This window comes from Amphibalanus amphitrite, unplaced genomic scaffold, assembly GCF_019059575.1.
Source record: "Amphibalanus amphitrite isolate SeventyFive unplaced genomic scaffold, NRLGWU_Aamphi_draft 000596F_arrow, whole genome shotgun sequence".
Classification (NCBI taxonomy): Eukaryota; Metazoa; Arthropoda; class Thecostraca; order Balanomorpha; family Balanidae; genus Amphibalanus; species Amphibalanus amphitrite.
The window spans coordinates 156540-424030 of record NW_024882090.1 but is presented as its reverse complement, the minus strand read 5'-3'; the positions used below and the strand labels follow the sequence as shown (position 1 = coordinate 424030).

General features: G+C 48.4%; 9 protein-coding genes and 2 long non-coding RNA genes across 38 annotated transcripts; 4 read left to right on the top strand and 7 right to left on the bottom strand.

The window, feature by feature from the left end:
* The first annotated feature begins 339 nt into the window (after positions 1 to 339).
* Positions 340 to 4623, top strand: LOC122394529. The gene is made up of 3 exons (XR_006258885.1): positions 340 to 1285; positions 1463 to 1535; positions 2182 to 4623. It is a non-coding gene; the product is annotated as an uncharacterized LOC122394529 (long non-coding RNA).
* A 34348-nt stretch (positions 4624 to 38971) lies between these two features.
* On the bottom strand, positions 38972 to 41414 carry LOC122394527. The gene is made up of 2 exons (XM_043391465.1): positions 40776 to 41414; positions 38972 to 40157 (listed from the first exon to the last, which is right to left on the bottom strand). Exon 2 carries the CDS (start codon positions 40065 to 40067, stop codon positions 39345 to 39347), a length of 723 nt encoding a protein of 240 aa, XP_043247400.1. The 5' UTR covers positions 40068 to 40157; positions 40776 to 41414; the 3' UTR covers positions 38972 to 39344.
* LOC122394528 lies at positions 40737 to 59191 on the bottom strand. Its single transcript, XM_043391466.1, has 10 exons — positions 59159 to 59191; positions 46666 to 46742; positions 45948 to 46028; positions 45434 to 45580; positions 44764 to 44885; positions 43757 to 44029; positions 42735 to 43084; positions 42431 to 42609; positions 41623 to 41879; positions 40737 to 40929 (listed from the first exon to the last, which is right to left on the bottom strand). Exons 2-10 carry the CDS (start codon positions 46675 to 46677, stop codon positions 40737 to 40739), a joined length of 1614 nt encoding a protein of 537 aa, XP_043247401.1. The 5' UTR covers positions 46678 to 46742; positions 59159 to 59191.
* Positions 59192 to 71150: 11959 nt separating this feature from the next.
* LOC122394526 (poly(rC)-binding protein 3-like) lies at positions 71151 to 94357 on the top strand. 12 transcript variants are annotated; one of them, XM_043391460.1, is made up of 11 exons: positions 71301 to 71433; positions 78273 to 78398; positions 80999 to 81055; positions 81418 to 81474; positions 82060 to 82206; positions 82519 to 82905; positions 83238 to 83267; positions 83486 to 83585; positions 83830 to 83977; positions 84263 to 84397; positions 93123 to 94357. In XM_043391460.1, the coding sequence occupies exons 2-11, from the start codon at positions 78318 to 78320 to the stop codon at positions 93178 to 93180; spliced, it is 1200 nt and encodes a 399-aa protein (XP_043247395.1). In that variant the 5' UTR covers positions 71301 to 71433; positions 78273 to 78317; the 3' UTR covers positions 93181 to 94357. The 12 variants fall into 12 exon arrangements, with proteins under 12 accessions (XP_043247390.1, XP_043247395.1, XP_043247389.1 ...); XM_043391454.1 differs by lacking the exon at positions 93123 to 94357 and adding an exon at positions 85785 to 87260 and having other exon boundaries at positions 83489 to 83585; XM_043391452.1 differs by lacking the exon at positions 93123 to 94357 and adding an exon at positions 85785 to 87260.
* A 4338-nt stretch (positions 94358 to 98695) lies between these two features.
* Positions 98696 to 113744, bottom strand: LOC122394525 (putative defense protein 2). Its single transcript, XM_043391451.1, has 4 exons — positions 113489 to 113744; positions 102560 to 102776; positions 99751 to 100000; positions 98696 to 99146 (listed from the first exon to the last, which is right to left on the bottom strand). Exons 1-4 carry the CDS (start codon positions 113673 to 113675, stop codon positions 99126 to 99128), a joined length of 675 nt encoding a protein of 224 aa, XP_043247386.1. The 5' UTR covers positions 113676 to 113744; the 3' UTR covers positions 98696 to 99125.
* A 3410-nt stretch (positions 113745 to 117154) lies between these two features.
* Positions 117155 to 156258, top strand: LOC122394523. Of its 3 annotated transcripts, XM_043391449.1 has the most exons (7): positions 117616 to 117879; positions 138134 to 138268; positions 147233 to 147391; positions 149812 to 149917; positions 151307 to 151541; positions 152332 to 152370; positions 155258 to 156258. In XM_043391449.1, the coding sequence occupies exons 1-6, from the start codon at positions 117768 to 117770 to the stop codon at positions 152356 to 152358; spliced, it is 774 nt and encodes a 257-aa protein (XP_043247384.1). In that variant the 5' UTR covers positions 117616 to 117767; the 3' UTR covers positions 152359 to 152370; positions 155258 to 156258. The 3 variants fall into 3 exon arrangements, with proteins under 3 accessions (XP_043247382.1, XP_043247385.1, XP_043247384.1); XM_043391450.1 differs by lacking the exon at positions 152332 to 152370 and having other exon boundaries at positions 117611 to 117879; XM_043391447.1 differs by lacking the exons at positions 152332 to 152370; positions 155258 to 156258 and having other exon boundaries at positions 117155 to 117879; positions 151307 to 151800.
* On the top strand, positions 136380 to 137454 carry LOC122394524. Its single transcript, XR_006258883.1, has 2 exons — positions 136380 to 136687; positions 137146 to 137454. It is a non-coding gene; the product is annotated as an uncharacterized LOC122394524 (long non-coding RNA).
* LOC122394522 lies at positions 140482 to 143482 on the bottom strand. Its single transcript, XM_043391446.1, has 2 exons — positions 141486 to 143482; positions 140482 to 141401 (listed from the first exon to the last, which is right to left on the bottom strand). Exon 1 carries the CDS (start codon positions 142813 to 142815, stop codon positions 141493 to 141495), a length of 1323 nt encoding a protein of 440 aa, XP_043247381.1. The 5' UTR covers positions 142816 to 143482; the 3' UTR covers positions 140482 to 141401; positions 141486 to 141492.
* Positions 156259 to 166313: 10055 nt separating the features above from the next.
* Positions 166314 to 196725, bottom strand: LOC122394521. Its single transcript, XM_043391445.1, has 7 exons — positions 196429 to 196725; positions 179884 to 179996; positions 179396 to 179569; positions 175931 to 176531; positions 171668 to 171814; positions 168106 to 168249; positions 166314 to 167687 (listed from the first exon to the last, which is right to left on the bottom strand). Exons 2-7 carry the CDS (start codon positions 179993 to 179995, stop codon positions 167597 to 167599), a joined length of 1269 nt encoding a protein of 422 aa, XP_043247380.1. The 5' UTR covers position 179996; positions 196429 to 196725; the 3' UTR covers positions 166314 to 167596.
* Positions 196726 to 200229: 3504 nt separating this feature from the next.
* Positions 200230 to 235137, bottom strand: LOC122394519 (5-aminolevulinate synthase, erythroid-specific, mitochondrial-like). 8 transcript variants are annotated; one of them, XM_043391436.1, is made up of 12 exons: positions 234940 to 235073; positions 217731 to 217892; positions 216876 to 216983; positions 216367 to 216420; positions 215597 to 215673; positions 215059 to 215186; positions 214686 to 214870; positions 209817 to 210028; positions 209047 to 209179; positions 207744 to 207928; positions 207214 to 207366; positions 200230 to 201181 (listed from the first exon to the last, which is right to left on the bottom strand). In XM_043391436.1, the coding sequence occupies exons 1-12, from the start codon at positions 234947 to 234949 to the stop codon at positions 200909 to 200911; spliced, it is 1680 nt and encodes a 559-aa protein (XP_043247371.1). In that variant the 5' UTR covers positions 234950 to 235073; the 3' UTR covers positions 200230 to 200908. The 8 variants fall into 8 exon arrangements, with proteins under 8 accessions (XP_043247371.1, XP_043247372.1, XP_043247374.1 ...); XM_043391437.1 differs by lacking the exon at positions 234940 to 235073 and adding an exon at positions 234677 to 234822; XM_043391439.1 differs by lacking the exon at positions 234940 to 235073 and adding an exon at positions 219774 to 220292.
* A 6970-nt stretch (positions 235138 to 242107) lies between these two features.
* LOC122394518 (dynamin-1-like protein) lies at positions 242108 to 263747 on the bottom strand. 8 transcript variants are annotated; one of them, XR_006258881.1, is made up of 4 exons: positions 263230 to 263376; positions 244658 to 245975; positions 242470 to 243747; positions 242108 to 242423 (listed from the first exon to the last, which is right to left on the bottom strand). XR_006258881.1 is itself a non-coding variant. In XM_043391435.1 (3 exons), the coding sequence occupies exons 2-3, from the start codon at positions 245891 to 245893 to the stop codon at positions 242764 to 242766; spliced, it is 2220 nt and encodes a 739-aa protein (XP_043247370.1). In that variant the 5' UTR covers positions 245894 to 245975; positions 263681 to 263747; the 3' UTR covers positions 242108 to 242763. The 8 variants fall into 8 exon arrangements, 6 of the variants coding, with proteins under 6 accessions (XP_043247370.1, XP_043247364.1, XP_043247365.1 ...); XR_006258882.1 differs by lacking the exon at positions 263230 to 263376 and adding an exon at positions 247456 to 247483; XM_043391435.1 differs by lacking the exon at positions 263230 to 263376 and adding an exon at positions 263681 to 263747 and having other exon boundaries at positions 242108 to 243747.
* Positions 263748 to 267491: the final 3744 nt, after the last annotated feature.

Genomic DNA, 267491 nt, shown 5'->3' with positions numbered 1-267491 from the left:
CGCTACCAAACCATATATGCCTCACAACGTGATATTTTTTTTTTTGTAATGCAACAAGGGAACGAAAAGCGTGTTCAAAACTTTAACTCCTTGTCCTTAGTGCCTGTCAGGCTGATTTCGCAGTAGTCCAATGGCAACGTGTATGACCAGGCGCCGCTTGGACGCCTTGTCCAGTCACGTCTTCTGGGACTGTGTGATGACTGCCTCTGCATTCTCAAGTGCCAGTTTCTGCCTCCGGCCCATTTCATTATCAAAGGATGCTGTTAGCTTAACGAACAGCTCTGCTCCAAGATTCCAAACGGTTTTACGGTACTGTATGCCTACAAAACGTTAATTTTTTGGAGGCGGTAATACTCGGATGAACTGACCTTTATGGGTGGGTATTCAACGTTGAATAAAGTAGGCTTGTAGCCCTCTGCCTATTGACTTCTAAGGGTTTTAGTAATATTTATCGAATATCTCATCTGAAATGCATTTTCACTCACAGTCGTCGAAATCGAAAAATCATAAGCTTAGAAATCCGCGGACTTGACATATTATATTTTATCGACGATTCGTTTCGACTTGCTGTCATGTCAGCTAATCATCCGTTGCTTCTCCTATTTTCACAGGTGCATTACCAGTCATCTTTACCGTCGATACCGTTGAAGATTTTACCGTCGATCACGGAGCACCCATTGCGCTGGCCGTTGCTGGCACTTTTTTATTTGTCACTAGCTATTAGTTATCTGCAGATATACATTAGCCACCTGTACACCCGCTTACACTAGCTCTCATCATCTAGTTCTACGTATGTGTGTGTTTGTTTTAATTGTATTGCCGATGAATTCGGTAGACATGCTCCGCCCGCAAACATGTACCACATGATGCAGTTCACTGAATGTAGCAGTTAATCACTCGTAAAAAGCGGTCATGTTTTCGTATAGTGTAGGTATGCATCTATGTAAGCATGTGTTCACACTCATGAGCGATCCACACATGATATTGCATTTCCTGTTCAGTTATATTTTTAGCACTGGAACACGATGCTCATACACTGTGTTGTTATCTTTCTTTTTTCGCCTGCTCCTTCCTCCAACTTGTGTCTTTGAGTATTTCAGTCACATGCTCAAACGTTCTTAAATGCTCTCGCCATCGGTTTACGGATGCGTTGAAAACGGACATGTGATGACCAAATTTAACAATATGCGGACAATGGATCGACTTCTTGAAGCCTGTGGACGTGATACACCTTCTCCATCACCATCAAGAGGTCAACATTTTCGAAGACACTTGCGTACGGCTGGTATGTATTCATATTTGAATGTCCATTGTCAACACGTTGCAGAATGCTTTACATTTTGTGTGATCATTTACTGTCCTCATTCCTACACAATGCCAACATGTTTGTCATCGTCTTCATGTACCTATCTATTGGGATTGATGTTTGCGTTTACTGACAGACACTTGTCAACATTTTCAGCAGTGTCCGGCGCAATGCTGAATGCGACCTGTTATCTGTTGGATCTACTCTGTGAGCCCGAACCCCAGTGCAAGTGAGTTGTTTGTTACACCAGTGCCGGAGCACTCTGTAATATGTGCAAGAGCCTGTGACTTTGTTTGCTTGGCTAACTAAACGCATACCTACGGAAAATCATTCCAACGTTGCTTTGGTTTTCAGTTGAGATGTCAATCGGATACCAACTTTTTGGTATACCAATACCAAACCGATACCAACTCGGTATTTGGTATTTCAATCCTAATGTGTTTGGTATTTTGTTGGTATCATGAACCCTCGCTAATGTCTAAGAGGCTAAGAAATCGGTAAAAAGTTGGTTTTTTCCTCATGTTCCCAAGTTGGTTTGGTTTCGGTATATTTCTCCACGGTTTTGGTTGGTATTTGGTTTGGTATCGGTATTCCGATTTTCCGTAATTGACATCACTAGTTTTCAGTGTTTTACTGTATTTTTAAAGCAGTGCCTACACATATCAATCAAATATATCCCGCGCACCGACGGGGGGGGCGGATTTCCGCCCCCCCCCCTGAGGTTTTCCCACTATCTACGGTTTTCAGGTTTTCAGGAAAACCGTGCGCAGGATATTCTAAATGCCTTAATATGGTCCATTCCATAACCATCTAACCGAATTCCCGAATTCCCGATATTCGAACCGAATTTCGCAAACCTTCTCCCTTTCTGGCAGTGGCACTGTTCGACTATAGCGCTGGACGTCGTCTACTTTTTGCTAGAGGGAAAGGTCATCATCCGTCCATGAACTTCGGGCTGCTCACAGCTATATTGCCTTGGCAAGTTCTTTGAGCACTCAATACTGGACTTGGGCTGCGAAAGCTAATGACAATTTGGGGAGCTTGATATTGCAATGGCTATGACGTGAAGGCTCAATATGACGAACAGCTCGACTATTCACCATTGTCAACGCTTATGATAGCTAAATATCATTGTGCTTGGTGTACATTCACGTCTCGTTTCCTTGCTCCATTTGTACCTCACCGGTCGTCCGTCCCCACAGGCCTCGGCTGCAGCACAAGCCACATTCATCGGCCCAATCATCAGTTATTCATCCTGCAAGTTTTAAGTCACTTCGTTGTGACCCGGACATCGTCATCTTTCAACGAGTTCAAATGATTATTTCATTCATCATCGTCGATCAGACTCATCATGTAAAGACACTTCCATAATGCTAGCCGCCATCTACGTTTGTGCAGGAAGCAAATATCAGGTTGTTATTAGCTGCGGGCTACTCAGTACCGACTGAACTACTGGCAGTAGTGTGCGAGCACCTAATACTTGTATTGTGATACCAAAGCTAAAACGGATGAAAGCTTAGCACATAGGGCCCTACCGCTTTCCACACACACAAACAAAACTTGACTTTGGGCATTAGCACCATGGCAGGATAAACAGGCAGTTTCGCTGTTTTTCACTGCTTTCATTGGGAGGTGTTACTGCTCATTCCCGTTCTATGTGATGTTAGAACAGCCCTTCACCATAGTCCTGTTTTCTCCTTTGCCGTTTTCCATAGACATCAGATGCGACATGCACTCCAACGATCGGTCAGGCGCATCACCGTCAATCCGGTCGCCTGTTAAGCAGTTCGTAATCACCGTCAGTCTTCGACATCTGTCAACACACTTATCCACATTATCGCCTTACTTTTGATCTTATCAATATGCAAGAATGAGTGCAAAATGCATTCCAATATTGCATCAGTTGATGTTGTATCGCAATGACACCGCGTCCTCACCTCACATCTGTTGTGCATACTTGATCACGAATGCCAGTTATACGCAGATTCACATGGTGAAGTTTTACTCCGTTGACGTTTTCTTTCCATTCTTGTAGTCGATCAAGAGGGATTACAGTTGCACATGCGGCCTTACACATGCGTTCTTACATGTTAGCTGATTGATATGTTGGACACACTGGTTCCTGTGACTCCAAGTAGTTCTGCATTGGTATTGCTTCACTTTATATGTTCTACCCAAAGATCGTTTCTAGTTTTGTCTTAGCTTGCAGCTGTATGCCATGAACATACAGGGTACTGCGCATCTTTATCGTGACATTCCTGTAGTTTCGTCACTTTCGCGGATGATTAGGACCATGAGCTCAGTTGCAGATGCGTCCAGCAGCCACCGACATTTCTACACTTTAAATTCCTAGTCTCGGATCTTATCCACATGCCAACATGATTTGAACATTTCACACGTTTAGTGATGAAATGAGCAGGTATCATCTACTACATTATATTTTCATGTAAAGCACACTCCAGTCTGTGAAAAAAGAAAACCATTAGGAGCAACAATCATGCCTTAGACAGTATAGTTGCCATAGATATTACGTTGTGCAGCGGGCAGGCCGGTGCACGAAATGGCGAGTGTGAATGCAGGAATGCGTGTGAAAAACTGCCTAGGTGTGGAGTGGCTGGTTTGTCTTCCGTTACATCGTAACGGGCTCTTGACGTAGTCTTTTTTTAGTAACACCAATCATCTTTCGAACTTGAATTAACGTAATTGAAAGATGGCTATCACATTTGGAGCCAACTTTTTTGCTAACTGCGTCAAGGGCGGGCAGCGCGGTGCGTGGATGCCTTTTGGTAAAGCTCACGTCCTAATATACTATCCAGCCCTTACCAAGCGTGCATCCATGTTTCCTCCATCCGGCTCCTCGTGCCGCTGCCTGGAATATTAGCCTACGGCTAATATACCAAGAGATGGAAAACTTTTCGTTGGTATGGAATATGGATGCCTCGTGGTTCAACTGGTGATGTTCAAAACAACTGTACCGTGTGTCAGGTAGGTCTTACTCACTTTCCGCTTCATTTTTTTCTCGGCCGCGTAGGAAATATGATTTGACGGTAATCGTGGCGCTTTTGTTTCAGTGGCTGAATGACAGCGACATCTATAACTCAGGCTGCACTCAGAGCCCGAGTCTGAGTTTGGCTGAAAAAATCGCCCATAAAAAATTCGCCCATCGCCCGCCCGCCGCGAAACGGGTGATTTTGTTTTTGCGTCGTTTTCGGTAAAAGGTTTATTTTCGGTTGGCGGCGGCCGGGCGCATTTTTGCGGTTTTTGCGTTTGACGGCGGGCGGCCGTTTTTTGCGGCGTTTTGCGGTTGGCGGCGTAGAGTGCAGTGCACGTCAGTTCGTAGAACACGCACTCCGATCTGCACGTGCAAGGCTCATCCTCTCGTTTGGCGGCGGGCGTTTTTGCGGCGTTACAGAGGTGCTTGCTCAAACAACCTGCGGTCCCGCGATGCGGAGCCCAGCATCGCAGATGCTGGTAACCGCAGGTTGTTTGAAAAGACAAACACTATTCGTTAGAATTGTGTTTTTCTATTGAAAAACAACCGGAGCGGTCCTTCTCCGGGCTATGTTTTGCAAGTCTGGCCGCGAATTGGGGCAACTTGGTCGCAGCCTACAGTTTTGCGTCTAGGATCGTAAAAACTTCAGGATATAGACTTTTGCAGGTGATCTACCTGATGGTACCGGTCGCTACTCGCAACAAAAATCATTGCGCGTGCCACGTGCAATTGCATTTTCCCCATGTTAAGTCAATGGGCTTTTGGACATTTTTTGCGCGATCGCCAATAGCGGGAAAACGAGCCAAGAAGGAGGTGGTTTTCTTCCCAGCATTTTATGGCAAACACGTTCTGGTACACGCCAGTGTGCGCCGTATTCCCGTCAGAATTCGTTAACTTGAGTTGCACGAGTTTGAAGTTGAACTTTTTTCGCTCCCCATGTTAAGTCAATGGGCGTTTTTGCAGAGGCATTTTCATTCACTCATTGTACAAAATTATATGATACGATTTTGTTTAAACTTTCAGGACTTGTTGAGAAAAGACCATAGAACATGTTGTTATGCTTCGTTAAGCTGTCAGAATTCGTTTGCTCTTTTGAAGCTCGTTTAAAAATGAAAAATTTTAACATGGAAAGTCAATAGGAGCGTCTTTGCTGCTTAATACCTTTTTACGTTTAAGATATGTTTAAGTCAAAAGTTGATGTTTTATACAACTTTTGATGCTCTTTCCAATGATATATACAACGTTATTGCACGTGCTGCCGTTTTTGAGAAATTTCGTAAAAAAGCACGACATTACCGAGATTTGAGCTCAGACCTATATCGTTACGGTGTCAGGCGGACACGAGGACAGGTGGCGCCGCCGCCGCCCGCATAGCGGCGGGAATGTGAACTAACCTGTTTACCATCTATGGTATGGTACCATCGGGGGACCGGCCGCCGTCGGCACCATTTCGGGACTTTGCATCGCAATAAAAGGCTTATTTACAATTGAAAATGGACTAGCGAGAGTCGTTATGGAATCAGAATTTGATACTCTACAAAACTAGGCTATTTTCATTGTGATGGCATCACAGACTACACCGCTAACCCCAATAAAGCAGATTTATGTCGCGTCATCGATGATTACATATAATGTTTCTTTGATATATATGTAGTCGGGTCTTTCAGCTGCGTCCCTCCCCTCCCTCGCCGCGCTGGCGGGTCGGCCATCCGCGGCTTGCCGCCCGCCGGCTGCTGGCCGGTCAGCTGGCCGGTCAGCTGGTCGCCCGCGGCTGTCGGTGCAGTGCGGGATGCCTACTTGCGGGGGGCCGTCGTGGCGGCGGCCCGGGTGGACTGGGCGAGCAGTGAGTTGGGGAGCGCTGCGCTGTCTGGTGCTCTAGTTTGTATTGCGCTCGCATGATACGGCTTGAGCCAATACAGAGTGAACTGATTGAGCTGAGCAAGTCTTTATATACATTGAAAAGTAAAGCACTTTTTACTGCATCTACGGTGAGATGCTAGATAAAATTTATGGTCTACCTAATGGTACCCATTACTTAACAATTAAGTGAATCATTTCGTCGCTAAACTCTCGTAAATTCGTATGTCCGCCTCACTATGGAGTTTGGACCGTAACGTATGGCCTTTGCTCAGACAGTATACGAACAGGTGACGGGGATACCTCCCATAGAAGGATGCGACACGATTTTACTGCTAAATAGCGGCCGGCCGCCGTGGGGAGTCTGGGGACGTTTTTGTACGACTTATATCTCGGCAACCACTGGGCTGATACACTTACGGTTTTTTTGTGTGGGGTAGCTTTTTCCCTTCTTTCATATAGTGTGCTACTCTCGATGGATATGGGTGACCCCTAACGCACGTTCCACGTGCAAAGCCAAGAGTTGCCTGTTTTGTAATAAGCGCAATAGCTCGGTAATTACGGGGCCGATTGCGCTAAAACTTGGCATGGAGGTAGACACTTTCCAGGCGATGCATTTCCATGTGTCACGGTTGGGGTACCGCTGCACGTGCGCACGGGCAGGGTGACGATTCCAGATCTCGAGAACGGCTGGGCCGATTGTGATCAAAGTTGGCACACCGTTAGGGCTCGGCGAGTAGGGTGCCGTGCACAAGTCAGATGGGACCCAGTTTGCACGTGCGCACGTGCAGGCTGACGCTTCCATATCTCAAGAACGGCTGGACCGACTGTGCTCAAATTTGGCATACCACTAGAGACTGGTTAGTAGGGTGCCGTGCACAAGTCAGTAAGTATGTATTTTCATGTGCCGCGGTTGGGGTGCAGCTGCACGTGCGCACCTGTAGGGGTCGCTTCCAGATCTTGGAAACGGCTGGGCCGATTCAGATTAAATTTGGTACATCGCTAGAAACCGGCGAATAGAGTGCCGTGCACAAGTCAATTGGGGCTAACCAAACGAGGGCTAAAAAAAGTTAATTTTTCAACTTTTTATTTTTGTGTCCCTAACCTAACCTAACCTAACCTAACCTAACCTAACCTAACACACACTGAATCGGAAAAATGCACCTGTGACCCCTCTGTGTGCCCCTGAGGTCATCTCAGGTCATGAACGGTCACCACCAGTTTTTGGCTATAACTTTTGATAAAGACGTGCTAGAGCGATGAAAACACGTCAGATGTAACCGCAGGTTGTTTGAAAAAGACAAACACTATTCGTTAGAATTGTGTTTTTCTATTGAAAAACAACCGGAGCGGTCGTTGTCCGGGGTATGTTTTGCAAGTCTGGCCGCGAATCAGTAGAACTTGACGGGGGCCTAGACGAAATGTACAATCTTCGTAAAAAGTTCAGGGTATGGGCTCCCGCAGGCGATCTACCTGATGGCACCGGTCGCTACTCGCTAAGAAGTCTTTTGCGCGTGGCACGTGCGATTCCATTTTCCCCATGTTAAGTGAACGGGGTTTTGGACACTTTTTGCGCGATCGCCAATGGCGGGAAAACGAGCCAAGGAAGAGGTGGTTTTCTTCCCAGCATTTTATGGCAAACACGTTTGGGTACACGCCAGTGTGCGCTGTATACCCCTCAGAATCTCGGAACGTGTCTTTGCACGAGGTCAAAGTTGGAATTTTGCTGTGTCCCATGTTAAGTCAATGGACGGCGATGTCGAGACTTTGCGGAGACATTTTCATTCGATCTTTGTACAAAATTTTAGAGATAGATTTCGCCCAAACTCATACATCTTGTAGAAGAAAGACCATAGTACATGCCGTTATGCTTCGTTAAGCTGGGAGAACTCATTTTTTCTTATAAAGTTCATTTGAAAATTAAAATTTTTAACATGGAAAGTCAATGGGTGCGTCTTTATTCCTCTGTAACTTTTATCGTTAGTAATATATATAGGTGAAAAGTTGATATAATATACGACTTTCGATGCTCTTTCCAACAATGTATAGAACGTCACTGCACGATGTGCCGTTTTTAAGAAAAGCTGTAAAAAATCAGGGCTCGACTGTGACTTGAACCCAACCACATTAGAGGATACGAACAGGTGACGGGGATACCTCCCGTGTGCGGGTGTGACACTGATTATTGCTAAATATTAGCAGTAGGCCGCCTGTGGGGTGCCTTTACAAACCTTATATCTCTGCAACCACTGGACCGATTCACTCGCGGTCTTTTGTGTGGGATAGCTTCTTCCTTTCTTACACGTAGTGTGCTGTTCTCGATGCGTATGGGTGACCCCTAATGCACGTGCCACGTGCAAAACGAAGAGGTGTCAGTTCGGTAACAAGTCTAATAACTCTGTAGTTAGTTTGCCGATTGCGCTGATACTTGGCATGGTTGTAGGCACCCGACGCGCAATGCATTTCCATGTGTCACGGTTGGGGTGCCGCTGCACGTGCACACGTGCAGGGTGACGCTTCCAGATCTCGAGAACGGCTGGGCCGATTGTGATCAAAGTTGGCACACCGTTAGGGATCGGCGAGTAGGGTGCCGTGCACAAATCAGATGGGACTCATTTTGCACGTGCGCACGTGCAGGACGACGCTTCCAGATCTCGAGAACGGCCGGGCCGACTGTGCTCAAATTTGGCATGCCACTAGAGACTGGTTAGTAGGGTGCCGTGCACAAGTCAGTTAGTGTGTATTTCCATTTGCCAAGGTTGGGGTGCAGCTGCACGTGCGCACGTGTAGGGGTCGTTTCCAGATCTTGGAAACGGCTGGGCCGATTCAGATTAAATTCGGTACACCGCTAGAAACCGGCGAATAGAGTGCCGTGCAAAAGTCAATTGGGGCCCAGACTGCACGTGCGCACGTGCAGGGTGTCGCTTCCAGATCTCGTAAACGGCCGGGTCGATTGCACTCAAATTTGGCACACCGCCAAAGACTGCGTAGTAGGGTGCCTTGCACAGATCAGTTGGGTCCCAGGTTGCACGTGCGCACGTGCAGGGTGACGCTTCCAGATCTCAGGAACGGCCGGGCCAATTGCATTCAAATTTGGCACACCTTTAGAGACCGATCAGTAGGGTGCCGTGCGCATGTCAGTTAGTATGTATTTTCATGTGTCACGGATGGGGTGTAGCTGCACGTGCGCACGTGCAGGGTGACACTTTCAGATCTCGAGAACGGCCGGGCCGATTGAGCTTAAATTTGGTACACCTCTAGAGACCGGCCAATAGGGTGCCGTATTACGAATACCCGTCACGACCCCTAGCGGTTGACCTGACTTGACCTGACTCAAATTTGGCACACCGCTATAGATCGGCGAATAGGGTGCCGTGCACGTCAGTTTGTAGCACACCCACCCCGGTCTGCATGTGCAATGCTCGTAGCACACCGACTGCGGTCTGCACGTGCAAGGCTCATTCTCTCGTTTGGTGGCGGGCGTTTTTGCTGCGTTTACAAAGGTGCTTGCTCAAACAACCTGCGGTCCCGCGATGCGGAGCCCGGCATCGCAGATGCCGGTATAGAACGTCACTGCACGATGTGCCGTTTTTAAGAAAAGCTGTAAAAAAGCAGGGCTCGACTGTGACTTGAACCCAACCACATTAGAGTATACAAACAGGTGACGGCGATACCTCCCGTGTGCGGATGCGACACTGATTATTGCTAAATATTAGCAGTAGGCCGCCTGTGGGGTGCCTTTACAAACCTTATATCTCTGCAACCACTGGACCAATTCACTCGGGGTCTTTTGTGTGCGATAGCTTTTTCCCTTCTTAACCGCAGGTTGTTTGAAAAAGACAAACACTATTCGTTAGAATTGTGTTTTTCTATTGAAAAACAACCGGAGCGGTCGTTGTCCGGGGTATGTTTTGCAAGTCTGGCCGCGAATCAGTACAACTTGACGGGGGCCTAGACGAAATGTACAATCTTCGTAAAAAGTTCAGGGTATGGGCTCCCGCAGACGATCTACCTGATGGCACCGGTCGCTACTCGCTAAGAAGTCTTTTGCGCGTGGCACGTGCGATTCCATTTTCCCCATGTTAAGTGAACGGGGTTTTGGACACTTTTTGCGCGATCGCCAATGGCGGGAAAACGAGCCAAGGAAGAGGTGGTTTTCTTCCCAGCATTTTATGGCAAACACGTTTGGGTACACGCCAGTGTGCGCTGTATACCCCTCAGAATCTCGGAACGTGTCTTTGCACGAGGTCAAAGTTGGAATTTTGCTGTGTCCCATGTTAAGTCAATGGACGGCGATGTCGAGACTTTGCGGAGACATTTTCATTCGATCTTTGTACAAAATTTTAGAGATAGATTTCGCCCAAACTCATACATCTTGTAGAAGAAAGACCATAGTACATGCCGTTATGCTTCGTTAAGCTGGGAGAACTCATTTTTTCTTATAAAGTTCATTTGAAAATTAAAATTTTTAACATGGAAAGTCAATGGGAGCGTCTTTGTTGCCTAATAACTTTTTACGTTGCAGATATACCAAAGTGAAAAGTTAATAAAATATACAACTTTCGATGCTCTTTCCAACAATGTATGGAACGTCACTGCACGATGTGCCGTTTTTAAGAAAAGCTGTAAAAAATCAGGGCTCGACTGTGACTTGAACCCAACCACATTAGAGGATACGAACAGGTGACGGGGATACCTCCCGTGTGCGGATGTGACACTGATTATTGCTAAATATTAGCAGTAGGCCGCCTGTGGGGTGCCTTTACAAACCTTATATCTCTGCAACCACTGGACCGATTCACTCGCGGTCTTTTGTGTGGGATAGCTTCTTCCTTTCTTACACGTAGTGTGCTGTTCTCGATGCGTATGGGTGACCCCTAATGCACGTGCCACGTGCAAAACGAAGAGGTGTCAGTTCGGTAACAAGTCTAATAACTCTGTAGTTAGTTTGCCGATTGCGCTGATACTTGGCATGGTTGTAGGCACCCGACGCGCAATGCATTTCCATGTGTCACGGTTGGGGTGCCGCTGCACGTGCACACGTGCAGGGTGACGCTTCCAGATCTCGAGAACGGCTGGGCCGATTGTGATCAAAGTTGGCACACCGTTAGGGATCGGCGAGTAGGGTGCCGTGCACAAATCAGATGGGACTCATTTTGCACGTGCGCACGTGCAGGACGACGCTTCCAGATCTCGAGAACGGCCGGGCCGACTGTGCTCAAATTTGGCATGCCACTAGAGACTGGTTAGTAGGGTGCCGTGCACAAGTCAGTTAGTGTGTATTTCCATTTGCCAAGGTTGGGGTGCAGCTGCACGTGCGCACGTGTAGGGGTCGTTTCCAGATCTTGGAAACGGCTGGGCCGATTCAGATTAAATTCGGTACACCGCTAGAAACCGGCGAATAGAGTGCCGTGCAAAAGTCAATTGGGGCCCAGACTGCACGTGCGCACGTGCAGGGTGTCGCTTCCAGATCTCGTAAACGGCCGGGTCGATTGCACTCAAATTTGGCACACCGCCAAAGACTGCGTAGTAGGGTGCCTTGCACAGATCAGTTGGGTCCCAGGTTGCACGTGCGCACGTGCAGGGTGACGCTTCCAGATCTCAGGAACGGCCGGGCCGATTGCATTCAAATTTGGCACACCTTTAGAGACCGATCAGTAGGGTGCCGTGCGCATGTCAGTTAGTATGTATTTTCATGTGTCACGGATGGGGTGTAGCTGCACGTGCGCACGTGCAGGGTGACACTTTCAGATCTCGAGAACGGCCGGGCCGATTGAGCTTAAATTTGGTACACCTCTAGAGACCGGCCAATAGGGTGCCGTATTACGAATACCCGTCACGACCCCTAGCGGTTGACCTGACTTGACCTGACTCAAATTTGGCACACCGCTATAGATCGGCGAATAGGGTGCCGTGCACGTCAGTTTGTAGCACACCCACCCCGGTCTGCATGTGCAATGCTCGTAGCACACCGACTGCGGTCTGCACGTGCAAGGCTCATTCTCTCGTTTGGTGGCGGGCGTTTTTGCTGCGTTTACAAAGGTGCTTGCTCAAACAACCTGCGGTCCCGCGATGCGGAGCCCGGCATCGCAGATGCCGGTAACCGCAGGTTGTTTGAAAAGACAAACACTATTCGTTAGAATTGTGTTTTTCTATTGAAAAACAACCGGAGCGGTCGTTGTCCGGGCTATGTTTTGCAAGTCTGGCCGCGAATCAGTACAAGTTGAGCCTCTCCTAAACGAATCGCTCAATCTTCGTAAAAAGTTCAGAGTATGGGCTCCCGGAGGCGATCTACCTGATGGCATCGGTCGCTACTCGCTTAAAACCTCGTGGCACGTGGCACGTGCGATTCCATTTTCCCCATGTTAAGTCAACGGGGTTTTGGACACTTTTTGCGCGATCGCGAATGGCGGAAAAACGAGCCAAGAAGGAGGTGGTTTTCTTCCTAGAATTTTATGGCAAGCATGTTTGGGTACACGCTAGTGTGCGACATATACCCCTCAGAATTTCGTAACGTGCCTTTGCACGAGGTCAAAGTTGAACTTTTTTCGCTCCCCATGTTAAGTCAATGGGCGTTTTTGCAGAGACATTTTCATTCGTTCATTGTACAAAATTATATGATACGATTTTGTCCAAACTTTCAACACTTATTCAGAATAGGCCGTACTACATGCCGTTATGCTTCGTTAAGCTGTCAGAATTCGTTTGTTCTTTTTGAGCTCGTTTTAAAAAGATTTTTTTTTAACATGCAAAGTCAATGGGAGCGTCTTTGTTGCTTAATAACTTTTTATGTGAAAGATATATTTAAGTGAAAAGTTGATAGGTTATACAACTTCTGATGCTCTTTCCAATGATATATAGAACGTTATTGCGCTTCGTGCCGTTTTTGAGAAATTTAGTAAAAAAAGCACGACATTACCGAGATTTGAGCTCAGACCTATATATGGCCTTGGCTCAGACAGTATACGAACAGGTGACAGGGATACCTCCCATAGAAGGATGCGACACGAATTTAATTCCAAATATTAGCGGCCGGCCGCCGTGGGGACGTTTTTGTACGACTTATATCTCCGCAGCCACTGGACCGATACACTTGCGGTTTTTTGTATGGGGTAGCGTATACCCTTCTTAGAAGTATTTTACTATAGACGATGCATGCGGGTGACCCCTACTGCACGTGACACGTGTAAAACGGATAGGTGTCACTTTTGTTGTAATGACAATACCACGGTAATTCCTGAGGAGATTCTGCTGAAACTACACAAGGATGTAGGCACACACCGGGCCATGCGTTTTCATGTGTTACGGTTGGGGTGCAACTGCACGTGCGCGCATGCAGGGTGACGCTTCCAGATCTCGAGAACGGCCGGGCCGATTGAGCTCAAATTTGGTACACCGCTAGAGACCGGTTAGTAGGGTGCCGTGCACAAGTCAGATGGGATCCAGTTTGCACGTGCGCACGTGCAGTCTGACGCTTCCATATCTAAAGAACGGCTGGACCGACTGTGCTCAAATTTGGCATACCACTACAGACTGGGTAGAAGGGTGCCGTGAACAAGTCAGTTAGTATGTATTTTTATGTGCCACGGATGGGGTGCAGCTGCACGTGCGCACGTGTAGGGGTCGCTTCCAGATCTTGAAATTGGCTGGGCCGATTGAGCTCAAATTTGGTATACCGCTTGAGACCGGCGAATAGAGTGCCGTGAACAAGTCAATTGGAACCCAGGTTGCACGTGCGCACGTGCAGGGAGTCGCTTCCAGATCTCGAAAACGGCCGGAACGATTGCACTCAAATTTGGCACACCGCTATAGACCGGCGAATAGGGTGCCGTGCACGTCAGTCCGTAGAACACCGACTCCGGTCTGCACGTGCAAGTCTCATCCTCTCGTTTGGCGGCGGGCGTTTTTGCGGCGTTACAGAGGTGCTTGCTCAAACAACCTGCGGTCCCGCGATGCGGAGCCCAGCATCGCAGATGCTGGTAACCGAAGGTTTGTTGTCAATAGTTAAAACACTATTCTTTAGAATTGTGTTTTTCTATTGAAAAACAAATCTGAGTTCCCTGACAATTTGGCAAAAGCTGCCTGAGATCAGTACAACTTGATGCTCTTGAAAACGGCTGGTCCAAATATTCTGATTTTTTCAGGATTTCTAGTGGGCCAGGTGATCTACGTTCTGGTATGGGTCTCCCCTCCGCGGACCATCTGGTGCACGTGCCACGTGACTTTAAAAATTCCCGTGTTAAGCCAATGGGGAAAATGAAAAAATGCGTTCCACGGCAGATTGCTCGAAAACGATCCAAACGACCCCCCATTTTCTTACATGCAGATCAACCACCATTCGGTGCACTACCCATGGGTATGTCGCAAAGTGGCCGGAAAAGTCCAGAACCACGTGCCACGTGCCGTTGAAAATGACCCTGCACACCGGAAATTGGGACTTTTGGTCATTTCGGCGCACCCATGATGCATACTATGGCGTGGGTGACCAAACAATGGGTGTCATCCGGTCGGCAACTGTTTAAGGTGTCGTCCAGTGGGCCAAAGTGGTAGTTTCAAACTTTTGGGATCCACCACTCTGGGGATTCTTTTTGACAATATACTTACGTTTCTTGGCGCAATGTTCATTCCACCCAGCCGGTCGTCAATGCGTTAGATGACCCAAATGACGATTGACCTGAAGGAAGTTGGGGGCGAGGAACACGCACGTGCCATCCGTTTTTTACTCGGGCGCTTTCATCTAGGAGATTTTTGCAGATACGTCAATGCGTTAGATGACCCAAATGACGATTGACCTGAAGGAAGTTGGGGGCGAGGAACACGCACGTGCCATCCGTTTTTTAATCGGGCGCTTTCATCTAGGAGATTTTTGCAGATATCTTTTTGATTTGTGAAAATGACCAGCCTAGCGGTATGCCAGCCGCTGATAAATTATTATCTTGCTGCGGCCGGGCGCTTATTTGCGGTGTTTGCGTTTGGCGGCTGGCGGGCGACTTTTAGTCGTTTTCGGTTAGCAGTTAGCGTCGGTGCGGTGCGGGCGGTTTTATTTTTTTCGGCGTTTCGGCGTTTTTTTCTGTGTGGTTTGCGGCGGTCGGGTGATTTTTTGCCGTTTGCGTTGGCTTTTCGGGCGTGCGTTTTACACGTTTTGCGGTGTTTACGTTTTGCGGCGGGCGGGCGTTTTGTGTTTTTTGCGGTGTTTGTCTTTGGCGGCGGGCGGGCGGGCGGGCGGGCGATGCGGGCGGTTTTCTTCTTTTTTTTTTGCGTCGTTTGCGGTGTTAAATTTGTTTGCGGTTGGCGGGCGGTTTTATTGTTTTGCGGCGTTTTTGCGTTTTTTATTTGCGGTTTGCGGCGGGCGGGCGTTTGTTTATTTTTTGCGACGTTTGCGTTGGCGTTTCGGGCGTGCGTTTTGCGCGTTTTGCGGTGTTTGCGTTTTCCGGCGGGCGGGCGTTTTTCACAATTCAAAGTCCAAACCTTCGGGCCACAGCGCTCCTCGAAAAGCGCTGCCCTCGAGTAGGCAATTAGAAATGAAAGGTAGAAAACATGTAGGAAGAAAAGGTGGAACATCACAAGTAACTTATCAATTAAACATGTTATCGAACGTTCCCGTGGGGTCAACTGACGCAGCATTCACGTCAGGCTTCATACATATTAATCGATCGACTGTCGTGCCCCGCTGCCCGTATAATCGGTCTATATGCAAACACCCGCACTAAACGTGACCGCATTAGAACAATGCATAATGGCGGCGCGGGCCTGCAGTCAGGGGTGTGGGATCACAAGCACAGGGCGTGGCGCAACAGCCGATCATCGCAGCTGGGTGTCATTAATGTTGTTTTCTCGCTAGCAATGATTACCAACCATTCAAGGCAAACGGCTCATTACGCTCCTCCCACCAAACGCCCAACGCATAGTGGTTATGACACTGCATTCAATGCGCTATCGGTGGCATGCCGCTAGCCTCTAGATGTCTGACGTAGCTCGAAGGCTGGAACGTTGTAGGGGAAAGCGGGGCAAGATGGGGATGTTAAGCGTCATGCTCACGTGCTTGCCAAAAATGGACAGCAGCCTAAGTTTGTTGCTAGCACGATGTAGTAGAGGTACTTGGCCATCTTTTCCCGTATGTAGCATTAGATGCATACTATTCTTTGCAACCCAAAAACTGTTTTTTAAAAACATGGCTAGATCCCCATCTTACCCCACTACCAGGGGTAAGATGGGGATGGACATGGGGTAAGATGGGGATACAATGGTGTTTTTAAAAAAAGGTACAGTTTCATGTATTAAAGTGTATTGCATGACATTAGCGGACCCAGAGAACGTAACTCCGTCACGGAGTGGCCACTGGCCTATGCTTCCTTAACATCTACCTTGCCGCTGAAGCGGTAGGTGATGGTTCGCGCTGTAGCGGACAGTTTCACCTCGGGTGTTTCAAGCACAGCGATGATGTCAGGGTAGTCGACATAGAAAACATCCCTATCTTTCTCAACAAAGACCGACTTTGACTCATCGGTGGCGCGGAATCCCTGCAGAAGTGTCTCTCCATCGTCATCGTCGAGATCCTGCAGGGCCCGTGCAACAAAGCGGAAGGATGTTGCACCTCGTCGCCCTCCATGTATCTGAACCAGCAGCCACACATCTTCTTTGATGTCTGCGGGAGTTGGGCTTCGCTGCACCGCGATACTCTCTTTGCATTGCTCAAGAATCGACTCCGCATCACTTTCATCAGTTTTGCTCAGGTGAAGCGGAGGACTGCGGGACATTGACGACTGCGGTGAAGAAAAGAAGAGCTGTTGCTTTCCCGGACACTTGCGCTTCTGAGGGGGAGGTTTGGACTTGGACCTCTTCCGGATTCGTTCTGCTGCCATGTAGGGGCTCGAGGTTAAGACAGCAGTTTGCCCGCGAGGCCGGCCCCGGTTGCTGCGGCGGCTTGTGACCTTGGGAATCGGAAGGAGCTCTTGCGGAGAAAGGTAGGGCGGGCGCGAACTGGTAGACGGAGGAGTGGCCGGACTCTTGCGGTTGGATGGCAAAGCTGCATCTGAAGGTGGCAGGTCGGCTTCTTCAGACTCCTGCGCGAGGATCTCAGCCCGCGCGCCAGCCTGCGCCAACGCGTTAGCCTCGCTGAGCAGGTTTTCCTCAACCGGAAGGTCGGTTTCTTCCGACGCCGCGAACTCTTCATCGCCGAATACCTCAGGGTTCAGGGGATGGATGCCGGTCTTCCGAAACCCGTTGATAGCGTTCATGGGCGTGCATGCTCGAAGGAAGGCAGGCCCGAAGAGACGAGCGACGTGGAACATCGTCACTTGTCTGCCTGGGTGCTCCCTCATCCAGCGACGCACTTCCTGCTCGTAGAAGGCGCTGATGGGGAACATCAGGCTCACGTCGAGCGGCTGAAGCCGATGCGTTGTGTGGGGAGGGAGGCAGATGATGTGAACGTGGCTGTTCTTTGCCATCAGCAGAGCTTCCAGGTTCCGCGTGTGGGTTGTGTGCCCATCCAAGATCAGGAGGACGGGATCAGCCGCGTTGGGCTTGACGAAGTTGATGAAGTGAGTCATCCAAATTGTGAAGATGGAGGTCTGCATCCATCCAGAAGGATGACATTCAGCGACTGATCCGGGCGGTGCCCCGTCCAAGAGCTCCGGCCGCATGCGGACTCGTGGGAAGACGAACATCGGGGGGACGTAGTTCCCTGTTGCGCTTACTGCAATCTCAACGGTGATCAGTTGACCACGCTCAGCAGATGTCTTCTGGCCAACTTGGCGCTTGCCTCGCAGCGCGAGGATCTTCGACTGACGGTTGGGGACCGTGGAAATCCCCGTTTCATCCACATTGTATATGCGGTGCGCAGGGAAGTGGTGCTGATCCACCAACTCCGATAGAAGCGTGAAGAACGCGTTCACAACTGGCCGGTTGAAACCCCGGGCTCGCATACCAGAGGTGGCTTCCGGCTTCCGTAGCGTAATTTCAGGGTGTCGCTTTCGAAAACCAGCCATCCAACCTTCACCAGCTAGCTGCTTCGCTGCATTGAAGGGGTGCGGAATGTTGTTGACACTGGCAAACTGGAACGCCAGTCTCCTCACGTCCGTCAGCGTTAACCCGTGCAGCTGTTTCTCAAATTCCAGGATATGCCGCACAAGCTCTTCCTCTTGGGCAGCGCTGAAGACTGTGCTTCGCGGCCCCAACGGAAGCTTTTCAGCTAAAGAAATCTTGACTCGTCGCTCCAGCGTAGTTTGGGGCACGCCAAACTCCTTCGCTGCTGTCGGTGCTCCACAGCGACCTTCTGTGACAGCCTTGATTGCTTGCCGCATAGCTTCCGGATCCCATGACTGCCTTGTTGTTTTTCTAACGTAATTCCGCATGTCGCAGTATACCTACCTGTGAACGGTGTCGACCAGCAATGGCGGCGCGACCCAGTCGCCGGTCACTGTAACACGCCCCGCGCATGAACACGTGACGTGGCAGCTAAGCAAATCAAATCGCATAACATCGAGATATATGAACAGCGTTGAAAATATTGTGGACATGTGCCTTCGATACAATTCATTTTAAGCATTTTCAATTACAAATTCATATAAAAACGCGTAAGGTATGTTGTGTCGGACGGCACTACTTTTCTGACGTCACTCGCGTGTCAACCACACGCGGCATCTATCGGCAGTGGTCACATTTACAGGTTAGGGTCGCCGGCCAAGTTGGCGTTGAGCCAGAAAGGCGCACGGTGAACTAAGGACAAATGATATTGGAACAAAAGATAAGGGAACGGAAGGAAAGGAAACGATAGAGCGCGGCGACCACAGCCCCTCTGAATCCAAAGTGCTGCAACTTTGAAATTAAATAAATATCTTCGAATTGAAGCCTTTCTCGACTCAACTCAAAACTAATGTTAAGGTGGGCTGGTCACTTTAACCCGGCAGGCGGTGGGCCCCTCCCGGCCACCTACCGCGCGGTGGGGGGAGTGGGGGCATTTTTGCCCCCCCCGTATCTCCGAAACTACTGGACGGATCCGTAAAATTCAAAGGCGTTCGAAAGCCCTGTCAAATTTGTGGAGCGAAACCTAATTTCATTGACCCCGGGGTCACCGGTGACGTCACAGGTCAGGTCAAAAATAAAATGTTTGACCGTTCACGGGTCTTCTAGGGAATGCGCTACAACATCGAGTAAAACGCATTTTGTCGAAAATCAGCGAAAAGGCGTAAGGTGACTAGTACATGTTGCTGTTGGAGGTCACTGATGATACCAGGTCAGGTCACAGGTCAGGTCACCAAGGGTCAGCACATGAACCCAACTTTACTAGGGTTGTGCGATGCATGTTTTATGGCCAATTTTTCATTTCCAACTCAATGGTGTTGCTGGTTATAAGACCATCAGGTACGGTTAAGGTCACTTTCTGGTGGAGGCCAGGTCAATGTCAGGTAAAAAAGGTCAAATTTCAAAGTTGATAGTTTTGCATAGAATGGGTATTGATTCGATGCAGCTCGTCACGGTGAGTCTAATGGTGGTCTTTGTTTTGCGCTACGTGGTCTAGAATTGCTAAAAATTGAGTTCTAAAATTTGACGTCATCAATTTTGAACAATTTCTTCGCTATAACTTGGCCAAAAAAAGAGGTATCGATCAAAAATTTAGTATGTGAATAGAAGTCACTAGTGGCTATTACATATATTCCGATTTTTTCGAAATTCGAAAACTTTTTTTTGCTCTTATATCCAAACAACGATCTTTTTGGTTTTTGGGGGTCAAATTCCAAAATTTTCAAAACTTCGAGATAGCAGTATCGTAGCGCTGGTGATTCTGCACCTTTTATGTCTTAAACATTTTTCTGTATTATCAAAGCTGTAACCCTGACAGCTCTTCTCGCGAAACCTTTTTTTGGGTCGAAAATAGCAAAAATGACGTCACTCTGACGTCATTTGTGGCCAACCTATCATAGCTTTCGGAAAAAAAAATTTGGTCACAATGTGCATTAGCTACTCCCGGGAGGGTACCGAAAGTTTGGTGACGATCGGCGCAGCGGTTCTGGAGATATATCGAGAAAAAAACTAAGGGGGGCAAAAAATGCCCCCCCCCCATCGCCTGGAAGGTTAATGAAGAGGACGGTTCAGGTAAACGAAGAGCCTTCGTTGCTTCGCCATAATCTCACACCCGCCTGTGAGTGGTTATCTGATCAGAGCTTTTGCTGGCTGATGCTGAGGGGTAAGATGGGGTTGTCCCCATCTTGCCCCATAACGGAACTCCCTATCTTACCCCAGCACGTTCACAAAATGTTATGGACACCACACACGCAAAATTGTACTATTTAGAATAAATAAAAACACACTGTTGACCACCATATAAATACACCTTAGTATACAATCATCAAGAGATTACTTTCACTCACACTGAAAACGAGGAACTCGCTTTTCCAGACCCCGTTAATACTGATCATATACATACGTTTTCACATTCAAACCCATCATAAATATTGCAGTGGTCACAGGGCCGCAATCATTTTGTTATTGACGTTTCTGGTCTAAAGGAAGTAAATAACCCCAGTGATCCCGTTCAGTCACCTCTGAAATTATGTATTCCAGTACCTCCCCGTCATACCCCACATCCCCATCTTGCCCCGCCTTCCCCTATGTCATTCGTTGCATTGTTGGCAGACAGGCGGACAATTTTACATTCGTGTGACTTGTTTTGCCTCTTTGCGACGCGGTTACCACCTCGTACATAGTGTCAGCAAAGGCGTGCTTTCTATCACATTATCTGCAGCTCTGTCTCTATCGTATCTCTGCACCAGTGGCGGCTGCTGGATCTTGATACGCGCTGTTTTTTGTACGTCCGCGTTTCGTAACGTGAAGGGTGAGCCACATGGAATGATGTTGTCATCACTTAACGAACGTGGTCCACAGTGTGCCGTCACTGCCACGTGAGGGCCTGCTGTTGGACAGGTGCTAACGTAACCTAAAAAGACAGACTCGCTTTTAAGAAACGCTTGAATCTTGTCAGCTGAAGTCTCTACATAGATTAGAAATTGTATGCCTGTTGGGTTGGCTAACTTTGACACAGCTGGGATGCTGCGCAGTGCGAATAGAAAATGTGTGGCTTGGGTTCCCTAAATTTTGGGCGAACGACAACGTAGTTCTTATTTTCCCGATATGAGGTGACTTTTCTCACCTGGTGATTTTCCAAGTCTTTCCTTATATGCTTTCACCAACCCGACCGAGTGGTTATCTCCCAGCACTGACCTTCACTGCCGGCTGGAGCGCCGGCGTCTTTCCGTAGCCGAGGAGACGACCGGCGGTCCTCTCCCTCGGGATGGTCCGGGACCATCCTGGACCGAGCTCAGTGGCCGCCTGAGAGTGGTGGTTTCCCATCGGACCGCGGCGGCGGAGACACCTGTCGAAGGGGGCCGGATGTCAGTGGGTGCTACTACGACGCGACAGTTAACTCATGCATACGGCACACGGGGTTACTGAGGAGGGCAGTGGAATCATCATCTGTCCGAAACGATGAGTCATGAAGTAGAGAATCGGTACGGATGTAACCACCTGATGCCTGACTGGACAATCAAGATGGTCTTCACAGACCAGACTATACTAAGACAAATAGCTGCAAGTGCACAGCTAGGTAAACTTGTTAATTTCAACCAACACAATAATGGAGGACATGCAAACAGTGAACGTCTATTTAGTAACTAGCTGTTGCGAAGTTCCCTACCCATACGGACAGGTATATCATTATGATCCGGGGAATTCCTTCATCCCTAAGGCGACTCCCTCTCACCAAACCCAGTAAAAGTGCAATCCTGACCACTATTGCACCGTCGGATGGTACCGCATAATGTGCTTTCACGTTCTCTTTATGCGGTGTTGGACGTTGTCCGCGCCTGGCACTCCTTCACTCGATATCAGCCCGAAGTTCATTCACACGGATGGTGTCACCTCGGGTGACAGCCCTCCTCCGGGCCACACCCCCACCACCATTGTGAAAGAGCCATCCCGGCCAGCGACGAACCGAGATGACCACAAATGTACCGCTGGCCGTGCGATCGTCACCTAATACAGGGCGGTCTGGACGGCCGCGGTGGGTCCAATTTGGTCCGATGACGCCCTAATGGCGTGATGACGCCCATCTGATGACGAGATGAAGCCGTGCGGTGACGGTTTGCGGTGGGAATAGAGTCATTGGATAATTGTATGTGGTCAAGACGAAAATTGTACCTCGCTATAAAGTCAGAGCAGAGTAAAAAAGGCACAAAGGAATCGTATTTCACCAACCGAGGATGCCGGCGCAGCGTTCACGCATACTGAAAAGGCACGAGTCCAGAAATGACCTTGGCTTCACCATCATCGCTTTTATGTGGCGTCATTGTTGTTTCTCACGTTTCACGTCATAATTGTCAATGACAATGAAATAACAATGTTTGGAATAGTGTCGTCTATGCCACGATAAACGCTGGATTGCGATTTGTTAACCCTCGCCGGACCTATTGGTTTTCTACATACGCGCCGGCCGAGGGGGGGGCGGGTACGACCCCCCCCTCGCCGTTTCGCCCCTGGTGGAGCTAGCGCGTCGCGGAAAAAACGAGCGTGTGCGCCGTTACGAGACGCAGAGATTGGTACCCGATTTTAAGGTCCTAGGTCAACCGGTGACCTCTGAGGTCAGGTCAAGTGCCCCAAGGTACGGTTCAGTTTTTGGTGAATAGCTTCGCAAAAAACGGCCGCAGAGCGCCGATTTTGGCAGCATCGTGTTCGTCTCGCTCAGGCGCGTCGAATGATATACTTTTTGTCCGGGTCAGGTCAACTTGGGGTGTTGACCTCAGGTCAAGGTCAGGTCAGCACCCCCAGGTCACGAAGTTGGTCGAAAGGGGTCATGTCGCATATCATTCGATTCGGCAGGTCTTCCTGAGTCCATTGGTGGCTTTCCCGGCTCGCTAGCTCAATTTGATCAAGAGTTATTGACGAAAAACTAATATGACCTTGATGACGTCATAAATGACGTCACGCAAGGTCAACATTGCAAAAGTGACGCATCTAACCTTGCAAGGAGTGCATAAAATCACGATTCTGTGTGCTTGAGATAGTTGGAGATCGTTCCCGGCGCCAGAATAGCAGTTTGAATTTTTCCCCATTGACTTATAATGGTGAGGTCACGAAAATGACCTGACCTCATATGACCTTTAGGAAAAATCCGAGATATACAAGTTGTGAGACTCATAATGGATACTAGATCCTGCAAGTTTCATTTCCCTGTGACATCTCCTCTGGCAGTGAGGGCGTTGCGAAGTTGCGACATCTGAAGACCGTGCAGAGGTTCACTTATGACGTCATAGGTCAGTGACCTGACCTGACCCAAAAATGCGGTTGGTGTCAAAAGATGCGGCTTGGATCAAAGGTCAGGTATGCCAAGTTTCAGCTCTCTATCGCCAGCGTGTTCGGAGCTATCGCGAAAAAACCCTATGGGGGGGGGCGGCACCCGCCCCCCCCTCGGCCGGCGAGGGTTAACAAAGAAAGCATTGCTTTTCGCTCATTCAGACTACTGGGGAGGGAAACCATTATAAGGTTCGATAAGTAACTGAATCCTTCGTAAAAGACACAGGGAAATCGAGTTCCAGTGGCTGAATTTCCCATGCGTCGAAGATACAACTGCATTTCCCATGCATCGGAGACGTCTCTTGCCTATGCTGACCACTGTACCAGATTCCTGTGTGCAAGTTATCGGGTTTCACCCTGGTATTGCTGACCTCCCAACTCTCTCTGAGCGTCCATCGATGCCATTCACAGGTGTTTGGTGACCATTGGTTCAACCGGTGACATTCGTGAGTGTTCTGCACTCTCCACTGTCGTCTGACTATCTCCAATGCGCGGTCAGACGGCGCGGGCCGTGCAGCTGACGCTGACAGAGGCTGTCGGTCAAGGCTGAACGGCTCTCAGCGACTCATCAGGCGGGCTTGTTCTCTGCCGTTCGATGGGTCGGGACAACGAACAAGTGGGTTTGTTCTGTGCAGTTCGGCTGAATGTTTCACGAGCACATGTCTGACTGTCATGATGTCAAAACACATGATGTCTGTCTGTGCTCGCTGGCGGGAACCTAACTGGTCTGACAGTTTGATAGGGCATAGAACTTCAGACTTCGGTATTATGCTACATGTTGATTGTTGGTTCATCAGACTCGTTGGGCCGGGGCCCACAGACTAGCGACTCTGCGTGGAGCACGGCTGGAGCTTCGTGGCAATAAAAGCTGCGGAAGACGGCGCGTTTGTGGTCGCGGCTCCGACCGACCCGTTTTCAGGTCACAGTGCTCTGTGGTGAGTACCAGGGCGTGAGAAGTCGGCGAAGGCGGGCACTTTGAACTGTGTGGTTATATCAGTGCTCGGGATCACGTTTTATATCGGTCATTTGTTCTGTAAAATGCAAATTATCATTCTTCAGGCCTGGAGCTGGTTCATCATAGCGATTTCACAGCGGATGTGTCATTTTCGCGGGAATGAAGCGAGGCATGTTACAAATAAGGTGCAATGTACTATCAAATAGTGTAAGCCATCGTAGTCGAAACTATATTTTTTAGTTAGTACATTTTTATTCAGATAACATAGTTGATTTAACCCGTGCCCCGTAGGGCTATCGGCGGACCCTACCACCCGTAGGGGAGGGGCCGCTTCGGCCCCCCCCCCTAAGATCTCGGAAATTTACCGGCCGATTTTCAAAATTCAAACGGTGTTTGATAGCCCCACCGGGGAACTACCTTGTGACCAAATTTCATTGACCTAGGTCAAACCGATGACGTCACAGGTCAGGTCAAATGTCGGATTTTCACCGTTCACAGGCATTTCAAGAAATGTGTTGTGAAATCGAGTAAATTGGTAATTTATTCAAAACCATCGATGGTACATTGTTCGTCAAACACATACTTTACTATCTGAGGTCACTGATACCAGGTCAGGTCACAGCGAGGTCAGGTCACCGGGGGTCACAATATGAAAGTGTCGTGTGATACATGTTTTATGGTCCATTTTACATGACAAATGCGATTATGTGGGTTAGGCAGCCTTTGGGGCCAGCCTGGGTCACATTTTGGTGAAGGTCAGGTCAAGGTCAGGTCAAATTAGGTCAAATTTCAAAGTTGATATTTTGCATAAAATGGGTATTGATTCGATGCACCTCGTCACGGGGAGTCTAATGGTGGTCTTTGTTCTGCTCTACGAGGTCTAGAATTGCCAAAAATTGAGTTTGAAAATTTGACGTCATCATTTTTGAACAGTTTTTTCGCTATAACTTGGCCAAAAAAGGAGGTATCGATCTAAAATTTGGTATTTAAATAGAAGACGGTAGGTACTATCACATGTATTCCGGTTTTTTCGAAACTCAAAAACGTTTTGGATTTTTTGGCTAATATCTAAAAAAAAAATGCTTTTTTGATTTTTGGGGGTCAAAACTCAAAAATCTCACAAATCCGAGATAGCAGTTTTGTAGACCTGTCAATTCTATACCTTTTATGTCTTGATCATTTTTCTGTATCTTTAAAGCTGTAGGCCTGACAGGTCTTCTCGCGAAGGTCTTTTTTCGGTCGAAAATGACAGAACATGATGTCATTCTGACGTCATTTGTGGCCAACCTATCATAGCCTCTGGAAAAATTTTTGGTCATAATGTGTAAAATTGATGCCCGGAGGGGTGTTGAAAGTTTGGTGGCGATATCTCCAGCCGTTTAGGAGATATCGACGGAAAAGGACAGGGAGGGGCCGTTTCGGCCCCCCCCCTTACGGGGCGCGGGAATTATGACATTTTGCACCACGTCGCATTGATTTATAAGTCGTACTGTAGGTACGCTGCTCATGGGCTTCATTTTTTTTTTGTTGACACATCTTTTTCGGTTATAACCGTGTTAGTAACCATCCATCAGCTCATCAGCAGCGCTCAGTAGCCATCGGTTACTAGATAGCCTAGAGTCATGGGAAAATGGTTATAGTTTAGCCAACGCAGTCACAGGCTTGTCAATAGGTGATTGACAGCCACTTGCCAATGTTCAAATATGAGGTGTGTGAAATATGTGCCAATTGTTCACCGCCCGACTATGTGCGCCCATGTGTTGGCCAATCGCGGACTGTGTGTTCCCGAATTGGGCAGTGAGTTGCGTAAGGGGTGACAGGAAAGGTTACCTGTTTGGAGAGGGACTAAGCGGCCGGGTGTCGTAACGTTATCGACACTGTATATCCAATGAGAATATCAGAGATGCCCGGGGCTTCAAAGGTGTGTCTGGTGACATGGGTGGAATATTTCGGTTGTGGAATGAGGAATCATCGATGCAGCCGTCTCATGCAAACGGTATTCTTGGGGTTTGGAGAGAAACGGCGCCAATAGTTTTGTCTCGAAATGTTTTTGATCCTGGAATTCTGTGTCATTCTATGCTTGGCATTCCAGCTTTCTTCCAGATAGGCCTTGGCGGTCCCAGCTTTGATTCTGCTCGTTAATTTGGATCGCTCTAATTGAGAATGGGCAAAACTGCCGTCAATCTCCGGAGGCGATCAATTATCCCTTAATTAAAAGAAAGAAAAAAACATCAAAAGCAAGTTTCGAACGAGAGATTCAGAGGTTTTGAAACCAGAGTTAGGTAGGATTCGACAGGCTGTTCACAAATAGGTACGTACGGCCGTGTCTACCCTGCCCGACTCCGCCGTCTGCACGCAGCGGCTCACGTGCAGCCGTGTTCTGCGCCGCTGCGGTCCGGCGCCGGTCGGCGGCCGAGGCCGGTTTTTACAGCGGCTAGGTAAACACGGGGTACGCCGCGCTGGATGCCGCCTGCACCGGCTCACACCCCGTCCCAGCGGCCTGCAGCGACCGCCACTTTCACGGTGACTTGTCCCGATAATGATTTACTGGCGATAATCTTCACGTCAACAGTTAACCGGACCGCCAGCGCTTCCGAGCTTTATGGGAAGGAGGGGAAGCTGTGGCCAGAACTGGAAGCCAAATCTGCAATCCCGCTATAGCGGCGGATGGTAATTCTGGGAAAACTCGTTTTCTTGTTTGTGGTAGAAAATTAACTCACGCAGGCCATTCCTGAGATGTAATGCAAGTTACAGTGTCGTTCAATGGGTCGCGGTAATCACGGCGGTAAACAAGTAACAGCACCGATCAAATCAGTTTTAGAACACGCTCGACCATGAAATCCATGTGAGATAAACTGCATTAAAAATACCCAGTGCAGTGGATATAATGTCTTATGTCGGCAAGGCCAATGACTGTGGTAGTTGACGCTCAATGGTATCCCGCATTCAGTTTGTACAGTTTCAATAAGCACATTACAAACCAGAACTGTGTTTACCAGAGGCACACCGCGCGACTGTGCGTTCCGCTTCAGAGGCCGAAGGGAATCAGTCTCACCGGGTGAGCTCGGGGGTTGTCGGCCCCGGCTCCTCCACTGAGCAGCGCGGCAGGTGCACCGCGGCTCATGAGTTGAGCCACGTGCCGGAACGGGGCTCGGGCGGCAATCAAACTCAGCCGGGTATGAAGACGCCGAGAGGGCGGGGATCAGGGGGCGATGCACCGACCGGCAAATGCTAGGCGGGCCATAAACGGAGGCCGGGAGACGCAGAGACATGAGTGGATGGAGAGACGGAGGGAAAATACTGGGACAGGGCAAAGAGAATTGGAAGATCATGATGGACGCGGAGATGGCGACTAATAATGTTGGCGAAAACAGGGGTAATTGAACTTTTTTCACGCGAATGCGGTTAAGGCACTGCCACTAACGACAGCTTTTCGGCTTACTTTGTGAAAGCAGTATAGCCCAGCTCTTTATAACAAACATCTGAAGTAAGCTCACAAGCAGTGAAACGATTTCGCGAGTCTGCACAATCCCGGAAGACCACCACAACTCGTCCTACTGTTTTCAGAACACGGCGAACGTCACGACTGCCGGGCCAGCTCAGGGCTGAGCTCCCGGCCGTCTCCCTGGCCGACGTGTGTCCCTGGCCGCTCCACGTGTGAGTTGAGTGGCCGGTGACAGCTGTCGGGGCCGACAGACACCTGTCAGACGCCTCTCTGTTCTTCCATTCCCTCTATCCATGCAGGTGGCGGCGGCGGGCGGGCGCCGCTCTGCGGCCGGTCCCGCGGCAGTAACCGGGACTTTGACCCGCCACCGCCGCCGCCGCTCGCTGCCGCCGCCGCCGCCGCCGCCGCCGCCGCCGCCGCTCGCTGCCGCTCGCCGCCGCAGGCCCGGTGGTCTGCGGTCGGTGCAGTTGCCAAATGCGATGGCCGGAAGCTGCTTCATGTGCGCTGAGGCGAAAACGAACTCCGTGAGGGAAGGCTGAATGCACAAAAATAGAATTCTCGTAGAGCGATGAGCGTTGATTCGCAAATTCTCAGTGGAACGTAACCGTGACCGAGTGTCTCCTATTTTAACGGTTTATGGCACCGTTTTTACATTTTTGTTAAGTTAGGAAGTGACTGCCACGTCGGTTAGGTAGGTATATGAATGAGGGTTAACGCTAAGAAGCCATGCGCTGACAGAAGCTGCACTGAGAAAAAAAATTATTCCCCAGGGGTGTTTTACGGGTGTCAGACACCATTGGAGGTGTCATCGAACACCCAGATTGGTGTTGAAAAATGCTGTTTAGGGAATCATTAAGGTGTACAACACCACGATGACACCCTTTCAAGTGTTCGTTCGCATGCGAGCGTTTAGATATACCTTAATGGGATTCAGCATGACACCTTAATAGGTGTCCGACACCCACACCCATCCGGGTATCAAACACTCTAAGGTATCAAACACCCTAAAAGGTGTCAAAAATGTTCTTTTAAAAGCATCTGGCACCCTTATGATGCCTTCACAGGTGTTGCCATTTATTGAAGCGGAATGTTAAGAGTGTCCGACACTGCTAGAGGTGTCACATTGACACTTGCAAAAGGATCTGACACCAAAAACAGCGTGAAAAAATGAGGAAAAATATTCCCATGGGGTGTCTCACGGGTGTCGGACATCATTGCAGTGTCATATATAACGCCCAGATTGGTGTCAAAAATGTTGTTTTGGGAATCATGGAGGTGTACAACACCACGATGACAACCTTCAAGTGCAACGCGCTTTTAAACACACCATGATGGGATTCAGAAAGACACATTAATGGGTGTCCTACACCAACATCCATTCGGGTGTCAAACACCCTAAACCATCAACACTTCAAAAGGTGTAAACAAAAATGTTCCTTAAAAGGGATCTGATACCCTTGTGATACCTTCACGTGTGTTGTCATTTGTTGAGGAACATTCCAGCATGAGTCATGAAATGTTTGAAAGCTGTCGTGTATTCGAACCTAAATCATCACATAAATTGTTCTGACGTCACTTGTGTTAGGAACCAGGGATGCGGTGTCTAACGGATTTTCAGTGACTCGCACTCCCGCTCTGTCTTCCAAAATGGACTCCTATTCCGGCCAGAACTGCCAACTCCATCAGACTCCGACTCTGACTCCGTAGCACTGCTAGAAACCACAGCAGGTCCAGTGGTTTGAAAATCATTACCCAATCAGCAAGCTTCATTGTGTGACGTCATTTGTGTGCTAGTCACGGCGTCAACCATGCGAAGATCAAAAAGCGCCACCTTGCAGGAAAGCCGTTAGATTTCAGTTGGCGGCGGCGTGCCACGTGGTGCGTGTGCGGTGTGAGTGATGGCAGGGCTTTTTTTGAATTTATGTGGATATAGTGGCGCCGAACGTTGTTCGCAGTGTACTTCTTCAAGTGATTGTGCGTTAATGATAATGTTTAGCTTTTATTTGTAGCTTGCTCCGTGTTTATTCAAATGACGAGGCGGGCGGTACTCGGTGAAATTTGAAGTCTGGAGTGAGGATGACAACACAGCATTGCACCATGGAAACGAAAGCAAGTGAACTGCGGAATAACATCTGGTTGGAGATAATCGACGGTTAATTATCATTGCTGAAATGCGAGCAACTTCTCACTGTGAATGGACCCGATGTGTTTCGGTGAGTTTTCATTGGATTTCTCCGTAAATATAGGGCCCATATTTTTTGTACTTTATAGTTTGTTGCTGTATACAAGATAGGAATGCCATTGTATGCGATATGCCTGTTTGAACCAATAAATGTAAGAATGTGTCGACATCTTTTTTGGCATCCAATGGACACTCTCGTAACACCTTTAAGGGTGTGTACCAAACTGCACCTCGCTGGGGTGTCAGACGGGTGTCACTTTTGACACCAATACAGGTGTCATTGGGAATCAAACACCGGGTGTCTGACACCCTTTTGGGTGTGCACCCAAAAGGGTATCAGACACCTAAAAGGGTGTCAGACACCCGGTGTTTCATTCCCAATGACACCTGTATTGGTGTCAAAAGTGACACCCGTCTGACACCCCAGCGAGGTGCAGTTTGGTACACACCCTTAAAGGTGTTCCAGGGGAATAATTTTTTTTCTCAGTGTGACTGCTTTTGCGAAGCCTGCAGTGATGAATGGCGTCCCGTTGCAGGCGAAACTGCAAAGGCTAGAATTTTAACTCTTTCATTAGGTACATTTGTTTTTTGTTGTTGCTAAACTCACGTCCTCCGCAAGACAACAGTGTTGAAAAACTGTGCAGTGCACACAGAAAAATATTAACACCGTTAGCAGTGTTATTGCACAGTACATATCTGAGCACTTGAGGAAAGTTAATTTAGTCCCTTCCCCGCTTAAATTACTCGCGCTTCTAAATGAACACCAGGAAGAAGGTAATAGCACACTGTTAGGAGGGTTGGGTGTTTTGCTACATGTAGTAAAACACCCAACCCTCCTAACAGTGTTCTATTACCTTCTTCCTGGTGTTCATTTAGAAGCGCGAGTAATTTAAGCGGGGAAGGGACTAAATTAACTTTCCTCAAGTGCTCAGATATGTACTGTGCAATTACACCGCTAACGGTGTCAATATTTTTCTGTGTGTGAGATGAAAGGCCGACCTAGACACATCGGAAGGTAAAGATCAACGTTTAATTTAAGTTAAACGTTTACAGTTTAAAAATGACACCTCCCGCTCTCCGCCGCAAGTTATAGAGAAAGTATATGGCCGTTTAGTTCTGATCCTCTGTGTAACAGAAAAAAGATTGTGTGACGATTGTACATTTTACAAGTCAATTTACGGAGGGGTGGCGAAACTTCCTGCTAGGGCTAGCTAGTCAAGATTGTTATCTCAAACGTTATCAGTGATACTGCCCTGACTACTTACGCAGTGGTGTGGTCACTTATTCCGACATCATTTTACAAAACATCTACCACCCTTTTACACCCGCATTCCGTATTCAAGCGGCCCGCGAACGTATGCAAAGCTTGCGGAACATTACAATGAATAGCATACTTGATTGGCTTACCGCCTTCGCAATCACCTCGCCCTAAATGCTGACTCGACAGGTCGGGGCGGGTGGGCCGGCGGTGACCCGTTCAATTGTCGCTGGTAACGGCCGGCGGTGACCTGGTCAGCCCACTCCGCCGCCCGGTCACCCTCGGTCCATAGATTCGGACCGTTTCGCCGTGTCACTCTGGTCAAATTAGACCAAATGTGGTCACAGCGCCGGAGCGGCGTGCGGGCACGCAACTGTGCAGAAAACGCCGAACAGCGGGACATCGGGAGGGACAGCGAAATAGCGGGACAGTGGGTACAAGCGGACATTGAGACAGCAGGACAGCAGGACAGTCGGATAAAGGGCATATAGAAGGACAACGAGACTTCGTAACGCTGGGATTAACCCGCGCCCCGTTGGGCTCTGCCGAGCAACGCGCCCGGTTGGGGGGGGGGGGCCATTTTGGCCCCCCCCCTAAGATCTCGAGAACCACGCAACATAGCGACAAGCGGTAAACGGCGTTGGATAGCACCAACGGGGAACTACCTTGTGACCCAATTTTATTGACCTAGGTCAAACCGATGACGTCACAGGTCAGGTCAAAGGTCCAATTTTCACCGTTTACAGGCACTTCAAGAAATGCGTTGTAAAATCGAGTAAAATGCATTTCATTGAAAATCATCGATGGGGAAATGTTCTTCAAACACATATTTTGCTATTTGAGGTCACTGATACCAGGTCAGGTCACAGAGGTCAGGTCACGGGGGGGTCACAATATGAAAGTGTCGTGTGATACATGTTTTATGGTCCATTTTACATGACAAATGCGATTATATGGGTCAGGCAGCCTTTGGGGCCAGCTTAGATCACGTTTTGGTCAAGGTCAGGTCAAGGTCAGGTCAAGGTCAGGTCAAATTAGGTCAAATTTCAAAGTTAATATTTTTGCATAAAATGGGTATCGAATCGATGCAGCTCGTCACGGGGAGTTCAATGGTGGTCTTTGTTTTGCCGTACGTGGTCTAGAATTGCTAAAAATTGAGTTCAAAAATTTGACGTCATCATTTTTGAACATTTTTTTCGCTATAACTTGGCCAAAAAACGAGATATCGATCTGAAATTTGGTATGTATATAGAAGAGCGCTGGGACTATCACATATATTCCGGTTTTTTCGAAATTCGGAAAATTTTGGATTTTTTCAAAGTTTTTCTAAAAAAATCAATTTTTTGAATTTTTTTTTGGTCAAAAACCAAAAATTTTGAAAATCCGAGATAGCAGTTTTGTAGCGCCGCTTTTTGTCTACTAGACCATATAAAGAACTTTGAAATTGCTTGATAACTGTAGATTTGGTGAGCGTTTCAAGATTGCATGTTTTTTGCTCATTTTTGCTCGAACATGACCTCAGTTTGACCTCAATAACTCCTGACCTAAGGTGACCTAAGACTTGAAATTTGGTGTGAAGGTGTCAAATTGATGCCCGGGAAGGTACTGAAAATTTGGCGGCGCTGCGCGCCGCCGTTTTTTGCTATTCAGGAAAAACCACAGGGGGGGGGGCCAAAATGGCCCCCCCCCAACGGGGCGAGGGTTAAGCGTGTTGTGTCCTAACTCATCGAACACACATTCATACATAAGTGCACCGATGAATGAGGGTGCATTCATGACTGGGCATGAATCAACACTCTGCAGTGAAACGCATAACTTCATAGGTATTGAGCTAAGAAGCATCCGGAGTTTGTGATCCCACGCTATCTAGTGTTTGGTTTTCTTTTACTGCATCTCCGCGTTCAAGTGATATCTCGTCGGCAGAGAAAACAGCACGGTACTCTGAGAAGTGTCAAGGAAATCCTGAGAAAATTCATTCATCCGGGGCAGGATAAAACTGCTTTCGAGTCTCGTAAACGACACGGAGGCTCCTACCTCTCCTCTTTCTCTTTTTATCGTCAGAAGTGATCTGAGCTTCATGGGAAAATGGTTATTTGGTGAACTCGCGCGTCGCGAACAACTCGCAATGCAGCTCAACATGTGAAATCAGAATACGAAATTCACTTCCTTCATTTACAAATATCTAAGCCCATCATAAAGCCATCTCCATTCTGTTCACCTAGTTCCACGACAAATCGATTTGTTCCACGACAAATCGACAAATAAAAAATTAAATTTGCACCCTCATATTTTATTTTTCGTTGAAAACTGGTGTAAGGGGTTGTGATGGGCGGGGAAGCCAGCTGTGGCAAGGATTTTTTTCTTCGAACAACGGTTTCCGAGATATAGCCTCGGGCAATTCCAGCAGGTCGCGCTGCAGCCCTATGTTTGGCGGCCTATAACTCAGAAACTATTGGTTTTCTACGATAAAAACTTTATATGGTTCAACTCACAATCAGCCAACAAACATTTTGGCTATCTCGGATTTTCAATTTTTGAAAAGTTTGATCACGTGACCCTTTGACCTATTTTTCGAAGAGTGGCCTTGATATTTTCCCCACTGAAAGTTGCAATTTTGTCTGATGACGATTAAAGCCTTATCAATTGTCATTCATATGCGAAAATAAAAAAAGTGGATATCGCCCTGCGTTGACCTCAGGTCAGGTCATTTTTATGACCTGTCCATTATTACGAGCGTGAGCGACAACGAGATCTCGAGAATAAAGCAAGATAGCGACAAGCGGTAAACGGTGCAGGATACAAATGGATAAGGTCTATAATTTTTACTCAGGTCATTTTCAGGTCAGGTCAAAGATGACGTCACAGGAGCAAAAAGGAAGTCAAAATTGCGGCACTACATATATATGAAGTTTTTCTCGAATAACTTTCAAGGTATCCCAGCTAGGAACAAACTAATAGCACCATCGTGATCCTCTCGTCGATCCGCATCGAAATATATGTATGTTGACCTCGAAAGGTCGAAAGGTTAAAAGTTGACCTTAGGTCACGTGACGAGCGGGAGCGACAGCGAGATCTCGAGAATAAAGCAAGATAGTGACAAGCGGTAAACGGTGCAGGGTACACACGGATAAGGTCTATAATTTCTATTGAGGTCATTTTCAGGTCAGGTCAAACATGACGTCACAGGAGCGAAAAGGAAGTCAAAATTGCGGCACTACATATATGAAGTTTTTCTCGAATAACTTTCAATGTATCCCAGCTAGGAACAAACTAATAGCACCATCGTGATCCTCTCGTCGATCCGCATCGAAACATATGTATGTTGACCTCGAAAGGTCGAAAGGTCAAAAGTTGACTTCAGGTCACGTGACCTAAGGTCAACTTTTGACCTTTCGACCTTTCGAGGTCAACATACATATGTTTCGATGCGGATCGACGAGAGGATCACGATGGTGATATTAGTTTGTTCCTAGCTGGGATACCTTGAAAGTTATTCGAGAAAAACTTCATATATATGTAGTGCCGCAATTTTGACTTCCTTTTTGCTCCTGTGACGTCATCTTTGACCTGACCTGAAAATGACCTCAGTAAAAATTATAGACCTTATCCATTTGTACCCTGCACCGTTTACCGCTTGTCGCTATCTTGCTTTATTCTCGAGATCTCGCTGTCGCTCCCGCTCGTAATAATGGACAGGTCATAAAAATGACCTGACCTGAGGTCAACGCAGGGCGATATCCACTTTTTTATTTTCGCATATGAATGACAATTGATAAGGCTTCAATCGTCATCAGACAAAATTGCAACTTTCAGTGGGGAAAATATCAAGGCCACTCTTCGAAAAATAGGTCAAAAGGTCACGTGATCAAAATTTTCAAAAATTGAAAATCCGAGATAGCCAAAATGTTTGTTGGTTGATTGTGAGTTAAACCATATAAAGTTTTTGTCGTAGAAAACCAATAGTTTTTTAGTTATAGGCCACCAATCATAGGGCTGCAGCGCGACATCCAGGAATTGCCCGAGGCTATATCTCGGAAACCGTTGTTCGAAGAAAAAAATCCTTGCCACAGCTGGCTTCCCCGCCCATCACAACCCATTAGACCAATTTTAAGCAAAAAATAAAATATGAGGGTGCAGGGCACTTGTCGATTTGTCGTGGAACGCCCCCTAGGCGACTTCAAATCTTCCCGGCACCGCTTTCGGTGCGCGCAATTGTCGGCGGGTCATTATTCAAGGTTGCATCAGCCTTTCAAAGCCACTATTCCCTGAGACCCTTCCTCGGCACGCGAGCAAGACAGTCGCAACAATTGGGAAACCGCTGCACCGCTCGCATCATTACCCCCACACTTCCGCCGCTGGCTCCCGTCATAAGCCACACACGCCGGCAGGCTCAAAAACCACTCGGAACTATCGTCACTAATTATCCCATAATCTACTTTCTTTTCCGTCTGGCGGCGCGGATCGTTGAGGTCGCCGTGTCGTCACCGTCGTGGGTCGTGCCGCTCAGAGGTCAGGTCAGACCCGTCGGGATCCGGACGGGCTCGGGCTAACACTAATGGACGACGAGTCGTCAAGAGTTGTGCTCGAGGACAGGAGGAAATGGTGTGCTGGGTAGGGCAACGGGTAGCGCTTCCGCTGGACTACTCGTAGTGCGATATGCGATAGTGCGATATTGGGGCCAGATGGCAGATGAGAGAAGCTAAACTTCACTCAATACTTACATCTCTAAGAGAAACCCACACTCTACAGTTTTTTTTACTCACACTTACAACAAGGCACTGCAGGTAGGTATGTGAAGTGCAATCGTGAGAGAAAAAAACAGCCTACGAAACTTACACATCGCTATTCGTATGCTAGCGAGGGAACGGGTCTGTCATATAGTTAATTTATCAATGTAGTGGTCACTAGTAAAGCCGGTGTTTGGCACCCGACACTTACCGTAACCGTTGCTCATAATGGCACAGGAAGCGCTGCTCCGCCTCTGTGAAAGTGCCGTCAGTAATGGAACGCACGGGGAGGAGCCGGGCCCGCTCCAGAGCCATTTCTCAAATACCGGCGACATAAGTTCCGCTGCCGTTTTGTCAAACCGCGGCGCCTGGAAATCAGAACGGGCACCGTTTTCGAAGAGTGATGCTCATATGCTCGAGCAATGTATCAGACCCCGAGTTCGCAGAAAAGTTTTGGTCGGTGAGCGATATGCCTACCTACTGATGGCAGCGGCTTTAATCAAACTTTTTTTTTGTATTTGTTGGCATTATACTATATCATATATCTACCGCAAAACCTTCAGACTTTGGAAAATATTGGTATATTTCCTTTTGCATTTATAGGTATGCTTACTAAAATTTAATCCCATGCATCTTTATGCATGCAAGTGGGATGCATTTTTCTTATGTTTATTCTCAAATCACCAATATCGCCACGCCAGTTCATAGATATCAATCAATAGTCCCAAATCCATTTTCGCGTAGCCCAAGTCATATAACCACCCACCGCTCTCATCCATAGCTACCCGGCATGGCTTCCGTGCTGTTTAATTTGAGCAGCGGTCCATCACTGATCAGACAGGCTGGGACGCTCCGTATATCGGATAGCACGCGGGGTCAGGGCGGCCCGGGCCTCCGGCCGCAGGAATTCAGCCGGCACACCGCGCGCCCGCACAACGGTACCCTGTGTCCGCTCAGTACGGAGAGGGGTCGAGTGGGGCGGTGGTGCGGCGACGCCAACGTATGTATGTATGTATGTATTGCTTATCTTTGGAGAAACCACACAGGCACTTACACTCCAGCGTCAAGCACAATCAAAGTAAGTTAAAATATGAAGCGAGCAGATCATTGTAAGAGGTCACACAGCCACACTGACATACCTATCGGGATCATTTGGACGCCAAACAACTGCGTATGCTTCGCCTGAACTTGGCCGCCCTCGACTGCCTCACATCCGGTGGCAGGTGGTTCCAAGTCGCAATGGCTCGGTGAGGGAACGACATTTTTGTGCTCTGCAGACGACACCTAGGGATTTGTAGCATAGTATCATCAGCGGTGGAGCGCGTCGGTCTCAGCGATACCTGTGACCGAGTCTCAACGAGTGCCCTCAGCTGCGGAGATGCGTCCCTCTGCCGCATTACATGATAGATTCGCTGCATATCGCGCAGATCGATCATCGCGTCGAACGTAGGCCAGCCTAGCTCCAATCGGGCTTCCGTGACGCGGTCAAATTTACGGAGCCCTGTGACAGTTCTGACTGCGAAATTTAACACCTTCTCGATCCGTTTCCTGAGAGTCTTTGATTTGGGGGCCCAAACAGGAAGACAGTACATGAGTGTGGGGAACACCAGCGCCTGAATCAACATTTTGGTTGTCTTTATCAACGTGCCATTATGCGGTATCGCAGGACGCCGGAGGGCGTCCAGTCATTCATAGAGCAATTCTAGCAAGCATGCCACTGCACGCTAGAGTGGATTCGAATTCTGTCAGAGCCAGGACATGGAGGACCTTAGCCAGGACAGCAGGACACTAGAACGCGTCCTTCCACCGATGGAGGGCGGCTTACGGAGGCCCATCGGTGGAGCTGCTGCGGTACGACAGAAAACGGAGAATGCAGTGTCGTTTAGTCCAGCTTTTCGATAAAGTCATCAGCATACCTAAGCATTGAAACGATGCATTACTCGTTATAACTTATACTGAGTGATTTCCAACAAAATGTTTCAGACATTTTTAAAATGGATGATTGGTCCAAATTAGATCGCCCAGATCACCATAAATCACATTTTAGGGTGCATCTATATCGGCTCAATCATTCGGACAATCACACAAAACAGCTCTGACCCCACAAAAACTGCGACCACATTCTTTGGCGGCCCTGCGGCTCCAATATCCGTTCGTCATCGGTCGCCGCTCATCCATTCATGCATGTAATCCAGCCTAGTCCTGGATCGAGCGGTCAATTAGTATTATAGCCGGCCGAATTCGGTATCCGCTGACCGGTATTGCTCGCTGCGGGACGCCATCCGATCCATCCTAATTCGGCGGTGGGCCGCGGGCCGACGGCCGACCCGGAGGCGTATTTTGAATTCACCATAGGGCTCAGCCACTCCTAGCGGAAAATTCTGGGGAATTCTCCCCCTGGCGACAAATGTGGGGAAATGAGCATAAATGTGTAAGTCCCTAGAAACTAATTCTTCCCAAGAAGTCCCCCACTACATTAGTGATGCAAGTTTGACTGGGGTATATTAGAGATGCAAATTACATGAAAAGATGTTATATTTTATGTTAAGATTGAGAAACCGTGCTTATAGTGGAAGGTATGTTAATGATGCAAACATATTAGCGAACTGGGAGTGGTCACTGGTCACCTGCTAATTTTGCGTCATTCCGCTAACGCTAGTTGAGCCAGTTATTGCTTGAAGCGTCATAACTTCGGTATAACTATACATCATTATTTGTTGGCTATTAACTGAGATCTGATTTCTTTATCTTTTAAAGAAGACTTAATATAAGAGAGATGGTAGCATCGTCTTGGTGTCATATCTGATCAAAGCGGCCATCCTCCAATGTCCCAACTTACCCCGCGGCGGGGGTCAGTTGGGCCAAGGCCTAAGGCAAGTTGGTACACTAGGAAAAACAGTTTATCTAAACACATTTTTATTCATGTTTCACATGAACAATCATCGCTAATCCATGCGGGCATTAACGACAAAACACAAACGTTTGCAGTACTCCTGCGGCAAACAAAAAGGCACACACAACGACACTAGAAGAGAATATTTTCACAGCAAGAAAATCACTTTTGGTACCTGAAACACATTTGTAGCGATTATTAACAGCACTTACCTCAGCACGCGCCGACACCACGTTGACAAACAGACGGCGTTACTGTTCATGTACAAAATAAGTTTGAACGCCAACTGTCGAGAAGTATTGGAAATATCCCTTCCGTCCCAACTTACCCCCCCCCCCCCTGGCACCAACTTGCCCCGGTCACCCCCACTTCACCTCTATCACTCAGCGCCCCAGGGGGCGGTTCTGGTCAACACAGGTGGCCAGGCTGTGGGGCGCCGCCGACCGCCTGGCGGAGGCTGCCACGTAGCCGTGCTCCCCGGTGCGCGCGGAGCGGCACGGCCGTCCAGCGGGCCAGCGAGCGCGCCCCCGCACGTTGGTGCTGGTGCGACGGGCAGTGCTGGTCGGCTGGACCGGAATCTGGGTGGCGTTCCGCCGGCAGCCCTGCGCGCCTCCAAACTGGTGCAGAGCGGACTGGCGGCCAGCAGTGGGCAGCTGGCCCCACCTCTGCTGAAAGGCAGCGGCAGCCCTCTCCCAGGTGTCGTCCTGGACGACTGCCTCGCACATGAAGGCTGCCCACTCCTGGATGAACGCCACGGTTTGGCGTGTCCGGTCATCTGAGCGTCGCTGCTCAGCTCCACTGACAGCCGCCGCCGCAGCGGCGGGGTCCTCGAAGTCCATTGCGTCGTCGTCGTACTCCTCGGGACTCGGCGACGGCTGGGGCTGCGCGACTCCGGGGGCGCTGGCGGGCGTGGGGACAGGAGGTGACGAGGTGGACGGCTCGGCGACCAGAGGGTCGAACCAGTTGCCTGGCAGCTGCTGGCTGGTCCCCATGGCGATGTCCATCAAGGCCCTCCGCGTCTCCTTTGTCGCCGTCGCCTCCGGCACAGCGCCAGTCTGCTGCCGCACGGCTCGGAGGTGTTTGCAGCCGCCAGTCCGCCGGTTCATCCTGCAGGTGCAGGCGCCGACGTTCAGGTCCACCAGGTAGGTGATGCCGACCGACGTCAGCGACTTCACCTGATAGGTGAACTCCGTCACCTGTGGGAGGGGCAACACATAAAATCCTGTAAAATTCGTATGTACAGTCTGTCTTAAAAGTACCGCGCAAAGTGACGGTGGATCCATCAAGCCTTACTGAAGAAAGGCCTGCTTTACTTTGAAAGTCACCGAACCAATTGACCTGGGGAATGGACGAGAATATCAATTGCTTTGATGACTCAAATTGAGCAGGCCCTTCCTCGGTCAGGCTTGATGGATCCACCGTTGCTTTTTCGCGGACTTTTAAGACAGACTGTACAACATAAACTGACGGACGGTTACTTGTACGAAAATCCGAACCTGTTCATTCGCCCCAGTACTGTCAGCTTGGCCTTTTAAAACAGACCCCCAAAGGGAAAAAAGAAGAAACAAGAAAAAACGCGAAACGAGTCACGAGATGTGGCACACAGCGCCAACACCACGCGGCCCTACAGTGGCACAGCGGTACAGTGACAGACTCTTGTGTGTGAATGCACAGCAATGTGGTTTATTGGTGCTTAGGGGTGCGCCGATTGCATTGGTCACTTTGCACAGCCATGTGGCAGTACGGGTGGGACCAGCATTGGAAAACGAGCTGTCTTATGTGACCTCAATCAGTTCTCGTGTCATGCAAAATACCTGCGTCACAGTGCCCGTTTCTTGGCTGGTGCCGCCGCGGACCGGTGCCGCCCGCTGCCGGCCGTTGGCCACGTCGCACGCCCTCCTGGCGTAGTGCTTGCTGAGCTGGACCGTGACGAAATCAAACAGCTGCAGCAGGTTGAACGCCCGAGTCCTGGAAAAACAGCGCGTGTCAAGCGAATATTTCAACAATTTCTTTGCAGCTATAATTAACGGTAGACTGCCATCGTATGGACACAATAAGGCTTTCAGAAGAGCAGCCAAAAGCACAACTAACAATTTCACAACCTACCCGAAATGCGAAAGTTTGTTTTTCTTCCACATGTAGGGTTAACAGAAATGTAAAACCGTGATATTCACAAGTTAATCCGTGTTAATCCATGAAAGTCACAAGTTAGTAATTAACGTCTTTGACGAAGGGATGTATGGTCCAATTCCGTTTCGGGGGCTTCAGGCTCTGAACTTTGGCAGACACTGGGGAGAATTGCACAGTCCTAGGGATTTTGATGGTGTTTTCGAGAACATTTTACCGGCTAACTCTCAGCCCTCCGACCTATATTGAAAGGAAAACTACTCCCCTGCTTTGGCTTTTTTTCCAATTATTTGTCTTTATTAATTGGAATTTGTCTGTAACTGCAACTTTGACATTTCTTCAACATTTGCCACTTTTGGGCAACCTTACAACTTGAAATATTTTAAAATAGTAATGAATCTATCGCAATACCTCCGGTCACCGAAACAGTTTTACAATCAACTTTAGTTAAAAGACAGGTTTGTCTATGAACGCCAGGTTAACTGTTTTATTTATTGAACCGCAATTAGGTGAAACATATGAATAAAGACTGACCTGTAGAGGACAGCGTCTTTGAGGACTCTGAAGGCGGACTCTACGATGTTGTTCGTGTTGTGTCCCCGGGTGGGGACATCCGTGCGGAGACACAGCGCCCACTCTTGACGGCGGGCAGCGAAACCCTGCAGGTACTGGTCCAGCAGTGGGTAGCGCTCGCCCCACTCGGTAGCCACCAGCTCCATCGTCGTCGCTATCTCCGCCTCATTGTTGGCGTACACGAGCTGTTTGGCTAGTGCCATGATAGCCTGCCTGTGCTGGAAGAAAATGCACAATTTAACTGGTATCCGAGTGTGGGAGGCGGGAGGGGTGAAGGGTGAAGGGTGAAGGTAAATGTAAATATAGGGGGTGTTTGAGATGAAATTAATCAAACTCATTTACGTTCTTTTACAGCTTTTAGACCAGTATCACTGCATGTCTATTCCTGACTGCCAGCCTATGCCTGTCTAGTCTATGCCTGACTGCCTGCCTATGCCTGCCTCTGCCCAGCTGTCTGCCTGCCTCTCTCTCTCTCTCTCTCTCTCTCTCTCTCTCTCTCTCTCTCTCTCTCTCTCTCTCTCTCTCTCTCTCTCTCTCTCTCTCTCTCTTTCTCTCTCTTTCTCTCTCTTTCTCTCTCTCTCTCTCTCTCTCTCTCTCTCTCTCTCTCTCTCTCTCTCTCTCTCTCTCCCTCCCTCTCTCTATGTCTCTGTCTCTTTCTCTGCCTCCCTCTCTCTCCCTCTCTCTCTCTCTCTCTCTCTCTCTGTGTTTCTCAAAAAGGGGTAATTAGACAAAAATGAACGGAAATTCATTCCCAGTAGAAACTACTCACTTGCTTGTCGATGCCATGTTTGCCGTTGTGAAGCCATCGCCAGACGGCCTGCAGCACGTGAAACGTGCACAGCAGGAGCCGCGCCTCAGGCCACACCGCCGACAGCGCGTTCCGCTCGGCCTGACAGTCGTCCGTCATGAAGCACAGAGGGCCGCGCCTTCCACGCCCGCCAAAGGCGCCTGTCAAAGAAGCATTCTCGGTCAAACACGATATTGGATTTTATACACCAATGCACAACTGACTGGACAATTCAGAGTTTAGCCGCCAGATATGGGAATTCATGGCAAATGTAGGTATATCGTACCGTCTGGTAAAATCCCGACGAGCAGCCGGAAGGCTTTGTCCACCACGGCCTCGGTCTCCGAGGTGGAGACGATGACACCGAGAGGCAGACCACCGGCCGGGCTCCAGCACATCAGCAGGAAGACGCGCTGGCCGTGCCGGTCCATCCCTCCTGAGGCGTCGACGAAGACCACCTCTCCCGCGTCGGGGAGCGTGTGGACGCGCTCCATCAGCGGCGTCACCGCCGCGATCACCGTCTCGCCGTCCTCGACTGAGACCGCCGTGCGGACGTCCTTCATGTGGCGGATGAGGTCCATGGTCTCCTCCTGGGTCGAGGCTGGGTAACGCTCCCGACAGTGCTTGTAGTACAGGCTGAAAACACATTGCATTGTCAATTGACTTCCAGCTGCAAGTGGTGGTCAGTTTCATTTTGTGATAAAATACCGATTGCATAACAGTGTACTTATGGTTAAGCTTCAGCTGTCCCACTTGTTCCTGATTCGTCCTAATCAAAATATAGCTTACCCCTCAGCGCATTGAATTACACAAATCCAAGGTGAAAATAATGTTAACCTGCGCTGGGCCGGAAGGGGGGCGTCTAGACGCCATTCCCCTTCAGGTTTTTCACGAAAAGCAGGAAAACGGAAATGACCCTGACACATAGGCGTACGTAATATGATTATCGATAGCTTTTACTAAACCAGAGTGCATTTATCGCAGCGTAAAATGTTGCGAGTTTTTAGCACAACACAATTCATAGATAACAGTAGAACTGGATGTGACACGAAAACAGGCAGATTGCAATAGGGGACCCAAAAATTGTCAATGGCCAGATCAGTCTCGGATCGCAACCACATATCCCAGACATGCGGCCTTCTTTTCTGAGTAGCCCTATCATCTCTGCTCCGTGTAACGATCAATTGCATCTCATATATGAGAATCATGTGTAACTTTATAGGGAAAGTCTTATTATTTCAGATACTGTCCCTACAGACTTGCTAACTTGTGGCAGTGTGGCTTTGCATCAAGCTGTTAAAAACTTACTAGTAGACGGCCATCCGATCTGGGACAATGGCTCGGTCTGCGGCCACCGACGGGTAGGCGCTCCCATGCTCCTCCTGAAGCTGTAGTTTCAGGGTCTCCAGCGCCGTGGAGGGCGAGTGGTGGTGCTGGAACAGCTCCATCAGCCGGGCCTTCGTCAGCTCAGAGACGCGTCGATGTCTCAGAGCGGCAGCGTTGTCCACGGCGTGGTTGTGGGGCTTCTTGTTACATGTCACCCGTAGCTCGTAAGCCGCGCATGGGTCTGTAGACCTATTCCTGGAAAGGGAGGATTCGTCAACAAATATAAAAAAACACGAGACGATGGTGTTATTCAGAAGAAATTCCGCTCCTTCCACGCACTTTTATAGGGTACCAGCAAGAAACCTTTTGAGGCAAGGAACGAGCGAGGTGAAATGTTTCGGATTATCACCGTTTTTAGTTTTCTGAGCCAAGATTGGCACAACTAAGAAAGATAGCGACTTGAAATCTTTTCGGCAGCGAACTCCTTCATCAAATATGTAGTTTTTTTTTTTTCAATTGCGGTTGATCGTTTGATCAACTAAGGCGTTTGTAAAAAGCAGGGCTGCGGAGTCGGAGTCGGAGTCGGTCGGAGTCAACAGTTTTGGTCGGAGTCGGAGTCGATCTTTTTTCTTGGCCAGAGTCGATAAGATTTTACCGACTCCGGCCATGTAGTCCGAAAATCGCCTTTCATCAAGTGAAATTGTTGTCTGGTGAAAGCAAAATGGCAATTATCCCGATGATCCAAAGTGGTCAGACAACAAAATCGACCTACGATTTTGATCAGCCTTTTCTTTTCTCCCGAAGTTCACGTCTCTGCACTGGTTCGGTGAACCAAAGGACCAAATAAATGCTTTCCAGAACTAATAGGTCGGAGTCGGAGTCAGAGTCGATTTTGTGAGGCCGGAGTCGGAGTCGGAGTTGGCTAAAGTTGGGTCGACTCCGCAGCCCTGGTAAAAGGTGCCAATGACAAAAGACGGTGAGAAACTTGCCGTTTTGGAATGTTGGCGACAGTCACTTTCAGGCGCAGGGGGCACCCGGTGTCCTTGGCGGATTGGTTTTTCCTCGGACGACTCGGCTTTTCTGGGACGTCGTGGTGACAACGAAGCCTGGCCTGAAAAAAAAAAAATTGACAACATTAACAAAAGTGATGAAATCAATTGCCACTCATTAGTCCGTCATTTAAATGAGGATGAAAGTTTCTCGATTTAAAAACGTTACCTTTTTAACTGACCCTGATCATGGTGTTTCATTAACCCGCACCTTCCTGCGATATAAAAGAGTAAAAGTTACTGGGTGCAGTGGCGCACCCAGGGAGGAGTCAGGGGGACAAAGGGGTCAGCTGACCCTCCCGAAATCTAGCGGGCCCGCTGGTAGGTGCCCGTCCAGTCCTCCGAGACACCCGGTATGACGGCTGGATGACTGGTCCTCAGTACGCGGCATCAAGCTGGGGATTCATGCAGCCAGCCCAGGCCGCCGGGCCCTCTGTCAGTAGACCCCGACAGGCTTTCATACGGCGGGTCTTTGCTGAACCCTCAGGAGGCTCTGCACCAGCAGAATTTTCCATTGGCGGGCCCAGGTCGAGTGCTCGGGCAAAAGTACCCCCCTGCCGAGCTTTACACGGCGAGCCCAAACTGGTATTTCATAAACTAAAGCTCTCACCCAGTACACCACCCTTTGGCCATTCGACATGGAGTCGTACGTCGTCAGGGTGATGTTGGCGGCCTCTTGGTACAGCTGAATCCACTGCAGGGCCGATTCCTTTGACGCCGGACATCGGTAGGCCACAGTGGTGCCCTCCATCAACTCCTGAAACGAAATAATGCAAGGTCTCACTGGGGTATTCTTGTCTGGGACCAATGCACGATCGTATTACCGTAATAGTCAGCTATAATGCAGATGACAAATACTTAGTGACAAGACGCGTTATATTCAAATACAGATCACCGCACACACCACTCATACCAATAATATTGTCATTCACAATTGATAAAACTTTGTTACCGAAGCCTGTGGGGAAAGTTGATAGTTCCATTTTAAAAATGGAAGTTTTCATTCATGAAATGATTGCAACATGGCTCAAACCAATTACATATAATATGTGTTACTGCAAATTGAAATTGCCATCATCGGCAATTGCTATTGCTTTAAGCAAATTGCTATATTTGATGCTCACCGGTTCCAGGTCAGGAATCATATCAAGCTTCTCGCACAAGATGTACTTGGCATCAGCCTTCCAGATTACTTGGAAGTGATCCTGTTGGAAGAAGGAATGTTCCATAAAGTTAGTGGCGGACTTGTACCTATTCAATATTTAATATCAATATAGTAACAATGGTTACACGACTCATAATCTTCACTTACAGCATTTCTTAAAAATTACCTATGTAAAGATTATAATTCTGCTGGTGATACCTATAGCCATGTGGGTAAATGTCAAGTTTAAGTCCTAAGCAGATTTCATGGATAATTTTTTCATATTCTTACATTATTTGGCCGGTACACATGGAGGTCCCCGCTTCAAAATTAGTTAATTTTGAATTTAGTGTTTCCGACCATTATTTGACATCCTGAATCCAAAAATGATACTTATATGTCTCGTAACTAAAAGAAAAACATAATCAAACCTGAACTAACCTTACCTTTTCACCTATAACCTACCAATCTACTACCTACAAACCTACAATGCAACCTAAAACTTACAGCCTAACGTAACCTAAAACATAATTTTTTTGCTGTTACAGATTTGTATCAACAGCGTCACAGTTATAGTTAGGACCTAAACTTGACATATACCTGTATTTCTTGCGCCCTAACCCACAACAACAGCAACAACAACTGTATTTCTTGCAAAGAACATGCACCTAAAATGGAAATACTTATTAATCACCAACCTTTTCCAGCATCTTGAAGCATATATAGGCCTCCGCAATAAACGAGCAAACATGAGACACGAAAAAGGCGCTTTGGATTAAAAGGCGCGCCAGTGGCATCGGAAGAGCTGCCAGATCGGCTGAAATCCCTAGCGCGATTTCGCTTTTTTCCAAGGTGCCTAGAATTCCTCTAGGAATGGCTGAGCCCTATGGTGAATTCAAAATACGCGACCCGGAGAGCTGACCCGCGCGGCCGCCGCTCGGCTGCACCGGCCGGCCGGACGCGGCGCGGCGGCTCGGCCCGGCCCGGCTGGTGAGCGGAGTGGACCTCGGAGCGGTGTGGTATAGCCTTGCGGGCCGCTCAGTGGTCGACGGAAGCACGCCGAATGGTCAGATTCATCTCCCGCTGGGTCTGACCAGGTTCGGGCAGTGCGGTGACCGACAGAAGAGTAACGGTTCGGCTAACTTTTGATTAAACAACGGGATGTCCAAATACTATAGTGTGCTCTTATGATGAAGTCAGCTGATAGTGTCAGTTGATTCTGACTTTAAGCGACAGGAACCTATTTGATTGTAAGTGAACGCTTATCACTCAAAACTATTTTGAAGGAGACTGAAGGTCAAAATTACGCAAGTTTCCGCGTTGGTGCCCCACCCTTCTACGTTACGTCGGGGTCCCACGCTGTATAATCCGCTCAGTACCACCCTAAATCCACTACTGTTGCAGCTACCTTCCAATGCTTCCTAAAAAAAAAAACAGCCGCCAGTCCCGGCCGTGCAGCGTGCTGCGCACGACAGTCGCTTAGCCAACTACACGGGTCATTACTGGCCTGCATGACCGGTATCACACGGGCCATTTGACGCCCGGAACATCGCCAAGAAAAAACGCCAAGTTTGGCTTTTTCTGCTTGCTGGGCCACTGAACACCAGCGAGAAGCGATCATAAATATAGCGGAGCGAAGCGCCACTCCGTGAGGTTTCTGACTCGGTCGAGCGACTTCGTCACATGACCAATACCCGACCGACGGAATCTGTGAACTCGCGATGGCTTCCGGTATTGCAGCGGGTAAATCCCAGTCGGGTGTTTTAGCCATACAGTCTCCTATATGCCGCAAATAGACTGTGGTGTTGTTCGAAACACAATGAACGCCTGACATCCCTTACACAGCCACAGGGAGCTGAGTGCTTCGATTAAGCGCCCCTGTTTCCGCTTGTTAACACGGCCAAACAACGATGCTGGTGCTTGGCTATGCAACCATATCCGTAAAACGGGGGCGATTTGCTGCCGTCTGTTGTTCTGCAAACCAGGCATAGCAGAAACATGCGTGCTGGTAGGTATGAATTGGGCATGTCAGCTTTCTGCACGAAATAGTGGAAAGCTAGGCCATGCTAAGTGACTGACGTTAGCATTAAGCAATTATGAGGAAGGCGGTAAAATTGGTTGCTGATATTAAATCGGCAATCAGCAACAGGAAATATACGTACAAAACGGAAGAGAGAGAGAGAGAGAGAGAGAGAGAGAGAGAGAGAGAGAGAGAGAGAGAGAGAGAGAGAGAGAGAGAGAGAGAGAGAGAGAGAGAGAGAGAGAGAGAGAGAGAGAAGAGAGAGAGAGAGAGAGAGAGAGGGGGGGAGGGGTGAAGAGAGACCGGAGGTGACGTAACATGAACGGCCACACGACACAGGAAGCCCATCTTGCGTGTCTGTGTGCGGATGTCCCGATACAGCATTGTGACCCTGGAGCGGGTGCTTCGATACTATGGCCCTGGAGCAGGTACTCTGATACAGTGACCCTGGAATTATCATGGGGTGCAGTGACAGCCGCCCCGCGGGCCAGGAACGGGAGGCCACGCTCCGTGTGATATGCCATTCACTGAGACGGCAGAGCGGACGACCAATCCCAGCGCGCACGGCTCGCCGGCCGTCGACAAGTGAAGCATGTATCAGGGCCTCCTCTAACATACCCACTGGGTGGGCAAATGCCCACCCAGTCACCACAATTGCCCACCCAGTGGCGTCGATTTGCCCACCCAGTAGCAAATGCAAAAATCCTGGTCCGGCCGGACGTCCGGTACTACCTTTCTGGTCTTAAGCAAACTGGATGCTGTTTGAAGGTCAAAAAAAGTTTTCTGGTTGCCCGATATTCAGGGGCGTAGCCAGGATTTCCTCAAGGAGGGCGCCAACCGCACAGGGGCCCAAGATAACCCCCTCAAAATCCAAAAAGCCATCTGGTTGCATCCAATATTTTTTTGGAGGGAGCCCAAATAAATAGGAAAAAAATATTTATTAACAAAAATATTAGAACTTAGGGGGTAAGCAGTCCATGGGCCCTGTTAGATAGGCCCACGAATAGCTTCATAGAGTCGCCAGTCGGTTTTGAGGGCGGTCTGAGGGCCCGTAGGTCGGATGAGGGTTCTTCAGACCGTCAGAGGCCCCTACAGCGCATGAGAGCCTCGTAAGCCGTCTGAGGGTCATATAAGCCGCCTAAGGGCCACTAAGACCGACAAAAGCCCTCCTTGCACTTGCAGAGGCCCAGTCATGCCGACGGAGGGCTCTCTTAGACAAACTAAGGACCCGTTCAGGGCATTTGAGGGCTTCCTCAAACCGATAGGGCCCCCTCAAATCGACAGTGGATCCGATCCGAGCTCCCTCAAACCGATATAGGGTCAGACCAACAGTCGGAACGCATTGATTCTGTTTACACACCGTTGGACCCAAGTTGGACCCATCCCATCCAACTGGCCCCCTGGTTTCAATAGGGCCCCAAGGCTCTAAAATTGGGGCTCTCTTGGCCAAAGTATAACTACTCAGCTGTGTCAAAGGATCTACCGCAGGGGCCTTTATGTCGCCAAGGGCCCACTGTGTCAGCCAGGGGCCCCTATAGAATAAGGACCCCTGGCTTCCAGGGGGGGCATGGTCCCTTTGGCCCCCTCCTTGGCTATGCCACTGCAGGTGAGAAACGTTCTTCCAGGCGACCAGGGGGCAGGGGCCAGGCGACCAGGCCCCCAGGCGACCAGGGGCCCCCAGGCGACTAGCCCTCAAGCGACCGGGGCCCCCTAGGCGACCAGGGGCCCCAGAAAACCGGGGGTCATCGGATGAGTGCAGGGGCCCATTGGGTCATCAGAAGGCCAGAGAAATGAAACTTCGATATCAATTTTCTTCCGAGTAAAAGACGTTTTATCCAGTGTTTGAAAAAAATATCCCGGGGCCTGAGGGGCTCTCCCATGGCGCGTTTTGCGCTCAAGGGAGGGGGCCATTGCCCCCGTGGCCCCTCCCCCTTGGCTACGCCCCTGCCGATATTGTTATTCATGGACAAAGCCAGCTAAATCTCTAAATACGGCTGAGCTGAACAAATAAGCAAGAATCATTACCGGTTCGGGTAGCCTTTACTACAATGTATTATGTTAGTTAGCCCTCGCCCGATGAGGGGGGTTGATGCACCCCCCTAAGGTTTTTCACAAATAACGTAAAAACGGCGGCGCTCAAATTTCGCATACCCTCTGGGGCAACCTTTTGGCACTTGTCCTGAAAATTTCAGGTCTCTAGTCTTTTCAGGTCAGGTCACCAGGTCACAAACCCGGTACAAGGTCAGGGGAAAATTGGACTAACAGTTTAGCGGCAACCGAATGCCAGAGTTTTTCGTTGATAGCGTGAGTTCTATAGCACGTAGCGCTACCAAATTTAAGACACGACTTGGAGCATCTGTTTGTCACTTGGCCTTGGAGTTTTAGGTTCCAGTGACCCGAGGTCAGGTCACAAGGTCACAAAAACTGGTGCATTGTCAAAATAGCAAGAATACCGAATAAGAATACCTACCTACCACGCAGTTTGCAGAGGGCTGTAAATGTAACTCTGGAACGAATCGCTCGAGCATTGCTAACCATAAAACATACGACAAACGTTAACTTTGCAAACTATCATCTTATTTGCAATAACGGCACTGCTTATTTCGCCTCACCCCCGCCCCCCCCCCCCCCCCCGGTAACAGGTTATGAAATTGGTTGAACCCCAAAACAGTGGCTGGATCACGTCTGTCAAGACAGCCTCAGATTCAGATTCACTTTCAGAATCACATTCGGACCCCCTTAGATTTTCATAAAAACTGGTCCATGGGTACAGTTTTGGACGCTGATTCCAATGCTGAAGTCTGTTTTTCGCCACATATTATACTTTGGCCCCTAGAGGCATTCAAAGTTTTTTTGGGGGCGAAGGGGGACCCCCTTAGACTTTCATAAAAACTGGTCCATGTGTACAGTTTTGGACGCTGATTCCAACGGTGAAGTCTGTTTTTCGCCACATATTATACTTTGGCCCCTAGAGGCATTCAAAGTTTTTTTGGGGGAAGGGGGACCCCCTTAGATTTTCATAAAAACTGGTCCATGTGTACAGTTTTGGACGCTGATTCCAATGGTGAAGTCTGTTTTTCGCCACATATTATGCTTTGGCCCCTAGAGGCATTCAAAGTTTTTTGGGGCGAAGGGGGACCCCCTTAGATTTTCATAAAAACTGGTCCATGGGTGCAGTTTTGGACGCTGATTCCAATGGTGAAGTCTCTTTTTCGCCACATATTATACTTTGGCCCCTAGAGGCATTCAAAGTTTTTTGGGGGAAGGGGGACCCCCTTAGATTTTCATAAAAATTGGTCTATGTGTACAGTTTTGGACGCTGATTCCAATGGTGAAGTCTGTTTTTCGCCACATATTATACTTTGGCCCCTAGAGGCATTCAAAGTTTTTTTGGGGCGAAGGGGGACCCCCTTAGATTTTCGTAAAAACTGGTCCATGTGTACAGTTTTGGACGCTGATTCCAATGGTGAAGTCTGATTTTCGCCACATATTATACTTTGGCCCCTAGAGGCATTCAAAGTTTTTTTTGGGGGCGAAGGGGGACCCCCTTAGATTTTCATAAAAACTGGTCCATGTGTACAGTTTTGGACGCTGATTCCAACGGTGAAGTCTGTTTTTCGCCACATATTATACTTTGGCCCCTAGAGGCATTCAAAGTTTTTTTTTGTGGTGAAGGGGGACCCCCTTAGATTTTCATAAAAACTGGTCCATGTGTACAGTTTTGGACGCTGATTCCAATGAAGAAGTCTGTTTTTCGCCACATATTATACTTTGGCCCCTAGAGGCATTCAAAAAATTGAATGCCTCTAGGGGCCAAAGTATAATATGTGGCGAAAAACAGACTTCACCATTGGAATCAGCGTCCAATACTGTACACATGGACCAGTTTTAATGAAAATCTAAGGGGTCCCCCTTCGCCCCAAAAAAACTTTGAATGCCTCTAGGGGCCAAAGTATAATATGTGGCGAAAAAGAGACTTCACCATTGGAATCAGCGTCCAAAACTGTAACCATGGACCAGTTTTTATGAAAATCTAAGGGGGTCCCCCTTCGCCCCAAAAAACTTTGAATGCCTCTAGGGGCCAAAGTATAATATGTGGCGAAAAACAGACTTCACCATTGGAATCAGCGTCCAAAACTGTACACATGGACCAGTTTTTATGAAAATCTAAGGGGGTCCCCTTCCCCAAAAAACTTTGATTGCCTCTAGGGGCCAAAGTATAATATGTGGCGAAAAACAGACTTCACCGTTGGAATCAGCGTCCAAAACTGTACCCATGGACCAGTTTTTATGAAAATCTAAGGGGGTCCCCCTTCGCCTTAAACAAACTTTGAATGCCTGTAGGGGCCAAAGTATAATATGTGGCGAAAAACAGACTTCACCATTGGAATCAGCGTCCAAAACTGTACACATGGACCAGTTTTTATGAAAATCTATGGGGGTCCCCCTTCGCCCCAAAAAAACTTTGAATGCCTCTAGGGGCCAAAGTATAATATGTGGCGAAAAACAGACTTCATCATTGGAATCAGCGTCCAAAACTGTACACATGGACCAGTTTTTATGAAAATCTAAGGGGGTCCCCTTCCCCCAAAAAACTTTGAATGCCTCTAGGGGCCAAAGTATAATATGTGGCGAAAAACAGACTTCACTGTTGGAATCAGCGTCCAAAACTGTACCCATGGACCAGTTTTTATGAAAATCTAAGGGGGTCCCCCTTCGCCCCCAAAAAACTTTGAATGCCTTTAGGGGTCAAAGTATAATATGTGGTGAAAAACAGACTTCACCATTGGAATCAGGCATCAGCGTCCAAAACTGTATCCATATGGACCAGTTTTTATGAAAATCTAAGGGGGTCCGAATGTGATTCTGAAAGTGAATCTGAATGCCTCTAGGGGCCAAAGTATATGTGGCGAAAAACAGACTTCACCATTGGAATCAGCGTCCAAAACTGTACCCATGGACCAGTTTTTATGAAAATCTAAGGGGGTCCGAATGTGATTCTGAAAGTGAATCTGAATGCCTCTAGGGGCTAAAGTATAATATGTGGCGAAAAACAGACTTCACCGTTGGAATCAGCGTCCAAAACTGTACACATGGACCAGTTTTTATGAAAATCTAAGGGGTCCCCTTCCCCCAAAAAACTTTGAATGCCTCTAGGGGCCAAAGTATAATATGTGGCGAAAAACAGACTTCACCATTGGAATCAGCGTCCAAAACTGTAACCATGGACCAGTTTTTATGAAAATCTAGGGGGTCCCCCTTCGCCCCAAAAAACTTTGAATGCCTCTAGGGTAGAGTTCTGCACGGCTGCAATTTTCCACAGCCTAGCCGCCCCGCAGCCGTGGCTCCACAGCCACAGCCGCCCACAGCCGTGGCAAACTGTGGGCAGCCAGCCGTCAGCCGGCCGTGAATACTTTAAATGAAATGCAACCAAATAGTATATAATAAGTTGTTTTTGGTTGAAACATATAGCCAAAAGCACATTGCAATGGGCTATAGATTCTCAAGCTCATGAAGCATCATAGGTTAAGTGGTTGTGTATCTGGCTTTAGGCTGAAGGCCTGAAGCCTGATGCGCAACGCATGCCTACACAAGCCCTTGCAAGGGGTTAAGAAAAATGGTTAGGTAGGTACCTACATCAACAGAAAACATAAACAACGAACCAGAATAGAAGCACTAGCAGTGTAGACATCTAATGCCAAATCCTGAAGCATGGTTGTGGGACAGAACGACAGACCCTGATGCTTTTCATTATCAATGTTAGGTATGGAAAATGAAACTGAAGTTGATGGACTGTCAAACAGTGATTGTCTAGTCAAAACTCTTGCTTCTTTCTTACCTTGCATATTTTCTGGGGTGTGATATTGATATGCCAGGCTTGAAGCAGCCTTGTGAGCAAGTCTCAAACTAATTTGATATGCAAGGCATCAAAACACTAGGGAGCATCCAAGAAAGAAAAATATTGATCTATTTTGATTTTTCCAAATAATGATCTTCGCTCAAATCCCCAAGGACGTGCGAGCCACAGTTGCCTCTTTCAATCAAAAATTTTATTTGAGTTGTTAATGACGTCAATAGCATAGAAGTGGCAATAAAAATTGTTTTGTGTCACTATAGACAGCCATAAAATTTATATTTGCTTAATAATAATGCCAAACAGTTAAAAATTTGCTCTCAAACAAAGATTGAGTATCAAATTTTAACATTTTCAGAAGAAGACGTCATTTTATTAGTAAAGTCAACAGCTCGCGTAAGAAATATTGTGTTCAGGGTTTTCACCGTCATGTGAATTACGTGTTCAGGGTTTTCACCATCATATGAATTAACCGTGAGTAAGGTTCATGCTCACTTATAATCTAATTCCATTGGCTTCGTTGATCAGCATTTTCTGTTAGCGGTCACTCACACACCAGTTAGAACATAAAACGCCAGTTTTATATTATGTAATTGGACTTGCCGAAAATCCAGAAATACATCTAAGAGTTATTTAAGATAATATTTTTATGAAGCCTTTACCTGCCTTTGCCTAGGCGTAATTTCTTTTTCTATTACCTGAAAGAATTATTGAATGCTCGTCTTCAATAGCTGTAAGGTGCTCTCCTAATGACCAGGTGAGATTGATTTGAGAGGTATGTGACAATGCAACATGTTGGATTTTCTGAAACTGTCAAGCTCTTGATGATGAAGGAACAATTGGTACCTATAATTAGTATTCTGTACCAGAGTGCAAACTCCCCTACAGCAAATGGTAAAACCATTACAGGTTTTCAAAGGCTTCACTTCACCACTTTCAATGTTGCTGGGCATCCTTTGCATGATTTTTACAGGCTAGCCTGCTTATCAGAATTTAAGATTAAGGATTTAGAATTTTATATTTGAGTACTTAAGATTGAGCTTGAAATCTCACAGCCGTGGCCACAGCCGTAGCCGTGTTCTTGGAGATATTTGCAGCCGCCCCGGCCCACAGCCGTGGGGCTGCAGCCAGCCGCGGCTGCAGCCGGCCGGTGCAGACCTCTACTCTAGGGGCCAAAGTATAATATGTGGCGAAAAAACAGACTTCACCGTTGGAATCAGCGTCGAAAACTGTACACATGGACTAGTTTTTATGAAAATCTAAGGGGGTCCCCCTTCGCCCCAAAAAAACTTTGAATGCCTCTAGGGGCCAAAGTATAATATGTGGCGAAAAACAGACTTCACCATTGGAATCAGCGTCCAAAACTGTACCAATGGACCAGTTTTTATGAAAATCTAAGGGGGTCCCCCTTCGCCCCAAAAAAACTTTGAATGCCTCTAGGGGCCAAAGTATAATATGTGGCGAAAACAGACTTCACCATTGGAATCAGCGTCCAAAACTGTACACATGGACCAGTTTTTATGAAAATCTAAGGGGGTCCCCCTTCCCCAAAAAACTTTGAATGCCTGTAGGGGCCAAAGTATAATATGTGGCGAAAAACAGGCTTCACCTTTGGAATCAGCGTCCAAAACTGTACACATGGACCAGTTTTTATGAAAATCTAAGGGGGTCCCCCTTCGCCCCAAAAAAAACTTTGAATGCCTCTAGGGGCCAAAGTATAATATGTGGCGAAAAACAGACTTCACCATTGGAATCAGCGTCCAAAACTGTACACATGGACCAGTTTTTATGAAAATCTAAGGGGGTTCCCCTTCGCCCCAAAAAACTTTGAATGCCTCTAGGGGCCAAAGTATAATATGTGGCGAAAAACAGACTTCACCATTGGAATCAGCGTCCAAAACTGTACACATGGACCAGTTTTTATGAAAATCTAAGGGGGTCCCCTTCCCCCAAAAAACTTTGAATGCCTCTAGGGGCCAAAGTATAATATGTGGCGAAAAACAGACTTCACCGTTGGAATCAGCGTCCAAAACTGTACACATAGACCAGTTTTTATGAAAATCTAAGGGGGTCCCCCTTCGCCCCAAAAAAACTTTGAATGCCTCTAGGGGCCAAAGTATAATATGTGGCGAAAAACAGACTTCACCATTGGAATCAGCGTCCAAAACTGTACCCATGGACCAGTTTTTATGAAAATCTAAGGGGATCCGAATGTGATTCTGAAAGTGAATCTGAATCTGAGGCTGTCTTGACAGACGTGGCTGGGATCCACCCTTGGGCAGGGGAGTAGCGAAAATTTTGCCCACCCAGTGAAAAATCCTTAGAGGAGGCCCTGGCATGTATGAGCGGAAAATGAGCCGCCTCGCTGTATTCCAAGACGCAGGTGCCTTGTGCGCCGAACAATGCCAGAACGCCGGGCCCCACTGAATATCCGGCGGTGACGGGGGCTGCTCAGAGGCGTGGCCACGGTAGTCACGGATGCGCGATATGAGAACCGTGACTGATTCAACATGGAGGTCTGCTGTGGTATCAGGCATGATTACCGGCATCCGTCTCTCCAGTCACGGCTAGTTAGATGTAATAGTGTAATAATGTAATTGCACTATCGGTCTCAGTGAAGCCATCTGACAGGTTACGGTGATGTAAATTGGCCGCGAGGCAGATTTGGGGTGACGCTACTTTTCTGGAAAGAAGTTTTAATTACCGGTGTTTTATCATACCATGTTTTGATTTGCTTTTTGAATCTAGCGCCTATACACAGATATTTGAAAGTCACATATTACTGGAGGACGACAATGTAGAAAGTATTGACTGTTAGGCCTAGGGTCCATTTGATAAAAATGCAATCCTCTAGCCGGGTACCAAGTTTTGCAGTGTCCTTCAGTACCATCCTGAGCTTGTTTGCGAGTGTCTCATCCCTTGAAGCATCTCAGACGGACGGAGCCGTATTAGAGCTGGCAGCTTCAGGCTCTGGCGCCCACAAAACGGCGTGAGTCGCAGCAACAACCCACCGCCTCCGCGGCAAACAGATGCCAATCACGCTGACAAAGCGCCGTGCTCACCATCTGAGCGGCAAGACAGTCCATCAGAGGAACACGTGCCAGGTAACGCACGCTCGAGAAGTGATTGATTTCACCATCGCCGCCCCGTACCGAGAGCGGCTCCGTCTGCTCGAGCTATGAACGACCCCAGTCATGACCGGGCACAGGTCGAGAGGCGCGTAACAGCGCACGACAGGCCTTTAGCCATCGCCGGCCGCCGGTTTAACTGCCCCCGCGCCACATCGTCAGCCGTTCGCCCGTACTCCGAGACGGCCGTCAGCCGCGGTCTTCCGCACGACCCAGGGCCGACCCGCGCTCTGGGACGTGCCTGGCAGCCTTCCAGGCCCGCTCTGCAAACTGACCTCGCCGCAGCGCCGGCAAGACGACGAGCACCCGTCTTCTGCGGCGGTGAGGTCGCGGGATACCGCCCACCGCGCACACATCCAGTGGCCTTGTGAGACGTTCCAGCAGGCTGCGACGCATGACGCGGGAAGCTCGGCACACGAAACGGCACGTGAATGACACCCGAAAACAACATGCTGGAAAACAACCGCGACCGAGCTACCGCCGACCCCGACGGACATTAGCTGATGGCGTGTCGAATTGCGATACCACCGACGCTACCGACTGCGAAGGCACGGGAAGGGAGGGGGGGGGGGGGAGGCGGACGGATGTGAGACTAGCCTTGACTTCGTCGAAATGTATGCTGATCTTGACACCTGGCCTAACACATTAGAATATGAATGTCGTTTGTTCTAGAGGTGGAATTGACCCGGCGTCGGTCTCACACCGTCAGCTACATAAATGAACCACTGCCTTTCTGTATTTGATCTGTTCCATACTTCCATAGGCATTTCTGGTCAATGCTGAGCATCAATAAATGATGTTATGGATTGTCCTAAATGAGTTGGTTCGGCACGTCCTTCTTATATTGCAAATGCCGATGTCTGGTAACGTGTTTGACGTCTCGCGATCTACGACGTTTCGAAATAAAAATGATGCGGTGATAATTCGAGACAATTGTCCCAAGTGCATGAAAAAGTGCAAATTTGGGAATCACCACTCTCGACGTGCTCATCTCTCTAAGCATCTCTAGTCTCATCTCTATCTCTAAGCATTGAGGGCACACTTATTGAACAGAGAATTTCCGAAATGCAAAGGTTTTCAACATCGCAATTTACAATACTAGATATTGTAAATTGCGATGTTGAAAACCTTTGCATTTCGGAAATTCTCTGTTCAAGAAGTGTGCCCTCAATGCTTAGAGATAGAGATTTTTATCATTTTACAAGTTGGTATATTAGTCCGATTGCAGCAGCTACCTAAACATAAAGCCGTATCGTGCTACTTTCAAGCAATTTTTGCATTTATGAAATTCTGCCATCGGATATTTCTAATGCGCTTGATAAATTTTTAATAAAGATTATGTTTTTTGCAGTATTAATCGAAATCAAAACAGTTGCCGTCCTATCCTTCTGGCACCTAGCAACTGGAGTAAACCCTGTAGGCCCAACCACCCTCACTGCGCCCCACTCACCTGGTCCACCACCGTTGACCGACCGTCACCCGTCACACAATCCTCGCCCGTCCCTCACCGCTCCTCACCCGGCCGGCGCCGGCGCTGCACTGGCCCGGCGCTCCGCCCGGCGCACCGCGCGCCCGGCGCTCGGCCGCCCGTTCTGGGTCACCCGCGGCGGTCAACCGACGGCTGCGACGCTACCCCGGCGACGATCCACCGCCGCGAGAAGACCGGCCGGGGGCAGCCGAAACCACGATCGGCATCCCGTCAGTGCCGTCGGCGATGGTTTCACTCTTCATGGAGTGCGCCGCACCCCGGCGTGGCGGTCACTTTTTAGCCGGGCCCCGGGGGTGGCCGCCCGCCACTCGTGCTGCAGTTGGCTTTCTCTGGGTGGCGCAGCCGAGTCCCCCGGCAGGGATAAGGATCGCCGGAGAAAAGGTGTCTGGATGAGGCCCCTCCCGAGTCTTCATATGGCGAGAAAAAAGTGTTTTGAAGCGTCCCCGAGCCGATGTGGAGATGCCGGACGATGTATTTGAATCTTATTGTTATGCGGTCGTTTGTATTCAGTGGCGAAATGATGAAGGAAGCCGTATTGGCTTTTAAGGAAGCTGGCCAAGAATATATCTAAACTCACTTTCAGTATTTCAAAACGTCTGCCGACCTCCTTTATACTAGCAGAGTGGAGACCGTGTGGGCTTCAATGGTTTGCAGATCTTTTTAAGCGGTCTTTTGTTTTTCTGTTATCAGTCTTTGATACTTAAAGGGACCCTCCCACCTTCAAAAAAGTTTATGAATTGGCATGAAAGTGATGTCGCTCGGTTCAGAAAGAGCAAAAACGAATATCTACCAAATTTCACCGAAAAATATTCACCGTTTTTCAAGATATTAGACTTTTACTTTTGTTTACTTTTTTGGGATCTCCGCTGTTTCTAGCGACTTTAATTTAGAAGTGCGGCGCTTGCGGCAGATGTTGCGCGCAAATAGCATATACCACCGCGTGCTACAAAACGTTTTAATCAAACATTTAAAAATCGTTAGATATTTGCGCTGACGTCACACATTCAGAGGGGTATTCCTAAGCATTAGCCCCTCTGAATCAAAATGCTGCAATTTTGAAATTCAATATTTCCGATTTAAGGCATTTCTCGATGTTGTGAGTGCCGAAACCGGTAATTGTGAGCCAGGGACCCCATTTTGGCTATCTCAACTCAAATCTAATGTTAAGGTGGGAGGGTCCCTTTAATGACTCTACATTTTGCGACTCCTACTTTATATAATAAAATTCGGATATAAATATGTTTCTATCTCTATATCAGCTCGTAACATAGGAACTTGGCTGTATCTATGTAGTGTAAATGTTTCAGGTACTCTCGAATCTCGATATATCTCCCTGTTTGCCTTTCCATCTTAGCTCTTTTGTAATCGTGAGTTTTTTTTTATAACCGTTTGGTATGAAAGAAACTCAAAGCTGAAAACGGTTAGGGACCCGCAATGTTTTGCTGGTTATTCTTGGAACGATGATTATTCAATTCATTCTTCGACCAATTTACTGAGCCTGAGTTCATAATGAGTTGAGAACAATCAACATCTCCCACACACCAATCCTTCAGTTCGCACAGCCCCGGGGAAGGTTTCTACACCAGAAGTCTCTCTTTACACCAACTCCTCCCCTTCGGCCCTTCCCGTCCACCTACCCAGCGCCGGGGGAGATCTCGGGCCGCACCCCACGCCGTCAGAGGAAGAAAGTGACTCCAGATTCCTGGCTGGGTCGTCTGAGAGTTAGGACAGTCCGGTCCGCATGAGTGGCCGATCTCTCTCTCTCTATCCGACTCTCCCTGCGTCCCGGGATTAAACACGTCCCCCCGAGCTGCGCTCACGATAATTTGGCCGTCTCTGGCACGGAAAGTGAGACCGCCCGGCCGTCCATTTGATAATATCCGTAATTGTGTGGTGCTTACTTACCTTGGGGCGCCTGGACCGTTTTGGACGCTGGGAAACGTACCTAATTAACTACGTAGGGTGTATCTCGGGGCATCAAAGTAGCATCACAGAGGCCAATGGCCGCAAACAAGCACCATATACCATTTAGCAATGGGCGCTTGTTTAGAGGAGCATCAAAGTGCAGAAGCACTGACATGCTTCAGAGAAGTAGCTGTGGTTTGTTATTATCTTACCGTTTTTATGTGATCATCCCACAAAGCTTTTGGGAAAAATAATTACAATAGATATTTGTCATCCACGATATCGATTCCACAAAACCATAGGGGATTGGTATTTACTAAATTGTTAACTGCCTGGGTAGCTAAATAACCGAATCGGACCGGATGCCCACCGTCCATCGCATTCGCATAAAACTAAACAGAGTTATGCCTATTTGGCATAAGCCTCCTGCTCGGCCACACTTAAGGTATTAGGCATACAGATGCCAGAGCCACCCTTTCCCCGTTGAAATGCCTGCCGAACGGTGGTCCCGGGGTCCCACTGCGGTCTCTTGTTCCTCCACAGACGGCCCATTTCAACTATAGCGTCCCTCCCATCCCGGCGGCGCGGCGGCGGGGGCGGCCACGGCCGCGAGGGTCGAGGCCGTGCATTGAGCAACTGCAGTGCGGGTCACACGCATTCACCCATCAGTCAACTCCAACCATGAGCCTGGCAGTCGGTGTAGCTCAGCCCGGTAGCGGTAAAACTACCAGGCAGCCCGCGCCCGCTCATTCGTTGTTCCCAAATCCCATTGTTAGGGGAAGTTGGGGCAATGCCGGAGTTGGGGCAAAGCCGAAATTCGAGATATTTCGAAAACCGTACGACATGGATGCCACCTGTCAGTGATGCTCTGAAGCTTAAGTGACTACCAATTATCGCATGTTTGTTACCAGTCGTCATTCGGAATACTTCGGCAGTGAGGGCGCCAAGAGCGTTTTCAAGGTACGTTTCTTTTGTACTACATGCGTCTTCGAAGCTGCATTTCCTACTCATTATGCTTCCGTTTGTCTGGTCAATTCGGTCAAGTAATCTTCAGCCCGTCTTTGCATAAGTGTGCTGCCTATTTGAAATTTATACAGCACGTTGAAAAGTTATGGGCCTGCAGATGACAGTATGGCTGGCTGGGGTAATGCCGAAAACGTGCAATTACGCACGTTAAAGCACGCTACGTGGACTTTACTGCTGTAGAATAGCAACGCGAATTTTTAGTCACACAAATTACACTTTTAACGACACAACGCACTATGGTTGGAAACGGCCTCACGGATGGCCGGGGGTCAACGCGAAAAAATGTTTTGCCCATAACTTGTTAATGCGTAGACCGACTGCGATGAAACTTTGCATAGGTATACCAGTGTCTTTCGTGCATCATACAGTAACTCAGAAATGACGAGGTCACGTCACGTCACGCGTGTGTGACGTCATCATTGCAAGTATGTTATAAGTCGCCTATGTCTTTCGTTATGTTATCGATATCGCGAGGCATTTTGAACATGTTTTGAATACTGCTATTACTGAATGGATATTGTTGTTATGCTTTAGGGCAAGACATATCAACGTAGTGACGCACAGTGTCTTACTATTGGTCATAAACGGTCAAAAATTTGGAGAAAGAGTATTTATGATTTTTTTTTAGATTGGGCAAAAAAGTAAGAAATAAAATGACGATCAAATGACAAAACATGCGTCAGATTAACCCGGCAGTTGCTGGGGTATTTCCCCATCCGCCGTTTGCCCGGGGGGGGGGGGCGTTCAACGCCCCCAGCCGATAACTCGCGAACAAATAGGCGCAGCGAAGCGCACGAGGCGCGGCAAACGAAAGAAGAACGCGACGAGACGATTCACATGAATACTTTAAAGTTGAATTTCGAGGTCACAGGTCGGGTCAAGGTCAGGTCAAACACTTGAAATCGGGTTTTCAGTAGCATGGACTTTAGAACCTCGCAATCGGTGCCTCGCGTTTCGCGTTTCGATTATATCGTCATCAGTTGGTCCTAAATAAATTCAGTCATCAGTTGGTCCTAAACAATCTGTCACAACTGTCACAACCCTTCATATAAGTGCTAAAAGAGTGTCAGATCAATGTAGGGGTCAGTCAAACATAGGCCACTGGCCAGGGTCAAAGTCAGGTCAATCAGGTAAGCACATAACCCCGAAAATTAAAACTGGTACCTATTCGCAGCCCATGCATGACACATGTTTTATGGGTACTTTTGGGCGTAGAACACGATGGCGACATTCATTTTATCATACGAGTACGTAGCTGGTTGAAAAAAGATCAATTTCAGAAATGCATGCATCATGGTCGTGAAGTAGTCACGAGAAATTGCCAACATTCAGTTCAAGATTTTGGGAAATGTAGAACGATGATCAAAAACCATAGATAGCCATTTGATTTGCCATGGTATTGGCAGTGTAATGGCGTTTACAGCATGTCTGTATGTCTGCTCTGTCGGTGGATATCCATATCCATACTCCAGGATATCCATACACGTTTGCACGATATCCATACTCCAGGTGCAGCGGCGAGCAGTTACTTCTTACGAGGGGTGCGGAGTCGAAGTCAGAGTCGGAGTCAGAGTCGGAGTCGGAGCCAGAGTCGCCCAGAGTCGTGGCAACGAGCCAGGAGTCGGAGTCGGAGTCGGGGTCGGTCAGGAGCCCGCAGTGGAAGTCGGAGTCGGTCCGAATCGGAACAGCTCCATCACGACTCCGAAACACTGGCAGGGGTCCGGAGTCGGAGACAGAGTCGGCCGGAGTCATGGCAACGAGTCAGGAGTCGGAGTCGTAGTCGGAGTCGGATTTGGCTCCACCACGACTCCGCAACCCTGCTTCTTACCATCATTTATAAGGATAAGCGATTGCAAGACTGACGAGCCGACCTGGTGCTAACGAAGCGACGGGTAGGTACGCCTCGGGAGATGAAGCTTCACGGACGATTTTGCGCACAAGTGCGCAGTCTGCTTTTACGTTCCCCTTACGCAGAATTGAACAGAGACTTATTCTGCCAAAAAGCTCAATGGAGGTCGATGGAGAACTTTTTGTATGTCCAATGAAACATAAACGTAATTTTGCAAATATTGCTGTGGTGACACTGCAAACAGAATGCAATGCCGTTCCTGATTTTGAACACGCATGGGAAAAAGAGTCACTCCACTCGATAGCCAACATAACAAGGATTATTTTGATATATAATAATCCAGTTTTACAACGTCATGGAGGTACTCCACATGCTATCACCAGCGCGGTTGTTTAAACCTTTGACGGCGCACCAAAAAAGCCACTCTCAGAAACTCCCGATTCCACGTACAATAATGGAGACTAAATGCGCAACTAAATAATTTTTTCTGCCCAATTCAAAACATTTCATCAATTTCCAACAGAATGACACCCCAAATATACATATATTCCGAGATTGCCCACGGCCATCCGTGAGGCCGTTTCCAACCATAGTGCAACGGCCTGTTACCATAAGGAATGATTTACCTGGCCTTTTCTTATTATATCACACAATTATAACTTCCAGTGTGCACCAAGCGTCCTCAAGCTCTTAAAACGCGTGTCAGCTTTTACGAATCCTGGATAAAATTTGAGATGAAATAGCAAAACATCAATTTCGGCATTCCCGTAGATCATTTCTCCCATTTTCGGCTTTCCCCGCAGTCCGGGGCAACGCCGAAAAAGCCACTTCTTTGATATTTTTAGTTTGTGCGCTTAACGGTATGCGAATTCATCAAATGCGCCTGGTATGTTTGAAAGGCAAAAGACTGGCCTCTCGAATGACGCCAACAAGAATAGCTTATGTTGTCTACCTTGCGTGCTACGGGCGTCAGAAAAAAAGTATTCGGCGTTCCCCCAACTTCCCCTAACGTTAATTAAATTGTTGAGCAGCAGTGGCGCACGGCACGCAATGTGGGCTCTGCACTATTAGACCATACCTTATAAATGAACGGTAGGTGCGCTCCAAGGAACAGTGACGAATGCACTTCGGTCATGAAAAACCATGCATTTAAAGTGCATTATTTCTGTTAGGTAATAGCACGGAATATACCTATAGTCTACGATTGTCGTAGACTATATATTCCGTGGTGATAAGTTAGATCTTATCGTCTATATCGATGGACCGTTTGCGTTTCAGGCCAATGATAGAAAAACCACGAGGGCATGTGGAAGGTGTTGAACTGCCGGAGCAGTAACTGAGCCTATCCTGGTCAGACGGGTGTCCCGGTGGTACGCGGTGCGTGCACCTGACCTCTCAGATTGTCACGTTACCCAGGAGGGATGCCATACGGCCCATGCCTACTCCTTATGGAGCTGCCCTGAAACGATTGTCGACCCGTCCGTCGTTTTCATCCTCAGGACACTGGACATTCAAATCCTTTTCCACGCCGCAGCCCTCAGTCCGCCGTCCGGGCTGGACAGACAACTTTATCTCATGCCGGCTGCTCCCTTGGAGCGGACCACTGACCAGTGACCAGCGGCACCGCTGCTCCCAAGGGAGCACACCCGGCCTGGGGAGCTGATCGGCCTGTCTTTTGGGGCGGGCTCAGCCCCGGTAACTAGCATTAGGGAACCTGTCCAGTCCACGGACAAATGTCTCCCCCTAATTCCTATCGTCCTTCCGGCGCCTTTTGTCATCCCGTTTGTCAGACCGAAAGGGTCTTACCCAACAAACCAAAACAAACAAAAGTAACAAAACGATTGTCTCATGTCATGTGGCGACCGTTCCTACCGTCAAAGGCTCCGCCACATTCTCAGGATGATCGGGAGGGGTCCAACCCACATCACTTTATTACGGAGCGAGCGAAGCGAGCGGAGTCTCATACTGAATTAAGGGAAAATCCTGAGTATGAGCGGCCGGCCGGCCGGCCGGCCGTGGGGACGCTCTTCAAAAGCTAATATCTTAGGAACGGGACATCCGATTGACAAGCGGTCTTCTTTACTGGATGTCACTTGGACGTAAAAGTTCTGTGGTGTGATGGCCACCATGCGTTCTTGCCAACCACCGCACGTGGCGCGTGATAAAGTTGGACATTTTTAAGAACCCCCAAAATTGCAACCTCAATAACGGCACAACGGTTGGGCCGATTGAATTGAAACTCGGTACACAGTTAGGTCTCCATCAGATAATTCATCTGCATGTGCTAAGGTTGGGGTGCTACAGCACGTGCGCACGTGCAGGGGGCGCTCCCAGATCTCGAGAACGGCTGGGCCGATTGCGCTCAAATTTGGTACACGGTTGGGGACCAGTTAGTAGGGTGCCGTGCAAAAGTCAGTTTGGACCCCGCTTGCACGTGCGCACGTGCAGTGTGCCGCTTCCAGATCTCGAGAACGGCTAGGCCGATTGCGCTGAAATTTGGCACATCGCTAAAGACCGGTTAGTAGGGTGCAGTGCACAAGTTAGTTGGAGGTACCCCCTCGCAATTTCGCACGTGCAAGGCCCATCCTCTCGCTCGCTCCGTTGGTCGCCCCAAAAGGCGTTTTACTGGTATGTACAGTGGGTCTATTTAAGATCTCCAGAGCCACCACGTGGCGCTACGGTCGGGGTAGGGCGAGTCCAAATCCGGAGGGAAGTGAGGTCACCGGTCATTGTGGGGGAAGGAGGGAGGGGAGTGACGCGGTATCACGGCGCATGGGGCGTGCGTAGCGCCGGGAGTGGGCCGCCCAGGGCCGCCCGCCACTGCGCCGAGGCTGAAGGGAGGGGATGATGGTTGCGGCCTGCGGGTGCGTTCACTCAGGTATGGTGGTATCCTGTTCATGTGGAACTAGCCAGAATGCGAGTAAAGGGAATCATTATCTCAAACAAACGGGCAAGCGAGAGGCAGCGCCAGTCATGGGTGAAACTTTGACATCACCATTGGGGTCCCAAACGTCCAAGGGGGCCTCCATTTAGTGGGGGCCTCCAAGCAATTAGGGGCCTCCAATTGCGGAAGCGGTAATTTACGAGCCACGCCAGGGCCTCCTCTAAGAAATTTTCATTGGGGGACCAGAGGCTCAGAAGCCAAACATGGGGTACCCCCAAATCCAGTTTTCTCATCGGATTTAGGCCACTTATTTTTCGTCACAGCTCTGATGCCATGATTTTTTTTTTAATATCGATAAAGAAATGGTAGGTCACCTGACCCTACTGGTTGATCCAGGCCAGCAGGGTGACATTGTATGTAAATATCCCCCGCGGCATCCGAAATCGACGAAAATTTCTGGCTTTTTCACTTTTGACAATAAAACACAATGCCTTTATAATAGAAAAAAAATTAACGGCACAGCATTGCGCAAGGAATCTAGCCGTAAGCCGACCCCAGAAAGTGTGAGGGTTAACCTTCGCCGGCACCTGGGGGGAGGGTCGCCACCCCCAAGTTAGTTTTTCTGCTCTACACTTAACATTTTTAAAGCTAGAAACCTGATTTTCTTTGTATAGCTGCTTTTCTATCTTTTCTCAGCGTCCATTGAAAATTTCAAGCTTCTGCGGCATTTGGGTTTGGAGATATGACCTTGTTCTTCAGGTCATGTCATGTCCTAAATGACGAATACCCAATATCTTGCGATGGCTATGGGCCTTGTGAGCTTTTGACACGCTGATTTCGGCTTTTTTTTGCCAGTCTTACCTCCCACCTATCATTGAACATGTTGTTCTGCGATGTACAGATGTCAGAGTCAGGGTCAAGGTCAACCTAGGTCATCTAAAATTATTGCGCTTCAGGAATTTACTTTTCGTGAAGTTTCTTTGACTGTATGTTTAGTAAAAGCTTCTCACTTCATGATCAAGTGTAATAGGGACACACAAACCGATCTGTGCACACATCAGTACATACACAGACATACACAGACATACAAACACATATCATTGACCTTGACCTAACTTGACGTGAAATGACCACAGCCAGCAAATTAGTCGGATAGTGTGACAAAGAGCTGTTCTAGCTCGCTTGGCACTAATACGGCAGCGTCATCGGTATATGATGGGTTGGCCCGCTGCTTGTGTAGGTATCTTATTCGACATCACCACAATTTTTTCTTACAAGATTTTAAGCCTTGCGGTCAAGAGCAACAGATTCTTTGGGAAGTGACGAATCCAATGATACCAATTTTACCTCATCAGGTCAGTCATTGACCTTCCAGGTCAGGTCAAACTAAAGAATGTTGCTGTTTGGGGTCACCGTTGCCCGTTGGAATATCACGTGCGCTGCTCATCATGTACCGATGACGCTGCCGTATTGTGGTGCCAAGCCAGCTAGAACCTCTTTGTCACACTATCCGACTAGGTTTTTGCTGGCTGTGGTCATTTCAGGTCAAGTTAGCTCAAGGTCAATGACATGTGTTTGTATGTCTGTGTGTGTCTGTGTGTACGAGTATACTGATGTGTGCACCGACTGTGAATGTGTCCATATTACATGAGATCATGAACTGAGAAGCTTTTGCCAAAAATACAGTCAAAGAAACTTCACGAAAGTAAATTCAGCTTGCCTAAAACGCAATATTTTTAGACGACCTAGGTTGACCTTGACCCTGACCCTGGCATCTCTACATCATTGAACAACATGTTCCATGATAGGTGGGAGGTAAGACTGACAAAAAAGGCCGAAATCAAGGTGTCAAAAGCTCACAAGACCCAACGCCAACGCAAGATATTGGGTATTTGTCATTTGGGTTATGACATTACCTGAAGAATAAGGTCATATCTCCGAAACCAAAAACCACAGAAACTTGAAATTTTCAGTGGACGCTAAAAAAGGATAGAGCAGCAGCTATACGAAATATCCGACTTCTAGCAATCAAAATGTTTAGTGCAGAGCAGAAAAAAACTACCTAGGTCGGGGTGGGGGGTGTGGCAACCACTGCCCCCCCCCCCCCCCATGTGCGGACGAGGATTACCTAAGTAATTTGAATATCAGGAAAATAATTTATTAAATCAGGTATTCCAACAGAGTCCCGATTTTTTATAGGTGACCTCCGATTTGTGTTGCATCTAAGTTACCCAGGGGGCCTCTTATTTGTAATTGTAGGTACAGTACAGAGAGCCTCCTACTTCGACTACTTGCACAGAGAGCCTCCTAGCGTACATACGGCTAAGCTTCTACAGGTCGAGCGCCGGTCTCTTGTACGTACAGAGAGCCTCCTACTGTTACAGAGGGCCTCCTGTTTGTCTAGGGGGCCTCCTATTGGTTAACGGCGCCTCCTATTTGTCCAAGCGGCCTCCTATTCGTCTATGGGACCTCCTATTTGTCCAGGAGGCCTCCTGTTTCTCCAGAAGGTCCCCTATTTATCCAGGGGGCTTCTATTTTCCAGGGGGCCTCCTCTTTATCTAGGGGGCCTCCTACGTGTTCAGGGGCCTCCTATTTGTCCAGGGGCCTCCTATTTATCCAGGGGTCTTTTATTCGACTAGGAGTCTCATATTTGTGCAGGGGCCTCCTATTTGTCCAAGGGTCTCCTACTTGTCCCGGGGCCTCCTTTTTTTTGAAGGGACTCCTTTTTGTTAAGGGAGCCTTCTATTTGTCCAGGGGGCCTCCTATTCGTACAGAGAGCCTCTAGCTCCTACTTGTCCATGGAGCCTCCTATTTGTTCAAGAGGTCCCCTATTTGTCCAGGGGGCCTCCTATTTGTCCAAGGGACCTGTTATTTTTCTAGGGGGCCTCTTTGCCCAAGAGGCCTCCTATTTGTCCAGCGTGCCTCCTACATGTTCAGGGGGCCTCCTATTTGTCCAAGGGGCCTCCTATTGGTTAAAGTAGCCTCTTATTTTCCAAGCGGCCTCCTATTTATCCAGAGGGCTCCTATTTTTAGGGGGCTTCCTCTTTATCCAGGGGGCCTCCTTGTTCAGGGGGCCTCTTAATTGTCCAGGGGCCTCCTTTTGTGAAAGGGGCCTCCTATTTGTCCAGGGGGCCTCCTTTTGTGAAAGGGGCCTCCTTTTTGTCTAGGTCTAGGACCTTCTATTTGTCCAGGGGGCCTCCTATTTTTGCAGGGGCCTCCTATTTGTACAGAGGGCCTCCTACTTGTCCATGGGGCCTCCTATTTGTCCAGGGGCCTCCTTTTGTGAAAGGGGCCTCCTGTTTGTCTAGGTCTAGGACCTCCTATTTGTCCAGGGGGCCTCCTATTTTTGCAGGGGGGCCTCCTATTTGTACAGAGGGCCTCCTACTTGTCCATGGGGCTTACTATTTGTCTAGGGGCCTCTTATTTGCCTAGGGCCTCCTATTTGTCCAGGAGGCCTCCTACTTGTCCAGAGAGCCTCCTATTTCTCCAGGGGACTTCCTGTTTTCCGGGGGCCTCCTACTTGTTCAGGGGGCCTCCTACTTGTTCAGGGGGCCTCCTACTTGTTCAGGGGGCCTCCTATTTGTCCAACAGGGCCTCCGATTTGTCCAAGGGGCCTCCTATTTAAACAGAGAACCTTTTATATGAATATCGGACCTCCGTTTGCAAAGAAGCTGATGCGTCTCGGGGGCCTCCACTATTGGGGTCCCAAAATGACAATTGGGGTCCCAAATGTTCGCATTGGGGTCCCACATGGGACCTCGAAAGTATACAAAGTTACACCCATGGCGCCAGTTCCAGCCAAAATGTTGAACAATGATAATTGAAATCTAGGACGCATTAATAGCATGCAACTATTCAGTCAATAGTTGCATGATGTCTTGGGCTTTTCTAAACTGTTATTTGAGTTGGGTATTTTTCCACTTGGCGCGTTCAGTTGTGGTGGGTTTTATCGGGTCGAAAAGAATCCGAAGACAAAAGAGTAGAAATGGCTCCAGAAAAATGACCAAAAAATATTTTCTTTAAAAATGAAACAGCGAGACATTTATAAGCGATAATTTTGACTTTTTTACAGGATATTGGGGAAAGATATTGGGGAAAGATATCGTCGTGCTTGTCTGTGTTGCAGTAGAAGGAAAGGTTTTGGTTCGTGTCTAGATAAAACCAGACCCGGGAGTGGGGCTCCAACTCACTACATCGCATTCAGCCCACAGGTTACCTGCAACCTAAACGCTACGGGCACCTATCGCCCTGCGCAGTTTGCTCAGTGCTACGGCTAAAGTTCGGCCAAAGTGTCTGACGTCTGTCAATGTCACGAGGCGAAACCCCTAGGTAATTGTCTGTCCCGGTGGCTTGGTCGGTAGGGCGTTGGACTCCATGTGGTGAGAGTGCACGTCCCGGTTGCAAAAGTCCGGGTTCGAAACGCGACGTGTGCTTGACGTTTTTGAGCTCCTAACGGGTATGGTTGTGACTGGTGGCAGGCCGCTGCCAAGGCCCAAGCGAAGTCAGTGGGGGACCGGCCGTGCGCGGCTATCTGCGACTGGTTACCCAACTGCCGAGCCCCTAGGGTTTACCACATAGCCTTGGGTTTACCCGTTTGTTTGTTTTGTTGGGTTAGGCCCTTTCGGTCGACAAGACCATTGCAGAGCCGGAAGGACGATAGGAATTAGGGGGAGAGACATTGGTCTGGGCAGGCATCCTAGTGAGTCGCCGGGGCTGAGCCCGTCCGAAGACAGGCCACCCAGCCCCAAGGCACTCACTGCACCCGGCTACGGGGTGCGCTCCCTCGGGAGCAGCGGTGCCGCTCCAAGGGAGCAGCCCGCATGAGATAAAGTTGCCTGTCTAGCCCGGAAGGGGGCGGCGGTGTGGAGGAGAAGGATTTCAGTATCCTGAGGATAGAAGCACGGATAGGTGTGGGTTTACCCGAGCCCGACCCGTTATTTATAGGTATCTTGAGCCCGACAGCCTTGCCGACAGCGCAATGTCATACACTTGCTGCCATCTAGGTGTCGGCCGAAAAGTTGTAGTTACGTAGCCCTTTACCCAAATTCTTTCTTATCTGCAAATTCTTTAAAGATTAATTTATTCTTGCTTAAATTTATCTAAAAATAAATTTGATTATTTAGACAATGAAACATGATGGAAAAGAGGCAGACAATAAACTGAGGTAAAAATGAAAATGTATTTTTGGGAAAAGCTTCTGCGCTTTCCGTTCGCGTGCCGCCGAAAACCGGTGAGCGTCCCCTGGTGCATTGTGTTGACTTTCCGTTGGACACAATTCTTGACTGGTCTGCTGTGAATTTGTTTTAGCAAGGTGAGCTCTTTATACCAAAATATGGTTAATTAGCTGTCGGAATTTCGAAATATTGTTTCATAGCTTTCGTATGGGTTGGGTTTTGTCAGAGTCATGGTTAACCGAAATTGCAGTCCGGTAGGTGAGCCTTGCTTTGTAGATTCTTGATTTACTATTAAAAATATAAGCTATGTATTGCGATAATGCCCACTGTAAATTGGATATTGATATTTACCTGAGCAGTTGCTGAAAATTTGATGATGGGTGCATGTTTAGACAATTCTGGCGCACCGTTGGTGGCCAAGGTCGTGCTCACTGCTCAGGTTTTAAAGGAGTTGGATAGGGTCTTGACTTAAACATATAAAAGACTTATGCCTTAAGCATGGGGTTTTGAGCTGTAATAGCAGGTTTGTAGCTTAAGCTGAGACTAGCACGTTAGGAGCGTAAAGCTTTACGCTCCAATGATCATCCTATGCAAACATCCCGGTATTTATTGTTCCTAAAAGAGTGCCATGCAGAGGAATGTGTCAGTTGTAGAAGAATGCCTAAAATGCAGCCACTTGTCGCAGAGGCTAAGCTTAGACAATCTGGATGCGTTTGCTTTTGAGCTCACCTGGTTGACTCACCTGGTTGGGTTCCCAGTGTCAAGAAATGTAGATGGAAGGAAAGAGTAGGACAGACAGGAACCCTGAATCCTAGACGCGCCAGCCGGGGGAGATCTTCACTTGTGGTTGGCGAGCGCAGAAAGCTGGAATTTAGCGTCTTCCGTTGAGTCTGGCGTGTATGCATGTACAAACACACTGTGGTTTTTCACAGAGAAAAAAAAAGAAAAAGAAAATGAATACAGTGCAGAGAGGCCGGCAGAATATGCAGCGCGCTAAAGTTTTGTACAGTTGTTCAAGTAACGTTAGACATAGGCGAACAAACTCCCATGCAAAGTGTCATGCAGGACCTCCTTGAACCTAGATAGGTTTGGGGCACATACCGCCTCTGCGGGTAGGGCATTCCAAAGACGCATACACCTCACAGTGAAAAAACGCTTCCTAACATCTGTGCGTGAGTGCAAGGGAAAGATCTTGTGACAGTGACCTCTGGTGCGAGTTTGGGGACACAGGCTAAACAGTTCATCAGGAGCAATGCAAGACTTCCTATTGAAGATTTTCCAACACTGAATGAGATCAGCGCGTGTCAGTCGACCCTGAACCGAATACAAGTTCAGCTCCTGCAAGCGATCAGCGTAGCTCAATGAGGCTAGCCCATCGATTCGCTTGGTCCAACGTCGCTGAACCCTCTCCAAGAGTCGCATATCCTCTATGTAGCCAGTGTACCAGACACAAGAGCAATATTCAAGCATTGGACGAATATGAGTAAGCAATAGAAACAACATGAATTCACGCGATCGGCAGACAGTCGACTTTAACAGATTCTGTGCCAAACCACTAGCCTTACGAACCACACCCCTGATGTGCTCGTGAAACTTTAATTGGCAGTCAACGGTAACGCCCAAGTCCAGATGGCTCTCAGCAGAAGGGATCTGTTGGCCGTCAAGGAAGTACTCTGGAGAGACTAGCTTTGATCTAGAGTTGGCAAATCTTAGCACGACACATTTATCTGAGTTCATTCTAAGACCCCATGATGCTGCTGTGGTGTGTAAGAGGTCGATGTCTTTCTGCACATGTTGATAATGAGACAGTGTTGATAGAGCGGGAGCATGAGACACACAGGCATACATTTTAAGATCATCGGCGAAAATTTTATAACTGCTTGTTAACTGTGAGGCTATGCTGTTCACATATACTAGGAACAGAAGTGGTCCAAGGACACTACCCTGTGGGACACCACTAAGGACATTCCTTGGCCGGCTCCTACAGTCCTTAACACAAACCTGCATCTCCCTGCCATATAGGAATGAGGAAAGCCAATCAAGCAAACGGCCATGGATACCCAGAGACCTCAGCTTAGCAATCATCAAATTGTGACAGACCACATCAAACGCCTTGCTGAAATCGAAGAATATTACATCTGTGACTCCACCCATGTCAGCTGCTCTCGAAACGGCGTTATACACAAGTAACAGCTGATCCATAGTTGACCTGCCTGCCCTGAAACCAAACTGATTTGGTGTCAGTAAGTCATTTGATTCCAAGTAGTCACGAAGTTTGGCACAAATAATTCGTTCCATGCTCTTGCACACCACGGAAGTTAAACTGATGGGCCTGTAATTAAGTGGATCATATCGTCGGCCTTTTTTGAATATCGGTATAACATGGGACAGCTTCCATAGGACAGGCAGTTGGCCTTCCTGGAGAGATCTGGAAAAAATCATGAGTAAGGGACGAGCCAGTTCTGCAGCACAACGCCTAAGTACCAAGGGATTCAGTCTGTCAGGGCCCATGGCTGAGTGTGGGTCAAGGGCCATCAGCGCAGAGCAAATGTCTTCGGTCGTCAGGTCAACATTTTGAAGTGACCCGTCAAACTCCTGGTGAGGGGCAGGGTTGGTTGGTGAGTTAGTCGAATACACCGATGCAAAAGAGGTGGCAAACACTTCAGTCATAGCCTGGGCGTCATCACTCACTTCCCCAGATTGGAGAAGCAGGGGGCCAACAGATGGGCATCCCACCTTCTTGGATCTGATGTAGGAGTGCAGGAGTTTAGGGTTTTCAGCGGACCTCTCCATTAGGCTAGCTTCATACAGACTCTGGGATCTCACAGCAAACCCTTTTAACTCCTTATTGACAGAAGCAAACTCTTGATAGGCCATGCGAGACTCATGAGCTTTTCTCCCTTTACGTTCCCTTACTAATTTGTAGGTCTGCCATGCCCTGCGCCGACGGTGCATTAGACTAGTAGGGGGTCTCTTTTGCCAGGATGGTTTACCTCTGTTTGATGTCTGTTCAGGTACAAACTCGTCTGTCAAATCACAGATAAGCTTAGTAAAGTGGTTGAAGGAATCATTGCAATCACGATGTGCTAATTCAAAATCCCAGTCAATAGTCCTTAGTCTCTGGCACATCAGTTCATAATGACCTCTGCTCCAGGCTCTCCTGCTCATCTGTGGGGGACCTGAGGGCACATTTGTACTTTGCATCTCAAATATATAATCAAAAAGAGTTGGGCAATGATCGCAACCTGGGAGTGGGGGACAAACCTCCAACAGTCCAAGGCGGTCTGTCTCAGAAGTCAGTACCAAATCAAGGATGTTTCCTGATCTGGGGTAAGTTGGTTGGGTGACCCATTGAGTAAGACCGGCAAGGCTGAATAGATTGCAGAAATCTCTCTCGAGCATTGAACAGTTCTGAAACCCATTTGGAGCATCCCAGTCAATGTTTGGCAGATTGAAGTCTCCCAAAACAATCACCTCTCTGTCAGTGCAGAAGTCTGAAAGGAAAGACATCAGCATGGTATTCTCAGCTTCCAAGTTTGAAGGCGGTCTGTAAACAACTACTACATAAGTGTTGTAGATAGTCAAGCAGAAAGTTAGCACATTTGGGACAGGAGTTGTGACACCATTTGTAACAACATTTTCTCTCACATATACACAAACACCATGCTTGTAGACAGTACCAGCAACATCATTCCGAATAAGTGAATATCCAGGCATCTGTACAAATGAATCCTTTGTGTGGTTAAGAAGATGTGACTCAGTTATACATACAATATCAAGGTCATGGAGTTTGGCAAAGTTGTTAAGCTGATTCATCTTGGATGGCAAACCATTAACATTGACTTGAGCAATCCGGATCACTGAGGCAGTCTGCAGGCTGGGAGCTAGTTTCCCGAACCCGCTTGGGTAGACGCGTTAGCTGGGGCAGGGGCAGGGGCACCAGCGGCAGCTTGTGGGAGAGCAGCCTGTTGACGTGGAGCATCATTAAGAACATCCACAGGTCTCTGGTCCCCAGCTCCCAACCCAGGCTCCTGCTGCCGGCGGGCCTGGCGACGATGGTAGAGCTCGGTTCTCTGTGAATAAGCCAGGTCCCTGTTGACAAAAACTTTGTCATATCGAGAGCCTTTTAGTTGCTTTGCCTTCTCCAGGATCTCTTTCCGTTGGTCATCATCTGGTACCCTGATGCGATAGAAGTTTGAGTGACCAGTTATAGCAAAGGCTTCAGATGGCTCAACCCTCATTCCCATGCAGTCATCAGTGAGCTGAGCAAACTTCCTGATAAATTCTGAGGCTGAGTTAGCAGGAAGACCCCTGACAATGAGAAAGGATCGTCGCTTTTCACGCTCTTTCTGCTCCTTGAGCTCCTCACGTATCATGGTGCGATAGTCCTGTTGCTGCTGTGGTTGATGAGGCTGTGGTTGTGGTGCTGCAGCTTGGGTTTGGGTGTGTACAGCAGCATCACAGGGGCATGTTTTCTCAGTCTTAGCAGACAGGGTCTTAACCTGAGATGCGAGATCTCGAATGGCAGAACAGATCCCTTTGACTTGATTGAATAAGTGACTGACTGTCTCGGCTAGATGTGGTTCAGTATGGCTAGAGGGAGATTTACCACGATTCTCAACATGTTGTACCTGGCACTTCATGCACATGAATTGGATTCCTTTACCCTCATATTTCATTATAGCCTCAATGAGCTCCTGAGGTAGACCTGAGCACATTTCATTCCCATGGACCCATTGTTCACATTTGTCGCACCCTATGGGGTCATTTCCCACATCATCCCCACATGTACCGCATAGACACTCTTCTCCCCTAAGTACACCAGCACCAGTGACACTTGCGCTTCTCCCACGCCTGCCAGCACCCCTGGCATTCCGAGACCCTCTGCGCATTGTCCTTGTCAAAACCAGCCAGGCAGCAGCCCTCTTGCAATCGAGCTTGGCGCGTCACAGGCTAGCAGGGTGTGGAAAGCTTGGCTGAGGCAGGGGAAGGCAAGGCAGGGCCCAGTTGCAGAGCACTAGCATGTGCAGCAGACAAGCAAGGAGTCCAAGGAAGACACAAATGGTACTAGCAACCAGGCATGCAGAGGCAGATGAGCAGACGCGGACGACAAGTAGACGTAGTGTTGACGTTGTCCGTTCATGCAGTCACATGCATGTCACATGCAAATTTCTTGAACTCAGACTCCAACTCCGCCGAAGCCAAAGCCTCTCTTCAGATCACTCTATGCAATATGATTGGCCATGCAATATGAGCTATGCAATATGATTGGCCAAAGCATGATAAGGTTCTGCATCACCACTATTAAACCTCTACTTAAGATAGAATGTATTTCTTCCTATATGAAAATAGTTTATAATTATTACAAATGTAAATATTAATGATTTTCTGATCATTAAAGCTTAAAAAAAATCATAAAACTTAAGCAAAACAAGTTTAAAATGGTAGGTATATTTCCTTTAAAATAATAATTTTATTAATTGGATGAGTGAAGGGTAGTTTTATTCATTTTCATGAACAATTATTTTTTCAGATAACATGGTATTAAGTATTATCACACTGTTTGAATTTGGCACACCATATTTTCCAGTTGTTTAGTCCTAGTTCCAGATTTTGCTGAGTAGTAAACTGAAAATTTAACTGCATCTGCTGTCTTTTGAAACATCAAAGTACACTTTCAACTTAGTTCCTGTTCATTGATTAGTCTCATTTACCTATTCAGTCCTGTATAGCAGATACATTGTGAGGATTGAGGAAAGTGAGAAATGCAAATCTTTTATTTGATTTCTGCCATCACTGTGGCCTCATTTCAAGTGTGATGAAAACCAAATTTTGAAAGCTATGGATGCCTATGCAGGAATGTGTGCAAAGCTTTGATTTTCACATGGCATCAATATCAGAAATGTAAAGGGGTTGACTCAGACTGCCTCCCCCTCCTCCACTGGCTGACAGGTGGTGTGGAGGCCCAGCGGCCACAGAGATAAGATGTTTCCTTTTCCAATTAGAATAAATTTGTTAAAATTTAGTCTGCTTCAATTGACTTTTCCTGCCTATTTAAATAACAAACTGTAGGCTTTTCAAATTTCTTTCTTTTTCAGGCCTGTTATCTTAAATGGCTCCCTAGAAATATAACAAACAAATTGCTGGTAACCATCTTTAGGGTGACCATTTAAACCATTATCCTCTTTTTGTGGATATTTATAGGGAAAGCAGTGCCTAGGTACCTAGCTAACCTGTGTAGTTGTATGCTGTAGTATCATTACAAACTGCTTTTAATTAAATGTGCAGCAATGCTTTTCTATGTTGATACAAACTAGATATAATTAAAGGTGTAATAGCCCATAGGTCATTCTCTAGAAATGATAACTAATATTCCCACAGCTGTTATGATGTAAAGAAAATTGCTATGAAATTCTCATAATGATCTTATCACAGCATCCAGTTAAATGCATTTTGTGTGTGGTTCTTTAAAATGAAGTTTAAAGTTCCTGGCCTCTAGAGCTTCAAGAAAGTCTGCATTTTATTAAACAAGCCTATTTTAGCAGAATGGCCTCAATGCTCAATAGTCAGTAGTAGTGCTTTCATCAAGTAATTATTTTTTCTCATCCTCATTTTTGAAGCTCAGATATTTGTAGGGCCCCCAAGTAATTGACCTTGGGAAATAGGTTTGAAAATTGATTGAGTGAAAAGGTGAAAATTAGTATGAACAGTAATTAACATGTGCTGAGACAGACATGAAAGCAATGGCAATCAGAGTAATCACAGCACAATTTGAGAATGTGGATCTCTCATGATTGTTCAATACAAAACAATACACCCACCCCAAAGTGGTTCTTTTGAATGGTGTCAAGTTTATGGTAAATTTTAATTGTTTGTTCACTAGTGTTTTACATGCCCGGCGTTTTGTGCAATGTGTGTTTGAGTTCAGTGACTGCTGACCGTTGTATTGATGTTTGGCCCTCCTCCCTGCCCTCAGGCTGTGTACTGTTCTTTGGTGGGCACATACTGTGATCCAGCAATTATGTCTGTGGACGCCATGGGAATGCCGTCGGATGGTGGTCCGTCCGCCACCCTAACTGTCCGCCTGCTGATGCAGGGAAAGGTAAGTTGGCGCACACAGACGGCTTTGTCACTGGTGGACCGCAATCTATGCCTGTTTGTGGACTCCGGCTTTAATTCCTTGTTGTGGAGAAGCTTCTCTGCTGATCACTGAGTGAATGGCAGGCCACTGCTTTTTGTTTGAGATGGTTTAAGGTATTACATAATATATTTTATCATTTACCATCAGTATAAGGAAGGGAGTGCCGCAACTTCTGCAAGTCGTTTGCTTGCTCGTTTGCAGTCCTAAGAGGGGTATCTTTACTGGTACTTATGAATTGTGATGACCTTTACGGTCTGACGCCCTGAAAGCAATGCTGTTTGAAGAAATTGGGTTTTGTTTTATTATGAGCATTCCCGGAGTAAGGAGTGGGGTCTTCTGTCTGAATATCCCCCTCCCCCTTTTTCAGTTCTCTTCAAACATCTCATGAATGTTTTTGGTACATCTATCAAACAATTTGAGACCCATGTCAATCGAGGTCAGGTGGTCATCAGTCACCACCAGGTCGTGTCAACTGTCAAGTGACCTAACCTAAAAGAGAGTTATTAGGAGCTGCTATTGGTTAAATGTTCTCGTGCACGGCAGACTTATACTGATTGATAGGTGACTTGGAAACTCATGGATTGATCAGAGTGACGTGATTTACAAAACATAAATCTCGGAATTTCGATGTGACCAGGGGTAAACTTTGCGACCATCATATGTCATATATCATGTCATTCATGATCATATCGACACCTTTTTTTAAACCCCACATTTGTTCTCCGGTGAATTTCAGACAAGTTGGTTAGAGACCTTCAAAAAAGGTACAATCACTCGATTTTTCTCAAGTTTGTCTGTCTTGGCAAATAAAGCAATACCAGAACAGGCCTACAAACACACATATTTGAGCAGGATCGGACGATTGGACACTTTTAAAAGGAGATCTTTCGTGCCTCCCGGAAATTCACGGGAGAGCACATGTGGGGTTTAAAAAAAAGGTGTCGATTTGTCTCAAGTTTGTCTGTCTTGGCAAATAAAGCAATACCAGAACGAATGGTGCTATTTTTGTTTCCGCACGAGGTCCAGAACTTCCAATAAAATCATTTTTTGTAAAAAAAAAATTGTGTGTCGTGACGTCATACAATTTTGAATAACTTCCACATTTTTAACTGATTCTTCTAAAAATTGGTATGCAGGTGCACATAGACCACTTCGCTGACATATATTGTTTTTTTCGATACACTCAAAATTTTGGATTTTATAATTATTTTCCCAAAAAGTCAATTTTTTAGGGAAAAAAATTGGACCAAAATCCAATATTTTCAAAAAACCGAGATAACCATTTGATAGACAAAGTAGAATCACGTATAACCTTTTTTGCTACGTCTTGATGCCTTAAAAAATGAAGATGTTAGCGGCGTTTGAAATTTAGCCGTTTTTGAGGCGAAAATGGCGAACAAGACGTCACTAAAACGTCAATTTCTCAAAAATTTTCCGACAGAGTTCGCTCAAATTTTCAGGGAACATGTCAAATTGATGTATGATAAGGTACTGAAAGTTTGACGTCGCTGGCGTAACGCGTTTAGAAGTTATTGGCGAAAAACGCGAGGGGGGCGGAATTCAATAAATGTCGCCTCGCTTTTTTAGCAAAAGCACCTCGGGCCTAACGGCACTCGGAGCATTCAATCATCCCGTCCCCGGGCAGGAATATTATCTAACCCTCGCCCGTCCGGACTTCTCCCTCGGTTTTTCGCGAATAACTCGCGTAAAAAGTGGTCGATCGCGACGAAACTTTCAGTACCCCCGCATTAATCAATTTTACACCTACCCTGAACATTTCATGGCCCTGACCCAAAGAACCTTTGACATGTGACCTACTTTTCGATACCATGTTTGTCTGGAATCGCGATTCGGCGTATGTCGGCTCGCATTAGCCGCGCGTTTGCAGTCTTTTCGTGGTTCCAAGCGTTCTAACATGTGATATGATGTTGGGCCCATGGATTAGGGTGGGTGTCAAGGTCACCTGAAGGTCAGGTCATTGACCGTTGATGACGTCGGCTCACTTTTTCGGTTTTTACATGTTTCCAGGCTAGTTTTTGGAGCTGAATTCGAATTTAACAACCATTTGAACATTTACGAAGCAGTTTTGGTGCCTTCATAACATGTTACGAAGCTGTCAGAGGCGGTTGACACTACGAATACTCGGTAGGACCCCTACTGGTTGATCTGACCTGCCCTGAATGCATGAAAACATCATTTGTGATCAGAACTAACTTGATATTCGTGATCAGCACCCCGAAAAACCCCATAGCAGCCACACTTTATGACGTTTTAACAGGTCCCGATTTTCCCTATTTTTGGGTCATTGGCCTGACCTGGATGGTCACCCAGCGACCTAGGACCTTAAAATTGGGTATCACCGGCTTCCTCTCGTCACGGGCAACACGCTCGTTTTTTCCCGTGAAGCTCCAGCTCGATCAGGGGCTAAACGGCAAGGGGGGGGGGGGTCTAACGGACCCCCCCCCCCCCCATACGTTCGCGGATGGCAAAACACCGATATGGGCGAGGGTTAACCACCAGGCGTTTTGTTGTGATGTTGATGAATATCCCCCTTCTTCCAGGAGGTTGGCAGCATCATTGGCAAGAAAGGCGAAATTGTGAAGAAGTTCAGGGAAGAGGTATGTTGTTGCTATTATTAAATGTTATTGGTGCATATAAAATCAGTGAACATCAGTGAACATTAGTGGAATTAATTGATATTACATTGTACGGATGTATGCAATTCAAATGGTGTTTTATTTGTTTTGAAGCCTATTCAGAAGCTCCTCAATTATTTTATGCTGGGTGTGGGACAACTGTTTTCACAACCATCCGTTCCTGACCGATACAGTACTGTAGTCATTGTATTCATTTCCATTTTTCATCGAGTTTTGTTTTTTTATAGTGTTTCTGAAAATTGATAAAATCTCAAGCTTTTGAACCTGTGAACATGACTTTTCCACAATTCTAACATCTGTCTATTTGTTTTGCATTGATCCAGAGATCCCTGGTCTCATATCCATCCTTCTACCTTACTCCTGCGTCTGTCTTCTGGTCGGTGAGTCATGTAATGAAGGTGCTGCTGCTTGTGCAGCTAATGTGTGCTAGTGCTGCTTTTAACATTCTCATAAAGGTTATCTCGCCTTTTCTAACTAGTTATCCAGCGAACGCCTCTGATTTCCGATATTCCTGTTACCGTTTCTACCATTGGCCACCTGCAGTCTATTTTCTGCTCCATTCCATGACAGTGTGATCATCTCTGGTCTGGCTCCAATGTGTACATACAGCCAGGGCTCTGCGCTCGTCCATCAGCTGCTGCTTTTGTCGTGCTCGCCTCGCCAGTGCCCCCCCCCCCCCCCTGACTCTGTCGCTCACTTGTCTGTCCGCACAGACAAGTGAAACCGCACAGACAAACTTACCTTTTGTCTCCGCTAATAATGTCGACTGTACACCTCAACCATCTGATCAACAGGCGCATTGCTTACCCTCAAACCCTCTGTGCTCTTGAGTCTATGACAACCTGCTGACGCCCTGGCCCTGTTGACATTCCGGACCATATCTCCACGCCTACTATCTGACCCATCTGATCCTGCTGATATCTGATCTAGCCGACTCTGACCGCGTGCCCTGTGCGTCTGCGCAGAGTGGCGCCAAGATCAACATCTCTGACGGCTCGTGTCCGGAGCGGATAGTGACCGTCATGGGCACATCGGAGGCCATCTTCAAGGGCTTCCAGCTCATCACTCAGAAACTGGAGGAGGTGGTCGAGCGTAACCAGAACGAATACGGCGTGAGTGTCCGAGTTGTTAGGGCTATTGGTCTGTTGTAGGCGTCTGCTGTAATGATCATGATTTGATGACCTTTATAGGTCATTGTTTTGTATGTGTTGTGGATGTGTTAATCTTGTTTATGCCTTATGTATTTGTACGTTGCTACGAACTATGAGCTTTTACGCCGCTTCGCACCGTGAGCTTTTCATAGCCATTTGAATTGATAGTAACTGAATGCTAAGGTAAACTGTAGGTCTGTAGGCGCCTCTCGGGCTGTTGCACCCGCTACTCTGCTGACAATGCGTCGACTGATCGACACTTCTCTCCGGCAGGGTGGCGGCTCGGGCGGCAAGACGACCATCACGGTGCGGATGATCGTGCCGGCTTCCCAGTGCGGCTCGCTCATCGGCAAGGGCGGCTCCAAGATCAAGGAGATCCGCGAGGCGACCAGTGCCAGCATCCAGGTGGCCAGCGAGATGCTGCCCAATTCCACTGAGCGGGCCGTCACGCTGTCGGGCACCGGCGACTCGGTCACCCAGTGCGTGTACCGCATCTGCTGCGTGATGCTCGAGTCGCCGCCCAAGGGCGCCACCATCCCGTACCGGCCCAAGCCGTCCATGGGCGGCGGCGGACCGGGCATGTTCGGCGGCAACCCGCCGTTCGGTAACCAGATGGGCGGCGGAGGGTACGGCGGCAGCGGCGGATACGGCGGCCACGATGTGAGTAACGCGAAAGGAACTTTGGGATGGGTGGGGAACATGGATGAGCTGACTGTCGGGCTAGTGCCGTCACTGGCACTTTTGGCTAAATGGGGTGTTGTTTAAGTGATAGATTATCTGGGTGTCATGGTTATCAGACAGACTCATCTCCAAGATATTGGTGTCCTTTCCATTTATATCATTAAAATATGACATGGCCTCAGCTCCTCAAATTACAGTTGCATTCGTCAAGGTTCCATGAGAAGGGAGGGCTAGTCATTTTGACGATGAGGGCCGTGCAGTCCCGTCTGTGCAGTAGATCAATGCTGACTGGTGTGTTTGGCCGTTTTCAGTCGTACGAGCCGGCACCCAGCCGATTCCAGGTATGTCCAGGACGGGAGACACGGTGGCGTGACCATCAATCACTGGGTGAAGTGTCAAATAAAATGCTACATTATTGCTGTCTTTTCTGCCAGTTACTTCTCTTGCACTCATTTATCGTGTTTTAGTTGATTGCTCTGATGCGACAGTAGCTTATGTATCACGAGGCCCAATGGTTTTATCGAGACGCCGAGGGCCTGACCGAGACCCCGTCTTCCAGCAGCCCAAGAGCAACAACCCTCTGGCCGGTTTACTGAGTAACCTGGGCGGCGGCGGCGGTATGGGCGGACCGCAGAACTCACTGCAGGCCAGCACATCGGGTGAGTGGTGACGGCTAAGAACCAATGTCTAGTTAGGGGTGTACGGTGGCTGGAGTTGTTTGTTTTGCCGTTGGAACAGCTGGACGTCTGGTGTTGGGGGCGCTACTTGTTTGGTGTTGTGAAATTTTTTGCAGAACTGTTATTTCGTGTTAGCTACATTGTTCATGTATTTTATGATGGGCTCGCCAGTCTGCTATCGCCTCAGCTCTGGTCTGACCCTACTCTGTTCCTCTCTGACCCACAGCGGTGACGGCTCTCGCCGCGTTGGCCGGCTCCCAGCTGCGCGCGCCCCAGGGCAGCGGGCCCGGCACACAGACTCATGAGATCACCGTGCCGAATGAGCTGATCGGCTGCATCATCGGCAAGGGCGGCACCAAGATCGCCGAGATCAGGTAAGATGGGAACCGCGGGCGCAGATTTGCCTGGAGGGTCGCCGGGTTATGACGCGGTGGTATGGAAGTGTTTGACATTCGAAGTCGCCCAAATGTTTAGGAAGCGGACTATTTTATTTAATGGTCACACAAATGGGCTGGTTTTGGGGCAAATGCTGTGCTTTATTGATTGCTCGATCTGCATAGAAGCCTTTGCTTGAGGGGAGGGATACCAAGGTCTCTCGAGACAGACACGATACCTATCTGCCACCGGCGCCTGCTTTAACGCCCCCTTTCGTCCGGCAGGCAACTGACTGGCGCGATGATCACCATCTCAAAGTTTGACGACAGTACCGACGACGCCACGCACCAGGAGCGTATCATCACCATCAAGGGCACCAGCGACCAGGTGGCGCTGGCGCAGTATCTCATCAACACCAGGTGAGGGCCGGACGTGTGTGTGCGTTCTGTTGGCAGAGTCCGACACCAGCGCTGGAGGCGCCGGCGGGCTGCGGCCGGGCTGGAACGTCGCCCGGACGGAGCTCACACTCGGCGAGCTGCATGAACACTATACACAGGGAAAACATAGAAAACACCTTGGACAAACGGAGGGTAGAACACGCGGTCTTATAGTGGTAGTTGGTTTGGTGAAATTAACGCCATACGCAAATCAGTATTACGAATTAAACTTTTCCTTGCCGAGCTCGGCTAAATCATCACTTCTCAACTATCATGTCTTTCCTCGCACTGATCATGATTCTGGGCGATCCTGTTCTTTGTTCTGACCGCTCCGATAATGGCTGGTCCTCGTGGTGTAGCGAATGTGTGACCTGATCCCGGTGTGGTTGTTCTCGCAGGTCCTGAGTCCTGACGATACCCTGCTGCTAACAATGACCTATACCTGAATTACGCAGCTCCGTTCCTGAAGCCAGCTGCACTGCAGGCCTGTACCTGAATTACGCAGCTCCGTTCCTGAAGCCAGCTGCACTGCAGGCCTGTACCTGAATTCTGCAGCTTTGTCTGATCTGTACCTGAATTCCGCAGCTGTCTGACCTGTACCTGAATTCCGCAGCTCACATGACCTGTACCTGATAGCGCAGGTCCTGATCCCAGCCGGAGCAGGGCTGTGGACTCGTTTTAGCTGACGTGTTCCAGAGTTCCCGATTATTTACTAGAAATCAGCTCCCTTTCTAGTGTCCTGTGCCTGACGCGATCCGTAGTCCCCTGCAGCAGCTGTCCTGACCTCTTCGCAGCCGAATGTTTCTTGACATACCCGTGCGACCGGTCGGAGCACCTTAGAACTCCCGCTGGTCAGATCCCGGCTAGTTACTGACCGAATATAGGTCCCTTTAACCCGTGTACCAGTGCCCCCGCGTCCCCTCCACTGACTTCTGCACTGCTCTGGTGCCCCTGATCATGTGTAACTGCTTTCCTGGGTCTATTCTTACTGCTCAAACACATGGTTTCCGGTTTCCCGCTGTTTTTGCTTTCCTGTTGTGTCTGTATCATTTCCTCGAAATTTAGGCACCCAACTCTTAAAGTTATCAAATAAATATTTAACTGATACTATATCTTATCTCGGCTTCCTCATTTCTCCTTTCTGGTGCTCCTGTAACATTCATTTTATTTGGTTGTCTATTCATTTGCGTTTTTCTCCTACGAACTCCCATCTAAATGTCGTCCCCTACAACTGACAGCATGCGTCCGTTCTGTCGGTGTTTTCTGTTTGTTTATATTCGGTAGTAATCGTTCCCGTCTGTCCCGCGCGGCCCGGCCCCGTCCCACCCATCCCGATCACGCACCGGCCGTCTTCTCTCTATCCCTGCAGCGTGGAGATGCACAAAGCCAACCTGGAGGGCGCACAGGGTGGCGACGAGGAGGGCGGTGCGCTCAACCCCTCCGCCATCCCGCTGGCCAACCTCCTCAAGAACCCCGCCGCCCTGAACGCCCTCTCCGCCCTGACCAACATCAACCTGAGCTCGCTCGGCGGGCTCCAGGAGCTGCTCGGCGGCAACGGCTCCGTCCAGACCACCGGCGTCAACAAGAAGCCCTACAACCCGCGCGGCATGCGCGCGCCGCCCGGCGGCTCGTCGCCACCGCGCGACCAGAAGCGTAACAAGTTCCAGCCGTACTAGACGGCGTCCCATCACATCCTGCGCTACCGGGTCCCGTCCCCGCGCGTGCCGGCCGCACGCGCGCGTGCGTGCCTCCCGTGTCTGCTAGATGTGTACTGTAGAGCGCCGGGTAACGGCGGCGCCGGGTCGCGCGTCGCCCGCGGGGTGGGTCCTCATCCCGGCTCTTAGCAGTACATCCTGCGCGCGCGCGCGCGCCTGTGTGTTTCCATTCAGCATCTGTGAGGATTGTGTGACGGTGTCGTCCGCGCGGCTGTCGAGGCCGGCGTGGCTCCACCCAGTGCTATTGTTTTGATTTCACTTAGTATCGCGAATCGACTGGCATTTACATCGGTCTTGCGACGAAGTTTTGTAGTGCTTGGCTATTTCTTTGACGACTATCGCTTTCTCATGCGCGTTTATGGGCGTTTTCAGCGTAGAATCATGTCCAGAATGTTACCGTTTGAGGTGGTGTCTCAGCACAGGCCCACCTTCGGCAACTTCGAAGAACATTTTCTGATAAAACCGCGCTTTCGTAGTTCAGTCGCTTACCTGCTGTGGCAGCGCCGCCGTTCCGTAATCCAGACGACACTGGGCCGCTGGGGGGCGCGTGGGTTGGTAATGGCAGTGGCGGGCTGCTGGGGCGAGCAGTCCCAGCCCGGGGCTAGGCGAACCGCAGTCGGACGCGATGTGTCATATTTTTGTAACGGCGTGCGTCCGTTTTGTGTTGGCTGTCCTGTCTCCTGCCCGCGTCCATTCTCTCTCACAATAAACCACCCAGACCTGACGTCCGGTCGTGTCGGTGCACCAGCGGGCGGGTGGGAGGCCGCTCTCCGCCGTCCAGTTCCGAGTCCCGGCGCTCTCCGGTGACCCGAGTCTGTCCGTCCGGCCGGCTCACTGCCACGTCCGACCCCCGTCCGGACCGTCCTGCGCCGCACCAGGTGAGTGTCCGACTCCGCTCCGGCCCCGCGCCGCCCGACGCACCGCACCCATTCCGCGCTCAGTCATCGGCGCCACGCCTGTGGACGCGTCTTTGCTCTCATCTGAACCCCATTCCCCCCTCATTTGCCAGCCGTAGTGCACATTTTTGTATTTGAATTTGTAGACTGTGCTCGTGAGAGTGTACAAAATCGCTGTGATGAGTGTGTCAGGATGTTTGCTCGTAGCAGTGGAGAATACACTCATTTCGGTAACGGTCATCTCGGCACCGAGCGAAAGGTGTGAGGTATAGGGCCAGTTCCGGGTTTGCAGGGGTAAGTAAGTTGTTCTTTAGGGTAGACGAACGTGTTTGCTCAAATCTTTGCCATTTAGGGGTTATAATTTTTTTATCACTTTATCCAGGACACGGGAATCGAGTGCAGCTGCTAGGTAGAAATTCCCTGTAGTCGATCGTAGTCCCTTCAAATTTTGGACGTTTGAGGTCAGGTTGAATGATGCATGTCTCGTGTTAATGCATTTTCACTGGATGGAGAGATGTTACGTTGTGAGACTATTGTGGGTTAGGGTCTACCGGTATAATGCAGGTGCACGTAATCATTGACGCATATATTTGGTCTCTGAAATAATTACGTGCACCTATATGTTCACTGGGGTCACTTCAAGTACGGATAGTACCTACCTAGTGATATATGATTATTTTTGGATCATCGTTGAAGTGCTTTTTTAGGTTTAGGTTTACGGATTTTTTTATGCCTTGTGGCACGTGCATCCTCACACGTTTTGCGAACATATGCACTGTTTCGCCTGTTTCCTGTCCGTTTAACCCTCGCCCTGGCAGGGCATTTTTCATAACACGGCCTGGCAGGGGGGGGGGGGTCGATGCGACCCCCCCCCTCGCGATTGGCTCCTATGGCACCTAGAAACACCAAATTTGGTAGGTAGGTGGGCCCTTTGGAGTTCTCGCTCCTGTGCAATTTTGGTTGCTCTAGGTCAATATTTAGGGGGGTTTTGGGGGGATGTACATAAATGTAAAAATTTCGCTAAAAACATGTCAAAAAATTTTCGCTTATAACTTTTGATTTATTTAAGATAGAGCAAAAAGAAAAGCACCAGTGAACTCAACACGTCAAGGCGCGTCGAATGGTATACTTTTTAGCTTGCTTAACCCTATTAGTGGCAGGCTCCTGGCTACCCCATACATTTTAGACTGTTTATCACGGCCAGGTTTCTGAACCAATCTTAACGCAACTTTTGCCGATCGATAGAGAATGAACCAGGAATTCACATGGATCCTAAAAATATGCATTTTCAAAAAATCATAGGCGGATACAGATCATTGAGATTGGGGGTACACAAAAAGTATAGTAAATAAGGTTTTTGTTGGTACTGTTTCTAAAAAGGGTGGCAGTGGTCTTGTTATGTTACAATTTTCTTATGAGAGAACGACTAAAATTGTATTGGTCATGCATAGGCGGTGTCAGGGCACCTATGTTGGGAGGTAAAAAATAACCCCCCTTTTTGGACGCCTGGATCCGCCTATTATAGCAAAAACGTGTCAAAAGAGGATGCACAATAACTTTGTATATGTTATCACATGATACCTTTCATTCACTGTTCGTAAAACTGGTGCAGCATCGTGATCTTCCCCAAATGACTCGCTTCACGAATAGGACCCCCCAATTCCCAGTGCTCTGGAGCCGCCCCTGGTAAAGTTATGAACTTGAAATTTTCAGGGAATGTGCCCAATTTAGTTTTAGGAAAAGTCAGAAAATTTCAGCATCGTAGCTTCAGCGGTTTCGGAGATATTCCCGAAAAACCTGAGGGGTGGATAAAAACAACCCCCCCCCCCCTGCCACTAATAGGGTTAACCCGCGACCTGGTGGGGGGGGGGCTATTTTTTGCCCCCCCCCCCCCCCCCCTCCAGACTTCGATATATCTCCAGAACCGCTGCGCCGATCGTCACCAAACTTTCAGTACCCTCCCGGACATCAATTTTACACATGGTGACCAAAAATTTTTCCAAAGGCTATGATAGGTTGGCCGGAAATGACGTCAGAGTGACGTCATGTTCTGCCGTTTTCGACCCAAAAAAGGGTTTCGTGGGAAGAGCTGTCAGGCCTATAGCTTTGCAAATACAGAAAAATGATAAGGACATAAAAGCTGCAAAATTGACAGGGCTACAAAACTGCTATCTCGGATTTTTGAAATTTTTGGATTTTGACCCCCAAAAATCAAAAAATATTTTTTTTTGATATAATGATCGAAAAATCCAAAAAGTTGTTTGAATTTCGCAAAAACCGGAATATATGTGATAGTCCTTACCGCCTTCCATCCACATACCAAATTTGAGATTGATACCTCTTTTTTTGGCGAAGTTATAGCGAAAAAACTGTTCAAAATTGATGACGTCAAATTTTCAAACTCAATTTTTAGCAATTCTAGACCCCGTAGCGCAAAACAAAGACCACCATTAGACTCCCCGTGACGAGCTGCATCGAATCAATACCCATTTTATGCAAAACTATCAACTTTAAAATTTGACCTTTTTTGGCCTGACCTTGACCTGACCTTGACCTGAACTTCACCAGAAAGTGACCTAAGCCGTACCTGATAGTCTTATAACCAACACCATTGAGTTGGAAATGAAAAATTGGCCATAAAACATGCATCACACAACCTTAGTAAAGTTGGGCTCATGTGACCTGACCTGTGACCCTTGGTGACCTGACCTGTGACGTGACCTGGTATTGTCAGTGACCTCTAATAGCAACATATCTACTAGGCAACTGACGCCCTATCGCTGATTCTCGACAAAATGCGTTTTCCTCGGTGTTATAGCGCATTCCCTAGAAGACCCGTGAACGGTGAAACATTTCATCTTTGACCTGACCTGTGACGTCATCGGTGACCCCGAGGTCAATGAAATTTGGTTTCCTTGGACAAAAATGACAGGCCTTTCGAACGCCGTTTGAATTTTGCGGATCCGTCCAGTAGTTTCGGAGATACGAGGGGGGGGGGGGCAAAAAATAGCCCCCCCACCAGGTCGCGTTATAAACAGACCCCACCAGGGCGCGGGTTAAGTGTACTTAAAGTTTTTTCTTAAATTTTAAGTGAACTTTAATTAATTAATTAAGTTCAACTTATCCAAATTGCATCATATCGCATATCGTTCGATTCGGCTGATCACAAGGAACACAGTGACACCATTTTTTAAGCTCTAGCTTCATTATGTGCCAAGTTATTGGCAAAAACGTCATTTGACCTCGGTTGACCTCATTTGACCTGACCCATGGATAAGTACACCAAACAAAGAAGCACCAAGTGACCTGCTTTCAAAGCACAAAAGTGATAGAACGAAGCGGATATCTCCAGTATTTTCCGAATTTAGTATTTTCCCATAGGCTTAACATTATGACGTAATGACCTCTAACTGACCTCAGGTCAGTGACCTCAAAAACCCGAACTATATGTTATACAACTCGGTGAACTTAGCACACCCTGAAAGTTTGAAGGAAATCAGTCTAAAACTGTGAGTTGGAAATGGACAGGTGCGAACAGAAAATTGAAATTTGAGCATGACCTTGTACGGTTTTTCTGACCTGGTGACCTGACCCAAGGTCACCCGGACCTGAAATTTTCAGGTCATATGTAAAAAGGTTGCCCCATAGGCTGTGCCAAATTTGGCGGCGCTGCGCGCCGCCGTTTTTACGCTATCTTCGAAAAACCTTGGGGGGGGGGGGGTCGCATCGACCCCCCCCCCCTGCCAGTGCGAGGGTTAATCTCAGCCCGTTTTAGTGTAAGATGTTGAACGTTCCATAGTTTTTTTTTTGTAGCCCGCTATTTTTCGAACACGTATGGCGTGTCTTCAGGACAAGTGTGACTGACCTTAGGCCAGGTCGGGTCGTTGGTCACTCCAAGTGACCTCGATCTAAAAAGAAGGCAAAGGTCACTCCCCCACCGCTCCCATACACACACCTAGCCTAAACGTCTCGATCGGAACGGTTACATTGAAACTTAGTTCGTTTGGCTGGGTTGGCATGATGGATGCAACGAGTTTCTGAATTTCAATATCGGCTATTGGACATACAGCGTAAAACAAATGTGTTTAACACTCATCGTTTGAAAGCCGCATCAGCTGTGTCGTACCTCAACCGTACTTCAGCCACAGTAAGCCAGAGCAGCTACGAGGCAGCCGAACCCATAGCAGGGAGCCGGACTTGAGCCGGCTTTGACGGTCCAAAACCATACCAACTCCGGAGCGTTACGGCAAAGACGGGGTAACCGGAATGGAGCCTTATCGACCGAAACCCCCTGTTTCGACGGCGTTCCGTTTACACCGGCCCAAATCTGGTATGTCGGAGTTGTCGGGGCAAAACGGACTTGAGCCTAACCAAATTGCTTGCTGGGACACTGCTAGGAGAGGATTAGGTAATAGGCTTACCCCTCCCGGCGCGAGCTAAAACAAATGCGCCTGTTATCCAGTCAGCCTTCGCTCTTTTGCCACTCAACAAGTTCAGGGTCGTTCCGGAGCTCTTTCCTTCTCGCTGCTGCTGCAACATTGCAATTTGCAGGTGCGCAATAGCAGGAGGGTGCGTTTTGACAGGCGGATGACGGACACTGGAGGTTCTATTCAATGTCAGAGGCGCGTGGATGCAGACGACGAGGCCATTCAGCGTAACCGGGCCGCGGCGTGGCGACATACGAACTGCTAGCTTCAGCGACTGCACCTGTACGGGAGAGCTTAGGGGCACACCGGTGTGAGGTGCACGGTGCGCTTATGTTCCATGTCCATTGTCCACTCATCTCTCACTTATCAGAACGTTACGGTGTAACTTTGATAACGTCATTACACAACTAGAAGCGACTCCAGCTGTCATGATTTGTGCAAATCAGATAACTAGTGAACACAACAACTGTAACAATGGGGTGGGTTGCACATCTGACGGTGTTTTAAGTCGGCTATCGGGGAATCGCGGAGTCCGATGAATAGCGTTGAGCCACTGGAGTAGACGTCACTCATACTCCGACCTCGACAAAATGAACTGTTGGCACGGCACCGCGCTTCAGCCTTCAGTATCAGTAACTGAAGGAAATCCATTTGTTGCTGAGACCAGAGTAACTTGTACCTAACCGACCAAACGTTAGGGGATTGCTGCTCTTCAGGCTGACTGTAAAAATAGCATTATATCGACGTCATGCCAAACGCGATAGCGATTAGCGATGCCTAAGTGGAATGCCAAAGTGGCATAATGGTTACAACATGCGCACATCCTATATAAAGACACGTCCTTGTTAGGACGGAGATAAAGCAGATCTATCGGTACAACCAGAGACAGACGGCGGCAGGAAGGTAAGTAAATTGCTAAGAAAAAAAAACACTATAATTAACCCTCGCCGGCATGACTGACCACTCCGCAATCCATGGTTGCACGAATGGTGTGACCTAATGCTAATTTGTCAGAAAAAAAAATGAAATGAATGTTGACAGTGACCTCATGACCTTGGCCTGACTTTACTTAATCAAAAAGAGTGGATCATGGATACCTACAACTAAAATATATTCGTGCGCTAGTGTCGAAACGGATTTTTTCCATATTTATATCCACACTACGAGGAATGGATGCGAAGCTTTAACCTACCATCATCCATATTTGTTCTAAGGTCTTTGCAATCTGTACGCAAAACCTGAGTAGTTGCATTGCATCTATTTCCTGTGCCGGTGAGGGTTAATATTCATTATTAGGTCGACCCGAAAATCCATTTATCAGCACGTAGGTATAAAAGATTCGGCCTCCTTGTTGCTATTCAAAAGCTATTAATTATTCATATAAAGTATTATTGAAACTCATGCTCTTCGGTGTTTGCATGTTCATCAACTTTAAGTCCTTTGAAAAGCGTTATAGTCGTATAATGTAATTGCTTTGCATCTGACCTACTGAGCTTACACATTGCTACAGCCGTCCTCCCGAACTGCGCCTTGCATGGTCAGTTCCAATCATTCAGGAGCTAATTACGCCCAGCTATGAACCTGCGGAGGCCCTCGACTAACTGGGCGGACTGCAGTGTTGTGCAACTGTCCTGGTGACCTGACCTGACCCGGTGCGGTGCTGTTGCAGGGGCTGCCGGCCGCCTCGGCCGCCGGGTGTGGCCGGCCCTCCCCGGCTGGTGGTGTAGCCGGGGGCGCCGTCTGACCCTGCCGGACCGGCGCCCCGCGGCCGGGGGCACCGTCTGACCCTGCCGGACCGGCGCCCCACGGCCGGTGTCATTGCGCGGCTGGTGAGGTCCGGCGGCAGGAGTCGGGACACTTGATGGTCGGTGTCACGGCGTCCAGCCAGCCGGTCGGTAACCCCCGCAGATGCGGCCGTATCGGAATGAAACTGTGTACCTGTTTTGATAATTTTTATTGTAGGGTGTTTCTCTCAGGGTCAACATCTGTGTACATTTGTCCGTACTTCGTCTGTGTACATTTGGAGACGGTGGATATTTTTGTGCACTGATCTGATATGATGTGATAGGAAATTGACAAAGCGCATGGGCTGCGTTGCTACACGATGGCTGTGATATTGCTAGCTAGTCAGAAAAGTCTATTTTTGCAGCCCCTGATAAGGACATGCGTTTATGCTGTGATGTTTGTACAAAATCTTTGTTTTTGTTTTGGTATACAACAACGCACTGGGGAAAGGTTGGCATGATCATGGCGCAAATGATAGCGACCTAAACGGCAGACTTTGATTGCGATTTGGGGACATTATAACGCCCCTACATTACCGCTCGATCAATGCTAGCACGACTGCAGCTGGATAATATGTCATGATTTATTTCGACACGGTCCTCGTGCTAGCCGCGGTACCGCATTTGTTGCGTAAGCGTGCGCGGACTTCACCGTAAAAGCTGGTGGCAGGATCGATGTCGAAATAGGACTGTAATCAGACGTAGCCCCCGGCGATTAGTGGGTCGATAGTTACGGTCACTGGTCATGAGCAGTGAGAAGCTGCGTGCTGTGAACCTGAGATCGCGTATGAGTAATCCTGTGATATCTGTATCGATAAAATGTTTATTTTGGTATAGATAACGTTAAAGTTAGAGCTGATAGGGTTGTTGTAAGGTGGACGGAAGTACTGTTTTAAGGGAGTTATCGGTCAAATATCATTTAATTGATCGTCCGATCGAATTAATAGAGTTGCAAAGGTATTTTGCTTGTCTTATCTAGGAAGTGCCCCAATGGCCGTTACTGTGATAATTTCTTGCCGCTCACGCATTATGAGTGAGTGACGTTGTTACACAGCATTTTTATTGTTACCTATATATTTTGTTTTGCTTTTCTCATTTCCATTGGCTAATGGCTATAGACCCAACACTGCTTTTGCTTCGCGCATGACTAACTGATAACAAAAAGCGGATTTTCCCTAAAAGCAGTTTGTTTGTTTGGTGGCTTTATGTTATGTCAGCGAATGCATTGTTGTTATATTTACCTTGGATTGGTTGCAGCATAGTGTGTGTTTGTGTCATAACACTGCACTCCAGCCCGGAGATGTTCTTCCAATTCCATGATTCATCGGTCGAAATATCTCGCCTGTATTTGTGACGTGATTGAAATAAATGCCAAGAACTGCAAAAGCGCGTGTACGGGACGGATTACGGAATAATTAATTTTCCTTTCAATCAAAGGAAGGCGAGGAAATGACACATGACCCTCGTCAGCTAAGTGTCGCGTGTAACCACCCGACCTGCCACGCCTGGGCGCCCATCGACCAGACAGCTGACACCCGCAAAGGTTAAATGGGAGCACTTTATGTGTGAACGGTCATATAGGCACGGGGGTCAGACCGAGCCGGGGCCGGTGACTTTATGGTCGCGCTTCCAGGAAGCGGCAGTTCCATAGAAATGATTACTTTATCAGATGTACAGCAGACAGCAAGGTAGAGAGTTTTGCGCTGAGTGCACCTTGCGGAACGATTATTATAGGGGAAGGTGGGGTAAGACGGCCCAGCGGGGCAAGACGGACCACCAGCCCTCCCGGCTGAACCGCTGCTGGTATCTACTGCTTTATGCACTCACTATGTTTGTTTTCCTTCGTAACAATGGCCACCTTGAGCTCATGCTGCTAGGATGCATAGCTTTTGAGTTATTGAGAAAAATGTTGTTTTTCGTCAAACCGATCTAATATAAGAGGTCTACGGGTGATTCAATTACGGCGCCTTTCTGGCATGATTAGTTTCTATTTTGCACTTAACTGTGTAGAACAAAGTTATAAACTTAGTTATAGGTAGTCACACTTAAGGAAAGGCAAGGTTTTGCAATGTTGGGCTATTTGACATATACGTCATGATAATGACAGAATTTAGATTTGGGGCAAGACGGACCACTGTGTTCCATCTTGCCCTGTGGTGGTCCATTGTACCCTGCATATGGAAAGTTCTTTCCCAAAACATTGACACAAGCTTACGTAAGCAAATTTTTCAGGAAGGAGTCTTTGTTGCATGTGAATTGTGAGCCATGCATGCAAGTGTTCAGTTAGCATGCATTCATGCCAAACGACAATCAACACACATGTTCTCAGCTTTTAGCTGCACTTCCATCACACATGAGTAAAGAATAAAGGCTCATTTTGTTATTTTACCATTCTGGTTACTTTTTCTTACAAGAGTACAGAGCAGAAGTGTAACACACATGAACGGATAGCAGGCACTGCTGGGTGGTCCGTCTTACCCCACGTTTTTTCTTGTCTGAGTTTTTGACATGTCCCTCTTTAAGAGCATCCACCACCTAGATGTCTTTAATTTGAAATTTAGTCTTTACACATATCAACAGAGGAAGGATTGAGCATTCCGAAGACTATAAATAATATGAATTACGAGAGCAGTGTAGCAAGATATGCGGCCTCAAACCTTAGCTGGTCCGTCTTACCCCACCTTCCCCTATATTAAACCGCGAGTAGGTAGAACAAATCTTTTAAAAGTCGGGCCGATAAGCGAGACGTTTAAAATATTGTTCTATCTACGAGCGGTTTTATGTTTACCCCGTACCGCTGATATCTTTCGGGCGCTTAAAGGTAAATAATACATTTTGTGTAAAAAATACGGCATATTTCAGACTAGACGAAGCGTCCACTAGACGTTTAACAGTTTATTAATCGCAAGGGTTAATCGTCTAGACGTTTAACAAGTCAGTTAAACGAGTTAATCAACATCTGATAATTTTCTCTTTTTGCACGTGAAACAATTGTATGAACACTGCTACGGTGCGGGATAATTTGGGTTTATCCCGCACCGTTTACCGTTGCTTCACGTGCAAAGAAAGAAAATTATCAGATGATGTTTAACTGATTTGTTAAACGTCTAGACGATTAATAAACTGTTAAACGTCTAGTAGACATTATATATAGTCTAGTCTGAAATACATATGTCGTATTTTTTATTAAAATATATTTTTTACCTTTAAGCGCCCTAAGATATCGACAGTACGGGATAATGGCTACGTTTCCATGGCACAAGTTAGGCCGATTTTGAAAAATGGATTTGCTCCATCATAGCATTTAGGCATAATGTAAAAATGTAAATATAGGATTAGGTGCTAGCTAAAACCTTATATACGATCATTTTTGCATAAGGTAAATAGTTTCCGAGAAAAACGCACGTGAAATTTCGCTAAATCGATTTAGACGTGTCATGGAAACGTAGTGAAAATTATTATAAAGCGGTTTATTTTTTATATTTATTTTTTATATTTAGCTTGTTTTTTTATAAACCGCTCTTAGGAAGAAAAATATTTTAAACGTCTCGCTTATCGGCTCGACGTATAAAAAATTGTTATTCCTACTCGCAGTTTAATATATAATATACACTGTACAGTTTTCATGGACCTAATTATTAAATACTTTCTACTTTGCATCGGTATTCGTTACGTTGAGGGATCACTTAACACCATTTCCCGGAAGTAATAGGATGCTATACAGTCGAACAGAAAGTAAGGCTGGATGTGGCTAAACCAACGGGAAATGCACTTGCGTTTACGACAGAACTTAAAGACCTTGGTGGGCTAAGGATGGATTAACTAGTGGATTATACCTTCTAATGAAACAAATGGATGCCTCTTCTCATTTAGGCAATCTTTGCAAACCACTTCGATTCTCTAAACGTTTGCATGTAGGGAGACATTCCCAATCCCATGTTCCTAAATCCTGAAACATGCAGAGTATGTGACATTAGGTCATTCCACAATATTCACAATGTTAACCCGCGCCCCGTAGGGCTACCGGCGGACCCTACCACCCGTAGGGGGGGGGGGTCGTTTCGGCCCCCCCCTAAGATCTCGGAAAGTTACCGGCCGATTTTCAAAATTCAAACGGCGTTCGATAGCCCCACCCAGGAACTACCTTGTGACCAAATTTCATTGACCTAGGTCAAACCGATGACGTCACAGGTCAGGTCAAAGGTCAGATTTTTACTGTTCACAGGCAATTCAAGAAATGTGCTGTGAAAGCGAGTAAATTGGTAATTTATTGAAAACCATCGATAGTACATTGTTCGTCAAACACATACTTTGCTATCTGGGGTCACTGATACCAGGTCAGGTCACAGCGAGGTCAGGTCACCGGGGGTCACAATATGAATGTGTCGTGTGATACATGTTTTATGGTCCATTTTACATGACAAATGCGATTATGTGGGTTAGGCAGCCTTTGGGGCCAGCCTAGGTCACGTTTTTGTGAAGGTCAGGTCAAGGTCAGGTCAAATTAGGTCAAATTTCAAAGTTGATATTTTTGCATAAAATGGGTATCGATTCGATGCAACTCGTCACGGGGAGTCTAATGGTGGGCTTCGTTTTGCTCTACGAGTTCCAGAATTGCCAAAAATTGAGTTTGAAAATTTGACGTCATCATTTTTGAACAGTTTTTTCGCTATAACTTGGCTAAAAAAACAAGGTATCGATCTGAAATTTGGTATGTAGATAGAAGACGTTAGGCACTATCACATATATTCCGTTTTTTCGAAACTCAAAAAACTTTTTGAATTTTTTGGCGAATATATCCAAAAAAATGTTTTTTTGATTTTTGGGGGTCAAAACTCAAAAATTTCAAAAATTCGAGATAGCAATTTGTAGCCCTGTCAATTCTACACCTTTTATGTCTTGATCATTTTTCTGTATCTTCAAAGCTGTAGACCTGACAGGTCTTCTCGCGAAGGTCTGTTTTCGGTCGAAAATGACAGAACATGACGTCACTCTGACGTCATTTGTGGCCAACCTATCATAGCCTCTGGAAAAAAATTTTTGGTCACAATGTGTAAAATTGATGCCCGGAGGGGTCCTGAAAGTTTGGTGGCGATATCTCCAGCCGTTTAGGAGATATCGACCGAAAAGGACAGGGGGGGGCGTTTCGGCCCCCCTACGGGGCGCGGGTTAAATACTAGCATATTCAAATTGAATTAATTTCGCCAACTAATTTGTTTGCGTCAAGTACCAACCGTGAGAAGGCGAAAACTTAGGTAATGGGTTTGATGTCGGAACTCGGGTGTAACCAAGTGCTTGTCAGCAGTTAAATGCCGCTTGCGTTAATATTTTATGACAGGTGATTAATTTTACAAGCCATTAGAGGTCATTTGATACACGCTTATGTGGGCCTTGTCCGGGAAAAGTTTTAGGCGAACTGTAACTCACGAGTCAGCACCTGCGAAGATGAAACATCATGAAGTGTTACTTCGTTCTGTATTGTACACCTACACATTTCAGCTTTTCATGTCCGGGCACTGACAAGACAACATTCGACACACTGCAGATGGCGCACTTCAGTTCAACCAATGAATAGTGACTGGTTGCATTCACTCAGGCGTTACATCGTACAACGTGATTATTTGGTGATAGCTCCTCATTCCTTCTGTCCTTCATACTTATACACATGTCATGCAGTTACATTGCTCCCTCTGAGTCTAGATGCCTTCCTTTTAAAAACACATTTATTTAATGCACTTCTATGCATCCACGCCAAAGTGCTCCTGTAACCAACACATTGCCTCTGTAACGATATTTAGCCCGCGAAAGTGCCTTAGTGGTCCTGGCTATAAATTTTAGCATGAGGTTTCCTTTCCTCCAGAGGAATCTTCATCTTCAGCTTTTCAGATTTACTTCTTCTTTCCAGCGAACTGAAAATGAAAACATAAACTGTGAGGTGTCGGCGTCATTCAAGGAAAAAAGAAAACACCGGTCAAGAGCAGTTCCTAGTCCTGCGATGCAAAATGGACGGGAGGATGACGTCCACGGGTATTGGAATACGGTGTTTTGTAGCATATATCGTAATTGATTATCGTGTGCTGTTAGAAAAGGTGTCATTGCATTTCGTATGCGATCATCTCAGAATACCTATTATAAAGCAAATCGCTAAGAACCAGAATGGTTTCGAGTGTTTGTAAATAGCAACGTTTTATAAATGGCATTCATACCTAATAGCATGCAAACATTGACCCTCATAGATTATAATTTGCTCCGTCAATCTTCGATCGAATTTCAGCTGATACCGGTTCTAGTTCTGTATAAGGAAAACCAAAGACCCAATCCTGTAGCATAGGGACTCTTGGCCTTCCGATTATCGTGATAGATAAAATATCTCCTCCCCGGGGGCGCCGCGCACACAACGGGAAAGTGACAGAGCACCGGGAAAATCCCACCGATCAGGGGCGCGGCAGGGGCGGGTCGACTCTGACGTCACTGGATCAGAGGTGACGTCACTGGATCAGCGGTGACACTCACCGGATGGAAGGAGTTGCCGAAGCCGCTGACGCCCGAGGGTCCGGCCGAGAGGGCACTGAGGCCGCTCGGGGGCACCCTGGCGAGGGGTCCGGGGCCGCTGGGCCCGCTGGGGAGGCCGCCCAGGTGGGGACCGGGGCCGCTGCCGAAGCCGCTGGGACCGCTGCCGAGGCCACTCGGTCCGCTCAGGCCGCCCTGCTCCAGCGCCTCGACGTTTGCCCAGAAGGACGAGTACGACTCGACGATGGTGACGCTGTGGGGAGGGTCAGCACAGGTCAGCTCAGCTGACAGCTGTCAGCCGTCACCACAGGTCAGATCAGCTGACAGCCAGGTCAGGTCAGCCGACAGTATCCCAATCAGGTCAGGTCACATCGGTCGAACGGCTGCTCAAATGCTGATCTTAGCAGTCGAGGAGACACGCACAAAGTTTTTGAGAAAAGGAATGACTTTATTTTTTACTGCAGTCAGCACATGCTTTTTGGGTCACTGACAATTGTTTCCACGACAACCAATCGGTTTGTGCATAGCAATTATGCGTGTAAGTTGAGACCTGATTCATCGTATCGTTCTTATTCATTGACCATCACATTTATTGACCGATCCTCGTTCCGTCTGTCTGCCCTATGAATCTAGCAGTGCACGTTTTGAGGTGTAACGACCTGGGCCGTGCAGTGTTGCAGCGGCCGGGGCTCGAGGGTGCAGATTGCAGGGGGCGGGGAGGGCCCGGTCGCTGGTGGAATCAATGCCGACAACTTCTATGGCGGTCAAACGCCATGGAGACTAGCAAACACGACGACGGCGCCTTGTGCCGTCTGTCGGCCCGGTCCTGCCAGGTGTGCTGCAAGGTGCCGTGCTGGGGCCGATACAATGTCGAGAGGCAGCTCAAAAACAGTTGGAAGGCGTTTTTAGTTAGAAGGTGATGCTGACGATGTTGTGACGGGCTGCTGGGCGATTGGATAAGACTGGTTGTGGCGTGCAAGTGACGGATGCTCGCTGAGGATTTACACTCGGATACAGGAGATCACGGTCTTGGCTATAATAAGGGAAAGAATCAGATCCCATTCCGTTGGGTGTTTGATCCACTCGGGCCAGGAAATTCGTTCGCATCTGAGCCCATCGTCCGGGGCGCGTGTAGACAGTCTGGACGTAGGCATAGTTGACCATTACTGTTGTTATTGTTTGGGCGCGAAACAGTTCACAACCGCAATACGTTTATCAGAGCCGAGCCATCGGACATTTATTGCCCGGAAACACTGCACACGTATGGAAAACCAGAGCGAGGATCAATACAAGAAATGTTCGTTAGTCTAAGTAGCAGTGCGCATGAGAAAAGCAAATATTCGTTATTCATGTGATGCAACGCGCTCGAAGCTATAACACTTTTTCTCATAACTTCGCTGCAATAGCTACTTAAAGGATTGGATGTTGGTCGCAAAGTGCAGACGTCGGCGAAATGACAGAACAGTAATAGTTTATAAGAATGATTAAATAAAATCTCTAAACTACTAACTAACAACTAATTGTGGTATAAAATCATTAGCTCTATGCAATAAAGTGACGGTGTCGAAGCACCGATGAAGTAAAAGCGAATTTTGTTTTTATAAATTGCCTTATCGCTTATGAAATGTGTTAATGCTGAGGGCTTAAAAGAAGTCAAGCATGTGTAGGGATTCTTGGAGGCTGAAAAATCACTATGTTACCTGTGCTCTTCTGCAATTGGATGATGATGATGTAAATTGCAATGTTACATAGTTGTGAATTATTTCAAGAAGTGCTGAGTGCTGCCTGATCAGTTGCATTTAAAGAATGTGTTAAAAGTTTCTTGATTTGCCGCAATAATGAGAGTGACAAAAAAAAAAACACAAGACAAAATATTGACACATCGTGTTCCAATTAATAGTGATACCAGTTGACTCCACGTAAGTCGCCTTCACATTTTTGACGATTACCTACAGTCAGTGTCATACAGTCTTCTAGAATGTCCACCGTTATTGCAGTCTAGTGGACCGTGAGCCCTTGACCCTCATCGATTGCACACCCAGTTACAGTAAGTACATTCCTCAGCGTACAGAAACCGCACCCGAGCCCCGTAGGCGCATCAGCCAGCCACGGAAACTTTGCACTCAGACTTCCAAACTTCCCAGACACTAGACAGACGTCCCATCTCGGCCAATGACGCGGAATTATTACATCAGTCGGTAACGGCATGGTCTGCGGCGATACGGGGCACAGCATGAACCAGGGTCAGGCTCACAGATACACATTTATCGCAGCGTGTGCTCGCTTAGATGGTGCGAGAGCTTAACTTAACTCATTAGTGGTTCCGTTAGAATCTGTACGAAGATAAATGAAACAAGTGAGAAAAATAATAAGGAAACAAAATAAAAAACATGACCTGTATATTGTATAACAGCAGGCATGCGAGGGAAATCACAAACTTCCGAGGTGACATGTCAGCTTTTAAAAAGATTGACGACGGTCAGGATAAATTTATCTATGCCCCAACTTTTGTAAGAGTAGGTACTCCCTCAGAAGGCTGATGACGGCTGACTCGTAGAGCGCCCAGTAGAGCGATACTTGCATTCCCCAATCCGCATATGTATGTACAAAAGTCCCATGCCCAGATAACTTATTATGCTCACCCCAAAAAACGTCCCTAACCCTCCTCACCTAATCAATGACCCAAACCCTCAGATGTATAAACTCGGTGACTCAATAGCCCCTCCCAGTTTCACATCTGTCGTCTAACCACCCACCTATCCACCCAGCGCCCTGCCCACCGCCCACCTGCCTCCTCCGCGACTGTACTCACTAGAAGGCCAGGTCGGTGCGTCCCTCCCAAGTGACCGCCGCCTCCGTCTTCTGACCTCGGTCAGCATGGGTCACCGCCGCACACTCGGGTAGGCCCTTGACGTTGGCGATGGGCAGCCAGGCGCCCTGACCACGCGCCGCCTTACCAGTCAGCGGGTCACGAGCCTGCACCATGAAGCCCTTCATGTAGGCGTTGCCGGTCAGAGAGCGGATGGTTACTGTGAAAAGAGAGACAGTGGTCAGCGACATTAGGGGAGAGAGAGAGAGAGAGAGAGAGAGAGAGAGAGAGAGAGAGAGAGAGAGAGAGAGAGAGAGAGAGAGAGAGAGGGGGGGTCAGCAATATTGCAGGGAGAGACGGAAGACGGTTTGGTCAGTTTTGGTCACTGCAGTAGAGAGGCGTAAAACGTAATCGTCATGGACGAGCAGACACGGCGGAAGCGACCGTCACCCCATCAATATGTAGATGCGGTAGAAAGCTCCTCTCATCAAGCTTCAGGAAGCGGGTTTGGTCACTACATAACTCAGTAAGCATTGCAGTTCCATTTAGTACAGTTATTGCCTAGCTCTGGGTAAGTTTGCACTTTGCAGGTATTACTTGTTTTTAAAAGTGAAGGCGGTTATAACTTATAACATAGGAAAATGCAACAGGAAACACTACATCACCCACAATGGAAACGTTGCCTCTCCGCCAGGTTAGATCGGGGAAGAAATCGTTTTGAATAACAGCAAGACTAACAGTAGCGCCATGATCAAATGGGGTAACTTTATTTAATATCGTCTTGATGTGCGGTTTGTGGTTTATTTTCATGCTTCTGGCAGTTTTGGGTTAACTGTTTTGTTACGCATCGCCATTATGAACGCTCAAGGTGCATACATATGATCCCCGTTTGCTTTTTGTCTGTAAGCCTGCCCTAGCTGTGCACTTGAGGCGAAAGGCATGGTGACATCAAAAGCTTCCCGATGCAATATACCGATACACGTTCGCTTTTGATCTCGCTTGGTAGCTCAAGTACCTTAAAGCAGTGGAGTTGTTGCCCTTTTAGCCGCCGTTTTATAAAGGATGAGCGCAAAACAAGCAGCAAAAACTGCTGTACCTAATCTTTTCAGCCTTGTATTGATATCGTATAAGCCAGGTTCATAAACTTCTGTATTACAAACACAGTGTAAAATATAAAGTAGTCTATGATACATGATTTGACGCTTATGCTTTAATTCTGCACGAAACCTATGTTAAACGTGTGCAGTGCTGTGTTACCCACGCATTTTATTATTTATATCCCTCGCGCATATCTTCAACAATGCTTTGTCTCCTAAACTGCACTATCTCTGAGCTGTTAATCGTATAATCCTGCTCTCAGTACCCACGCGTGCAGCGTTCATAGCCCATGGTCTGACCTTTCATTGTGCTCCAGCTCACCCACGCTCCCCAGTGCTAATTCCCGCGTCACACACAGACCAGGGAAAATGCACACATGGCTGGCAATGGAGACAGATTAACTCTGCGGCCCTCGAGGAATCCGGCCGGACCCACATCCGGAATTAACGGAGCGAGACATGTGAGAGGGACGTGTCGGCGGGCCGCTGTCCGGCCATTCCGCCCGCTGTCCGGCTATTCCGCGGCCATTCCGCCCTGTTCCGCCGTATCCCGCTCTGAGATGTCCGCCGGCTGTGATCCCACTATCGATCTCAGTAGAGCCGACCTTGCTGCGCTGCATGCCGCGGCCATGAACGTTGCACCGCTCCCACACGGGTCACTAGCGACAGGTCACGGCCGCCCGCACGATCCACGTGGAAGTCCGACTCTAACCTGGACAGATGGGCACGACATGGCCGAAACGTGCCGTCTTCTCCGCCCGCCGGTCCCGGTGGAGACCCGGCATTCATTATTTAGGGTTTGGCTCGTTATGGGCGGCTAGGTCGAGCTTGGCTCATGGGTGACTGTCGACAGTAAAGTGAAACGCTGAATTCGTGAATAGGTCGACATAAAGTGACATTTTTCATTATAAGAGAAGACTTATGTTTTGTAGATATAGTGTAGGTATGCTGTTTTCGAATTGTAAGCTTATATTTAAAGATTGTGTCTGTCTTTTTAGTCTATGACTTCCTTACATTCAGTGCATTGGAAATGAAGGAATATAGCAGTGTTCACCGAAATATCCACATTCTGCTCTCTTTTATTTTTTCTATTTTGCCAAAAAGTTCAACCCACTCTCGATCTGTGCACAGGAAATGGTGCACTGATTGCTCACTCATTTAGCTCTAGGCAATGCTATAGACTATGTTCTGACATGAAAATTACAGATAACGATTACGAATGCTTCCTCCGTAATTTATCAACATAAGGAAATTCCCACGACTGACATCATGATGAATGCCTTCCTCATTTTAGTCCATTGTGATGAACAATGGCTACGGTAGGAGACATGCCTACTGCTCTGCAATGATTCTTGTCAACAATGACGAAGCTTTTACGTGTGATAATCAGCGTTTCATAAAAGCTTGTTCTTCCGCACACGTGGCTATTTTGGGGAAGATTCCATAGCCGATGACTTTCTCAAGGAAACTGAACCGGTTCATTCTGGACGTCGTTCTGTTCTTAAAGTTAGTGGACAGTGTTCGATTTTCGCTGGCATCGATGAGCTTATCATAACTTTGATATCAATCACATTCGTCGAATCGCAGCAGCAATAAGCTGTGCTCGACTTTTGCAATTGATAACTTTATCTTCCGCAGTTATTATCTGTTTAGGTAGGTGTGAATTTGCTGGCGCGTTACGCAAATATTTCAAGTCGTAATTCAGAATTAGGGCGATCACTGCGCATTTGACTGTTAAAGAGGAAGTTCAAACTCATAGACCATCCGTAATGTTGCAATGACAGCACTTCCGGTAAGAAGCGTATCAACAGCTATGATCTGCCATTTTGTTATTTGATCTCTGGCTGAGGTTGTAAGTACCTAATAGGCTCGGTGTGTGCCGGTGTGGGGTGCCTATGGCAAGGGACGCCGGACGAGTGCTTTTATTCTCTAATTTAGCCCGCAGTAGACTGGAGAACGGTCGGCTAGTGGCCATTACTAAAGTAAATCACGGTAGCACCTGGTCTCGATGGATTCAACAGTCAACGGGCAGGTGTGGCCATGGGGGAGATAGAGGGAGGGGAGGACGATCGCTGCTGCCCACTATTTTTGCCAAGGCGGCCTGATACTGCTATTCCAGCGCTGTTGGTCAGCATCCGCAGAGTATAGAACAATATCAGTGCGTCACTATAGCGTCACTATACCGGCCGTTACAGCGTTACCACGCCGTTAGTTTACATCCTACCTACACACCGTCACTACAACACACGTGACTAGCCTAGCCTGGAATGCGGTCGCCGACATTGTACCTCCCCCCCCCCACCCCCATGCCTCCTACCGCTCCTGACGTATAACCACAGGTAGCCCCCAAAAGCTGCGCGGTCAAACAATGCACGCGTGCTGGCGAAGACAGAGTGCTGGCAATGAAAGGAGCTGAAAAATGACCGACGGTCATGCGTTACATGACGCGCCCGTTGTGTGGAACGCCCGTGATGTGTTTAGTGTTGTCCGGTCAATGTTTACCTCAACTTCTATCGATTGTTGGCTACTTGGAAACGCACAAAAATAAAAAGAAATCAAGGTTACTTGCTGAATGATTATCAGATGTTGAAAGGAATTCACGAATTATGTTTGTCAAAATGCATCTGTAACAGCAGATATTAAGTCACTATCTTATGCTTAACGGTTTCCAGACCGAATGAATTTTTCCGTATATGTTAAAGGGACTATCCCACCTTCTAAAATGTTGTTAAAACCAGTTAAATTGTGCCCGACTTTATAGATTGGATGACCAGGAACACGGTTCTGGCATTTATTTTTCATTAAACATCTTAGGCTTCCCATATTCCAAGCACAAACTTTCAAATATGTGACGTCACAGCCCAAAATTACATCCTTCCCCAGGCCACATTACTGTCATAAAGCTGATTCTTTTTACTCTGTAGGCACCACAACAAAGTTCAGACCAAGTTTTAAGCGATTTTTCAACGAACAAACCCATTTAAATCAGAATGACTAAACGAGGTGACGTCACACTAACGGTCGCTCCATGTTGAAGATAGGGCCTTGTACAAGGCCCATTTTCAAATGAAGGGAACGAATTTCTTCATCACCAAGAGGCCGAGGGGGTTGCAACCTAGATAGATAGTGGTTTCTGAACCTCGCCGCAAACTTGGCTATCTCAACTCAAACCCCATGTTAAAGGTGGGATAGTCCCTTTAATCAAATCCATAATCGCATAAAATGACAATTTCTAGGAAGCGCGCTGAACATCATTGCATTTTGAGTGATGCGATGCGCATAAGTCCAAGGTTTTGAAGCTACCTGAACCCATGGCGTCACTGACCTACAACTAGGTATTCAACTGTGTTTCTCAGTTGTGTTATGACTATTCCATTGTATTTCTCAATCGTGATATGCAGAACAGTACCTATTCAGGATTCCCGAATATCGGCGCCTGTGTGTGAGTAATTCGAAACTATATTTTTATGCTATTGCCTTTTGGGTGTTTCCACCTTTCAAAAATGAAGAATGATTTATGGCTGTTATTGTTTTCTCTCTTCTACCATACTCCTACCTATGTAGAAGAAAACGAGCAAACTACCACTAAAACGAATAACGATAACATCAAGTCTTACGAGTTACGGTTACTTATTTATTCTGCGGAGGAGCTGCAGACAAGCTAAGGCAAGCTAAGACAAGCTAAAACAAGCGGGCATTCATCCAGCGACTGGTTATGTCATCCGGAGACCGGAGATCGCACAAGCAATAGACGTCACTCAATGGGTCTCATTAGCCGATCGCTGCCTTTTTGACGAGGGTTCGCTGTCACCACTTGTCTCCACACTGACGAGCTAGATGGCCAATACCAAGGGCCATCTGCAATCAGCACAAAAGATGTAAGATACTCCTAAAAAAGCGCGACATGACATAATAGGAATTTGTTACACAAGCGCTGGAATAGACGTAAAATCCGACATATGATTTGTTTCCCAGCTCAGCACTGCACCGTCGCGACGAGGAAAACAATCTCGGCCGCCACATTCGTCACGTAATTCTGTGACGGCATTGGCGCGCCACCAACGCCGTGTTACGGTGGCTTATAGTCATCATGACGCCCCGTGTCGGCCTCGAGATTACACCGGCGAACCCACCCTCTGCACTGGAAGCCGGCGGACACATCGTCTCGTAGTTCATGTTCCTGCCGACGATTGCGGATTGGTGGCCTTGCCGAGGGAGATATTCGAGCGGTGGTTGACTCGAGAGATTCCTGCTCGTCACTGAGGCGTCACGACAATATCACTGTCATTGCAGCCTCGCAGTATTGCCGCAGGCAGAAGCTGACCTTGGTTTTCGGTTTTGGATATCCCGTTGCCTGTCACTGCAGTGCCCCCAGCGTCCTTACGAGCAATAGTTGACCTTGTGTCTGAGGCAACCTCGTCCTAACGTTGCTGGGTCTCTAATTATACTCGTATCTTATCTAGATCTCTGATCTTGCGGTGTAACATCACAAAGAGCATCAGCAATGCTATTTTTTCAGGAAACTGCCTGAAACCATGAGTTACAGCATAGATTTAGAGGACGATAACTCTCGTGTGTCATGGATTCAGCAATTTCAGTGCTGATTCTGATTGAGTGTGCAAGGATGATTAAGTAAGCTTAATCTCGGTACATGAACGTTGTTCGCCTTTGCGTTCTACACTTTTTTATCCCATGCGATACCGTTATATTCAACCAAACTTATCAGGTGTTCGGCTAGTTCCGGCCCTGATAACTCCCAATTAAGTTCGCAGATATTAACCCGCGCATGACTGGGGGGGGGGGGGCTGCTCTACAGAACCCCTCCCATTTTTCGGCAATAGCTTCTAAGCCGTTTGATGGATCAGCACGAAACTTGCGTTACCTTCAGCAGCATTAATTTGACACCTTGTGTTACAAGTGCAACCTTTTAGCTGCTATAGTTTGGCCGAAAATGACGTCAGAGTGGCGTCATGTCGGCCAATTTTGATGCCAAATATTGAATTACGGCAAACGCTTTCAAGAGCTCAGTTTTAATTAAAGATAGAATCCAATTTCTTTGCATGAGTGCACTTCAAATACACGTAGCTGTCAAACTGCTATCTCGAATTTTCGAAAATTTTGAAAATTTTGAAAAAAAATGTATTTACAATTACAGAAAATATGTTTTAATTTTTTTTTCAAACAGTTATTGATTTTTCTCAAAAACCGGAATGTATGTGATAGAACACATACTGATAAACTTTTCTAGCAAGTTTTAGCTCAATATCTCCAAAAATAGCCAAGTTATTTGCAATTTGCATTATAGTCTAGATTTATTTACATACCTACATAGTTTTAAAAACCATTTTCAGTACGTTTTTGGCATCGCACAGCAATATACTCGTAAATGGCACCATCGTGTTCCTGAGCTCAAAGTGCATCTGATAGGCACCTTTTTTGTTGCAAACTTTCATTTTCAAAATTTGACCTTTTCTGACCTGAAAGTGATCTGACCTCTGGTAAATTCAGCTGAAAATGACCTCAAATGACACAGACAGCATTATCTTCGAAATCTACGAGCAAGATGGACCATAAAACATGCGTCACGTGGCCGATACATGATATACAATTTTCGTGACCTAATATGACCTGGCCTTGACCTGAAAAAAATTCGAAGTAAAAGTTTGGTAGGTACCCTCAAGGTATATAAGGCATATATCAAGGAGTGTGTAAAGTAAAAATGAGCCTGATCGGACTTGTCATCCGGCGGTCCGAGCCTAAATTGTGTACATACAAGCAAAAATGTGATAATTTTTGTTTGGATCTGACGTGCGACGTCATCGGTGACCTCGAAGTCAATGACAATAAGTTTCGCTCGACAGTTTTTCCAGGGCTATCAGACGCCGTTTGAATTTTGACGATCAGCCCTGTAGTTTCGGAGATAGTTCCGGAGGGGGGGGGGGGGCTCTGTAGATGCCCCTCTCAGTCACTCGCGTTATGGAAAATACCCCAGTCATGCGCGGGTTAAGAAAAGGTATACACAAAATCTCTCTCAACAAATACTGGTAATCCTGGCACCCAGCAAGATTACTTTACTAATCCTGATACCCGGTAGGTACTGAGTAGTGGCATCCCTTCATCAGGCCGAGATTCCTCACGCATTGACAGCTCGCGGCCGAGACTGAGTGGTTACGTTGCGCGTGCAAATTGAAATATGATGAATCAGAATGAGCCACTTTTATGATATCGCATAAAAAAGCTCTAAATAAACGCCGACCGCTCCTAATCCTTGACCTTGACACAGACACTCGTAAAGACAGGAAGTCGGCTGAGAGGACACGCATTGGGCTTGGCGCAACACACTGACCATGCTGGTCGCTCCTCAGCTCCTGGAATCGTTGCAAATGGCACTAACTGACACGTGTAACACCTTTTATTATCGCCTCCGACATCCGGCTGCTCTATAGGAGTCCGCTGTAGTACAAAGGCGTGCTAATTGTTACAACTGCGCACTTCTTCCATGAAAGAAGTACCGAAATACAGACATACCTAGAGATGGCTTTCAGGCCATTGCGGCAGATCGCCAAAATACCACTTCTACAAGTCACGGGTATTTTCTTTGATACAGGTCACTGACATTTGTTTTGAGTTTGCAGCTTGCAAAGCCAAAGGAATTTTGAAGGCAAACTGGTGATCATATTGATCATATGCACACATGTGTGAACGGGGGAACTGGTACAAACTGGTGAAAGTCATGACTGGATGTCATGGCTTTATGGTGTTGGGCGAACCTTTGGAGACGAAGTTTGTGGTTTACACCACCGTGAAGACGCAGAAGTGTCTGGTTGGGCAAGGATTCTCCCCGCCGTTTGCTGTCAGTTTATGTGGCTTAACCAGCTTATCGGAACGAGTTTTGGTGCAAACAACTAGGCATAGGCGTGACATTTATGGCCGAGAGTTTTTACTAATGACGAAGGTATTGCCTGGAGAACAAAAATACTTTGCACATCATTGTAGGGATCATGGAGGAAAACAGCTATTTTGTGCTTACACCAACTCCCCCGTCTAACTCGACCCCTGAGCCACGTAAAGATATGCGGTAAGAGGTATTCGAAAAAGCGTAAAAAATAGCGACGGAAATACTTCGGTCATTTTTAGGTCAGATCAAAGGTGAGGTCACCAGAAGTCATCATAGGTCAAGTTTTGTCTATTTCAACAGTTTTCGAAACACCCGACGCATAGCTCGGGAACCAATAGAGCTACAGCGCCGTGGAAAAGCGCATTCGATAGCTCTTTTACAGACCTTTCTGATTGATGTCCTCAGATTTGACCTCACGTCAACGGTTTAGCCTCCAGATGGCAAAAACTAACAAATAGCCGTTTTTACGAAAATGTTTTCGGTAATATCTTTTTGACTCAAGGGAGCCACGAAATCAATTTTGTCAGCATCGTGTTCTTCTGGTTGAGACGCGTCGAATAAACTATTAGTTGACCTTGAAGGGTTATTTCAAAATTTGACCTCAGGTCAAGGTCATGACCTGACCATAAAGGGTCATGCTGCATGTCAGTCCATCCGTATCGTCGAGCTGAACACATCTGACGTGTTTTCACCGCTCTAGCGCGCCTCTATCAAACGTTATAGTAAAATAACTTATGGCGACCTTTTGTGACCTGAGATGACCTCAGTGGCAAACATAGGGGTCACGGGTGCAATTTTCTGATTCAGTGTGTCATTTTTACCGATAAATCAATGTTTGAGAGTGTTTAGAACATTTGTCCAAAAGAGAAGCACTTCAATTTTTCCCATTGACCTATACCTATATGTCATATAAATAGGTAATGTATAGGCTATATGTAGATCACAAAATTGACCTGACCTTAGGTCACATATATCAGAATTCCGAGATACACATTTATACATATTGCTAGTATTATCAATCGCTGAAAGTTTCAAAGCGATCGTTCAGTCGGTGTAGTTACAGCAAGCATCAATTTTTATGAGGCCACTTAACGTGACCTGGTGACCTGACCTTGAACGACCCGGGTCTGAATTTCTTTTTACAGCATGTGCAGAAAAGAGGCAAAAACAGGTGTGCCAAAAACATGAGGGGGCGTGAAAATACCCCCCCCCCCCAGCACGGCATGGGTTAAGGGTTTTTGCTTGCATTTTATTAATAGCAAGCGTTTGCAATATTAACCCTCGCCCGTAAACGGCGATCTGCCACCTTCGCCCATGCAGGGGGGGGGGGGGTTGGTGCGACCCCCCCCTTGGCGTTTGAAAACGGAGCGTCGTAGAGCTTAGCGGAAAAGACCAACGGATTGCTCTCGCCGAGATCTCGCGATTGGTGGTATATTTTTTGGTCCTTGGTCAACATTTGACCTACTTTTGACCGGTCAAAGGTCAAATTTTCGGAAAAATATACTTTTTTCAACTTTCCGCGGCGATTGCGGCAAAACGGTGGGAGATATCGACTTGAAACCTTCACTATCGTATTCCTTGATCAATTCTCTATCGTTTGATATGTATTTCGTTTCCCTAGCTCTAAAAATGGCGCGTTGGGAGCGCCGGAAGTCGGCAAGGTCACAGTCGGCGGCAGAAATTCGAAAAATCAAAATTTAAATTTTTGAAATCTGATTGTATTTTTGGATTTGGAAGGTCCATTTGCTCCCTATAGAAGCTAATATTGCTGCATATTCCCATTGAGGTGACAAGAATTAGCAAAATAGTGGTTCGGGCGCTTTTCAAAAATAGTACCGGACGCTGTTCCTCTTGTGACGTCATAGCTCCGTGACCTGACCTGACCCGGTCAAGTTTCTTATACCATATGATAGCCAATACTTGCCCCAACATGCATGGGAAGTTTCATCACGATCCATCAACCGATGTCCGTACCACCGGCAGGAAACCTCGGGCGTTGGCACTCAGTTTGTGAAAATCCGGCCGGAGGCTGTTCCCTTTGTGACGTCATAACTCCGTGACCTGACATGACCCGGTGAAATTTTTTTTATCAAAAGATGCGCAAGGTTTGCCCCATAAGGTACCCAAAATTTGGCGGCGCTGCGCGCCGCCGTTTTTGCACTATTTCCGAAAAACCTCAGGGGGGGTTGCACCAACCCCCCCCTACATGGGCGAGGGTTAAGTACGTGAAATGTACCAACAAATAAGAAACTGTAACCATAGTGCACCAGTAAACAAATCATCTCATGTTTTTTATTGGTGCCGGATGGGAAATATGCGAAACTGTGTTTTAAAATCATGCTGAAATCCTAAAAAAACGAGAAAGCTGCATGCTATTATTGATGTAAAATAGATTATAAATTTACATGGAGCATTGTTTTTTCACGGCAAATACAATCAATTGAAAGGTGCGCCCTTTTACTAGATCATTACTTATCCCCTTTTCATGAATCTCTCATTAGCCAAGCCTTGCATTAAACTAATTTAATTAATTTCAAATTCGGCAAAACATGGCAAATGCTTAGAGATTTATGCGCATTTTTCGTCGAGTTTCTCGTTCTTTTTTCTCGAGTAAACGTAAAAGCAGACAATTACATCGCGGTATGGTTGTGTATGTTATTTTTCACTCAAATACAGCGACTGGGAATCAGCAGTACAATGTGATGCTGTCGCCTCTTCCACGTCGTAGGCCTGGCCTACATCTGAGCCTTGTTTGCTGCTTCAGCGTTTTATTGGTCAGTTGTGACCTAACCCATAATCGTTCTTACGCTCACCTGTCACCCTTGTCACGCTCACCTGTGACCCGTCTCACGCTCACCTGTGACCCTTTTCACGCTCACTTATGACCCTCATAAGTCATAACGCTCACCTGCAGGCTGCAACCCTTCTGAAGCTCACCTGTGACCCTTCCGGGCGACGTGTGTCGGAACACAGCGAACGGAGAGTCCAGCGGGTTCCTGCTCTTGGCCCCGCTGTGGTTGGGCTCCATGTTTCTGAGACACGCCTCGGCCGGAGCTCCATCGGGGAAGGCGTACAGAGCCGGTACACAGACGGTCAACAGGAGCAGCGGCACGCGGAGCGACATGGTCAGAGGTGTGGACAGTCACGGCGCGCGAGGCGAACTGTGGACGGTCGCGGCGCGGCGCGGCGCGGCCTCCCGCGCGGGACCCGCCGAGGTGAGGTGGGGTGGGCGGGATTGGCGTAAAGCGGTTGGCGGCGGCTGGAAGGCTGGGTTTGGAGAATAGAAGAGGCCCAGTTAGCTGGAGGGAGAGGGAAGGAGGGGGAGATGTCGAAGATGTTTGTATGTAGCCTGTAGTCAAAGGGCCTTGATGATGTTATTGAAATGTTAAAACGACCGTAATTGCGAGCTTATCAGAAACCAGATCTGGGTATTTTAGGTATTTTACGCGTTAATTATTTTCTTCTACTTTTTTTCTACTTTTTTATCTTATTTTTCTTGGAAATAAGATAATTGGCTTCCTGTTTCTCCATTTCCCTAGCAAGAAATCAATAAAATAAAGTCGTTCGGAATCCTTTTGTTTTTTAGATTTGTGAACGTCACACGGGTGGAGAATGTTTGAAAAAGTTACCCCGGCCGGCGACCGAAAGTCAGAAAGACGATGATGCTCAAATATTTGTCAACGGTTATCAACAAACCCCTATTATGTGGCATAGAATAATGGATGTCTGCCGTTTGTACGTTTTTAGGGAAAACTGCTGCACGCAGGTGCGGAAGATTTCGTAATTGTAACAACAATTTTGCAACACGCCTTAAAATTTCGGACGCATGTCACCTAGTGCTAGGTCAGGTCATCAGGTCAAATTTGCTGGATGATCGTGCTAAAAATGCCATCATGCCCTTTGCAAAGCTTATTCCGTGGAAGTTGCAACCTTCCCACACAAAACAAAATGTCAAATTTGACCGTTTTGACCCTCTTATTGATTTGAGCTCGCACCTGAAATATTAGGTATTCGCGACCGAGCCTTAAACGAGTAATCGAATGTTTTGTTTGCAGTGTTTAAGCTCCGTTATGTTGATGAACAGTGAGAAAAGTTGTCGGAGAACGTTAAAATCAGAGAAATTTGGCTTTGATGATCTATGGTGATTTTATTAGTGAGCTTGCCTAAAACATGACCAGATTTCTCTGATCACGTTTGTCGCTCTTTCAAACGTCGTTCCGCTTTTCGCCTCGAGTCGTAGCCCAATAGCCGAGTTAGAAGGAGCGTGAAAAGCCCACCTCTCGACTCAACGTGTTACGATAAGGCCACCACCATGGCGCGGGTTAACCCTATTAGTGGCAAGCTCCTGGCTACCCCTATTAGTGGCGGGGGGGGGGGCTGTTTACGACCCCCCCCCCCTTGATATCTCGAGATCTAACGGGCCGATTTTCAAAATTCAAACGGCATTCGATTTCGCTCAACGTGATCTACATTTCTAAAAAATAAAAATTAAAAAATGTCAATAGAGAGGGGGGTAAAAACGGGCAAATTGCAGATACATTTTAGACTGTTTATCACGGACAGGTTTCTGAACCAATCTTAACGCAACTTTTGCCGATCGATAGAGAATGAACCAGGAATTCACATGGATCCTAAAAATATGCATTTTCAAAAATCATAGGCGGATACAGATCATTGAGATTGGGGTACACAAAAAGTATCGTAAATAAGGTTTTTGTTGGTACTGTTTCTAAAAAGGGTGGTAATGGTCTTGTTATGTTACAATTTTCTTATGAGAGAACGACTACAATTGTATTGGTCATGCATAGGCGGCGTCAGGGCACCTATGTTGGGAGATAAAGCATAACCCCCCTTTTTGGACGCCTGGATCCGCCTATTATAGCAAAAACGTGTCAAAAGAGGATGCACAATAACTTTGTATATGTTATCACATGATACCTTTCATTCACTGTTCGTAAAACTGGTGCAGCATCGTGATCTTCGCCCAAATGACTCGCTTCACGAATAGGACCCCCAATTCCCAGTGCTCTGGAGCCGCCCCTGGTAAAGTTATGATCTTGAAATTTTCAGGGAATGTGCCCAATTTAGTTTTAGGAAAAGTCAGAAAATTTCAGCATCGTAGCTTCAGCGGTTTCGGAGATATTCCCGAAAAACCTGAGGGGTGGATAAAAACAACCCCCCTGCCACTAATAGGGTTAAGTTGGGGGAGCCTTGAGCCCCAGCAGCTCTCCTTCTATCTCACTGATATTACCCTCGTCCTGTCTTGTGATGTTATTACAGTGCCATCTTACGATAACGGCCCTTAAATATGATTTACTTCTGTTTGATGAAACATGTCGGGCTCCGCGATGAAAAGACTTAAAAGCATAGAAGCTCCAAAATGAAAATAAAGTAAATTTTCAAGAACACAAGGTAGATAAGAATAATGAGAGACGCTTTTATATGTATATGGCAGCTTTTTTCGTATGGAGACAGCTTTTAGGATTTACAAAAGTGGAAAAAGTTACCCCGGCCACGTCGGGGTCGGCTGAAAGTTACCCCGGCCACGGCCGGGGTGGCCGGGGCAGGTTCTCCACCCATGGTGAACGACCAAAACCGTTGTAATATGGCCTTTTTTCCATCACGATCCTTGCGCAAATACCGGTCCAGCTTGTGTGACGTCATTTCTCCGAACAGCGTTATTGTTAAAATGTGCACATTCCCTCTGCAGCTGGACTGGATTTTCGAACACAGTTGGAGCTAGGAACCAAAGTCAGAACATAAGGAAAGGATTAAAATAGCTGCATGAATTTATGCTTGACCTAGAGACTGAAGAGCTCTTCGAAACTTGTGAAATGCTTAAAATCGATTCTAACAAAAACACTATCAAGATCAATATATTAATTTGTAACTTTTGACTCGGTGTGCACCTTTTACCTACCTTCACAATGAGTGTTTTGAATTTATCCGAGGTGCACAAGTGTCCGAGTAGCTCGGCGAGTCCTACCTGTTCAGTGTAAGTTCACTGAAGAATCTCGAGAATGGTGAAGGCCATTGCGACACAAGTAGTTTCTCGCGGCTTTAACGCTAAAACCTGTCTTGACGAGGCGATAATTACGCATTTCGCTTTGCGGGATTCCCCACGCCACCACCAATTGGCCAAGAGCCTCCTCTGACCTGCTCGGCTCATGGTTCATTCTGCAACAGCCATTCGCTTTCGTCTGAGCACACATGAGCGGTAGGCATGGCAAGCCTATCTCTGAGGCTCCATGGATAAAAACAACACCTCCGCACTATGACTTCAAGCCCTAATCCTCTGCAAACCCCCCTAAATTAGCCAGCACATTTCTCGTGGCAAATGCGTGTCGTGGCCTGATTCTAGACCCGTGGAGGGCCTCCCTATCCGCTGCCGCCTCATTATGCGATCGATGTCCCATCGTTACACGCAGTGTTCCTCCTTAGCAGCCGGCTGCCACAGCCACACTAATGAGCTGGGATTTGGATGGTGTTGCACCGACCGCGCTATATGGCGCAGCCACGGGGGCAGCTGCTCCGCTTAATGGGGATTGACGTGTCGCGTGCCCTCGCATTCAGCTCACGGATTAGACGGCACATGTCCCCGAGGTTTCAGCCTGATGAGACTTCACTGTGGCTGCTATTCTGACAAGGTCAAGATGGTGCGATGCATTAAAAATGAGAAGCACGGGGAAATCAGTTAATCTTGTTCGTTGTTCTTATCTTATCACGGAGCGGCTTTTATCAAAACCATTTATTCAAAATCACAATTAAGACAACTCAAGGCAACAATTACATTGAGCATGCACAGTTCATGCTAATGCATCGATAAGCAGGTCATAACTTCATAATTTGCATGCTTTAATGCCTGACTGACATGTTGTGCGGCTGTGCCCTACCCTGTGCTGGGTGCCGGTGTCGGACGTCGGTGCCCTGCCCTGTACCGTACCCTGTCCTCATAACATACCCCACCTCCACCCCGCCCGTGCACCGCCGCCGCCGGTGCCGTCGTCGGGGGCGCGTCGGTCCCGACGGCGCCCGGGCCGGACGTCTGCCGTCGCGCCAGTCCCCGTCGGCCGTCCGTCGCCGTCGGTCCCGTCGGTCCCGTCGGCGCAGCGCGTCACCGTGGAGCGCGGCCGGCGCCGGTGGCGAGTCGCGAGCTCGGCGTCGTCGCTGCCGCCTGGCTGAGCAGGTGCCATGGCCCGCTGACCGGTCAGCAGGCATGGCCTCCCGGGACTGTGCGCCGCCCCGGCCGCTGGCGCCGCTGGCGGGGGCGCTGGTCATCTGCTGCCTCCTCGGCGCCGGACAGGCATTGCCCCAGGGCACGTCGGCAGGTCAGTCCCTAAACGTACCCACGCACACAGGTCAGGTCACCACTGCCCAGGGCACGACGGCAGGTTAGTCCGCAGACCTTCCCTCCCGTAAGAACGGTCGGGTCCAGTGTCATTCACTGCCTCAGGGCACGTCGGCAGGTCAGTCATCTAATCTACCCTACACAAGGGTGGGACAGGCACTGCCCCAGGGCACGTCGGCAGGTCAGTCATCTACCCTACACAAGGGTCGGGACATGCACTGCCTCGGGGCACGTCGGCAGGTCAGTCCGCAGCCCTCGCTGTATAAACACAGACAGTTGCATTCACTGCTCCATGCCATGTCGTGGTAGGTCAGTCTGCAGCCCTTATCTCCTGCACACGTATCAGGTCGTGCACTTCCCCAGAACACGGTTAAAGGTCAGTTTCCAGACCCAGGGCAGAGAAGAGACGGTCAATTTTTTTCAATTTCACACAGAGACAATCTTGAATGAAAACAGCACGACGTTTGGTAGTTGGATTCCGCGATTGGAAAACATCGTAAGATATGAAGAAGATATGGCGGCTCAAGGAAGATAATAGATATGATGAGCAAACATGGTGATTGGTGGTCGATGGCCCCATATTGCGTCAAAAGACAACATTTTTCGTAGTAATGCTGTAGAATGTAGATGCCTCGCTGTAGATGCCCTCTGTTCCCCAAACGCGAATGTTCGAAATCCATTTCACTAATTTCTCCATTTGTTGCGTCTTTTCTCAATATTTGGCAAGCAAACATCCCCAATACCCGTTCCCTCCTTCTAGTTGTTACGCATATCGATTCTGATGCCAGTTGTAGCATGCAACTACGCGGTTTGGGCAGACGCAGTGGAGACGAACTCTGCTGGCCTCGCTTTGATACGGTCGCGTGCTGAAGTTGTCGGTTCGATCAGTAAACAACTATCCCCGCTGCCACGAGCTGATTCGTTCTGTTAAAGGGACCCTCCCACCTTAACATTAGATTTGAGTTGAGATAGCCAAAATGGGGTCCCTGGCTCACAATTACCGGTTTCGGCACTCACAACATCGAGAAATGCCTTAAATCGGAAACATTGAATTTCAAAATTGCAGCATTTTGATTCAGAGGGGCTAATGCATAAGAATACCCCTCTGAATGTGTGACGTCATCGCAGATATCTAACGATTTTTAAATGTTTGACTAAAACGTTTTGTAGCACGCGGTGGTATATGCTGCTTTGCGCGCAACAAATGCCGCACTTTTAAATAAAGTCGCTAGGAACAGCGGAGAGCCCAAAAAGTAAACAAAAGTAAAAGTCTAATATCTTGAAAACCGGTGAATATTTTTCGATGAAATTTGGTAGATATTGGTTTTCGCTCTTTCTGAACCGAGCGACATCACATTCATGCCAATTCATTAACTTTTTTGAAGGTGGGAGGGTCCCTTTAAACAGGAATGCATCGAATCTCGCTGATTACTCCACAGAGGTGGATCTCAGGCTGCGGGACATCCGAGTCGGAAGAGTTTAATCGGTTATTATTCCGCTTGTTTGGATGGCTGTAAAACTGAGCTATCTAGCTGTGAAATATTTGTTGTTTTGAATCTCTTCAAAAAACAGCTTTTTTAATGTTGCATCTGCATCATCACATTTATGTAGGTCCTAAAATGAGAGCAACGAAATAGTTAAGTGTGATTACTGATTGCGTTGATAAATAAAGCGCATCTAAACGAACGCTTTGTAAATTGGTGGCCATGGCAGGGCCTCGGCTAACATGTTAACTGGTGGGCCAAATGGCCCACCAGTGACCCGAAATGGCCCACCAGCCTCAAAGATTTGGCCCACCAGTAATTTTCTGAAAAATCGAAGTTTTCACATTTTACATCACGACATAGGTAACTTTGTGATACAGACAGAGACAGAGGCCCTACTACATTGTTGCATTTATTAAAAGTAAGAACTTGATCGTCGTTGCCCGCCTAATACCATCACCATTCCCGGTTTCTTGAGACAGCCGTAGGTTAAGCCCCGGTCACACTTCACCGGATTGGACCAAAGGACGAGAAACGGACGGCGTCCGTTGATGTCCGGGGGATGTCCGTTCGTTTCCGTTGGACGTCCGTTTCTCATCCGTTAATATCTGTTCCATGTCCGGTGGTGTCCGGTGTGCTCAACCGGACACCACCGGACATGGAACGGATATTAAAGGATATGACAAACGGACGTCCAACGGAAACAAACGGACATCACCGGACGCTGACAGTTCTCGTCCGTTTCTCGTCCGTTGGTCCAATCCGTTTAAGTGTGACCGAGGCTTTAAACTTTATGCAATAATCGTGAAAGACGTTTGCCTCTGTCAATTACAGATAGTGTCGGCGGCTTCCAGCCGATCGAGGTCTGCGAGAGTTCTTGCAAGCTTTCCGATCGAGTGGTTACAGTCACATATGACATAAGCATCTGCCGCAGACCAGTCGGTTACAAGAAAAACTACGAATAAAGAACAGACCAGTTCAGACGGTCGGGGATAAGCCTACGAGCGATCTCAGACGGCTCGCCGATAGACACGATATAAGCCAGAGTCAAACTAGAGGTAGTGTCGGCAACTTCCAGCCGATTGAAGTCTGCAAGCGATATTATGCGTCTTCACGAACGGTATGATGCTTGCAGTCGCACATCTGACCAGTTGGACGAATTTCGAACCGTTCACAGTCAGCGTTCCAAAAATTTCTCATTTGGGCTGAAGATGACACTCAAGAATAAGAATGGATAATTTTCCACTCTCACTCTTAGGTGTTGTTTTTTATCCGCTGGGACTGAGAGCGTGAGATGATGTTTTTTCGAAACATCATCTCACGCTCTCAGTCCCAGCGGATAAAAAACAACACCTAAGAATGATTCGCATAAAACTTGGCACAAAGCCGGTTGAAGTAATTGGTCTGTATAGCTCAGAGGTAGAGCATAGGAGTGCTAATCCAAAGGCCCGGGGTTCGAGTCCCCGTACAGCCCAAATCTTTAACGAGCTTGCAAGAGATGACTGATGTCATCAATGTCAACCGTGGAAGCCGAATGGCTACCCATCTACGCTGGAGTACGAAAAAACGTCATCTCACAATTTCCACTCTCACATTTTGGGTGGCTAGAATTTTCCACTCAGACACCCAAGAGAAATCTGAAGTTTGGGACACTGTTCACCAGAAGTGTACATAACTTAGTTTGTTTAAAGAAAATATTAGGGTTGCGCAGTGCGCTTGGGCTTTTGAGTGAATTCTTTTCCATGCGACACCAATAGGCTTAAAGGGACCCTCCCACCTTAACATTAGTTTTGAGTTGAGATAGCCAAATTGGTGGCCATGGCCTGAAAATACCGGTTTGGCCACTCACAACATCGAAAAATGCTTTAATTCGGAGATATGGAATTTCAAACTTGCTGTTTTCGGATTCTAAGGGGCTAATGCATTGGTGTGCCCCCTTAGAATTTGTGACGTCAGCGGAGATCTAACGATTTTTAAATTTTTTACTAAAATGTTTGGTAGCACGCGGTGGTATATGCTGCTTTGCGCGCAACAAATGCCGCACTTTCAAATAAAGTCGCTAGGAACAGCGGAGATCCCAAAAAGTAAACAATTATAAAAGTTTAATATCTTGAAAACCGGTGAATATTTTTCGATGAAATTTGGTAGATATTCGTTTTCGCTCTTTCTGAACTGAGCGACATCACTTTCATGCCAATTCATTAACATTTTTGAAGGTGGGAGGGTCCCTTTAATGATCATTTTCAGAGATGTTGGGGTTGCTGCTACAACCCCCTTTTGGGGTTCCTGCTACAACCCCCTTTTGGGGTTCCTGCTACAACCCCTTTTTGGGGTTCCTGCTACAACCCACTTTATATATAAAGTTGCTTGCACTTGTGCTGTTCACAATTCCTCCCGATCCACCCGACAACGCCCGATCCCGTCCGACCGCTTCCGAATCTCCGACTAGTCGGCGAGCGATCCATTCAGGGCTCGCTGATTTTTAACATCCGACCGGCCGTAAGTTATCGTCCAAAGTTTTATAATCTGCGTCAATATTTTGTGCATACTTGTGCGATTTTATGTGCACCGCCGGAGTATCACCACTGAGAGGGTTGTGGGTCCCTACTCTCTCTTCTCTCTCTGAAGAGTCGGGGGGGGGGGGGGTCGAGCCCCGTTTTTTTTTACATTTTTTAATGCCATCCTGACGTTTTTTGCAGAATAAAGTGGCCGAAATCTGGGGAGAAATCGAAAATGGGGGGGGGGGGCTATGGCTACGAAGGTCAGTCCATGTCGCTGCCCAAGTGGCCCACCAGTCAAAATTCCTTAGCCGAGGCCCTGGGCCATGGCACTCATGTCGAAGCAATGAACTTAATGAATTTATTAAATACGTGATTTGCACCTACGCAGAACACTTTTTTAGTTGTGGTTATCTTCATTTATGCATTTATATTTCCATCCGTTTGCTTCATATAGAACACAATCATTGCGATGAAAAAAATGGCACGATTACTCGGATCATTCATCTTTTAATGTAATCGCACATCACTAGAAACTTTTACTGCCCAATAAGTACATCAACTTGTATATTATTTATGTTGAAATTGTTGCATCCACGTCTGTATTTGTCTAGGCTTTAGACACTGGGCTTAGTTCACGGCATGGCCACGTGGTAAACAACAACAACTTTGTGCAAGGACAGGACTGAAAACACAACAAGCGAAAGCTTGTGACGTAAGCACTAATTAGCTGCAACACAACAGTAGGCACTAATTAGCTGCGATACTACAACACCTCCCTTCCAGCTGTTTCCAGCGCTTACAAGTTCAGGCGATCGGGTGGACGCCGGTTACGCGCCGGACGAGAGTTCGCCACGGGGCTGGGTAGTCCAGCGAGCTGGTGTCCGCTCGCGGGCGCCGGAGCGATCTCTGGCTCAGCGGCCGGAGGAAGCGTCACTGGCTGTGCTGTAGTTGATGACGCTGGAGGCGCTGCCGGTTGAGCCGGAAGCGTTTCTGGCAGAGTGACAGGCGCTGATCGGGGCGCTGCAGGTCCGGGCTCAGCTGCAGGCGGCTGGAAGAGGTAGTCGCTTTGAGAACGTCCTTCCTCCCTGAACAGTCCGGTATCACCAGACGTGTATCGCGGCCGGATGTGATCCACATGTCGGCGGAACTTGCGGCCATCTTGGAGAAGAACCGTACAGGTCGGTCCGCATGTCTCGAGAACCGTGCCTGGGAGCCATCTGTACTCGGAGGCTGTTACTTCAGTGATGTAGACTGGATCTCCAGTTCGGAAGGCTCGGATGACAGTGCCCGTTTCGACACTACTGCGGCTTCTTCTTTCCTCCAACGGATGCAGCCGGTTGAGATGCGTCCGAGGAGCACGACGGAAAAGCATCTCGGCCGGAGCTTTCCCTGTTGTCGTGTGCGGTGTGTTCCTGTACTGGAACAGCCATCTTTGGAGCTTCGTGAGCAGCGGTGCTGGTTTCTGCTTCTTGATGCCGTTCTTCACCAGCTTGACCATGCTCTCGGCTTGGCCATTTGATGCCGGGTGCAGCGGTGGAGTGAAGACGTGGCGGATCTGATTGGCGCTCATGAACTCGCCGAACTCCTTGCTGGTGAAGCAGCCACCGTTGTCACTCACGATCACTTCTGGAAGACCGTGCGTGGCAAACGTCATGCGGAGATGATCGATGGTTGTTTGAGCGCTGACGTTGTTGGTGATCCATACGTCAGGCCACTTGCTGTATGCGTCTACTATGATGAGCAGCATCTTCCCTTCTACAGGACCAGCATAGTCCACGTGGACTCGTTGCCACGGAGCGTCTGGGTACTGCCATGGTTGGGATGCCACCTTCGGCGCAGCTGGTTGATTCAGCTGGCAGGCATCACAGACTTTGGTCACATCTCCAATGTCTGTATCCATTCCGGGCCACCAGATCTGGCCACGGGCTCGGCGCTTCATGGTGCAGATGCCGGGATGTCCTTCATGGAGCAGTCTCAGGACCTTCTGACGGCATGCGGGGGGCACAACGACACGACATCCCCAGAGCAAACACTCGTTTTGTATGCTCAGCTCGGTTTGGCGACCGTGGTATACGGCAGGAGGACTGGCGTTACAGCTGAAGCCTTGGGCCATCCATACCGGGTGTAGTGGAGCACTTCTGAGAGTGTCGGGTCTCGTCGCGTCCACTCTCGAACTGCTTCAACTGTTACCAGGGCATCGTCAGCTTCGAGCATGTGGATGACTTCCATGAGCGGTGTCACTGACGTTTCTGGCACAGTTTCCGGTCTTGGGAGACGGCTGAGAGCGTCTGCTGCGGCATGTTGAGCTGCGTTGCCAGGCGTGTGCTCGAGATGGTACTGGTAGGCATCCAGAGTCACCTTCCATCTCACCATGCGGGGCGGAACAGCGTCTGGCAGGTTTTTGGTCTTGCCAAGCAGTCCCAGTAGAGGCTTGTGATCCGTTCTCAGCGTGAACGATCGACCGTAGAGGAAGCTGTGGAATCGCTTCACCGCGAATACCAGGGCGAGACCTTCCCGGTCGAGCTGGCTGTACTTCTTCTCTGCTTCATTGAGTGTGCGGGAAGCGAAGGCGACTGGGCGTTCTCCACTTGGAGTCATTTGTGAGAGGACGGCGCCCAGGCCGTATGAGCTGGCGTCTGCTGAGACGATGACGGGGGCTGTTCCGTCGAAGTGAGCGAGGCATGGTGCCTCACAGAGGAGTGTCTTCGTGGCGTTGAAGGCGTTCTCCTCAGCCGTTCGCCACCGCCACTCTGCATCTTTTTTCAACAGGGCATACAGTGGGGCCGCGACTGCACTCAGCTTCGGGCAGAAGCGACTGAAGTGGTTGATGAGACCGAGATACGTCCTCAGCTGTCCGACGTTTTCAGGTGCTGGGGCGTCTCTCACGGCTGCGATCTTCTGATCTGTTGGATGCAGACCTTCTTTGTCGATTCTCAGTCCGAGGTAGGAGACTTCCGGCAGGAACCAACGACACTTCTTTGCATTGATTCTCAGGTTTTCTCGGTCCAGGCGTTTTAGCACTTCCTCCAGGTTGGCCAGATGTGCAGCATCGTTGGGGCCTGTGACGCAGATGTCGTCGAGGAACACCGTGGTGTTCGGGATTCCGGCCAACAGAGTTTCGATGTGGCGCTGGAATATGGCAGGACCACTGCTGATTCCATATACCAATCTGGTTGCCGAGAAGAGTCCTTTGTGTGTGTTCACTGCTGTGTATTTCTGGCTAGACTCGGACAGCGGGATCTGCAGGTAGGCTTGTTCCAGATCTATTAGCGAGAACTTCTCACCTCCAGATAGCTGGGTCAAGAGCTCGTCCACTTTCGGTAATGGGTACTGCTCCAGATGACTGGCTCTGTTAACCGTGAGGTTATAACTCCCACACAGCCGTACTGACTTGCCATCTGGTTTCAGGATGGTCACCAGGGGCGCTGCCCACTGCGCCGACTTGCAGGGCTTCAAGATTCCCGCCTTGATCTGACGGTCGAGCTCCTCTTCTACCAGCGGACGCAGAGCTAGTGGAACTGACCTGGGCTTGCAGAATACTGGTTTTATGTCGGGATTTATCTCCAGATGAGCTTCAGTATTTGCTTTTCCAAGTTCTGGCTTCGTCAGGTTTGGGAACTTTTTGAGGAGCTCTTGCGCTTTTTCTTCCAGTGAGGCTTTCACCTGGAAGATGGCCTGCCAGTTCAGTCGCACCTTTGACAACCAGTTGCGACCTAGCAGGGGCTTACCTTCACCTCCCACCACCACCAGGAGTGGCAGGTGCACTACTTCATCTTGAGCGAGCACCTTCACATCGACTTGACCAACAACTGGAATGGGCTCTCCAGTGAAGGTCTTTAGTCGTTGGCTGGACTTGTCTAGTTTTCTTGTTGGCCACAGCTTGTGGAACAGCTGTTCTGACATCACTGTGACTGCTGCTCCTGTGTCCACTTCCATCTGGACTGTTCTGTCGTCCATGTTCACTGCTGTGACAAGTGGTTCATTTTCTCTGACTTCTGTCTTGTTCACAGGCAGGCGGATTTGCATGACATACTCATCAGTTGGGCTGTCTTGCTGAGTTTGACTCAAGTCCTGTTGTTGGCTCATGCATTTGACTTTGCCATGCCGACCATGACTGGGATTCTTCCTTGGCGTAGCCTGTGGCTCCTTGTTACGGCAGGCCACCTTTGTGTGGCCCTGCCGACCACAGTGGTAGCAGGTCTCGTTCTTGAATGGACATTCCCAGTGCTGGTGTTTTGGGCTGTGACATCTTGAACATCTTTCTTTTGTCTCTTGGACACGGGGCTTGCCAGTGAGGTTTCTTTTGCTTTCTACCATGTTCTGGGCTTTTACAGGAGGCAGACTGGTGAACCGGCTTTGATGGTGTGCCTCCATGGCACGGGCCTGTGCTCTTGCCTGTTCCAGGCCCCTTGCAAACGAATGCAAGTTTTCCAGGGTCATTCTCTGCTGCAGGGCTTTCTCCCTTACCCTGGGGTCTCTGACTCCCGCAATCAGCTGCTGGCGGATTTCACGAGCAAGATCCGTGAATTCACAGCTCCTGGCCAAATGTCGCAGGCGTGAGACAAAGCTGTCTATTGACTCACCTTCTCCCTGCACGGCTTGGCGAAAAACATCGCATTCGTAGTCAACGTTTTTCTGTGGCACGAAATAGTCACTGAGTTGTTTGCATATCAGTTGATATGGATCCAGCTGCCTCTGCTCTTGGGCTGCTGCTGGGTCCCCCTGATCTGTGGGCTCTGCGGCCTGAGGCATAGGCAGGGATTCGTGCAAGTCAAAGACTGCTGGACCAGCAAAATGCAGGAGGTATGCCTTTTTTCTGACTGGATTTGACACATCCATCGCCAGACACATATTTTCCAACCTACGGAGCCATCCTGGCCACTCGTCAGGGCGAGATACGTCGAATTGCGGCAATTCCAGCGCGGGCGAGGCCATCGCTGCGCGGGGCTTTTTCGACTGAGTAGCAGAGGCTCAACGTATTTTATAGCTTGAACTTAAAGTTGCCTCGTCGCCAATATTGTTGCATCCACGTCTGTATTTGTCTAGGCTTTAGACACTGGGCTTAGTTCACGGCATGGCCACGTGGTAAACAACAACAACTTTGTGCAAGGACAGGACTGAAAACACAACAAGCGAAAGCTTGTGACGTAAGCACTAATTAGCTGCAACACAACAGTAGGCACTAATTAGCTGCGATACTACAGAAATGACACAGACGTATCCTGTACTTCCGATATATCGTCGGTCATTTTGTTTTGTCGGACAAACACGATTGGTTTTATTCTCTGCTGGCTAGACGCTTCAATTAATTACGAAGCACTGAGTGACAACACTGCTGTTTGAGGGACTATATAGCACGTCATCAGCGAGGCATCAGGACATTCCACCCGGCAGTTGGCGACGTATGTCGGTCCGCTCACAGCCCATTGCCAGCGGTGTCCTCCAGGGTAGGGTCGGCAGTGGTCAGGAGCAGGCGGTCTCGGGGCGAACAAAGTTCATACTTTGGACGTTCCGGGTAAGGTGGGCGTAGGACTGGGCTTAGGCAGACCATGTTATAAGGTCGAAGAATAGCGAAATTTAGTGGTCCGGCCTTACGTGGGTAATATAGTCGGCTTAGGTTAGGGTTTGACAGGGGCGAAGGGGGCTCGGCCGTTGTGGTCTGCCAATCACAAACTTCAATTTTCCCGATATGTTTTATTTGCTACAGGGTTTCCTCAGAGCGGCGAGCTTATTGGTCTCTTGGTATCGTGTCCGTTCTGACCGAGAGGTGATCTAATGAGGTGAATGATCGGCACCCAGCCAAGCAACTTCCCGCGGTTCCACCAGAAGTGCTCAGAAAACTGACAACAAAGCGTTTAGCGAGTGGAGACGTGATATTGGCTGTTTGATGGTCTATTAGACTCTGATGTAATTTTAGATCTATTTTTTGTGTTCTGGTGGATATATTTATGTTTACATGCTGGTAAGACTTGACGAAACCCATGCTCTCACACGCTGTTCTCTCATGCTCACACGCAGTGCTGCCGCATCATTAACTTGAATCAAGATTCTTCCCCTTACTTTATCAAGACAGATTCAGACAACAAAGCCACCGTGTGAGGCATTGCGATCACACTGTGAATTATTGCTTCTGCACACAGAGTGGGCGACTGTCTTAGCCGGTTGGCTACACTTTGAGCCCTGAAACACAGCCTGGAAAACTGGACACGAGCACCAGCTTGTAGCCCCGGACGCTGGGGATCACACATTGATCTCTCGGTAGAGCGGTGCTGCCGGCGCGGCGCCAGGGGACCCCCGAGCGCCGCCGACCCGTCGGGTCGCTCGGACTACGTGTCGGGTCGGCCGGGTCGCCGTTATGTGAATGGGCGGTGTCACCGTTCCGATCGGTCGCGCCCTCTGATATGTGACTGCGGTCATGGTGACTGAAACTAACGTGACCGTGACTGGTGGTTTCCGGTTAAAACCGGTCACACTGCAACTGTGCAACTGTCCAAATGTGTAACTGTGCACCTCGTTGGTAGCGTGCTGATTGAGCGTCGATCAGTGACATGTCATATGGCCGCGGGGCGAACTGACCGGCAATCGATTGCAGTGCCAACTCCTGTTCGCCTTGATTAGTTTCGTGCTAACAATCAATCAGCCGCAGTTTCGAATGAACGGCCGAGCTCTTATCGCAATGCCGCACATATGCAACCCAACCCCTTCGCCGAGACTGGGCTATCACTGGGCGTGCCCGATAGCTCAAATGGCAACTCAGCAATTGATTGAGTTACATTGGTCAAACAGCGACCTTGTCATGCATTCACAGCTTGACGAGTTTGCACGAACTAACCGTGGGAGTATTTACTCTGTACCGCTATTGAAATGGTTCATGTGAACCCCCCCCCCCCCGATGGTAGTGAGGGGGGAATTTGAGCCACATGATGACAGAAGAAACGGGCATCAATATGGCGGTAGAGTTAGCATGAAGTTGTTCCCTTCATGCATGAAGGCAAAACAAACTCAGCAGAGGTCACAAAAATCCAGAGAGGAAATCCCCATTTCTTTCCAGCCGCGTAAGCTTGCTCACGCACCACGTCACCGTTGCAAGCGGCCTCGAATTCCTGTGATGTTTACATCGCAGAATGTCACCGACTACCGCTATGTGCGCTGCTGCGAACTTCAGAGGACAATACCGCAGTGCAGAGGGCCCCTGTCGGCTCCGCAGCACCCCACCGCTCTCCCTCCGGGAAACACCGACCAGCGCGCGCCCCCCGTGGAGCGCGCAGCGGCGGTCCGGCTCCTTCGTGACTCAGAGGGGGTTCAGTGCGGCGAATTACCGACCCCCTCCCGGTGACTGGCCGTGAACTTCGGGTCACAGGGGTCACAGCGGTCAGTGATCCCTGCCGCGGTGAGAGGCGTGACCTCGCCGGATCGGCGGCAGACTTCAGAGAGACTCCGGGATCAGCGCGGCGCCGTGCCCTCGCCCCCAAACTGATGGATATCGATTGAGAGCTCCGCCACTCACCCCGCTGGACCACTGAGAACGCATAATGGAAGCCGTCTTGTTATCGATCGGCTGAAGGAACCAATGTAATGCCAGCCCCGCAGCTGGACGCGGACGGCAGTGGAATGGTGACTCTAGCCCAGCTTGATTGTATTCATTGCACATGAAGGACGTTTCCTTTTCTGTCAATTCGTGGAACAATCTTTAGTTTAAGAATTAAGTAATTAAATGTACAAAAAGGACTCCAACTGGACATTAATGAACATGGCTCACAATATGTTAGGACGAAACGCTCTGAGCGCACAAACATAAACAAACGCATTGCACATGTCTTCTATTGCCACATGCTTAGGCGTTTAGGACTATAGGTCACATCGCACATGAAGGTCACGCCAGTAAGCAACTAAAAGGCAGACAGGTCTTGAGCTGTCATTGAATCCTGAGAAGGTCCCCGTTTGGTGACCGGAACTTTGGGTGGCCAGACCTCGGTCTGCGACAGCTTTCCTTTGACTATCATCGCCCACCGATTGACATGGAAGGCCGGTTTTTCTGGGCGCATAAAACGTCCTCCTTTTGCGTTCCCAGCGATACTTCCTGGCTTGATTAATAATTAGTGCTAGCGATCTTTCTCAGGCAATACTTTCGCTCCAAAAAGTCGACAGTGCGCGTCCGGTGTCCCTGCCGAACCGATAGTTGATTGACAGGCGGCAGGTCGACTCGAGTGAGGAATGGGAAGCACCAGTGCCCCTCTCGACATCTGTACTTTCAATGAAATAATGTATTTTGTATTTCTATGTTTAAAAAATGAAAATACAGAAGTAACTTTATGTGGGACAACAGGCGTTTCCTTAAAAGGACCCTCCCACCTTCATCAAAGCTCATGAATTGGCATAAAAGTGATGTCGCTCGGTTTAGAAAGAGCAAAAACGAATATCTTACCAAAATTCACCGAAAATGTTCACTGGTTTTCAAGAAATTACATTTTAATTTTTGTTTAGTTTTTGGACCTCCACTGTTCCTGCAGTGACGTCATTTGGAAGCAATAAGTTGCCATCCTTAAAGTGCGGCAGATGCTGCGCGCAAGGAAGCATATACCACAACGTTGTACCAAAGGGCTTAGTATAGGTACGATTTGAAATTCGTTAGATTTGCGCTGACGTCACAAATTCTAAGTGGGCATTCAAATGCATTAGCCCCTTGTAATCCAAAAACTGCAGACTTTGAAATTAACACGCGCACTGCAGGGGGGGGGGGGTTGTTTTCAACCCCCTCCCCCCTCTGTTTTTTTTTTCGCTGTAACTCAAAAACCAATGAAGCTACGACTTTTAAACTTTGTATAGCTGTTCATCAAACAATTTTACATCACCTCTGAAAAAATTAGTGCTAGGTCATGCAAGGTCAGGTCACCAGGTCACGATAAGTGACCTCACCTCATAAAAAAGTTTGACGCTTTGCTACATCCACACCATTTGCCTGAATGCTATGAAACTTTCAGAAACATATTAGGAAACCATAAGGAACATTTTGTATGTTTCGAAATTTTTATTTCTGTGACCTTAGGTCAGGTCACTTTTTGGGGCCCGGCAATTTCAGACATAACTCGAGAAGTATGGGACATAGAAACGTCATTCTTTCACCATCCCGCTTATTTTATCAAGACGCGTCGATCAAGATGCAACTTGACCTAGTTTGGTCAATGTTTGACCTAACATGACCTCGATCTCAGGTCACCTGAGGTCACCAACGGTTTTTCTTCAATAACTTTTAATTGAATAGAGATAGAGACTCCGTTCGACGTTCATCGTGTTTGTCTCGTCAATGCGGATCGAATGATATGCAACATGACCTATTTCGGTCAGGTCATGACCTTGACCTGAGGTCAACTTTTGAACTTGACCTTTCGAGGTCATATTATATACCATTCGATGCGCCTTGACGAGCTAAGAACGATGGTGTGTGACTTATTTCTCTATCTCTCTGGGAAGAAAAGTTATTGCAGAAAAAGCATGATCGGAAAATTTGCAATATTGATCTGACATTACATGACCTCTATAGGCTGAACCGTTGACCTTAGGTCAAATCTGAGGACAGCTTAGCGAAAGAGCGTTTCAACAGCTATCGAATGTTTTTTTTCGCAACTTTCTAGCTCATCTAGTTCCCGAGATAAAGCGGGAAATATGGAGGGATGTCGAGATCGCTAAAAAATCGCAACATTTTGAGTTTGGTGACCTCTGCTGACCTCGTTTTTGACCTGACCCAAAAATGATCTTGTATATCTTGTAGATCTCATCTCAACCTATCCAATGCCGTTTACCGCTTGTCGCTACGTTGCGCCGTTTTCGAGATCTCAGGGGGGGGGGTTGTTTTGAACCCCCCTTGCAGTTCGTGTTCGGCTCAGACCCGCTGCAGTGCGCGTGTTAAATATCTCGGAGTTAAAGCATTTCTCAATGTTTTGGGTGCCCAAATCGGTAGGTAATTGCAAGCCAGGGACCCCGATTTGACTATCTAAACTCAAAACCAATGTTAAGGTGGGATGGTAACTTTAAAAATTACGACACACGTGTCCAGATCACCCACTTTCCACCCAGCTGGACAACCTGCCCACCCGCGCCGATCTTCGCTGATCAGAGGAATGACGCACGGAGTCACAGCTGTGAGAGGCACCCGCATACAGATAGAAAACTGGGCCGCAGTTTCGTAACAGTGACCCAAGACGTAGTAGCCCGCCGGGGAGGGGGGGGGGCGTGCTACTACGTCCGGTGGCCGCGCACGCGCTCAGTCGAAGGGCGTGGCTGTGCTGGGGACGGAGCAGGGGAAGAGAGGGAGGGGAGGGGCACAACGGTCCTCTGGGAAGGTCACGACCCGTTCCGGCCTCGCGCGGTCCCACTGCGCCGCTAGGGTGGGGCCCGCTGCAGCAGCAGCAGCCGATTTTCCGGATACGGGTTTCCAGCGATTAGCGTCTAACGATTGGTGGCCGATATTTGGCGCAGAGAGTGGCGGTTTTCCTCTTCACGAGAAGCTGGCAAAATATTTCCTCTGGTTGCGGTGTTTACTAGTGCGGCTTAGGGATCTTGTAGCTTGTATAGAATATGACAAACTGCCTGTTTTGTAGCTAATTTTGGCGACAACATAATATCGTCGTGCATATGTTCATAACATTAATGATTAGTATGTTTTTAATCAATTGTACCTAATTTGTTTTACATGTTATGAAGTGTCTTCTTATATAAAAATAGTTTGATATACTAATACAGTCATATTACAGTGGTCACATTCTCCTAAGGAGCTTGAATTTGCCTTATATGAAGGGCTGTTGTGAAGGTATAATTTTTCCAGCATTTGCGATAAAGTGAAGCATTTTCTTACACCCGAATATGTCAGTAGGTATAGGTATTTGAATACCTAAACATTTATGTATTTCAATTTGTTGCACCTTTCAGCTTCCCGCGCGCACTTGATGACACCATACTACAGAACAAATAGCAGCAATAAAATAAATGCCGACCATAGCTCGATTATTAGACCCGGCGCGGCCATTCTGGCGAAATTCACCGGCAATTGGTGCTTTCGTAGTCGGCCATTGAGGTAGCAGCCGGCACGCCAGGGTCCTGTCGAGACCGTCAAATGGCTCGCTCTGTATGGGCACCATTAGTCCCCAGGAGGCCCCGTATGAACCCCAGGTGTGCCATTGCCCTGGTCCCTGGCGGGTTGCTGGGATCACCATTGTGCCTCCGAGCGCCGGTAGGCTGTTAGTGCCGGCTATATGATTGCAGCCTACAGTCAACCCCGCCAGGAAAATACTGCAACGGAAAACAACATTACCCGAAACAGCGTCGGGAAGGAAGGGAGGCGGAGGAAGGCGCGTGCTGGCCAGCTCGGTGGGGCGGGGGAAGGAAGGGAGGCGAAGGAAGGCGCGTGCGGGCCAGCTCGGTGGGGTGGGGGAAGGAAGCAGGGCGGAGAGACAGGGAGCCTGGCGCGGTAGCAATCAGCTCGCTCGGGGAAGGAAGGGGGAAGGTTAGAACCAGCCTTTTCTGAACAGCGAGGTGTGAAATGAATGCTGAGTCAGCATCGAGCTTCTCGCTAAGAATGATTCAGAGGAAATATAAAAAATCTAGTAGTTTTAAGTTTTAGCTACATTCAGTCCACCAGGGAAGTTTCTTTTGCTGTGGGTATCATGCTCATTATTCATGTGTCATGCAGTTGCACTGAAATTTTGTGATGCGACAAGTGACAACATTCATAACGTTAATAGGAATGTCTCATCTGAAATTAACGTTATTATTGCCCGATTTATTAGCTGAAAGCGCAAACTTAAGTTGAAGTAAAACTGCATAGCAATCATCTCCCAAATGCGTCCCAAAATATTCAGGCGGTGCCTGAGGCTGAGCCCACCTGTTGCCGACCCGCTGCCGCCGTTTGGACATCACTATGGGCCATCACAGAGGCGCTCACTGCTACCGTTCATCCCATCATGGCGCTTTATGGTGGGATGAACGGCGATCTTCCAATGATACACTGAACGGCACTCGGAGGTCGGGTGGGCGGGCTAAAATGACGCACACCCTGGAGAGTGGATGATGGTGCCTCCAGAACGAGCACTCAAGGTGCCTTATGTTGAATTTTTTTTTTTGCCATAGCTTAGCACTTTATCCTTTCTCGACATTTTTTTTGCACTATCAAATGAGTTGTTATACCTATGTCTATATTTAGCCTCGAAGCCATTGCTTGTGAAGAAGTCACCGAACTTGAAGACCAGTTGAACACTCAGTGTAATGCTGGCTGATGAGCGAGAAGGGCGTAAGATTGTTTCTTGTGTAACAACTCTGTATATGCAGAGTTAGATAGGAGATATTATAGGAGATATTATAGGAGCGAAACGACATACAAATATAAGAACCGCAAGCAGTCTTTAAAGGGAAGGTTTGTAAAGAAAGTGCATGGTTCTACAATGTACACACTCAGGAATGCTTTGAAATGGATCGCATTCATCACCTTTTATGGTAGGTTGTTGAGCACAACAGTAAATTTATAATCATTTGCATTGAAGTTTTTAAATGATCAGAAATGGGCTCAATAGCAAAACAAAATCGTCTTCTCTTGCCACATCTTAAGCTCTGTTCGGCGGTTGCAGTTCATACCGAACAGCTTCAATGGTTGCATTCAAAAGAAGGGTTCATTATATTACAGACGAAAAATGTGTCGTTCAGTCTTAACCCTCGCATGTGTGCGGCGTTTGCCAGCTTCTAATGTGTAGGGGGGGGGGGGGTCGGTTGGACCCCCCTTGCCGTTTGGCCCCTGATCGAGCTAGAGCTTCGCGGAAAAACGAGCGTGTTGCCCGTGACGAGAGGAAGCCGATGATACCCAATTTTAAGGTCCTAGGTCATTGGTTGACCTTCCAGGTCAGGTCAATGACCCAAAGTCGGGAAAATCGGGACCTGTTAGAAAGTCGTAAAGTGTGACTGCTAAGGGGTTTTTCGGGGTGCTGATCACGAATATCGTGTTAGTTTTGATCACAGATGATGTCTTGAAGCATTTAGACCAGGTCGGGTCAGGTCAGGTCAGGTCAACCAGTAGGCGTCGTGACGGGTATTCGTAGTACGTGTCAACCGCCTCTGACAGCTTCGTAACATGTTACGGAGTCACCAAAACTACTTCGTAAATGTTCAAATGGTTGCTAAATTCGAATTCAGCTCCAAACACTAGCCTAGAAACATGTAAAACTCGAAAAAGTGACCCGAGGTCACCCGAGGTCACCAAAGGTCAATGACCTGACCTGACCTTCAGGTGTCCTTGACACACACGGGAGTAGCATCAAATCACATGTTTGAACGTTTGAAACCACGAAAAGCTTGCAAACACGCGGCTAGTGCGAGCCGACATACGCGAAATCGCGATTCCGGCCAAACATGGTCTCGGAAAAGAGGTCACAGGTCAAAGGTCATTTGGGTCGGGGTCATGAAATTTTCAGGGTAGGTGTAAAATTGATCAATGCGAGGGTACTGAAAGTTTCGTCGCGATCGGCCGCTTTTTACGCGAGTTATTCGCGAAAAACCATGGGGGGGTCCATCCGACCCCCCCTACACATGCGAGGGTTAAAGCGGGAAAATGTCTTTGAACTGTTGTTACTTGTTGCAATATTTAGTTCTAATCAACGAAATGAATGGGTGTCCAGATCCCAAATCAGAGCAAGAAACGCGACCAGTTCGCCAAGTCACGCACGTCGATATCTACTTCTGGCGAAAGTTGTCCTCGCCAGTCACCACCCGTCCCACAATTTCACAATAATTGGCGCTGCCATTCGCGCCACAATAATTGACGCTATTAGTGGATAGTCAGGTCGTTTGGGCCGGCTAACAAGGCTTGTCAACTCGACAAGATGGCTGTCTTAAAATATTCATGTGTCAGTGGTTTATGTTGATGAAGTCGCGGAGGCACCAGGCAGCTCCAGCCACCCACTTTTCTCTTTGAATAGAAAAGGATGTTTTGATACTCATCTCATTGTCCTTTCAACATACATGATTGTCACTATACGATAGGTATAGGTAGGTGGGCAGGGAATCTCTTGAGCTTAGTTTTTTTAATTTTTTGTTATGCATTGTTAGTCCTGACAATCACACTTGATTTAATAAAACATAGACAAATGAAACGACAAACATTTCCTATCGTAATTTACACCAATTATGTTTTCCAGAACCATATAGACCTGTTCCGACGGAATTACTATCTCATTATACGTAGGCATTCATCTTTCGTCCATTCATAACGAACATGCAGGATTTAGTCCTTTATCGTCGCATTGTAAAGTCCATGGTGCATTGGCTGTAGATCGCTAGTACACTGAAAGCATTTTTACACTCACATCGCCGTATTAACACCATCTAAAGGTGTAAATAGCAGACTGAGCACTATACACAGGTCTATAACACGGCAATTACGCTTAGAAACTGATCAAAGCGAAATTACACCTCGTTGGTGTGCAAATCACACCCATACAACACCTTATGGGAGTGCAATGCTGAACTTTAACACCTAGCTTTTGTTCATTTACGAATAACACCTTCCTGTAGTGTAGATGATCGCGCTTCATGTGTGCTGTGTTATTGAAAAAGGATCCTTGATCTGCGCTTGCCGCATTTTTGTCTTGGCTCAACACTGCTCTGAAGTGTAATGTACCGGACGGCAAAGGCGCATGCGCGTGACGCCGCTCGCACCCACGCGGCTTTCAGTGCGCCATTGTGCTTCAACGAACGTGGTTGTTAGTGTGCTGAGCTGGTGTGACTATTGAGCATTGAGGAAGACCTACCAGCTTCGGAACGGGTAAGTAGATGACAGCATTTTCGAGATAATACTTTTTCTCGAAAAATTAGGACGTGCGTGATTTCCAAAGCTAATTTGTAATGCAGGGATGGGAAAAATGAGACGCGCCGTGGCGCTGGCTCTGCTCTGCTTCTCTTGATGATATTTATGGCACTAGGATTATTGGTTTTTGCTTCATCCTTGTTTACTACTAGAACTTCGTGAAATTTTTACGTTTGGAGACCTCCAGTGACCTCAGCAATGACCTGATCAAAAAATGACCTGAATGATTCTGAACGATCTATAACGAGCTATCTGTTGCTTTTGTCTGCGTCTTAGCTATACTTTCTTAGATAACCTGGTGTGCCCCCCTCCCCCCATGGCGAAGTTGGCTGAGAGGCCCACCCGGGCGCGGGTTAAACTTTATGGCAGCGGCAAGTATGACTTATGAGTAATTTCGCCTCCCATGTGTGTTTCAGAGAAGGAACTCGAACACCTTCTACTCGAGATGTGTGAGGAGCAGGTCGTTTTTGGCCCTGCGACAATCGAACGGATCGTCCACCATCGCAGATGGCGAACTTTCGGTCGAAAGGGAGAAGATCGCCAAATTCCAAACAATGGCGAACATGCAGGACGAGCTGCACATCACGAACATCGCTATCTTTTTCGAGCGCGCTCGAAGGCGCTGGACTCGAATGCCTAGCCCCGGTTCATATCTGCAGAGGACTCGCCGTTTCATGTACTTGTTGCACGGATCAACGTCCAATAAACGTTGATATATTCTGACATTATACTGGTGTTTATTCTTCGTAAAGAGCGTGAGCGCGACCGGTGCAGGGGAAATGGGGAGGAAAGGGGAAGGGGGTCTGGAATCAACAACACCCGTAAGCGGATCGATATATACACTCGGAAGGCGTGCTCTGCTCTAGGTGTAACACTACAGTAAAAGATCAATCACGAGTGTAACCGCCTTTTTCATCCGCCTGGAGCGTGTACACGTGCAAAGTCAACGCCCCGGGCGAGTGTCTTGTTACACTTTATTTGAGTGTAAATATTACACCTCAGACGAGGGTAAAAAACGCAGAATTTCAGCTACACCCTCCTGAGGTGTTTACACCCGAGGAAGGTGTAAAAAAGTTTTCAGTGTATGAGTTCCACCTCGGCTGTAGAGTTCCACCCGGCTATCCAAAGAATGACATGTCTGCGCTTTTGTCCGCTTTGAAAAAATATGTGTCTAGGTTTTTTTTTTGTCTGTGATTTGTCAGATCAGCCACTAACTAAACTGTCATGTCTGTATTTTATTTGTAACTCGCTCACGATCCCGATCTCCCACGCGCCTGTATTTTACGAACCCACCCACTCACGTGTGGCGGACATTTTGTCCACCATTTTGTTTGATTTTGTCCACATTTGATGGACCCGCTCGGTGCTCACCTGACCTTGGTTCTCGCGTTTGGTCCGTTTCAGCGGAGACCCCGGCTCTCGGCTCGACCTGTGCAGTGGACCTGGACTGTGATCCGATCGCCGAGGCCGTGTGTCTGAACACCACCTGCCAATGTCCGACCTCACACCCGATCGCCAACGGAAACGAGTGCCTGCCAGGTATGTCTCACAGTTTAATGCCTCCTAAGTATGTCTCAGTATAACGCCTACGCCTCCCAGGTATGTCTCACAGCTGAATGCCTCCTAGTTATGTCTCAGTATAACGCCTACGCCTCCCAGGTATGTCTACGGTGTAATGTTTCCAAGGTATGTCTCAGTATAACGCCTACGTCTCCCAGGTAGGTCTCACAGTGTAATGTCTCCTATGGTATGGCTCACAATGTTACGTCTCTTTTTATTCCTCACGTTGTTCCTCAAATCCTCACGTCTCCCAGGTATTTGTTTACGGTGTGCTATGTGCATTCTCCCAAGAATGCCTTCCGGTCTATAAATGTCTCATAATATATAAAGTCTATCATATCTCTCCCAGCTGCGTCTCCCCACTGCCTCACTAGTAACGTATCCCAGACATTCTACCCTTGTCTTTTACCTTCCAGCTATTCCTCCCAGTAGGCATAAAGCCTGCTCTAGTGCAGGCATTCTTACCTTCCCACAGTGTAATATCTCTCAGATAATCTGCCCAGCTTTGTCAGTGCCTTCTATCCGGCCCAAACTGGCACCGTGGTGCCAATCGACGGAGTTGGGTACCAGTAGCCCCCTCCCCTCGCGTGGGACCAGTTTTCATCCGCTGCCTGAGGCGGTTGAAATGCTCCCTTCGTGCCGCCGACTTTATGCCGGGGAGTTATTGCCGCCTTGTGGAAGAGATAGGCACTTTGGGTTCCAAATGTTCTGGTGTGCCGCATGGAGAACAGAATACCAATATGGAAGACGTTGCGTTTCATGCGTTGTATCATGCGATTTATGGTATCCTGCGCCCACCCGAGTGTCGTTGTAAGTCTGTCATCGACCAAAACAATGCAGTTCTGCCAACACTTGTCAAGTATTTTATGTAAATGTTGCTTATTAGGTTTAAATTGAAGCTGATTCAGTCATGAGCATTGAGCACTTTGTTCTCGTTCATTATTCGAGTATACTGTGGCCAAGTTATCTGCCAAGTTATAACACCCGTCTTATACTGTTGACTGGCGGTGGCGATGCTGTATGCCCATGTGCCCACTGCTGCATACGATACCATCTTTCCTTGATCGGGTGCCGTAATTCAACGCATATTTTCTAGCCAAATGCGTGGCATACGGATAAACTGTTCATGTCAAGCTGCAGATAATAAATGGCATATCCTAGCAGCAATCTTGACCATAACCTTTTATCAACCATGACCTTCAGGCTTCCAATTAATGCAGCTGGAATGTTTGGATAAAGTATAAACAATTTTTGTTCGAGTTTCTTGTAGCTTTATTTCCAGTAAGCATTTCATTTTAAGCAAACAACTTGTCATCGTATAAACTCACTGTGCCTCTAATTCTCCCAATCAATTCTTTGTTTTAACGCTGCCTGTCCTGTGTCCAACAAGTAGTCCTGTTGAACGCTGCCTGCAGGCGCTCCGCTTTTTGACCCGTTATACCACGTGCCGAGGCCCGCAGTGACCTGACACGACCTCTCTGACTGGACCCTCAGACCGCGTCACGACCCTTTTCACCGTGACGGTCTCGACCTCAGACCCCCGCCAGACCAGTCGCGGATCATGTGTCGTGACGTGTCACGTGACCGGCGACACGCACCTCCCCTCCGCCTCCTTCTCCCCCTCCTCTCCCCTGACACGGCGTGGGTACTGGGTACATATGTACTGGGTATTACAGAGCGATCTGCCATGGGCTCTAAGTATTGTGAGTACAGTACAGTACAAAAGTGGTTAAGGAATCGATGTTGATCAAAGACAAAAGACAAAAATATCGTAATGTGAGATGTCACCGTGGTTCATTTCAGGGTAAGATGAATCCAAACATAAAAAACATCAGCTACTGTTAGCTTTAGCTTGACTTTTATCCTTGAACGTTTTTAGTCTGTCGAGGAAACTAAACACATTTTTTGCGGGTGACTTATTAACAGCAACGGCCCAAAAATGCCAAAGAACTTCTTCGCAGGCATGTCATAAAGTATGTATTGCTGTCTTCATTCCGCATTCCACCACGACGCTCCCCATGGCCCAGAATAGCCATCGGAAAGACGCTGTCCTTTCAGTGTACGTATGTGTTTTATGGTGGGAAAAGTTAAGTGTCCTGTCGTCAACAACTCCACCTTTCAACACTTCAATACAGAGTCAGCAATAAGCTATTTATCCGTCGCCGCCCTCGCGCTTGCAAAAAACATTGTCATAGTGTGTAACGGGGCTGTATTTTGTCCGTTTTTTGGAGAGGTGGAACAGCCCAGTACAGAGAGCACACAGCATTAGCACCGCCTAAAGCAAGATAAACGAACAAGGCACAGGAGGCGTTGGGGTGGCGGCGGGCGAACAACGACTTTTTTGCTGGCTCTGCGTCGCCTGTCGCTGCGTCAACTGCGGGTGCGGCGGCGCCGCCGCGCCGGCTCAGCCGCCGCAGGTTGACAAGCGCTTAAGTTGGCGACGACCGATAAAGGTCTTTATACGCCGTTGGCGCATAAATTGCCATTTATCCGTCGCCGCCCTCGCGCTTGCAAAAAACATTGTCATAGTGTGTAACGGGGCTGTATTTTGTCCGTTTTTTGGAGAGGTGGAACAGCCCAACCACCCCACCGAACCGCGAGGCGCGCGACGGGGAGAGGTAGTAACGTGACGGTACACGCCGCGGAGGGCAGGTACGACGGCCCCGCGGCCGGCACTCGGGGTAGCCGCCGTGTCGGGGCCGACGCGGCCTGCTGTTAAATACACGAATGTGGGGCACAGCCGGGCGAAAAAGAAAAAAAAAAACCACGCACCCGACGTGGGCATCGGAACAACTACGCGAACCGGCTCACAAGCCGAAGTGATACGACACACAACGAGACACGTCCACCACACAGCATGATTGAGTGAGTGCTAACGGCGCCCGTGCGCTGCGATATGCCTTAAACATGCAACGAACAATTGGGAGACCGCGCCGCGCGACCGCGATAGGCGGTAGAGATGATGGCACATGGTGCAGAGGGCAGGCACGACGGCCCCGCGGCCGGCACTCAGGGTAGCCGCCGTGTCGGGGCCGACGCAGCTGGTGTCTGGATTATACACGAGCCCGGGGCACAGCCGGACAGAGAGGTACGCTCACGCGACTAGGGTCGCATACCATCAGATGGAGCGGGTATGTACACATCGCGGCATAACATAACATGACATCACATAACCTGAAATGAGACGATACACATCCACCACATCATACACCTGAATTGAGTGAGCACGAACGGCGCCCGTGTGCCGCGATATGACATGAACGATGCACACCAACGTGATGAAATGAGGGGCGCAGAGTTAGCGGCACGTCATCATCATCATCATCATAACCAAGCTCATGAAACAAAAAAATACGGGCTGAACTTGTACAAAATATAAGACAGGCGCAAAGGCAAAAGCTTAACTCAAAGCGCCTTGTCTGAATGTCATACATAAACAAATGTAAACACGTAGAACGGTCCGCGCGGCCCCGCGGCCGGCGCCCATTAGGGCAGCCGCCGTATCGGGGACGCCAGCCGGAAGGACGTCCAGTTCGCCAACGAGCCCGTTCGCTGCCGTGCGGTAGCCCGCGGCCGGGCCCCCAGGGGGCCCGCCGTGTCGGGGCCGCACGGGCGGGGAACCGTCGCCCGGCCCAGGGCAGAGACGAGCAGGTGAGACCGCGGCCGGCCGCCCCCAGGCGGCCGCCGTGTCGGCCCACCTGTCGCCGCGCAGGCGGCCGGGGTTCGCAGTCCGGGCTGGGCGACGTCAGTGCGAACTTGAGCCGAGCTGCAGCAGGGACCCACACCGGCGGAGGTACCGCCGCAAGGCAGATGAAGACCAGCGCCAATGACGGCGACACCGAGCGCCCGCGGCCGGGACCATATTCTGTCCCGCCGTGTCGGGGCTCGCCACCCGTGATGAGGCATCGAACTGTTGGATTGATTGTGTAAGAGCAAGTATTGCAGATCCGTACGTCTCCTGCCAGGAGAGCCCACGGCCAGCGGATACACCGGCTCCGCCGTAGTGAGCTCCGCGTAAGACACGCTGAGAGTAACAGCTGGCGACACCAAGCGCGCGCGGCCGGGACCAATTCCGACGCGCCGCGGCGGGGCCCGCGACCCGTGATGCGGTATCGAACGTCTGGATGAATTGTGCGACAGCAAAGCTCGCAGGTTGCTCGCGTCATACCACGAGAACCCACGGCCGGAAGACACAACGATCCTAAGACGTCATGAGAGTAATGACTGAGCACCCGCGGCCGGGACCGTGCCATCCCGCCGTGTCGGGGCCCGCAGACCGTGATAGGATGTCGTATATGAGCCGCGCGCCAGGTGGAGCAGTGAGACAGTTTGGTGCCGGAGTCGGGCCAGCCGGAGTGATGCCGGAGTTGGGATGCCGGAGTATCACCTAGCGGGAGCCGGAAGAGACGATCACAATCGTGTAACGCGACTCCAAGGCATGTCATGGCAGGCCTGTACTGGGCACCAGGGTACGCTCCGAGCGTTACAAACATTCTGAGAGCGAGACAGAAATCCTCTACCATCATCGCGGAATAAACCAATTAATAAGAAACAAGGAGCTCAAAACAGAACTGATTGGTCAAGTGTCACATAAAAAGCGGGCGATTTAGATGAGGATGTCGGTAAGCGACCGCATAGGGGGAGCTGTTAGTATTGCCTACGACGCTCAACGACGATGAAACCGTGCCATCCAAATTATTGGATGGCAACCGAGTCGCCCACAGAAAGAGGAATCGGCTGGAAAGAACGACGGTGTCGTGTCGCGGTATGGAAGTCAAAGAGGTGGTGTGGCGATCAGAGAGGAGGTAGGTAGCGGGGCCAGCGTAGGCACAGTGTGCATCTCCGGCAGCGGCAGCTGCTCCGTAGGGGGCGGCAACGGCAGCGGTAGCATGACACGATGAGGTAGCGCTTGTCGCTGCATCGCAATGTCCGCCATCCAGCAGCACCCGCCGACCTCCTCGTGGACCAGGTGACGCCGGCTGTTTACCCGCGCGCTGAGCACCGTTTGGGTAGGCACCGTCTCCGTAGTGGGAGGCGGCTGAGGCAATTGCCGAAGCTGCGATCCGCTCCGTGCAGCAGTACCCCGCAACCAGCCCCGTCCGCGAATTGTGACCAAGCGCGGCGGGGCCGGCCTGAGCCCGCCGTCGACGCAGACCGGTAGAGGGTTTCTCGGCATGCCCGATGTGCCATGAAACAAAGGTAAACATGAACGTCAGTGAAAACAAATGCAATGATACACAGCGATAGGTATTCCCCGCGGTGCCATCATCGCCGCCAGGGGCACTAGCGAAGGAAATACTTTGAGAAATGCAGTGAGGGCGGTACGACACTAGGAACTCGTGGGAGCATCGTAAACCGACATACTATGCCAAAAGCAGAATGAATAAAAGCACATTATCATGTGAGGTGGACAGATGCAGGGTGGTCATTTGGAATAGATGTAAAGGCAATTGGAAACATCAGCCCTGTTTGAAGCGAACAGGGCAAAAGCAAAACCAAACGCACCCATCGAACCACACGGTGTGACATTGTATCTGTATCGCAGTCAGTCCTCAGCGTCAATAGCCGGCTAAGAGGAGATGCCCAAAGTATACACCTTCGCGGACCGCCGACCAGCTGAGCTGGATCATGCTCACGGGCCACACCAAAGACAGTAACGCGCACGGCGGAAGCGGCAGCCAGTAACAGTTGTTATATCGTACCAACGATAGGGGCCGGACCGACCACCCACGGCGTGATACTTATGAGCTGACCGCAGCCCCGCCGGTAAAAGCTGTTAGGAAGCCTTCACGCAAGAAGCCGATCGTGGTGTGAGAGAAGCTGACCGAGCTCGACCGGCAACACCTAATAGTGAATATGTGTCCGGAATTCGTAACTCGCCGCTAGAATTATTTTCGGTCGCAGTAAAGTTGACAATGTCTCCAACTTGCGAACAAAACTCGGGTGGTTGTCCCCGCGCGGTATGTCCGATTTCCACACCCTTGTCCTCACACGATAGGTACAAGGTCCTACAGCGCCGAGAACCCGAGCAACGAGCAATCCTGTTCGTCGCTAATAGCGCTATCCCCGCGAGAGACCATCCAGGCAAGATCACTTCTTCCATCTTCCCCGTCCACGGCTGGAAACGGGCAAGCGGCGGTTCGGCTATCGCGCTGCAGCTCTGCTGAACAGCCTGCCACCTCACCTGTCGCAGCTGCCTCTCGCCGTGAGTGATGTGCAAATGTTCTGAATGATTAGATAAGCAACCGCGGATATGGATTCTGAGCAGTAATCGCCACGCACGATGTATGTGGATCGCTCTGAAATGTAAATACGATGCAATACAATACAATACAATATCATCCGCACTGTATGGGCTTATCGCTGCCAACCGGCAGAGAAGAGCTCACCGCTGCTCCGCCGTAAATGTCGATTATCTCATCAGGACGGTAGACTCCATTGGAATGAATCTGTTCAGCTGCATGTATACGAATGAAGAAATAAAGAGTGAACACGCACGGTTAGCGGGACCCGAACATACGCAACCCGCCCCGGAAACTCGAAGGCGAGACCAAACCCCGCCATTCCGGAAGATATCAGGGCGGGAACAGCCTCCGCCATACCGGGAATATACCAGGGTGGGAACAGCCTCCACCATTCCGGGAATAGACCAGAGCGGGAACATTCTCCGCCATTCCGGGAAAATACCACGGCGGGGGGGGGGGGCACCTCCGCCAGTCCGGAAATATACCACGGCTGGCACAGCCTCCGCCATTCCGGGAATATACCGCGGCGGGAACAGCCTCCGCCAAGCCGGGAATATACCGCGGCGGGAACAGCCTCCGCCTATCCGGGAATATACCACGGCTGGTACAGCCTCCGCCATTCCGGGAATATACCGCGGCGGGAACAGCCTCCGCCAATCCGGGAATATACCAGGGCGGGAACAACTTCCGCCATTCCGGGAATATATCAGGGCGGGAACAGCCTCCGCCATTCCGGGAAGAAACCACGGCGGGGACAGCCTCCGCCATGCCGGGAATATACCAGGGCGGGAACAGCCTCCGCCAGTCTGGGAATACACCACGGCGGGAACAGCCTCCGCCATTCCGGGAATATACCAGGGCGGGAACAAGCTCTGCCATTCCGGGAATACACCAGGGCGGGAACAGCCTCCGCCATCTTGGAAATATACCGTGGAGGCCCTGGAGGGAACAGCCTCCGCCATGCCGGGAATAGACCAGAGCGGGAACATCCTCCACCATCCTGGAAAAATACCACTGCGGGGGCCACCTCCGCCGGTCCGGAAATATAACACTGCTGGCACACCCTCCGTCATTCCTGGAATATACCAGGTTAGGAGCAACCTCCGCCATTTAGGAAATATATCACGGCAGGAGATATCTCCGCCATTCCGGGAACTTACCAGATCGGGTACAGCCACCACCATAAGACAATAAAGTCTTACAAAACACGCAAGTTTGCGGCGAGATATCGACGCATCCAGCGTGCAACGCCGGGCCGCCCAGAAAGCAAAGCTATCGCCCCCCAACAGCAGCATGCTGAAACGAAAATGAAGAAAAGGCAAGGAGGGACGTAACCAACGGCATGTGGACGGAACGGAGCAGTGCCGTACCCGTAACTAGTCCGGGAACGTACGGCTAAACCCGGTAACTGCCATAAAGAGAGTCGGTGCCAAACTCGTGGATGCCGGCCACCAATAAGCCACAGAGGCGACTGCAGGTACAACATCCGCAAGCCCGGCGGGTACAACGGCCGCCAGTTCTGCGGGCACAACGTCCACCAGCCCCCGTGAGTCCACCCACCTCCGGTGACAGCAGGAAAATCATCTGCAGGCTTAAATAAAGAACACGTCGCGGGGGCTATGGCGGGTATAATGTCCGCCGGTAATTGGCCGGGAACAACTGCTGTTGGTATCGGCAGAAAGAGAGAAAGGAAGAACGTTACTCGCCCCTCACGGTAATAACGTAATACACACCCTTACCCCATCCAAGCGGAATACGCAAGCGATCCTGTACCGGGAATCGAACCCGGGTCGCCCGGGTGAGAAGCGAGCGCTCTACACTTGAGCCACGACGCCCATACGATCCGTACTCCCGGGGCGGGATGACGCTCTGCGACAACACTGGGTAGGGGAGGGGAGCGAAACAAAGAAGGGGGGACGCGGCCCTACCCAGGCCCGGGCCTGGGTCAGAGCAGCGTGCCTCGCATGTCATACACCGAATATGGGGGCAAAATGGAACTCGACGAGTATGCATGAACGGCCGGTGGCGACCGACGCCGTAGAGCGGTAAAATGGCGACAAACAGCACGCAACCAGGGCCCAGGCGATGGTAAACCGAGACAACGCGTCTAGGTCTATACTGCCCTCAGCAGAGAGTATGTCCCAGATATCGGAACGTAATCACCAACCTGGATGCCAGCAATGTTTCACAAGGCGTGCTGCCGCAGTGGGACTCCAGTAGAAGACTTAAGTTAAAACCAATAACTACAGCGAACAACGACTTTTTTGCTGGCTCTGCGTCGCCTGTCGCTGCGTCAACTGCGGGTGCGGCGGCGCCGCCGCGCCGGCTCAGCCGCCGCAGGTTGACAAGCGCTTAAGTTGGCGACGACCGATAAAGGTCTTTATACGCCGTTGGCGCATAAATTGCCATTTATGTGTTGATCCATTAAATTTATGGATAGACTGCTGCCTTGAAGGACAATAATCCCCAAATAATGTTCGTCTCAGGTCAATTGTGCAGTCTCTCGTATAATCTGCTTCGCCGAGAAATGTCGGAGCACCTCACCTAATCCGCCAGATAAATGCCACGTCCGACATCAAACCTCAAGGAGCTGCACGACGTCATCGCTTGCCATTCTGTCCCTTTCCAGCGCTGTGACCTTTGAGTAGCCCTCGAGGCTCCATTTGTCTGACGTTCGTGCTTTGCTGGTCCGTTTCAGTGTCTGGTCTGGACGGCTATTGCACGGTGAATGCCCAATGCAAGCCGCACATCAACAAGGCCCAGTGCTCATCGGACAACAAATGCGTCTGCATTGCAAAACACAAAATGCACAAATACAACGACGGTACCCGGCTCTGCATCCCAACTGCAGAACACAGTAAGCTATACATCGTATATTTCAATTTAGTATCGAGACCAAAGCCTAAACTGAAGCCAACAACGCGGTGAGCATCCGTTTTAAATAACATGTCATTTATTAGAAATTTTATTCATCAAAGCTTATATTTTCGGGGAGACTTCTCTATTGTATCACATCTGATACAAAATATTTCTGAATGCCACGTTGCGTGTGTAGGAAGATTATATTGATCGCTGGTGAGCTTGTTTAGTTCTCCAAAGTCGATAACATAAGCCGTGATAATTCATCGTCAGTCTTAGAAATGGCTGTTGTGATGCACCACAGTGGTTGGTCCCGCTCGTCGGCCTTTGATCCTCAGTGTCGCATGTCTACAAACACCAAAGGACTGTTTGGACGTAGCCAGAATCGTTAACTGGACACCACAAATACGATTTGATCCTGTCATTAGTTTTCGGAACCAGAGCACTACCTACAGCAGTCACGCGTCAGTTGATGTTAAGTTTAGAGTAAACAGGCGAATATCTAAGGCTCAAAGTGTAACCAAAATACCCTTTTTATGCTTAACCGTAAAATGTCTAAGTAACGATACAATAAAAAAACTTTAACTGATTTCCTAAAATAGGAGCACTGAACAGTAGAGTATTTAGTTTTTTTTTTTAATTTCTTCCAAGGCACAGGTCCGAGGCAGGGTATACGAGTATACGTAGGTCCGAGGTACGTACGTTACCCATCTTTCATGTGAACTGGATATTGCATTATCACACATCCTAGGACAGGTGAATAGAGGTCATCCTAGCCATCGATTGGCTTTTTAACGGCGTCCATCACAGGCAGCACTCTGCTGTTAGTACCAGAACAGGTGCGTTTTGTTCCGGGTAAACAGCATAATAAATTCATATCGCCAGCCCGGCAATCGTTAGGGCGCCAACACCAGTTATGGCAGCTCAGTTCCTGATGATAAAGAGCTTAGGAGGTATTGTTTGTGCCGGTGGCCGCCCAAGATATTGGAATGGGAGGAGCTTTTTGAGCTGTGGTCCAGTTCAAGGCCCTGGCAATGAACACTAAGGTTCAGAAATGATAAACTGTGCCCAGATAAGAGCATCAGTTATCTGTATTTCTGAAGCTATTGTGTCGGATTTCGACTGTTGTTATCTGGTAGCTTTGTATGAGCTTTTTCTTTAATTAAGTATGAGTGCTATGTGATTACTTACCATGCTCGTAGATGTTCGATTCGTTGGAAGTCTATTCACCTTCTCTTACCGTGAAGCTTGCAATGAAAATATGGAATAAAATTCAATTTGGAATGGATCCACTACTATATAATGGTAAATGTCGTGCTATCTGACGGAATCAAGAGGCTCTCAGGGGCTGACAGTTGGTCAAATTGACGGCCGAGGCTCCGTGGCTACCGCAGATCTATACTTTTTCACTTCGGAGAAGCATCAAAGCCTCCAGGGAGATGCCGCTGAAAGCCATCCCTGTTCCAAACAGCTGGCTCCACTGACGTCCCGGACACGGTGACATATGTAGGTGCAGACTGTGGCGCGGCACTATAGTGAGAGATAGAAGAAAAAGGAAGAATGGAAGTACTAAACCAATGTGAACATGCACAGGTCGCTGTGTTAAATTTTCAGTGATACTTTGTTTAGGTCTTTTGCTACGCTCGACCACCATTGAAAGGTTTGGGTGGTGTGTGGTTGTGGCTGGCGAAAATTACGCCCATACCCTGCCGGTCTAATGCTGTTTCCATTAGTTAAGCCCCCGTGGCCGTGTCAGCTGTAGTGGCCGTACCTACCTGTCCGGCCGCGGGCGGGCAGCACAACTTTGACCGCGCCGCAGCGTCTGACGTAGCCCGAGGGACTAGACCGGTGACAAGTTGCACCCCGCAGCGGGACACCCGACGGCAGCCAATTTGATCCAGGCCGCGCCGCCAGCCCCGTAGGTGCCGGGCCCGATTAAACTTTGGTGGTATGGAGACACGTGGGATTGGTCATTTGTCAAGGTTGCCGTGTCAAGGGAGCCGAGTGGATGTTACAGGTCGCCGCCAGCTCTGTCGACCGACGCCAACGCAGTGTTGATACAGCCTCAGCTATTCAATTATGCCCGCGCTAGTTTCGAGTCTCTGTCGTAGCGTGTGGCTTAAGCCGTGCTCAAGTTGGACAGATATTGAACCAATGTGAAATGGAGAGCGATGTTCGAATGTGATGTAAGCCTGGATCATAGAAGTCCTGCGTTGGACTTCGGATATGGTGGCACAATGGGTCATGATCTAGGAATTATTTTCGGCTATAAATATCAGGGTTGACTGGTAAAGTCGGCCTTTAACAGAACGATATTTGCTAGTGCCACGTTATATCTGCTATTATATAGCTGACATACTTATCTCGTTGTCCTTCAGTTGCGGAAGCTGACACGGTGCGATACCGCATTTATTTCAGTTGCGGAGGCGAAGAAAACGCCCGTGGACCCGGTGATGATCGCGATCCTGGTGTCTCTCGTCCTGATGTTCCTCATCATCTGCATCGTTCTGCAGCTGTTCAGCAAGTGAGTTACTCGAAGCAGCTGCATCTTTGGCAGTGTCATTCGCTATCTCAAATAAATCCCACATTTTTTTGTCAACAGGTATGTGCGTCAATTGTGTAAGTAAATATGTAAGGCTGGGTGCTTTCGGCAGTTGCACTTGGCTTTTATTAAATTTGTAAACACCAGCGGCTTTTTCCGTCGAGCTACTTGTCAGATTTTAATAGTTGCCACTAGCCAAGCATTCAATGACGTTAACCATCGGGTCGATGGTGTGATGGTGTGGTAGATGCTTAGCTGTCAACGACTGAACACTACGGCATCCTTAATTGCAGCGCCATTTCATAACAGTCAATGTTTAATAGGTGATGAAATTTATGATGGAATGTTGGCAGGTTAAACTTGACGGATTAAAGCTATACCGGTTTGATTTATTATCCCATATTATCTTATATTCACGATTTAAGGTGGAAAGGTGGCTGATGCTGATGGTTCGGGGCTGCCCCCGGAGTCTGGGCCTGTTTCCTGGCTCCAGGTCTGTGATCGGGGTTCAGGGCCGTTCCCGCGACCTGCGGTCATCCTTGGGTCCAAATTTGCTCCCTGGGTCCAGATCTGTTCCCGGGGCCGGGTCTGAACCTATTTCCGGGGTCTGTGTTTGTTTTCGGGGTCCAGATCTGATCCCTCGGGAACCGTTCCTCCACCGACTGCAGAGTGCCTCTTCCCGCCGCCCGCCCGTCCGGCCGGCCGGCCGGGCGGGACGGCGCGGCGCCTGGCGTGCCCGGAGCTGATGAGCGCCCGGGTCGATGTGCTGCTCATCGTCACCGATGACCGACAGACATGCCCCGGGGCGTATAGGGCATTCAATCAAACGCCGCCCGTAGCGTCCGTACTGAATACCGGCACTGCGGCCGGCCGGCGGTACAGAAATCCTGATAGAGTGGGAACAGAAACACCCGGGTCCCGGGGTCAGCTGGATTAGGAGCCGGGAAACCCGGGCCCAGCTAGATTAGGAGCCAGGAAACCCGGATCCAGCTGGATCAGGAGCCGAGAAACCCGGGTTCAGCTGGATTAGGCGCCAGGACGGGACGGGACTGTGCTTGGTGAATTGTTTGGTAATTTTTGACTTCTTATGTTTTTTATTTAATTCAGCTGTGAGGTCTGATAACGACTTGACTGGAGGTTGATTGGCCATAGCTCATTATTTTTTGTTTGTGTTCGAACGATATTTTTTAGGACCAAAGCGGTATCTTTTTTATGCCCTTTTCAATGCATATTTTCCCGTCCAAGGGCTGGTGCAATATTATATTTTTTCTTCTTATAATTATATTTCTTTATTAAAATTTCGTTATTTCTGAGGCACGTTTCTCAGTGCGACCATTGACCGTCCTTCTGCGTGCGTGTGTGTTTCCACAGGGCGCGCTTTCGGCAGAACCGCACCATCCTGAACTCTGCCAACCCGCGCCTCATGAACAGCTCGTTTCTGAAGGGCTCCACCAAGCTGGGCTCGGCGGGCGGCCGTGGCCGACGCGCCTCACGCGGCTCCCTCAACACGGTGCCAGAGGGCGAGCAGGACAAAGCGGACGGCGCCGGCGCGGAGCGGACTGTCGGCTCCGGCTCCGGCTCCGGGCACGGCTCCGGCTCCGACCCAGTCAGTGAGGGCCAAGTGGTGCCCCTGCCGCCGCTGCGCGCGCCCGGCGCCGCCGCACGCGCCCCCGGCGAGCCGCCCACCGGGCACGCGTAGCAGCCGCCGCCAATGCAAGTCCAGCCGTGTGTAGACCCCGTAGTCTCTGTTTGCTAGTTTGGTTCGCTGCTCGCTTGCTTTCATTCATTTGACAGAATTGAAAAGCAATGTTATGATGAATGTGCCCGTTTCCCTTAAACTAGCCCTTGGCCTGCCTGCCACTTACGTGCCATTCCATATCATTTTTCTTGGTCGGGAGATCAATTGAATAACAAATTTCAAGGTACATACGATGAAATCGGGTAGCAAACTAGTTGCTCCAAGCTGCACCTACTGCATCCTTGCACTATGAATGAGGATCATTTTTCTCGAGCCAAACTTTGCCACTTAGTTTTTTTTTGTGCAGTCGGTTCACCGATGATTGCAAAAATTGATAGGATTCTCAGACCCAGTTTATTATAGTGGATCTGTAATAGAAACAAAACAAAATCACCATTGTCTTTGTCATATGTATTCAGGTTTGGTTGATGCGAGCGTTGTACTTACGCTTCCCCAAGCGAAAAATGATATTCGTACTTTAATTATTTGCAGTAGTTATGCCATGAATGCCGCAAAGAAGGTTCTCAAATACTATTGAGGCATATTTTCTGAAGTCACAATGCGCCAAGTATATGAATGGATATCGATTTAGTATCGATTTTCAGTTGTAAGCTCTGTGTACCGCCATGGCTTCTCAGTGTCCCAATTCACGTTACAGATCCATCCACATGTTGAAGTCTCATAGACATCAGCACATGTAAGTGAGGACGCACTCGGCCCACTTTGGTCAGCATGTTAAGTCACCCATTTCTCAGTGGTCATCTGTTTTGCAGTGAACCTTGGCACAGTGAGATAGAGAACATTGTATGGCACTGCATGGTATTGCAATCTTTAGCGAGGCACTGACAAAGCTGAAGCAACCAGGTCATTTGCAAGGGGGTCAGGCGTTAAATGGTTCGGCTTTGAATGTTAACGGCTCCCTAATGGGTGGCTTTATCTCGTTAATATACATTCAGTGATACAATAAACATGCTAGGTTCTCCTTGCTACGATTTAGGTTGTGCTAAATAGAATGACCCAGCTATAAAAGCGTTTAAATTGTTCTCTCACCACCCCGTTTGCTCCTCCTAGCTGACCGTCCTAGCCTCCTGCCTGAGTTCTGTGGGCCGGTTCACATGTGGGGCAGACTACCACCATCCAAACCTGGCATAAAACGCTTAATCGCAATGTCTGTCGAGTGATTAATCAGGAAGTTCCGAAAAAGCATATTGATGAACAATGAATTTTTAAAATCATTCTGAATAGCGGCATGATTCTCACAGATTATATTGAGTGCAATGAAATGTTTTCACGTTCATAACAGTATGCTTCTTTTTATACCAAACTATCCGACAAAATAACTCTGTACTTGACTAGATGGAGGTCTATGTATACCTTTCACAATTTCTTAACAATGGTATTGTAACTTGTCCGATATTCGGAGCTGCAAATCTGACTCACTTGGTGTACGTAGCGGTAATTTCGGAAAACCTGTGAGCCATTACAATGAACAATGCACCTCATTACCCTATCACAACACGGAAGGGATTTCCCTCACCTCTCAACATGACCGTATTATCATCCCTGTGGCTCGAGGGAGCCATCCCTTGACGTCTCTGCCCGGTGGGGTGCGCTCAGAGGTCCCTATCACCGTCCCCCTGGCACCCCCGGGGACACAGGTCACAGGGACCGATGGAGTGGTGCCATCGCTCGCGCGGGGTCTGATAAGGACCCCTGGGCGACGCTGCAGTGCCGTCTGTTTTCTGTCTCGTGTATCCGGCAGACAGTAGACACCCTCCCCCTCCCTCCCGATCAGTGGAAGGGAGGAGTAGGGATGGGGAGGGGTAGTCCGACGACCGACAGTCTAGCCGGGGCGCCGGTTCCTGTGCCGTGTCGCGCTGCCGTGACCGCAGATCCTGTATGTTCCGACGATTGCGAACAGGGCTTACCGCTGTAGGGACAGGTCGATCCGTCGTTCCGGGACCGGCACTTAGTGGACACGAGACGTGATTCATAGAGTGGAAAGGAGCTCTGCTCCTGTCCTATAGAATTATCACCGTACTCTTATCGTGTAGTCATCACTGTGGAGATCCTCAAACAGACCAGTATCACCCGTGCATTTTTGTAATAAGAATTAAAAATGATCCATAATGGAAGCTTTAACACATGCGCATAATGCATCTTAAGAGTTACACCATCGTAAGGATACAATTGTTTTCACATGTAGCATAGACGGCTGTATCCACATCACCAAGCTGAATAGTAGGTAAATAGCCGCGAACAATGGAGTGACGTAATATTTGCTCCCTCATTATTAGAACCAAGTGACCGCCAGCCTAGTGGTGACCTCTGCTGAAAACGTCTAATTGGCTCCACAATTACGTCGTGCAAACATCTCAGTTTGGCATAGTCACCACACGACATGCAATGATATGCATTCTGCGGTGTTAAATTTCACTGTCAATATCTGCTTAGTGAGTTAAAATACGGTACTTCAACTGTACGTAAGCGCATGCAAATTTTCATGCGCAGCGCATGAATTCTTAGAGCACATTTTCCTTCATTGATGATATTCAACAGAGCTGCGGGCAACAAATGGGCGTCAGTTGGGCTGTCTGGCTGATGTGTATGTTATCGGGACCCTCTGGGAGGTGCCGCCGGCCCGTGCTGATTTATTCATGGGGCGCCGGCTGTGACCTGTTCAGTATTAATGATCGCCGCGGCGCCACTGTGTCCCCGCGCCGCGCGCCCGGCCGGTGTTTAGGGTCAATAGGCCGACCCCTGCCACGGAGCCCGCCTACTTGCAGACCTTATATTTGATGCACGCTTTGCTTGCATGGTGCATGGCTGTAGGTCAAAGGTGTGGGTCAATGCCATCCGTCATTGTCATTGTGAATGTATGGTGTTACACAGTACACGAATTAAGTGCTATTTACAATATTGATTGAGCAGTAATAATGACGATGTGATTTAGCTTGCCTTGCCACGAGAAAGGGCAATGCTTTGGAAAACTGTATGCTTTGTCGCCATTACTTTATAGTTTCACTATACTGGTCGCTTAGTACCAATGACTACTGAATTATGTACGTAAGCTATATGAACAATTGTTGCCCACAATCAATACGACAGAGGCCCCTCGCACGAGAAAGAAACCGACAAACTGTTTTTATGGTGCATGGAGGTTGATTTGAAAGCAGCTGCAATGTCCGTAAATTGACATCCATCGACGATATGCTTTACAGCATGTGTCGGATTTTACCGTGTTGGCTTTAATTTGAAAATGATCATTAATTATTTTGGTCATAACATCACCTGCATATATAGTCTGGCGCTTAATTAGATTCGGCTATTGTAGTAAAAATAACGTTTATAATGAAATAATAAGACACGAATTGTGAGAAGTGGCTTAGGTAGATTTTACTTGCGACATGAGATGCTCTGACAAATAAAGAAGGAACTAAATTTGTTCTGCCAATTTATCTTTCGGCTTATCACCAGTCTTCCGAATCAGATAGGGCATGACACAACCTGTTCGTGAACATGGATGACCTTTCCGACCTCACGGATGACGTGAGTTGACATTCGCTCTGACACTGTGCCCACAGGCAGGTAACAAGCTGGGCTAGATGACTGGACAGCGGAGCTTCTTCGAGTCACGCCATTGACCGTCAAGGTCACTGACCTCTGACCTCACCCCGGGGCGGACGGATCAGCAGCGCAAGAAGGGACCGGGGCCAGCGTGGTGCTCGGTGTCACGAAAACGTGACGGGTCGCGGAGAGATGAGCGCGAGAAGGGTTGTTTTTAGACATTTATGAACGCGCGTCACTTGACGAGATGAAAGTGAAAGATCACGAGAGCATTTTTGGCGGCCCTCTCGCTAGTCGAGACGAACTGGAGCCGCGGCCGATTTCGGTGTTCCCTTCTGGCGGTGTTCGTGCCTCAGAGCCACTTGTCTGGCGAGGAGTTACGCGTGAGTCTTGCAATGACCTGCACGGCCGGCCGCTGAACAGAAGGCTGTGGGAATCCGCGCCATCTGGGCAGCGGTGAAGGTGCTTCTGGGGGCCGAGTGACGGCCCTCGCCGGCTCGAACTGTCCACCAGTGGAACGGAGGGTTTCGGAGAGTGCGACAGTAACGATGGACGATGGATCGCTGGTTGGAAGAGATCCTCTATAGCCGCGTCGGCGTCCCGTGCCTCGCGGCGCGATTGTCAGTGAGGCCGGCACACTGAGACGGCTGTAGTGAGAGAGGATCGGCCGCGGCGACGGCGGCCGACGACCGGCGGGGTGTCGGCGGGGCCTGGCGGACGTGGTCGCCGCCCCGCCCACACCCTCTCCAGCATGGCCAGGAGCTACGGGGAAGAGCTCCCGGTCATGCGTGCACCCAGGCCGGCTCGGGGCCGCCGCCGCCGCCCGCTGACCGGGTCTGTGCTATGCTGATGGCGCAGGACGCGCGTTGGCTCGGGAAAGCGTCTGGGCATTGACAAGAGGTTATTGTGAATATTCTGATTTTACTGCGTGAGCATTCGATAGTTCTTCACGTCACCCAATATTGCCTGTTTCTGTAAACTTTTGCCGACAAAATAAGATGCCCGATGGTGTCACAAATCCCTGTTTTAAATGAGTCGGATGCAGTGAGTCGGGGTCAATTTAATGCCCTAACGACCAGGTAACTCGAATACCTGCACAGCAAATGCAGCACACCTGATGTTGAGCATGTCAGGAAACTAAAAAAGGAAAATCTTCATGCACCTTGGTATGAATCAAACGGGCGAAGGTAGTGCAAGCCTGACCGAGCTCACTCATTAACTTCCTTGAATGTCAGCTAGCACGACAGTAATCTGTCAGTGCGGGGCACAGCACAGAGTTATGGCACTGCTTTTTGTCGTGTGAACGTACAGAGCACACCATTAGCTGATTGCCACAGAGACGGTCTGGTGCGGACGGCGCAATGCCAACTTCCTGTGGTGAATGCGTCAAGGTAAGGGGCCGCATAAAACCGGACTTGTGGACACTTGAGCGAATGTGATGCCTTCAGCCGTAAGGATCCATTGAGAAACCTGCAGGACTCAGAATCAGCAGAGTACTACGTACGCACTTCCGCCCGCAACACTATACGGTACTACTTGTTAGTGACAGAGGTGCAGCTTCGAGCGTTTTGTTATGGGCAATGCCACCCATGTGGGCACTGCACTTTCGGCTTAGCTCTTTCCCTGCTTGAATCGATGCCTCAGCTTTTATGCTAACTTTGTAAAAAAAAAAAAAATCGAACGTTGCGATTACCGTATTCATCACCCGAGCAAGCGCTTTTTCATAACACACGCCATTTGATCCATTTGATACAAGCCAAACTTTTATGCATATTGCATTGAAACAGAGGGTAAAGCTAAAGACCCTCGGGATATGATAGGATTTGATGCAGTATATTGAAGCAGGAAAACTGATACGACTTGCTGCAGCACGCGCAGACACACACATGACTAGCCATGTGACCTTGCCTCGCCATGGCTGAGTGCGGACTGTAGACGGTGTCACGGAACCGATCACGGCCCTCCACCCCCCCCCCCCTCCTCCGATCGAGGGGTGGTGAAATCACGGCGGTTGGAAAATACAGGAGGACTAGTTTAGGCATTTAGGTATACTTCCGACAGTAAAGGTAGGCAAAGCCGTTTACTCAGCAAATCTTGCCGGGATGTGATATATCATATGTGCAGCTGCTCTTAAACATCGGGCACATACGTCGTAGCCTGTTGTCAGTCACTATGCTCTATCTTGAGGTATGCGCATAGGCTTCGGAACGGGGAGGGCACCGGGGCACCGTGCCCCCTTTGATTCTGGCATTTTAACCCTCGCCCATGTAGGGGGGGGGTTGGTGCAACCCCCCCTGAGGCTTTTCGGAAATAGTGCAAAAACGGCGGCATTTTGGGTACCTTATGGGGCAAACCTTGCGCATCTTTTGATAAAAAAATTTGACCGGGTCGTGTCAGGTCACGGAGTTATGACGTCACAAAGGGAACAGCCTCCGGCCGGATTTTCACAAACTGAGTGCCAACGCCCGAGGTTTCCTGCCGGTGGTACGGACATCGGTTGATGGATCGTGATGAAACTTCATATGCATGTTGGGGCAAGTATTGGCTATCATATGGTATAAGAAACTTGACCGGGTCAGGTCAGGTCACGGAGCTATGACGTCACAAGAGGAACAGCGTCCGGTACTATTTTTGAAAAGCGCCCGAACCACTATTTTGCTAATTCTTGTCACCTCAATGGGAATATGCAGCAATATTAGCTTCTATAGGGAGCAAATGGACCTCCCAAATCCAAAAATACAATCAGATTTCAAAAATTTAAATTTTGATTTTTCGAATTTCTGCCGCCGACTGTGACCTTGCCAACTTCCGGCGCTCCCAACGCGCCATTTTTAGAGCTAGGGAAACGAAATACATACCAAACGATAGAGAATTGATCAAGGAACACGATAGTGAAGGTTTCAAGTCGATATCTCCCACCGTTTTGCCGCAATCGCCGCGGAAAGTTGAAAAAAGTCTATTTTCCGAAAATTTGACCTTTGACCGGTCAAAAGTAGGTCAAATGTTGACCTAGGACCAAAAAATATACCATCAATCGCGAGATCTCGGCGAGAGCAATCCGTTGGTCTTTTCCGCTAAGCTCTATGACGCTCCGTTTTCAAACGCCAAGGGGGGGGGGTCGCACCAACCCCCCCCCCCTGCATGGGCGAAGGTGGCAGATCGCCGTTTACGGGCGAGAGTTAACATTAGCCCTATGGGCGTTGCATGGAAAGAATGGGACCAAAAGTCGGCAGTGCCCCCCCCCCCTTAATTGAAGGTGTTCCGCCGCTACTGGGTAGGTATGCGGTGATTGCATTTGCTCCAGTTGCATTGCAAACTATTGTTCATACGAAGTCATGCTTTGAAATTTTAGGAGCTTAGCAGTTAGAACTAATTCTTAGTCAACTTTGGTAGGTACCCTAAAACCATAGTCATCATAATCAGCGACCTGCAAGGAAGTGATCCCAAACGCGATAGCACACTATCATGCTTATCATCAAAGAGATATCGTTGAAAACACGGACGGGAAAAACGTTTTAGCTACACAAATCCAAGAACAGCATGGGCAGTGAAGGTCATGAATGACAAAAGCGATTCAGAACCAGATAAAGCTGGTTTAGAGTCCGGTATAAGGGAGATTTGTCTTGGAGTGATAATGTACTACACTGCAACTGAACATCGTGCATGGCCTCATAGCGTAAATAGTGGAGACAATGAATGTTTATAACACTTTTTGCGTCAACTGAGTAGAGGATATTTTAATAGCACAAGTTAAATGTACGGCATTGAAATAAGATATTTTTGTAGAGAATAGACCCTTTTGCACCAAACGTTGCAGCATTGCTTCATCAGGTATCAAAAGGGTGGTGCAATAACCTCTGTCATCGTGGCTCCCTTCTTGCGTTTTCAAGGTTCGCCCGCTCTGTTCCTTTAGCGTCCCTCCGGAAGTGCAGCATCAGCTTATACACCCGGCTCGCTCAGCCAGTCGCCAAGCCGAAGGCAAACAGGCCAAACAGCATTACGGTTGCTAACAAATGCCAACTGCGTGCTGTTGGAGGTCCCCGGGCCAGAGACCCGGCTGGCCGCGGGTCGATCACGCCCGGGTCTAATGAACAGCCAGCGATTGCAGCCCTCTTGCACAGTGCACGGAGGGTGGTGCACGGCGCTGCTGAGCGGGGCGGTGTTTTGGTGAAATCAGTTGGTGCAGAGGGGTGGAGTCGGGAGGGGAGCTGAGCACCCGGCCAAACCCACGTGCCAACCGACAACACAAGGGCTGAAAATCGATATCCTAAGATGCTCAGGAGGCTTAGGGTGGGCTCCAAAGTGAGGATATAGGCGGTTTGTGCCGTTAAATATTCAGCAGCGTCTGCTAAGGCTGGCTGGTGTCAGTCTGGCTTTCTAAACATGACCGCTGTTATTCGTGGAAATCCGAAATGGGTGGTGAGTGATATTGCTAAGGCCACTTGCAGTACCAGGAAATGTTGAACTTGTTTGTTAAAATGTAAAAATACGATTCCACCAGACTATGAAAAAAGCATGCTGCTGCACTGATGCTTATCTTGAGTACCGGTATCTAAGTAGAACTCAATTTTATTTTGCTAAGTGGCAACATATTTATTAATCAAATGCCGCCTTGAAAGACACTTTCAATTTTCTGCAATGCAAAGAACATGTGACACTGTGAATTAAGGAAAGGCCGCTTTACTTAGCAAAAATGATTGGCAAGCCCAGATGGATTGGTCATTATCAGAGGAAGTCTCGACAAACTGACTTGTGGCGACGTAATGCAGATAATGTCAACGAAACAAGCTAGCCATCACAAATTAGCCGTATCATGATGAACAGTCATATATATTATTTAGTGACTAGTGAGTACACAGTACACACTATACATGACTCAATTGCAGTCGTGTTTGTTCTTGTGAAGCCTGAACTCTATAGTGTGACGCCTTATTGACGCCGTCGCCACGCCCCAAAGGAGTTGTCGTTGCAAGTCGCCGAATATACCCATAGGAGCCCCCAGCTCAGTGACTATCGACCACTGAGCTTCGTTTTACGAGTTGGTCGGTTAAAAGCTTCCTGACTTGGATTGCTCCTGGCGGTAACATGCAAACGCGACTCGACGCACCAATTTCAAAATATAGATTAGATTACCGATGTGGCGCTTAGGCGTGCCCGGTGGGTACCTTGGAAACTTATCGGGTGTAACGGGTGTAACGTTTTCGGGTGTAACACGGTTGCCACCAAGGGGCTGTCAGAGCGTCTCTTCCGGCTCCGTTCCGGCTCCGTTCCGGTCCCTTCCGGCTTGTTCCGGCGCTGTTCCGGGTACGACGGGTCGATGGTGCCTCAGTCGGAGTAGGGGGGGGGGGGCTCTGCTTAGGGGGCGGCGGTAAACAGTGGCTTGCCGTGCTGACACGTCACGAACGGGAGCAGCGCGTGACCCGACTGAGGCGCGTGACACCGGGAATTAGCCGGGCCCGTGATTGGCACCGGCCCGGTACGGTCAGCTACCCTGTCCCCCCGGGCTGGGTGGGGCACCATTGACTCAGCGGGGAGGAGCCTCAGGTCTCTGTCTGCACCTGCCGGGGCTTAGATTAGGGGGGGGGGGGTGACATCGTCACAGCGGAAACGCTTTATTGCGGACGGCGCGTGTTACACAGGTTGATGGCAAGTAAGAGCCGGTACTTATAGGGCTGGGCTGGAGGGACAATGTAATTCGCTCCTCAGAGATGTTTATCTTACATTTGACGATGTCTTATGCAACTTTTCGCGCGAGAACAGCATGGCATCAGCAGTTGAAACGCTCCCATCCCCTAAAACAGATAACAAATAATGCAATGACATTTCCCTACAGGACTTCTCACGGAAAATAACTTTAAAGATGTTAGAATCACAATCTCATTACAAGTACCCGAAACTGCTGCCTTTGAAAGGATGAAGGAAGACCTAATGCAGGGAGCGAGGGAGCTAAAAAGATTTGACTGAGCCTTCCCATTTTCACGGAGCTGACAACTACCTGGCTGCAAGCGACAGAGATCTGTGATCGCTGATCCATTAGGCGTGATTCTGCAATTTGCATGCTAAACTAAGTTTGTCAGTTATAATAAAGTAAGCTTGTGATTAATTATATATAACATAGAAACTAAGACTATGTTACATAACTAGCCTGTGGAATAATAAAGACTTATTGAAGCATAAGCAACTAAGAATCATTACACGGTGACTTATCATAGTTATTAGTTATGTCGTAAATTTTGACCTCTGTTTGCACAAACCCGTGTTCGTGGTATGATTAATCATATACCTCTGCATACCGATGTCTATGGATTAATACACTGAAATTAAGCTTTTTGTGGAACGCTTCTGTTCAACATTCATTCAGTGCATGCATGCACTCTGACGTTGAATGACGCTGAATGATGATGATTATATATAGTGAACTACGGTGACCACCAAACGTAACTTACGAGCACCAGAGGGAAATGCGCATTGCACACTAAAGGCTAAGCTTAAAACTGTGGGGAGGTCCATTCCTACAAATCATTTTTGACGAATCCCTGGCACCTTATTTACGCTTTATGTATGTATATCAGGTTTTGGTTGTAAGCTTCTTTTGGAAAGTGCAAAGCATTACAAACTGTTTCGATTACCCGTCTAACAGCGAAACCTTCAGTTTTATTCACACTCACTCAGTGCTTGAGACTGAACTACGGATTCGATGGATTTCTTATGACTTCGACTCCGACTCCGACTACAGCTCCGACTCCGGGCACTGCTCGTTAAGTCCATATGATAAAAGATAAGTTTAATCGTGTCGGATAACTTTTCATCTTGCCTGAAACGAACCGTTGCGCGTTCCAAGGCCTTGCATTGCAAATCTATTTTTAAATAACAAGCGGAAATAAACGCAGGTTTGGACTCAGCAGACGTCTACATCTTTTCAATTACTACGTACGTTCCTTCCAAACAGGAATATGTTCTTAGCTCAATAACATCTGATTTTGAAAGGTCAACGAGCGAACTATTGTCAAGCAAACAGGTGTAGGGCATAACTTTGAGCCATGCAGTGTTAACTCCGACTCCGTATTCGGAATCGGTAAGATTTTGACGACTCCAGCTCCGACTCTGACTCCCGGTAAAACTTGACTCAGACCGACTCCCACTCCCACTCCCACCCTGCAGCCCTGGTTTGAGAGAAGCTCCTCAAACGATCGAGGGCCTCGAAAATCTTATTTTTATAAGCAGCTTTGAGCTTAGCCGTAAGAGTCAAATGGCCTTTTCCCGGGAGCGTGCCTATCCCCGTGTCTATACCTACCCGTGCAACCTACAGATTCAAAAGGTGGCATTCGTACGCCATTCAGCTATAAAAATGAACGTGTATCGCAACAATGGAAGTACGTACTTGGCTTGCTGCCAATCAGTAATACTACTGCGCTAGAACAATGCCGGATGAACTTTGAACCTGACGCAAGGTGATGACGAGAACTGGATTGCCGAAGTACGGATCGCGACACACGCGACACCTCTGTTGGAGCTCCTTGTTAGTGTGGTGTTTCCACCGCGAGATGGCAGCGCTACTGCTAAGGGACGACACCGGCAGACGGCTGTGGGCCCGAACAGGAGACACTGGACGGTGCACAGTGGACAGTGTGACCCTGTAAAGACACTGGAGCGTTTTCCTCTTATGTTTCTTTGCTGATAATTTGGACCTTTGAAACGGGACACGGCGTTGAAATGCGGACACTCGTGCTTGAGAACTAATGACCTATACGAGAATGATCTCCGAAAGCGTGCCTGAAAGGAGCTCGAAGATACTAAAAAGGACACTACCGTTCCGTGCTTCTATCCTCAGGATACTGAAATCCTTCTCCTCCACGCCGCAATCCCCTCCGGGCTGGACAGGCAACTTTACCTATCTCATGCGGACTATTCCCTTGGAGCGGCACCGCTGCTCCCGAGGGAGCGCACCCCGTAGCCGGGTGCAATGAGTACCTTGGGGCTGGGTTGCCTGTCCTCTGGACGGGCTCAGCCCCGGTGACTCACTAGGGTGCCTGCCCAGACTAATGTCTCCCCCTATATCCTATCATCCTCCCGGCTCTGCAATCATCCTCCCGGCTCTGCAATAAAGCGACATCTTATCGACCATTTCATGAAATGGTTAACACGCGCAGTGGAAGGGTTGCGAGTACTACGCCCAGTGGAAGGGGGGGGGGCGGATGTCGCCCCCCCCCCTAAGATCTCAGCTCCCACTGGAGCTAGAAAGACGAAATTTGGAGGGTAGGTGGGGGCCCAGGGGAACTCTGTTGTGTGTGAATTTCATGACCCTAGGTCAATATCTTCAAGGTCAAATGAGGTCAAATATGGTCAAATCTGCCATATTAGCGACTTTTTTGCGTTTACACGCCGATAACTCAAAAAGTTACCGGCCGATTTTCTTTTTTCTTTCACTATACGAAAGAACATACATTTGTGAGTATGTATTGTGAATTTCTTGTTAATCCAACAATAAATATGGCAGTTAGAAGCCTGCTAAGCGTAAGATGTCACCGGCTGAAGCGGGATCGGCGGACGCGGGAAACGCGGCAATCACAATTTTTGTGTTTACACACTCATAACTCAAGTTGTTACCGGCCGATTTTCAAAATTCTTTGACCATAAGATTGCCTGTGCATTTCTTAGTCTTCTCACAAAATTTGACGTGAATCGTATATAATCAGCGGTAAGGAGCGCGATGTAAAGACGGAACCGTCCCGCCCCGGCACAGTCTACAATTCAGGCGGCGCGTAACGGCTAGCGCCGGCAGCCGCGCCGCCGCGCCGCGGCGGCAGGATGTTTGACTTTACACCGCTATTACTAGAAAAGTTGTGGCCCGATTTTTTAATTTCTTGCACGAGAAGATCCGCAGTTCAATTCTAGACAGGTAGCCAAAATTTCACATTAATATCATGTTTGCGGCGCGAGTTATTGGCGAAAAACAGGAGGGGTGGGCGAAATCCGCCCCCCCCCCCTTCCACTGCGCGTGTTAACCCGCGCCCGGCTGGGGGTCCTGGATTTCCACGCCCTGCTGGGGGGGGGTGTTTGAACACCCCCCCTTGTAACTCGGCTCCTGGGCCACGTAGCGATACGCGGAAGGCGGCGTTCGAAAGCGCGTCAAAAATAATGACGAAATTACTTCGGTCAATTTTTTGGTCAGGTCAAAGGTCAGGTCACCAGAGGTCATGGAAGGCAAAATTTCGCCGATTTCCAGGTCGAATGTCGAAAATTTTCAAGAAGCCAACGCATATCTCGGGAACCAATAGAGCTACAGCGCCGCGGAAAAGCGCATTCGATAGACCTATTAACGCCCTTTCTGAGTAATTCTCTCAGATTTGACCTAACTTCAACGGTTTTGCCTGCAGGGGGCAAAAACTGCAAAAATAGCCGATTTTTTCGGAAACAGTTTTTCTGCAATAACTTTTGACCCAAGCGCTGTACGAGCTTACTTTTACCGGCATCGTGTTCCTCTCGTCAAGACGCATCGAATGAACTATAACTTGACCTTCAAAGGTCAACTTGAAAATTTGACCTCAGGTCAAGGTCATGACCTGACCGGAAAAGGTCATGTTGCATATCAGTCGATCCGTATCGTCGAGCTGAACACATCTAAGGCGTTTTGATCGCTCTAGCATGCCTCTATCAAAAGTTATTTGCGAAAAACTGTTAGATACCATTCGTGACCTAAGATGACCTCAGGGCATAAACAAGGGTCACGGACGCCATTTTCATGTTCAGTGTGTCTAAACCACTTGTAATTCGGTGTTTGGGAGTGTTTATAATGTCTTTCGTGCAAAAGAGGCGCATTTCAATTTTCTCCCATTGACTTATAATGGGGAGGTCGCAAAATTGACCTGACCTTAGGTCATCGATATCAAAATTCTGAGATATACATTTTGTACATGCTATTGCTCTTAGCAATCGCTGAAAGTTTCAAAGCGATCGGTCACTCGGTGTAGCTATGACAGACATTGAAACTTTTTATGAGGTGAGGTCACTTCAAGTGACCTGGTGACCTGACCTTGAATGACCTTGGTCTGAAATTTTCACAACATGTGTAGAATTGATGTATGATAAGGTGTACCAAAAACGGCGGCGCGGAGCGCCGCCGTTTTTGAGATATTCGCGAAAAACCACAAGGGGGGGTGTTCAAACACCCCCCCCAGCAGGGCGCGGGTTAATGGACCGAAAGGGCCGAACCCAACAAAACAAAAACAAAAATAAAAAGGACATGAGAAGTCCCGAGGTCCCTTAATCAAGACAAGGTGAAAGGGGGAGATAAAACAAACTAATGTCTCTCCCTCTCTCTCTCCCTGTCCTTCTCCCTCTCCCTCTCTCCCTCCCTCCCCTCCCTCTTCCTCCATCTCTCTCTCTCTCTCTCTCTCTCTCTCTCTCTCTCTCTCTCTCTCTCTCTCTCTCTCTCTCTCTCTCTCTCTCTCTCTCTCTCTCTCTCTCTCTCTCTCTCTCTCTCTCTCTCTCTCTCTCTCTCTTTCACAGCTTTGAGAGGTTTCTCAGAAGTTTTCTTTGGGGGCACACCTAACATCGGCACAAATAACTGCGGCACCTCCCGTTAGATCACATGCTCTGCTTGTACCCCTGCTGATATAACGTAGCGATAATGACGATAATATAATGCCGGGCTCGTGGCCGCGTCTACAAGTCACCGATAGTGCATCGGTAAAAGTGTATGCATGCAGGATGCGCATTGCAATCCCTGCCTCTGCCGATTTGCATCTCATCAAGAGAAACTGCGGCCGGGTTTCTCGCTTGTCGGTTGTCGTCAGCAGCTCGTAGAGTGGCTCGATGGGACTGCAGAGGTTACCGTGTGAGGGCAGGGTTTTCTGAGTAGGTACTGTGCACTGTGTGGGGTCAGCGTCTGTGTGAGGTTTCTGGTACAGTGAGGTCAGGGTACGTTGTGAGGGTACTTTCACAGGTACGAGCTCTTGGAAATAAAAGAGGGTCTCAATTTTGGTCTTGTCTTGAGTCCCGACAACCGCCGTTTTTGGAATCTGCGAACCACTTCCAGCTCGTATACCACGGCGGCTTGGGTTTCGAAAAGACTTGTCACAGTAATTGTTTATATCTCACATCATCAGCGGATGAGATGTCATCTAACGTCTACACACTATAGTATGGATAACAACAAACAACTCCATCAAAACACGTACTTATTTCACCGTAACAGAATACTTTAAAATTAGATAACAGAACAAGTATCCGTAACAACAAACATCAATTGGCGCTGCACGCTGGTATGACCGTAACAAAGGTAACAGGAACAACTCGTAACAATGATTGATATGTCTGTCGAGTTAATTGTCCCGCAGAGAGCTAAGCCATGAGTTAGAAGGCTCATATGAAAAAAGATGTCCGGAGACCTAACAACTTCGATGACCACAGATGCGTCGCTTATTTTTTTAGAGTCAATTAAAGTTACATAAAAGCATGCGCAGCCAAACCATATTCCAACGTTTCATCCCACCAATGCATCACAGCAGATCGTTTACCCGAATAGCGTTTTAACAATGTAGAGTTGTCGCTGGAAGCAATCCCTATCGTAACAATGGTAACAATTGTAGCGTAACAATCCCTATCCCTATCGTAACAATTAACATACACACATACACTCATTAATACTACCAGGCCGCAGTTTCGTCCTACAATTGTTCATCACTCGCGCAAACACATCCCTGCAGTTGATTGGCACACCATTTTGATCCGTATACCTATGGCAACGGCTGCGGTTTCAATGCGCTTCTCGGAGCTGTGAATCTTCTCTGACCCTTTTGCGACTCAGTGCGGTCCTTGAGTGTTGTCAGGGTCCGCTAGTTGCACTTTGTTTCACTTCTAGTGACGATTGAAGTTTTCCTGAAGCTCACGAGGGTGTTGTATGATATGATAGCAGCAGCACGACAGTGCGAGCATTTAGAAACAAACAAGTGGAACTACTGCGGCATTCGGCGACAAAGCATTGATAACACCAACAAATGTGTGGTTATGGCGAAACTTGCAATCGATATGGTCGTGTACTCTTGGACGGACGCCTTTCTAAAAGTCCGAGATAACTAAATATCATTGCGGTTGAGTATTCTTGGAGTATTCTATAGTGAACATCTGGGTCTCAGCAGGCATCGACTGCTCGCTATTGATCATAACTCGGACGCAGCTCGGGCTAAGTTGGCAAGCTGCTCCTCGCTTCGCAGTTCACACACGCTGACAAATGCTCGATGATGTACTGTCTCCGGCGGCTACTCTTCAGTCAGGTGACTCACAGCTCTGCTGTACTGTTGTCCTGTGCTGTAAGTGTTGCCATTAGCTTCGCGCTGGCAGGCTCCCCGCTAGACTTACATTCTTCCGAGGCTGTTGGTGGTCAGCCTTCGCAGGCTCTCCGACGACTCCATTCGCTCCTTGATGTGTTTCAGATTCGCAGGCCGCCTGTCGTGGAATAAAGACACTCCGTTAGGAGGCTGCCAAGTTACTAAATTCGTGTTACATGATGTTTCGTAAGCAAACGAAAATTGGGCGTGAACGGTCGTCGCTGTGATATCGCCGAGGCGAATGCGATTCCAATTACGAAGATAACATCGGGATAAACACTCAATTAAAAAGTTTAAAACACTTATCTGTGTACAAAAAAAAAATGCATAATCGGTAACCCAACTGAAGTTTACGCTCTATTTCCGTGCCGACGCCGAGCATTATCAGCCTATTTTGGCCACCACATTCAAGCGAATGAAGAAAGCTAGAAATTGACATTTTTCATTACAATAACTATCACGATGTTCCAAATTAAGCCAGTATCATTACTCTCCCTGACCCCTGCACTCTCTCGGCACCTGATGTCCCCACCGACCTGTACTTGTTCTCTGTGACCGTGGAGTAGAGCGACTTCTTGCAGTCGCGGTAGTACTCGTAGCAGGCGCCCCGCTCTCTGCCGGTCTTCTCCGCTCTCACATACTCGGGGAGCACGTCTTCGGCGAACGGTGAGAGACTCACCCTGCACGAGAGGGGGGATGGAATGGAGAGATAAATCGTCAAAATAACAACAAATGTGTTTTTAATTGACGTTAGATACTCGTACATGATATGAAGAAAAAGGGCATAAATAGCAATCGACCTACATTAAAAATCCGATGTATTTCTTCGAATTCTTCGGCTGCAAGGCATTAAAAAAAAAAAATAGAAACTTTTAATTATTTAACTATGGAGAAAATGCTTTCTCATATATAAATGTGTCAAAACTCAAAACAACGGCACATTTCGAGGCTCCTGCACCAAACGCAAAATTAATGTGCCTCACACACCCAGCGTTTATCTAAGTGCCAATGAAGGCCAGTGAGTGAACATTGATCGATACCCACATCACGTGCACGTGGCTCGCGGCGCCTGGCGAAATTCCGCGGAGGCCTCCTCTCTGGTCAGAGGCCGCACCCACCCCTGGAGCGGGAGGCGGGCCGACCAACGAGACAGAGAGGCCTCTGAGACAATTAGGCCTCTGAGACTGGCGGGTCTCTGAGAGAGATGCGTTCTCTGAGACAACTAGGGCATCTGAGGCAACAGAGTCTCTGAGATAGACTGACCGGTGAGACAGTCTGCACTGTAAAAAAATCTTACAAGCCCCTTGTAGGAAAACCGCTGGCGCAAAAATGAGCATGCAGCGACGTGTAAAAATCGCCTCATATTTAGCTAGTAAGAGGGTACAAGCTTGTTTCGTTAGTAAATGACAAGCCCACGCCTCATAAACCGAGCACCCCCGTGTCAGCCCCTCGTTTCGTTATTCGGTACCTCGTTTGAAAACGAGGGCAAAACCAGCAGATCGGTACGCCGATTAGGCTCCTTAGCAGGACTCGCCTGGTAACCCAACCAGCTAGCGCCTGCTATTGCTGCCCAGTAGTAATAGGGGAGACCCGGGAGGTATGGGCCCCCTGGAGGTATGGGCCATCGCAGTTTTGAAGAAGTGTTGCGTATTTTTACACATTTGACGGCGTTAACTGGTAGCAGCCATTTCGTTATACATCCCACGTGATTTTCAAAGCCTTCCTCAGTCTTCTTTGGCAATGAGCGGTGATAAAGCGTTTTTGCCCTCTTCGAGTAAAATACGGTACATACAGAAAATTCGTGATAAATTTGAACCAGGCTCGTTTTATGATGTCAGACCTTCGCTAATATAAAGTTTAAAGCATGCAAATTAAGACTGGATCGACAATATGAAGCTTTCTTGCAAGATTATGAGCTGAGATGCTACACACATTATGGCGTCCTAACCGGGAGGTTCGGGCCACCCACCCCCGGTGATCCTAAAAGAATAAAAAGATGCTTTCATTTAATGTCCTCGTCAATAAGTTTTATTTTTGTCGCGCAAGGTCGAAAATTTAACTACAAATTTGATTCGAACAGAAAAATATTATTGATCTTAGTTCATGGTGCATGATTGTGTTTACCAAAATACATATGGGCCCAAGAGGCCTCCATGAAGCAAGCTGTTGGCCGCTTATGCGGTTCCTGGGCTCTAAGAGAGATCAAGGTAGATACCAGCTACGAGCATTATTCTTATTGTCGAGACAAGAATATGAAACATGGCACCGGCCCATACCTCCCGGGCCATGGCCCATACCTCCCGGTGTATTTTGATGGATCGAAAAAGCACATGATTTATTGAAAGTTATCTCGAGACAAAATAGTTGATCCCAGATGCCTAATATCAGGCACACGTTGCAGGCGAAAGGCAATTCCACGTACACAGAGTGAAAAACCGAGTCTAGCCACAGCCCACTGGAAGAAAATTGCCTTTTCACAAAACCGGCCCATACCTCCCGGGTCTCCCCTACTAGTTCAATTGCGTCACCCCCCCCTCTCCTCCTCCCCAGCCGCCCCTCCGACTGGTGGACGACCCGGCCAACGACAGCCACGACAGCGTGCCAACCACGTTACAAAAAAAAAAAACACACACACAAAAATAACGTTTATTACTTATCAGCATACGATACAAAATATATAAATATATACATATTACAATATCATAGTGGAGTGGTGCAAAAGCTGATTCGAGTCACCACCAATAACATTCACAAAATAATACGGTTGCATGAGACACGATCGGGCAGTTCCACGGACTCTGACGCAACGGCACTTACAACAGGCGAGTGAGCAAGTTGATCCTGCCATGTCAGGTACATTGTGCACTGTGCAGGCAATCAAATATTTGCCATACTTTGCAGATTCAAGCAAGTATTTTTTTCTGGGCGAGGCTTACCAACAGAAATATCGCTGGCTTCCGGTATACCTTCATGCCTCAGTCTCCCACAACTTTGAGCAACTCTGCAAACAGAAAAGAAAATTAACTGCTGATTTTGAAATATCAGTGAGGATGGCTTTATTATCTACATCAACTGACTTTTGTATAAGATAAATCAATGTGAGGCAATATGACATGTAGCTTACACATTTGGAAAAAAAGGCTAGACAGCAACTGAAAGAAAGTCCGTCTTCCAATAGTCGGAATTCAAACGAAACAGTGGCCCACAACGGTCAAGGGGTGAATTCTATGAGGCAACATGTGTTCAGAATATTACAAAATAGATAAAATGTCGCCCATTGCTACGTAAATATCATACAATATAACGTACCTTCAAAATATCCCAGTCCGAGAACTTCACAACGCACCGTGCCACAACACAACCGCACCAACCGCCGGCAGCCGCAGAACTGAACAATGGCGGCCGGAAATGACGGCCCCGCGCCGGAAGTGAAGGACGCGTTTTAGAAGCAGCCTCAGACTCGTCGCTGCTCACCGTAGCAGGGATTTATGAGGCACTACCGAATCAAAGTCGCTTCGCCTCATTCGGCAACACGAAAACCCTACCAGGACTAGTCCGATGATGAGTTTCCGACTAGGTGGCGTGTGCGCAGGATTATATTTAAAGCACGTGCAGGGCGGTGCCTCATTAGCCGACATAATAATAATATGACACGATAATGAAACACGCATGTAACTAGCATGCAACAAGCTTCTGGCGGATTTAATTATGAGACTATGCGTAGTTTTCCGACACAGCGCGAAATCTGTTGATAAGCAGGAAGGGGTGTTAGGGAAGCATTTAAGTTATTAGGTTACCGTTTGTAACCAATTGTTTCACGAGGCCACTCTTTAACTAACAACTCTCAGGCTGATAATGTCCCTATATATAACAGCAAGGTACAATGGACGACCGTGTAACCCACTCCTTGTCATAGAATTGGCTCGTGACATTTTTTTACAGTGTGATCTCTAAGACAGGCTGACCTCTGAGACAGACTGACCTCTAAGACAGGTGGCCGGTGGCCCTCCGAGATCCATCGACCTCTGAGACAGACTGACCTCTAGGATAGACGTCCTCTGACTTCTGAGACCTCAGGAGGTATGCGACTGCGCTCACCTGAACAGCATCTGCAGAAACTCTCCGAAGAGGCCGTGGTAGGGCAGTGGGTGCTCATTGGTCTCGCAGATGGCGCGGAGCAGGCAGGCCTTTCCGTCGTGGCCCAGGTTTCCCAGGTAGTCCTCGATCATCTCAAACATGACCAGCCTGCGAGCAGCGGGGTGCGTACGGGTCAGTCCAGGGAGAGAAAGGGGCTGCTTGATCGGGTGACTTGGTGTTATTTAGTGAAAGTATTTTGTTATTTATGTGGTAGATCCGCATATGGTTTGGGCTAAAGACAACCACTCGCCCTACCCAGTGCGTGTACATTTAAATCAAATATGCACAGATTAATTGCAGACATACCGGCATCGCAAGTATGTACCTACCTAGCTGCCACGCCTCCACAACATCCAGGCCCTGATCACGTGCATCCATATCTTAGCGTATGTACTCTTTCCGTCGGGACAGTCTATCTGAGCGTACTCTTCCCGTTCAAGTGACACTAGAGTCATGAGTGCCCTCATGACCGAGTCAGCGCCGTGATCCGGGTCCGCCCCTTGGCACATATTGCCACCTGACGGGGCCGGAGGGTCGGCAGTGACCTCCAACTCTATATGTCGTACTCAGACATCTGACGTGGCCTGAGGCACGGCACCGACCTCCGGGTCTGTCATCTGCCGACTGCCGCCAGCAGAGAGATGGGTGGCTTTCGTATAGGACAATGGTGCCGAGACGGGCTGACCTGGGTTTAAGCGATCGGGAGTCGGAACTTATAATCGATCGGACCGGGGTCACGTTAGCAGTTGGTTACTAAAGTCGGTGATAGAGGGGAGAGAGAGAGAGAGAGAGAGAGAGAGAGAGAGAGAGAGAGGGGGGGGAGAGAGAAAGAGAAGATGGAGGTGAGAGTCGAACGAGTCTATAAAGACATTGTTAACACCGTGACTTTCATAATTTATATGAATTCAAAAGCCGGGTCACATGTGGTGTCCTTTGTAGCCGAACTGGAAATAAAGTAGCCAGTCATTCCTAGCCGTCATATTAGGCTTGAATCCTTTAGGTTGGTGCTTTGTATTTCTAATGTTATGCATCACTTGGTTCGTCATAAACAGACGTCAACCAAGCTATTCAACTGACCTGTGGCATCACTATAGGTCGAAGCTCGACTTCATACATTCGCGTAACATCGTTTGAGAAGAATAACTGACATTGTTGCAGGGATTACTGCAATAAGTTAGCTATTCTCGGCTTGGGTGAACAATCCCACTTCCAAATGGACGAGAAGATGCTATAACCCTTTGGAAAACTGCTGTGAAGCCGCAGGTAGTTGCCAAGACACACTGTGATTGTCGGACAGGCCAATTATCATATTATACCACCTTATGGCTCATGGGTCATACCCTCCCTCGATATCCACTCCTCCGATGGGAATTCCGTCTCGTGCGGTAGCTTATACGGTTTCGGACGGGCACCTTGTTCCGCCTCGCTAGTTACGGACCTGTGCACCCTGCCGATCTATCTCTCTGGCTGGACTGCGCCGGGCGAAAGTGGTGGCTGAAACGGGTAGTGGTGTTGTATGGAACACTAACAGGATGCCTACACTTATCGAAAGAGCTTAAGGCGGTCCGTAGTTGTTGGTGTTCAATGACATACAAAACGTGTGAAGACTTTTTCTGGATTAGCTGTCATCCTCCTTGGAGGACAGATGATATGCTCAAGAAGAGGCAAGAAAAGGTGGTTGATTAGCAAATGCCCACACATTCAATCGTCTTGGTTGTGGCAATTACGCCTACCAAAAATATGGTACATACAAGACTCCTGAGACATTGAAACATATCAACCGATGCTACCATAACGTCATTAAGTAACATCGTTTTCTATGTTCTCTATGACATTTCTCGGACCTAACGCACTTGGTCACGTCTGTGTTGCCGAGCGCTTCTCCCGCTGCTCGGTGGACCACCAGTCGGTCAGTAGCACACGGCTCGAGACGGTAGGGAAACATGTAAATGAGTCGGGGATTTGGAGAGGGAAGGTCGTCGAAAAGCGACATCCAGACGCCGCCACAGCGACAGTGCCGAGATGGAACAAGATTACAGCGGCCGGAGAAAAGGCCTGTAAATAGTCGAGAAGGGACCTAACCCAGTTACGGATATGAAGAAGAAAGTGAGATAACGCCACAAGAGGCTATCAGTCATTTCGGAAGGCGTTCAGAAGGTTTTATGGCGCCTCTTTCAGTTCGGATCTGTAAGGATGTGGTCGATCTGTTAAAAGGTGAATCAAGTTAGGAACGTTAATTGATTTTCCAGGCTCAGGGATGGAGATCAGAGCATTTATCTCGACGACCTTGCACTCTCTCTCTCTCTCTCTCTCTCTCTCTCTCCTCTCTCTCTCTCTCTCTCTCTCTCTCTCTCTCTCTCTCTCTCTCTCTCTCTCTCTCTCCTCTCTCTCTCTCTCTCTCTCTCTCTCTCTCTCGCTCTCTCTCTCGCTCTCTCTAAAATTTAATGAAAGTAAAACTTATGAAGCCACCGAGAAGCAGGCTACGTTATAAAACTAACTATACCAGTAAAACGCCTTTTGGGCGAGGAACGAGCGAGCGAGATAGTGAGCCCTGCACCTGCAGAAGGGCGAGAGGGTGCTTCCAACGGGCTTGCCCAAGCACCCTTCTAACTGGTGGCTAGCGGTGTGCCAAATTTGAACGCAATCGGCCCAGCCGTTCCTGAGATCTGGAAGCGGCATTCTGCACGTGCGCACGTGCAAACGGGGTCCAAAATGACTTTTGCACGGCACCCTACTAACTGGTCCCCAACCGTGTACCAAATTTGAGCGCAATCGGCCCAGCCGTTCTCGAGAACTGGAAACGCCCCCTGCACGTGCGCACGTGCAGTAGCACCCTAATCGCAACACATGGGAATGCATTGCCTGGTGGGTGCCTACCTGTATGCCAAGTTTCAGCGAAATCGCCCCAGTAATTACCGAGTTACTGAAATGGGAACAAATTTGGCACCTCTTATTGTTGTATTTTGCACGTGCACTGGGGGTGACCCACATGCATCGAGAGTATCCTATTTTGGGTAGAAGGGATGCTGCTACCCTACAAAAATTACCGCAAGTCAATCGCCCAAGCGGCTGCTGAGATATGAGCCTCTCAAAATCACTAATTTTGCAAAACAGCTTGAACACCCTTGACTTTTCACGTGGCACGTGCCACGACGGTCACTGAGATGTATCAAAAGTAGTCAATTACGGGGTAGAAGGGATGGGGCTACCCAACAAAAAAGATCACAGGCCAATCGGTCCAGCGGTTGCTGAGATATAAGCCTCTCAAAAACGTTACAGGCCGGGCCGGGCCGGGCCGGGCCGCTCATACTGAGATTTTTCCGTTATATTGAAAAGACTCACTTAGCTCGCTGCGCTCGCTCGCCCGTAATTACGTTATTATATCCATCGGTACAGTTTCAGAGCAGCACTTCAGCTGGCGCCAAGGTGCATATTACCTAGCACAGTAGGATCATATTCATGTCGCCTATTGATCATGTCGCCAGCCTCTGCACTCGGTCTATTCAAGGCCAAGTGAAGCTGGAGATCCCCGACAGCCAGCATCAAACCCTGTGACCGCGCGGAGAGCTTTCGCCGATAAAGGCTGCAGATGACCCAGAATGCAGTGCTAGTCAACTGCTGAGAGGGTCACTGTCCACAGAGCTCGCAACAGGGCTGGACTAGAGAATATAGAGACTGTCCGTCTCAACAGCTCCGTTAATCATACTCTTCCTGCTTAAAGACCGGTAGTCACGCACACCTAGTAGGACCGTCCCGGCGATCGGCCTGTACTTGTGAGGTCGTGTTTTACAGCCAATGAATACCACGTGCGCAATAGTCGCGAGCAAACTCGTCATATGAGATCAAGAATTGCCTTTAAACGATGGCAATAAGCGGTTATTTTAAAAATTTCACAATGAATGCGTTATTTAATGTCGGCATGATGTTTGAATAGTGGTTCTGTCCCCCCCCAAAAAAAATAACAGGGCTATGCTTTTTTGTCTCAAGTGTCGTCGGGGTTGTACTTCTCACCATCTCCGAGAGATATATGCACTACGCGACTTATCTGAATTCTAAGAGGTGCAGTTTGTTAGCTTGCACTTATCCAGAGGGTTGCAGTTCTTATTACCTGTCACCCAACAAGTTCGGGTTGAGGCTCTAACCTGTTTCCAACGGTGTTAAGGTCACCTGTCCTGTCACCAAGGCCGTACCTGCACCCAAGCGGGTGCGGGTTGCAGTTCTTACCTGTCACCCAGCGGGTGCGGGTTGTAGTTCTCGCGGCTCCTCTTGAAGCGCCGGTGCTGGTGCTCCTCGCGGTGGTGCTGGTGGGAGCGTGCCGTGCGGTAGTAGTGGTTGGCCTGCTCGCTGGATCCGTATCCACCGTGTCCACCGCTGTATCCACCGCCGTATCCACCGTGTCCGTTGTGTCCACCGCCTCCGAACACGGCCAGAAACCCGCCCAGACCGTCCGAGTGTCCCGCACTCTGACCACCATGTCCGGCGGGCTGTCCGGCAGGGTGCCCCGCGGGGTGTCCCGCAGGATGTCCCGCAGGCTGTCCGGCAGGCTGTCCGGCAGGCTGTCCGGCAGGATGTCCGGCAGGCTGTCCAGCATGTCCTGCCGCTCCGCTCGCCCCCGAGCCGCTAGCCCCGGTCGGGTAGTCGGGGTAATCATAGTCGGCCGGCGCCTGACCGTCTCCCTCGCCTCCACCGTCGGCAGCGGCGGGGTCCTGTCCGTCGTTCTCTCTGCCCTCCTCGCCCGCGTTTTCACGACCGGCCGTGATTGAGATGCCCGGGATCAGACCCCACGGGTTGAACTCGTCCGTGATCCCGAAGTCGTCGAACGTCACTAAGGGGTACACAGGAGGATGACGTTAATTTCGGGTAGAAATGGATGCTAATGTCACTGCAGGTATAAAAGAGGGCCCCAGAGAAGTGCTTTAATTTAGGCAGTTTATTATTTTGCACCAATCTAAGTTAAATATTTGTACCTCTATGTTTTGTCGGGAATGTCAGAGCCTATGTCTATTGTCTATGTCTGTGTTCATGGGTCAGGCTACGTCCGGTTGTGGAATGTGGAGTATCTATAAGAGTGTCAATGGCTAATAACTGAAGAGGGTAATGAAAATGTACTCTAATATATATAATGTGATGGCAACGATACTGTGATAAACATGTGAGATAGCATTGTGGGATAAATAATATAACACGGTTGCTAGTACATAAAAAGAGAATAATGAAATAGTAAAATACCGGTTAAAGGGACCCTCCCACCTTCAAAAAAGTAAATGAATTGGCATGAAAGTGATGTCGCTCGTTTCAGAAAGAGTGAAAACGAATATCTACCAAATTTCATCGAAAAATATCCACCGGTTTTCAAGATATTAGACTTTTACTTTTGTTTACTTTTTGGAATCTCCGCTGTTCCTAGCGAATTTATTTGAAAGTGCGGCACTTGTTGCGCGCAAAGCAGCATATACCACCGCGTGCTACAAAACGTTTTAGTCAAACATTTAAAAATCGTTAGATATCTGCGCTGACGTCACACATTCAGAGGGGTATTCCTATGCATTAGCCCCTCTGAATCAAAATGCTGCAATTTTGAAATTCAATATTTCCGATTTAAGGCATTTCTCGATGTTGTGGGTGCCGAAACCGGTAATTGTGAGCCAGGGACCCCATTTTGGCTATCTCAACTCAAATCTAATGTTAAGGTGGGAGGCTCCCTTTAAGACATGATATTTTGAAAACAGGGAACACCTTTTGAGCTTTGCATTTGTTATTAATAGCATTACTACACCATATATCAATACCTTCATAGTTCAAGGGGAATTTATAGGGAAGCTGCTGTTCTAACGTGTTACATTGAGTCAATTCGCTACTGGCCGCCATGGTTATGCAAGGCAGTGAGACCAAGCGCTGAAAAGCTCACACCCTGACTGGCTCGAGGAATTCTGTGGCCATCGATATAACGCTTCAATCGCGCAATTTACTAACTTAATCGCGCCGAGCTGCAATGTCGTAAAGCCGACCTGAAGCCGGCAACGAAACAAGTGGGAATGCTCCGCTCGAGTGGCGAAAGGGATTCCTGCAGCCCGATATAAAGTATTGGGTCTGTTCCAGTCGCACTTCCTCTAACACCTCTAAAGTCCTTCAGGATTGCTTCCCTGTTCCAGTGGCAGCTCTAGCCCCTACAAAGCCAAGGAGGGCCCTGCTCCAACCTCGTCTATCTTGCTCTTGGAGGAGTTTAGAGGTGTTTGAAAGTGCGACTGGAACAGACCCATTGTCACATGAGGAGCAATTGACCTTTGGATGACCTTTGGTGACATGACATTTGGTCTAACTGGTAAATCCGAAGCACTTCTATGGTTATGTCAGCTGTTTCGACCACCGCTTGATGCCTAGCATTTAAAGCAGGGACCAAGTTGCAGCCCAAGGGTGGTCCATTATCAAGGAGGGGACAAAGAGGGGGCCGTCATATAACGTCCCCTCGTCATTTGGTATCCTGCACGAACTACCAAAATGGAGGGAGCTCATATTAATGGACGCTTGTCTAAAGTTCAGCGTATCTCAACGGAGGGAGCCCTCGTCTCTCCTAAACTGACATTATGTGCACAGATTCTCAGAAAACTGTGGAACGTTTAAAGCAATGCATTATGAATGGTGCACGGTGGGGAAGACGGGCATCATTCATCCTGGTCACTTTGAAGGAGGAGCACAGCGGCGGCGGTTGCAGCGCAAACTTTCACCGTCTGTGGCTCACACAAAGATGTGCGAAGAGAGATGCACGCGGTATGTGGGGCAGTATAGGGGCAGGGAGGGTGCATCAGGATGCAGGGTGGACGGGCAGCGCACGGAAGGGGAACTGTGGAGTTCGGAGAGTTTTGCAACTGCGCTGGGCAGGCAGCAAGACAATGCACAGGGTATGATGCGAGGAATACCAAGCAGGGAGCATACGCGGCTGTGCAGTAGACATGCCCTAATCGATCAATATTGCACTTTACAGAATGTATGCAATATTGAATAGAGAGTAATAGGGAAATATTAAGTGCTTAGCTGACAAAGAAAAGGTCACGAAAATGATGGACAGTTAATTACAATGTAATGCTTCAGTTCAAGTCCTATGTAATAAGTGTGTTAGCTTTCAACTTAAAGGGACCCTCCCACCTTAACATTAGATTTGAGTTGAGATAGCCAAAATGGGGTCCCTGGCTCACAATTACCGGTTTCGGCACTCACAACATCGAGAAATGCCTTAAATCGGAAATATTGAATTTCAAAATTGCAGCATTTTGATTCAGAGGGGCTAATGCTTAGGAATACCCCTCTGAATGTGTGACGTCAGCGCAAATATCTAACGATTTTTAAATGTTTGACTAAAACGTTTTGTAGCACGCGGTGGTATATGCTATTTGCGCGCAACATCTGCCGCAAACGCCGCACTTCTAAAATAAAGTCGCTAGAAACAGCGGAGATCCCAAAAAAGTAAACAAAAGTAAAAGTCTAATATCTTGAAAACCGGTGAATATTTTTCGGTGAAATTTGGTAGATATTCGTTTTCGCTCTTTCTGAACCGAGCGACATCACTTTCATGCCAATTTATAAACTTTTTTGAAGGTGGGAGGGTCCCTTTAACATACACATAGAGCCTATCGTTTAATTGGCACCGAGATGGTCGTTATATCGGATTCGTAGAATTAGAATGGAGCTCACTTTTGAACGGCACCGAGATGGTCATGTCAGATGAGTAGCCGTCGGGCAGGTTCCTCAGGAAGGGCACCAGCAGAGTCGGCGTCAGCACGAACACCGTGCCGGGCGGGAACGTTATCCGCTTCTCGTCGTAGTTGTAGGCGATGAACCGCTTCTCGCGGCTGTGTGACTCATTTCCTGAAAGATCGATGTCAAAATGTGTCAGACAAAGCAGAACTGATACTTAATAAATGAACATTCAAACGTGTAATCGGCGGTGACCATGAGTAATAAGTTGATCATCCCAGCCTAATATTTGAGAAAAAAATAAACTTTTTTATTTGAGAGAAATAATATCTGAGAAATTAGTAATCTAAACCTACCGCAAAATAATACCTTCACAAAATCCATTTGGGTAAAAGCGGCCGTGATGTAAAGGCTAAATTATATAGGTAAACAGGATATACATTTTTGCTCATGCGCTGCAGTCGTAGTCGAAATTGAGACTTCACCTGCTGATGTGGCATTAACGTTATGTCGGTAGAGGTCTTCGAGGTCAGATGTGGCAATTGGGGTCATCATAACCGCTAGGAGACATCCTAAGAGCAGTGGAGAGGGAGACATCCTGCAACGAAAAATTAGGAAGTCACACTTATGCAATACATATTTGCCGGAAAATGTTATTGTTGGGAGATGGGGCTTGTTGCAACAAATACGATTCGATTATAGTTCGGAGGGAAGAATACATAGATCGATAGAGAAAAGAGGTGGGATGAGAGAGAGAGAGAGAGAGAGAGAGAGAGAGAGAGAGAGAGAGAGAGAGAGAGAGAGAGAGAGAGAGAGAGAGAGTGAGAGAGAGAGAGAAAGAGAGAGAGAAAGAGATAAAGAAAGAGAGAAAGAAAGAAAGAAAGAAAGAAAGAAAGAAAGAAAGAAAGAAAGAAAGAAAGAAAGAAAGAAAGAAAGAAAGAAAGAAAGAAAGAAAGAAAGAAAGAAAGAAAGCACACGTCACTCCTGCATCGCACACGTCACTCCTGCCGCCTCTCGTCATAGCGTTGGCGCGCGCGTGTGTGGCTCCCTTCCCGTCATTTACACACACGTGTGAAGTTTACAACCCGTGTTCCGTCGTTTACAATCCGTTCCCCTTATTTACAAACCCGTTCCAGTCAGTTACAAACCCTTCACAGTCTGACAGATTGTCAACACTCTACCATTGACGTCATCCAACGTAACACTATCGCCGCCTGAGAAAACAATCGGATCATTAACGCCTGACATGCGCCGTCTCCTCCACTACAGCTGAAGCCCACTTTCCCGTCGAATTAGCTGATTCCCGAGATTTCAGGAAGCTGTATTGTGCTTAGTATCTCCATGGAGACACGGTTCACTGTTCACTGATCACATGGTGTTAGATCATGTGACCCAGGAGAGGGTCGCTTACAGTTTACGGCTCTGCCTGGCGGCATTGATGTCGCAATATCGGTGACGATGACGGTTCATCTGCGCCAGACTACCGGTACTAGAATAGTGCCTTTCTGGTGCCGTCCTATAGGCATCTTTTTTATGTAGGACGTGTTAGCTGATAGAAATGCAAAATAGCCCACGTGTCCTAGAAGCGACCACTTGGTTTTTAGGCTACGTATAACGTCATGTCAATAAAGCTAATCGCATTGCAGTGGAACTCATAAGCCAAGAAAGTTGAAGATTAAGTGACACATTCTCAGACACAATGACCCTGGATGCAATTCAGCATCAAGCAGTTGGTTAAGACGCCGTAAAGTCGAGTTAGCCCGTAAAAAGCATTGCCGCCTCGGGAGGAGCTGGCTAATTCTTTTAGCGGGTGCCCGCAGTGATAGTTTCTAGATAATTGCAGCTGCTTGCTGGCGCTGGTCACGATACCCGGAGAGGCTGGCAATGGAGCTGGCGCTGGAGCTGCCAGTGGAGCTGGAGCTGGCGCTAGTGCTCCGGGGAACAATGAGAGATGGAGAGATGTTGTGGGGGTGGCCGGTGGGCAGGGGGATGACGTGAGAAGAAAATATTTTAGAGATGAGCACTGGTAGACGGGAGACGGGGATACTATGGGGAAAGGCAGGAAGATGGGACGGGATGCTTTGAGGAGGAGCAAGGAGATGGGGGACGGGCCTGCTGTGGGAAAAGTGAGCGATAAGATGGGCATAAAGCATAGAGAAGCCGGTCGGGATGGCGACCGCAGCGCAGCACAGTACACTAACTCGGCGCCTCTGAGCTCCAGAGCTCCGGGGTCAGATCCTGATGACCCGTTTCGTGTGTTGCTAAGTCCACGGTTACGGCGTCTGGCTTTCTAAGTCGGAGTAATTGATGGACGCTCGATGAGGGGATAATGCGGATCGTGTGCGATATGGCCGCTGTGGGCTTTGGGATGTCGCGTGGGGATGGTGTCAGACATTTTTAGCGCTCGAGGCGCGTCCCACTTGTGTGCAGTAGAAGTCACATAATATTTAAACATCTTTACACCTGTAATCTTTGAGGCCCTTTACGATTGAACCTTAACTTTCGTTTCACTCTTAGTTTGTTTAAGCATTAGTGATATTAACAATGATTAACTGTTCAGTTGAAGATATAAGGAAATTAGATAAGCGAGATAAAAATGAATAAAACTGGCTTATTTATTTTGTTTTCTGAGCGATATGAATAATGTGAGACATATAATTAAAGCAACTCAAAAGTTAAATTAACTAGGTGCAACATGCAAAAGCCTATATAGGTCCCAATTTGACGACAAAAAAAAAACTTGCTGAATGGAACTAAGAACGGAACATGAAACTAAAGACTGCAGCGGTGACCGTTCACGTGTTTTAAATGGAGGGTTACGTGTCTTGACCTCCCGGAAGCAGTGCACATCCTTACACTTTCCCATCTGGCTGGGAACTGCACTCATATATCGCGTCTGTCCACAGGACTACCACTTCATCCTCTTCAGGAGAGTGGCAGCTTTGTTTGATCTGCCTCGCTCTCCCTCCACCACTTTCAGTACCAAGTGCGACTTCCTCTGAATGAGCTGTCTACTTCATATTCCCCTCGACAGCCGCCCCCAGCGGGCGGGATGCCTCTCATTTCAGTCACGGAGTCACGTGCTCCCAAAACACGAGACGTCCTTCTCACTGACTCTTGAAAAAGGACTCTTGGCGCCCTCTTGGCGAAGACTACCTGAAGCTGGTGCTTTCAAAGGCTGTCTTGTCAAAAACCGTTATCGGAGGTGGTAATGAGCCTTGCTATCGAGATCTGCTGCGGAGAGTTGCTAAGATCGAGACTCGAGAGCTGCTTCCAACGATACCGAGCCGAGGGTCCCGGGATTACAGTCTATACCACCCTCTGCCTGTGCACGTGCGCTTTTGTGCGGTGTCGGCGTCGCCCGGGCCGCGGATGGGGCCGGCTGGTCTGACCGCCTTCCGCGCCGCGATGATGAGTGAAAATGAAGGGCCCTCGGGAGCCGGCAGCGGTTGTAGCTCAGTGTGTGACGGCCACTGCAGTACGTGCGCTGTCGACTGCGGCGCCAACGGGACGTGTGCGAGTGTGTGATGTAGGTCGGTAGTCAGCATTCAGAAGGCTGCTGGGTGAAAAGGGTGGGGAGGAGTCGGCAGATGAGAGGCGCTGCACCTGCTAACTATACGTGTGTACACCGAGCCGCACAGTCCGACGCTGGACCCAGGCCTCATTGAAATAACCTTCCAAGTTACGTGTTACCTTCCTAACACGTAACTTGAACACATTGCAAATGATACCTACTGGTGATTGAAACCAACTAAACTTACTTACAAGGATTCTTTTTGGAATAATTCAATGTTTACAATAAAAATGGTCCTCATTTTTGCATGACTTGAAGTATAAAAAGTCAGGATATTTCCAACTTTAGCCGTTTCATGGTGTTAGCTGGCAGCTTTTAGGCATCTTCTCAGATATTCACCGAGTAGTACTTGCAATCCAGGCAGTGTTCACAGTTCCTCTTTCTCCTGCCCCGGTATAATTTGGCAGTGTTCCAGCATCCCATGTCTCAGTATAGTCTGGAGCGCGGTGAAAGTCTATTGTAGTTGTGACACAAGAAAGAAATTAAATCGATAGCGTCTAATGATGGGACCAGGGTGTCGGATAAAAAACGTCTAGGACGCAGTGTTTCATTGTTCACAGCAAATAAAGCGCGAAGGACGATCTAGCGAGAGATCTTGCTATTGACCTCCATGGTCAAATGCCGTTTTCGAGGTCAACTGCCGCGAAGACACAATTTCCGGTATGATGGTCAAAGTCGGCAAATGCGCATTGGTATATCATGGTTTTGCAACAATGTCCAAAGGATAACTGTGAATTAACCGACCCCTACACATGACAACACAGACGTAGCCTAAATTTACTGGTTGAGCACGGCTTTTTGCTATGCGAGTAATACGCTGAACTGCTCCGGTGGTCAGCATTTCAACTCCCAACCCAATGCGAAATCAACACTTTTTGTTTGAAACCCTCACCAGCACTTTTCCATTCCGGTCCATTTCAGCCGTCCCCTACCATATACACTCGTAATATCCGTCACCCGAGGGTCCCCTGGGGAGATGTTACGACACGGACCGGCCCAAAGCCGCCCCATTAGTTGCGCGGAGGAGTGGACTTCCCTGGCCCCGGTGCGCCCGTCCGAACGGTGAGGTCACTTTCGCCGCGCTACCCCTCTGAGAGAGGATCCGTTCGGCATCCAGAGATAGCGGCACGTGAGTTTTGTGATATGGAGGTCACCGAAACACAAGTGACAGAGTGAGACTCGTCAGAGATTCGGGGAATTTGGGACCGCAACGCGTGATAAAGGCACAAATGGAGCAGTTCGACGTGCCTCTGGGGTGATGGTGGGACGGCTTATTTGACGTTAATGTGGGCAATCATCAATGCGCTTGCTCCCGGCCTTCTGATGGATGGACAAACATCACGTTTGTTGATTTCTCTAAAGCCCAGAAATGGCTAGGCGCACCTCCGCTGTACCTAAATAATGCCCATCTTGAGTTTTAAATGCGTTTGCACGGTGTTGCCGTACTATGCCCCCGGTCCGGGAGCGCAAGGGCCGACTACTATGGACGTCAAACCCCTTGAGACCCCACTTTTTTGCGATAATTTTTAAATGCGTCAACTTTCGTTGACAATATTCTGGCAATGTATGTTTCAGAACCTGCCGAAACTTTTATTACTAAGGTATTTTGACGCCAAACGATTATGGAAGGTACTTCTCATTCACTCGTAATGTTAAGGTCAATTCAGGCCCGGGCAGAGGCTTGCGCTCGGCCACACTCTAGCCCCGCCACCAGCGCCATCTGCTCTAAATACCATCTACCAGCGCCCGCTACCGCTACCAGCTACCGCCCACCATCAAGCCTGAATGGAGCGAGAGACGCGAGTGACCGGTCGCCGGGCAAGGAGCGCCGGAGGGGTAGGGCGGAGCTTAGCGCTGACGTCATTACGTGGCTCCGCCCCATGAGCGCGTAGCCTCTACCCAAACAGCGGATTCGTTCCGTGAAATTTAACATTACGAGTGAATGAGAAGTACCTTTAATAATCGTTTGGCGTCAAAATACCTAAGTAATAAAAGTTTCGGCAGGTTCTGAAACACACATTGCCAGAATATTGTCAACGAGAGTTGACGCATTTAAAAATTATCGCAAAAAAGTGGGGTCTCAAGGGGTTTGACGTCCATAGTAGTAGCGGCGCCAAATGGCCATCGCCGCTCGGTCGGTGGTGTCGAGAACGAAAGTGGGTCTGTGGCGTACGGTCCGGGTGTAACCGGCGTGGTTCGGACGAGCCGCGGCGGGGCGGGGCTGGGCGGTAGCCAAGGCCGGACCGAAGGAGAAGGGCACCTGTCGGAAACTGACCGTGACTGTGTGTGACGGCATCACGGTAACGTTCACGGAGCGCCACGGAAACTGACCGCAGGTGGGAGAGCGCCGTGATAGTACATAGAGCCGAGGCCAGTCACTGGGATTGATAGATTAGTCACTGAAGACTAGACCGGCCAGAGGCTATAAGCATAATTGCATATCACTAGGACTGACTGTAGAACAGTCACTGGACCGAGCGGGTACGTCTGGAGGATATATCCGAGCAATAGTGGGCTTTTGCTAGCTCCGGAGAGTTGAGACGGACGGAAGCCGCGGGACGGCCACATGTTCCGAGCATGGTCCGAGGGGCACTTGCCAGTCCGGGCACCGAACCCTTGCCAAACTCGGGGCGTCGTTCAAGTCACTAACTGACATAGCTCAGTGTGTCATTAGTGTCAGCATGTGATCTTTGTTTGTCATTAGTGTCAATACACGACCTCTGTGACATTTCCCATGCAGTAGCAGCCGACCTCTGAGACCTACCCTGTCGGAGCGTGAGCGTAACATCTCAGACTTGCCGACAGCCCCTGAGGAGGAGCAGCTTTCTCGGGAGGCCTGACGAGGTGGTCCGATCACCCATCATACAGTTTTGTGCAGCATGGAAGAGGGTGGGAGGGTGGTGAGAGGAGAAACATCTTTATAACCAGGGAGAGAGGTAATGAGAGTGACCTGAAGAAGGGAAGAGAGAAGTGGAACATAGAAAGACTTTGAGAATGTAATGGGAAGTCACTAAGACAGATTGAGGGAAAGTGTAAAAAATGAAAAATCTCGGAAATTGAATGTAAAAGTAAACAACATATCGGGGGCAAAAGCAAATAAAGCAAATCACGAAATGTCCAAATGGCCCTGGTATACCTAGCCGAACACGCTTCATGTAGTATTTGAACGATGAACATAAGTGACAAGGCACAATGAGTGTGTGGTTGAAGGACTCTTCAGATTGCAGTCTTGGGTGCAGTGGAGGGAAACGCGGTGGCATGGCTTACTGAGAAATCAGTTGCGTGTCCATCACCGGGAGAGGACGCAGAGTGAAATAAGGGTTAGAGGACAGAGGAAGAGAGGGAGTGAGGGAAGGAAGAGAACGGAGAGAGAGAGAGAGAGAGAGAGAAAAGAGAGAGAGAGGGAGAGAGAGAGAGACAGACAGAGAGACAGACAGACGGACAGACAGACAGACAGACAGACAGACAGACAGACAGACAGACAGACAGACAGACAGACAGACAGACAGACACACATACAGACAGACAGACAGACAGACAGACAGACAGACAGACAGACAGACAGACAGACAGACAGACAGACAGACAGACAGACAGACAGACAGACAGACAGAGGAGGGAGGGAGGGAGTCCTAGAGGACCAGGCTGCGGCCAGGCCGAGAGGGACGTCGCGTCTGACGAATGGGGTGCTCCGGGACGGACGGATGGCCGCGATAGCTGTATGGAGTCACCCCTGCGGCCCGGTGGAGCCACTCTCTCCTTCTGTCAGGTGAATAGGGGCAGCCACCAGCGGCCACCTTTTGAAAACGGCGCATTAGTATTAATGCCGACAAAACTGCACCGTCAAGATGCACCAAATCGGAGGAAATATGAAATGTATGATCAGAAGTAAGATCAGAGGACCCGACCTCAACTGTAAGCCCGACATCAAATGTAATAGATTAAACCGTTCGCTGCTCTCTTCGCAGAGACGACGATGAATAAGGCATCACACAGGAACGCGTGGCCAGCCTGAAGTAACAGCGATAACGGGAGGGCAAAGACGCAAAGTATCCCACGGAATTATGAGTTTGGGCATTAATGTGACTGGAACAGCAGATGTGTTTTATTGACATAACTGCATCGAAAGCCGAAAAGGATATTGACGTTGTTAACTACTGCCAATAGACATGTCATTGAAACCGAATCTTTTCTTTCTTTGCTGTCGCTTTCTTTTCTTTCTTCATAACGATAATTAATCTGTGATGTCCAATTTAGGCAAGCTAGTTCAATAACATCAGTGCCGGCGGCATTGATCAATAACACATCTCCATCAATCAATAACATCAATAACACAGACTCCATCAATAACACAGTGCCGGCGGCACATGTCTTACATCTCAGACAGTGGAACACAATCACATCAAATCTGTTCGCCAGCCACTATTCTACACAATCACCGCCTCAGTTCTGGATCAGTGGGCCAGCTCCCATCGCCCAACACTGTAAAAAAAACTTACAAGCCCCTCGTAGAGGAATTCTCAGCGCAAAAATAACATTGCAGGAGCGTGTAAATTTGGCTAATTTTAGGCTAGTTGCCGAGTAACAAGCTTGTTCGACAAGGCTGTGCCTCGTATGCATACGACCACCGTGCTCCACCTAGTTTGACAACACGCACGTAAATAGCGTGGGTAGTGCGTCTACTAGGTGTCATAACAGCCCCTGCCTGGTAAGGTAACTAGCCACTACCTACTAATCGATACCCAGTAATGGTACTAGCCCCCAAGGCTAGTAATGGTACTAGCTCAAGGCCATTAGTGGCACTAGTTAACTAGTACCACTACTGGCCTTCGGGGTCGAGGCACGGTCGACGGAATTCCATCGACGGAATTCCGTCGACCAGTGCCCCCGACTCTCGACCGCCACCCGCAAGTAAACAGACTGAGTAGCGCTGCAGCACATTTATTCGGGCACGAGAACGAGAACGAGAACAATAACAACGCCAGGACAATAACTATAACTTTAACAACAACAACAACAACAACAACTAACTGAATAATTTTCAATAAGGTTTCTTAAATAACCACCATCAAACAATTGTGATTTTTTCATTAGCTCTGCACCGGCGGCAGTCGCGGGGTGCAGGTATAGGCCAGGACATACATGGCCCCATTCTTCACCAGAGAAGTCTGTAATGGGTGAAAAAACAATATTAACATTATTATTATCATAAGGCATACCAATCTGGAAAATGATTAAATATAAGTTGAATAAAGTGATATACTCCTGCCACAAGCTAGCGTAAATCCCAAACATATAGCTATTCTGACTTGGATAGACGATACCGGCGCACTTCTGCCAACGACGGGCAACATTATGCGATACTATACATCTTCTAAGAAGCTCAACAACATAATAACTTTTGTTTACAAATGGACAACCTTTTTGTTGAGCACACAGCACAAATGATACAAGATGCCTCACCTTCAATCAAGCCAAAGAGCAGTTGGGCAGACACACACAGCAATGGCGACGCAACACAAAATGGACGCCGGCTCCCGGAAGCGGGGGGGGGGGACTCCTTCTGAAAGCAGCCACAGACTCCTAGGTTGTAACATGCGACGAGGATAGCTATGAGGCACATCCTCATAGCCATCCGAAGCCGCTTACCACGCAAGCTTGCCAGCACGTTTACCAGCTGCAGGCGTTCGTGACAACAAGCGGGGTTGCACGCAAGGTTATCCGTTTAGTAGGTGCCAGCCGGGGCCTCGTCAGCTGAGCTAATAGCGAAATGACCTAATTGAGGGACACGCTAAAAACTGGCCGAGAACAAGCCAACGGCGGGTAACACTGTGAGGCTGTGCGTAGTTCATTAACACTGCGCAAAATTAGGTTCCTGAACATGTTCTCGCTCGTAGGCATTTGTTCCACAAGCGGCATTGTTAACGTGCATGGCTCTGACTACTAATGTCCATATATGTTGTAACGAGGAGCAAGGGAGGCACTCGTAAAAAATGCCTAATTTCAAAATTAGCTAGTGAATTTTTTTACAGTGAAGGCCGCTCGAGCAGACGTCCGCGGGCCGACGGAAGCACTTCGACCCGTCACACCGGGCGCCACAGCCGATCACGTGACCCATATCCCAGCCAGCAATCCCACTCCGTTCCCGATCGGGTTTTTCGGACTCAGCCCGCACCACCCCGATCGGGACCGGAGTGGGACGGGATTGGGAAATGAGACACTTTGTACGGGCTGACGGTCCGGATATCCCAACCTACCCCGCACGGTCGGTTGGGAGATCCGGCACGTATCCGGACCGCCTTATGACGTTTTAACAAGCGCTTAACTCCGATCCCGATCGGGAGTCTCCAAATCTCCCCGCACAACCGGTTCGGAAATCCCGCACGCATCCGAACCGCCTTATGGCATTTTAAAGGGACCCTCCCACCTTCAAAAAAGTTAATGAAATGGCATGAAAGTGATGTCGCTCGGCTCAGAAAGAGCAAAAACCAATATCTACCAAATTTCATCGAAAAATATTCACCGGTTTTCAAGATATTAGACCTTTACTTTTGTTTACTTTTTGGGATCTCCGCTGTTCCTAGCGACTTTATTTGAAAGTGCGGCATTTGTTGCGCGCAAAGCAGCATATACCACCGCGTGCTACCAAACGTTTTAGTAAAAGATTTAAAAATCGTTAGATCTCCGCTGACGTCACAAATTCTAAGGGGGCATACCAATGCACTAGCCCCTTAGAATCCGAAAACTGCAAGTTTGAAATTCCATATCTCCGAATTAAAGCATTTGTCGATGTTGTGAGTGCCCAAACCGGTATTTGCAGGCCATGGCCACCAATTTGGCTATCTCAACTCAAAACTAATGTTAAGGTGGGAGGGTCCCTTTAACAAGCGATGAACTCCGATCCCGATCGGGATGTCCCAACTCGGCCCGCACGGCCGGTTCGGGAATACCGCAGGTATCTGGCATATTAACCGCAGTCTTATAACCGCAGATTGCTGTTATGCAGATGCGACCACTTTGCTTGCGCCACCGCAACCCCCTCGCCTCTTCATTATTCTCCAATTCAACCTTTATAATGCCTGCACGACAAAATGAATTACATTGGACACTGAAATATATTCACAAATTTACTGGTTGCACACAGGTCAAATTTTTACAAATTCACAGCCTGGCCAGCACATTCGTGGCGTCGGCCAACATCTTAGCGCCGCTGCAAGACGCTGGCACAGCGGACTCACTTCCGGTGTTCACAGTCATTATAGCAGGCCTGCGCCTTGTTCGTGTCGGCTCCTCTGCGGACAGTGTGTCCGTGTGCCGTCACGGGCTTCAGAGAGCCACCGCGAAACTATGTAGACGGCTGGCATCTGGTCGGGCGGTTCACCACTGTGCGAAGAGAGCATCTGAAAATGACCAAGAGGTAATTAATCAAAGTCTGGGACACACTAAAAATCACTAAGAAATAACCCACATCTGACATTTCAAATGGTATGCCTGGTAATTCAGGTTTCAAGCCTACAATGCAACCAACGACACTAGACAATGAGACCAAACATCTTCTGCCCATGATAACTGATCAAACATGCGACAGCACGAGTGAAATTCACATGCCGTACAACCACAACGAACATAAAAATTTATATCACCTATAGCTTTCCCGCTCACTACATCACGGATGAAGTGTGCACTATACTCACCCTGTTCTCAAAGACGGACTGATTTCCCTGCAACGACAACAGTTGAACCGACCGCTTGCTAGAGCCAGTTCAAAAGCAATATCCTAAGGCAGCAGCTCAAAGGAGGGATCGACACTTGACCAACGCGGCAGCTAGACTGGCCGCGGCGCTCAGAGGACGCGTCTGCCTGCACGTGGCCCATTTGATTGCTTTTCCAGGCTTTCTGGGCCACCGGATATGGTGCCCGAAGCGCCTTCTCAGATCGGTTGGGATAACAACGTAAATAACAAGCCTGTCTTAAACATGGGATTCGATTGGGCTATCCGTACCGCGTCCCAACCGATTAAGCATGCGGTCCGGAAATCCCGAGTCGCCCCTACCGCCGGCCATCGAGGTCCGGTGTCGATTGGGACAACCCAAGCCTACCCAACCCGGTAGGGACAAGTCGGGACATCCGGAGTCTATCCCGACCGTCCCCAACCGCATCCCGGACGAATTGCTGGCTGGGTAGTGAGTGAGCCCGCCCCCGGTCACGTGCTCGAGGGCTAATGAGTCAATTACGGTCAGAGATGATTAATGACTTATGTTCGGAGCCCTGTGGCCGTAATATGAATGCGGAGGTAAAAGAATAGGAAAAGGAACCTCCCAGTTCCAATCATTGCCGCTGGACAATATTTTTGGTATCAATTTAACAGTCAATAAAGTAGTGTAACTTCACCTGTCATTAACCCTCGCATGTGTAGGGGGGGGGTCGGATGGACCCCCCCCCATGGTTTTTCGCGAATAACTCGCGTAAAAAGCGGCCGATCGCGACGAAACTTTCAGTACCCTCGCATTGATCAATTTTACACCTACCCTGAAAATTTCATGACCCTGACCCAAATGACCTTTGACCTGTGACCTCTTTTCCGAGACCATGTTTGGCCGGAATCGCGATTTCGCGTATGTCGGCTCGCACTAGCCGCGTGTTTGCAAGCTTTTCGTGGTTTTAAACGTTCAAACATGTGATTTGATGTTACTCCCGTGTGTGTCAAGGTCACCTGAAGGTCAGGTCAGGTCATTGACCTTTGGTGACCTCGGGTGACCTCGGGTCACTTTTTCGAGTTTTACATGTTTCTAGGCTAGTTTTTGGAGCTGAATTCGAATTTAGCAACCATTTGAACATTTACGAAGTAGTTTTGGTGACTTCGTAACATGTTACGAAGCTGTCAGAGGCGGTTGACACGTATTACGAATACCCGTCACGACGCCTACTGGTTGACCTGACCTGACCTGACACGACCTGGTCTAAATGCTTCAAGACATCATCTGTGATCAAAACTAACACGATATTCGTGATCAGCACCCCGAAAAACCCCTTAGCAGCCACACTTTACGACTTTCTAACAGGTCCCGATTTTCCCGACTTTGGGTCATTGACCTGACCTGGAAGGTCAACCAATGACCTAGGACCTTAAAATTGGGTATCATCGGCTTCGTCTCGTGACGGGCAACACGCTCGTTTTTTCCGCGAAGCTCTAGCTCGATCAGGGGCCAAACGGCAAGGGGGGGGTCCAACCGACCCCCCCCCCCCCCCCTACACATTAGAAGCTGGCAAACGCCGCACACATGCGAGGGTTAAGTGTAAGCCTGTTGGTGATTTATGGAAATACAAGAAGTATGGTCAAATGCAACCGTTTACGAGCCTGGTCGTGACGCAATGCCATTTTGATGAGTTTAATTAAATCATATCCGCAATAGGTGTAATGCTCAAATAACATAACATTGTTCATATGTAAGAAAATTCGGTCAATAATAGCCGTTTTCACGACGGCCATCTGGCACAAAGTTGGTACAAATTAGGTGCAGATTTGGTGTAGATTTGGTCAAATTAGGCTCAGTGTGTTTCTTAAAAGTTATCAGTTTGGGTTGCTCAGATGCTTAGGTACCTATATACCCATTTTTTCAAATTATCAGACATTATTTTTCATTAAAACACTAAAATAAATGCATGATATGAAGATACTTATTGTAATTTTACAATCTCTTTTAAGAGATTTGGTGCAGATTTGGTTAAATTAGGTGCATTCGTCAAACAGCCCGTCTTGAAAACGGCTAATATCATTGCTTATCTTAAAGGGACCCTCCCACCTTAACATTAGTTTTGAGTTAAGATAGCCAAGTTTGCGGCCAGGCTCAGAAACCACCATTTATCCTGGTCGCAACCCCCGCAGCTTTGTGGTGTTCAAGAAAATTCTTCCCTTTACTTGCAGGGTGGGACCAGCGTGGTCCCTATCTCTCAGGGCCTATTTTAACATGTTAACTGGGGGGGCAAATGCCCCCGCACTCAACAGAATTGCCCCCCCAGTCGTCGAGATGTGCCCACTATAAAAATGGGCATAAAGGAACACGGTGACAAACATACAACTGTGACTTGTTTTGCAATGGATGTCAAATGAGTCAGTCTGCAAGTAATGACCAGTGGTGGATCCAATGGTGGGTCATATGGGTTATGACCCCCGCCCCCTTTGGCCCGGGGACACCACAGGCCTGCCTGGGGCACCACCGGCCTGTCAGGGGCACCACAGACCTGTTGGGAGCACCATCGACCTAGGAAGAGCACCATAGGTCTGCCAGGGGCACCACAGACCTGCCAGAGGCCCCACCGGCCTCGCAGGGGCGCCACCTTGGGCCTGTCAGGGATACCACCACAGGCCCGCCAGGGGCACCACAGGCCTGCCAGAGGCACCACAGGCCTAGCAAGGGCACCACGGACCTGTCAGCGACACCACGGGCCTGTCGGGGGCACCTCAAGCTTGTCAGGGCCAAGGGACACCACAGGCCTGTCAGGGGAACCAGAGGCCTAGCAGGGACACCACATGCCTGGCAGGGGCACCACCGGCCTTGCAGGGACATCTTGGGCCTGTAAGTGGCACCACGTGCCTGTCGGGGACACTCCAGGCTTGTCAGGAGCACCACAGTCCTCTCAGGGCCCAGGGGCACCAGCGGCCTAGCAGAGGCACCACCGGCCTAGCAGGGACACCAACGGCCTCGCAAGGGCATCATGGGCCTGTCAGGGGCACCACGGGCCTGTCGTTGGAACTTCAGGCTTGTCAGGGGCACCCACAGTTCTTTCAGATGCACCGGCGGCCTAGCACCATGGCACCATGTTTGGCCGGGATTGCGATTCGGCGCATGTCGCCTCGCATTAGCCGCTCGTTTGCAGTCTTTTCGTGGTTTCAAACGTTCAAACATGGGATATGATGTTGCTCCCATGCATTAGGGTGGGTGTCAAGGTCACCGGAAGGTCAGGTCAGGTCATTTACCTTTGATGACCTCGGTTCACATTTTCGAGTTCTATAAGATTCTAGGCTAGTTTTTGGAGCTAAATTCGAATTTAGCAACCATTTGACCGTTTGCGAAGTAGTTTTGGTGCCTTCGTAACATGTTACGAGGCTGTCAGAGGCGGTTGCCACCTACTACGAACACCCGGCAAAACCCTTACTGGTTGACCTGACCTGACCTGACCCGACCTGGCCTAAATGCATGAAGACATCATCTATTATCATAACTAACATGATATTCGTGATCATCACCCCGAAAAAACATAGCAGCCACCCTTTACGATGCTCTAACAGGTCTCGATTTTCCCGACTTTTGGGTCATTGACCTGACCTGGAAGGTCAAGTGATGACGACCTAGGACCTTAACACTCGCCGGCACAGGCCATTTTGCGTCCTTCGACGGCACAAGGGGGGGTTGGTACGACCCCCCCCCTCGCGTTTGGCCCCTGATCGAGCTAGAGCTTCGCGGAAAAAACGAGCGTGCTGCCCGTCACGAGAGGAAGCCGATGATATCCAATTTTAATGTCCTAGGTCATCGGGTGACCCTCCAGGTCAGGTCAATGACCCGAAAATCGGGAAAATCGGGACCTGTTAGAACGTCGTAAAGTGTGGCTGCTATGCAGTTTTTCGGGGTGCTGATCCAAATGATATCATGTGAGTTTTGATCACAGATGATGTCTTCATGCATTTAGTCCAGGTCGGGTCAGGTCAGGTCAGGTCAACCAGTAGGGGTCCTGCCGGGTATTCCTAGTAGGTGTCAACCGCCTCTGACAGCTTCGTAACATGTGACAAAGGCACTAAAACTAGGCTTCGTAAATGTTCATCGGGTTGCTAAATTCGAATTCAGCTCCAAAAACTGGCCTAGAAACATGTAAAACTCGAAAAAGTGAACCGAGGTCATCAAAGGTCACTGACCTGACCTGACCTTCAGGTGACCTTGACATCCACCCTAATGCATGGGAGCAACATCAAATCACATGTTTGAACGTTTGAAAGCACGAAAAGCTTGCAAAAGCGCGGCTAATGCGAGTCGACATACGCCGAATCGTGATTCCGGCCAAACATGGTCTCGGAAAGTAGGTCACAGGTCAAAGGTCATTTGGGTCAGGGTCATGAAATTTTCAGGGTAGGTGTAAAATTGATAAATGGCGAGGGTACTGAAAGTTTCGTTGCAATCGGCAGCTTTATACGCGAGTTATTCGCGAAAAAACCTTAGGGGGGTTGCATCAACCCCCCCCCCGTGTCGGCGAGGGTCGGCGAGGGTTAAAATTGGGTATCATCGGCTTCCTTTCATCACGGGCAACACGGTCGTTTTTTCCACGAAGCTCTAGCTCGAGCAGGGTCGAAACGGCAAGGGGGAAGGTCCAACGGACCCCCCCCCCCCCATATACGTTCGCAGCTGGAAAATACCAATACGGGCGAGGGTTGATGGATTATTAGAGACAATTTTCCAGGTTGCCCCCCCAGTCAAATTCCCTTAAAATAGGCTCTGCTATCTCTTAACCATTACGGGAATCTGATGACGTCATCAGGCTTTCGAACGTCCGTTAAATGTTTGACTAAAACGTTTTGTAGCACGCGGTGGTATATGCTGCTTTGCGCGCAACAAATGCCGCACTTTCAAATAAAGTCGCTAGGAACAGCGGAGATCCCAAAAAGTAAACAAAAGTAAAAGTCTAATATCTTGAAAACCGGTGAATATTTTTCGATGAAATTTGGTAGATATTCGTTTTTGCTCTTTCTGAACCGAGCGACATCACTTTCATGCCAATTCATTAACTTTTTTGAAGGTGGGAGGGTCCCTTTAAACAGTTTGAGAAGCCCACTAGTGTACCTACAATCCTTACAGCATTAAATGCCAAATGCCCTACTTGAAACTGGTTTGCGACTACACATCAACACTAATCGACCATTCACTGTCCAATAATAACCAATTACTGCCCAATTAAATTGATCGAAGTGAATCTTGTACGAGAATATTAACTACAAGCGGTCTGTTATTGTGGCTGTAGCCTACCGTTGGTTATGGCAAACCATTAAAAAAAAAACTTTCATAGAAATCACATTGTCAGTTTTATTCAAGAGCTGTGCTTTGCAGCCCATTTGTTTACTCGTATGGTTCCAAAGTCCATTTTCGTTCATCTGCTCTGTTGGGCTCGGTCTATTGGGTTCGTAAGTATTCGTCTATTCAGACATTTTAGGACTGTGAGAAAAGATAATAGGAGAGACGCCATGCACTGAATCATTGAGCTGATCACTAACTGGCGTGCCGCAATAGTTAACTATACCTAAAGCGATTCAAGTTCAGCCAGTATATAACCCATATTCACGCCTTTCGGTATTTTTATGCGGACACTGTCCTGGCTGACGGTATTTAGGCAAAACAAACACATCAGAGAGACAACAGTCAAACAGGTCCAGTCCCTCCCACTGCTCCACACCCCGCCACCGTGTCCTCACCTGTCGTTCCTCTGTATCCTGGCCGGTCCTCCGAGTCCCTATCACCACCGGTCGCCGGCGGCTCGTCGACTGCCACCTCTCCCCCCGCCGTCCGGGACGCCTCTGACCACCGACAGCGCGCCGGTTACCTCGTGCCGTGTACCCCTTAGGTCGGTGGCCATCGAGAAAGGCAGCCAATGGGCTCTGGTGGCCGGCGGCCTCAGGCGCTGCGAGCGACACCCGGACGCCACCGGACACTGGAGATTTTCACCCGTGCCGAGAGCGCCGCCGCCGCCGAGCCGAGCCGCCCTCCTCCGACGGACGATGGGTCGGGTCGCGTCGGGTCGGGTTCGTCCGTCCGCCCGGCAAGTCGCCTCTGTTGAGGACGGGTGTCCTCCCGTTCTAAGGATCCGAACGCTCCCATTCGTGTGGGGACTATACTGGTTCCTCGTTCAGATAATTTTTATGGTCAGCTTGTAAGGGAATGAAAATTAGCGAGGATATACGTTATGATGCGTAAAACGTCTTACCTACTCAACTGTTTGTCAGGAAATTTTGAGGCCGCTTATTTGACGCATTTTTTACGCTGAACGTAAACGAGCTGCTTCAGTAAATTATTGCAGACATAAGTTGCCGGAAAACGCATGCAATGAGACGCGTCTGCCCTTCGAAATGTTCCGTTTCATTTGCTCCTCGGTCATCTTTGTCCCTCCCGCCTGCAACACGGCCATTTGTCGGCGCGTACATAGACCTCGTGCGTGACATGTTCGTGTCATGTGCGCCCGTCTGCCGCCGGCCACCCAGCAAAAACGCACCTGAGAAAGCGAGAGTGCGTGAAGGCCACGCACGCGCACCATCACATCAGACGGGAGGTCATCATTCAGAAGGTGTCGGGAAGGCCGGGGCGATACACGGTGTAACGTACTGCGCTGAGGCGTGCGCGGCGGTGGCTGCAGTGTAAGAGGTGGAACAAAAGAAGGAAATAAACAGGAAGGAAGGAATGATGAAAGGAAGATGGAGCAGCGGTGGAAGGGCAATAAGAGACAGGTGTTACGGAAATTAAGGTTTTACGGGAAGTTCACGATTCCCTCTTTAAATCGGCTCTCGGACAACGTAAGAAATCGAAAAGGGCATTCGATTCGAAAGGTCGTCAAAAATTATTCCTTTGATTATTCCTGGTGACTTTCCCGATTTGCTAGCTCAATTTGATCGGGAGATATTGGCGAAAAATTATCATGGTCCTATAGTGACGTCATAAATGACGTTTCAATGTGCTTCAAAGTCACGATTCAATGTGCTTGAGATAGTTTGAGATCATTACCGGTGCCAAAATAGCAGGTCGGTTAGGTGACCGACTTGACCTCATGTGACCTTCAGGAAAAATCCAAGGTATACAAGTTGTAAGACCTTTGGAGCATACTAGGTCCTGTAAGTTTCATCTCCCTGTGAAAGTGTCTCTGGCACTGCAGAGGGCGTAGCGAATTTGTGACATCTAAGGACCGTGCAGTAGTTCACTTATGACGTCATAGATCAGTGACCTGACCTGACCTGAAAATGAGGTTGATGTCACAAAATCTTGCTTGAATTAAAGGTAAGGTATGCCAAGTTCCAGCTCTCTCTATCGCCGGTGTGTTCGGAGCTATCGCGTAAAATCCCTATGGGCGAGGATCAAAATTCAAAAAATTAATTTTAGGTCAAGGGCAGTGACCTGACCGAAGAAGGTCATGTTGCATGTCAGTCGATCTGCATTGCTTATAGATGAATATTTTATCTCCCAAAGTCAAATCTGACAACCGAGACATGAATTTACGATGTTCTCGTGATGGTTTCAGGATCAATAGAAATCTGATAATATGACATAGGTTCTACCTATGTTAGGCTCCACAGCAGAGTTTGCCAACACAAGGGTAGGTCACACAGAACGGGCGAACTCTTATCCAGTCCAGTAGCATCGTCTGTACGGGATCATTCTTTAGCATGTGACACCCCCTTCAGTATAGACGATTTCAAAATCATAGATCAAAAACGTTCAAACTTCAAGTTGCGAATTTTAGAATCTTTACGAAGCGAAACCGACTATCAATGACCGATCATTTGCGTTTAAGTATCGTCCTGTAGGAACTCACAGGAAGACGACCGAATCAACACGAATGATGTTAGTTAGGTATGTCTGGGTATGTCTTGCTTTTTGTGAAGTGTTTGATGTGCATTGACTGCTTGTATATTTATGTCACCATGTAATTGTGTACCTATACTTGTCTCTCTGAACACTGAAGATGACTTTGAATAAAGTCGAAACGTTTGAAAATGGATAAAGTAATTTTATATCAAATTTACGATGCAGCCGCGTCACTATGTAAGCTCATAATTGCCGCATGGGAGTTCGAGTTATAAATGCAGAGATCCGTCAGCCTGAAGCTACGATACCTTCTATTTTCGCATTGGCGTTGATCCAATGTCCTGTGTTATATATGCATTAGTCGTTTTCACTCTGGGCCCCATTTCAAATAGTTTTCATGAGTGCCTTATGACCGGCAGTGTACACGTGCCACAGAGACCATCCCGGACCACATCACGTTTGACATCAGGAAGCCAGCACGTGTCTCCGTGGACTGCATGACTGGATGCGAAAACTGCTCAGGGGCCAGGCCGCCAGTGGCAGATCGGGTCTCGGGGCACAATGACCGTCCATCCATACCTCCATCTCTCAGTGCAAAATCGATGGGTGTTGGGAACCTTAGAATAAATGCTGTGGAGTGGGGCCTCACCCTGCACCCGAGTTCCTGCACTTTCTTCTCGTTCAGCTAGATGGAGTTGAAGACGGGGACGAGCAGAGTTCTTCGGATCGTTTGTGCGAAACTGTGTGAAATTTAGCCTTTTTACGTAAATCGTTGTCCCTCCCGGCGCCAGGTCAAACGTCCTTGCTTACGGGCATTGGTCAAGATATTTCGCGGACTGCTACTCGGAGTATGTCTGATCGTAATGCATGTGCACTGGTGTTCATTACTGTACCCATCTTAGTAGCTACCGATAAAATGGATGCTACGTGTAATAATACAACACATTGTCTGAGCTCAATCAGCTACGGCTCAAGTCACCACCTGAACCTTCCCGTTGCATATTATGAGTAAATTACCGATTTAACATACATCATCTTCTATTCAAATGATTTTTTTATGACCTGTCCTGATCTTGACCGCAATATATCTTATCCCGTGAGCCGCAAGTTGTCTTGGTAACATAAGGACGCATCCCGGGATACTGAAATCAGTCACTGCTTTGCTAACCTGACTCCAAAGCCGTGACTCGTTGGATAGAAACTTGTACAGAACTTGTATAGAAACTTCCTTTATCTTCAACCTATCCTTGACAATTGACATCACCTGGTATCGACACAAGCAAACAATTTTGTGCCCCCAATATCCGCTTGTTGAGAGCGCTCACTTCCCGTTCGTCCTGTCAATCGGCTTTCCCCCGTCTTTCTCATACATTCCCAATGTGCCGCATATGTAGCAGTGCAGTTTGGTGCGTCGAGAACACTCGACACTACTGTGTTCTATTAATAAAAATGGTAAAATTGACCTTATGCTCATAATATCAGATAAATTAATTAAATTTATTATGAGCATAAGGTCAATTTTACCATTTTTATTGATTACAATCATGCTCAAAGAAACGTTGTACCATATAAAACTATGTGTTCTATTATACCTAATGCTCTGCTACAATGTGCATATATGCTACTTCCCGTGAACAGCGCTATAAGTGCACTGTTAGTGCTTATTTGCCGCAAAAATACCACGCGGGCGTAAGAAAAGACAGTTTTACCGTGCGTAGTGCGTCATATAGGTATATTTCGATCACAAGCATACCTAGTTGTCACCACAATTTGTATCACCCAGGGAAAAGTTGACGCAGCTGCCACAACCTTCAACCCCGCTTCTGACTGCTACAGCTCTGCCACAGCTGTTTGTTTCTTCGGGCGCCCCTTAGGGCGGGTTTAGAGGTCACATCAAACACAGAGTTCCCGTCACTAGATAGATCTGTCGGTTTTCACATCCAGTCCAGTGGTCATGGTCGTGTTCCGGGCAGGGGTCGGTTCGGGCGCCGCCCGCGACAGGCCGACGGGGTACAGCGCGGGGCAGACCGCAGTTTTTGATCGACCGATGGGCGCTACATCTAACACATACAGTCAGGAAAACGACACCGAAAACGAACAAGAATAAATACTTGAAGCTTTGGCATTTCATAATAAAATTCATAATCAATAATTCAAGAAATTCATAATCCATCATAAAAAGCGCAGTGCAATTAATGACTCGTTATTAATTATTAATAAAAGTACAGCGAAACATCGCATAAAATCAGATATCATCACCGAAACGAGTTACATTCACAGGTACCCGATTTTGTTCCCTGTTCCGTACAACCTCACTATCAGCTGGTCGCCCGCCGCCGCCGCCGCCGGCCGCACTGGCGGCCCCCGGTCTCTGCTGCACCTCTACTGGGCTGCCGCCAGCTGGGGACAGCGCGGCTCCGGGCAGCCGTCCCCTGCGCGCACCCGGCACCCGGCGCGTTCAAACTCCAGCGGACGGTGGCAGTACAGACACTCGTGCTCGCAGGCGGCGCTCGGCGGACGCAGCGGCAGACCCTCCTCGCGCCAGATGGCCACCAGGTCGGCGGCGAAGGCGGAGATCATCTCTGGAGTGTGGTGCGGGGTGGGCGCGATACGCAGCTTCTCCTGGCCGCGTGGCACCGTCGGGTAGTTGATGGCCTGTAGAAGGAAGGGAGGGTCAGGTCACCGTGACAGGTTAAGCCATTATGGCAGGTCAGGTCACTGAGGCAGGTCGTCACCGAGACAGGTCAGGTCACCGTCAAGTCACCCGGAGATGAGGGTCAGGTCACTCAGCAGGCAGATAACTGGAGCAGATCAGATCACCGAGGCAGCTCTCTGGATTAACCGCCTAGTGCCGAGCACCAAGCAGAGCATCAATATTATTGTCTTCACAACACTGAGATTGAAACAATCACAAGTTATCAGAGCGGTGCGGATCACACGCACCGCCCCAGCGACCAGTTCGTGCGTGTCTGACCGCCTGGGAGTGACTCCAATCACCCACGCCCCGATCTGATAATCCGTTATTGTGCTGAGACCGACCCTGTTATGGGGCAGATCCCGGGACACCTCCCCTTCCCTCCATCTGTACCGTGGTGACCAGCCGTCTGAGCATATTCACACACCGACCGGATGATTATCACCCTGTGCGTGACTGCCTATCAGACTTCTAAGGAGTACGAAACGGAGTGTTTCGAAGTTTCGAAGGTGGACCTAGTTCAAAGCCGGTCACAGGTGATACGATATCCGTCCCAGAGGGGTGGTCCCTCGGCTCGCTTTCATCAGGACGAGGAAATTCAAAAGTCGGGTGCATGTGTTGGAAAGTGGGGGTGAAATTGGTTAGAAAATAACACATCCGTATCACTGGGGACATCTGAGACACACCGACCGACAGCAAACACGCTGTGCTCGGGAGGAGTGTTGATTTGCCTATCGCATGCTGAGACGGGGCCGTCGCGGACCGAGGCGCTGCGCCGCCGGGCGCGGTACTGTCGATACCGATGACCCGGCCCGTCAGTTCAGTTCGGCCGGCCCCGGCGGCCCGTCCGTAATACACCGTCACCCGGAAAAGAAAGAGGGACTGATCGACTTAGATCCTCACCAGAGAGTAGGCACCCGGCCTTCCATCTCATCCCGTAGCCCAGGTTTGCGACCGATACCCACCGTCGCCACAATTTCTTCTTTCTTTTTTTTTTTGCCCTGAAACTTATGACCACAACACCTTTCCTTCTCTGTGTACTCGGTTCCTCTCCTCTTAACCTATAATACCGGCCAAGTGCCGCATCCGAAACTCGCCGTCGCACCTGCCCCTCCCCTCCCCTGTCCCAGTGATGGGTACTTGACCCACTCACCCCCGGACAGCGGCGCGGCCAGCACTGGCTGCCGTCACAAACCGGCTCCCCCGCAGGCCAGGGGAGCACTGGAGAAAGAGAGAAAGAGAGAGGGGAGCGAGAGGGAGGCGAGAGGGGACCCTATCTCTCCGAGAAGAGGACTCGGTAGCAGTAAGGAGGCAGTCTGCCACCGACGTAGAAACTGTAGTCTACGAGCCGTCACTGAAAGGGACAGATCACTGTCGCTACCACGCTAGAGGCAGCAGCTTAGCTACGTTTTATTGCATTAATAACGGGAAATATTGTAATGATGCATTACCAAGTGAGAGTAGGATGGAGTTTACGCTGGTCGTTATTCATTTATGGGCACCCGACCTACATATAACGAGCCACTGTGCACTGTGCAACGAATGTAGCTGATGTGTAATGCAGGCCTCAGTCTGGTCTGATTACAATATGGCGCCATTGCATGATTACGTGAAAACTTGGTCTTTCATTTTTCTTTATAGAGGATGCAGTACAGCTTATTGTCTCCCGTCTGCTTTGTAACAATCTTAACCCGCGCACCGACGGGGGGGGGGGCGGCTAACCGCCCCTCCCCCTGAGGTTTTTCGTGAATAGCGGAAAAAACGCGGCGCGATATTCGGCATGACTTTTTCCTTATCAATTTAACACATGGTGTGCAAGTTTCAACCTCACATCTTTTCAAGGTCAGGTCACCAGGTCCCTTCGAATGACCCAACCTCAAATCACTTTTTTGCAACTTTGTCACCGTGTCAGAGCTACAGTAGATGTCGGAGGCCTTTGAAAGTCGTAGAAGGTAACGAGGTCATTGACAGCTACAATTTGTATATCTCGGAATTTCGATATCGATGACCAAAGGTCGGGTCAATTTCTTGACATCCCTATTATAAGTCAATGGGGGAAAATCAGCCTCCTGTTTTTTGTCACCAAAACGCGTCGGAATGGCCCCATATACCATACATGACTTCATATACGATCAACCTCCACTACCTTGAGGTCTGTTTTGCTGTTGGGCAGCTGTAAGGTCATGTGACGTCACCAAGGGTCACCAAAGGTTTTTTTTTTTGCTGATAACTCCATACAGGAACAAGATACAGCCGCGCGGATGGTCTCATTGTGTTCAGCTCGTCAAGGCGCATCGATTGATATACATGATGACCTTGAGGTCACGTGGCCTGGGGTCAACCTTTCTTACCTTTGACCTTGACCTTTCGAGGTCAACACATATGAGGGGCATTCCATGTCAACCGGGACAGCCAAAATCGGCCACCTCTGCGATTTTGTTCAAACTTGGTATACTTATTGGCTATTGGGTGAAACCTCTGAGGGTGAAAGGATTTTGTCATATGCCCTCGGGCTACAGAGATACAAGTCGCTAAACTTCTGCTTTTTTAGCAGAATTGGACGTGTATTGCAATCTTGAAAGATCTATAGCTTCAACATTTTTGAAGCTATTTATTTCAAACAAACTGAAACGTGTACATGAGGAGTTATGCTAGTAAACTTTGACAATTTTTACATTTTTTGGTGATTTTGAATTTATTTTATTTTGAATTGATTTCTTAAAATGTAATTTGTGAAAAATGGGTACCCTTCGATTTTGCTCAAATTAAGATATTGTCTTCCACTACACGTAAGGCACACGTGCTGAGAAAATTAGAGTGGGCCAACGATAACTTTGGATGATGTAGCAACAAGTAGTGCAACTCAGCACGGGCGGTGGAATGGGCCGATTTCGCTAACTCCACCTGTTTATCGCCAATAACTCACGCCCTAATCAGTATATTAACGTCAAACTTTCAGTGTCTGTCCAGAATCGAATCGCAAATCCTCCCATGCAAGAAATAGGTAAATCGGTTCACAACTTTTCTAGTTATAGCGGTGTAAAGTCAAACATTCCTGCCGGAGCGGCTCGGCGGCCGGCGCCGGCCGTTGCCGCCTGAATGGTAGACTGTGCCGGCACGGGACGGTTCCATCTTTCCACCGCGCTTCTTACCGCTGATTATGATCGATTCGTGTCAAATTTTGTGTGAAGGCTTAAAAATGTACAGGCAATCAAATGTTCAAACAAATACGAAAATCAACTGGTAAAATTAAACTATAGTATTAGGGTGCAAACACAATATGTGACTATGACGTTTCCCGCGTCGGCCGATCCCCGCCTCTGCCGGCGACATCGTACTCTTAGCAAGCCACTAACTGCCAAATTTATGGTAAGATTAACTAGAGATTCTCATAACACTACAAATGTCGTATAAAGGAAGAAATAGGTTAATCGGCCACTATCTCAGCTATGGGCGTATAAACGCAAAATAGTCACTATAGCAAATTTGATCACGTTTAACCTCATTTGATCTTGAATATACCTATTGATCTAGGGCCATGAAATTCGCACACAATAAAGTTCCCCACCGCCCCACCTTCAATTCAAATTTAGTTTTTTAATACCTTTTTTGGCTAAACCGGGCTTTTCTCCCCTAGCGCTGGGAGAGTCAGGCGTCTTTTCTTTTTGCAACCAAAGAGAGGCGCTGCCCGGAGAATGCCCAATTTCATCATTAAAAAACTGGCTTACGATGACCAGCTATCTTCGTGGCTTAGTAGTAAGTGTGCCGAGTGTACCCACCTCGAAATGTAAAGGTCGCTGGCTCGCAGCGGGTCAGCCTGAAGTGTTTAAAGGAAGACTGCCACCTTCAAAAAGTTTTCTCAGATCGGCCTATGATTTATTCCCTGGACAAAACAAAATTTTAGAATTCACCTGACAAAGGATCATCACGTGAATCGCGAAAAAAAATGTCGATTATCATTCAATTATCAATCGGTTAATGTCTAGCGACAATGTTTACACATCACTAGACTTCAAGGTCATAAGATTATTACATTTTATTTGAAAAAGTAAGGTATTTTATGATTTACTAATATATGATTTCATAAGAAATTGGCCATGTTTAATTTATTTTGCATTTAAGTTCGTAAAACATTTTTAAAAATCATGGCTCATTTGGAATGGGTCTGGCCCATGTTAAACCCCATTTCCCACACTTTTTTGGAAAAAAATGAACTACTGAATATATAAGTTAAACTTTTATTTTGACACTCCAAAATTCTTCTCTGATCTCGAAACAATCTAAGTTTTGACATACATTTACCAAAAGATAAGAAAATTCGTGTTTCAAAGTTATCGATAAACAGTAGAGATGTCGGTTTTCTTGGACTAAAAAAAATGGCATCAAACTGAACTTTGGTCTCCGATTTCTCGCAAACGGGTTCGAATTTCGGAAAACCGACTTCAGTCTGGGACATAGGTGGCTCAGCTCTAGTGAAAACCGTTTTGTGGAAAAAAAGGTGGCAGTCTACCTTTAACACGTATTTGTTTTTAAGTAGCATCTGGCCAGCCGGCAAAGTTGTCGTGGGCTAATGCGGCTAATGTTCGTATCTAGGTAGCATTTGGCCAGTCGGCAACTGCCGTGAGGGCTGTACATATTTACGCGTGTTAGATTAGGTCAGGTCACGTCAGGTCAGGTTATGTTTGCTTTGATTTGGGGTAGAAAGAAGCATCTCCGGGTAGCGCCTCTCCTTGGTTGCTAAAACGAAACACGCGAGTGCCAGACATTACGAAGTCCAAAGGACAGTTACGTAGACGTCGGCCCATTCTGGATTTTTTATATGATGTAGCTTATGTATAGGAGAATAAAATATGTAAAAATCAGCAAAATCGAAGGGTACCCATTTTTCAGAAAATCAAAATTTATTTTTTGAATTTTAATTAAGTTCACTAATTAGTTACGTACGTCAATATTGTTATCCTCAAATTAAAGCCTGACCTATTCCCTCCATTTCACACTTTGTCTCGTGGTGATATGTCTAAAACTTCAATGGTTATGACGCTTTAAAGATGATAACGTGCCTTGCCTAAGTCAATGTTTGATGACGTGCATCTCGGAAACGTGACGTCATATCTTGACAAAAATATGTCTCCTTTCTTTTCACATATAGATGAGTAGTTTAACAGAGTTTCGCAAAAATCGGAAGAGGTGAGGTTCAAAATGATCATTTTTTGTCCCACTTGACGTGGAATGCCCCATGATTCGATGCGGATTGACGAGAGGATCACGATGGTGCCATTAGTTTGTTCCATTAATTGGTGCCAGACGGTTCGACAGACTCTCCTCCCCGGCGTCCCCCCTTTATCCTTCTCCTGCAGTGCTCACCTGTACGTAGTGTCCTCTCTCGGCTCCACATCCCTCTCCCCTTATCCTCCCTCTCCCGCTCACCTGTACGTAGTGTCCTCTCGGTCCGACAGACTCCCCTCCCCCCTCTCCTCTACCTTCCACCCCCTCACCTGTACGTAGTGTCCTCTCTCGGCTCCACACACCCTGTCCCTCCCTGTACCTTCCTCTCCCGCTCACCTGTACGTAGTGTCCTCTCCCGTCCTTAGACGGTCCGACAGTCTCCCACTCCTCTCTCCTTTACCCTTTCTCTCCCTCACCTGTACGTAGTGTCCTCTCTCGGCTCCACATCCCTCTCCTCTATCCTTTCTCCTCCACCTCACCTGTACGTAGTGTCCTCTCTCGGCCAGCAGTCGGTCCGACAGACTCCCACTCCTTCTCTACTCTATCCTTCTCCCGCTCACCTGTACGTAGTGTCCTCTCTCGGCCAGCAGTCGGTCCGACAGACTCCCACTCCTTCTCTACCTTTCTCCTTCCGCTCACCTGTACGTAGTGTCCTCTCTCGGCCAGCAGTCGGTCCGACAGACCCCCGCTCCCCTCTACTCCCTCTCTCCCTCACCTGTAAGTAGTGTTCTCTCTCGGCTCCACATCTCTCCCCTCTCCCGCTCACCTGTACATAGTGTCCTCTCTCGGCCAGCAGTCGGTCCGACAGCCGGTTGGAGACCAGCGGGTTACCGACGTGTACCGGGATGATGTGGCTCGGACAGTGTTCTACCGGCACTCCGGCGTCGTTCAGCAGGTCGCGCAGCAGCTTCACGTTATCCTGAGGAGGTGATGAGGGGAGGGGAGGAAAGGTCAGCATGGAAGAGAAATGAGGATACAATATAACATCACAGCTCATGATTTGAGTTGAGACGCCGCAAACAATGATTTGTAGCAATGACATCAATTAAATATAGCAACCATAATGTATCATAACACACTGCAAATTCGCACTGTGAAACCACGAATAAGGCATTTAAAATCAACACTTCACGGTAAAAAACACCATTGACGCTAGCCAGCAAGACAGGAAGCAAGAAACAAGAAACTCCCAGAAACTCACGAGCTCTAAGACTAGCATATCAGTATGAAGCTCCCAATCCAGGAGCCTCACAACTTTTATGATCCCCTCCCCATCGATCCCTCCCATCACCTCACCTGGTGCGTGGCCCTCAGCCGGCGCCCCTCGTCGCTCCTCAGGAGTCGGACGGCCGCCAGCGCTCCGGCGCACACGGTCGGCGGCAGAGAGGTGGTAAAGATGAAGCCGCTGCCGTAGCTGCGGATCACGTCCACCAGAGAGGCTGAGGCCGCGATGAAACCGCCGATATTGCCGTAAGCTTTTCCTGTGGGAGGAGGGGGAGGGGTCAGGGAGCTAAAAGATAGTGGTGGAATGAAACTACGGCCATTCTGGCTTATTGAGTGCAGCTTTACCCAGACATCGAGGTAGGCCAAAAGAATGTGAGGGTGCGCTTCAACATATTAACCCTCGCATGTGTGCGGCGTTTGCCAGCTTCTAATGTGTAGGGGGGGGGGGGTCGGTTGGACCCCCCCCTTGCCGTTTGGCCCCTGATCGAGCTAGAGCTTCGCGGAAAAAAAAACGAGCGTGTTGCCCGTGACGAGAGGAAGCCGATGATACCCAATTTTAAGGTCCTAGGTCATTGGGTGACCTTCCTGGTCAGGTCAGTGACCCAAAGTCGGGAAAATCGGGACCTGTTAGAAAGTCGTAAAGTGTGGCTGCTAAGGGGTTTTTCGGGGTGCTGATCACGAATATCGTGTTAGTTTTGATCACAGATGATGTCTTTAAGCATTTACACCAGGTCGGGTCAGGTCAGGTCAGGTCAACCAGTAGGCATCGTGACGGGTATTCGTAGTATGTGTCAACCGCCTCTGACAGCTTCGTAACATGTTACGAAGGCACCAAAACTACTTCGTAAATGTTCAAATGGTTGCTAAATTCGAATTCAGCTCCAAAAACTAGCCTAGAAACATGTACAGCTCGAAAAAGTGAACCCAGGTCACCCGAGGTCACCAAAGGTCAATGACCTGACCTGACCTTCAGGTGACCTTGACACCCACCCTAATGTATGGCAGCAGCATCAAATCACATGTTTGAACGTTTGAAACCACGAAAAGCTTGCAAACGCGCGGCTAATGCGAGCCGACATACGCAGAATCGCGATTCCGGCCAAACATGGTCTCGGAAAAGAGGTCACAGGTCAAAGGTCATTTGGGTCAGGGTCATGAAATTTTCAGGGTAGGTGTAAAATTGATCAATGTGAGAGTACTGAAAGTTTCGTCGCGATCGGCCGCTTTTTACGCGAGTTATTCGCGAAAAACCATGGGGGGTCCATCCGACCTCCCCTACACATGCGAGGGTTAATTTCAAAATGGCAAGCGATTGGCAGTGAGCAAATTGCCGGACATACAAATTGTACGGCGCTTCTCTCGCAGGATGTCGTACCTAGGGTTCCGGAGATTATATCCATCTTGTCGAGGACTTGGTCCCTCTCGCCGATTCCGGCTCCGTTCTGACCGTACAGGCCCACCGCGTGCACCTCGTCCACAAAGGTCAGGGCGCCGTACTTGTGCGCCACCTGTCGGTCAGAGAAACAAACGTCAATACCTCGCTCAATCCAGAGATGGCGCGCAGCATCTGGCAGCTTCCATTCCTCATCGATCGGGCAGACTGACGGTCATCGGTCGGCCGAGACCGTGGATGCAGCGCCCGAGCCTCGTCGGTGGCCGACCACTGGGATGCAATCGACCCAGACTACGCGTCGTGCGTCGAATGAGAGAGGGCACCAAGGGAGCCCGATTATGTGCACAGGAGGGCAGCTGATGACAGGTGGGACGTTTTTCAAACAATAACGTGAAAAATCGATGCAAGCAGCTTATAAGTCACAGTTGCGCTGCAGGGTAATTACAAACGACCGTATCAATTGAACTAGGCCCATATTCAAAGAAGACACAACAATCATCCCGCATATCACTCAAAACAATACAAACAATGCTGTCAGCGTCACAAGGCGCATCAATACACAACCAAGAGCTACGTCTCAGGGGAAACCCGGCACCATACAAAACTCTCAACGTAAAAACATCCGTTAACGGTCTATCTATGCAGGGCATCCCCATCTACGCCCGACATCCATCATAGTCATTCCCCGTTACATATCACCCAGATCACTCAAACATCCTCCAGATCAATCACTCATCCCCCGTACTACTCACATCACAAAGCGTCTCCAGGGGACAGACGGCCCCAGTCATGGAGTGCACCGTCTCGAAGGCCACGATCTTGGGCCGGGCCGGGTCCAGTTTGGAGAGCAGCTCCTCCAGATGCTCGGGGCTGTTGTGGCGGAAGATGAACTTGTCGGCGCCCGAGTTACGGATGCCCTGGATCATGGACGCGTGGTTGCCGGCGTCCGAGAGAATCTGACATCCTGGGGGAGAGATAGAAAGCCAGAAAGTGAGTGAAGGAAGTGTAACTGGAGGAGGAAGGTGTGGATATTGGAAAAGCTGGTTAATTTCGAGATATTTGAAATGGATTTTGACGTTTATTGAGTACAATTAACAGGGACTGAATCTTTGCATTCACGTGGAGAAAATGCCTATTGGTTGGTTAGAAGTACAAAGTGCATGAGTGGCGGTCTGGTTGCGGTATTGTTCTTTTTATGCAATGGCCGTTAACCCGCGACCGCCTGGGGGGGGGGGGGGTCGGATCCGACCCCCCCCTCCGTTTTTCTTGAATAACTCATGAACCACTTTCGCTATCTACTTGAAACTTGGCATACCTTCTCCCCCATCAATTTGACGTCTCCTGTGCAATTTTTAAGAAAAAATTTCCAATTTTTTTTTAGATATATCGATTTTAGTGTTGTAACTACATGGCGTTTTTAGTCAAAAAGTGGCAAATGTTTAAAAAATCGCCAAAAATCAGGGTTTAAAGCAAATTGCAAATTAAGGACATGAAAAGACGCAGCTCAACGAGTTCTTTAAAATGGCTATCTCGGATTTTCCATAAAATGCGTTTTTAACCCCTAAAAAATCCAAAAACTACTTTTTTGGAAAACAGCTAATAAAATCCAAAATTTTGGGAATTTCCAAAAAACCGGAAAATATGTTGTAGAGCTCTATAAGAACATTAGATGCCCCAAATTTAAACTTTCTATCTTGATTTTTGACCCCCAAATTGTAAAAAATAGCTCCAACATGCATAGGGCATATGGTGACGTCATAAGCATTTTCGTGAATTAGAGGCACTTCTGAACATTGCATGTGAAAACAAATGGCACCACTAGATTTCTGGGACAAAGCTCGTCTAGAAAAGTGTATTTTTATGTCAAAAATAAAAAGTTGAAAAATTGACTTTTTTTCTTAGCCCTCCTTTAGTTATGTAGGGTATAAACGATTTTTTATGCTTTCAATGCACACTTATCACCAGCACAGTGACTTGGGGTCACATATAACCATTACCATCGGATTCGGCGTGAAAAATAAGCCATAAAACATGTGTCGCACGCCCATGTAGCAGAAATTGAAAACCGTGACCTTTCGTGACCTGACCTGACCTTGACCCGTACTTAGTATGACCCCTATACGCACATGGTACCTTCACTAGGCCTTTGAGGTCATTTTTGGTGAGTTTCGAGCAGCAGCTATCGATTCCGCTGTCCGTAAGCCTAATCATGCAAAACCCCTGAATTTGACCTTTGACCTGACCTTGACCCGAAAGTTGACCTCAATCTTAAAATCTTAAGAGTGCTTTGGGAAGGTCTCGTAGAGACCTTTCGAACGCCGCCTCGCGGGGCTCGATACGACCATTGGTTCTCGAGATAACAGGGGGGGGGGGTCGGATCCGACCCCCCCCCAGGCTCTCGTGGGTACGGAAATAGCCCAGGCGGTGCCGGGTTAAGAGTAGTTGGTGATCACAATTAACCTTCGCCCCAGTGGGGGGGGGGGCATATGTTACCACCCTGTCGCGTTTTTTGCGTATGAATAAAAAACCGCGGCGCATAGCGCCGCGCCGCTTGGTGTAGCTTTTGGTACATCAATTTTGGACAATGTGTGAAATTTTTGACCCAAGGTCATGTCAGGTCAGGTCACCAGGTCAAGTTAACTGACCAAGCCTAAAAAAGTTTGCAATCATGTCCAGCCTGCAGTGTTTGTCAGAAAGGTTTTAAACTTGGTGGATTGCATTATGTTATGGGTGCCTACAATTTGTATATCTCGGATTTTTTATATCCGTGACCTAAGGTCAGGTAAGTGGCGTGACCTTTCCATTACAAGTCAATGGAGAAAAATGAAAATGCCTCTAGATCCGCGTGTACGCATAGGAACAGTCCAAATATTTCAGAATCACAATGATTTGGACCACCCGTGATGACCAGTTTTCGGTTAGTTTTCGCGGAGAAATTCTCCAACCTTGTACAGAGGTGAAAAACCTCGGTTTGGTTTTTGATCGGTACCTTACATGGGACCGTCACTCGCCGCTGCAACGGAATGCTGACTGGCCTCTTACACCTGCGACATTATCTACCCGAATCTGAACTGTCGACCCTCGTCTCCGCCCTGGTTCTCTCTCACGTTAGATACTGCTTATCTGTTTACGGAAACGGTACCCTTAAAAACATGGACAGAATTCAAAAGGTTCTAAATTTCTCAGCCAGGGTTATCTCGGGGCGAAAAAAGTTTGACCACATATCTGACGTGCAGAGGGAGCTGGGGTGGTTATCGGCACCTGATCTGGTCCGATATCATACCCTGATGTTGGCCCACAAAGTCCAGAGGCATGGCGAGCCCGAGGAGCTGGCGGGTATGTTTCGCCGTTGTCGTGATGTGCGTGACCGACGGACGCGGCAGGACGAGGCGCTCCGCGCGCCCCGCTGTAGGACGGCATGCGGTCAAAGGCGCTTCGCATACCGCGCCGCGGTGGCTTACAACGCGCTCCCCCCGGCCCTGACCGAACGACCGGTTGGACCGTTCTGCGGAGGAGTGAAGCGCCACCTGGCACGGGGTGGCGGCGGAGATGTGATGGGCTAAGCGCGGATGCTCGTGTGCATGTTTTGAATGCTTGTTCTACCTCCCCACTCGTTTTGGTTTTATGCATGCGTTTGACACTGAGCAATTTAGCCTCGGTTATCGGGGATGCTCTACGGATGTTTAATACAATACAATACAATACCAAGGTGTCATTTTTGCTGATAGCCTCTAGAAAGGTCATCCAAGGTCATTTGAGGCTACAAACAGATTTTTGCCAATAACTCGCGATTGAAAAGAGATAGAACGCTGGGGATGGTATCATTGTGTTTGTCTCGCCGAGACGCATCGACTGATATGCAACATGACCTGTTCCGGTCAGGTCATGACCTTGACCTGAGGTCAAATTTTCAAGTTGACCTTTCAAGGTCAAATTATAGTTCATTCGACGCGTCTCGGCGAGAGGAACACGATTCTGGCAATAGAAATGTCGTGGCTTTTTGTTGTCGAAAGTTATTGTCGAAAAACACTTTTTCGTAAAAACAGCTATTTTTGGAGTTTTTGCCCTCTGGAGGCTAAACCGTTGACCTGAGGTCAATTTTGATAATGACCTTTTCAAAAGAAGAGTTCAAGAGCTATCGATTGCTTTTCCATGCGTTTTTCTAGCTACCATAGTTTCTGAGATAACGGCATGTTTTCTGAAAAATATTATGACCATTGGCAAATTTTGACCTTTGATGACCTCTGGTGACCCCAATATTGCTCTAAGATGAAAAATGACTGGAATACTTTCAGACGTACGCATTGAGAGCTATCGACTGCTTTTTACCGCGTCTTTCTAGCCCTCTTAGTTTTTGAGTTAGAGGTGGGTGGTAACATATGCCCCCCCCCCCCCCCCACTAGGGCGAAGTTGGCTGAGACTGCCACTGGGGCGCGGGTTAAGTTTACAGCGTGGAGCTTCAGTTTTGTTTGTATATTATTTTTTATCTTGCTAGCAATGCCATTTTCGTATTCGGTTTCACAATGGCCCCTACATGACCAGCAATTAGCACAAGTGTCGTAAACAAAGGTAACATCGTAATAAAATGGCCTTATCCTTTGTTGTAGCGAAGGTCATCAATTCATAATGACATATGTGCCTGCAAACGGCGGGACAGGCTAATATACGAGTGGAAGGCACACCTGTGATCTGACCTCAGCCGTCATCCTTCATGGGAAGAGCCGAGATAGGGAGGAGAGGGGAGGGTACACCTGTGATCTGACCTCAACCGTCATCCGTATATCACTCATGGGAATGGCTAATAGGGAGGGGCCAGGAAAAGGCACACCTGAACTCAACTGCCGCCTATTCATCACTAAAAGGACAGGCTGTCCCATCTAAAATGTAAAAAGCCATATGTGCCGACCATCACTCCCCCCTCCCCCTGCATTCCCCAACAGACAGGCATGAAAGACAGCCAAATCCTGTCCCTAGACAAGTGTGCCGGATGTGCTGCGATGCACGATGAATGACAGCCGAGCGGCTGGGTGGGCGGCGGTTGCTGACACAGCGCAGCAAATTGGCGACACAGCGGAGCTTGACAATTGTTTCACCGGCCGAGGTCACCCATCTGACCTCTGACACCGGGCACGTAACTGACTGAGGTCATCAGACTGACCTTTGACCCAGGGTCGGCGACATTACTCATGTACCCTCTAACCGACTGATGGTGACTGCGGCGCCAGGACTTCCCGATGACGAGACAAGCTTTCGAGATAGCGCATGACAAGCACCCCAAACACCGTAATAAAACAAACACATCATCATGATTGGACTAACGGAACGTTCCGAGATCTGACGTTATCGGCTTTAGGTACGTGACGTATCATCACGCCAAAAATAGCAGCGCGGGAGCCGAGTCTTCGACCTTATCGAGCGACCCGACTTAGTAACCATCCGGCTCCAACTACCGACCAAGTCTGATCGAAGCAGCCAATTTCGACTTGACTCCATGAGTCCCCCACCTGAGACTTGCAAAACTTTCATACTCAACCCCCCTCCGACTCATCCAACTTGACAACTCAACTGTCCCCCTCCCCCTCTGAAAACTCCAACTGACACCCCTCCGGCTAGTTACTCACCAGGCAGTGACCGAGCCAGCGTGAAGAGGGTGGTATCGTTGGCCACGTAGCACGAAGTGAAGAGGAGCGCGCCCGTCTTCTGGTAGAGGTCGGCCAGCTCTGCCTCCAGCTCCTCGTGGAAGAGCGTGTTGCCGGAGATGTTACGGGTGCCGCCGGCGCCGGCGCCGTGCTCCTTCAGAGACTGGCTGCACGGAGACAGGGAGGAGATGGTTAGTGGAGGGACATAGAGGGTCGAACTATCGAACACACTAATGTCAACAAAACTTGTGTACTTGTTTCGACTTATCAGCCGTAAAACAGGTATGCTTTGCCATGATGTCACCAATTTAAGTCGTGTCAGGAGAGGTCAGGGTCAGGTCAGGTCAGCTCTCACCTCACAGCTCCGATGACGGCCGGGTGTCGCGACATGCCCAGGTAGTCGTTGCTGCACCACACAGTCACATCGCGCCGGCCACGGGAAAACTCGGCGGCCGCCGGAAACTGGTCGGCGCTACGCAGCACCTGAATCGACAGAGGGACACAGGTCACATCACGGGTCACGGGACAAGTGTTACGTTCCCAGTCGAGTAATGTCACGGCACGATGAAGGGGGAAACAGGGGACAGATTTCTGAGAGGGCTTGGATCTCGGGAGGTAGATTTTATTGGTGCTGGATAGATTGAGCCGTGAATCAAATAATGTTGAACTTCTGTGGTGCGTGACAAAGATAAGAAATCGTTAAGAGGATAGTGAAAAAATGAAGAGACGATATGTACGCACGCATGAAGACGTACCACAATCGACCAATGGAGGAATCCTTACATATCCCACATAAGAATGATGCATGGGTCTGCTGAAAACCAAAAGCAGAAGAACCGAAGAGTTTCAAATGACATTGGTTTCAATTCATCCAAGAAGGGTACGAGACCCACCTTCTTGAAGATGCGGTACGAGTGGTCCTCCTTCTTCTTGCGGATCTGGTCGCGGAAGAAGCCCTCATAGTCGAACGCTGCCGAACAAGCGAGATGCACCACGTCTCAGAAACGGCATGACATGTCCACTTAAAGTAAAAGACGAGCACTTGGAAGTGTGAGGAAACAAAAAATAAGACGATTGTATGCCTGAAATGTCGACAAAAATATGTGATTTTTGTGTTGTGAATAGCCTCAGGTTTCAATGAAATTAGGATGCTTCCACGTGAAATATTCTATAGAAACATGTTAGGGCAATAGCTAGCCGGTCATTCACACAACATAAGAATAGATCGTGGAAGAAGAACCACCTAAAACTATAAAGTACAAGAGTACACACACAAATGCATGCGCACTAACTACAGCCTGATAGGAAAACTGGAAAAGGGTGCATTATTGCAATTTAGGTCGGGGTCGCTTGAAATAGCAATCAACGTCTTCGAAATATGACAATCTAAAACACTCCACACAGTGCAATAAGTAGCACAGCCGCAACGTCATTCCAGGCAGTGCATACTGCAGTGCATGCATCACTATAAAACAGAGCACAAAGTGCACTGGTTGACGTCAAGGCACACACACGAGTTTCCTGGAAAAGCCGGGCACAAATCTAGCTACACTGAAAAGCAAGGTGCGCACAACAGCTACACTGATCAGTAATGAAGCACACAAGTAACTACTCTGCCAACTGTTAGAAAGACGGATAAATACTGAGATCACCAAACCCTGACCTAGGCTCTCCTGGTCGGTCGCGTCGGTGCGCTTCTCCACCGGGCATTTGCGGGCTGTCAGAGAGGAGGTTAGATCCAGTGAGCGCACCGTTCAACGCAGCTTACCCAGCGCGGCAGGCTCAGAGTGGTTCTGCCATACTTTGTGTCATACAACAAGCATCCATCACCCAAACTTAGCACCCTGTATATAGTGTATAATGTGTATCATGGTCGCACATCCATCACAGTGTCAATGTCCGTAGGAGCTGCAGAGGCACGCATACACTCATATTCGTGCCCATACCCACTCACGATACACAATGAAACCACCAAACCCCAAATCCATCAACAAAGCTCCAAACAATATATCCCAACTCTCAACCTGACACGATCAAAGTTCCACACGCCATCGTTCCTCCTCTCCCGGCAACTCCCATTACAATCATCATCCACCCACTGAGCAGCGAAAATTGTCCGCAGCGGAAGAACACTCCTCCACCGTTTTCTCAGGCCGAGGCCGCGTTACTCACGCTCAGAGACGGAGATGGTGTCACTGTAGGCGTCCACAGTGGTCTCCTTCAGAGCCGCCGCCGCCGTCTGGTCCTTCAGGAACGGACACTTTGAGATGGCGCCCGCCGCTGAGGGTGGAGAAAGAACAACATATTCAGTACGACGATACACAACCAGTTACATGTACGACGGTGAGGACTGGCTGAATGAAAATACGACCTAATGTCCTGCTGTCTATGTTACGAGGGTCAGCGTATGTGAGTAGGGAAGCGGTATATCGTTGTCAATGTCAACACTCAGAGAGAAACGAAACAACTCATTACATATGCCAGTAACTGACGCCGTGTTATCGTGCAAGGTGGTTGGGTAACTGGGTAAAATGAGCATCGAAAATAATAACGGTAAAATTAACTAGGCATCGGCAACGTCCGTTACGGCAAATTTCGCAATGAATTCCTGCACAGTCATAAAAATGCATTGTTGTTGAAATACAATAGGCAGTTAGAGTTTGGCAAGTCAGCGTGGCATGGGCCGCACCCTGCCACACCCGTACAAGTCCGTGAGGCTCGTGCAGCACGAAACATTCTGACCCATACTTGCGCCCACCCTATGACCTGCTGACCATGCATGTACCCGTGTAGCAGAGTGCATGTCAGCACCTCTGACACAACCAGTTTAAGGTTTCAGGTACGCAATCTAGCCGAACAAAATTACTTTGCAGTTTGCACCGTGAGTTTGTCTTACTATAGATAGGACGTGATTAAAATAAAACGGTAACAATAAATGTCCTTTCGTCATAAAACAACATGATAGCTAAGAAAGGATACAATGACTGTGGGAACTATAACGCACATTTACACGAACCGTGAACTTACCGTGCTCGGGAGCGGTAGCGGCGCTGGACACATGACGGGCTAGCACTGGGCAGTTGGCTCCGTAGGTGGCCGCCAGCCGGCCCCCGTACGACTGCAGGTAGCGGGCCGGGAACATGCGCAGGAACGGACACGGCGACTGCATCCTCAGTTGCTGAACGGCACCTGTAGGAACAGAATACATCAGTGAGATATGTGGTGGGCGTGTGTTGCGGATCCAGATGGTAGGTAGGTATTAGTCACGGTGACTATAAATAGGTATAGTGTGTCAGAAAAATGGCAGAATTTCAGATCTGGCAAGAATTCTGCAGTGCAAAGGCAAAAAACTACTATGTGAGGTCAGAGTCTGGCCTCACATAGTAGAATTATCAGTTCACTGTTACAGCAGACTCACTGCCATCACAAGCATAGCAAATGTGCTAAATCTGTACATCCTCTGCTTCTACCCATACATGCTTGTCATTTCAACATGGATCCTTTCCTTAATTTCAGGAGGGCATGGGTCTATCCTGAGACCAGAGGGGTGTTCACGGGCACCGCACACTGCTGCGTGCGGTGTGTGCGGTGCGTCCAGCAGGCGTGGGGGTAGGGGATGGGTAGGCGGCTCTGACGTCACGGCTGCGTGCGGTGGACGGTCCGCTGTGGCCAGTCCCGACCGGCCACAGCGATCGCTGTGTGCGGTGACGGAAGGCTGACGTAGGGACGCAGTGGGCGGAGCTTGGAGGCTGTGTGCGGTCCGACCGCACACAGGGCCCGTGAACACGTCCACTCAAACTTTGGGTTTACTGCTCAATTTGCGATGATTTGAGATGACAGGACAATGCAACTGAGGGTAAAGTTTTATTTGTAGAGAATACACCACATTTATCCTCTCAGCAGGCAAACCTTAACCTACTTTCACATTTTACATCTCAAATCTAAAGAAAAAGTAGTAAGGATGTAAGTTAAAAAACTTTTTTACCTAGCTGGTTTTACTGCTTGAACTACCTTGGCCTGTGTTACAACTTGTGTTAAAACTTGACATCTGAAGACAAAAATTTAGGTCACATTCGCATTGGGGGCAGGCATTGGCTACGAAAGGCAAAAGGTTCACCATATTCTGCAAAAAAGGTTCCCTAAAAGCAGCCCATTCCTCTCCATCAGAAGACCAAGGAACTGCCTTATTAATGGTTATCAAGTTTCAGGCCCTCACAGCTCAAGCCTTTTAAAGCTATGAGGATATGGTCATAAAACTAACTGATAAATATGACCCTCACACAGGCACTAAGAAACCTGAAAAGTATTTAACCAAACTTTTTCTTATAACACTTGTAAGGTTTTCTTCTACTGGGAGGTAAACAGAAAAATTCATAACGGATGTCGGCTAGACAGGGCATGTTTTAAGGCACTTACTGCGGGACGCAGCCCCCTCGCCTTGGGACGTAGCCCCTGCTGATTTGACCCACTGCGTCCCTGCCCTGTGCCCTGTCCGATTCCCTGACCTGTGCCCTGCTGTCTGCCCTGACCTGTACCCGGCCTTCCCTCTAAAATGTCCTGTGCCATGCCCTGTAACCTGCCGTGCCCTATTTCTGCCCTCCTCAGTGCCCTTCTCTGTTCCTTGCCCTGTGCCTTTAGTCGTAGCATGTGCCCTCTGCTCAACTTTGGGATGCAGTAAAAATTTGTTAAAATATGCCCTGCGGCTAGACTAGAGGGTAAAATCGAAATGCCAACTCCATAGGCCGCAGATCTCCACCACCTGCTGATGGGGGGAGGGGGGCAGGCCCCAGGGCAATTCGTGGAAAGTGGAAACAGCATTTCAATTTCACCTTTCAGTATCTCAGGCTAGAATTTTGGAACTATTTAAGGTACCAAAAATGACATGGAAGTAATTTCAAGTGGAGCAAACTGAACAGATTATAGATATATGGCTGGATCATAAATGGGGGGATAAACTTAAAAATTGATTTTGTCAAGACGAATGATAGTGATAGTGGTTATATAATGATACGACAGAAAAGCACATTTTCAATTCAATACCAATGACACATTCAATCAGCATTCAATCACCTTGTCGGGGTAGAAAGCTGGTAGAAAAAGTCGTTGGAAAGTCGAACGTGCACCACCTGGCGCCACCACGGCCTTGAAAAGAATGAATGAAAAATTGACTTTGCGACCTGCTGCCACCTAGCGGGAGTTATCAGTAGCTATAGTGCAATCTATACCCTGCTGACGGAGTACTGGGCCCTGTTCAAGTGTCTGCGGCCGCCGCGGCTCCCGCGGCCAAAAAGGCGGAGCTTAGCTGGCGGCCAATCAGGTGAGAGCAGCATTCTGGGTAATGCGTAGCTCTTCCTGCGGCTCCCGCGGTCGCTCGGGAGCGACCGCAGGGAAACTTCGACATAAACTGCGCGCGTGAGACAAAACATTGCGGATTTCGCTCTTTGTTTCGGTTGATTTTATTATGTTGTTAAGGAATAATTGCTTCAAAAAGGTACTAATTGAAGTAATAAAGCCATTATAAAGCAATTACGCACAAAATTTTGATCAGCATCTCCTTTCAAAACAAACGTGCCACTCTCGTCGCCGGCCGCAGCGGCCGCAGCCGCGAGGGTGTTCAACCTAACCGAAATTAGGCTCCGCCTCCCGGCCGCGGGAGCCGCGGTGGCCGCAGAGCACTTGAACAGGGCTCGGTACTTGGCTTCATTCATTCCAGATGACGCCACAAACCACGACTGACGATGGTGATTGATTGGCGTAGCTCTATCGTCATTGTCCATTGATCGACTTCGTGGCGGCTTGACCAAGGTCCATCTACAAGATGCACAAATCCTTCTCCACTACTCAAGCCCCCTGATCATAGTCCGAAACGTTCACCTTCATCTGGCGAGAGTAGCTCCTCGAGATCAATGATCATGCTCATTGCTTACGGTGGTTGGGTGCCCACTAATGATGTCAGGTACCTACGTATAGGTACAGGTCTCGCGGGTTTTAGCGGTAGGTCGCTCGGCGAGCGGGAGGGCAACCAGTTCCGCCTCTGTAGCGGTGACCATTTGCTCCGCCCAGTTACTCGCGAGTGCGTACTACGGCACATAAGTAAATTGGGGAGGGAAGGGTCGCAAAAAAAAAAGAGTGGCAGCCTGCGTAGAGGCTAGAACCGGTTTCTATCGTCTGGGCCGGCGACACGGCATGCGGTCAGGGAACGGGGAAAGGTCAGAGGTCACTCACAATGTGCAGTACTGCGGCCCGTCCTCTATGCGTGCTGACCAGCGCACGACCTCGGCCGTTGGCCAATCGGCATTGGACGGTTAAGGCCACCCGTAGCCAGCGGGCGGAGTGAGCCGGCAGCGTGCCGATCCATAGGTAGTCGTTCAAAGTTTTAGCCGCTTACCATTGAGGCCGGGAGACGACTGGTCTGTAATGCTATTTCTGGGGAACAGTCCTGTCATTTAACCCGCGCCTCGTTAGGCTACCGATCGGTCCCATGGGGAAGGGGGGGTATTTTGCCCCCCCCCCGAAGATCTCGAGAAGCACGCAACATAGCGACAAGCAGCAAACGGTGTTGGATAGCCCCAACGAAGAATTACCTTTTGGCTCAAATTCATTGACCTCGGTCAAACCGATGACGTCACAGGACAGGTCAAATGTCGAATTTTCACTGTTTACACGCATTTCAAGAAATGTGTTGTAAAATCGAGAAAAATGAATGTCATTCATCGATAAGAAATCGATGAATGACAATTTTCGATGATGAATTGTTCGTCAAACACATATTTTGCTATTTGGGGTCACTGATACCAGATCAGGTCGCAGAGGTCAGGTCACTGAGGGTCACAATATGAAAATAACTATTATGTGATGCATGTTTTCTGGTCCATTTTACATGACAAATGCGATTATGTGGGTCAGGCAACCTTTGGGGCTAGTTAAGGTTATGTTCTGGTGAAGGTCAGGTAAAGGTCAGGTCAAATTTGGTCAAATTTCTGATTTGATATTTTTGCATAAAATGGGTATCGGTTCGATGCAGCTCGTCACGGGAAGGCTAATGGTGGTCTTTGTTTGGCGCTGCGTGGTCTAGAATTGCTAAAAATTTAGTTAAAATTAACGTCATCAATTTTAACTGTTTTTTAAGCTACAACTTGGCCAAAAAAGGAGGTGTCGATCGCGTATTTACAAATTGCAACCGAGCTCCGCCGTGGGGTAAGGTGGGCAGGGGTTTTCGCACTACGGCTGCGGTTGAACTACCGTCTGTGGTAGAAACTTCAGGACGATGGCGCGTTTCATACGAAATCTGGCGCAATGTTTGTTTGCTTCTGAACTTGTCCTGTTATTGGGAGTGTTTCAATAACGATTTGTGGATTATTTGAGTTTCTTTATATAAACATAGAATAGTATTATGAAACAGTGAGTGGAAACTGCAAATACTGATATGATCAATTACTTAGTTTGGGAATTGATACACATTTCGTAGAGATTTGTCTGGCAAATCATGGTGAAATGGTGTAACAAACCTCAAGCCTGTCATGATCTGAAGCTGTTGTAACAAATCAAAATTGCTTTGATGTTACATAGTACCTTGTTGGAAAGACTGGAGCATGGTTCAAGATGATGTGTAAAAATTCAAGATTTGTGTGAAAGCTTGTGACTGAAGAACGAAAACAGTTCTATATGAGGGCTCAATCAAACGTGGAAATGGATGACAAAAGTAGAGTTTCAACATTCCAGCATGTGAGAATATCTTCAGTAATTCATAATTCTTGTAGCATTTTATTCTTCTTATATACAGTTATAGGTTTTGTCAGGGTTTTTCAAATTCATTGTGTCAAGTTGAGATATAGATGGATTGCGGACAAATTTTATAATCATTGCATGGTAGCTAGGTACTTGTTTGGTAAAAAGGTATGTGATGAAAGCCATGAGAAGATTTTTTTATGATTTAATATATGGTCGTTGTTGTACTTACAAAAATGCAAGCTTACTAGCAACTAGTTTCTGAATCAAATCGAAAGTATTTGCGATGAATGTATTATGTAAATATGTACCTGCAAAGTATTGTCAATAAATTTTTGTGATGTTGACCAGAGAGCTTTATCATCTGGGCTATGTCGCTCCTTACATTAGGTGTTTAGCATAGTAATTACAGATGAACTTTGTGCCAATATCTTCAATGCACAATGTATGTAGCATGTCTGCAACCCTCACTGATCCTGCTATAGCTATAGGCATTTGGCACCAGCAAGACCAAGGGCATGAACTTCACAGTTGCAGCAACCTTTTGTCATGTACCACCAGTCACTTTTTTACTTAAAGGAAAAGGGCCACCTTTAACATGGGGATTGAAACTGAGATAGCCATCTTGTAGCCCGTGTCCGAAAACATATCTGTCTACCTCCTTACGGCCGATTTCGGCCTCCATTCGTAGTTATCGGCAATTTTAAAAGAAAATACGCCAGGAATGCGTTCTTATCCCAGGAATGCGTTCTTATCCGACAATACAGCCACCCGCGGCGAGGCTTTGGTTTTTTACCAATCAGCTCCAACCAGCTCAGCTTTAACCAATCAGCTTATCTGACACAATCCGACGAGTCTGTCTTCTGAACGCTGATTGGCTTGAGTGTGACGTCATCGCTATGCCATCATACAGTAGGTGCCGTAGAGAGTATCAACATAGTACCAATATGTTAAATAGTTTTAAATACTTTTTCGCGAATTGTGCACTTCTGGCACCAGTTTTAAAAAGAAAATGAAAAATAATAATGTCAAAATGAAAAACAACGATATCTTCATATTTCACGAAGGTGGCCCTTTTCCTTTAAGGTGCACATAGCAGTGCACACAACAATGTGCAGAGGGCCTACACAAAAACAACATGATAAGTGTGTACTATGCACAGCATTGTACCCTGATTATTTGAATATTTTGATCACTCAACAGTCAACAGTCAACAGTCAGGAGATATACCCACTTGTATGTGGTTGTCGGGTGAACCGAAAAATAAATAAATAATAAAATAATTATTGAATATCACATTTATTATACATCACTTGTCAACCAAGAGCATGATGACACACATTTTGACAAGCAATCATGGTAGTATTCCGAATTCCAATAAGTTGGACAGTCACCTCCCTGGGCGTCATTTTTCCAGGAAGGTACCTCTGCAGGTGTTGTGGAAGGCTAGGTTGAATTGGGTTAAGTTAGGCGAAGTAAGGTGGTTAGGACCAGGTCAGACCGTAAGGCCTGGTCAGGTTGATTTTAATCTTTCATTCTAATTTGACATAGATACCTATTACCTATGTTTTTCTCCAGCCTGAATTTCATTAGGTAATGAGTTAATTTTGCTTTGTTTTTATCTGTCTTGTTTTGTGTTTCTGTCCCTAATATTTTGCCCCATAGGCAAGGGTGGAGCTTTTCCAGGGAAGTTGGTGGAGCATGATTGGAGGCGCTCAACCAGACGGCATAGGAGGGCACGGTTTCTGAACGCGCACTGATGCCTGATTCAAGCCACGCTGTCTTCATGCGGGGCGGCGCGCTACTTAAAAGTCCCTAAAAGAACGGGAAGTGATGCCGATAGAACCTTCAATCATTCTGGGCTAACGCTTATGACTTGGAAAAAGTCGCGATCCCAATTCAATCGAAAACCTGTGGGCTCTTGTTCAGCAGGAGGTGTATGAAGAGCCACCCGCCATAAGCACTGCTCATTTGCTCAACCGCAGGCACAGGTTTAGACGGCGTTGGTCCGCATCAAAGCCAGTGTGCTGGAGAATCCATTGGCTGAAATGCTCCAGAACATTCGCCACTTTGTTTTTATGAAAGGTGGCTACAAGCTCAGTTAAAAGAAAAAGTACCAGATTGTTTTGCTTTTTAATTACAGCGGGAAGAAAGGTGTTCGGATAATTTCGTTACACCCCCTGTAATGTTCAAATGGCTGCTAAATTCGAAATCAGCTCCAAAAACTAGCCTAGAAACATGTAAAACTCGAAAAAATGAACCGAGGTCATCAAAGGTCATTGAGCTGACCTGACCTTTAGGTGACCTTGACACCCACCCTAATGCATGGGACCAGCATCATATCACATGTTTAAACGCTTGAAACCACGTGAAGACTGCAACCGCGCGGCTAATGCGAGCCGACATACGCCGAATCGCGATTCGGGCCAAACAATGTCTCGAGAAATAGGTCACAGGTCAAAGGTCATTTGGGTCAGAGTCATGAAATTTTCAGGGTAAGTGTAAAATTGATAAAATCGGGGGTATTGAAAGTTTCGTCGCGATCGGACGATTTTTACGCGAGTTACTCACGAAAAACCGATAAAGCGCACCCAAAAAGGCAGAAATATGCACATGCGATATCCTATACTGCGAAAAAAGGTGCATCATTTTTTAACGTCGCCGACAAATTGTAATTACCCTAAGCTCAGGCAGATGTATGGTAGAAAATCCCCCAAGTGAAATACACTACGGCGGAAATAAAATACCCTACGGCGGAGCTCGGTTGCAATTTGTAAATACGCGTGTCGATCTACAATTTGTTATGAAGCTCGAAGAAAGCAGGGACTATTATATAGATTCCGTTTTTTTAATTCGGAAAAACTTTTGGGTTTTTTGCTATTTTATAACAGACCAATTTTTTATTTGGGGGGTCAAAAACTGAAAAGTTTGAAAATCCCAGATTGCAGTTTTGTAGCGCCGTCTTTCCTCTACACGATCAGATAAAGAGCTTTGAAATTATTGCTTGTTAACTGTTGGTTTTATGAGCGTTTCAACATTTCATGTTTTTTGCTCATTTTTGCTCGAACATGACCTCAGTTTTAGAGTTGCAAAGTTTTCCCAATGGGCTGCTACCGGCACCGCCCCGCCCCACAACAATTTTCTGGGATACCGGCATGCTACCACGCCCCAAGCAAAAAAAACCGCCAAATTACCGGCATACCGGTAATTTGGCGGTAATTTTAATACGGCATATGGAACTTTTACCACAAAATGTATTTTGCAGTGGCTAAGATTGCTGTTATTACAATTCAATAGCCTCTTAGTGTCCAAAGTTTGAATCATATGCTGATATTTTTTTGTGTGCAAAATCAAAAATACCGGCATGCTACCGGCAAGACATGCCAGATACCACGAAAAAAACTGCGGTAGTGAAAAATTACCGGCATGCCGGTAGTGCGGTAGGGAAATTTTGCAACTCTACTCAGTTTGACCTCAATAACTCCTGACCTAAGGTAGCCTTAGACTTGATGTTTTGTGTGAAGGTGTCAAATTAGGGGAAGTTGGGGCAATGCCGGAGTTGGGGCAAAGCCGAAATTCGAGATATTTCGAAAACCGTAAGACATGGATGCCACCTGTCAGTGATGCTCTGAAGCTTAAGTGACTACAATTATCGCATGTTTGTTACGAGTCGTCATTCGGAATACTTCGGCTGTGAGGGCGCCAAGAGCGTTTTCAAGGTACGCGTTCCTTGTACTACATGCGCCTTTGAAGCTGCATTTCTGACTCATTAACCTACCGTTTGTCTGGCCAATTCGGTCAAGTAATCTTCAGCATGTCTTTGCATAAGTGTGCTGCCTATTTGAAATTTATACGGCACGTTGAAAAGTTATGGGCCTGCAAATGAAAGTATGGCTGGCTGGGGTAATGCCGAAAACGTGCAATTACGCACGTTAAAGCACGCTACGTGGACTTTACTGCTGTAGAATAGCAACGCGAATTTTTAGTCACACAAATTACACTTTCAACCGACACAACGGCCTGTTACCTATAAGGAATTATTTACCTGGCATTTTCTTATTATATCACACAATTATAACTTCCAGTGTGCACCAAGCGTCCTCAAGCTCTTAAAACGCGTGTCAGCTTTGATAAATTCTGGATAAAGTTTGAGATAAAGTGGCAAAACATCAATGTCGGCATTCCCCGTAGATCATTTCTCCCATTTTCGGCTTTCCCCGCAGTCCGGGGCAACGCCGAAAAAATCACTTCTTTGATATTTTTAGTTTGTGCGCTTAACGGTATGCGAATTCATCAAATGCGCCTGGTATGTTTGAAAGGCAAAAGACTGGCCTCTCGAATGACGCCAACAAGAATAGCTTATGTTGTCTACCTTGCGTGCTACGGGCGTCAGAAAAAAAGTATTCGGCGTTCCCCCAACTTCCCCTAATCCCCGGCAAGCTACTGAAAATTTAGCGGAGCTGCGCGCCGCCGTTTTCTTGCTATTCAGGAAAATACACAGGGGGGCTATATTGCCTTCCCCCCAACGGGGTGAGGGTTGACCGTGACCTGCTGATGCTGGAGGTCGTTTCACAACAAAGTTTTTTTTTTCTGCTGCACTATATTTCCAAAACTTTTCCACAAAACTGGCCAATAAATATGTTGCATGAATGAAATTGCAGTATTATTCAAAGGAAACCCAGGCGTAAAAGTTTAAGTAACATCACTGTATGCTGATTTGTTGCGTTATTTTTAAAACAAAATCAAAGTGAGCCACTAAAAAAGCAAAACATACCTAACATTGTTTATATTGGAATATGCCATAACTCGCACCCATATCGGTGTTTTCGCAGGCGCTAACGTTTGGGCGGGGATGGATCAGACCCCACAGTTGATCGGCTTGATCAAAATAGAGCTCCTTGAAAAGAAGGAGCTTGTTGCACGTGACGAGAGGAAGCCGATGATATCCAATTTATAGATCATAGGTCATTCGTTGACCATAGGTCATACGTTGACCTTCCAAATCAGTTTAATGACCCAATAGTCGGAAGGGTCTTGACCTGCCTAGAAGTTTTTGTCGTGAGCTTTTATGGAGCTTTCGGTATAAGAGAAGAGAGAGAGAGAGAGAGAGAGAGAGAGAGAGAGAGAGAGAGAGAGAGAGAGAGAGAGAGAGAGAGCGAGAGAGAAAGAGAGAAAGAGAGAAAGAGAGAAAGAGAGAAAGAGAGAAAGAGAGGAAGAGAGGAAGAGAGGAAGAGAGGAAGAGAGATAGAGAGAGAGAGAGAGAGAGAGAGAGAGAGAGAGAGAGAGAGAGAGAGAGAGAGAGAGAGAGAGAGAGAGAGAGGAGATTATGCGAAGTGCTCCATGGTATGACCAGAGTTGGCCTCCCGACGAGACAGAGACAGAGACAGAGACAGACAGAGACAGAGACAGAAACAGAGGCAGAGAGAGAGCGAGAGGGCGAGAGGGAGAGAGAGAGAGAGCGAGAGGGAGAGAGAGAGAGAGAGAGAGAGAGAGAGAGAGAGAGAGAGAGAGAGAGAGAGAGAGAGAGAGAGAGAGAGAGAGAGAGAGAGAGAGAGAGAGAGAGAGAGAGAGAGAGAGAGAGAGAGAGAGAGAGAGATTAGCCTTTTTAGAAAGCGGTCGGTATAGGTATTCAGCGACATATGCACGGATTTAAAATGAACGTGAATCCTTCTCACTAGCCTGTTCAACGTGTTTCCATTTCCATCGCTAGTGACCTCGCCTTTAGGCCATCTGACCGGAAACCGGCAGCTAAACAGCAGATATTCTAGGGGCGCGGAAACCTTGAAGATTAGCTGTGCCGCAATGTCATTCCTAGTGGTTTTGAACCTGGCTAGATCGGCTCCATGCGCTCCACAGATCGGCAACTATGGAAGGCACCGGCCAAGTTCCTGCGCTGGTCCCGGCCAAATAAGACACAAGGAACCAAACACAATTTCACATGTTGGAACGTTTCTAATCATTAGTCTAGAAACGAACGGTTAATGAGACCTGGCATGCCGAATGCCCATTCTGGCCTGTAATAGGCTCTAAAAACTGGTCACAGACCAAAGGTCATTTTGGTCAGGGTCATAAAATTTTCAGGGTGTGTAAACTTTTCATGGCAGATGGCCTGAACTTATCCTGACTCCTGACCGCATGGGTATTAATTTACTTATGGTGAGAAAAATAAATTACGGCACTGAAAGCTTCGCTGCTATCCGCCACTATTTACGCGAGTTATTCAGGAAAAACCGAGGAGAGGGGTTCGTTTTATCACCCCTAATAAGAAGTAGGGTTTCCATTAAAAGTAAACGGTAACATCGAAAAATAATATTTCCTGTAGGTATATTTCTCAATTTAATATGGTACCTAGGTTCTTTCGTAATATCAATAAATGCTTATTAGATAAAAAATATTGTAACTTGACTACGGCACGACATTTCCATTCTATTTTATCCCGTTCGTTCTAGCCCCTCTCGCCTGCCGCCCACCCCCACACCACCACCACCACTACCACCAAACCGGCTGAGTTGGCTGAGGCGAGCGCCTCCCCTCCCTTCATGCCAAACAGACCCTGGCTGTCGTGACCTCTGGCCTCACGGCCCGAAGGCCCGCCCGCTGCATCCAGGGACGCCCTGCGCGGGCCGCAGTGATAGCCTCTGCCAAGTCCCGCCTCTATCCAACGTTCACCACGCGCTGGATTCATTCATGCCTCTGTGTTTCAGTGTCCTACTCGTCGGGTAACGCCACTGTAGTCATAGGCGACTGCAGGGAAGCCGCGGTCAGAATGCCCCAAACGGCGAATTTTGAGGTTTTCTTTTAATTTCTCCGAAACTAGCCGGCATACGATCAAACCTTTTTCCATGATCATGAAAGGGAGTTATACGAATAAATTGGTCATATCTTCAAGCCTACAAAACTGAAGACGAAAAAGATATACCCGGAAAGGCAAAACCTACGCTTAAAACCCGCGAGACCTGTACCTACAGAAGATCGGAATACCGATACCAAACCAAATACCAACCAAAACCGTGGGAAAATACCGAAACCGAACCAACTTGGAAACATGAGGGAAATACCAACTTTTAACCAATTTCTTAGCCTTTTATACATTAGTAATGTTTCATAATACCAACAAAATACCACAGGGACGTCGTTTTGTATAGGTCTGGTTATGGTAGGGCCCGAGCCCTACCAATGTTTATATGGGCCCTATCAATGTTCCGTGAGCCCTACCAATCTTTTGTTAGATATCACTTGATGAAAAGGGCAGTTATGAACCGTTCGATCCCTGATCGAGGTAGAGCTTCGCGGAAAAAAACGAGCGTGTCCTCTGACACAAATGCCTCGATAAATGCCGCACGCTTTGTGCATTGGTTCAGAAGTACCAAGATTTCCAAGAATTTTTGTGTTTTAGTTTTGATTGTTAAATTCAGTTTTCAAATTTCAAATTCAAAGCGGAAATATAAGTGGCCGAAATCCGATGAGAAAGGCAAATTTGGGGGGTACCTACCCTACCTTTGGAAGCACGTCATAAATGGCCGTCCGCCGTTTTGGGCCCTACCAATCATTTTCATAAAACGACTCCCCTGAAATACCAAACACATTAGGATTGAAATACCACTACCAAGTTGGTATCGGTTTGGTATCGGTAGGTATACCAAAAAGTTGGTATCCGATTGACATCTCTAGTGCCCACTGCCCGTTAGCGGGGCTACCCAGGGGCCAGGGCATTGGGTGACCCGTCCAGGGTGACAGGTTCAGACCTGGATGTACCTATAGATAGGTACCAGTGGCCGCCCAGACCAATGTCTCCCCAAAGTCCTATCATTTCTCAAACTCGGCAATGGTCTCTTGGCCGAACGGGAGCAAAAGCCGTTGAAAGCTCAAAGCTGATGCCACATTCGCGAAGCTATCACCTCTTCGTGTTCGTGCCCAACAGTGACATTGTGCACCATGCTCGGTGCCAGCCAATATGAGCGACAGGCATTCTCCCAATCAGCGTGGCTCGAACTCTCTCACCGGCTGGCTCAACTCTCGGCTGACGCAACAGCTGACGCCAATGAAAAGCAGTCAACCGTGACCGGCTGACGCCAGCCCACCACCGGCATCCGAATCGGTCCCGGTCCCAAGAGTCCAACAGTCAGGAGCTGGCCTAACAATCGGATAAAGTCGATCCGACAGCACCCTGCCAGATTTGGTTCCCTGCTGGAATCGGTCCGCCAGTCAGGCTGAGGCTGGTCACTGGTCAGACGGCCCGATTTAAGTCGACAGGGCAAACCGGCTTGAGAGCTGAGACGCTCATGAGGTCGACATCTCATTCAGGCATCCGCCGACGAAGAGTCAAGAGATGAACATATCCATGAAGACGAAACTGGCTAGTCTTTACCTACCTAGACAAAAAAAAAAAACGAATCGACTGATAAACAGCATGACCCTTTCGGTCACGTCATGACGTTGACCTTAGGTCAAATGCTCAATAGTTGACCTGAAAAGGTTCAATTATGAAAATTTGATTGGTCGCGATGATATAAACGTTTTGATTATAAATCAATGTTGCCCAACCTTTGCATAGCAATAATTTCAGAAAACATTTACAAAAAAGACGTTTCAAAAGAAACGTCTATTTTGACATAATTTAGGTACCCAACGAACGCTAAAGACCGAACCTGAATATGTCCCGATCGGTCCACTGCCACAGCGCTGACAAGTGACAAGTCGCCGCTCGCCTCAGCTCCTCTCGGGTGTCAACAAATGTTTTAAACGAAACGTTGTGGTATAGCTATGGCTTGGGCATTGCTTTCAAATAAGCGAGCCAAAATATCACTGTTCCGGTAACGGTGCCTTTTAGTGCCTGGGATTGGCCTGGCTGTGCTGCTATGGTTATACAACGGTGTAGTGTACAACGGTGGGTCGGATGATTGCCGACTGGTTTAGGTATTATCCTGTCGGGCCTGAGACGGCAGTCGAAAACGGCAAAAATGCGGTCGGTTCTTTGCCCAGTCGCCCGCGCTGGCTAAAGCCGGATAGTTCTGGAACTGACTTTAGAAATTATAGGTACTTAGGTACCGCTGTCGTGGTGACATTTAGGTACAAGATTATAACTGTTCATATAAGATGCTTTTTTAGAAACGAACTTCTAGAAGTACACATAAGGTTGAATTAGGTATTTCTACCTGACCAAAAAAAAAACATACCTACCTTAGTGAATTATCTTAGTAAACACTCTCGCTCTCTCTTAGGTCTACCTGAGTGAGTGCCATCGCGTCAAGTCAAAAAGATGTCCAAATATTTTTCACATTTGATTCAGATAGTATGTAGTTTAGGCAGGATTTACAATATAGTGTATATAGATAATAGATATAACAGAACCCCAGCAAATAAACGGTGACCATGCCTACTATGCAGCGATAGGTTAGATGTACTCATCATGCAACACTCACATGCGACGCGGACCACACAGGTATAACGTTTTTTTTTTTTTTAGAGGAGGTGCATGCTTTAGCGAGAAATGCCACCGAGCAGTCAATCACACGTGCAACATATGCAGTCTAAAACTGCTTCTCTGCATGTTGCAGTCTGACTTGCAGCTCAACTTGCAGCAGTGCAGCTGTGCAGCCAGTCAACAGCCAAAATGCCAAAATGGGCCTACCAGTGTCCAATCCTCACGTCTCTGCATGGGAGGGGCCGAAGTGCCCGTATATATAAGCTATAGCTAAGCGCTCCGAGGCAGTTGGGCTCTCGGTACGGGAAAAGCCCTGAACTGGACGACCTCATGCGTTATTCAGAAGGCCAGCAGCGGCCGGCGGCGGACCGGCCCTGCCCCGTGGCTGAACTTGACCCGCTTATCAGAGCCGGCAAACAAACGCATTATCCTTGTCGGCGTGACCGGGCACGCCCAGCTCCGACAAAAAACGACACGGGCATGCCTTCGGTGCCCAAAATAAGGTCATGCAGTACGCTGAGAAAGTGAAAGCGTCGTCTTCCCCGTTCAAATTCGCTCCATTAAGAGCATGCTTCATTGAAGCCTCAGCCGGCGAGGAATCATAATTTGTTTTCACCTGGGAGATGCTCTTATTTTTAAAATCGAAACGGGATCATTGTTGCATAAAATGTGGAATGGTCGGAACGGAAGCAGTTACCTCTGCATTATATTTTCAAATAAAATAGGTCCATTTTAAAGCAGCATATAAGAACGCAACGTCGCGAAACAAGTAGCAAAGGTCTAAAATAAATGCTTGTGTTAAATATAAATACTAAGCGGTTGTTAACTCCTATTGCTATATATTTAAAACCTAATGTATCTTTCGTATCAATTAAGCCAGTAGCAGACAGACCAGTTAAATTGTATCGATATCCGATGCAGGATCCCGCCGCCGTTCGAGCCGGTTGCCAAGTCTACGTTGAATGGCGGCTCTCAATTACGTAATGAAATCTCTAGCGCTGCGCCGACGGGACATAAATATCATTTAAAAGCAATAAAAAACAAAACAAAAAAACAATAAGCCACGTAAGACTATAGTGTAATGAACAATTTTATTTAACGTTATTAGCGTTATTATATAAACGTTATTATAACGTTGTTTATTACACTATGGTAAGACTATATCAATGCAGTGCCAAACCAAACCTACGAATTGAAGTGAAGAGAAGCATATAAATTGTTCTGACTCGATACGACCACAATGAATTTTAACGGCGTTTAACCCGGCACCGCCTGGGCTATTTCCGTACCCACATCAGCCTGGGGGGGGGGGTCGGATCCGACCCCCCCCCCTGTTATCTCGAGAACCAATGGTCGTATCGAGCCCCGCGAGGCGGCGTTCGAAAGGTCTCTACGAGACCTTCCCAAAGCACTCTTAAGATTTTAAGATTGAGGTCAACTTTCGGGTCAAGGTCAGGTCAAAGGTCAAATTCAGGGGTTTTGCATGATTAGGCTTACGGACAGCGGAATCGATAGCTACTGCTCGAAACTCACCACAAATGACCTCAAAGACCTAGTGAAGGTACCATGTGCGTATAGGGGTCATACTAAGTACGGGTCAAGGTCAGGTCAGGTCACGAAAGGTCACGGTTTTCACTTTCTGCAACATGGGCGTGCGACACATGTTTTATGGCTTATTTTTCACGCCAAATCCGATGGTAATGGTTATATGTGACCCCAAGTCACTGTGCTGGTGATAAGTGTGCATTGAAAGCATAGAAAATCGTTTATACCATACATAACTAAACGAGGGCTAAGAAAAAAGTCAATTTTTCAACTTTTTATTTTTGACATAAAAATGCACTTTTCTAGACGAGCTTTGCCCCAGGAATCTAGTGGTGCCATTTGTTTTCACATGCGATGTTCAGAAGTGCCTCTAATTCGCGAAAATGTTTATTACGTCACCATGCCCTATGCATGTTGGAGCTATTTTTTACAATTTGGGGGTCAAAAATCAAGATAGAAAGTTGAAATTTGGGACATCTAATGTTCTAATAGAGCTCTATAACATATATTCCGGTTTTTGGAAATTCTCCAAATTTTGGATTTTATTAGCTGTTTTCCAAAAAATATAGTTTTTTGAATTTTTAGGGGTGAAAAACGCGTTTTATGGAAAATCCGAGATAGCCATTTTAAAGAACTCGTTGAGCTGCATCTTTTCATGTCCTTAATTTGCAATTGGCTTAAAACCTCGATTTTTGGCGATTTTTTAAACATTTACCACTTTTTGACTGAAAACGCCATGTAGTTACATCACTAAAATCGATATATCTAAAAAAAAATTGAAAATTTTTTCTTAAAAATTGCACGGGAGACGTCAAATTGATGGGGGAGAAGGTATGCAAAGTTTCAAGTTGATAGCTCAAGCGGTTCATGAGTTATTCAAGAAAAACGGAGGGGGGGGGGGTCGGATCCGACCCCCCCCAGGCGGTCGCGGGTTAAAAGCAGAGTGGATCGCAAATAACCAATCGGACGAAATATTGCCTAACACATTTTCGGCTAGTGACTACCAAATGAATATACGCACACCAGAGAGACGCATTCTGTAAACTGACTTATAGTTAGCCTCCATTGACCGCATGATACATACTTGCATCCTTACGTAAATCGCATTATATCGGTACCGCAACATTATCAACGTGAATATTGAAATCACCGTGCAGCCCGAGTCGATGAGTGAGCTTTTCAGAACAATTGAATATACCGAAGGTAGGTAAACGGATAATTAACAATAAGGTAAGAATCATTCCAGCACGTTAGCACACCACAACACGTCACCTACCTTTGCCGTTATTTATACGCGTTGAGAGACACTGCCAACAGTCCCTTCCAGCCCGACCGAAGACGTGGCAACTGAAGCCGTGTATCTTCCCTCACAGTACCCACCCACTGCTCGGAAACGTGACCACTCAGCCTCCACCCGTGCGAGCGACAGATACCGCCGTCAATCTATTTCCACCGGCACGTGCCCGGTGACGTCACCAGTCGCGTGCCGTCGGTGCCAGACAGGTCAGTCGGGTCCGCGCACCACCCCGGGCCACTCACCTCTGAGCATTGTAAAACACCGGTCCGTGCCGCTGGTTGGGCTGTTCGACGCTGGATAACCGACCGCGGCTCTAGCGGAGTGACTTTCACTGAAGACCGATCACCGGCGACTGGGCGGATGGCGGCGGCGGCGGCGGCCGAGGAGGCGGCGGCGGCTGCGGATGACGTCAGCCGTGTCCCTGGCCGGCAGCTGCCTGGGCCGGTGGTCGCAGGATCGACTGCACAGCGGATAGGCGATAACGAATCCGAATGATAGGCGATAATGAATCCGATTAGATCGAGTGATAATGACTGGATGATCCGATTGTCTTCAAAAGGTTAGCATCAGACCTTACAATTAGGTATTATCTATTCCGGATTCAATGTGGATTGTGATGTGTAGAGTCAAAATCTACAACCCGCGCCGGGCCGGTGCTCTGAGATTCCGCGCCGGGCCGGGGGGGGGGGGGTGTCTGAACACCCCCCCCCCTCTTCTAACTCGGCTCCTGGGCCACGTAGCGACACGCGGTAAGCGGCAATCGAAAGAACGTCCAAAATAAGGAAGAAAACACTTCGGTCATTTTTTGGGTCAGGTCAAAGGTCATGTCACCAGAGGTTACCAAAGGTCAAATATCCACTATTTCAACATTTTGGAAACTGCCAACGGCTATCTCGGGAACCGATAGAGCTACAGCGCCGCGGAAAAGCGCATTCGATAGCCCTTTTACAGACCTTTCTGAGTAATATGCTCAGATTTGACCTCAGGTCAACGGTTTAGCCTCCAGAGGGCAAAAACTCCAAAAATAGCCGTTTTTACGAAAAACGTTTTTTCGGCAATAAATTTTGACTCAAAAGAGCCACGACATTACTTTTGCCACCATCGTGTTCCTCTCGTCGATACGCGTCGAATGAACTATAATTTGACCTTGAAAGGTCAGCTTGAAAATTTGACCTCAGGTCAAGGTCATGACCTGACCGGAAAAGGTCATATTGCATATCAGTCGATCCGCAACGTCGAGCCGAACACATCTAAGGCGTTTTCAGCGCTCTAGCACGTCTCTATTAGAAGTTATTAGCGAACAACTGTTAGATTCTGTTCGTGACCTGAGATGACCTCGGGGACATAACGAGGGGTCACAGTTGCCATTTTCCGGTTCAGTGTGTCAACTGTCAATTTTACCTACATCTCGATGTTTGAGTGTCTAGAATAGCGTTCCTGGAAAACAGACGCTTTTCAATTTTCTCCCAATTGACTTATAATGGAGAGGTCGCAAAATTGACCTGACCTTAGGTCACTGTTATCAAAATTCCGAGATATACATTTTATAGATAATGCTGCTCTAATCAATCGCTGAAAGTTCCAAGGCAATCGATCAATCGGTGTAGCTATGACGAGCATTCTTATTTTTTCTGAGGTGAGGTCACTTGGCGTGACCTGGTGACCTGACCTAAGGTGACCTGGATCTAAAATTTTCACAACATGTGCGGAAAAGATGCACAAACAGGTGTGCCAAAAACGGCGGCGTTCCGCGCCGCCGTTTTTGAGATATATGCGAAAAACCGCAGGTGGTGTTCAAACACCCCCCCCCCCCCGGCCCGGCGCGGGTTAAGGTTTGAAAGTTAAAGAGCTCCCAGAGCTTCATCAGCATTCAACCGGTATCCGTTTTTAACATTAAGCTCGAGATGGTTCATAACGTGAGCTTACGCACTGTCTAGGTAATTATTATTCCGCTAAGCTAAGTGATATTTATGCCTGCATAGTCCGTGAACGCGTCGTCTTATTACCTCTCTATCGCTTTTCCACTGTAGTGTTATCGGCTACATAACTGTATAGCTCTTATAAGCATATTTGCTATATCAGAAACGACTTCTTTAGTGCAGCTGACTCAGCTGAGCTATATCATATGCATGGGCATGAATTATTTTCGTCGCTTCTTGGAATTCATTGCCTGCAAGTTGCAACAGCATTCAGAATCGCCTTCAATGCTTATTTCCGTTCCAAATAAGTTAGCTTGGCCATCTTTTCATCAGCATTGAAACCATGCACTAGTAATAGGTATATGTCGGAACTATGCAACTGCAGATATAATGGTTATATACATATATAATATATATATACCTACCATAGCATGCGCAGCTTCGGTATAGAATTAAGTGTTATGTCCGTTTACCGCTCGCTCGTAAACATTTATTTATTGGGATTCGAATCGAACCTTTATTGGCATTCTTTAAGCAATTAACTATGGAAAACCTTTCCTGAGAAGTATAAAAACTGACATTTTTGGCTTTTGACTGACGCTATATAGTTTATACGTACTATATGTTTTACAACGTTCTGTTAGATATCAATGTAATTGGTCGCATCAGTTTTCCTATCGGCGACATTGTGTTTTGACCATCATTGTGCCCTATGTTGTTGCATGGTACATTAATAATGTACCATGGTACATTTTTGAAATAAGTGAAATGTATGAAATAAGTTATGGGCATAACTTATTATTGGTAGCCAATGAGTATCGGTACCGACTGTTCCGCGGGCAGCTCACACACAGACTTGATTTTTTATTTTCTGACAGAGCCCTTGTGGAGGTAGACTCCGTGACCGAAGTCATGTGGTGGCACTTCCAACTATACGCAGCTGCTATTATGTACAGACTACAGAGGTCAGCAATCTAGATCACATATTCCAACTTCATACCTTCGGCAACTTGTAACCCACCCGTGGAGTTCAGGCACAAAAAAAATGGTACCGTGCGTCGGACCTAATCTGTTGTGCAGCTTTAGCCTTTAGGGCAAGTGATCAATGACCTTTATCTGACCTCTGTAGGTCAAGCCGATAAGAGAGTAACGATGAAAACTTGGGCACAGACTCTCTCGCCAAGAGCTATTCACCGTCCAGTCTAGTTCCAGTCTCCACACTGCACTGTACGGCAGACACAGTGCTGTAGTAAGGCCGCCGGCTAATGGACCTTATTTGTCTCCCCAGGGCCGAGTGAAGCGGTGGTGCCGTGGTCACCTTTATTCTCTCAGCACTCAGCCAGCTGTCGTAGAAAAACCCCGACAGTTTCCCGGCCGGCCGGTTCAGTCCGGTGTTTTCCAGTTCAAGTGACGTCAGGCACCGATGACGACATGTATTTTCCTCTGTGTGCCGGTCCCCGGGCGCTGGGAAACACCGGCGGTGGTTAGCGGCGGCTAAATAATACAGCGGCGCGACGAGCCGCACGTCGAGCGGAGAGGAAATGGTTGGGGCGCGAAATGGAGGGGATTTGATACCTGAGGAAACTGAGGATTGGTTGCCGTCTTAGGGTTGTTACTTGTTCTGTCTTTCGTGTCCCTCCGCCATACGCCAGTGCCACATGCTGCTGAATCGACCACAAGGTAACATTTCCAGTCTCCTAACGACAGGGACACCTGCAAAATCGGCTGAACGAGTCTGATGCAACGGCTATAAACCGGTCTCGAGGAGTGGCTGACAACACTCAGTGAACTATCAGAAGTGGTAAGTAACGGCATGGGCCATTGGCACAGACAAATGCACGTTTGCATTGCCATTGGAGCTCAAGAAGACGTGATCTATCATCTATTCTGCATAACTTGACCAAAGCTCATGTCCAAGAGCACAGTGCACAACGCTGGAGAGAAAAGTTATTTCATTTAAATAGGTATCTGATATTCGATTGGCTTTATAATCCATATCTTTCGATCCGTATAGCACAGGCCACACGACTTCTAACTGGGACAACGTTCCGAGCTGGCTCAGACGAGCTATGTATGTCGTCCGATACGCTCAGTCTATTCATATTACCTTACAAAGCAGTCTACCTAGCGCGGTGTTCCGTGGTGTCCGTTACAGTCTACCTAGCGCGGCGTTCTGTGCCCTCCGGTACAGTCTACCTAGCGCGGCATTTTATGCCGTCCGGTACAGTCTACCTGGCGCGGCGCTTTTTTTTAATTTAGTCCGAACCTTTTGATAGGAAGGATTCATAAGGACAGAGCCACCGCTAAGTGAAGTTTGTTGCGGTGACCCTGCCCTCTACCCTCCGGTCGCGCAATTCCAGTTCTAGTTATGACAGAATTTAGAGTCCAAAGTTTAACGTGCGCACATTGCCACGCACGGCCGGTACCCTCACTGACTTCGCCTGGCTACGGCCTGCCACCAACCGCAACCATATCTGTCAGGAGGCCCATAAATGTCCAGCGCCCGTCGCGCTTCGAGGACTGTTATAATGTGACCGGGATGCGTGCTCTGACCACGCGGAGTCCAATGCCCTACCAACTGAGCTACGGGACCGTCTCACTTTTGTGCCGTCCGGTACAGTCTACCTAGCGCGGCGTTCTGTGCCGTCCGGTACAGTCTACCTGGCTCGGCGTTTTATGCCGTCCGGTGCAGTCTACCTAGCGCGGCATTACGTGCTGTCCGGCACAGCCTACCTAGCGCGGCGTTACATGCCGTCCGGCACAGCCTACCTAGCGCGGCGTTACGTGCCGTCCGGTGCAGTCTACCTAGCGCGGCGTTACATGCCGTCCGGCACAGCCTACCTAGCGCGGCGCTACGTGTCGTCCGGTGCAGTCTACCTCGCGCGGCGTCCACTGCCCAACAACAAAATTTAAATGCGCCGCAACGTGTACAAGTAGCAACTGGAGTGTTTGGGAGAAAATTTGAGATAACTAGTCTGCCAAGGATGATAGGTGCTCTCTTATATTATACTCTTGCAGCGTCCAATATCGCCCGGCGAGCACAGCCGGGGCCGAATGTGAGGGGCTGGGGCAACCGATCTTGTCGGATATTGATTTCTTTCGATGCACTCATGGGCATAAGCCGAGTAATGCTGAGCATCGTATCCTAAACGGGGTAGGCATAGTCTCTGTCTCACGACTCCCGTTGTGGCCATCAGGCGCCAGTGCATTGCAGGAAAATCATTTTAAAACCAAAGCCAGCGCTCAGCCCGTACTTCCTCGGCATGTCTGCTGTTTCAAAAGTCGGAGCTCAGGGCCGCCAGGTCGGGGAGATGAATAACAGCGCGCGACTCCCGCGGTGCGGCATTCATGGCGCGAGGTCAGTCAGCGGGCACGCCCAAGGTGAAACCGCCGAACGAACGGAACCTGCGAGTCATGCAGCTGGTGCTGCGGCGTGCCGGCGCGTGCTGAGGGCGGGGTGACAGGCGCCGGGCGTGGCCGGGCAGGAGGTTGACGGGCACCGCCCAAAGCCGGGAACAAGCCAAGGATCTCTGTGTGCCGCCGTCTCAGCGACGGCGGCTATGTTCGCTCACAGCCAAATCCAGAGAGGTCATTTAGTGAGACCGATGAATCTAAATTACGGCGGCCAGTGCATCATAAATTACCTACTGAATCGCTGCATCACCGTGATACGGGCGATGCATGTAGCATGTCCGTGTCGAGTATCCGTTTATGAGATTCAGTGCAAGACCGTCGGTTAGAACTGCTCGATGGCCTAGGTTGACGTTATACATATATGATAATTCTTTATGTAGCGCCCAGCGACTCGTACCTAATTGGCTGATTATCATCACTTTTTTTGTGAGAACGTTAACTCCCTCCTCACACACATCGTCCGTCTAGTTATCTCGGTCGACCGCCACCGTACTCGGTATACACGTCCCGGGAGTAAACGGGGGAAATATAAGAAGCACCCCGGTCAGTGCCAGTGGAAGGTGACTGGATACGCGAGCTCCTAGCTGAGGCTAGGTAAGGTCCTACAAGGCAACATCTACCACTGCCGCGATGTAACGCTTGCAGCTTAATTACGTCAAGTGCCCTACACTGTATGGCCCTGACGGAACGGTTGTCGAATACCGCGGTGCCCTGGAATCCGCCTTTTAACTACCGAGCCAAGTAGGTACTCGCGGTTGCGAAACAAATCGGTTGCACAAGACCCGCACGCAAGCGATAAAGGCCTTTCCGGGAATTCGGTCATCTACACATTTCGCACGGCGTCGGGTTATGCCAGCTCAGACGGTTCGAGAAATGAGAATGACAACTTACAGTGATGTCATTCAGCTGCAACCGCTTTGTGAGATGAATGCGACAACTTACCAGTTGTAGGTATAAGTGTACGCTCACACCAGGCAACCGCAATCATTTCTTATACGACAGTTCACATACCAACGCGTACTTATTGCATGTCACAGATGAGGTTCTCTGCTCGCTCGACATTTTATCTTTCAAATGTACAGTCCCGTTCCTTATCTCGGATCTTACTTTTATCAGCTCGTTTATGCATGGAGCTTGTGACTATTTCATCGTTTATATAAACGCATAAATCTTTAGCCGTATTAACGATTTTGATGGATTTGGACTTCATCCCAAACACGGCATGCCCAAGGACAGCCGGGTTTAAATAGCCATGTCCTCGGAGCACTTAAGGCCGTGTTACACTGCCGAATTTTGGCCAAGACCCTGTCGCCGAATCACGTCGTGTAGGAAATCGGCGAACAGTTCACCGACAGAGGCGAACAGTTCGCCGACAGAGCCCGATTTGCAGAAAACGGGTGGGGGGCCCCCCTAATCGTGCGCGGGTCGAAGCTGATCCATGATTCGGCGAACATCGCGAATGAATGGCGAATCTGTTGCGAATAGTCGGCGATACCTTGGCAACAAGTCGGCGCACGCAGCGACATGTCGGCGGCGACTCGGCGACTGTTTGGCGATCATGTTCGTTTATTATAAGTTCGGCGAACGGCCACGAAATTTTCATTTTTCATGAAATATTCGTGGCGGTCGTGACGAACCGTAAAAGTCGCGCGGTGGACAACGACTGGTCTGCGAAATGCCAAGACATTGGAAGAAAGATCCCGAATCGGTCCGCGACATAGGATGACTTGCATATTCGTGCACATTCGTGTACCAAAATTCGGCAGTGTAACAAGGGCTTTAGCGCCAGCCAGCCTCGACTGCGATTCTCACTAGTCTCAAGACCCGGCGCCGCTGGCACGGGGGTTCGCGGAAAAACCTAATGAGACGGTCCGTTGTCATCCAGGCATCATCCGGCTGTCACGAAAGCTGCAGACTTAACCGTCATTATTCCTACCCAGCGATCACGTTTTACCTGTTTGCCGTCGGGAAAATTCGTCACGCAACACGAGCGTGCAAGCCAAAGACGGCTATCATTTAGCATACCAGTCAACAAACCGAACAGACGGATCATACGACGCCTGTGCAAAAACTCCAATCACGTACATCAGTTGACCATATATTGTGCCACTAGGCCATCCAGCCGACACCACCGGTAAAGACGGCGACCGCGCGCGACTGACCGCTCTCTCCCACTCACACTCTCCCTCACAACCCGTCTCGCTGCGCCCTGACCACAATACTGCGACAAGTGTGGTCAGCGCGGCACCATCCGCTCAGCACGATCATAGATCCGAAATTCATCCGTTAACCGGCGAAACAGAACAGTGACGACACCCACAACTGGGTCCGAGTGCGCGTGACATAATCACAATGGCGTCCTCCCCTCCCCGATCCGTGCAGAGGACCCTCCCCGGTCCGTGCAGAGGACCCTCCCCGTCCGAGCAGAGGACCCTCCCCGCTCCCCAGTCACTGAGTGTGCTCTGGCCAGATCAAGCTGGCGGGGTTCGGACCCACCCCGCCCCTGTGCAGCACCGTAACAGACACATTGCGATTATCAGGTCACTGGGGCGACATTCCGGCGACACATTTGCACCTCTAATTTCTCCACCGACGGGCTTGGCGACAACAGCTTCATCGTAAGTCGCCCGGCTGTCGCCGCCCGTTTGGAGATGCAAACTGCCATCCCTGGCCACGACTACTGCACACCAAAGACTAGACCACCTACACTGGCTCGCGAGTCGGCGAGCCGGGCTACCATACGTGTGTCTCGCGCACCTCGCTAATGATGGTGCTGGCGCGCTGCAGGGCGCGCAGCATCTCAGCACTCTCCCTACGCCGCTGCGCGATGTGAGGAGACTCCGACAGCAGTGTGTCGATCTCACTGGGACTGTACAGCTTAGAGACCAGCTCTGACTGCACGTTGTCCTTGACATAATTGACCAGGAAGTGCATGATCGCCTTAGGCACCGTGTCCTGGATGGACTTCCGCACGATGTAGAAGTACGATTTGATGAGCCGTTCGATCACCTCACAGTCCCGCTGTTCCCGCTCCGAGAGTTTGCGGCCCGGTTGGGAGGGTACCTCCGGCAGCAGGTTCACGGGCTTGCCGGGCGTTCCAGCCGGGGTGGAGGGCGCTGCACCGTTGGCGGTGGTGGCGCCGTCTCCGCGGCCCTGGTGCGCCGGCGTCACGGGCGGGGTGTTCTCTGCCGAGGCCGCCCCACTCTCCTCACCGCGCGAGGGCAGCAGCTGCGCCAGCCAGTTGGAGTTGGCCATCTGCGAGTCGCTGTTGTACTTGACTATCCGATTCCTGGGCTGCAGCTCGTCCTCTGCCGACTTTATCATGGGCACCTGGGCGCCGGGCGGGGGCGGCGGGCGCTGGCCCCGGTGCCGGCCCGACGCCAGCCGACCGTGGTCCTCCTCGGCGTTCTTGATCAGGCTGGAGACGAGCGCGGCGTCTTTGTGGAAGTCCGGGTGCTTGGTGTTGATGTAGGAGAGCTCGATCTGCACCAGGTTCTCCACCATCTGGTTGGTGGGCGGCAGCCGCACGCGCAGCAGCTGCGTCACCACGTCCACGATCCGCTCGTGCAGCTTGGGGAAGCGCAGCATCTCCTGCTGCACCTCGGTGCCGCAGTGCTGGATGATGCGCTGCATCTCCTCGTGCGCCAGCTCCACGCAGCGCAGCGACGGCTCCTCCAACCGGCGGATCTGACGCTTCACCAGCAGCTCAAACGACACCTGCCGGTGGAAAAACAAACTGTTAGTGACGCCCGCCCGCCTTTGGAAGGGGAGCATCGCAGCACCCAACTAGCGAGAATCGCTATTACACGGCAGCAGATGCCGTGTCAGCAGCAGCTTATTGGAATATTAGAAACCAAATACCTCTAAAATAAATAAAGGTAAGCAAATGCGCTGAAATAATTAAATATGGTTCGCTTAAGGACCAGTTTTACTCAGTCACAGGAGAAGGTGCTGCATTAGCCTTCAGAACGCAATAAGCGGACAGGTGATGCATAAAACATTTCCCCCGCTACATTAGACAAAAACAAGTGTAACACACCGCAAATAGGATGCACGTCATTAACCACGGGCTAACCAGCGTCACACATCATGCCTGAAACCAAGCCCGATTTGAAGGCTAAACGGCAACCGAGAACCAGGGCGACGGAAAAAGAAAACGGGCGGTGGGGTGAGCCTAATGCAAAAACTGGATGGAGAAATAGCGGAGACAACGTACAAACGCACTACCATCGTCGCTGAAAAGGTCGTCACCCGTCATCCGCCCCCCGGTGCGAAAAGTTAACACTAACACCCAACTCGGGAAGGTATGAACTATGAGAAGTTACACACTGTCACCCACCTTGGGTATGAAGAGCTGCCGTTACATGTAACCCACCTCGGGTATGAAGAGCTGCCAGCACATGTAACCCACCCCGGGTATGAAGAGCTGCCATTACATATAACCCACCTCGGGTATGAAGAGCTGCCATTACATATAACCCACCTCGGGTATGAAGAGCTGCCGTTACATATAACCCACCTCGGGTATGAAGAGCTGCCATTACATATAACCCACCTCGGGTATGAAGAGCTGCCATTACATATAACCCACCTCGGGTATGAAGAGCTGCCATTACATACAACCCACCTCGGGTATAAAGAGCGCCGGCCGCGGCCCGGTGGCGTTCCGGATGGCAGTCAGAATGTCCATGGAGGTGAGCCCGGTCAGCGGGTGGATCGAGTCCAGCACGCGGCCGAACGTCTCGTGGAAGATGTAGCAGATGCGCGCGCCGCCGCACAGCTCGGTGGTCTCAATGTTACGCGCCGTGCCCTCGATGGTCTGACAGTAGGCCGACGCGAACTTGGTGATGATCTGCAGGAGGGTACGGGCCTTGTCGGACACGTCCTCGCCGTAGGAGTTCAGCAGCGACTGGAACTGCGCCGCCATCATATTGACGCGCGTCTTCAGGTCGGGCAGGCAGTCGCGGATGTGGTGCATCAGCAGCCGGTTCAGTGTCTTGCCCAGGTACTGGGAGCCGTTCCGTGCCGCCAGTGACGGGTATTTCCGCTGCAGGAAGGCGGCCTCGTCTCGCAGTGCGTCCTCGATGCTCTTGTTCTTCTGGATATCCTGCTGGGAGCGGTTGACCACGCCGATGATGCCCAGTTTGACGGGGATCACCTTGCCGCACAGCATGTCGATGGCGTCCGTGCCCGCGTCCATCAGGTCCAGTTTGGTGATGACCGCCAGCGTGCGCCGACCGTCCGGGTCCACGTCGCGCGCGAACTTGAGACTCTCGGCCGTTGACATGTCGATGTTGGCCGCCGTCACCGCCAGGATGATGCTGTTGGGGTTGGTGATGTATTTGACGATCAGCTCCTCAATCTGACGGTCGATGTCATCGGGCTGGTCGCCGACAGGCACCTTGGTCAGCCCCGGCAGGTCCACTAGGGTCAGGTTCACCACCTTTGGCGAGAAGATCTTCAGGTTGATGGGCTCGGGGCAGATGCCCTTATTGGTGCCGGCCCGTTTGTCCGTTTCCAACTCGATCTCCGCTCGCACATCGTCCAGGTCTTTGAACACCTTCTTGCTGTGAAGGAACTTGCCGAACTCTGGGGCGTCTAGCGTTCCCTCCTCGGCAGTCCGGTGCTCGCGGTCATCGAGAGGCGTGTGCACGAGCTGCAGCACCAGCGGACACCGGGTGACGATGCCCGTGCCGCGCGGCAGGAACGAGCGGCCCACCAGGCTCTCCAGCACAGAGCTCTTGCCGGAGCTCTGCGAGCCGACCACCACAATCTGCGGCAGCTGGATGGCGTCGGAGCCCACCGTGCTGAACACGTCCTGCAGCTTGTTCAGCACCGGGATCAGCGCCTCCATCGCCGACATCCTGCCGCAGCCGGTGCCGTCCGGCGGCGTCCGCCCAGGTCGGAGCAGTCCGGTCACACGACAGTGCTCAGCTCACACACGGCTGAAACATACAGTCGCCTATGACTACAACGGAGTAACGCACAATGCACACATTATTTACTGAATATTCCAAGATGAAGTTACTTGGCTAAAAGAACATGTTTCGAGTTTTCTGACTAGGTGGAGACATAAACAGTTTTGTAAGCCCTTAGTCCTCATCTCACCCTGAGAGATGCAGGAAGTCAAAAATAAATGCATCAAAAGAAATAATACAACAGATAGGCTGGAAGAGTGACACAATACCTGAAAACTTCAGGTGTTTCTTACACTGAATCATGAGACACTAGCTACCGCACGACCGACAAACTCAGTACGTACATCGTGTTACATTGTTAGTGTTTTGGCTCAGTTAACTGTTGCATAATGGCGCGATACCAGCAGTCCTTTCTTTTATAAATTTAGCTCGAATGTTTGAATGGGCGGATCCCCTTCCCGTTTTACTGCAATATCTTGTAAGCCGCTGGACGCATCAACACGAAACTTAAAATACCTTTGGCTGCATCAAATGACACCAGCTTGTGTCAAATAAAAATTTCGTAGCTACCATATCCCGGCCGGAGATGACGTCAGAGTGACACCAAAATAAATAGCACCATCGTGTTTCTGAGCTCAAACTGCATCTGATTGACACTTTTTTGTGAAAAATCAACATCGAAATTTGACCTTTTTGTGACCTGACCTCAGCTATATTCAGCTGAAAATGGCCTCAAATGACACAGACGAAAATGCTTTCAAAATATATGGCTGAAATGAACCATACAACATGTACCATTCACCATTACATGTACCATACATGATATAAAATTTATGTAACCTAGGATGACCTAGCAGCCTTGATCTGAAAAATTTGAAGTACAAGTTTGGTAACCAAAGGGTATCTTAGGCATATATAAATGAGTGTGTAAACAAAAAATGAGCCTGATTGGACTTGTTAGCCGGTACTGGTGGCCAGAGACCAACTTGTTGACAAATGTTGATAATTTTAAGCGTGACCTGACCTGTAATGCCATCGGTGACATCAAGTCAATGAAATTAAGCTTTGCTCAAAAGTTTGTGCAGGGTTATCACTTATCAGAAGCCGGTTGAAATTTGATAATCGGCCTAGTAGTTTTGGAGATAGGAGGGGCTCTGTAGACTAGTGTAGAGCCTCCCCTCCTCCCAGTCAGCCGCCTTAACTATGGTACGTCGGACCTACACTATGACTGTCCAATTAAAGCCCAAAATACAAGAAAAGCCAATGCCATACACAGTGGTTTCCGCATGCGATAGGATGAGCGATAAACGATAAACGATAATTATCGCTGTTAAGTAAATCGGTTATCGTTATCGTTTATCGCTAAATTTTCAAAATTATCGCTCATCCATTTATCGCTAGTTACAAAAATTATGAACGATAAACGATAAAATGTAAAACGGGATGATGGAAAAATGGAAGATGATCGACACTGTATGCCGCGCGACAGTACTTATGTGTGCACAACCTGTTCCCATCTGCTAGTTCCCATCCCATCTGTTACCATTCTACCAACCATTCCCATCTGTTAGTGTACAGATCTGTCAGACGGCCGACGGGTGGTATAAATTTGCGCTGCGGACCGGGCAGACGCAGAGGTCAGTCACAGGCAGGGTTACCAAAGCTTGGGATTTGTCCCAAGATCTTGGGATATTGAACCCGACCTTGGGACCTTGGGATTCAACAGCAAACCTTGGGATTTGTCCCGAGCTTACGACTCCCGCTAATTTTAGCACATTTTTTAATCATTGGAAAAAGGAAAAGTATTAATAAAGACCAAACAAAGGAATCAGGAACACATCTAACACAACTTAATTGTTTTTTTTTTGTAAACCGTCTTTTTGGACGAACACAACCGAGCGTTCTTTCGTTTGGTTTCACTGTACGGCCCTCCAGGTATTAAGTGGTTGGTTGCCATCATCACAATAATCGATCTGCATTGATGAATACGTCTAATGGCTGTTGAAAACCATTGCCGAAGTGTGTGCACGAACCCTCTTGTCATTTCTATTGAGTCATTTTACAGGAGTGTCTCTGTCATTCAAAGTTATTGCACCAAAAGCACATAGGCTAACCAACCACTCTTTTGCTGGAGGGCCGTACCTTACCAAGCAACCAACGAAGCACGAATAAGTTATCCTTCTTTGACGCGTCTTCACTTTGTTTCTCCCGTCTCAGCTCTCAAGTGAGGCAGTTAGCGAAATACCCAGTGGCTTCCGCGTCGTAACACCCGGCCTGGCCGCCTGTTTGCGAATTGCGACGCCCGACGGATCGGAGGCGGATCCAGCTCAGAGTTTTTTTGGGGGGGGGGCAAACCATAAAATTTATCGATTTTTTCCATGCATCGTCCATAGGTGTAATGTTAAAATTATGCCGTTTGGGGGGGGGGCAAATGCCCATTTTGCCCCCCTCCCCCTGGATCCGCCACTGCGACGGATCATGCTTCAACTCGTATCGTATTGCGGCCGGCGGGCGGCGGCGACGCCCTCGACCCGTCTCGAGTTCGGCTCGTCTTTCTGGAGAGTGGAGGGTGCAGGCTCAGAAGGTCAGAAGTCAGAACTCAGTGTCGTCTGTGAGGGAACGTGCAAGGGAGCGACTGCGGCCTTCGTAGCTCTGTAAGTGCCTTTTACAGCAATAGTGCTTGTGAATCGCGGTTTTCTTCTCCTAAACTCTTCATCAAATATTACCTTCTTAAATGTAGTGCGTGGTGATAGCTACATTCTTCTTACGATCAAAAACCGTAGATGTATCATGTATGTGTTTGATTAAAGGGAACGGTACACCTTCCAGATTTTGTTTCCTAATCAAATTTAAATATCATTCATTTCACATACCATTAAACACACATTCGCCGAGGGTAAAATATTGATATTGATTTATTTAGTCAACCAAAGATTTGAAAATACGTCAAATACACTTAATTTGCTCTATATTTGGTTTCTATAGACCTTGGGATGCACATTGGGCGTTGATCCTGTCGACCTTGGGATATGGAGCTCGATTTTGGGAAATTCGCGCGGCGATCTTGGGATTTAGAAAAATTCCCGTTGGTAACCCTGGTCACAGGGGGGTCCAAATAAACTTTAAGTACACTTATTTAAGCTGTATTTCTGATCGCTTTTGTTATTGCTGTTAAAAAAACAATTATCGTTATCATTTTATCGTTTATCGTTTCGTTATCGCTGTTAAAAAAACAATTATCGTTATCGTTTTATCCTTTATCATTTCGTTATCGCTGTTAAAAACAATTATCGTTATTGTTTTATCGTTTTATCGCTATTGCTGTAAATTTTTTGAAAATTTTCTCGTTTATCATTATTGCAAACATTTCTTATCGTTTTATTGTTATCGCAGGTCCGAAAATTCATTATCGCAAAAGCACTGGCCACATAGAAATTGAAATGTGAAACACTTGATGAAGATCAGTTAGCACAGCCAAATCACTAGTGAGTCAATTGCAGATGGATTGAGGGATGCTTTTGTGTTCTATTCTGTATTGCAATTCAAATTATTTTTAAATACCATGGGCCATACCTATGGCCAATTAACCCGGCAGTTGCTGGGGTATTTCGCCACCCACCGTTTGCTGGGGGGGGGGGGGCGTTAAATGCCCCCAGCCAATAACTCGAGAACCAATAGGCGCAGCGAAACGCACGAGGCGGCAAATGAAAGAACGCGACGAGACGCTTCAGATGAGTACTTTAAAGTTGAATTTTGAGGTCACAGGTCGGGTCAAGGTCAGGTCAAACTTCTGAAATCGGGCTTTCAGTAGCATGGACTTCAGGACTTCGCAATGAGCGCCTCTCGTCATAAACTCTGTCAAAACGGTGCACAATCCATCGTATAAGACCTACAAGAGTGTCAGCCCCATGTAGGGGTCAGTCAAGCATAGGTCAGGGTCAAGGTCAGGTCAACCGGGTAGGCACATATCCCCGAAAATCAAAACTGATATTCGCAGCCTGTCACACATGTTTTATGGGGCTTCCATTTTTTGTCAGATCCAAAAAGTGTAAAAATGCACCAAATCTTGTAAATATTCATCAAATGTGACATCTTAAACCAATATTGGTAAGTTAGCACCAAACCAGGAATTTGTTTTACCAAAATAAGAAAAATTTATCACCAAAATAGGAATTTTCAGGCAACTCCATTTTTAGGGAAAACCCTACCAAATGAAGTACAAATTTACCAAAAAGTGAATTCCTTCCACCAAATACATGCAAGAATGCACCAATTTTAGTAGGAATGTTTTATCTACTGGATCAAATGGTATAATTTCAGTAGAATTTCTGGCAGCGCTGGCAGCGACTCGGCGTGCCGCGACGCTTCGAAATGGAGCGTCCTCGGTTCGGTAGCGTCCCCTAACCTTTGCTTCGGTCCTTTGGTCGTTGAGTGTCGCGTCGTTCGTTGAGTTGTGTCTCCCAGCGCGGACTTTTTCGAAATTCGGGGAATAGTGCAAACCCGTGTATAATCAAATCAATTCTCCTACAGATCCTCTAGCTTTGCAGTTGTCTTGTAGAGGAAAGCCAGCAATGGAGGAATCGGATGACTCCTTGAGCGAGTTTCAATCCGAGACCACTCCCGAGGGCTGCATTCACGGACCCTGTGTGCGGTCGGACCGCACACAGCCTCCAAGCTCCGCCCACTGCGTCCCTACGTCAGCCTTCCGTCACCGCACCTATGACCGCACACAGCGACCGCTGTGGCCGGTCGGGACTGGCCACAGCGGACCGTCCACCGCACGCAGCCGTGACGTCAGAGCCGCCCGCCTTCCCATCCCCTACCCCCACGCCTGCTGGACGCACCGCACACACCGGACGCAGCAGTGTGCGGTGCCCGTGAACACCCCTCCGCTCAGTTTCGCGTTGGTAGTGGTCAGGGTCAGGATGGCAGAGTGCTACCAAGTGCCAAAAAGCATCGAGGCCAAGGCATTGCCTGCAGGGTTGGCATTTTTGCCGGCAAAAACTAGTTTTTGCCATTTGCCGGTTTAAACCGGTTTTAACCGGCATAAAGTGGCAAAAACTGGCAAAAACTAAAACAGTCAAAACGCTATGCCTCTACATGCGTTTGAGCAGGACACGTTTTAGGTAGGATTCAGTCAATACAATATGCTTTCAAACAGAAGTGGTATCTTGACCATTTTAGTGTTAAATAGTTCCGTGAGTCCTCTATAATTAACCAATAAGGCGCCTTTTTGGTGAGACAAATGAGAAAGTGCGCCGGCGGGCGGCGAGTATTGAAGAAGTGGGAAAGGGCATCTGCCACTGACTTGTGCACCGGACCCTACGAACCGGTTCCTAACAGTGTCAGTGCCAAATTTGTGCTTAGTCGACGTAGCCGTTCTCCCAATCTGGAAGCGTCACCCCGCACGTGCGCACGTGCAAAATGGACCCCGACCGACTATGCACGACACCCTACTAATCGGTCCCTAACGGTGTCCCAATTTGAGCGCAATCGACCCAGCCATTCTCGAGGTCTGGTCGGAAACGACTCCTGCATATGCTCATGTGCAGAAGCACACCAACAGCGATGCATGAAAGTGCACTTCCTGGTGGACATCTATCGACTACCGACAGACATTTTAAGCAGCGGTAAACTAGCGAGACAATGCTTACTGGGTCCCAATGACAGACATGACTTTGTACATTTCAACCGATTGCTTTTTAGGCAAACAACGCAGTTTTGGCCACTTGAGTTTTTGCCAGTTTCTGCCAGTTTTTGCCACCATGGTTTCTGCCAGCCGGTTTAAACCGGTTAAAACCACTGGCAAAAACCAGTTTTTGCCACCCTCTGCCAACCCTGATTGCCTGGAAGACCATCTGGATTGATCTGGCTGATCAACGAGCTGCTCTTGCCATGATGAACTCTGGGCAAGAAGGTGATGCGGGATGGCGGCTCTGCCGAACTCATATGCAAAGACGTGTATTACCTAATCATTTAATCAATTAGTGCGGCGAAATTACATTTGGTGCATTGTTACGCTTTTTGGTGCAGATGTAGGGGTTTCTCGCATCGGAACCTGCAACCTTTTATTGGTTCCCCCCATGTACAGACTTTACGTTAATCAAAGTTACTCTACAATGCCCGCCTGCCACCCGGGTGTATTAAACTAAGCGGCCCGTATGATTGTTCGTTCACGTCCACCGTGTATCAGCCCGGCATCTGCCTTTACCCAATTCAAAGATTTGGCTCACATTCCCATTACATTGTATTTTGGTCTCGCGGGACGAAGTGTCATTCTCTCGGATCATTTTCCTCACGCACACTATATACATCACACTTACAATCGCTCACTCATATACGCCACGCGCCGCGCCGAATTATTATAATTTAGATGGGACTGTCCTGGATATAAAACGGGAACGCCCACCGCTATTTGCGGCGGGTCGGAAAGCCAAATGAAATCCAGGACATTTGTCGGGGACTTCCGCAGCGCCTGGGCGCTGCGGCATTAATTTAGGGGGGAGGGAAAAGTTCGCTTACCGAAAGATGTTGCCCCGACGACACCGCACTGGCAAATGCCTCGAGAGACGGGCCCGCGAGTCCCAGGTGCCGGCCAGCCGCTGCCTTTCACCCGGCGGGCACGCCTTTCCCGCCGGAGGCAAACATACGGCGGACTGGCCTAACGCGCACTCTGGTTCTCCGGCCCGCCGCTCCACACACTCTCTGACGCGCTCAATTTTGCCCTTACATAATAATTCTCCCTCCCACGGACGGTGAAAAAGGGTCCCCTTACTCCCCCGGGTGAGAACCTTTCAGCCATCTCAATCGCGCTTGACAATCATACCTACACAACACATGCGACATACATTCTACAGACATCCTACATACATTCCACAGACACTAGCCCCACGCCTTACATGCACGGTCGCCCTGCCCACGCTCCCGCTCATATCGTCCCATTGTTCCTTCCGCCTGCCACCCTCCTGCTGCTCGCATTTTTCGCTGCGCCGATCCGTTACCAGCCCTGCTCCTCTCGCCTGTGCCGCCTCCGCCCCGTCTCGCTCTCGCCACCCGCCATGTACTGGTCCTTGATGGTGGTCGTCTGGACTGACAGCAAACGATACTCAGCCGGGGGCGCCCGCTGCCGCCTATAGCCGGTGTCCGCGGGCGGTAGACACCTTGGTGAGCTCTTGGCGTGCTCTTTACCAGCGCCACCGCCGCAGACCGGGACTCCTCGGTCGGCAGCTGGTGCCTCCCACTTGTTGTAAGGTTAATGTTCGCATGCGGCCAGGCGTTGTCGATCGTTTCCAGCTACATGGCCAGGCGTCTATGGTGTCTTCTCCGGCCCGACCCACCTCAGATTTGGACGGCTCCCGCTAGGCGTCCCGGGGTCGCGCCACCAGGTGGCGGTGGCGGCGGCGACGGCGGCGGTTCTTGTGCGCGGGTGGTGCGCCGTGCCCGTCGCCTGTCACGCTGCCGCCAGCCCGGTAAGCTGCTGGTGGGTGGCGCTGACCACCGGGAGCTGCCCTGCAGCTTCTTTGCAGAGCGGGCCGCAGAATCAGCGGCCCAGCCAATGCAGAGCTAGCGGGCGCCGTCAGGTCAGCTAGCCCCGTTCACCGCCGCGCACCGTACCGCCGTGGCCAAAGGCGCCGCGGCTACCAGTGCATTGGGCGCCTGGAGGCTGCTAGCTGGCGCATCAAGACTCAAGAGGGACGGACCGAGCACCACCGTCTAACGCACTGCCGCGGGCTGGATGGGACTGCTAGCAGATGGCGCGGCGGGGCGGCGACCGAGCGCAGCCGCCCGTACTGCCGCGGCTCTTGAACGCCGCGGGGTCCGGGCAACTGGGCAGACGGCTGGAATGGCGGGGCGGCGACCGAGCGCAGCCGCCCGTACTGCCGCGGCTCTTGAACGCCGCGGGGTCCGGGCAACTGGGCAGACGGCTGGAATGGCGGGGCGGCGACCGAGCGCAGCCGCCCGTACTGCCGCGGCTCTTGAACGCCGCGGGGTCCGGGCAGCTGGGCAGACGGCTGGAATGGCGGGGCGGCGACCGAGCGCAGCCGCCCGTACTGCCGCGGCTCTTGAACGCCGCGGGGTCCGGGCAGCTGGGCAGACGGCTGGAATGGCGGGGCGGCGACCGAGCGCGGCGGAGTGGCTGATGGCCCGCGCGGCGAGCTGGACAGCGGAGCACCACCGCCCGGTCGTACCGCCGAGGTCAGCTGTTCGCCGGTGGCTCCAGGCTGGCGGCTGGGCGCTGGCGAATTGGGCGACGTGGCTGTGGGCGGGCACTGGGCAGGGTCCTCCCCTCCCCTCATCATTCCGCCCTTACGATACACATACATACACAATACACATACATCGCGGCATACACACACATACATCGCGGCACTCAGCAGCACACATGGTTACGATAATCGACAAATTTAACTCCCAGGTGCTCATGAAACATGATTATTTAACCTTTTTATGTTCGTAACATCACGATACTGTGGGAACTACTTTCATAACTTAATCACCGTCCGATAAATTTTGAATGGAATGTGGGTTTTTTTATTAGTGATAGCGAAACCTCGAACCAGTCCGCCACCTTGTAGGAACTGATCTACCCATAGTCGAAAGAACAGGCATAACCCAAATCGGGCCCAATGCCCGACTATCCACCACTTAGGTATGTTAATTGGTGGTCTCTCTCTCTCTCTCTCTCTCTCTCTCTCTCTCTCTCTCTCTCTCTCTCTCTCTCCATCTCACTCATTCACTCATTCTGCTCCTCCATTTCCCGGCTCCTCCACCTTGCCTCTCCACTCTCATGCATATGTCCGTCCATGCGTCAAAGACATTGACCGAGAATACCTGAGGGTACGGGGCAAATGCGTTGAATGTCTAGGTTGGGCGGTTGGAAAGTCCGCTCCTGACACGCCCTTGCTAGCTCAGGAATTCGAGGCCAATGTCTTCTTGTCCCTTCCCTTTTGTTGCATTTGTTTTCCCAACACATCTCTCTATTCTATTTCACTCAGGCAATCCGCTTCTGTCGTTCCCTCGGCCATGTCCCCCCATTCATTCACTCACTCACAATCCATTGCTCCTTCACCTCAATCATGTCTCCCCATCCCCATACGCTCATTCACCCCAGTCATGGTCTCGTCAGTCCATTCGCTCCCCTCACGTCTCCTTTCCCCGCCGCATCGTCCGTCGTCTGTCCTCCCTCGCCATTTAAATTCCCCACCGCCGGTCATTACCCCCAGTCCCAAACCCGCACAAACACATTCCCTCCCCTGCCCGAATCCCACCCCTCCCCAGTCCGAATCCCATCCCTCCCTTGGAGCGCCGGCACGGCCTGCGGCTGCCCGGCTCCCATGCCGACCGGCACGGCAGCGCAGCGGAACTTCCGCCCCGAGCGCCGGTCAGTAGCGCCTGCGAGGCGCCGGCGCGCCCCTCTCTCGACGCCACCCGCTGGTCGCGAGCCTCCTTGCTTTCGCTCCTTGTCGCGCGACTCTCTTCCTCGCGCGCGTCTCTTCTCTCGCGCGTCTCTTCCTCTCGCGCGATCCTTACTCGCGCGAACCATACTCGCGCGACTCTCTCTCCCGCGAACCTTACTCGCGCGACCCTCTCTCACGCGAACCTTACTCGCGCGACTCTCTCACGCGAAGCTTACTCGCGCGACTCTATCTCACGCGAACCTTACTCGCGCGACTCTCTCTCACGCGAACCATGCTCATTTCCTGACGCGCGAAACATCTCTTTCCCGCACGACTGCGCGACTCCTTCGCGCAATTTCCTCGCGGCGCACGCGGCGTATACTAATAACTACATGTGCATATGAAGTTTGAACATATAACAAAAACACTACTTCAACACTCATTCATCCACACTCGGCTGATCAATCCAACATTCATTTCTCGGTGGTCAGGTACCATTGCGCCATCCTCCCCTCGGGGGGAGGATAACCAAAGGCAGCATTCCCACGCTGCCTCAACGATCAGGGGCGAGGTGCCTCCCTCACTCCCAGCACCTTAGAGGCCACCCCTCCGGCGGGTGATCAGCCGGACGGCGGAGGGGAGGGCTGTTTGCCACTGGGTTGAGTCAGGGACCCGCCCGGATCCCAGGCGGCCAGCGCTGAGTATTCATTCACTCCCGTGTCGGTGCGCGAAAAGATCGGAGTAACTTAAATTATCGGTGCCGAAGTTTCAAGGGGCGTCACCTGCCTTTGACAAGGTGAATAACTTGAAGAAGCTTTTGATCGATTTGATTGATTGATTTGATTGATTCGACTGATTTGATTTGATCGCCGGAAGCTCTATCTCGCGGTTTAATTACTCATGTCATCTACTCCATGCGCTTATATGATATATATGCTCGTGTGGCAGAGCGCCCCTAAATAAACGTTCCTCAGCTCTGATGCTGCCGTTAAACAAATAGTCACTCATAAACCTGGAACAAAATTATGCATTATGATGTTCGAAACTTATAGACGGCACACGCAGTTCGAATGCGAATTTCTAAGAATGACACCCATTTTGCGTGTCGCTCACTTGCTAAACATAACCGGGACACTTATTGAGAATCTGAAATCGAACAATTTCGGATAAAGAGTGCTCCTTTCTATTACGCTAATTGTTGCTGTAAGAGGCGCTTTTTGCAGTCAACCTTCCGGAAGGAATTATGGCGGCCATTGCGCCGTATGTCGATTAATCAGGTTTCGGTGCCGTACTGAGTGATTATGGGATTAATTGTCTCGTTTGGTCCGTTTCGACTTTCGGAACGATAACCCCATCTTCCAAAATTATAGATGTCATGGAGTATCGCCGCAAGACGACGTACTAGTCAATATCAAAGAGCGTTCAGACATCAAAATGACCGCATTGGTTTTGAATCGCATCGGCAACACAAAGCCACCGTCGTCTGGGGTGTGCTCGGCAGCAGGCGGCCAGCGACGGGCGAGTCCAATGACTCCGGTGTTGTTATTGCGGATCGGCCCGGTTCGCCGCTGCTCCTTGGCGGCCCTCCGCTCTGCGGGGCGCGGGTCGTCCCGCCCCGAGGCGTTTAGGATCGGCCGTGTGAATGCGGCGGCTCTCGCCTTCGGTCGAGTGGGTGGCCTACCCGCGGCGACCGGCTCGATCCCATGGCCGGCGGCGCGATCCCATCACGATGGGAATGCGTCCCTTCTCTGGAACGGTCGGGGAGGGCCCTGCCGCGGACCTGCCACCCCCTTGCGCGGGCGGCGCGGCGGCTTGACCATAATTGCTCGGTCCGGCGCCGGCCCGGGCGCTGACAGGTGCGCGTGGTGTGGGAGCACGGGGGTCAGACCCAACCCGTCTGCTTGAGCAGGTGGATATCGGCAATCTGGCGGATCCGATCTGCCCTCGGGCCGATGATAGTGAAGCCTAAGCCGGGCACCCACACACCGCTCAGGAATATGATATGACATGAAATACAACACGTGCTTCACAGTAAATTAACTCGTGCTGTACACACAACAACATGCATTGTACAACACGCGAGAACTGACAATGGGCACATGCTCTATTACATCATATGAATTCACCCGTTACTGGTGTGGCAGCGCACGACGGCGCCAAGACCAAAACCGTCCAGGAAAGTCACTGGATGGGCCCGTGCTGCTGAATTTGCTGGAGCGCAGTCCCGAACGGAGTCGGCTCAACAACTAGGGCTTTGTGTCACCGCGCGCCGCTATACCTACGTCTCGCCTGTTCTCCTCAAATGATCGGGACAAACCAAAGCTTGCCTCAGCTCGGGCTCCGTTCACCGTTGCATTTCCTAACTGCCGAAAGAATTAAGACGTTCATCATGCGTTAGACCCCACTGAACGTAAATCACCGTCAGCTTCGGTTGGAGGCTCGAATATGACGTGTGCGGTCGCGACGGATAGAATGCGCGCCACCTGGATTTTAATTGTATTTGCCTCGAGTGTGCATTTTAAAGTACTCTTTCCAATATCCTCGTTAAAATCCAACTACATAGAGGCCCTCTCTCGAGAAGCGCAAATGCCAATAAACACATGTTTTGCTCGTCTATACAGAACAAATTAAATTACTTCAGCGATGATTTAGGTTCCACTTGACGGCAAAGTGATGATCTGTGCGTGACAGGATTTTACAGAGGATTGAAAATCCTGAGATATCAATTTCCTCGGATTATTTGTCAATGCAAAACCGAAAATAGTTCAAGATATACCGTCTCACTGAATTGCTATGAAATGGTTCAGAGGCACTGGGTTCTTCCGTTATTACTAAATGAATTTAATTTATAAAAGTAATTTTAATATTGAAAATACCAACTTGTGCATCGGTGTTTAAATGCGGGCCCATTAAAATGAGCACTCAGCGCTCCATTCAAGAATTTCTGCTTTAATAAGTGTTGCCATTAAACCTGGAATCAAAGCTGTTTAGAACTTGTTTCTGGCCCGTGACTGAATTTAGTTGAGTTATTGCTACCACGTTTTAAGCAAGGAAATGACAACGCGAAAATGCATGGATTAAACGAGGGAATTAACTACTTTGAACATAATATTGAAGATTTGACGAGACGTTTTAGGTACTTTTTGCGTCAAAATAAACTGCAATGAACCGTAAGATTTAATCACTCCCCTGAATATATAAGACGGAAACATTGACGAAGCTCGACGGATTTTTCGATTAAATGCGACTCATTCCGTAACGTACACCACTCGGCCCACTAACCTCCTGAAAAGGGGAATTTTGGGATGAGCCGTGCTCTTGGACCTGCAGACGTCTTGATTTTATATTCATTCTTGCACTGCCTTTGCGTACCATATAAAGTTAGCTGATGAATGGGGATCACACGAATCCATTGAAACGGTTCCAGGGTCATCAGCTATGAGCAAAACCTTCGGACCACACTTATGACAGTTTCCCGGCAATTTGCAAGTGACAACTTGCATGGAAGATCTCAAAGGTTGCTGCCTGAATGCAAGGCTCCTTTCGGCGCGAGGTGAAGATAATAATTGATTAGGGCTTTGCGGCCGAGCTAAGCTTGCCCGCGTTAAGCTACGCACAACCTAGATGTCGTCCTACTGGCAACTCGTCAGCGCCACAAGGTGCACTATAGGTGCACGGCTTTACGGGATGGATCGTCACCCCCGCTTAAAAACTCCGCCTAAAAACACCCAACCGTAATTTCCCCGATCCACTGCACCGATTATGCCTATATATCCCGTAAAAAACCATGGGCATTCCAGTTAATATCTTAAGATACAATTAATATGCACAGCAAAGATGCACCGCACTTAAGACTACAGATATACTTAATGCACTATGGTCTAAACGATTGTTCAGGCAATCGCAGGAAATGTCTAAAGCCTCTATGGTCTCATTATGAGGCGTGAATGGCAGACGACACAAGCAATTTGCTACCTATTTAAATCAGGTGTATGAATGAAAGCAAATTGATTAGGTACTAATCATGAAAGCAAATTGATGACAAATAAGTAAAATTCAATTTTCCGCATCTTTTCGTGACCACACATGACCTTGTTCGCACTAACTCAATCACACCAACCGTAACATACCTGTACACCAAACGATCCAATCATACGCCCACACATGTAACACTGAAATACCGGGGTATTTCGCGGCCCTCGGTACTCACCGGTGACGACCTTCTCGTCGCCATCACTCCCAGCGGTGACGGCTCGTCACCGGACTCTATGATTCCGCCGACCGGGCGAACCTGCACGCTCGCGCGCGACCGACGGCGACGCGAGCACTCATCTCGCGTACAAGCGGACTCCATTCCGCCCGAGCGAACTCTTCCGCACCGCCGACCTTATCGCTGTGTTATCGCCGTAATCGCCGACGTTATCGCTCCTGCGCCTGCGGAGTGCGTATCTTCCTCAGATACTGTGCGGTATAGCAAATTGTCCCCCCATGCCCCCCTTTAATTGGGCTGATTCACGCGTGTGAACGTGACGAAAAGTACGGAAACAATGATTTACACAAGATATTGAAGCCAAAAGTAAGAACAGCACGACCGGTAACCACCTCCAAGGGAGCGGAAATAGCCGCCCACCTCGTTGCCCTTTGACCCCGCGCCTCTGCAATACCGGGTATTGTCCAGACCTCCCATCGACCTACACTACGACAAAGGAGGAGGGATGCGGCGGGTTCCCCCGGGGAGCCAGGCCCTCCGTTGTGCTGAACACCGGCAACGAAGGCCCGGAGGCGGCAATTACCACCCGGGCGCCGATGTACACCAATGTCGGGAGCGGAATTATTACCATCGAGTATCACAGATTGCGGCGGGAGGTGCACTTCGGGCGTCCGGACCTCCGATGGGAAAGATTTCCCGGCCGCGGTGCACCATTTTTATGTAGGGGTTTCTCGCATCGGAACCTGCAACCTTTTATTGGTTCCCCCCATGTACAGACTTTACGTTAATCAAAGTTACTCTACAATGCCCGCCTGCCACCCGGGTGTATTAAACTAAGCGGCCCGTATGATTGTTCGTTCACGTCCACCGTGTATCAGCCCGGCATCTGCCTTTACCCAATTCAAAGATTTGGCTCACATTCCCATTACATTGTATTTTGGTCTCGCGGGACGAAGTGTCATTCTCTCGGATCATTTTCCTCACGCACACTATATACATCACACTTACAATCGCTCACTCATATACGCCACGCGCCGCGCCGAATTATTATAATTTAGATGGGACTGTCCTGGATATAAAACGGGAACGCCCACCGCTATTTGCGGCGGGTCGGAAAGCCAAATGAAATCCAGGACATTTGTCGGGGACTTCCGCAGCGCCTGGGCGCTGCGGCATTAATTTAGGGGGGAGGGAAAAGTTCGCTTACCGAAAGATGTTGCCCCGACGACACCGCACTGGCAAATGCCTCGAGAGACGGGCCCGCGAGTCCCAGGTGCCGGCCAGCCGCTGCCTTTCACCCGGCGGGCACGCCTTTCCCGCCGGAGGCAAACATACGGCGGACTGGCCTAACGCGCACTCTGGTTCTCCGGCCCGCCGCTCCACACACTCTCTGACGCGCTCAATTTTGCCCTTACACAGATATCCACACACAAACGTAAATACCTGGCAACCTTCCAGAATTTAGTAGAAAAGACTAGATTGGTGCAGAAATTCCGGTTTTGGTTCAAATAACCTGTAATTTATTTGGTGCAAGACATACCGATATTTGGTGAGACAGCAATCACAGATTTGGTGTAGAAACCCCGGTTTTGGTCTGCCAAAGTATTAGTCCCCGTTTCATGGGTAATTTGGGGCGTAGAACACGATGGTAACATTCATATTATCATATGTGTACGTGTTTGGCTCAAAAAGTTCAATTTAAGAAATGTATGTATCAATAACCCGGTTTACATAGCATATTTGACGAGGCTCTAGCTCGTTAATTTGGCGATAATTTCGATACAGTGGTCTTCAAATATTTAGAGGGGATCATTTTGTAAATTGTTCAGCACCATTGGCATCTTTTGCAACATCACGGACGGAGATATAAGCTTGCAACAAACCCTATGTAAACGCGTCTAATTATTATGGTCGTGAAGTAGTCACGAGAAATTGCCAAGATTCAGATCAAGATTTTGGCAAATGCGAAACGATAATCAATAATCGAAGATAGCCATTTGATTGTTCATGGTATTGGCAGTCTAATGCCGTTTACGGCATGTCTGTATGTCTATTCTGTGATTTTGTATAATTTTTTGAACATATGCCGTTTTTGGTCGAAAACTCAGAAATCATGACGTCACTAAAACCTCGATATCTCAAAATTTTTCCGACTGATTTTTTTGAAATTTTGTCACAATAGACTTCAATCAATTCCCTACAGGTACCCAAAATTTGGCGCGCCTGCGGCGCGCCGTTTTTATGCTATGGCCCGGCGAAAAAAGTGGGGGCGTTTAACGCCCCCCCCCCCCCCAGCAACTCGCGGGTTAAAGGGACCCTCCCACCTTAACATTAGTTTTGAGTTGAGATAGCCAAGTTTGCGGCCAGGCTCAGAAACCACCATTTATCCTGGTCGCAACCCCCGCAGCTTTATGGTGTTCAAGAAATTTCTTCCCTTTACTTGCAGGGTGGGACCAGCGTGGTCCCTATCTCTTAACCATTACGGGAATCTGATGACGTCATCAGGCTTCCGAACGTCCGTTAAATATTTGACTAAAACGTTTTGTAGCACGCGGTGGTATATGCTGCTTTGCGCGCAACAAATGCCGCACTTTCAGATAAAGTCGCTAGGAACAGCGGAGATCCCAAAAAGTAAACAAAACTAAAAGTCTAATATCTTGAAAACCGGTGAATATTTTTCGATGAAATTTGGTAGATATTCGTTTTTGCTCTTTCTGAACCGAGCGACATCACTTTCATGCCAATTCATTAACTTTTTTGAAGGTGGGAGGGTCCCTTTAACAGTGGACAATGAAAACGGGGCACCTGAGGGCATATTCAGTCCCGTGACTTCTAAACAGTGTTCTAAAATTGGATATTGGTTGGGTGTGCCGATGAAGAAAAAATCCTAGGATGAAAAGAAAGAAAATAACTGCAGTATTTTTGTAAAATGGTGTAATGCCAATTTTTATGCTAACTGATAAACCAGGATTTCATGTCAGGATCTTGACAGGGTGTGGAACAAAAGGATGTGGGTGCATCAACTGTCAAGTGACAAGTGAACTGGTTGTTGGGAATACATGAAACTCTTTTCAGAGATGAAGTAAAGTTGGTCATTCATATTTTAGGGATGAAAAATATTTTCCCCATTAGGTGTGATTTGCCACCAAAAAGGCTGAAAAATGAAACACTGCTTCTAAAGAGCCCCCTTCTAATTAGCCTGCCTTCAACAGGCTAATTGTCATACCTATGCTTTATGCAAGCAAATTTCACAAGCTTTGACCAAATCGCCCCAGGCTCCGTTCTTACTGTTCACCCAATAAACGAATAAATGAATGAAAGGTTCAGGCAAGCAAACATGGTGGCTGAAGGACTAAGGAGTCAAGGGGTGTCTGTTCTGGAGAGGTGGCCGCAGGGCATGCAGCAGTAATCGTTCCTGAATTACCAGAAAAATTAGCAATGCAAGTTTTAAAACGTATAGCTTAGGTACAGAATCTAATGATTTACGACCTACAATAATTTTAAATAATTTTATTGAGAAGTGCCAAAATTTGCATTGCTATCTCAAAATACATGCCCACTATTTAGAATTTACCTCCCCCGGCTCGAGCCTGAACCAGTGGCCCAGTCCCCAGAGCAAATTTGCCAAACAAATTTCACTCAGACTCTTTGTGAAGGTTTGCATCTTCCTTACCCGTTCTTTTGACACTGGGGTCAGCAAGTATGTTTCTGTGAGAACCTTGATGTCTCAGTTAAAATCTTTATTTTAAATTATTCTATATATCTATCAGCTATGAGTAATAGATTGAGGCGGCTTCGGGAGTAATCGTCGTGTAGCCCAGCCACTGAACTCTGAGCCCAGCAGAGAAATGTTAAAAAAATCGAATACAATAGTTCTATGTTTAATGAATTATACTATCTACTACTCTTTTAACCAACTTTTAACCAAAATATGACGTCATTAAAACACCTAAAATTCGTTCTCCATCAAACGTTTTATTTCTTTTTAGCTGCTGAAATTCAATATATTTACAAAAAGCAAATAAAATATAGAGGGATTAGTGCTTTTCATTTGAACAGAAGCCAAGACATTAGTTTTATAATTCCTAAATCAATATCAAATTTGTCAAAACCGTAGACGTCACCCTTAGTAATCGTATGGAAAAAACAGCGGAACAAAAAATAGTCTCTGCTGCGCGCATATTTACGTCTGGACAACGAGTTGCGGGGAAAAGTGCTGATTTTGTTGCAGTTTTAGGAGCCGGTGATTAGGCTGGATTTTTTGGTTACTTTTTCGTTCTGATTCATGTATTTCAGCATATTTACGTCTGGACAACGAGTTGCGTTGGAGAGGCCGGAAATAGTGGCGATTTCAGGACCGCAAGAATGGACCGCCATTGGAATGATTCTTTTTTAAATCGTGCACTGTTTTCGGCCGGAATTTAATAGTTACTACAAAATATTTTGTAATTACGTTTCCACCAAGAATGAATGCCATCAGGGCTAAATTTTTAATACTATTGCATTTTGTCAAGAAGCATATAGTGCTGTTATATTGCAGTTTTAGCGCGTTTGTTACAAAATATGAAGCGAATAAGCGTCAGTGTAATTCATCAACAGTGCCAGCTACTAAGCTATACTAATTGCTCTTGTCCATCCACTAAAATTTATTAAATATTTTGCTTTGTGTATTCCAAAGGAAGAGGGAACTATTTCATTTGTGCCTTCATGTCAGAATTGAAGGTGGATCATTAAATTTTCAACGCAGTTTACAAACAAGCATTTGGTCTTTCTCGTTTATAAGCAGTGGCAAAGAAAAGGTTGATCAATCCTGAAGTTCAGTCATCGTACCTCAACTTGGCAGCAAGATCCCCCAAGGACAGAGGATATATTGTATACATGTCCTGTAAATCAAACCAAACAAGCATTTGGTCTTTCTCGTATATACCTAAGCAGTGGCTAAGAAAAGGTTGATCAATCCTGAAGTTCAGTCATCATACCTCAACTTGGCAGCAAGATCCCCCAAGGACAGAGGATATATTGTAAACCTGTCCTGTTAATCAAAACATTTTTGTGCCTTCAAAGGCTTAAGTTATCTGTGGTGTGTTCGGAGTAAGGCTATATGGCCGTTTTTGTTGTATGTTTATGTGGAGATTGAATATAACTGTGACCCTGTGCTTGTTTGCATACTTACGGTCAAACAGGGAACAGCACATTCACATAACATACTCACCTAGCAGTTAGCACCTAACTCATAGCTGTACCCTGCAGGATCTGTACTTGTTCATGTCTCGAGCATTAACAAAGCACTAAAGTAGCTTAGTAATCATTTCCCACATTTTCTGAGCATCTAACATGACATACAGCAGTGCAGAGCAGCTTCAGAGAAGAAACACTTTAAATGCACAGTCTCACACCAGCCACCCAATGAGCCAGTTCCTCAGTTGACTGTTTCCCTGGACACAGCGTGGCAATGTGAGCTTACTTTTGGCAAGTTGGAGGTTAGCAGGTACGATTGAGTTAGGGTGAGTACCTACCTATAACTGGGTGCCACTGCCATGCAGGTCTTGGGTAGGCTGCAAATATGTGTGATGATTGAGGTTAGGTCAGCTGTCAGGTTAGTCAGGTTCAGGTATGCTCATTGCTCAGGTCACATTTTTATGGACATTTGGCAAATTAAAAAACTAACAATCTGATCTTAGGTAAACATACACAACTACTGACTATAGGAAGTAGGAACTGAGCACCTACCTACTTGTTGTGCCTACATCTCATACCATGTCAAAGTGGAGTTCCTTGGTGGAAGATTACCCTCAGTACTGTTTATCCCAGCCCTGTGAAGAAAACTAATACTTCTAAGCTTTGAGTCACTGCTGGCCATCCACAGGAAGAAACGCTGAGACTGAGAGCTTTGTCATTGTATATTGGACCAATAATGACTATCACGAATGACTATGAACACATAATATGATCACATTGTTGCATGGATTGTCACATTGACAATTTTACTACAATCCTTTTTTCAAGAAATACAGTTATGATGATTAACATCAAAATCAACATAAAGTGGATTTAGTGATCCAAGCTTTCTCCTCCAGTAGCAATGGAATGATCGCCTGTTTCATTTGCCAGACACTGAGTACCTGATGCACATTACAATCTGCATAGCATTTAAGCATAGTAAAACTGCCCAAGTCCATTCATTCTAGATTTTAACTTGACAGTTAGCACTAATTTATCTTGCTGTTGTAAGTTATCATTCAATATTCATACCAATACATCAATATGCGCTCATCAGTCAACATTTTCTGGCACGATCCTGCTCAGCGTGCTCTTCAGTATTGCTCCAAGGTCTGCAATATTATAGCTTGTTTTTGGACAATACCTAAGCTCTTTTAATTTTACTTTTTCTTGCTGATATATGAGCCCGATCAACTTGCGTTTATCAACCAAAATTTCATAATTTGTTCAACTTGATATTGATATTGCTCAGTAGTCAGGACCTCTGTCAGCCTCCTGGATACTTCAGATTGTTTTCAGTCAACATGCTTCTTAAATATGATATAAGTCAATCTTAAGGGATTCAAAACATCCAACAAAACGACGTACAAGAGCAAGAAAACCACCAGATAAACTAAAAAATGGCCTTGGAACAGAGCCAAGTGGTGCTCCATTTGTTTGTTTACATTGATTGTAGTGCTGATGTATTTTTAGGACTCTGAACGTCGGCTTATAAAAAAATGAAACGTTTTTACAAAAGTTGTAAGGCAAGTAATATTTATCTGAAAGAACTAAAATATTCAAAAGCCAAACACTATGAAATACATGAATCGGAACGAAAAAGTAACCCAAAAATCCAGCCTAATCACCGGCTCCTAAAACTGCAACACAATCGGCACTTTTCCCCGCAACTCGTTGTCCAGACGTAAATATGCTGTATTTCATAGTGTTTGGCTTTTGAATATTTTAGTTCTTTCAGATAAATATTACTTGCCTTACAACTTTTGTAAAAACGTTTCATTTTTTATAAGCCGACCTTCAGAGTCCTAAAAATACATCAGCACTACAATCACTGTAAACAAACAAATGGAGCACCACTTGGCTCTGATCCAAGACGCTTTTAAAGTTTATCTGGTGGTTTCCGTACTCTTGTACGTCGTTTTGTTGGATGTTTTGAATGACTTATATCATATTAAAGAAGCATGTGACTGAAAACAATCCGAAGTATCCAGGAGGCTGACAGAGGTCCTGACTCCTGAGCAATACCTATCAATATCAAGTTCAAGTTGAACTTGAAGTTATGAAATTTTGGTTGATAAACGCAAGTTGATCGGGCTCATATATCAGCAAGAAAAAGTAAAATTAAAAGAGCTTATTGGCCGAAAACAAGCTATAATATTGCAGATCTTTGAGCAATACTGGAGTGCGCGCTGAGCAGGATCATGCCAGAAAATGTTGACTGATGAGCGCATATTGATGTATTGGTATGAATATTGAATGATAACTTACAACAGCAAGATAAATTAGTGCTAACTATCAAGTTAAAAATCTAGAATGAATGGACTTTGGCAGCTTTACTATGCTTAGATGCTATGCAGATTGTAATGTGCATCACCAGCATCAGGTACTCAGTGTCTGGCAAATGAAACGTGCGATCATTCCATTGCTACTGGAGGAGAAAGCTTGGATCACTAAATCCACTTTATGTTGATTTTGATGTTAATCATTACTGTATTTCTTGAAAAAAGGATTGCTATAAAATTGTCAATGTGACAAACCATGCAACAATGTGATCATATAATGTGTTCATAGTCATTCGTGATAGTGATTGTTGGTCCAATATACAATGGCAAAGCTCTCAGTTTCAGCATTTCTTCCTGTGGATGGCCAGCAGTGACTCAGAGCTTAGAAGTATTAGTTTTCCTCACAAGGCTGGGATAAAAAGTACTGGGTATA

Bases quoted from the DNA above. Each gene is read 5' to 3' on its own strand.
- LOC122394518 (XM_043391435.1), bottom strand. From the start codon at position 245,893: ATGTCGGCGATGGAGGCGCTGATCCCGGTGCTGAACAAGCTGCAGGAC. The intron at 243,748-244,657 runs GTGGGTTGTATG...TTCCACCGGCAG, and splicing joins CGGCGCTCTTTATACCCGAG to GTGTCGTTTGAGCTGCTGGT.
- LOC122394525 (XM_043391451.1), bottom strand. From the start codon at position 113,675: ATGTCGCTCCGCGTGCCGCTGCTCCTGTTGACCGTCTGTGTACCGGCT. The intron at 100,001-102,559 runs GTGAGTACAGTC...CCCTCCCCACAG, and splicing joins CGCACCGACCTGGCCTTCTA to CGTCACCATCGTCGAGTCGT. The intron at 99,147-99,750 runs GTGAGTGTCACC...TTTCATTTTCAG, and splicing joins TCGGCAACTCCTTCCATCCG to TTCGCTGGAAAGAAGAAGTA.
- LOC122394527 (XM_043391465.1), bottom strand. From the start codon at position 40,067: ATGAACCGGCGGACTGGCGGCTGCAAACACCTCCGAGCCGTGCGGCAG.
- LOC122394522 (XM_043391446.1), bottom strand. From the start codon at position 142,815: ATGATGGTAGAGGATTTCTGTCTCGCTCTCAGAATGTTTGTAACGCTC.
- LOC122394526 (XM_043391452.1), top strand. From the start codon at position 78,318: ATGTCTGTGGACGCCATGGGAATGCCGTCGGATGGTGGTCCGTCCGCC. The intron at 78,399-80,998 runs GTAAGTTGGCGC...CCCTTCTTCCAG, and splicing joins GCCTGCTGATGCAGGGAAAG to GAGGTTGGCAGCATCATTGG. The intron at 81,056-81,417 runs GTATGTTGTTGC...GCATTGATCCAG, and splicing joins TGAAGAAGTTCAGGGAAGAG to AGATCCCTGGTCTCATATCC.
- LOC122394519 (XM_043391436.1), bottom strand. The intron at 216,421-216,875 runs GTGAGTAACGCG...CCTCTCTGACAG, and splicing joins CACCATCTCCGTCTCTGAGC to CCCGCAAATGCCCGGTGGAG. The intron at 209,180-209,816 runs GTGAGTAGTACG...TCTGACCGACAG, and splicing joins CCCTGGAGACGCTTTGTGAT to GTGGCGCACAAGTACGGCGC.
- LOC122394523 (XM_043391447.1), top strand. From the start codon at position 117,423: ATGTTGTGCGGCTGTGCCCTACCCTGTGCTGGGTGCCGGTGTCGGACG. The intron at 117,880-138,133 runs GTCAGTCCCTAA...GGTCCGTTTCAG, and splicing joins GCCCCAGGGCACGTCGGCAG to CGGAGACCCCGGCTCTCGGC. The intron at 149,918-151,306 runs GTGAGTTACTCG...GTGTTTCCACAG, and splicing joins GTTCTGCAGCTGTTCAGCAA to GGCGCGCTTTCGGCAGAACC.
- LOC122394521 (XM_043391445.1), bottom strand. From the start codon at position 179,995: ATGTCTCCCTCTCCACTGCTCTTAGGATGTCTCCTAGCGGTTATGATG. The intron at 179,570-179,883 runs GTGAAGTCTCAA...TCGATCTTTCAG, and splicing joins CGTTAATGCCACATCAGCAG to GAAATGAGTCACACAGCCGC. The intron at 167,688-168,105 runs GTCGGTGGGGAC...ATTCCACGACAG, and splicing joins GTCACAGAGAACAAGTACAG to GCGGCCTGCGAATCTGAAAC.
- LOC122394528 (XM_043391466.1), bottom strand. The intron at 44,886-45,433 runs GTGAGAGCTTTA...TTTTTTTTTCAG, and splicing joins GCCAAAGGGTGGTGTACTGG to GCCAGGCTTCGTTGTCACCA. The intron at 43,085-43,756 runs GTAAGTTTTTAA...ATGTGTTTTCAG, and splicing joins GATCGGATGGCCGTCTACTA to CCTGTACTACAAGCACTGTC.